Source organism: Polyodon spathula, chromosome 2, assembly GCF_017654505.1.
Source record: "Polyodon spathula isolate WHYD16114869_AA chromosome 2, ASM1765450v1, whole genome shotgun sequence".
Taxonomy (NCBI): Eukaryota; Metazoa; Chordata; class Actinopteri; order Acipenseriformes; family Polyodontidae; genus Polyodon; species Polyodon spathula.
The window spans coordinates 81,162,116-81,450,473 of record NC_054535.1 but is presented as its reverse complement, the minus strand read 5'-3'; the positions used below and the strand labels follow the sequence as shown (position 1 = coordinate 81,450,473).

Genomic DNA, 288,358 nt, shown 5'->3' with positions numbered 1-288,358 from the left:
ACCCCATTGAGATGTTGTGGCAGGACCAGAAAGGAGCAGTTTATTCACAAAAACCCACAAACGTCACTGAGTTGAAGCAGTTCTGCATGAAGGAGTGGCCAAAATTCCTCCACGTCGCTTTGAGAGACTGATCAATAACTACAGGAAGTGTTTGCTTGCAGATATTACTGGTAACCAGTTATTGAGTCTAAGGGTTCGATTACTTTTTCACAGGGGGGCATTGAGTGTTGCATAACTTTCTTTAATAAATAAATGAAATAAGTATATAAATTGTGTGTTATTTGTTCACTCAGGGTCCCTTTTATCTAATATTATATTTTGGTTGAAGATCTGATAACATTCAGTGTCAGAAATATGCAAAAATTCAGAAAATCAGACAAGGGGCAAATACTTTTTCACAGTACTGTACATGTCTCAATATCTACAAATAATACCTCAAACCTTTTACATAAGTCTTCGAAAGTATATGAACTACAAGAAGTCCAAAACAGAGCAATTTATTTTGGAGTGTCATCAGCCTTTGAGACAGCACATCTTAAAAACAGTCTGACTGTTTATTCAGTCAATGTTCTTTGATATTAAACCTCCTTCAAATGCGAAAGCAGAAGTTTAAATTTGGCAGAAGAACTTACATAGCTGGAAGAAATTAATCATAAGACGTGTGACAGTTAAAATCACTGTTTACCCTATTACTTTTAATAAGATTATCACAAACACAACATGTACTTTATAACTTACATATTTTTGCTTATTTTCACAAAAACATTTTGGACTGGTTTCACAAACCCTAATTAGCACTAATCTTGAACAACCTTACCCAATTCAGCCATAGATAGTTGAAGCTTACTGCTAATCAGGGTCTGTGAAACCAACTGTAAGTGTTTAAATGGGAAACTTTATAGAACCCTGATTAGTGGCCATTCCTATCTGTTGATATAAATCATCAGGATAAGAACTGCCTTACAGCTAATGCATGAAAGTTGACCTCAGGGTTTTATTGCAAGTCGAAACCAATAAACCATTCTTTATTGATTTCAATTACAGATTAATTGATCTTTTCACTATTTTGATTCTAACTGAAGTTTCGCTGTCATCTGCTATGTTGGAAGTTCCCTCTAATACAGCTTCTTAATTGGTGGGTGAAAGTTTTGTGGTTTCTATTTGAAGCTATGTGAAAGTAAATTAATAATACCATGATTTGAAAAAGAATGTGTAAAGTAAACACCAACAGTAGTTTATCAGATACATGACTGTGTCACTATGTGACCCTGGCCGACTGTGACAGACCAGGAGGCAAAATTAAGTTTTTAACTGTATTTTATTTATTTGTAACAAAACAAATAACACGTCTCACAACACTCCCCTCAAACAGTGCACCTTCCTCCCTTATAATGAACAAAAACACACCGTCACAAGCCCTCCCCTCCGTGTGGCACTCGGCCAATTGTGCGCCGCCCCCTGGGAACTCTCGTCCAGTGTCTGTGGTGGAATATCCTGAACTTGAACCGGCAACTTCTAGGCTATAGAACGCATCCTGCACTCCGCGCAGAGTGTCTTTACCAGATGCACCACTTGGGAGCCCTGACTAATGCTATATTTTGACCGAAACTGAAATTTAAATGTCCACATTTTTATGAAATCTATTGAGCTGCCATCTTTTGTGGAATGCAACAGATCTTTGAGGATTAATTAATACCTTGATAGAGAGTGCTTATCTGTAGTGTTGATCGGAGATCATGCTGCATGATAACATTTTCTTCACACTGACATTGGAAGCACCAAGGAGAAAAAGAAGACAATTAAAAATGATTATATCACATTTTTGCTATAATAATTGTGCATTTTTTTTTTTTTGAACACGCAGAACTAATATGATAATACATTTATTTTTTAGCATCTTCAAGAGTTCGACGTAGTTTACACAATTTAAGCAAGTCACAGCATACTCACTGCACTGTGCTTCACAAACCTGTCTTGCTCTGAAACTCAATCTCCATTCATCATTTGAAAATACTGTTTTCCAATTAAACAATGTCATGTCCCAATTAAACAACATAAATAACATTGGGAAAAATCTTCTCACAGAGTTGTATCCCATTTAAGCAGAAATACAGATTAGGCAGTGTCGACTATGTGTGTATGTATATATTCATAAACTGTACACTATGAGAAGTTGGCTCTTTTGAGCAAAAACATTTATTTATATGTAAGTTGCCCTTGAATTCAAGATGCAACCCCAAATTCAAAGACACCCCCAAAAAAGACCCTGAATGCAAGCCACATTTAACTCTTAATAAAACATAAAAAAAAACACAATAATTAACAATTAGATTACTTTTTTATTTCTAGGCTCCAGCATGGAACCCTGTATTACCATACATTAAAGCATCAGAGTAAGTCACCAACTATATTACAAATGAGAAAAGAAAATATGTACAGTGCAGTACTTACAGTATTGAGTGGCAGTCCTTGCAATTTATGGTAGCTGGACAAGGGTAAATTACCTTTAACTTTATTTGAGTCAGTTTTATTGTCCTTCTTTGTTTAATTTGTCCAACGTGTCTTTCTATCACATTCTCAATCAAACATAGCCTTTTGATTGCATCTACATCTTCCTTCTTTGTGAACAATTATTTGGAGACAGTACAGACCAAAAACATCACAGCAATAAAGAAATAGAACATAATATCAAGACAAAAACAAGAATATTACACCAAGATACAATAAACTATTGAAACTAAAATATCAAGGAAAGAATATTCCTTAATTAATTGAATGAAAGTTGACCTGGGGGAAATAATAGGCACTTGATCTTTCTCAAACAACTGTGCCACTTTATCAGGAGCAGTGTCCCATGCTGCCATTGTGTAAGCAGTGACTAAGTGTAGCCGAGCCATAGATCTTTCCAAAAGAATTATGTCATGTAAATAGATCAACCTGGCAGAAGAAAAGGAGATAGCAACTCCACCCAACCATGCAGGATAGTTTTCTTGGCTGCTGTCATCCCTGTCAGGAAAAGCCTCCTAGATTGTAATGGCAATGCTAACTGAGAATCATCAGCCAGAAAAAAGCAGCTCAGGAGTGAGGGGCACAACCACCCCCAATAGAGAGAGCATACTAGATACAGCAAACTGCCAAAAGGTAACAATTTTCGGGCACTCCCAGAACATAAGCAAGTATGTTCCCGACACTCCCAATGTATCATATATGGATAAAACAATCCCTACACTGGGAGGAGAGCTGTAAAATAGATTTACCAGTGGATGAGGTTGTAAAGGGGCACCCATGGGACCATACGCATGAAGGGATGAGAGTAGCCTAAGACACAAAAAGAGCGTATTGTTCTTGCAAATCCTGAAAAGAATGGAGGCTGGAATCATTAAAGATATCTTGAATTTGATCTTATTGTGCTTTCATAACTGCTCTTATCTGTATTATGATATTCTGTAATGTGATATTATATAATGTGATACTTTGTACTGTTTATGAGTGAAACCACATCTTCATAGCCCTGAGCTGGAAAGCCCAATAGCATATTAGAAATTCTGTAGGGTGAAAGCCCCAACACACTTAGAGCACTGCAAAGTGGCTAAACGATTTCTGGAGTTCTTACCATTCCAGATAAATTTCGAGCAGAGTGAATTAATCGTAGCAGTAAATTTGACAGAAGTGATAGAGGTAACATGGAGAATAAGAAAGTAATATGTGGCAGCACATTAATTATAATCACAGCTATTCTGCCATGAAGGGTAAGCTGAAGCGGAGACCACCTATTCAAATCTAACTATTTCAGACAACATACTATCAAAGTTTCCTTCCCTAATTGATGACAGTGTCTTGTAAAATTTTATGCCCAGATACGTAAAACTCTCTGTGCAAGTAAGGATAGGTGTCGAGGTTATAAGTAATGGATTTGTAGTAGGTAGATTTAAGGGCAGCAAAGTTGATTTAAACCAATTGATCTTGTAACCAGAAAAAGCCAAACCAAAAAAAAAATAATGCATTGCATTACAGAGGGAATTAGATATATCCGCAAGATATAACAATACATCACCCGCATACAGGGATATATGGTACAGTATTTAGTGCCCTGGATGTCAATAGAAGTAATCACCATGCTCTGCCTAACTGCTTGTGCTAGAGGCTCAATGCGATGGCAAAGAGGAGAGGACTGAGAGGATATGGCAAGGCAAGATGGCCTCTGAGCATTTGCTACTAAAACAAAACACTAGACAGCGAAGGTGCAAGTGATCAGGGCTTAAAAAGAGAATAGGTACTAATTGACAAGAAATTGGAATCCCCCTGCTGCAAGCCCCCTGAACTACACTGGCTAACATTTAAACCTTATGGGTAATATACATATTATGTCTGGTCAACCAATTGTATATCTATTGTATATATGTAACAAAATTGGTATATAATCATCTTTATCTGCCAAATGACACTTGTATACAAGATTCTTCTGAAAAATCTACGAAAATGTTATTGACATAATACAATATCAAACAGCACAGAGAAAATCAGAACAGATGATTAAATATGCTGAAAAAACTTAGAGCTGAAAATCATGTCATTGTGGAAGCCATTCAAATATTATTAATATACTTGTGATGAGTTTAAATTAGCAGCAAACTTCAAACTAAGTGCTCCAGATAGTATATAATTAACATTTAATGACTTACCATTAAGGGAAAAAAAAGCATATTTAACAAACAAGATAGCTATTAAATTACTCCACAACTTTATTAGAATTATTTAACAAGCGTTAAATGCATTTAAAATATCACAATGATAACTAAATAAATCAATTACACAGATAATGAAATCATTACTGTTCATTAAAAAAAAAAAAAAAAAGTAATTGATCACCTTTTGTGAAGAGCAAAATAAGATTTAAAACCATTTGGAAAACCTGTTTACAATACCAAAGTGAATGATGAGTTTCATTTTTACTGCAGAACTGTTAAGAACATTGTTTCAAATATGGTCATAACAATTGCATTCTGCAGTTATTTTTAACATTCGCCTGTTATATTATTAGCATTGCACCAAGAATAAAAGACTAATGTTGACAAAGTGAGATACACTTGTTTTGGTTTTACATGTTGGAAATGACCATCAAATAGCTTTTTAACATTTGGAAAGTAGTTTGTTATGGGTATTGCCTATAAAATAAACACTAAGGTTTACTGTAGAGTCTAAACCTGAAATATTTCAATAACATCTGACCGCTCTCTATAGTATGTTTAGTACCTTGTCAATACGCAGACACGCTGTAAAGGGATGTGAGCCCTGATGTAAAATATCACAAACTGGTTTTAAAAATGAGAACTTTTACCACAGTTATAACAGTACAGTTTTTGGCTGCCCTATGTGTTGCAAATGCTAGAGATACAACATAGAAACTTAATTTGGGCTCAGTTTAAAAAAGGGAAAATGTGTGAAAATGTATTTGTCACACAGTAATTGTCACTTAACCCCTCAACAGCCCTTACATGCCAGTCGCAATGCTAGTCATTGAAAATATTAATAAAACCACACGATCCAGTGTGATATTATGCAAACAGCACATAATCACAGTAAATGATACGCTACCAGTCTATTGTATGCTATATTAGGCTCACAAACAAATCTGTGCATTACAAACCAGGCTCAATAGCCTGTTGAGGATTTAACAAGCGTACTTTAAAAAATAAATAAATAAATTCAAGATGAGAGAACATTCTCAAGTAGATTTTCTCTGGAGAGGTCTGAATCCTCGTTCAATCTGGATAAATACATGTCTTTGTCACAGACTAGCAATAATGTACCCTGTGCTTTTCATCATGAGGCATTGGAATAAAGATGGGCATTTATACAGAATTCAGCAATAGGTGGGCTTTTCTTTTTAGCAAAGAACGGTCGTTTCTTTTTGACCTGGTGATTTCTATTTGACCCTTTTCACTCGTATACATTGTGTGGGAGGGTGGGGGGGGGGGGGGGGGAGTCAAAATCATAGAAGCCCTATGTAGTGAACGTTTTACAATGCATTCCAGTAGTCTGAGGCACTTTTGCATTTCACCATACCATGGAGAGCAATATCTTCTGCTTTTATGTGTTATTGTGCCTTAGAAAATAACAATGAATCCTGACTGGTTTATCACAGATTATTTGTGGAAACTTTCACATAATTATCTTGTTTTTGTTGCACATGAAACTCCTCCAAGACTCAGACTTGTTTATGACTCCCTGGACTTTGGGTTTGGTCTTAAAGGTGTCCAAGAAAAAAATATGTATTGCTGAAGCCATTCAAATATGTTTTTTGTTTGTCTGTTTTATTTTAGCTACACATCAAATGTTGTTAACTATGTCAGAGTGCTTGGTAGCCATGGAAAGGCAAAAACGTCTTTGTTAATGCTGCTGGTACAACTCTGTTTAAAAGTTTATGGAATCATTTTTGGAATGTTGAAACTTGCATTGTACATGTGTTCAGATAATCACACATTCCATCAATAATGGGTTGAACAGTAGAAATGTCCTTAGCACATGCAAACAAAAAATATTTAGCCAAATAATTTAAACAAATTTAAAGCCATAAACATCTGTAAAGTATCTACAATGCACAAGATTAAATAATATGTATTTGTAAAGGATGGTTATAGTTAAATATTTAAACTGCTACAACATACTTTAACGCTGAAATCTCACAAGAAGGCATACAGACTGCAGTGGCTAGTTGTATGGTTTATGAAACATATGTAAACTAATTGCCTTATGAATTATCCCTTTTTAAAATTACAAGCCATGTCAACTGTTTTATTCTAAGCATGTGAACATATGGCATAGTGCACTAGAATGGTAGTTTTTACAGAACCAAAAGGGACAGAAAATAGTATTACAAGGATACCAATGCAGGATGGTCCACTTTCTTTTAGGGTGAGGGAGCAATTCAGTCTACACATACTGTATATCCATTCCTTGGTGTCCCTTGTTAACAGGTGCAACATTCTGGGAAAACAAACTGTATATTAGTCCAGGAGAATGTTTAAGGAATTGTGGATGGGTTACCATAATTGGTACAGTGGCACAGCTTGGCCCACTGGTCATTTTAAGATATGAGACTGTAACAGGGACAAAGTACAGTCACTGGCTTCTCGGGCACATGTGTGAATCCACAGGGAAGAGCCAAATGCTCAACAAGAGACATGCTGCCAACTGTGTTTTGTTGACAAGAAATGGCAGCTGAGGATTGGGCAGCTGCGGAGGTGGGCGTGTCCTGGTGGAGCATCTCAGTATAAAAGGAAGCCTCTGATACACCCCAAGGACTGTCGGTCTGTGAGTACTGCAGCAAAAAAAAAATAAAAACAACCATTGTGATCACTGTGTGCAGAACTGGGGTCTGTGATACAGGGATCAGTTTAGGGGATTTTAAAGAGTATAACAAAGAATGTTTCAGCATAGGTTTCCTGCAGCATGATGCCACAATTTGGCAGCTTTTTTTTCTTAGCTGCTTTTGCCACAGTTTTGTATTTTTGTCTTATCCTTTATGTACACTTACTGTATGTGTATGTCATCCCATGCACTGTACCATTGTTGGCACAATTACAAGGTCTGCCCTGTCTATCCCCACCCTGGGTGATACCATAAAACAGGGATCTCCAACCCTGGTTCTGGAGAGCTACACGTTCTTCTGGTTTTCGTTTCAACTGAGCTCACTTACTTAATTAAACCAATTATGGGCATAATTAGTCAAGATTAACATGTGTTCCAGATCTTTAGCCATTGATGACATAAAGATACCTATAAAACCTACAGGGTTGGGGTTCCCCATTACCAGGGTTGGAGACCCCTGCTATAGATGGCACCCTGGGGGAAAATGTCTGGAATTACAATTATTGTTAAATAAATTCTAAGTGCCTGTGCAGAGTTACAAATTCACTTCCTGTGTCTCTCACGCATGGGATTTGTCCAGGATTCTGTTTGCGCTAAACTACTATGAGTGCTAAAAAAAAGTACTTATAAGGTTCTATATATTTCAACAACCAAAAAATGCTGATCGGATTTTAGTTTTAACATTTACCGAACATCCATCCAACAATGATCTTTGTTGAAAAGCAAGCTGTGGTGAACTATATGAGCTGAGTTATGTAGGCTCTTTGAAACAAAGCTGGTCTCGATCAAATTGAGAATTTTAGAGCCAACATTTCTGAATTATTTCCAGTCTCCGTAGCTGCCGTGATATAATCATTTTCAATTACATTTGTCAGTGTTAGTCTTACTCCCTGTTTCCCTTAAGAAACATAGAGCAATGAAGACAGTGGATTAATCTACCATATTATCTAATTCCCTCTGGATGCTCATTTGGTAGATTATCATTCCTGCAACTCTTTGCTCGCAGACAGTACTAAAAAGAGCAGTTATTGTAAATTTCCCATTTGCTTTATTCACAACGGTACCCTGACGTTACGAATTAATTATACAAATAGCTACTGTATTTCCGTTGGAACAAATAATAGTGTCTTAATGTTTAGCAACCCTGCTGTGTAATAACACGATTCACTGCCTCACAACTATTGCCTAAATGTAGTTCACAATGATGACCAAGTCATAAAATCAAACTTGTGTTAAAAGTAAATTTACCGGTATCAGACATGTTGAGATAATTCACTGTTAAAACTACACTGATTGCTTGCAAATGTTCAGGGGAGATTGAGCCAGACCAGATTTGTATTCACATGAATGGAAATGTGTCAGTGGTGTTTACACCCCTTTCTTTAAAATATGTTGTTCTCTTGCTTGTATGATGTCTGCAGTCGTTCTGAGTGGTTCAAGCCCAACATTACTTACTGTTCACAACTTAAATCATTAAATAAATAAATCATTTTTGTTACATTCATTTTGAAAATAAAAAAAAATCAATATGCAGTCCACATAGAAATTATAAAAAAAATCACTGCTTTGCTTTGTGGTTGCATTTGCAGTTAATGTAATTGGTTAATGTAAATATATATATATATATATTATATATATATTATAATATATATAATATATATAATATATATATATAAATGAACATTATGGTTATTAAAATGAACATATGGTTGCTTTTTGAATTTAAAGAATTTGATCAGCCTGATGGAAGGGGAAAAAATTGATATTTTTGAAATCTGCTAAATACATAAACATTACTGATGTTATCTGCATGGTATAACCTTTGCAAACACAAATTATATGTAGTTTATGATATTGCAAGTCATGTGCATGCAAGTAATAAAGACTTCCAATGCCAAGAGCCACTCGTGCATTAAATGGAACTGTAAGAGAAACCCAGCAACAGATTCAGTTATTTTTCACCTGACTGGGTTCTTCCACTTAGATCAATAGAAGCATCACCATCATGCCCAGACGACATGCACCTTTTTTAGATTTAAATGGCGTGCCCAAACAGAGGCTTCTTAAAACAACACCATCTGAAACTGCCACTTCACTTCTTGGCCCATATGTCACTGTCTACAGCAATAACCCGCTATACATTTTGCTATTTTCTTGTTAATTCTCTTGTACCTCAATGCTACCATAAATGCCTGAAGACATCATGAAGTCTGTTACATTTTAAAGATTGATGATGGGTTATGTGATCCTAGAATCACAGCGTGTTAAAGCATTGACATGAAGGAAAATAAAAATAAAGGAAAGGAACTCGTCCAGGGCTTTATAAAACCCCATTCTTACCGCTTACATGGAGCTGTATGTTTTTTGTTTTCTGTTTTTTACTTTCTCTTTGACTCAGGTGAAGCCCACTTATCTTCCCACAGCTCTATAGGTTTGATGGTACCATCCATTTCCGCTGTTACAGGAAATAGGAGGAGGATGTGCAAAAGATGGCCGTTGTTTCTTGTGAGTCCACATTCCGAGTCCATTCCATCAAATACAAGTTTGGTTCTCACCTTTTTGGCTTAAAACCGTCCTTTGATTATTAATAACTCCAAAATAAAAGGTAAAAAATATCATTTTTTTTATAGTAGATATATAGATAGCTAGATAGATATATATATAATATATATATTCTATATATAATATATATATATATATATAATATATATATATATATATATATACAGAGAAACAAACGGAAAAGGACTAGAGAACATTGTGTTATGCTATTTTCTAAGGTAATTGCTTTTCAAGGAAAGAAAAAAAAAATTACTTGCTGCTTGTATCCCTAACCCTAACCCTAACCCAAAAGTGAATAAACTCAAATAAACTAAACCAAGACATGATGTGATTTTTCTAAACACCTTGATGATTGTTTTTCACTTTACATTGCCTAAAAGCTACAAATATAACACTGTAATGCTTTGCTTGCAATGTTCATGTCAACTGTATGACCTGTAAAAACAACTCATTAAATATTTTTCATTCCTCATCACTGCTTGACATATGCACAGTACATTGAGATACAATTAGCATGAGTTAGTCAGCTAATGTTGATGCCTTTGTTGAATATCAATACATCATGCCTGTCTCCCATTGCTGTCACATCACTTCAGAAAAAAGTGACAACCAGTAATTAGCAACCTTTCTACAGTAGGTTGTTTCTTTAAAAAAAAAAAGTCTGGTGTAAGGACAGATGGACAATATTCACTTATGATGCTTCCTAGTATTTTGATACTAGGCTGTGTTTATTATTAGATTTTATTATTAGATTGGGGTACAGTATATTTTATTTATATATATATATATATATATATATATATATATATATATATATATATATATATATATATAAGAATTATATATAGTATATATATATACATATATATGAATATATATGACCTAATACTCAATACTGCAGTACTGTCTCTGACCCTACACTTTATGAAGTATAATTAATAAATTTGGCAACACTTTACATTGTGTCTCTAATTACTATGCATTTGCATAGTAGTTACTTATTAAATACATGTGTACTTACACAAAATGACAATGTTATTATACACAGTTACATTCTTCTTCTTCTTCTTCTTCTTCTTCTTCTTCTTCTTCTTCTTCTTCTTCTTCTTTTTCTTCATTTATTTAATTATTTATTTGGAAAGCACATTTATCCAAGGTGGCTTAATGTGTCTTTTTCTTTTTTGCACAATATAACCCTCAACCTGACCCTGACCCTTTTCTGATCCAATTGTGCACTTACACATGTAGTGTAAAAAGATTTACACATTAAGTACAATGTAACTATGCATACTAACATTAAACTATGTGTAAGTACACATGTATTTATTAAGTCACTACTATGTAAGCACACAGTAACTAGAGACACCGTGGAAAAGTGTTACCTTCATATTTAAGGGCTGTAGGATATGTCCTCTTTTTAAGTACTGAAGGAAATAATTTATTTTAACATGTTTTAAATGTAGCACCATTGGTCCATATATACGAAAAGTGTAACAACAAATGATATTTACCTTATTTTATTATTTTTTTGTAAGATAGATTTACTTATATGTTAACTTATATGTATACACAAATAGTACTCATCATGTATTTCCCCTAATTAAATACCAAACAGCATCATACATCTAAAAACATATATTCAAGCTTCGACTTCCTGCCAATAAAAGCAGGGGTTTATTGTATATTTTACTATTTTTATAGTTAGTCTTTTCTTCTTTTCCATTAGGTTTTATATAGATATAAATGTGATTCAGACAGTGCTTTAAAGCTGTTAACTCATCTTAAAAGACCCTCATTATTGTTATGATCTGCTGATTTGAAACACTTCTGAAATGATGAACATGACTGAAATGTTAAATTAGATAAAGTGAGCAATAAGTATCTTGTCTTGACAATTTCCCATTTATTACCATGAGACTGGCAGAAAATAATTATGTCATTAACATTTCAGAGCTCAATAATAAGGTTATTTAGTAGAAACGTAAGGTAGTTCATGATTAATATTTTGAAAGCTTTTTTTTCAATTTTTTTTATCTTGTGCTTAAAGGTTTGGTTAGTACAACTTAATAGTTTATTTGATAAAGTTTGACCAGGTGAGCCCTCTACACTTGTATTGCTCTTCTGGTGAGTGTGGAACAAAAGCTTACAGACTTATCCATAGGTTAACACTTAATAGACTAACAGCTGATTTCACAGTCGTTGATTAGCACTCATCTTAGACTGCATTTCTTAAAATATAGTCCAAGATTAGTGCTAATCACGGAAACCAGCTGTAAATGATCTAAAACTTATTATGCAGTGTAGGTCACTCGTTATTTTGCTGGCTGAATAAATCCTGAAATATTGAGGACAGTAAACGTGAATTAGTGAAACGTAAAATTAAGTATACTTTATGTACAATTTATACTCAACATCACCACAAATTCTTGCAACCGAATAAGATAATTATTTGAGATTTGTGAATTAACGAGTTAACTGGTTAATTTGAGAGTGGGGGGATTTGCAGTCTTGGACAGTGTAGCCTAGTCACTCTAGTGGGTGTGAACATAGATACACATTTTAAACATTTACAATTGTGTGTCAAAGTACTGCGACTACTGAAAGTGTAACAAAACCAAAGAGCAGAACAAAGAATAGCCCTCTATAAACTAACAGAACACATCTTTGACATGATCACTTTCATGATAAATACCATACATTAACCTTATTCCAGCTAGGTGGCATTTCATAAAACATTTTACAAAAATAATAAATTATATATTTAAATTCTGCCCCTGAAATGTTAGAAGTCAGCAAAATGTGCCTTTTAATTAAACGCATGTTGCATTGTGTGCCTTTAACTGAAGCTGAACCTGAATGAGGAGTGTTCTCTTTTGCACAGCTGATTACATTAACATTAATTTGTTTTCATCATATATTTTCTCTTAGACCTTTTGCATAACACAGTTTGGTAAACTAGAATATGTTCCATCTACAGTAGTTCAGACAGCAATTCATATATTTATTATCTTATTTTTTAGGAGAAATCAGATGCACTTTGTTCTGGTTTACTGAAATGTGGAACTAGCTGAACATCTAAAAGGTCTATAACTTCTCTGAAATGTATACATACTGAATAACGCAGTTTCAGCAATTGTTAACAGCTGTCTTTATTTGGTGATTTATGAGTTGTAAGTGTACCATAAAACACACCATGTAATATTAACAAACTCCAGTAGACACAATGAATATCACTGCTATACAGTACAGATAATATATAGTGCAGTAAGTGTGCAAAGGGATGGGGTTGTTGCAGATGGAAAAACTTTATTTATTCAGAATACCTGAAAAAGCTACAAAGTGGTATGTGATTTAGTATGTTAACGTGACATTATTCAGTCTGGTTTCATTCGACTTTATGAAGCAACTTTTCTTAATTCTATAAGGTAATGCAAAACTTTTTTCATAGATGTACATTAAATAACGATGAGAAAATAAAAAATAACTTGTTTAATTTCAATTTATAATGTATTTTAATTAAATTTTAAATAGCTCAATGTATCTTGTATGTGGGAAATAACCTGGTGCTTATCTTACATGTTCAAATACAGCATCTTATGCGTACCTGAACTGCAGGCTAGTCTTGCACTGTATATATAAGGCTCTGTTGTGTGACGAGACAGCTTGATAAACTTAGTGCTGCTCTGGACATTATAGCTTCCAATCAAGCAAAACATGTTTACCTTTTTTTTAATTATATAAAGCTCATACTTCATACCTCTGTTAAATAATTAATTCCAAACTGATTCATTTTATTATGACTCATACACGTGCATTCTGAAAAAAAGTGACATTGAAATAATAACTGCATTATATTTATAAAATAAAAACACCTGGTAATAAATGCCTTCTAGTAATTATGAAGTTTGAAATGTATTCATTTCTAACAAAAAATCATATAAATCATATTTTTCCGTATTATAACGATTCTGTTTCTATCTACTTCCCAATAATCTCATGCAGTGGGATGCTTATATATTTGAAATAATGAATGACTACTTTATTATTATTGAAAAGATCTCAGGAAACATATGCACAGTAAGAAGCATTCCACATTAAAGAGGAAATCTGTTTCTTTTGATTTGCAAACGCTCTCTGCCTTCTACTTTTCATGGATTTCCCAGCACAACCTAAACCGTGCTTTTGTTTGCTCGGTTCAAAATCACAACATTGGAGACATTGTGGCCATTTTCTTAGCATTGATCAAAATTGGGCTCATTACAGTTATCATTACACAGCATGGTATTCACATCAAACACTATTACTCAAAAGCAGTTCAAAGTTAAAAGCCCCTTTCAATGCAGTGCTATAAATCCATTGACTTTTCTGTGCATTTGATAATTATGGTAATAATAAAATGCCCTCATCACTGAATTAATGTTTTATGAATCAGCCACTGTGTATTATAATTAGATAAACAACTGTAAAAGGTTGTAAAATATCACACATGATTAATCATAAGTAATAATGGGGTTGGTGAATCTGGACATATTGGACACATCAGTGATGAGCAAGGACTCCAGTAGTACTAAAATGTAATTGGTGAGTTTTCCGTGTTGTATAACATTTCTAATGATATTATCATACTTTCATGCTGTTGCGTTGAACTTTGCATTTTCTTGTGCTAAGAAGTAGTACATTTTATTTTATTCATGACACTACAGCTTGTGCTTACTTCCTTTGATGGAAAGTAAATAATCAGATGTTAAGTCTTTTGTTTGCCAGAAGTATAGTGTTTGAGGAGAGTTTTTTGTCATGTGTTTGGGAGGCTATTGTCTATTGTGCCTGAGCTCCCTACATTAACTCCTGTCTTTGCTGCTGTCAACAATTTTAAAATAAATGTAAAGAAAATGTATATCCTAGGGTATGATCTCTTAGAGTTTTCAAGAAGAAAACGAACTTTCAGCCCTGAAGCTAGGTTTTGACATTTTGGTGGGCTTGGGCTGTCTTGAATCCCACTCCACGCTCAGGACTACATTGAAACAAGTCCTTTATTTCATTTATTTTTCCCATGTTTTCACTGTCAAGTTTAATTTGATTGGGTCAGCTGGAGTTGTCCAACAGTTTTCCCAGGACTCTATAGTTTTCAGTGTTAACACTCGTACCTGTTGTATTGGTCTAAAAGTAAACTTCTTACAAACCATTTATGTAAGGATGTTTAATTTAAATATTATTAAACATGGACTCTTTGACAACAAATTCCATAGCTGTCCTTCATTAAAAAAACAAATTAAACACATTGACGCTAATCCATTTTTTCAGTTTTAAACTGTAGTTTAATGTACATTTGATACAATGTTCAGTACTTGTCTTCCAGTTTGTGTAAAATGAAGATTCAGTTTGTACACCTCGCCTCATTTGTATCTGCACAAATGCATTTTAATTATTACAACTAAGAGCATGCTAATAAGGGATATGGTACAAAATGCAAACCTTTTAAACAAAGGACAATGTCAGGAGACACAAGGAAGACCAAGATGAAAAATAAGATGTGAAAACAAGATATAATGACTGACCCATAGTCGTTAATGAAAAGTAACACAAAATGAGTGGACTGTGGAAATGCTGAATTCACGTCTAAACTACCAACTATTTGCTCATGAACCAAATCATTTTTTTTTTTTATCACATTAAATGTCATACCCTGAATCAGTTCTGTCTTTATTAGTCCTAGAAAATATTCATTTTGGGGTATGGTTTGTTTATTAAAATTATTTGCATATATTTGAAAATCAGATGATTATTTAGGGATTCCACTGTATTTTCTGAACAAGCAGAAGGGGTGAAATGGCAACTGCCTTAGCATTACAAACAAGCAATTTTATCACAAAAGCCTCTAACTGAATTTAAGTTTAATATGCAGCACAGTGTATGCCCTCTATCCCCTGTCCTTTCCTACTCAGCTCATCCCACAATCTCACAGGCAGCCGTTGACAAATTATAATTTACTGGATTCACAACTGAACTAATTTGCACAGTGCCATACCTCCTTGTATTGCCCAGTTAAATTCACACCATTACTTGTCAAAATCATATCATTGTGCTGCTGATGGATTACAGCTATGGTCAAAAGTTTTGCATTACCCTATAGAATTAACTTGCTTGTTGAATGAACCTGCTGAATAATGTTACGTTAACATGTTGAATTACATACCGCTTTGTAGTTTTTCATAAACAACAAAAAACTGACAAAAATTGAAAAATGTGACATTTCAAAATCTAACAAGAAATATTATACTACTATGATAGCTTCTGGTTGACTTTTGTGATACCATTTTATAGTTTCTTTGATTACAAGATGTTCAAGTCTTAATTCTCTATGTTATTTTTTATATGTAATAAACTGTGACACTGTTACATTGGTCAGGCATTGATGTTTATTGAGATCACACAATAAACTGACAGCAGACAACAGCACATTTATGGCTGAAACATATTTATAAAAGAGTAATTATTTAGATGTCTGTGCAAAGTGTATATCACCTGTTATAATTTCACATTTCAAATTATGTCTGCGCAAGGTCCTTTGTTGGTAACATAATACATTCCTTAAATGTGAGTATCCTGTTTTATAAAAAAGTTTTTTTTTGCTTTTTTTTTGTAAAATATATAATATATATATATATATATATATATATAATATATATATATATAATATATATATATATATATAATATATATATCTTATACATACTATATATATAATTAATTACTTCATAAATTGAGTTATTTATAATTTAAAGACAGATTTCTGGATGTTGGGAATGTTTCATGTTGCAAATTTTAGATGTCATCTGTAAAAGCCCATTCAAGAAAATATGAATTATTTATAGGCTTATTGTTCCTTAAAAGTTCTAAATGTTGCTTTAGTTCCTGAAGTAAAAATGATAGAAGATAGAAGAATGATAGAAGCCATTCTATTCTGTTACATCCATCCATTTGACCATCTATATCAGCAGGATAGGTTTGGGCTTTTGTGTTGATCACTTGTGTGAATAAATAAGCCTGCAGGAGGGGTGTTGTTTCAAATTGCAAATCTGCTGCTTCTACACTAACTCCTAAACCATTCCAGTTTGCAGCTTTATATTTTCAGTGTTGTGTATTTCCTTCAGCAAAGGCTGAATTTAGGATAATAAAATAAAAATAGACAAAACTGTGTGGGAATAAACTAACCCATAAAAAAATAGCACCTCAAGAATCACCTCCTGCTCCATTAAGCGTGGCTCATCATAAGAGGGCAATATATCATGCAAACTTGCATTGTGTTGTAATCAATGGGCTTGCTCCTAACATTCCAATGTTCTACTCTGACCGGTGCGGAATTCAACCCTATAATTACTTTCTGCTTTCAAAAAGGGTGGTGCGCTGGGGATGCCTAATTAATGTCTATCATTATTAATCTCCTATTTAAACCTCAATCTCACGCTCCTTCGCTGTCTAGTGTTTTGCTTTTCAGCAAACGCTCAGACAGTCAAAAAGTGCTTAAACCTTTTCTCTTTACTAATGTCTAGTCTTCATCTTTTCGTTCTCTCCGATACAGATTATTTAGACCAAGTTTTCCTACGTGCTCTGAAGATTCTTCTTGTCCCTCAGATTTTTTCTTTCTTGCACTGCAGCAGCCAGTTAAACCTGCAATTATCTAATCTCCATCCGTGCCATTATTAGTCCTCCGCTTTGTCGCCGTTATAAAGATCGGCCCTCCGCCAAACTTTTAAAAGCTCTGTTCAACAAAGGCATTAACATTCCTGTTAGCAGCAATTGCATTGCTTTGTTCACAGAACCCGTCTATCCTCTTCAGCTGTAAGCAACTACAAGCAGACACCCCTCCCCCGTTCTACACAGCCAGATCTAAACGGAATCTTCCTTTGACGGATTTCCACTAGATCTTACTTTAAAGAGTAGTACATAAACATGATTCTGAAAGTTATTTTCATAAATGTATTTTCTCCTCTGTAGCAGGTCGGTGTTAAAGCAGAAGTAGTTTCCCTCCCCCCTGGTCATTTGATAAAAGAATCACAATCTTGTTACTCTCTCCTTGCAGATGCCATTTGCAGTCTCTGCTCCCTCCACGCTCGCCTCCACAGTAGATCTGTTAATTGCTTGCGCCTATTCCCCATGTGGGTTCCTGGTTTAGCAATGTACTGCTACTTACTTTCAGCAGTCGAGACAGAATCATAATGGGTAAGGACATTAATTTGGTTTCAATTCTCATTTCAACACGGGAACTCCAGCTTTGCTCATTCTAGTTTTGCGCTTTGTAACATATTACGTGAATCCTACTCACATAACATCACTTTCAAAACAAACCATTACAAAAAAATATATAATAATTGCTGATCGCATGAACTCCAATGACACTGTGCTGCAACCTTTCCACTGGTGCGTCACAGGCAATGGTTGCCACGGCAATGTCCTCATTTGGAGACTACTGGGAGTGCTAAGTTGCCGAGGTAAGCAGGCAGCTTCATGAGGCACTATGAGATCTGTGTCTCAGTACTGCAATCTTCTAGATTTCTGCCGCTGCGCTTTCAAGAGAGAGCAAGTCCAACTCGTCAAATTGGTGACATTTTAAATCAAACTGCAGGCGCGTCTCGTGGACCTATGTTAACTTATTTATATACATGCTTAACTGCCCTAAAATATGTAATCTATATATTTTAATAATAATAAATACAAATAAATGCTTAACTGTCCTGAAATATGTATTCGGTATATTTTAATAATGATAAATAAATAAACGCAAAATGTCTTCATAGATAGACAGAGCGCACTCGGTGAGGCCATGCCTCACTTGCCTGTACTGACAAACTGTCTATAATTTCTACAGCCCCTTCTTCTCTCTCTCTCTCTCTCTCTCTCTCTCTCTCTCTCTCTCTCTCTCTCTCTCTCTCTCTCTCTCTCCCTCTCTCTCCAGAAAATAAACAATTGGTTAAGATATCAACATTACACTCAAGTCACACAACATTAAGTTCCAGACCGTCGTCAAGAGCTGGATCAATATTTATTCTACATTGCAGAGCTCTCAGTTAGATACGGGAGTATGTTCTATGAGTACCATAAAGCATTCTCCACCACCAACTCAACAGCAGATAACAATTTGTCGATTGGTCTTCCACTGATTTAGACCTCTGCCGAAAGCAGTCTCATCTTCGACTCCATCTAAATCAACTTAACACTTAAAGACAAATATCATTTAAAACTCCGGGTGGAAGACAATCGTGCAATAACCTCCTGCAATCTCAAGGAGGCATTTTGTTCAGATTAAATTTGCTTATCTTTCAATAAGTTTCTTATCTGCACTTTTCAGCAGATCCTGCCCTCTACAGTTAAGTACTCCTCACTACAACAGATCTATGCTCTCTACTTCAGATCTGCTCACTACTGCAACATGTAGAAGTTCAAACTGCACAATTATATCCCGTTACTGGTTTGCATCCCATCTCACTACCCTTGTTTCCAGAACTGGCCTTCAACCCCAATTCTAAACCCCTCTTTCATTTAGAATCAGGGCAGCTACTTCTGCAGCTAAAGCCAACATCAATCTCCAAATAATCAAGAACATGGGGCACTGGACCTCCGCAGCAGTCAACTCATGCAGCTGTTCATCCCCTACCGACATAGCAGCATCCCATCAAAAAATAGCTTGCATGTCTGGAGTGGGGGCTTCCTGACTGCCAAAGTCACCGGAAGTTTTCCCCTATTAGGAAAGGAATATTTTCCTCTTCACTGAGCGGCAGGTAATCACATAACCATTCCACACTAACTCTATCCCAACCCCTCCTGTTTGTCTTGTACATCCCTTCCTTTCCCGTCTCCTTTCTAGCTGTTCCATTTTATGTTATGCACTGGCGCGACTCTATTGTTTGTCTCATGGTGAGGGTTTCTGCGGGGAACCAGGGGTCCATTCTTTGGGGGGGTAAGTGTGGATTCACTCCCCGGCCTCAGGTCAGCCACGCTACCTCGTCCTCGCACTAGGGGGGTTCTCACAGAGTGAGTCAGAGGGGACCCCCGGCCACACTATCCTTGCGCAGCTCATGCACCTGTTTTACCTCACCACGTGAGGCGCTGTTCTTCTTTTGCTCGGGACCTGGCCCGCTTTACACTCTTAGTGCCCAAGTCCCATACTAACCCATCTCTCGTTATCCCAGGTTCCCTGTGGGATGCCTTCCCGCTCCTGGCTTCAGAGGCTGTCCCTCACTTCATTCGAAGGCAGCACCAGGTCAGTCAGGGAACCCTTTACTATCTCTCCTTTCAGATCCTAATGCAACTGGACTATTCCTATCACCCCAAGAGCCACCTCTGCAGTGCAGAGCCCTTTTATGTTTTCAGCTCCTATATTTACATGTATCAAAATACTTTATTTACTGTGAAAAGACTTTATTTACTGCATTAGTATGGTAATAAGCATTATATTTACTGTACTAATATAAATGTATTTAGGCTACAGCAATTGCTATATGTAATAATACAATCATAAAACAGTATGTGAAATACATTCAATAATTAACTTAATTGATTCCAGAATTTACACTTCTCTTATTTAATTATGTATAAAATGTATTAAAAAAAAATGAGCAGTCATAACATCCGTTAATTGTGATCGCTAGATAGTAGATTCTTGCCAACTAACAGTTTTATTTATGAACAGAAACAAGCCTTTGGGTATTACACGCACCCTTGAACCTCCTGTGCCAGTTCCCACCTAATTCCTTGCTTATGCAACAGCTTCCTTTTCCTGTGACGTATACAAAGTATTGAAGCAAAAACAGCTTTCCTCACCGGAGTTAATTCTTCCTGTTGAAATAAGTAATTTATTTCTTTGAAGTTCTTATAAAAAGGGAACTTCAAAGCACTTTCTTTCTACCATGGTAGTCTCATTATTGCAGATTCTAGCATAAAAAATGGCTCTCAATGAGAAATGTGACATTCTGTATGTTCTGCAAGAAGTTTACGTATTGTAAGTTTTGTCTCATTCTAAATCAGTGGTGTCAAACGTATGGCGCGGGGCCAGGATCCGGACTCCGGAGAGATGTCATTCGATCCGCAGAATATTGTTTTTTTATTCACTAGAATACAGGATTGAAAAAAAGTTGTGCTGGGACAAACATAACAGAGCTAACGTTTTTTTTTGAAAGGCAAAAAAACACATGTCTGTGTCCGTCAGAAATTATTTTATCTGTGTGTGATTATATATACATAATGCAATATTATGATACAGGTCATACTTGCAAAACGTGTTTATTAATCAACGTTTTAATTTTCTTTCATAATGCAATCCTAGCAAACCTAAAAACAGTGAGTAAATACTATTTATATTGTACAATGCCGTCTTTTTAACGTGTTCTTACTTTATAAAAACACGTCTATGACTACTTTGTTTATTGCCAAGATATAACAAGGGCAGGGATTATTTAAAAAAATTTAAAAAAATAAAAAAAGTGTTTTTACTTGAAATACACACACGATTTAACTATGATGTGATAGGTGTTACAGAAACGTGGTTATCTGAGAGTGATGGGGACGAATATAATATTTGTGGGTATACACTGTATAGGAAAGACAGGCAGGACAGACGAGGAGGAGGGGTAGCGCTATACATAAGAAACAGTCTTGAAGCCCAGGTGTTAAACCTGGACAAAGAAAATAAAACCGAATCAATATGGGTCAGAATAACAGACAAAAATTCAAAAGGCATAATAATAGGAGCATGCTATAGACCGCCAGATTCAGACGGTGAGCACAATAATCTGTTATACAATGACATTAGAAATGTGTGTAGCAAAGGAGAAGCCATACTAATGGGGGATTTCAACTTCCCCCAAATAAAATGGGAAAACCCGGTGGGTAGCGCGAAGGATGAAATAGAAATGGTGGAAATGACAAATGACTGCTTCCTAACACAATTTGTGAAGGCACCCACTAGAGGGGAGGCATGCCTTGATTTAGTCTTTTCAAATAACGAAGATAGAATAACTAAAACAGAGGTCAGAGAACCACTGGCAAACTCAGACCACAACATGGTCTCATTTGAAGTGTTTTTTAAATCCTCAAAAGTAAAGACTAAAGCTAAGGTTTACAATTTTAGAAAAGCAAACTATGAAGGCATGAAACAGAGACTAACAGAAGTAGATTGGAGTAAAATAGAGAAAACACCCACAGAAGAAGGATGGTTGTTCTTCAAAAACGTAGTACTAGAGGCGCAAAACAATTATATCCCTAAAGTAGACAAATCTAAATGTAAAACTAAATTGCCAAAATGGTTTAATAGATCAATTAAAAAAAATATTCAGCGAAAAAAGGCACTTTACAGAGCATTAAAAAAGGACCAAAAAGAAAGTACACAGAAAGAGTACACAGAACTGCAAATGCAAGTCAAAAAGGAAGTTAGAAAGGCCAAGAGAGAAATAGAAATGAACATTGCTAAGGGAGCTAAAACCAATTCCAAAATGTTTTTCCAATATTACAACAGCAAGAGAACATTCAAAGAGGAGATTAAATGTTTAAGAGATACAAATGGCAAAATCGTAGAGGAAGAAAAAAAAAATAGCAAATATGTTAAATGATTACTTTTCACAAGTTTTTACAAAGGAAGATACTGACAACATGCCCCACATGTCATCCAGTTCCTATCCAGTTTTAAATAACTTTAGCATAACTGAGGCAGAAGTGTTAAAGGGACTAGGAGCTCTTAAAATAAACAAATCCCCTGGGCCGGATGAGATCCTCCCAGTAGTACTCAAAGAAATGAAAGAAGTAATTTACAAACCGCTAACCAAGATCATGCAGCAGTCTCTTGACACAGGGGTGGTACCGACAGACTGGAAAATTGCAAACGTAATACCGATCCACAAAAAGGGAAACAAAACTGAACCAGGTAACTACAGACCAGTAAGCCTGACTTCTATTATATGCAAACTTATGGAAACTATAATAAGATCCAAAATGGAAAATTACCTATATGGTAACAGGGTACTGGGAGACAGTCAACATGGTTTTAGGAAAGGGAGATCGTGCCTAACTAACTTGCTTGATTTTTTTGAGGATGCAACATCGATAATGGATAATTGCAAAGCATATGACATGGTTTATTTAGATTTCCAGAAAGCTTTTGACAAAGTCCCGCACAAAAGATTAATTCTCAAACTGAACGCAGTTGGGATTCAAGGAAACACATGTACATGGATTAGGGAGTGGTTAACATGTAGAAAACAGAAAGTACTGATTAGAGGAAAAACCTCAGAATGGAGTGTGGTAACCAGCGGTGTACCACAGGGATCAGTATTAGGTCCTCTGCTATTCCTAATCTACATTAATGATTTAGATTCTGGTATAGTAAGCAAACTTGTTAAATTTGCAGACGACACAAAAGTAGGAGGAGTGGCAAACACTGTTGCAGCAGCAAAGGTCATTCAAAATGATCTAGACAAGATTCAGAACTGGGCAGATACATGGCAAATGACATTTAATAGAGAAAAGTGTAAGGTACTGCACGCAGGAAATAAAAATGTACATTATAAATATCATATGGGAGATATTGAAATTGGAGAAGGAATCTATGAAAAAGACCTAGGAGTTTTTGTTGACTCAGAAATGTCTTCATCTAGACAATGTGGGGAAGCTATAAAAAAGGCTAACAAGATACTCGGATACATTGTGAAAAGTGTTGAATTTAAATCAAGGGAAGTAATGTTAAAACTGTACAATGCACTTGTAAGACCTCATCTTGAATATTGTGTGCAGTTCTGGTCACCTCGCTATAAAAAAGATATTGCTGCTCTAGAAAGAGTGCAAAGAAGAGCGACCAGAATTATTCCGGGCTTAAAAGGCATGTCATATGCAGACAGGCTAAAAGAATTGAATCTGTTCAGTCTTGAACAAAGAAGACTACGTGGCGACCTAATTCAAGCATTCAAAATTCTAAAAGGTATTGACAGTGTCGACGCAAGGGACTTTTTCAGCCTGAAAAAAGAAACAAGGACCAGGGGTCACAAATGGAGATTAGACAAAGGGGCATTCAGAACAGAAAATAGGAGACACTTTTTTACACAGAGAATTGTGAGGGTCTGGAATCAACTCCCCAGTAATGTTGTTGAAGCTGACACCCTGGGATCCTTCAAGAAGCTGCTTGATGAGATTTTGGGATCAATAAGCTACTAACAACCAAATGAGCAAGATGGGCCGAATGGCCTCCTCTCGTTTGTAAACTTTCTTATGTTCTTATGTTCTTATGTATTGCTTTCTTTGTTTTGTAGTTAATTCACGAGAGTAAAGTAAGGTCCTTCTTAATTCTGGAATATTTTTCAACTTTAATACAATGCTACATATAATGGCTTTGATTACAAACAAACAAATATCTAAACAAATATTTCCAAACAAATATCTAAATCTTGAACGAATATCCAAACATGAAAATTCACATTCGTCACAGCACAAAAAAAAAAAAAAATTGCAAAATATAAATAGATACTGATCAATTTTTTATTTAGCACTCAGCAAAAAGATAAAGGCAAAGAACATTAGTGACTGCTACTCCTGCTCCTGATACCTGGAACCCTTGCTTGAACCAGCTCATCAACATCTGGATTAAATAACTGGGCTCAGGATATCTTGAGTATCCAGTTAAGTTGAGAATATCATTTTGATTTGTTGATATTCATGACGGAGAAAGATGGCTGCTTCTCAAGACACTATTTCAGCAGCATTTCTTCAAAAACTCTCCACCAGAAAATGGTTTTGAAGCAACAGCTATTTTGTGAGCAAAAACACGTCTATGACTGCTTTGCCTTAACTTGCCTTAACAGCAGCATCACTTATGCTTCAATCATTAGTAAACATCAATTGCTGCTTTTTCAATGACTAATGGCTAATTCAAGTACAATTCAAGTAAGTTATCTTCAAGTACCGTTCCTGTATATATCATATTTCTTGCCATGGTTTGCTTCAGTGTCTTTTAATGTTGTATTATTACACAACAGACACATGTTGCTTACAAATAAAGCACATTGGCTTCCATTCATGTCCTGAAAGAAATACAAAATTCCCCATTTCTCTTGAAACACACAGCACTCTTGTTCCACCTTTCTCTTCACGGATAAAGACATGATGACACCTGTCACTACAGAACCTTGTTCTGGTATCAACAGTGTCGTCTACTCAAACCAGCTGACCCACTGCTGTCTCACCCATGTGGTCGGCGATTGACAGCAATCAAAGGAACATGACAATTTGTGTTGCTCATACAAAGGTGTTGGGTTCGTCTTTGTATTTACATAACTGTCACCGGCCCACGCCAAGCGCCAGGGTATTGGATCTGGCCCGCCAAACAAAAACGAAACGAGGTTGACACCCCTGTTCTAAATACTACTGTCTTTTTCCCATAGGACAGTGTGACAGGCTGGCACTGCGGTGACATTAGGACAGAAGCAGGAAAAAAAACACTGACACCAGTATTGCAGTGCAAAAGACGCGTGGTGCGTCATTTATTCAAACAAAAATAAATTAGAAAGTTTTACAAAAACACTGCTCCCAGAGCAAAATAAATAATTAAACAAAATAAATCACAAACACGAAAACACAGGTCAGGGTGGGCAGATTGCCTGAACTGTTCCTGTTTTTACTTTTGTTTCTCTTTCACTCTTCTCCTCATTCTCCACTAAATACTCCTTGCAATCCTTCTCTCTACTCTCTTGCTCGCAGCATTTATATCTTCAGCCGGGGGATTAACCAGCTACCAATTAGCTGGTTATCCCCCAGCTGCATTCTGCATGCGTTTTCGTTCACTGGCAGAGACGAGCTGCCAAACCTTGTCTCTGCCAGAACAGACACACCCACACATGCAGCCACACCGTCATTTTTGCCCTGCCCACTTTTCTATGTGCAGGGCTCCTGGCCCTGTTACAGGGAGATATATTTAATAGGATTTATCTCCCATTTTTTGTTCTGTTTTTTTCTTTTCTGGCACTTAATACCTCCTGTGTTAGGGTTAATCTAATGGTCCGCCAGACTAATGATACTGACATTTACCGCAGTAATTAACAGAGGGCCATTATATGTCTCGCTCTGTGGTTAGCAGTATGTTGTAGGCAAACACTGATTTTTCCACACTAAACCAAAGGTTGATTCAGAGCATTCTGATGTAGCTCCAAACACACTGACAGTAATAAAACAAGAGCATTAGTGACAGGGGTCATTAATAATCTCTTCCTTGTGCCGTGCCTTTTTTTTGACAAAATCCCAGCATGAAAACTTCTATCACTGGGATCTAACATCATCAAATTATTTGCAAGCTTGGTTGTCAATCCAGACAGCTTTGCAAACTCCAAAACATATCTAGTGAGCACTGCAAATGTCAAATTCATCATTAATTTTAGAAACCAAAAATCCTCTCATCAAATGTGTTGACAGCAAAAAGAGAGGCGGATTTTAAAGCTAGAAATACTTCATAGAAATTAGATCCAGTACTTTTAAAAAAGTGATGGAGACAAAATATAGACACAATAAGATAAAAGTCCAGACTTCAAATAGAGATCAAGAAATTGGTTTAGGGCTGCTGCTGATAAATCAAGCCAAAATAGATTAGAAGGCATTAGTATATTACAGCAGAACTTATAAGTGATTTATATTTTTCAAATACACCTTACAAATACTTAAACAATGGACATGGATCTTTTTTTAATAGTCAAGCCCCACGTGTCATATTTAAATAGGGATATGGTCGGGACTCAAAAATATTGACAAATTTTAACAGAATGCTGATGTGTGGATGGGCAAGATTACACAGGTTTCACTGTATGTCTTACAAAGACAATTGGTAAACAGTAAATAGCTGTGGAAAACACTGCAAAGACTTATTATGATTTTTTTGGATCTGTAGTAGGGGGACAATCTTTTGTTGTATGAAATGACTGATGACTCTGATTGGTAGCAGTTCAAGAAGTTTATTACAATGCTCACAGGGAAGAGAAGCAGTTACATGAACACACTGCAGCAATAACACAAACACACTCTCTCTTAGCTTTAAGAAGAGGTGACTCAGTATTTATAGATGTTTAGCATAGCAACATTGAGTAGATTAATACGTCAACAATATCATGGAACAGTCTCAAAGTCCTCTTTACAAGGAGTTTTTTTCTCTCAAAGCTCAGGAAAACAGTTTAACTCTCACACAAATACAGCAACCTTGAACCCATTTTTTCCCTAATCTTTTACAAGCGTAGCTGCATCAAAATCAAAACAAAGTCACTCTGCACTAGAACAATTTGAGCAATAGCATAACAGCAGCAAAAACAAAACAGTATATGAAAACTAAAGCAGGCTATGAAAGGCTAAAAAGTCATCTTGCACTAGACCATCCTTTCTTGGAAACATCACACGATCCTCCTTAACCCTACAAGTGCCAACCTGGGTATTGGCTGCCTCTTCAGATCTGCTCCCAGAAATTTTAAAACTCAGTTTTCCTTTGTATTAAATGATGATTCAGAAGTTGAAATAGTACACATATGCGTGTTTGTGGTTTTATTCTGATCACTTTTGAATACCAAATTGAACAGCGGAGTAAAACTTTAACTCTGCATATAATGTAACAGGCATAACAGGTTTCATTCAAAATATATTACATTTAATAGATTATGACAATTTAATATCCAACCTACAGTTATGGCCAAAAGTTTTGCATCACCTATAATTTTAAGATTGAGACTTCATGTAATCAAATAAACTACAAAATGTTATCACAAAAGTCTACTGAAAGCCATAATAGTAGTATAGTATTTCTTGCTAGGTTTTGTTAAGTATATGGAAAACTACAAAACGGTATTTAATTCAATATGCTAATATAACATTATTCATCAGGTTTCATTCAACTTTATGAAGCAAAATTAGTTAATTCTACAGGGTGATGCAAAACTTTATGGCACTGTAGGCTTTTATTAGGTGCTGCAAGAGTCATATTTTATAATATTAAGAACACATTTTTTATTCTTTATGAATTACTGCATCGATTGAGTAATATGTTTTTTGTATGTTTGTTTTATGTTATGTTATGCTATGCTACAGCATGCTTTTTCACGCAATGCATAAACCTAGCTCCTATTTAATCCATATTAAATTCATCTACATTAATAATACGCTCAGCACTAATTCTTATAAGCAATTCTGTTTTTGTTTATGCTAATGCTGCCCTTGTAAGTGAGTGTAAGTGCAGTAGGTTCCAACCAGTGCTCATGACGCTAACAGATTCTCAGTCGGAGGATGGGCAGGAAGCCAATACTTTTTGCTCTCATCTTAAGATATTAAACACTATACAGAAGAGCCAGACCTGTTAACATGGTCTGTTACCAACCTGGTATATATTCCTTTGTATGCATTACCTCATATATGCCACAGGGGTCAGTCTTGGTCTGACTCTTCTTGACCATGCTCTCCCCTGTTGGCCTGAAATCCTTGGAAATCCCAAGGCAAAAGCTTGGTGCTGCCCAATTTGGACACCAAAATCTGCGTGAGTAAATAATTGAAAAGTGCACAGGCCTTCGGTATTAGGTAACGTCTTACATCTTTCAGTATAAATATCCAACCCATGCCACTGGATTTCTGCACACACCAACAGCCAGTTAGCTTTCACTTTTATCAAACATCCTGCAAATTGACAGGTAACTTACACAAGTAAACTAAGAATACAAATACACTCCAATATTAATTTGGCAATAAAACTGCTTACATTAAAAAAAAAGGCTTTTGAAGTTTAATTATATATTGTCATTTGAAACAACAGCTCTTAATTGAACTTTGTCTACCTTTTTCCCGTACTGTCTCCAGGCAATTTACACCTCAATTGAGTCTGGTCACGTGCATTGTGGACTATGTAGTTTTTTAACACGCACTTGTATACCAGTGGTGTCATGCAAGTATGTAAATAAGAAAAAAGCTGGGTTGCTTAATAATGAACCAGAATGCTACCCAGTCAGCATGTGATTGCAACGTAATACAAAAATACATCAGGGATGATAATACAGACTTGGCTGTTACTTAATGTTAGTTTACAGATTTTTTAAATGTTCATTGCTAGTAAACTGAACAGAGGGGTTTACATGTTTAAAGATATGGTGGTGGAAAAACATGTCAGAAATCAAAATCAAGTTTATTGTCTCTTATAAAAGGAGCTGAGCTGGATTTCGAAGAAGGACTGAGAAAAGCGGAACAGAGTGAAGAGAGAAAGAGCTAAAGAGAGAACGAGCTGGAGAGAGAAAACGCTAAAGAGAAGAGAATGCCGACTTGTAGGAACGTGAGCTGTGACTGACAGCAGCTTTGTTAAAGCGATTATTAAGGCTAAAACAAATAAAGTTTATCCTTGAAACCTTGTCTTGTGTCCTTCTTGGCACCACTACACTATATTTTAACAGAAGTAATTTCTATTTAATCTATGGTTGTTCATTACTGCTAACATTTATGTCCAAAGTAAAGCAAAACATACCGTACTAAATTCAGCTTCTTTTTATATAATATTGCCATATAATCCAAACACAACATGCTTTGAAACAAAAGGGTTTTTTTTTTAAAATTATAACGCATACCATAAAAGGCATGCTGTGCTCTTGTCACTTTTTTAGTGTAAAAAAAAAAGATGGTGAAGCACCTCAACTCATTTTACATGGGGTGTATCCTATTGTTTATCTACCAAATTAGCACTAAAAGAAGCACGTTCTCACACACTTAGGTTTTAATGCAAACTGGCAACAGGAGACTTCAAACCGGGTTCTAATTTGATGCATAGATTCACCAATATGTATTTGAAGCTTAGGAAATTTAAGGACAGATAATCAATAATCGATGCATCAATTCATTGTTGTATCACTATTGGTTTTAGTTACAGTTTGCATTTTGCTTGACCCTTCGAAGTATCCACAGGTGGATGTGCATCCCTGCTTGAAAACGCCTGCTCTAGAAACTCTAAGGAAAAACTGTTGGAACTTCTACTGGCATCTCTGACACTGCATCTAGGCTACAGTGCAAAGCCATCCTGACTCTGCTGCCAGGGTATCAGCCCTGTCATCTGAAAACACAGTCCTCCCGGAGTTTGTTGTTGAAAAAATATACCGATTTATGGTCAAACAATCTTTCCTCAGTATCTTTTTTTTTTTTACATCAAATATTTTGCAGCATGCAAGGCATTAAGTGAAAAGCGGAATTACCAGTAATTCTGAAATTAATGGATCCTAAAGAGGAAAGCACCTTAAACAATTACAAGCACTTGCATTTTGAAAAAAAAAAAAAAAAAAACAAAAATATATATATATATATATATATATATATATATATATATATATATATAATATATATATATATATATATATTATATTAAAATTAAAATTAGTATCATGGTAGTATTATATATTAATATATTAATTTCAGTAGCATTTTAAAAATGTTTTTATGATTGAGAAAAATGACAAATATCACCATAATGATGCGATTTTTTTCATTAGAAACTCTTACACTGCATCACACTTTTTTTTTAAACACAAGAAACTGTTAGTACTGTGACAGCTGGAGGAATGATGTGTTCTTGTTGCTGAAATGGTTTTAGATGATGAAACTCAGCCTCTGTACACACAATCAGCATACAAATCATGTGGATCTGCTGTTCACAGTTATTTCCTAAGGTGTCTTTGTAGCCAAGAGAGATGTATTTTTCATCTCCCCAAATAGGGCCATGTGAAAGGTTATGAGGTGGCTTTTACTACCTTATTATCTTGTAAGAATAGTTATATGTGGAAGTATTTTTATATCCTGACATAAATTGTGGCTGGAGGCTCAAGGGTGCAAATAGTTTTGAAAATTGTTGCTAAACTGTTTTGAAAGTTTCAGCCCAGAGAGCCTACATGGTGTTAAATTATCAATTCTATATTTTTTTCATAAGGTTATATTTGTCATGCTACAATCCAGTGTGTGGATTAAGATGAACAACTGCAGGCCTGTTTTTTTCCTGTATCCTTGAATGCAAACTAGTAGATATCACAAACATACCCCCGAGCTCTGCTTATTTAAGATGAGAAGTTTATATAGAATACTACAATAATGTATTCAATTTTCCTCATCTCTCGAATTTGCTTCATGTAAAGTAAGAACCGAGTTTGTACCTAACTGTAAATGTACGAAGATCCTCGGTATTGAGCCCATTCTGAAAATATGACCATCAGAAAAAGAGGATTGGCAAGTCAAAGGTTTCCAGCTACATTTCACTCCATTTCACTTAGTTTGTGAGAAAAGAAGCATAAATGATTGATGGGTAAAAAGCATAATTTTACGTAGCTTTGCTGGGCATAAATGCATCTAAAAATAATCCTAGATGTACAGTTTTCCCCATAAGGCTGAATGATTATGACAACTGGAAAATAATATTCCAGATGGACATAAATTATGTATAGGATTCAGTTTTAATGAAAAACTAGTTTACGTTTAGTATGTCTTTGTTCTTGTGTTTTGAGCCTATTGAAATTCATGGGAAACCAAGGTGTACCTTGGGGGGGGGGGTGAGATATGCACTGTATATATTACAAGGCAAATATAATGTTACAAAGCAATCCCCAATTATATTCTATCCATGTACATGGAAGCTTAATGGATTAATTGTTGCAAAGTGTTTTTTCTAAATGGATTAATTGAAGCCTCTCACCCAGATATTTACTCATTTTGAAGCATATACTGTACAGTATAGAAGCCCTTTTTGTTGTTGTTGTTATTGTGGGTACGCTGCACTTCACTCAAACAATGACTGAAGATTAAAATATAGTATATGGAAATAAAATAAATAAACATATTTACAAATACTGAAATTATTATCTCAGCTAAATATGTTTGAATAAAATATGTTCCATACAAAGCCTAAAAACTGTAACTCGCTCGCAGTTACTCAGCAATGGAACATTTCTAAAACATATTACTCCTCTGAATTTGCAGCATCTAATGGAATAACCTCTCTAACCTGGCATCACATGGGACCGGAAAAATGTGCTGTATAAAAGAAGTAGTTTATAGAAGTAATTACTGTTAAATATACTACATTAAAAAAGGTATACATAACTATTTAAACACTTTACAAAACTATTACAGTAGGAGTACTTTCCAGTTATACCCTGCAATTCAATAATTGTATTAATTTTAATACAATCTACCCACAGGACATGTGTGTATATACGCAATATACTTGATTATAAAGTATAACAGAAAATTCATGTGACTTGATGTCAGACTGCAAAGTCAGATTTGCATTGGTTTTCATCAGACAAGACTTACAAATCATGTCTGATTCTAAAATAGACAGATATCTGGATTTTAAAGGGTATTACACCATTCATTTCAATAGGGATTTGGTCGGGACCACAAAATTATTCCAAAACAGAATTTCGGTATGTAGAGGGGCAGTCTACTGTCTCTTTAAATAATTAAAACGCAATACAAAGCACAAAAATCCATGTATTTTCGTAAAGCTTTTGTTCAGTTTACATTTGTATATTGTATATTTGTATATTTTTTTAATGTTACATAATGCTTGTTTCTACAACACTTGAGTGAATGTGTTTTTAAACCACATTAAAATGACACACCCCCTACAGTTAGATTTTTTGTTTTAATACCACGCAATTGAGTGGTATTGTGAATTTCTGTTTTAATAGCAACTTTAACCAGCCTTAGCTGAGGCAATGCACATAATTTAGATATAATTTAATCCTTTGTCACGAAATCAAAAAGACCTAAACTTCTGTAATATCTTGTCATGTCAATATAATATGTATGATATATTTAAAAAGTGCACAAAGTACTAAATAATAAAAGCTACATATATGACGAGTGAAAAACTCCTTTAATGTTACAAAACTAGAAAAAAAAAACTGAGAATACTCAAAAGCTCTCTTCCTTGTTTAATTAAATCTTTATAACTTCAATGACTGTTTTTCTCCTTCCATTGTTGCATTGTTAAAGCCAGACAACCTTACTTTTGCAGCCTTGTTGGCTTTGTCTGGAATCAGACTGCCATGGCCTTGCACGAAATGGATATTATGCATTGTCTGAAATTATAACAAATATAATACACACCCTATGGCTCTACTGAAAAATTCAGCTTGCATTCCTGTCTGACCTATCAAAGCAGTGAAAGACTTATCCCTACTTTGTTTTCTATGGCTCTTTCGTTTTCAGTTTTTCTGTTCCATTATTCTTTTATTTTTTTTTTGCCTTTTGAATGTTTTATAGTTGTTTAATGGTGATGATCATGATGATGTCTTTGTATTTAATATAACATGAATAAACTGACTTTTAATAGCACATTTGTAATATTGGGTCTTCAATCATATTCTGAAGATAATGCTTAGGGGAGAGTAACTCATAACGGTTGCCTATTATTTCATAATATCTCTGCAGGCTTGTTTTTCTATTCTCTTGGTTCTGAGTCTAAATTATTAAGTTCCTTTATGCTAACATTTTCCAACTAGGCAGTCTAAACATTTTTGTTTTATAAAGCACGCTAGAATGATTCATCCATACAACTATAATACACTCTATGGCAGAGTGTGACAAGGTAGCTGAGTGGATACAAGTGCAGAGGTGATGCATTGCAGGAATGAAACAGACAGAGACTAATTATAATCCGGTTTGGAAAGGTTTTGTTAATTGTATCCAAGTCTGGCGACCAAACAATAATCCCCTGGCAATCCACAACAATATGTACTGCACGGGGTAAATAATAATGTGATTGCAGTCCCAAATAACAAACAAATAATATCACAAACATGGACACCAGTCCTGTGTGCGTGCAGTAGTGCTCGTGGTGGGTGATACAAGTTTATTTCATGACAGTGTTGCAGCGCTGTTCTGGCTTTGTGCGGGCCCAAGGCGACAGCTCCGGAAATGAGTTAGCCATCTGGTAATTCACAAACAAGACAAATTACTAACAGACACAAAAACAAACAAAACACTCACGATCCTATTACATTCTCTGGGGTCTCACACTCCTTCTAGGTTCAATTGGAAAACCAAAGCGAAGGAACAGATTACGATTCACCATTCCCTTTTATGCTGTCATGCATGACCCCTTGGTAAACGAGCGCAACCGCCTCTGCAATCTACGGCTGCCACGTCATTTCCCTTCTAGGTCCAAACGTTCTTGCAACGGAGTCTCACCTTCTTCCAGAATAACAGACTTCCCAACCCTGGGAAAGAGCTGTCAGGCCAGCCGTCCAAAGAACTCTGTTCTCGCTGCTTAGCTCCTTCATGGGTTGGGAGGGAGATTTACAACCAAGATTCATTGTATTTCTGTCACACAGGGTGTGGAAGAGCACAGCTCTGCCCTTTAGAGATTGGCAGGGATGGGGTTAAATTCCCCTACCTGCCTGGGTTCATTGTGTTCAGGTGGCTGGGGTTGATTAGATGATTAGTTTAATTAACGATCAATCAGCGCCCAGCCACCTGACGTAAAAGGAGGCCTCTGCTTCTCATTTAGGGGAGGGAGTTGAGGAAGCAGGTTGGTGTTTTGTTGTTTGTGTTTTTGAAAGTGAAGGCAATGCCCAGCCTGGAAACCTTATTTTTTTTGTAAGTTTTGTTTTGTTTTCTTTCTATTTGTGTTTGAAGATTTTTTATTTTGCCCTTGTGCACTTTCATTTTTGTGTTTATTTATAATTAAATAGTTATTTTTTTGAACTTCAGACTGTCTCTGGGCCTCTATCCCCTCACCAGCCTGCCACATAGGGGCTCTCAAACTTTTGTTGCTGGGCCCCCCCTCCCCACCCCGCAGTGTGATATCATAAGAAATTACTGGACAGCAGTCGCCCCCAACCTTTGATGGCCCATGGGCAACAACACTGAACAAGTAACATCATACTTTACTCTGTATTCATGTCAAGCACAATATAGGCGACAGCATTGCTCTCCCTCAGCTTAAGAAACATTTATGTGGGGTTGGGTGCTGGTGGTGGATTTCATTGTCCCACCTAGTTGAATAATAGGGGTGAGTTGAAACCCCTAAAAAACAAAACAACCAGCCCCCCCCGCCCGCATAGCAATAAAATATAAAGTAAAATACATATATAAATAATATAAGAATGTAATGCTGACATTAAATGCTGGGTGAGATTGGATCTGATTTAAGAAGCCGACTGACTAGAGAAGTACAAGAAATAACAACACTGTCAATACATAATTAATGATTTAAAATTATCGTCAACTCTATTTTTCTTTTAATAAACCACAAATGTAATAATATTGTGAGCAAGAACAGAACAGACCCCAAATGCATTTCTATATATGTCATATCATATGCTACTTGATTTAAACTGATAATAATACAAAAAAAGATTTCATACATATATATTGTATACTTTGTAAAGTAATCACTTCCATTTATAATACTTCAGCACAGGGGAGGGTAGAAAAAACCTTCTTGGTTTCACAAAGCCGAATATCAGTTCTAGACTCCTAGGCCTAGATATTTGAAATGTTTGCGTTAAGCAAGCCTTAACACCGCGCACATCACTCCAGCATTCACTCACCCAATCACTGAAGTGAAATGCAGGCACTTTCCAAGGTACTACAACAATGGAAAATACCCAGCGATCATACAAGGTTCCTTCCACATCTATATAATGATTATATTCAAAATAACAATTGTGATAGCAGCATCACTAATTTTAATACATGTTTAAAAAATAAAAAGGGAAGCTGCAGTCATGATCATTCTTTCAGACTGAAAGAAAACTAATCAATTTCTCAAGCACGCTTTCTTGGTACTGGAAGAATAACTCCCAATATAGAAACAAGAGTACAGCATGGTATCATAGTACATACCGTCTGTGTGTAGCATAAACCGAGCCGGCAGACACTATACAACTACCTGTATAATGCAGGAAAGCTTTACTTTAATAGACACATACAGTAGTATATCAACCATAGAACGATCAATCAACAGTTTGCACATCCTTCCCTTGCATTCACATAGATTTCAATATCAAAGACACTGCTTACAATAATAAGCTAGGCTACTGATTACTGTATTGGTAAATTTTGTCGGCGTTTTGAATGTAAAGTTAATGTATGAAAGGTGCTCCTTATTCCACTGCCCATTCAGCCTGTTTTTATTTAAGTTGAATTAATTGCCCCCCAGGTGTGTCAAGCAAGTTTATATATATATATATATATATATATATATATATATATATATATATATATATATATACTTTTATTGTTGTTGTTGTTAATATATGTATCTATTTTCTTATAACAGACCCTTACCCAGGGCAAGTTACAGTTCTACGAAAAACACATTACAAAGATCAGATCAGTCCAGACACAGAGCAATAGCGGTTTGATAAGCGGGGTCACGACTAATACTGAGAAAGAAAGAAAAAAACAGGGTACCGTAACAAAAAACTCAAAAAGTCAAAGTCAAACAATATTAATTCATTAGAATAGGTAACATGTATTTGTATTTGTGTGATACCTGCCAAAATTATAGAGACAGAAATAGAGAAATCATAAACTCACTTCCCAGCAAACAGCACAGCATAGATACATCTGATTGTATTCCATAGAATTTGTGATGGCCCTTTAAATATTAAATTAGCTTATTAGCCATGCTAATGCCTGTGATAATGATAAACATTAGGTACAAATGTACGTATGTGCACAAATTTTATATGCTTAAGCACAAAATTATTTGAATTTCTCCGAAGGCCAAATTTGAATGAAAATGGCTAAGTTTTGCGATAAGCGTGACAGTTGAGCTAAGTGCCTTATCCTCAGCAACACTGGCAAAGGGCTGCAGTGCCCAAGGGCTCAATCTATAATATATCCCTGTAGTTGCATTCTCCAAAGACTAATTTTCCTTTTCATGGCACTCACCTGGTAATTCCACACTCAGGTATAGGACACAGCTGACTTTTAAAATTTTTTTTTTTTTAAATTATTGTTATTTATTTCTCATTGATATCAGAAGCATACTTTGACACCCACGATCTGCATTCCATGCTATTGACTATGCCATACAGGTGTGGTAGGAGCAGGGGGCATGGTGAGTGGGGGGCAGTTGGAAGGGGCTTTCAGCAGGAGTATGAGTAAGGGATACACATGTGCAGACTGCATCCACAGGCAGCGTTGTTGGTCGGTCCCATGCTGAGATTCTCATCTTCTGGGCTTCCGAATAGAGTAGTGTTTTCAGCATTGTGGGTTTGTTTTACAGTCCACACTTCTGTAAATATGTTTATGTATAGTGTAAGAAGCATGTGTCGGATCTACTCAGAACATCGGCTGACAGGCACGTTTCTTTAAAATAAAGAGTGGAGTTTGATGTTTCAGTGATATTTTGCGTGTTTCCTTCATGTTGACACTTATCCAGTTAACAAGTCACTACACTGTCCTGTGGTCCATTGTTTAATTTCTCCATTTAGTAGCTTATTTATATATTTGTGGGGGTGGGCAGGCAACTTTCGGGGTGCCAATGCTACCAATGTGTGTTGAGCTTTGATTCTGCATTCCATGTGCAGGGTACGTTTGAGTGTAGACTCATCTGAGGAATATTGGTATGTACTGTACACCTGTGATAGTTGCTTCGCGGGGTATTGTTAACAGTCCATTGTCGTGTGGTATTCCAATTCTGTGCATTCACATGAAGCTCTTGTGCATTTTTGCTATATTGGTAATGAATGCGCAGGTGGTTTTGCGAGGAATAAAACTAATTTGCGAATTGAGCAAAATACTGCTATTTTCCAACTTTGCGTAACTGTTTTGTGTCATGTTGGAAGATATCAATTATTGTGCAAAAACACAAATTTTTGCGAGGCACAAATTTTGTGAGGGGATTGCGCATCACTTCAAATATCTGGGCCCTAGTCCCTTTCCTAAATTAACACAAATGTCAAGACAGTGTTTTGAGTTACGGACTCGGCGGAGGGAGGGCACGAACCCGGGAACTCTCGCACTAAAGCATAGCGCTGATACTGCTGTACAAAAGAGCTGGCTCTTCTATACAGTGGTATGGCGCTATGCTTCAGTGCAGGAGGTCCCAGGTTGGCATCCCACCTCCGCCTGTGAGAAATCCGTGCTGTGGGAACTGCGATTGTTATATTGGTATCAGAAGTGGGATGCAGGTACCCAGGCACGCACTTCTCGGACTGTAGCCTGGTGAGCAAGTCCAGAGAGGACTTGAAGCTGGCAGGGGAGTGTGTGGCATGCACAGGTAATGCAACAGCAGGGCTCTTAGGTGACATCATCACACGTGGACATAAGCCTGATATAAGCTCCTTGCAGAGGATCCGGCTCTTTTGTAGAGCGGTATTGGCGCTATACTTTAGTGTGAGAGGTTCCAAGTTCTCCCTGTGTAATGCGCCTGCCTGTGGGAATTGAGGTTCTCTACAATATTAAGCAAAACAGCCACACTTTTACATGTTAGTTTGGAAAAACCACGTAAATAAATTATTGCATTTAATTTACCGAACCAAAAACAAGCATAATAGACTGCTATTGCCAAACTTTTACTACATTGTATTTGTAACTATATAGTCTGTGTCGGCTTAGTAAAAAAAAATAAAAAAAACCTATAGACCAAGATAGTTTTTCTATCTGTCATTATTATTTTTAAAGCTTTTTCTGCTGAAATATTATAAGGTATTTGTGGTTTAAACAAACATGGTAAGTTCCTGACAGAGTTTATAGTAAACAAATTACTTTTATAACAAATATGATTTTTATACAGACAGTTCACTTCCACTCACCTTCTCACCAAACACATTCTGTCCTGTGCCATTGTTATTGCTGGTGTTAGTGATGACGTATGTCTGTGATCGTTTGGTGATAGCTTGCCGTTAGGTCTCATTTGGTTGGCCTCTTTCTTCTGCCAATCTAGAATAACACTGCACATGGATTTTCTGTCTTTGCGGAGCATATGTTTAAGCCATTTTCCACTGTTGGAGCAGAGCCGCACTGCTGCATTTCATTGGCCAACTGATCTTACAAATTCTTCTAAGACGCTCAGACTGAAATGATTTCTGCTTTTTAGCTTTAGTAGCAGTGTTTTGTTTCCTTTTTTTCTTTAAACAACCAGAAGTGCTTAAGGGGTTTGTTTTTATGGGGGACTAGTGTAGCTGATTTGTATAGTTATATTGCTGATTCCTCTTCTTGAGGCTTAATTTACCTTTTGAAAGAGACCCAAGTTGCATTTAATATTCATAAATTTTCATATTTGTCCCACATTCATATATATATTTACAAACTTGGTTGAAATAATACAAAATAATTTAAAAAAGAAGAGCATGTGAAGTATTACTGAAAAATCCAAATGAAACTAGCTAGATGGATGTAATGTACAATGAAAACAGAAGATGCAAGTCTGCTACTCCTCGAGGCATTTAGTCTGACAGCAGATTGTTTCTCCCACTGGTGCTGTCAGGAAATAATAAGAAGGGTGGGTCTGGCTTAGCTGTATTAAAGTGCCAATCTGTGATACGCTGTGAAAAAAGAAAACTGCTGGAAGTAAGGTGCTGAAAATGGTGTCATCACATCTGCTCCACAGCAGGCGGGGCATGTTAATGTAATCTCGTTTAAAACAACATTGATTTAATTACAGTAAACATGTCACTGCTGAAACTGGATGGATACGATTATAAAAGAGTTATGTTCTGTTCAAAATGTGAACAACCGTCAGATGCTTGAAAAGGAAGCAAGTCAATCCTATCCTACCCTAACACACACATGCACGCACACACCCCAAAGGCAACTGAAAATGGTAAAACTATGTAATAAAAATGGTGACGTTATACTAGAGGGAGCACAGTCCCACTTGAACCTATGTAATCAGGAAAATGATACAGATTTTGACAGCAATTAATATGTTTCAACAGAGTGATTTACTCCCTCATCAACAAAATGTACTTCAACTATACATTCAAGTACTTTTTCTTCTCGCTGTTGTTAGGTTTCTTTACACAGCAATTTTGGTTTCAATAATTCACCCACTTAGCCTTAGGTAGTGAAAGATTGTGTAAACAGAGGGAAAAAATGCATACTGTATACTGTCCTCCAGTAAAAAGATTATGTACATAGAACATATTTTTCCAAAGCTTGGCCACCACAATTTACACAGGTACATTATAAATGTAACACAGTGGAATCTCATTAATTTTAATCACCCCCAGGGAGGAGGGTTGTTCTTATTGATCTAATTGAACTGATATTTTAACTCCCTTTTTCTGTATGGTGGTAGAGAGTTAGCTGGGTTTGCCAGTGTGAGAAGATGCAGAAGATATGCAGTACTTTAGAACATTCTATAGCACTAACCAAGCCTGAAGGACTTTTGTAGAAAACAAATATGCAAAGAGCTTACCCATATACCAGATAACTATATACATTCAATAAGTGTCTATGGCTTCAGCAGCTGATATAGAAACATAATGATAACACTAACTAGACTACCAAACGGATGACTGACAAAATGTAATAAAAATACGTCTGGTAATTTGCTGTTGAAATAGTGTCGGTAATATATACCGAGGTTGCTAATAAAGTATAAAATTTGTATAAAGAAAAGGTGAACGATCTGACGTCAAGGTTCCAATTAGAATATCTTAATATATATATATTATCTATAGATAATAATATATTATATATAATATAATATATAATTTATATGATATATTAATCATTATAACGTAATTTAAGTCGCATGCAGTTTTTTGTAATTCTTTTTTTATTATTATTTTGTTGTTGAGGTGTAATATTTCTAACAAACTCCTTTTAGGAGTATGGGCCCAATTTTGATAACAAGAGGCAAGCGCAAGGACAGCGCTCAAAGTCATTGCGGTAGCACTGCAGGGAGAGGTCTGTCCTAGCGCAAGCGTAAGCCAATACAATGGCCCTGAATATCAAAAGTGTCTTCCGACGGTTCGAAAGTCGCTGGCTCCATCTGTTTTAACCTGACTCTCATCCCGAACGCTGTTCTCATCAAAAAAATGAAACACTTTTCTATGTTTTCCTGATAGGTGGAGTTGGTACAGCTTACCTAATAACTATTCAATTTAAATGAGAAACCTATGTGTTAATGACGCAAGTGGCAGTTTTTACATCATTTCAGGATTTCAATGAATGGACAGGTGGGATTGAAAGGAGTAAGGCAGAGAAAAATAAAACAGACATGTGCTTCAGGAGATATGGAGAAAAATACATTTAATAGAACATAATAATACAGCAAGTACATCAGGATAAAGAGAAACAAAGTACAGTTAAATAGCTCATTTTAATGTAGCCTAATTTATTTTATATTTACTATATTAAATTATAGTGTACCCACTTTATGAGAAAATGAAAAAAAAAGATCCTTTTCATCCTCAAAAATTGCAGCAATCTCTAGCAGCACACTGGGCTCCATGACTGTAGTCATGAGAGTCACTGCACCTACATCAGACCCTTTTTTTATTTTAGACGGACCATGCTTGAAATAGGTTTCCATCTCTATTGGGACTCTTTGAAACAGGGAACCACTTCACATGGAAAATACTCAATCCGACAACATCAACCCTCTTGATTTTTGCACAGGAGGTATATTAATTAGGTACCCACTTCATTTGCATACTGTTGGAATTGTGGTTTTGCGCCTCTTCTCATGCTTCCTGGCCACTTTTTATTTTTGTTTGGAGCACGAAAAGTCGGAACTTTAAAACCCTGGCATAAAAGCCCTCCCGGATGGTCGGAAAAGCTTTGATTTTCAGGCCCAATATCTTTGCGCTATGCCAGTCACTGCCGAGTGGGAGGTGAAATCTGATGCCCAATCATGAGTCAGTAGTGTGTCCTCAGCTCACCGTGCACCAGCGACCCCTTTAGTCTGGTCGGGGGCCTGCGGGCTTGTCTGTGTGCTGCCTGGAGCTGCATTGTCCTCTGACGCTGTAGATCTGAGGTGGCTGCATGGTGAGTCTGCAGTGTGAGAAGAATGGTCGGGTGATGCATATGCTTCGGAGGACATCGCATGTTCATCTTCCCTCTCCCGAGTCAGCCCAGGGGTGGTAGCAGTGAGCCGAGCTTAAATAATAATTGGATATTCTAAATTGGGAGAAAATACTAAAAAAATAATTGTCGACTACAAAATTTTAAAAAAATATGAATAATTTATATGTATTCGGCATGTTTTTTTTATTGATTGTAAATCTATATGATTCATTATAAAACATTTTCAGAAGTGTCTATTTCATTTAATAAATGCATAGTAAAAGCATGTTCAATGGTATATCGCAAAACCACAAAAACAATGACAATTAACAATGAATAGAGCCCAATGTGCATGTTTTATTGATGCTGCAATTAAGCTATATAGTAAACAAAAAAACACACAGCCACAATGGTTGTTCTTTGTTTTGTTTGCTGTTTCATCTATATCCCATTCAACAGAGGGGGGGGGGGGGGGAGGGAACCATCTCTGTCACATCGACAGCCCTAGAAGAGAAGAACAAAGGGAGAATGAAGCGATAGGTCAATAGAACAATGACGCCAAGCCAGCACAGAGTTCTCCTGCCCAAAGTCCGTCAGTGCCGACAAGTACTACAAGGAGTTGGTGACAGCTACTCAATCTCTCAACAGTCGGGTTTCAATATGCTTCAGAGGGAGTTGAGGATGCATGTATGTGTATACGTATGTGTGTGTGTAATTTATTTTTCTTGTTTTGAAGACTACATTTCAGTTTAATTATAAAAAAAAAAAACATTTTAACTAACATCAAGTGTCTTTTTTAGTTGTCTTATGCAAGGAAATCATTTTGATAATACAGGGTACGTGTACTGTAGGGGTTGCCACTATTAGCGGCATTTCATTATATCAAGACCCTAAACTTCATTGTATTCAATAATATATACCTTATGAGCTATTAGAACATAAGAAAGTTTACAAACGAGAGGATGCCATTTGGCCCATCTTGCTCGTTTGGTTGTTAGTGGCTTATTGATCCCAGAATCTCATCAAGCAGCTTCTTGAAGGATCCCAGGGTGTCATCTTCAACAACATTACTGGGGAGTTGATTCCAGACCCTCACGATTCTCTGTGTAAAAAAGTGCCTCCTATTTTCTGTTCTGAATGCCCCTTTGTCTAATCTCCATTTGTGAACCCTGGACCTTGTTTCTTTTTTCAGGTCGGAAAAGTCCCTTGGTCAACATTGTCAATACCTTTTAGAATTTTGAATGCTTGAATTAGGTCGCTGAGTAGTCTTCTTTGTTCAAGACTAAATAGATTCAATTCTTTTAGCCTGTCTGCATATGACATGCCTTTTAAAACTGGAATAATTCTGGTCACTCTTCTTTGCACTCTTTCTAGAGCAGCAATATCCTTTTTGTAGCGAGGTGACCAGAACTGAACACAATATGCAAGATGAGGTCTTACTAATTCATTGTACAGTTTTATCATTACTTCCCTTGATTTAAATTCAACACTTTTCACAATGTATCCGAGCATCTTGTTAGCCTTTTTTATAGCTTCCCCACATTGTCTAGATGAAGACATTTCTAAATCAACAAAAGCTCCTAGGTCTTTTTCATAGATACCTTCTGCAATTTCAGTATCTCCCATATGATATTTATAATGCACATTTCTATTTCCTGTGTGCAGTACCTTACACTTTTCTCTATTAAATGTCATTTGCCATGTGTCTGCCCAGTTCTGAATCTTGTCTAGATCTTTTTGAATGACCTTTGCTGCTGCAACAGTGTTTGCCACTCCTCCTATTTTTGTGGTGTCAGCGAATTTAACAAATTTGCTTACTATACCAGAATCTAAATCATTAATGTAGATTAGGAATAGCAGAGGACCTAATACTGATCCCTGTGGTACCCCCTGGTTATCATACTCCATCTTGAGGTTTCATCTCTAATCAGTACTTTCTGTTTTCTACTTGCTAACCACTCCCTAATCCATGTACACGTGTCTCCTCGAATCCCTACTGCGTTCAGTTTGAGAATTAATCTTTTATGTGGGACTTTATCAAAAGCTTTCTGGAAATCTAAATAATCCATGTCATTTGCTTTGCAATTATACATTGTCGATGTTGCATCCTCAAAAAAATCAAGCAGGTTAGTTAGACACAATCTCCCTTTCCTAAAGCCATGTTGACTCTCTTCCAGGATCCTGTTACCATATAGGTCATTTTCCATTTTGGATCTTATTATAGTTTTCATAAGTTTGCATGTAAAAGAAGTCAGGCTTATTAGTCATTACCATTATTACCTGGTTCAGTTTTGTTTCCCTTTTGTGGATCGGTATTACGTTTGCAATTTTCCAGTCTGTCAGTACAACCCCTGTGTCAAGAGACTGTTGCACGATCTTGATTAGCGGTTTGTAAATTACTTCTTTCATTTCTTTGAGTACTATTGGGAGGATTTCATCCGGCCCAGGGGATTTGTGAATGGACGGTTTTAGAGTAAACTTAGGCATTTACAAAGATGGTCCTCTTTCCGCAAAAACTAATTGTTTTAAAATTAGAAAACTAAAATACTTAGATAGACTACAAAAAAATTAGTATACGTAATACAATGTTTATTTTACTACACAATTTAAATCAATACATATAAGAAAGGCGATCCCTGGTTTGTCTCTCAGTAGCAGCAACTGGAGCATCTCCCATTGTTCCCTAAAAGTCTCATGTTCTGTAAAAGCTTGTGTCCTCAAGAAGGTCAGTATGACATACATGCCATGAAAAATCTCTGACTTGAGGACTGTATTTTAGTGTATTACCTAACCAACCCAAACATCTGAAATGCATTGTTAACATTCCAAATGTGCACTCAATGAGAGATCAGTAGAGGTGATGACTCAATATACCTGTGTTCAGTAGGAGTACCTGAGCTACAAATGCTGTCTTAAGCCACAAATGCAAAGCTGCAGTAACTTATTGTACAACCAACTAGCTAATACCTGCAGTAGCACCTACAGTCTTCTCAAAGGAACAAGTGGCAAAAAAGTTAGTGCAGCCGTGACCTTTAATGCAATAGGCAATGCATTATATCTTCCTATATCTTTTTCCAGACCTGCCTGCAGGTATGAGCTATGGTTTGTTTGCTTACTCAGCGATGTCTGCATTCGCTGTCTGATAGGCATAAAAAAGTAACACAATCCAGAAAACTCTATTTGGGTATCTCCTTCTTCTCTCTCTCTTCGATGTAGGAATGCTGATGCATATTCCATTCTCTCTAAAAGCCAACAAACACGAAATTAATACATATTAACTTTATAAAATATAAATATGGATATGTATATATACTTAGGTTTTGTTTTTACGTTCCTCTTTTCTAGTTTCTCCATGCTTCACTAAATTGTGCTGTCTGAAGTTGTAATAATAGATTCAAAGGATGACTGCAGCCACCATCGTGGATTGCTACCTGGTTATGACAAAAGAAAATGGCTCCAGAACCTATTTACACAGAAACTAAAATCACAGAACTGCACATGTTGGCATACTTTATTGCAGGATGCTGGTAATAAAATACACTGGCATTCAGGGACTTCACTGACGGAAACAAATCCATATGTAAATGTAGAAGATTGTGTATGCTTGCCAGTGGCTGGAATCACACTTGCAGGGATGATCAAATATTAAAATGCAAGGCCATTGTAAGGTAATATAGAGGGAGCCAATTAAATGAACCTCAAAGAAAACATGCAAGGAATGGTTAAGTCAGCAAAGAAAAAGCTGAACCGAATGAAGTGAAATGAAGTATTAGTGATGCTTGGTAATTATGTGAACCCTTACACAGATGGTTATTAGAAAGTAACGTGCATAGTTGTTGTCAATATTGCTTGGCCTCTGCTGCTGATCCTGCTACAGTTCATGTTTCCTTCTAGTTGTGCATTTTTTATAAAGAACATATACGTGAGGAGCCAGGTATAGAACTTTAATAATGAAACTGTGTTTGCTGTGCTTGAAATTAAATGCATCTATTTCAGTTTTAAGTGATGCAGGTTTCATTCAGGGCTGTAGTGAACTGTAGAGCTATAACTGAGGGAAAAGCATGAGTCAAAGTGGTTGATAGTGTACAGGTGCAGGTATTGACATTGTCTTACCTTTTAGAATTTTGAATGCTTGAATCAGATTGCCACGTAGTCGTCTTTGTTCAAAACTGAATAGATTTAATTATTTAAGCTTGTCTGCATATGACATGCCTTTTAAACTAAGAATAATTCTGGCTGCTCTTCTTTGCATTCTTTCTAGAGCAGCAACATTATTTTTGCAGTGAGGTGACCAGAACTGAACACAATATTCTAGATGAGGTCTTACTAATGCATTGTAAAGTTTTAACATTACTACCCTTGATTTAAACTCAACACTTGTTAATAATTATTCTTCCTTTAGAAGACTAAGGTTAGTAAGCACTGAAACCCATTTTAAAACATGTATAATGATACATAAATGTCAACTACCAAGGAAAATTAGAAGCATAATAAAAAATAAAAAAAGCTTCAGTCAGTGCAAAATAATAACTTCAACAATTGGAGCCTGGCTGATAAAAAGTTTTATTTAGACGTGTCACCTACTCAAAAGCAGCATATAATTGGAATCTATAATAAATTCAACAAACAACAAAATGGCTGACAACATTACCTCCAGGTACAGCTCCTGTCTTTTGTTTCAAACTAACCAAACCAACCAATCTTTAAATACCAGTATCCATTTCAGCATTACACCTTGTTCAATTACCGGTGTATCAGCGGCCTACTAAGCAATTGTTAACACTTAGTTAAACACTGAAGAAATGTGTTCTCGATGACTAGTGTTGAAACAAAAGAATTGTAAATTGAAAAATCTTTAATGGCTTTAATCCAAGGGACAAGCTATATAATCCTCCTCGAAACAAATATTTACCTATTCACTATTTAGATTTCTGCTTCACCAAACCAAATTAAGTCAATAACCCCATGTGATGGTGTGTTTGTACAGAACTACATAAGGCATGCTTTGGGCAAAAAAATAAATAACGATGGCTTGCTGCCCACAACAAAGATGGGGTATTTGGCTTCAGAGTCATATTTGTTGAGGTCAGTTGGTTACATTGGTGGGGAATTTTCCTTTACCAAGCTTGTTAAGACCTGCCAATCAAAGCGTTCCATTTCTCAGTGGGTTGCATTTAAACAGGTAACCAGGTACTTGACATATATTTGTTTTGTTTGTTTGTGCAGGAGCTGGAATTAGCTCTGCCTGCCTATTAGTTTGAATAAAATGGGAATACCCCAAGTATATAGAACGGGATTCTGTTGGAGGTTCTTCAGCCTGACAACATGAAAATCAGATTCCAGTGTTTACTAGCACCATAGTTGAACCTGAATTTCTGACATACTTCACCTGTGCAGCAGGGGCCCTACAAAACATTAAACAAATAGTTCTAGTAACTATTACATAACACAATAAATGGACTACTGCTCGTGGATTTTTATAAATCTTCCAAATGCTTTCTGATTTTCTAATGTGTTCTCTATCCTATCATCTTTCATTATTATTGACATACATACATTTCAACTTGGTTTGATCTACACATAGTAAAAATTGATGGTTTTAGTTTGTTTTATAAACAAACCATGAAACAGTAACACAATTTATATGTTTTATTGAGCTTTTCATCTAGATTTGTTGGTTGAAAAGACTTGCACTTGTTATGTTGGTTCTTTCTTTAAGAATGACATACCTGGCGTAGGTTTAAAGCCTTTAATAACCGCAATGTTGTGGCTAACATGAGCTTCTGTGTAGCCATCTCCGGCTCACTTCAACAACAACACCAAACATGCACATTCTGCGTCATCTATGCTAAGCATTATGGGAACACATAACAACACACCTTCCTTCCTTTAAAAGAAAACACTTCTCTTTGTTTCTAAAGAAAACATGAACAAATCACATTTGTTTCTTTTTAAACTCAGAACGGAATTTTCCATTACCTATACCTAACTTACCATCCCATTTATTTATTTATTTATTTTTGCAACTTCACCCTTATCTCTTAAGAGGAATAACTTTTGCTTAGAACTTTATATATATTCATCAGACCTACACAGCTCTATGGAGATACAGTAGCTTGTATGTTTGTTTTTTTTGTTTTTTCAAATAAACAGTCCTTCAAGCCATACTGTATAAAACACAGTCCATTTGCTACTCAGCAACTTTCAATAAGTCTCTCTGGGGGTCTAATAGTCCTTTTTGGTCTACTGTACTGCTCAGCTTGTGTCCTAACTAAAGCTGCTGAACCAATATCAGTGCTGTTCAGGTGGTTTTGATCAGCCTGTTCACTGTTGGTGTGTTGTGACATTTCTGGAGCATGACTGTCTTGAGTGTCAATCACTTCGACTTTTGGTTGGAGTCTCAGGACTACGCGGTTCCTGCGCAGTGATGTTCCACTCTCAGTTTGGATCTCATAGGAACACGGTGCACCCTCTCTTTGCACACATCCTTGCTGCGTCCAGGTGCCTGTGATGTGGACTCTGAGACGAACTTGATCTCCAGGCTTCAGGAAGGGTAGGTGTTTTGCACTTTTATCGTGATGCTGTATTTGTTTCTCCTGTTTCTCTTTAGCATTCCTCACTTTGTGTGCTCCCTTTGGTATCAGCAGGTTCTAGTGCACAGGAATATTGGTACGTATGCGACGACCCATCAACATCTGGGCTGTAGTGGTGCACTCTGACAGATCATTAAACTCCTCTGGAAATCCTCGTTTCCATCATGTGCCTTTTTCATCAGACCTTTGACTACTTTGACCTAGCTCTCTGCTAGGCCACCGGACCTTGGGTAGTTAGGGCTTGAGGTGGTGTGTAGAAAACCCCCATCCATGGAAAAGGAAGCGAACTCACTACCCACGAACTGTGGTCATTTGTCAGACAACAGTTCACATGGGACCCCGTGTCTCGCGAAAACTGTTTTCAGGTACGTGATGACTGCTTTGCTTGTTGTAAATGGTAATGTAGCAACTTCAGGGTAGTTAGAATAGTAGTCTGTAGCCACAATGTGACTCTTCCCATTACAGTCAAAAAGGTCTACTCCAACTTTGTAGTAAGGTCTTTCAGTTGCTGGATGAGGTGTGAGGGGCTCAGCTTGCTGCTTGGGTCTGTATGTGAGACATATTTCACATGAAGCTGTAATCTGGCTGATATCCTGATTCATTCTTGGCCAATATCTGACTTCTCTTGTCCTCCGTTTGCATTTTCCTCACCCAGGTGTCCTTCATGGACCTTTTGTAGCATCTCTTTGCAGAGTGTTGATGGAATGACATATTTATTTCCTTTGAATACAATGTCATTCATGACAGTGAGTTCTGCTCTGCACGTCCAATAGTCCTCTATTCTCTGTGGACAATCATCTTTCTGTGCAGGCCATCCTTCCAGTATCATCTCTTTGAGCTCTTTCATAGTCTCGTCTTTTGATGTCTTTTGTCTGATCTGCTCACTTCTCTCAGCAGACACCGGCAATGATGTCACAATCATGTCTACATAGGCCTGTATTTCTGCACTTTTCTGTGTGTCTGCCCCTTCATTTTTGTCCACTGCTCGAGAAAGTGTGTCCGCGGCGAACATAAACTTTCCCAGAGTGTAGATGATTTGCACATCATACTTTTGCAGTCTGATGAGCATTTGTTGTATCATCATAGGACAGTCAGTCAGAGGCTTGGACATGATTGCCACCAGTGGTTTATGGTCAGTTTCCACTTCGAAGTCTTGTCCGTAGACATACTGGTGGAACCTTTCACACGCATATGTGCTGGCCAGTAGTTCTTTTTCTATTTGAGCATATCTGGTTTCCGCGCTCGTCAAAGCTCTGGACGCATGTGCGACAGGTTGCCAGGTTTGTTCATGCTGTTGCACTAGCACTGCTTCTAGGCCATATTATGAAGCGTTTGCAGATATCCTTGTGCTTTTCAACGGGTCGCAGAACTTTAGCACTGGCTCTTCTGTGATTGTCTTTTTCAGTGTTCGGAAGCATTTCTCCTGCTCGTGTGACCACATCCACTCATTTTTCTGCTCGAGAAGACGTCTGAGTGGCATTGACTGCGCTGACAGCTGCGATATGAACTTGGCAAGGTAAGTCACCATTCCTAGGAAGCGTCTGACATCATCTTTGTTCCTTGGACGTTCCATGTCCTCAATGGCTGTTGTCTTTCTTGGGTCTGGCTTAACTTTATCTTTGTTAAGTTTCAGATTTACCTTTTGTGTCAAGTCCAAAACATGTCTCACTCGTTGATCATGTTCTTCTCTTGTGGACCATTTAAAACATGACAAATAATATTGTGAAAGTGCAAATAAAAAATACATTCCCAGGGTTTTATTACAACTTGCAAACCTTCCTTTAGACAGTTGATTGTTATCCATGCAGACAGAAAAAAAAAAAAAAACATTCTGGAATGTTTGTGAATCAGACACTTTGACTTACAAAGGAGACTTCAAGATTTAATAATGTGGAACCATTTAAGTGGGTATTACTGCTGACAGTCATATCTGTTAATAGCAACATCTTAAATATAGCATGCTTCATCGTTTTCTTTCTGCAAAATGCCAGATCATGTAAAAAAAAAAAAAAAAAAAAAAACTACACAACCATGTTTAATTTGAAATTAGACCCTGAACCAGATCAAATCAAACAATTAAACAAGTGACTGTGAGATATGAAGAGGTTATGAATCCAATCACAGTTGGGTCAGTCTATAATATGAACATAATAATGCAAAACAGGGTTTGAATACTGAATTGTGCAGCAGCTTGTCTAAGATCCATCATGGTGTCAGTGGTTCTCAAAGTCATTACCAGGGATGTATTTAGTAAAGGTCAGATCCATTTACATTTATAAAACATTTTGCACAACTATGAGTTGGAAACCCGCAGCAATGTTGGAGGAGGAAACATTATCTGGTTACAGTATACATACTGTAAGGAAAATGTGAGGTTATAATCCCAGCAGATATCCCAGCAGATTATACCCATGACGTATAAATAAGGATTACAGTATGTTGTAAAATATATAGCGGTACATACAACACAGAATACAGCAAAGGTAAAGTAATGTACCCATGCTGTATTTTTATTTTACCTTCAATTGTTCTATACTTCGTACTGTAGATGCTGACAGCCAGGCACAAACTGTAGATATAGTCGACAAAGACCCAGATAGTTATTAAAAAAACTTAAATATAACAAATTAACTTATAGCTTGTTTTACATCAGCTATAGTCTAGTTTTCGACCTTCATAATGTGTGTCTGATCCAGTTCAGCCTCAACCACTTCCTGTATGAAATTTCAACATCAATTAAATATTTAAAAAAAAAAAAAATGCTGTAACCAAACAACACGCGGCCCTTGCTCATCAATATCAAAAAAAAAAAAAAAAAAAAAAATTAATAATGCGGTTGGTATACATGCATTTTTATCTGCTGAACTTTGTGATAAAATCAACAAAAAACAAACAAACTAAATATACACCTCATATGTCAGAATAAAAGGACACTCCAGGGCAGTATGCCTGTATAAATGATGGGTCAAATTATAATTGATAATGCAAATTTTAACGTGATTCCAAAGTTATTGGCGGAATCTAATAACTTCCCCACTGGAGAGGAGATTGTCTCTACTTGCGTTATACACCCTTGGGCAAGCAGTTTTAGTGCATAGTCCATCAATGAAACATCCCATGGTAAATAATGGTGATATGATACACAACGGTGTCAGATCTAATTTCTTCAGTTCTCTATAGCTGCATAATGAACAGTGTGCTTGGTGTTGCTATAGTGATTCAACCCAGGGAAGTGTATTTGTTTCTGGCTTTGTTATCTGGCAAGTTAGCAAACTGTTCTACTTTTCTCAATCACAATCTGACTACATTGAATAATGCAAAAAAAAAAACAAAAACAATGTCACAAAATGGCAGCTGATTCTGAATTTACTTTATTACATTTACTTACAGGAAATCTTTCAATTCAGAAATAATTAAAGTCAAATCAATTTACACTGAAAAAATTAACAATGCATCTTTATAAAACCATCATCTAAATAATGTAGAGCTTACATTGACTAATAACAGTTAATACTTTAATATAAACTTTACATTTTGACCTTGAGATCAAAAGTTAAGTGCCTTGTCTGTACATTTTAACAAGTTCCTATGACAAAAGCATGTGGACTCGAATACATTTGAATCACTCATCTGATAAGATCAGACCAAACAGGCAGTGGAATGGTACTGTAATTTATTACAGGTCAGAAGTACCGTTACCAGTGAGAAAGTAAATACATTGCGAAGATGAGATATCACATAAAAAAAAAAAAAGTATAGATACAGATTGAAGATACACCATTTCTGAACTACATGAAAGAAGAATTTAAGGTTTTTATGTGTTTAAAAAATGTGTTGTTTTAAGAACTGGCATAATTTAGATGTCTAGATACCTTTAACAGAGGTGGGCAAACATATTGTAAATAGCATATTACTGGGGAATAATGCAGTGGTTACCAGGCGTGTTTTTATCGAAAATGTTAAAACCTTCCAAATTGATTATATAATGCCTTGCTTCTCAGAACATATAGCAAAAATACAGTGCATCGAAAAACACTTTTTATAAAAATATAGGATATTATATCCATTGCAAACAGAGGCACTACGATAATCAAATTATTAAAGCCACAAAAAAAAGTAAGTACACATTTGCCCAGGAAACTGAAATCAAACAGGCACTCTAGAAACTATTACCAACTTACAAATATGTTTATTACAGCAGAACTCCACAAAGGCAAGGTGAAGTAAATGGTCTCAAAATCATTTTATATAATGATGAACATGAAAAGAAAAAAAGGAACAAATAGGAAGATCTAATTTCAAGTAAGAGTAATTACTAATAACTGGTAAATAAATCCAATAGGATACTTAAGACAAGAACAGACATGTTACTTAAGAAAAAATATTAGTTATGATCAATAGTTAATCGACCTTCCCAATGTAATTTAACATTCTAACGTGCAGTTTCGATCGTGACATATATATATATATATAATATTATAGATATATATAATAGATATATATATATATATTATATATATATATTAATAATTTCCCAAGACGCTGGCAAAGCTGCAAGAAGCATTAGCATCTGCTGTTGATGTGTTGCTGCTGAGTCCCCGGCATACCAAAGGGTTATTAAATATAATGAGCTATAACCATATTCAAGAAGGACAGAGAAAGTACTTAATATAATGGTGCTACCACTGATATAACATGTTTATGTGCTACTTCACAGAGAAGAGGAAAACATGCATACTGGGATGTTAATATACAATACAGTAGTGCATGTTCAGTGTATACAGAGGAAATCAAAGGCGATTATAATTTATGAGCGAGAATAACTTGCGTGTGGCAAAGCTGTGAGCTTCAGGGGCTGTTTTAGTTTTTCCAGCAGTGAAGTGGATGTATAAATGCACAATTCATTGAGATCCTACATGTCTCCATCAGAGTTTATACCACTTGCAGTTTGGCTTCAGATAAAGTTCTAGTCCTAGATATATCTTTTTTAGGTTGTTTGTTTGTGTTTATGAGGCACTATTTAATGGCAAATGTGTTTCAATACATATTAAATACACAGGATCAGTACACAGGAGTTTTGTAACCAAATATAAAGATCGATTTGTGTGTTTTGTTTTTGTTTTTTTTTACTTTAAGGACACATCATTTTATTATAATTTTCTGTCCAATTCCGACAACAGTTGGTATTTGGTTTGACATTCATGCCTTTTGGTACAGGCAATTTCCAGGCGACATGACCGTCCAATGACACTGTAGTGTACAGTAGGCTTATAATAATAAAATAAGAAAAGAAGTTCTCAAACTAAACTATTTAGTATAACAAAAGTCTAATTTATTATATTTTTACATTTAGCTTTCCAATAATTTTTTTAATGATTCTTGTTAGAATGATAGAACTGGATGATCTGTGCCATCTACACCTGCGCTTGTATTGCACACAATTTCACTTTTAATAATAGCAAAGCACAGTTTTCTGCCCAACCTTTACATTTACACAAATAGCACAGCTGTGACTCACTGTGATCACATCTAACGCACATTTAAAATTACTTCTCTTTTGGTTACTACTTTAGGGTACACTTACATAACCTAAAATAACATGCATATCTGACCTTTTTACATTTTAAATAAACAGAAATATACACAATAAAAAAATTAAAAAAACAACTATTGAACAGAAATGAGTTAAGCAAACCTGCTGAGTATGTTACGAACATGTAGGAGCTACTTTTACATAGTACCGAACATTTACAATACAGGACTGTGAATGACAGGAGCACAGCCTCTTTTGACTATCACTCTAAGTGGAGTACAAAAAACAAACAACGGATACAATCTTTTGAATTTTGCACAGCTTAATCTATTGGGCCTTGACAACTGAAAACTGCTTTTCCACAACATATTTTTATGTCTAAAGACAGTCTTGGCAACGCTTTTCAATTCCTTCTTTTTGTTGACCGTGTACACTGAGAAGGAAAAGTTCATCATATGAAGTATTCCCTTTGATTTTCACTCAGTGTATTCTGTGAGTTGAGTTCATTTTTTAAAGCAAGGCCTGAGTTGTCGTCATGCTGTTGTCCCTTTGCTTCCCTGTTCCGATAGGTTTCTTTTCGTTGACATAAAAACCGTGCCATTACTGCGACAACACAAAGGATGACAAATATGATGACGGCTATCACTCCTGTGGATTGAAATAAACAAAATTAATTCATTGAACTTTGCACTACCCAATAATACTGTACCGGTTTAAAATTAATGTTTTGCAAGCTAAACACACATTCTGCCTTTGACACTTACTCAAATTGTTTTTTTTTTTTTTTCAAATCAATTACTGCCTTTAAAGAGAAGTTGTTATCTGATAAGACTTAATTTGCTGTAAACTATTACACATCTCCCAGTAATTGTACCTTATTTTCAAATTAAGATCTTGACTTCAAATAGTTTACCAGCATATGTGCTATTTTAACTGTTCTGGTAAATTTCCATCATGATAATATTTAATGAAATGGAACTATACACTGCAATTGAGAAAAAAACACCCATCACTTGCTTGTCATTATGCCTGGCACATTCAATTACCAAGAGAATAAGAAACGCCTAATGAGTGTCAAGACACAGTTCAAGTGAATTTTATACTACTTTGTAATGGATTTGAAAATTGCAAAGTATTTAAATATAGCTGGTATTAAAATCCTTCTTAATCAGCAAATAGGTAAAACCACAAAAAAAAATAAAAAAAAATAATAATTTGTTTTTGGTGCCCTTGTCTCAGTATATCCAAATAACCCCATTTTGGTTTTATTTTATAAGTTCTGGTAGGCTCCTAATGTGCTACCATTGTTTAGATTATCTTTTATCTCTTTTTGAATGCAGGCAGGGAGATTAGACTGGTTTCCTTAGCTGCTGAATGCTCAGCATTGAGATTTCCATGAGGCAGCACTAAATTAATCAATGATCTCCAGAACACCTTTTCTGTCTCTTCGATTCAGTGCCCTTTTTGGCTGCCCATGGTGGTAAACACCCTGTTGGCAGTGTTATTATTATCTTATGTTATAACTTTTCAGTTTGTGAGTATAGTATTATAATCGACTGTTTGTTATTGTAAGTATATACAGTATGAGCTGCACCATTCAATAGTAGGCATGAGCTTTTAGGTCGTCGTAGGACTTAAATCAGTAGCATTTTCTTACTATAATGGAGTTTATATTGCTTTTTGTATTTTGTTCAAATATATTTTGGTGACAGCTAATGTCCCCTTTACCTCCAATAAGAGCAGAGTCGCTCCTGATTGCATTTACTATTGGCTCACCCTCATCTAATGGACCAGAATGATCTACAGCAGAAAAAAGAATAAGAGGACAGGCAGTTAAACAGGTCTGTATGCTTCTGTTAATTGTTGACTCATACAGAACAGAAAAAAAAGTAAAGTGGTTTTAAACAGATAAAAAAAACATGGACACAAAAAGGAAACTGAAAAACCTGTAACCTTGCGCATATTTTACCATAGGAATGAATACAACGGTTAAGGGCAGTAGCTACCCTTAGCCCTCAGATACATGCCCATTATAAACAAACTAGCAATATCATATTTTAAACACCTTCATTTCAACCCAGTCATATTTCTGTAATGTTAACCGTAGCTTAAAGGCCATTGCACACTGGATCCGATAACGCATCTGAATTTAACGTGTGTCTAAACAGAAAAAAAAAAAACGACCATGTGCATTCCCTATTGCACCTTGCATACTGAGGCCCAGATTTATAAATGGATTGTGCATGTTTTACGACCGGGTTCTGAATTCTTGGATGGGATTTATAAAACACACGCAATGACATAAACACACAATTAACATATGATTTGCAGGGGCAATGTCTCTGTGTGCTGTGTGTCTCTGTGTGCTTTAGCTCTTGATGCATATTTAATTCTGGGGTGTTTCTGAATGAAACTGATAAAATTGGGAGGGGATTTTGCAAATGAGGTTTATTAAATATTCTGTCTAATTTACTAAAGCCGCCGTTAATTGTGGGCCTTGTACGTGCTTGATTATTTTAAGAACTCTGAAAAGCAGTCGTTAATTTGCAGCAGTCAGACAGTAGGCTGTGTAAAAGGCAAGGTGATGTGGGAGACTTGACTGCAGCAAGAAGGAGACATTGTTTTCAAGGACAAAGAAACATTTAATAATAAGTTGAACTAATATGCCAAGCACAGTAATTGGATGGTGTGTCATAATGTATAAGCAACCTAGACTACAAACTCTGAAGTGGTACATTTGTTGATTAAGAAGCCACCACACATTCCATATTTTATTCCTTTGTCCTGGTGATGTATTTCGAGCTTGTAACACATCTTCTTGTACCAAAATCTCCACTTCCATACTGGTAAATTTCAGTTTTCGTTTCCGAGTATCCTCATCACCATGTAGCACGACCAGGCTAGTACCAGGCTGAGGTCTTTTCGTGTGCCATTCATTTTGTTTTGGAATGTGTAGCCTACACAAGCAGGGTTGACCCAAATCCACTATTTATTGTGAGAGGTGAGTAATTTTCCACCGCTTGAGGGGTTTTTAAATTGTTTGATTGCAGAATCGCCTGCTTCACCTAACTAGCCTTTTAAAACAGGTAGTTATTTTGATGCTGAGTGCAGCCGTACTGAAGACTTACATTATGTGGTTTTTTGCAGTCAGTTTTTCCCCTTTATAAATTTGGGCCTGAGTCCGTAATTGTCGTTATGCCTAACTTGCAAGACACATATCAGAGAAAGAAGTGTGAAAGGGCCAGAGTGGACAGAAAAGAGGGGCAGTACATGAAAGTGATGGAATTTCTGGCTTCATAGAAGGTCATTATGGCAAAGTATTTTCTCATTGCTAGCTTCCCAACGTTTAGATATATTTATTACAGGACCGAGTGTTTGAAAAATTAAACATTGGTCATATGGTTTCTTATGCTATGACAACTGTGTTATGTAATATCATGTGTTTTATGTATTTATTTATTTTTTATGTATTACGTAACAACATTATTGTAGATCTAGTAGAAATGTAACAATTAGCAAACGTTTTAACTTCCACCAGTGTCTGCTGATCATACTACAGTTTATACTACATTTACCATTGTGTGTCCAAAGTTATGCAATTAACAATAGAATTGTATTTTTTTTTAATTAAACTAAAACTATAGGTATATTTACTAGAAAGCCTCCACTGCACATCAGTGCTCTGAAGTACAATATTAACACATCTAGTTGATAAATAACAGATTTAGATTTAGATGATAAATGACAGAACGGACCCAGTGTGCAATGTGCTTAACTGTAAAAAACAATATTGGTTTACATGCACAGGTTCTTTATGTTTCAACTATACCCTAAGTTTCTGCCTATTCCTTTTGCTGTGTTTGTTTCCTGCATTAATGATGTAACAATGGCTCCTGTTAAGCTGCATTTCTTGTGTTGTCCATACATAATGCAATAAGAGCAACCACAATGTACTGTGTAAGGCATGTAAAGTAGAATGGATTTGTATGGAGTTATGGCCAGTTTTGCATCACCCTACAGAATTAACTAATTTTGATTCATAAAGTCAAATGAAACCTGTTGAATAATGTTACGTTAACATATTGAGTTACATATTGCTTTGTAGTTTTCCCATATACTGAATGAAAAATCTAAATTATGTACAAATAGTCTTTTTTTTTATTATTTAATAGTTTTATTATTATTATGTCTCAATTTTAGGTGATGCAAAACTTTTGACTATAGCTGTACACTAGTTTGATATAAGAAGAATACATATCCACAGAGGCTATAATAATAACTAACTGGTTTAACCTTTTATAACCCTACATTTACCCACATATTCTATTGATCTGCATAATCTAGGCCACTGCCATACAATTGAGAAAAGCATTCCTAAAACTCTTTAAAATGTTATGAATAGGGCCCAGAGATACAAAATTATTACTATATTATTATTTTTAACAATGGATTTTTTTTTATTTTTATTTTACCTACAATTATACTTTGACAAACAACAAAACAAATTACTGTACCATTTTTGCTATAAATTTTTTTCTACTGAACCTACTATCTATCCACCCCATGCTGTCCCCTGCCCTCTCTCTTACAAGTAATGACTTTTTAACCACTCCATGACATACCTGACAAGGAATGCGTTCTTTCAATTGAGGATGGATCAGCTTCTGAAGAAGCTCCACAATGAGACTCAAACAGCTGTCCTTTCACTGTGACTGGGGCTGAATCAGGGTAGAGCAATGCAGCTTTTAATGGAGCAATGTGGTTAAACTGCACAGAGGAGAGACAGCCACTGAATCCAAGGGAGTTAACCCTTGAAATATCTTGGTCCAGGTCACTGCTTTCTATATACAAAAAACAGAATTAGAACAGAATTAAAAATGTCTTGACAGCCCACACATGATGCAGCAGTTAATTAATATTTCTTATAACATGTTCTTTATAATTATGTATCTTTATACTGATTTTCAAGTGAGATGGGGACACTTTTTAGCATTGCACTTTGCAAAGAAGCCCATATGTGAAGTGTCACAGGTCGACAGAGTAATCACGGTGCCCAGTGCATACCAGGAGAACATTCCCACAACAGGGTGATGCCCAATCAAATTAGGTAGACAGATCCTAGTAAATTAAGGCCATAAATTCTCACGATAACGTTGCAAGTGGTTACCCATCTGCTCATGTTGGAGTGTGGAATCAAACAGTGAAGGTTGTTGTGTGACGTAGCGTCTTATTCCCAAAATGCAACAGAAATGTGTTCACACTGGGCCTATCAGGCAGCTTTTTAAATATGTGCTCAGTTCATGGGACAAGAGGGTCATTTCCCAACAAGTAATGGTTGATATTTCGAGATTGAAAGGGAGCTTATGTTGACACATCAAAAATGCCAGTGTAACTTCCATTGCCTATTTTGCCTCTAATCCCAAAATATTAAACACAAGAGAAATGTTAACTGCAAACCTGAAATGACAAAACTGAAGCTTTTGTCTTTTTCTTTATACACACTGTACATTTCTAGTGGTATGCAGAAATGTCATTGAACAGTATGACGAATTCACTAATAATGAAGCTAGTATTTGTTTGTCCCAGTTGCTGTAGTAACCAAATGCATGGCATTGAGTTGGACCATGTAAAGCTACTGTAGCGCTGCTTTTACTTGATAAAAGTATGAAATCAACAGGGGAGGTAAAGAGTATAGTAATGTAAAATAATGTAAGGAAATTTTTCACGGTAGGCAGTCAAATACACGATTTTCGTGAAATTTGTGATATCGTGAATTTTCAGGGGCATTTCTTATGGCGGACAGTGCAGACTTCTAACCTTCCTGAACAACCCAGGAACAGAGGGAGAGTACTGTGAAGAAGGGAGAGTATTTAGGGTCTGCATTACCCTTTCTGATCTCCCTGACGATGAAATTATAGCGCAATACCGGCTATTTCATTATAGTTTATGTTGGCTGTACAATAAACTTGGTTCATTATATCCTTTTCATTATGTATATTTCGTTTTATCCGTTGTACAGTAAAACATAATATAAAAGTCAAGACACAGTCAACACGGGTCATAGCCTCTCCAGTTGCCCTACCTAGTACTCAACTGAGGCAGCCCATTTGGAGGGGAGGCGCTATTTTTCAGATTGTTCTGTTAATCTGTGCTACCGGTAGCCCATTTTGAGGGACACCGGTGCAGCAGAATTTTTCGCATTTAAATGTACCAGTTTACGCCATGCCTCATTCAATTTAGGCCAGTTAATACATTTGGGATGTGCTGAAATTTGGGCCTACTTTACTCTCAGCCAATTTAGCGCTGCGTCAGTTGATCTTGATACATGTCCCCCAATAAATAATAATAATACATGGTTGTTGCTTCAGGCCAAACCCTCACAGAAGATAAACACACTGAAGGTACCTTTTCTTATCTCTCCTAAGTGCTGCATTATTCCGTCACAACAACTGAATTTTATACCATACAAGTAATATTACATAGTTTCCTTTGACTGCCCTTTGCAATGCCTACAGTTGCTATTTTCCCTTCCATACTTTGTATTTGTACATCAACCAGTGAAATTATTATAGTAAAGGCGGTATTTTTTTCAGTTATCTCAAATCACACAATTCCAAGGAAATGTACCCACTGCTGTGATGTGTAGTTCCCTGTGAAAATCCTCATTTCTGAAAGAATACTGTAAATATATTTTTAGTTTGCTTCTGGTAAATTATTAAACACATTGCATACAGTTGCAACATTTCTTTAAAATGTCTTCAATGAAAACCAGCTGCATCAAAATCGGAAATATTTCTGCAAAACAATTGCTCTATAAGAATGGGACATTTCATTTGGCTGGTGATATTATGTGTTGTTCCACGTCCAGTATTGTTGTGGATCATAAATGGAACGCTACATGCGGTTGCTATTTAGAAGACTTCTTGCATAGATTGAAAAAGAAAAAGCTGAACCCTGCTGCAGTTTCCTCAGCAGAAAAGCAAGTGACAGTGACATGTTTTTTGTTTGTTTTAAATGTTTTTGTGGTTTAATTTTATGTTACTGTATACTGTATAGCATTTCAGAACATTTATGTGGCTCAAGGAAAAATCACATCTTTTCATCGGCAAACAAACAAAAAAAGACCATGGAATGTGAAAGCCTGTTAAGAGTTCCCAATTCAGTAAACTGCTCCCACAGATATTTACAGGGACAGTATTGAAATAGTTTTTGCAATAATACAATTGTTTTAGTTAAATTGTCAAATACCAATGTGCTGGTTGTATATAATGCTTTCCGATTTGTTATTAATTCACTGTCTTTTCATGAACAAAACTTCACATTTTCTACAGTATTTCCTGTATAATCAATCCCATACATCTTTTCTGTGCTATTTCCACATTATCACAGACACATCTCCCTTGTTCTTTTATTCAATGGCAGTGTTTTAACAAGCATAAATCACTTTGCTACTATCTATAGTTACTTTAATGGTCCCTTTTAAACTGTATGAGTTCCAGCTACTCTGGAACCACACTCCAGTGGCTGGTGGCCCCACTCAGTCTTCCAAAGCTATGAAACTCACAAGGGAAATTATAAAGCTATTATTGGGATCAGCAGGTTCAACTCTTCTTACCATCTTTACTGCACTTGAGCTGTTATTTGTGCCCTAATCTCATGAAGATGTAACATTTTGTTTTGGAGTCATTCCCGATGCAATATCTTAATGTGTCCCTGGTGTACCTGTGAGGGTCTGTTTGATATGAGGAATATTAATTTATATATCCATTCACATTAATCTTCTATGTTTCTATATATAAGTATCAGGATTATTATTATTATTATTATTATTATTATTATTATTATTATTATTATTATTATTATTATTATTAATCAAATATTTAAACATTGTTCTGCAGCAGCCTAAAGTAATCACTGTCACAGGTCACATTGAAATTACAATTCCTATCAGGGAAAAAGGGGATTTTAATGTCAATGAACAACACACAATGTACCATGATAATAATAATAATAATAATAATAATAATAATAATAATAATAATAATAATAATAATAATAATAATAATAATATCAGACTGCTATCAGACAGTAGAAACCTACTGTGACATCAGTTTTTCAACAACATTAAGCAGATTATTTTATTTTATTTATTTTTCATGTTTGAATGCTGTTCTTGTTTGTTTAATAACGAGGACTGTTTATATTCTGTAACATGGTTAACAAATGACTCAGAAGTGTTAATAACAGAGTTAACAAATGATTCAGAAGTGTTAATAACAGAGTTAACAAAGGATTCGAAAGTATTAACAATAGAGTTAACAAATGATTCAGAAGTATTAATCTTTGCTACAGAAGCAGCATGATGTCAAATTAAAGTCAGTTTCTGTTAATTTTATTGTACCTAAAGGCTCTGCCTCCTATTACACACAGAAAAGGTGTGGTATGAAAAAGGCACTGCATAATGTATCTATACTTCAAATAAATGCTGAAAAGAGAACAGTGAATACAACAATAAGTATTTCAAAAATGCCATTAAGGCAGAGTCCAATTACCTTGATTCATGGTTCAGTGTTTTGTTTGCTGATAAGCAACCTTTATAATGAATAATAGACTGGGCTAAATTTACACTGCAGAAACTGTCACAGGCCCTTTCATTCTGGTGGAAGTATTCTGGCATTACATACATCAAAACGGTTTAATCTTATTTTGTTAAGTAGAGTCATAGAAGATTAATATTTACACGCTACCTTTTTTTTTTTTTTTTTAAACCACAAATATTTCTTTACAATGGCAGCCTCTCTCTTCAGACAGGAGACTGCCATGAACAAACATTTGATTCTGTTTTAAATACCTGCTACAGGCATGTGACAATTAACTTCAATGAAAAATAATTACACTTGTGGCAGTTTGAACACAACCTCTACCTATCTCTGCCAATCCCCAACACATTTCTCCAGGCCGAGAGCCGCTATGCCACAGTACATAAAAATACTACTGATATTTTCAAAGAGACTTAAGCATAGAGAGTTCTGTAACATACATTATTTGTACTTCTGTGTGAGAGGTTTCCATTCTTTTAATTTACTTTGCTACAGGCCTGAAAACTAAATATCTGGTATACAAGTAGTAAAACTGGACTAAACTTTAGAGTAAATTTAAATTCTCCATACAAATAAACCTCTCTCTTTAGAAAAGGCATATGGGGGAAATATTGTAAGTTGATGTAACATTCAGAAATAATTTGTATTATTGAAATTATTGCTCAAACATATAATAAACATTGCAATCATTTAAAAAACACAGTACCCAAGGGAGGCAGGGGAGTATTAAACAAATCCTAAGCAGAAATCACCATCTAAAGTAATGTGCTGAAAAAGGAAAGTACTGATGTTCACTTGAAGCTACACACAGGATTACTGCGGTATACTGTGCTGTGCCTTGAGGCACCACAGATCTGTTCCACCAAACCCACTCTACTTTTAGAGCAGATGTGTTTCTCACTGATGAAACATACAAGAGCAGTTGATTTCTAAGAACTATAACAACTGTAGATTTACTTACCAAAGATTTTTCCAAGGATGATAGATTTGATGGCATTAAACTCAAAATCAGATGATAGACTAAATTCTTCTCTGGGATGCTGGTCAATCTGAAAAAACAAAACAAAAAACAAACAAAAAAAAAAAACATACAGCGCCTATTAATTTAAAATAAACTTAACAGTGCATATTAATAACTTGATCGGTTGTTTGACAACTCTAGTATTCATATTATTTTGAATAAACACACTCATCATTCATTGTAGGGGTTTATCTCAATATCAAAGTATTACCAATAAGAAACAGTAAGCACACATTAACTAAATAAACCAAGTATTACCTGTACAGAAAGACTGTCTCCTTCCCTATCAATTTTAACTTCGTGAGGGTGTCCATTTGCCAGGTTTCGGAAATTTACCCTGAACATTTCTGGACTTTTGTTATTATGAAGCTTATACTTGATTTGTAAATGGCCTAAGAACAAAACAGAGCAGACATGTATTTGACAAGTAATACTGTAACACTATTTTAATGATGTGTAGTTCCTGTTCCTACCCCTCAGATACGTATATCATACATAGACATACATCAGGACACACTGTATAGTTTAAATATTGAGTATTTATTGAAATAATGAAACAGAGGACACCTGCACTTTTTATAAACAATACTTTTTGTCCTGCAATTCATATGAAGGCAACACAAAACACACAAACAAATGTATTGTGAGGTTACTCATCATCATAGTTGGTACATATTTGATGTTTTAACTACAAGCAACACATGAAATGGTCCATGCTCCACAGAGCATTTTTTTCTTTTTTTAAGTTTAAAGTTGAACGGATATTTATTTTCAAATTAATTACAAAATATGTGAAGCCCAGTTAAGATAATCTTGGTTAAGGGCAATTCTTGGTTACTACCAACTTTGGTTTCTGTGCCTGATAAAGCTCTGTTACATTGTAGTCACACAGTACCTTTCACTTTAAGTGATTATTAAACAGACACAATATATAGAAAAGAAGTGAACACTTTTATTTATTATTTTATTTTTTTAATATGGGACTGGGAATGGTTGTAATTAGGTAATGAGCAGTAACAGCATACGACTGAATAGTTTGATATGGGTTCTTAAATCAAATAATCTTGTTTATGAACTAGTCAGAGCATTACACACCAGTTCCTCCTATGTTATCAATGCAGTAAGTTCATTAATAAAAACACTGTGTTAATGAGCCATAACTTAAATTGTAAGGAATGATGTTCAATATTTTATTCCCCACACTTTCAAACAAGTTCAGCCAACCTATTTTATTCCCTAAGATGGTTTGGCACCCAAGGCTGATGTTTTAAGAAACCTCTAAAAAGAAGAAAATAATGTACTGTATATCAGACAATAACACTTTGTGTGCAAAAGGAATAGCTCATCACAGTATAACATTAAAAAACAAACAAACAAACAAACAAAAAAACGTTGCAAATCAGATGCTTCTCTTGAGCTTGATTGGACAAACATTTTGGAGAAAACAGAAACGTTTTTTCTTCTTGCAGTTCTGTATTCCCTGGTGGCAGAGCAACTTAACAAGTTATCATAATTACTGGTTCAAGAGTACACCTGCAAAAAGAAAGATGCTCCTGCAATCAATGTTTGTTAACTAAATCAGACTTCACCATCATAGTTTTATTGTTTCTTGTAAAAAGAATTGTTAATTTCATTGCCTGTCACATTTGAGTGAGCTTTTTTTTTTCTCTCAGAGTCAAATAAAAAAATGCTCCTGAATTAAATCCTGACAGCTGCCACAGAAAGTGCTGAGTCCTTTGATATGCCAGGAGAGATTTCACAATGGTGGTGTGCTTATCCCTAATTGGTAAGTCATGGGTACATGTACAGTGCAACTGTCAAGCAAGCTGGCCTTTATCTGCCACCATGTTCATACCTTCCGCAATTTTTTCCATTTACAGCCGTCAACCCTGCACATGGATTCTGCTAGATGTTTGAATATCCCTGGAGGTATCAGGCACCGTTCATATTTCAACGCCTCAGAGAGAGCTATGTTTTGTAGTAGATTAGGGTGCCAATACATGCTGAGATTGTGTAAGAAGTTATTCCTATGATGTGATGTTTACTGGCACAAAAGAAATGGTCTGCCCAATGAACAAATTCTACTTCATTTCAAACCCTTGAATGAGGTGATCTGGAAAAGCCATAAAAACCTGCCCATTTTAGACTGAAAGATGTGTGGTTTCTGATACTGCAGCATCTTGCTTTAGACACTTTTAGACTCCAGGTGACTACTGGTGATGAAGTATATCAATATGACATTTGGTAGAATACAAATGAATAATTCTCCATGCATAAGCTGGACAAGATGACATGTAGTCTGTAAATGCTTCCCTTTCGCTCTCCCTGCACCACACAAGCACGCACACATGCTGGTTTGGGATCATCAGGTATGGTATCTTTCTATTTTTCTACAAAAAATTAAATAAATTAACTCACCATTTTTATTCAGTGTAACTGCCAGATATTCCTTGTAATAGGAGCTTACATATAATAGTAAGCTTGGTGTCTGAGTTGTGCGGAAGCTAAAATAAATATTCTCACTTCTAAGAGTTACATCGGAGTAAATGGAAGATGACTGAGCACTTAAATTTTTATTAATCTCATAGGGCTCCTTAAATGTATACATCACAGATGTTCCACTCTTGAAGTATGCAGCGACCTCTGGAATAACAGAAACAAACACAGACAAGTTATTCTTGTCACCCTTTTTCTTTTCAATTATATAATACTACAAAAATATACAAAGTTACATGTGCAGATATAGTATATATATATATATATATATATATATATATATATATATATATATATATATATATATATATATATATTAAAGTGTCTTGTTACCTTTCTTGCAAAATGGCCCTGAGAAAGCTGAGTAGCTACAATCACATGAGAAGCCATTGTATTTTTCAATGCATTTTCCTTTGTTGTGACAAAGACTACCATAGCTGCTGCAATGTCCTGGACAACCAGCTTTCACACCAGGGGTAATCTTGGCTCTCTCTTCAAGGTCAAGTGTTACTCCATTTAACTGCAATGAACGGATACATCCAAGAAATCCTTTTTGCCTCGAAGCAGTGCCTCCTGCAAGGAAATTAAAATCATTACATGAGATGTCTTTTGAGTGCAGAGAATTACACTTCACTAAATACATTTGATTATATGGACTTTTGTTATGGACCTTCTCTGACAATGTAAGCCACACAAAGCCGCAGATGTTTATTTTTAGAGGATACAAAGTGACTACATCACAATTTGATTACTTTGCAAAAGTTACCTGTGTAGAACAATTATGCTTTTTGCTTATCAGAAATGATTACAGTCCTTTTTATCCACCAAGCCTTTTATGCTTAAACTTTGGTGATTGAAGATACAAGCTGACTTGCTGTAATGTTTTGATATAATAATAATAATAATCTTATAGCAACTTTCATAGTGGACCACCAACACAAAGTACTTTACAAAATATGAGACTTGGGTGTGTGAACTATGCATCAATTGCAAAGTCACTTACAACGTCTCTCCCAAAAGACAGAGCACAAGTGACTTGTTAGGGTCACACAATGAGTCACTGGCTGAGCTGGGATTTGAATTGAGGACCTCCTGGTTTCAAGCCTGTTTTTTTAACCACTGGTCCACACACCCTCCTAAATATGTATGTTATAATTTGCCCATTAAACGAGGTGAAACTCCGCTCAACAGATTAGTGTTTGTTACTTGTTTTTTTGGGACTTGTCCATTGATTTAATTAAGCTTTAATTAATTTTGTGACTATCCATTTAAATTATTGTTTAGTTTTACACTAAATAATGATACACTCAGAATGAGGTAACCAACAACCACTCCAAACATTGTATCTGAATCTTATTTCATGCAATATTCATCATATTTACCAACCTAAGTCATCTTTAAAATGTGTGCATTCAGGGAGGGGGGTTAATGGTTAAATAAATCTGAGTGATAAATGTGCTTTATTATCAATTGTCGTTGAATCTCTCAAGCCTGAAATGATTCCTAAATGAATTTCTACCTAATAACAGTATATCACAGTAAAAAATGGATTTAGTAAATCAAATGTCCCACTTCATGGGAAAGGTGTATTGTTTTTATTTATTTATGTGTTTATTTCTTAATATTAAATAACACATTTGTGCCACAGCTGAATAGAGGAATTGTTTTTTGAGCTAGCTCCATGATTCTCGCTGATTTCTAAGAATCAATGAAGTCACATAAACATGTGACTCATGGGAGGTACAGTTATTGGAAAAGAGTACCAAAGACCGCTGAGGAACCACATAAAACAGTGCGTCAGACCCTGATAACAGTTCAATCTGTGTAGAAAAAAAAACATCTAGCAATAGCACCTGAAAATATTTTTTAAATTGATTAATTTGAACTGGAGGCTCTCTAACTTTATTTAGATGAGGTTGTGTGTATAATTTCAAACATTGTGATCTACTGATTGCTAACCTGATTGTTATTAATATGTCTCTCTGTCTACTGTAGCATACAGCATGAATAGCTATTCAGTTAGGGAGCGTCTAATGTACTTTATTGGTGGAGGGCAGCCAAATTTCAAAGCAGTGGTTCAGAAACAATCACATCTTGCATAAGCTTGAAAGGGAAATGATTTCTTACCTATAAATAACTGGCTGTTGAGTTGTAGGTGAATGTGTCCATCAGCAGGAGCTTTCTGAATCCTTCTTGGAAGTTGATCCACTTGAAGTGAAGCTTCTTTTACATTCCGCTCAGCCTTCACATAATGCCACCGGTTGTCATTTAAACGTGTCGGTGTCTTCACAATTACATCAAAGGGACCATTTCCCACGTCATACGAAAGAGTTACTTCTGAAGGAGCTAACAGTCAAAATGATTACACAAATCAGCTAATGAATGTAATTTAGTGTTTATCTTCAAAATGTAAATCGCTACTGCAATTAACTATCCAGCTATACACAATCAATGATCTTTATTATTTTTTTTTCAGTTTACTAAACAAAATGCTTGTTGAATAAAACATCACACTGTGCAAATCAGAGGCTTTAAAAACTCACTATTAAGGACGTAAAACAAGCTCAATGATCTGCTTAAGGCTGTGCAGTTAGAATTATCAATACAACTGCCACTTTGACACAGCGAAGCCGGAAAAGTTAAAGCTAATTTCTTTATTGATATTCTGACTTCGGTCAGTTATGGCATGTGTTTTTGTCTGTATTTATTCCTACATTAAATATTGTATCTAAAATTAAAACGCTGATACAGGTTTGATAAAAGTGCTTGGAAATAAAGACTATAATGTCATACATTATAAATAAGGCTCTGTGAAAATAAGGTGTCACAGGTAAAGTATCGTATTTTGCGGAATTTGCACAGAACTATTTAATATATTATGTAATCAGATTATTATTATTATTTTAAACATCAAATACAGAGATAAATGCACTGACATCATAAAAACCAATGGCAAACTTATTCAAGCACTTCATAATAGCTTGTGAAACTATGTTGTAATTAACAGCCTGTAGGTAAAATGTACCTGCAAGGGCAGCTTTCAGTTCTAGTATGTGAGGTGCATGTTCACCATTTAGGTCTTGCAAAACAAATACAATGTGTAACCCACACTGATCTTGGGTGTCAGTTGACCACTGACCACTGACAAGCAACCAGACTGTTTTACCAATTTCATAATCTCCTGCTTGTGATATTCAGCAACTTTAGGTAAGTATTCACGTCTCAGCCGGGCTGATGAAGGCATCAATCCACCATTTGCTACACTCAGTCTGAAGAATTTATGTAACTTTTTGTTGTCCAATTTTTCAAGAGGGATATTTGTGCAAACAAACGCCTCTGTAAGGTTCAAATGTAATGTGTTTCGTGCTTCACAGTTTTCAGTTGACTTTTAGAAAATGGAAGTCACCGTTTTTTGTTTCTTTTCAAGTAAAACAGTCGCAGTACTCCTCTGCATTTCTGCCTTTCGCTTTTAGTGAATACTTGAATCTACATGCCTGTCAACAGCTGATTCTCGGTAGTGATCTACAGTAACGTTGCAGGACATACAGAAGAGCTTACCTCCATCGCTGTGTAAACTCCTGCTGGATGCTGCTTTACGTGATCTGCTGCAGACACATTTTTAGCTTTTTCAGATTTTTTTTTTGTTTACAGTGTGCTGTTTTTTAATTTCCTGCCTAGATTGTATATAGTGACATGACATAATCACTGCACAGCATTGTGTGCATGGCAAATAGTACACGCAGGCACACAGCAGAGCTGTACAGTTTCATTAATGTGATCTTTTTTTGTATGAAATACAAATAAATGAAATAATTTCTTAAGAATATTGTAAAAATCGCTGTATTGGGCTAAATTCACGATTTCCACGCAGCCTATGAAATCGCAATTTACATATGACCTTAATTATACAGGATATATTGGTTTATTTATTTAAATTCATTTTAAATATGTGCTAATTACCCTCTGCCTCCCAAATCACCACATTCCTGCAAGTCTCATTTATTGCTATGCTATTGATTCATCTGGTATGTAATTTTTTTACTGAACAGAACATGTTCTGAATCGTCAGCATAACCAACAAATGTCCTGTTAGAACTAATTACAAAGCAACTTCCTTTGAGAAGAGTCAGAGACAAAATGCAAATAATTAGAAGTCTATCCTTGTGTACATCCTTTCTCTCTAAAGGTGTGTTCATTATAAACTAAAATACAGAATATTAATTGTAACCATTTAGATCAAAAAACACATCAGCGGTTGCCTGTGTCATCTATGCACCTACATGTATACATAACTAACCTGTAAGTGCACCTCAAAGCCAATTAAAGTTGACAATAAAATTTGACTACAACTCGAGTTTCAAAAATTTTCGATTGGTAATCGAGTTCGTAGAATAGACCACTGCTCTATTTTCAGCAAATCAGTTAATTCCAGTAATTCATTTTTTCTATGTGCCTGTGCTTCTTCAGCCAATGATATTGCCTTCAGTTGCCTAGCTATTCTTTCTTTGGCGCAGCCTTGGGGTAATGGAATTCCATTGTGTCACTATCAAGCCTCTCCGGGGTTTAAAACTGCTGATCAGCATCATCTGCATCTGAGGTGAACTTGTTTTAGTTATAATGCAACTGTTATTAAAATACAAAAAGATGACAAATATAAGGAATTAGCAAATATTTATTTTTTACATTGATGTCTTTTCAAAATGATTCCAATTACTATAGCAGCGGCTGAAACATGTTTACTGCAAACTGGGGCCATCTTAAAATTGCTTGTGGCATATTAAGCAACAGCAAATGTGTTGTCAGTTTTGTGCTTGTGTATATCGACCGTCAGTAAATTCTGGATTCCCAATGACCATGCAGCAAAACTCCAGATTTATTTCCTGCAAAGGCTCTGTTCTTTTATTCAAAGTAACCTTACAGCACCATGGCTATCATGTTAGTGTGAGCATATTCTATATGTATTGGACTTCCCATCAAATATGTTGACAAAATGTTCTGTTCTTTCACCAGTTTAAACAAATGGAAAATAACTATATTTCTTTTTGTGCTCTGTATGTGTCTCCACCACTGCTGTTAAGTTCCCCAGTTACCACCCTGTGTAGTACATGGATCTCAATTTTTTTATTATTTCAAGATTTTGTTGTTTTTTTAACTGAGCCACTGCACCAAAAATGTTTTTTAACATGATCTATTTCTGTGTCACTCTTCACATGACACATGCAAAAATGTATACTGCTGCCTTGCTAAAAGGCACCTGTCTTACAACAATGGTAGCTAGTGGTAACTGTTTATTTGTTATTATAATGCACTACTCAACTACTGTAATCTATGCTAAGTTTTCTTTCTATTAAAAATACAGGAGACACTTAGACAGAACACACCTTTAGAATGGCATGCCTATTTTTACACAGATAGCAGTTCTTGAAAAAAGATTTAAGACCGATTACCAGACATTTCTGATTTTTAAGCTGCGGATTAAAAGCACACTTTCGTGCACGGGACTGTTGAAGTGGGGATTATTGTGGAGTGTTGTTTTTGTTTTGGTCTGCAAACCAGCCGTTTTCCCCCCGATACCATTGCTGGTAAAGGGGTGGTTCTTTTTGTTTATTTATTAAAAACATCGATATTTTTGGGAAACATAACTGTTTGGACATTGCTTTATTCACTACAGCACTCACACTTATCACAAGCACACTTTCTTTTTATTTTAGCCTAACGGTAACACAAAATAAACCATGATGCTGCATTTTACACATTATTGTGCAGTGTGAAAATATTAAAAGATTATTTTTAATTAAAACCAAATGATTTTAGCGCATTTTCTTTTTTTTTTACTATAGCCTACTTAGTACACAATTAACACAAAACAGAACATACACTTTATAGAAATAATACATTTTTTAAAACATATAAAATCTGACAGTTATTGCAAATTTTTTAAATTGCCTTTTTTTGTTGTTTTCCCTTTCATTTTTGACATCCAAATTTGTTTTTATGTGGCGGTTCGGCAGGTTTCATTTTTGATGGTTTAAAATCGTATAATTATAATGGGTGTTATGATAATAATAGACTTGATAATGAGGCTCGACTAAACGCTTGTCAAATGAAAGTCTCCATTCTTGGAAAGTAAATGGGCCAATTATAGAATGTCTTTAATGTATGTTGAGATCACCCAATAGCTTTCGGCTTTACGAAGACCTGGGGACTAAGGGAACAGGACGCAAGCAGGAAAAGAGAAAAGAAAAAAGGTGAAGCTCTGAAAAGTTTCACTGCACTGCACACATACAGGTTAGTTTAGTTTAGTGCAAAATAAGCATTTCCAGCCCGAAAGACTGTCTGAATGTGATAGCCGGCAGAGAAACAGTACATTTACTCATATTTGCAATTCTCTTTCCGTATGTGTGTGGGCCCCCCTCTGCTGTCAAAGCCCTAGGCGCCTGCACGGGTTGCCCGGGTGCTGACACTGGCCCTGCATGGTGGATACATTTTATGGAGCTATTGAGCTGCAATAACTGTCAACACCAGGCTAAAGAAGTTTGTGATGCTATTGAGAGCACTTTTCTTTCTAAAGGCCTCATCCTTCTTATAGGCAGAGTCATTTTCCAAACACGTTTTTTGTGTACATTACTGTTTTGTTTGGAGTACTCTGGGTATTGTATACACTAATCCGTTGCATGTCTGACTGTGGTGTGACCAGAGTATGGACAGATATGTAAAAAGTCAGATGAATGAATCCTGTTTTAAATACCATTAGACACATCTGTAACAATTACTATAGTCACACAAGTATTGTTTTGAGAGTCAGCTTTTATTAAAATCCCTTGTTTAGAAAGACACAGGGTATTAATGCTTGTGAAAGGGTAGCCATCGGCTGTGTGGATGTGTGCATTTGCTGCTGAGTGACACGCAGGAGATTGAGACAGAGTTTGAAATTGATACGCCCCGCAGGGGAACATGATTCATTTACATTATTTAGCAACACACTGAACAGCTCACATGACACTACCAGCAATGGCAGCTCTCAGAGCACACACAACACAGTGTACGAAAACATTAACTAGTCTTGTCTGTTCAATAACAAACTAACATTGCTGAAGAGGTTGATCATGGAGGATAAACAGTTAGGGCGGACATGAGACGGGTGGATACGTGATGGATTACTGTATTTAAAATGTACTTTTTGGTCATACATATTCAATGTTTTATGATTTGTAAAAGCAATAAGGAAACTTAAAGCAACAGTAATTATAAATATAATTTGAATGATCATGCTAAAAAAAAAATTCAAACTATTAATCATTTACTTACATTTGAGTTCAATCCTAATAAAATCTTTAATCCCAAGATTTTCCAGAAACACACCAGATGAAGCTGTGGTTTTGAATAAGAATGATATGTCTGCACTTAGTTCACCGTGGAATGTTGGGAAGTGAAGGTAGGAGTTTTCTGTATTGAAGTAGGCTGCATTCCAAAAGTTCTCTGTTTAGCACAACCAGAACAACAACACAAAAACGAATTAGTGGCCCTACTAACAAAACTTTAAAATTATATATTAAAAAAAAGTTTGCTCAACATTGCAGAACATTTGTATAAATATCAGACTTTAAATCAATAAAACAAAGCTATAATAACTACATTCTTTGTGAATAGTCACAGTGAATTCTTTCACAGAGCTCAGATTCTGAATTGCACTAAATCCTTTTGAGTCCCATCTACAATTAAGGATGGGTTTTTATTGATTTACCTAAAGTATACACTGTATATTACTACCTAGCTAATTAAGATGCACAGTCATATCAAAATGTATACAGAATTCCCATATATTCATGATGACCTGACAAAGTGGGACTCAGTCTCTTTTTTTAAAAACCCTTTAAATCTTAATATGAGCAGAAAATCCATTTAAAAAAAATAGAAATAAAAACAAAATATTTTAGATTTTTTTTTTTTTATTAACTATTAAACATGTCTGGTTATTTGTTAATGACATTGTGGTCTGTACAGTCAAGGTCCCAAGACCCGACCCGTAGAGAACAGGTTTCGGGTGCAAAATTGTCACGTAAATTCGGGTCGGGTTGTTGTTTACCCAGTAATACACAAACTGTTGTTTACTACTAAATAAGCTCTCTTTGGTACTGAAAATGATTGTTTATTATTCATGTTGCGTGGATTGGCTTCCCCAGTAGCACATGACATGGCTAGCAGAGCACAGCAGCAGTCACAGTATTGGATTTGTTTATGAAGGACGTGAAAGAAAAACAAATTCCATGAACAAAAACTCACACAAAAATGCAAGTCTGCGTTGTGGGAATCATTTGTTGTTATTGTGGACAAAGAAGGAAAACAACATTTGACATCTCAATTCCATTTGCTCTTGTGTTAAGTTTGTAATAAAATCACGTATTTACGAGATCATACTTCAGTTCATTTGATTTTCAGATAATGTATTTATCTTTGTATCTTTTACACAAACATATTATATATTTAACTTTACAGTCCTCTGCGTAGGTTCATGATGGAATAAACACTATCTAGCTCAGCAAAAAAAAAAAAAAAACCCAAACACTGCTTTAATACTGTATCTAGTCAGTGTGTATACTAAGCTGGGGAAAGGAAAAGCATGCCACTGTTTTTTCTGGCCAGTTTGGATCCGGGTCTAACAACAAGAATTTTACATCAGGTTGGGTCAGGTCGGGTAAATAACTGTCGGTTCGTGGTCGGGTTGGGTTGATTAATTTGGACCCCTGAAGACCTCTACAGTACAGTATATCAACACATTCAACTAAATAAAAATACAGAAAAAAAATAAAATCCTGCAATACACACTGCCACATCAGATTTACATAACAGTTTAACATGTGGCCACTTTTTTATTCAAGTGTGAAGTTCCTTAATTTTTGTACTTTCTTATTTCTGGGCATGGCTTGTGAAGATTATCGGCAGAATCCAGAAACCTTGCTCTGAGTGGTGAAGGACATTGTGCTACAAAACATGGTTTAACATTAAAGCATTTATCTTAAATATGTACAGATCTCAGCTATATGCAGCTTCACCTTGATATGAAAAATGGTCTATATCAGTTTTGCATACTTCTAGGTTGTCCCAAATGGATTTGCATAAGAATGTCACATTTTACCCTTGTGTGGCTAAAGCAGGTCCTTTGAGATTGTAGTACAAAGACGACTGTAGTAAAAAAAAATACCCAGCATGGGTTTCATATTGCATGGCTTACACAGAATACATCACAGTTTTTAACATTAACTCCATAAAGGCACTTACTGTCGTCATTGCACTGCAGAAGTCCAACTTTATAAGCAGCTTCTGAAATGGCTCTGTTTATGTCGCCAATTACAATTTTAGTAACAGGCAAATGTTCTTTGAAGGTCAGAAGACCTGAATCATTGGTCCTGAATAAAATTGAAAAAAAAAAAAAACAGTAAAAAATAAAGTATATGTATGAAGCACTTATCTTCACATAGAATTACCAAACATTCATGAAGATAAATAACAATTTTATATACTGCATATATTGTGCACATTGACCGTTTTAGTTTAAAGATGTGTAGTTCATGCATATGTGAATTATACAATACAGTACATGTTTAAACATAATTTTCAATGAACAGTGCAATATTACCATTCATTTCTGTCAGAATCACAATTACAGAAATGTTTTGTATCAATGCAATTTTCCTTCAGGCCACAAGCACATGTGTGCCTCCCAGGTACTGCACCTCCCCAGTATGTTTGCAATTCATTTGTTCTTCCAACCCACCAAGTGAATGGCGTTCCTTCTAAAAGATAAAGCAACAACAAAAAAAGAAAACATTGTATACTACAATTTAAAAATCATTTTGGGTATAGTTTTCATGACAATTTTAGGGTTCCAGTTATTAGTTTAATATTCCGGCTTTTGGTAAGGCAGTTACATTGTCTGGAAAAGTGATAGACTGCAACATGTTTTTTGTATACAGTACTTCACGCAAGATCACGTTTTGTCTGCGGTGTGTCAGAAAACGTTAACGAATTGTGTAACACTTTGCAACACAAACTGTAATCTTGCTGCTTTTCTGGATGGAGAATCCGCCCCTAACCAAAATGTCATCTGCAGGCACATAAACCCTCTGTGTGTTACTCTTTCTTGTCGCTCATTTTTGTTTCGGCTGTTCAGTCAACCACTGGGAGGCTGAAACAGGAGTTGACCGCTTAGAGCCTGGAGGAAGGGCTGCCCTCAGCCACAGATTTCCTGAGTGCTGAGTGGTTCGTATTTAGTTCTGCGGGGTGAGTGGTTGGGTTGGGGAGGCTGGGCTCTCTCCTCCAGCACAGTTATGCTCTGGGGGTTTGTCCGTGTCACAGCTGCTCATTTTCATTAAATTCTTCTTATTATTAATTGGTGGTTTGGTGGCCTCGTCTTTTTGGGGGGAGGTGGCCACAGCCATGTCTTATCTGCGGCACTGGAATGTAACTTCATGTTTTTCTAGCCGGACTCATGCAGGTAGCCATCGTGCACCCACGAGTGCCCTCCACAGTCATCGGGCCCTGTGTGCCCTCCACAGTCATCGGGCCCTGAGCGCCCTTCGCAGTCATCAGGCACTGAGCGCCCTTCACCATTCATAAATCACCTGCAATTGCAATCGCAATCATCATCACTCATTCATTCATAGCGGATTCTCTGTGCTGAATTGTAAACTTGGTTGCTTTTCTGGAAGGAGACTCTGCCCCTAACCAATACATCATCAGCAAGTGCATAAAAGCTCTGTGTGTTATTCTTTCTTGTCGCTCATTTTTGTTTTGGCCTCCATCCTCCCCAGCCACCACCTCGCAGCGTGCCTCGTCCTGGGGGGAGGTGGTCCATAGCCACTTCCTACCTGCGGCACTGGTGTGCATGTAACTGTTCATGTATTTCCAGCCGGCCTCGCGCAGGAAGCCGCTGGGCACCCACGGACGAGACCTCCGGCCAAATTTATCTTTCACTCAGGCCCTAAGTGCCCTCTACAGTCAGAAAAAGTATATGCACCAGAAAAAGTACCTGGTCACATTCAGTAATTGATTCTTGTTATGTAGATATTATGCTACAGCTTACCTGTCAGAAGCTGTCACTGAGATAATTTAAGTCAATGAACAAGGACGAATAAGGTAGGGGTGGTCACAAATATAACATGTATGATGTTCACAATGTTTTACAGTATGAAGATTCAAAACTTCACAGGTTGTCACACACATTAAATACTGTACATTAAACACATATTATATTGTATTTTAGTATAATGAGCACTTACTGTAAACTATACTCTATTAAAAAATTTACCTGGTATTGTAACCCCGTATCACCTGTAAGTCGCCTTGGATAAAGGTGTCTACCAAATAAATAATAATAATAATAATAATAATAATAATAATAATAATAATAATAATAATAATAATAATAATAATAATAAAAGTATTTACAGTATAATCGTAAATCTCGAAAAACTACTCACTTCTAAATCTTTTGTAGTCATTTTTGTATTACTTTAGTATAAATACATGTTAATTTGGATTCATGTTGTTTTTTTCTGACTTTATGTGAACAAAAAGACACACATTTGCCCGTTTTCCCATTGGAAATAGTGATATTTTGAAATATCACTGTCCTGGTCACAAAAGCAAAGTTTGTGGGGAATAATAGCCATTTTCTATACTTTTGAGGCATAAGCATAGGAAATAACACTTAACACCCAGGAACAAAAATTGTGTTACATATTGCAATCATTTTCTTTAATTTCTTAAATGTGCAAAAGATGTGTAAACACTGAACCTTAGTTTAAAACAAATTACTGGTCAGCATGATAAAGTTATTCTGATTTTATTTCCTGTAAGTTAGATCAACTTACTGTATACTCAAAATGAATCCTTTGATCAAACTGGTACGTGCAATTTGAGTGCTCATGAAGCCAGTATGAGTGTCTGAGATAAAGGCTGCCAGTAAAACTGGAAGAAGCACAAAAACATGATCAGTATTGCTGTTTATATTCACTTTGATTTCCCAAGCTTGCAGACAGACTACATGTGACCATGCTCCAACTTGAAAGACAGTACAAGTCAGAACTGGAAACAATGGAACTGACGACCAGAAAAGTCGAAGCCGTACCAAGGATTTATAGATCAACGGCTGGATTTTATTAGATAACAGAAAACAATGTTAATGCAATATCTCTCCTTGAGAGATGACCATAGATATCAAAGCCTAATGTTTTTTTAAAGTTCTCATGTATTCAACCTTCTACACCCTAGGCTAATCTCTGCCCTGCGACTTTCAGAGCATTCAATCATTTCTCTGGAGAGACTTAAGTGTTAGAGCATGACTATCCAGTAACTAGGACCCTGCAACTATCTAAGAAATTCAATGTCAAAATACTTTTCCAATTAGATGGAGGTACAGAAAATAGCACCAGCACCAGAGACAAGCAGCCAAAATAAAGCTTTATACCATCTAAAACACTGGGCCAGTTAAGATATTCACCTAGGAAATCAGACAAAAATGCCACCCACCATTTTCCAACATCAACTGTGTAAATGTTGCTCAGACTCGGCGAGTAATATTGACAGAGCCGTTTTTGTTAAAATACACATATTTTACTTTCCTCAGACACACAGGCACTCACTGGATCCCTGTCCAATACTGTTTTTAAAAAATTGAAAAAAAAAAAAAGTTATTTTATAGTTACATGGTGCAGGATTGAAATCCAGATAGATATATGTTTTAAGATCTAGAATAATCTTATCTTGTGTGGGTTCTTTTGAAAAGAAGGGTCGCTTAAAACTTAAAATGAAAGGGCAGAATAAACAGTGTGCAGACTCAAATTAACTTACTTTTCAATACCAAGCAAACAATACACAGTGAACTAGCTTATCAGACAGTAATCAATCAAAAGTCATTATACACAAATCAAAAGATTTTGTAAGAATACAGTTAAGTGTGATACTGACTAATTGCACTTTCTACACACAGCAATACTGTATTAAATTTACATTAACAAATGCCACATATAGTGATATATTTTATACAAATACTATTGTGCAGATAAGAAATTAAGGAAAATAAATCTCTATCATAATACCACTGCTTTAAAATGTGCATACAGTTATCCGGTATATATGAAAAGGGAGTCCATTTATATGTAAAAATGAGAAAAATAATTTGGTTTGCAGCTGTTTTTTCACACAGTAGTAAACATTTGGATTCAAAACAAAAGACCACCACTTCAATCTTCCTTAAATTCCTAACTCTGTTACAGATAAAAGAAGCTCAAATAAAGTACTGTTGCTAACCTTATCAAGCATGTGTCCCAATGGAAATTTTGACAGACATAGGATTTGTACATTTTGTGTTTACTGGAGTTTAATTGGAGTCAAACTGAAGAGAGCATTACAATGTTATTAGGTTATTTATCTGAATAAAAAGAGCAAGAACGTTTAACAAATTCTTGAAAGCCCAAGCATGATTCATATTTTAGAAGGGGAAAGCCGTGCGTGTAAATAGGGGGCAGGGCAAAGCCCTAATGATAAATGTGTTGTATTGTGTGTTACTGCTTGGCAGCGTGAATGGGCTTATTGTTACAACCAAACACAGATGCAGATGTCTATTTTGCGACTGCTGCCAAAATCCAGCTGGCTTAATTTACAGTAGCTATTGAGACAGTCCATAACGTAACAGCACTGCTGTACTACTGCATTAGTTTTAAAACTGAACATAACAGCCATGTTAACAATAACAACAACAGCGGAATATTACCAATATATGTCGCAAAGAATCCTGCAGCATGAAGCAAATTTAACATTAATAAATGTACTTAAACAGAGCTTATTATTATTATTAATATTATTATTAATGCATTTATTTTTTTCAATATTTCCAGTTGAAAAAAGTTACACAAATCTACAGATCTGAAGGGACTAAATGTATGTGTACTATATAGTATTCATGATTTCCATTACATGAGAGTAGATGTTGAACTTCATGCTGATTTGAACTCGGCTCTCGCCAAGATAAGCACCAACTAAGACGTAGCTTTGCAGTAAACTAATGTGATCCATTTGCATCTCCATCCACTTGCGTTGTTTTCCATCTGATGATGTAGGTATCCTTCTCTCTGGTGTTGATTGCTGAAGTGTAATGCTGGCTCCAGGGATCAGCTCATTTTGCCTCCCCAGCGCATCAGCAAACACAACGGCTGCGATGCGAGCTCTGGGGATCAACCCAGTGCGGTCTCCCCAGCTCATCAGCATGACTACCATCTGGATTGAGCTAAGTAGGGTACATCTCTGGGGTCTTCAAGTGGGCACCTTCCATCCTCAGTGTTTCATTGACTAGCCCACGACATCTCAAGAGGGCTCAACAGTGATTCTAACATCCCAGCATCATCCCCCTCCATCCCCCACTCAGCTCAGCCCAGCTTGTTTACCTATCAATCAGCATTGCTTTCTTTCTATTGTGCTTGAGATCCCCATCCAGAATATTTCCATCTCAACCACAGCCAGTTGCTGCTCCTTTCTGCTGTTTCAGATAAGTTCTTCACTGTGCGACACAATTCTTCGCCACTGAACCCAACGTCTCTGAGAAACCGAGTTGTAGTGTGTGCCACAAATCTTCAACAACCCACCTCCACTGGGTAAACCTGGACTCTCCATCCTCGCTGTTCCGCTTCAGCAGCTAGTTGAGCATACCGAAGTTTCTTCCTCTCATACGCCTCATTCACAGCATCTTCCCATGGCACTGTTAACTCTACCAGATGAACAAGGCGTGCTGATCCAGACCACAAGACAATGTCTGGTCGAAGGGTAGTGGTGGCAATCTCAGGTGGAAAAATAAGCTGTTGACCAACATCTGCCAGCATCTTCCAGTCTTTAGCAGCTTCCAGTTGTCCTGGGTGAGACTTGGTTTTCTTGGTGGTTGCTCTCCTGGATGGAGAAATATTGTCTTTTGTGTGTAATGTTTTGATGAGCTTCCCCTCCGCCTTGTACTGTGTTTTTTTATTTATTATTTACATTTGTTTATAGATGACGGCGAACCGTCGTGTGTTTTGTTTGTTTATTATTTATTGTATGACAGCATAGCTGTGCTTTAGTTTTGTTATTGTTTTGCAGCGTAGATGGGAAGCACCATCCACATTATAAAACCAGTGCAGAAGGTGGCCATCTCCCGAATTAATTAAGTGATTAATTTGTTGCTAATCAGGAGATGGTCACCTGCATAAATACCTGCAGCTCTCTGCAAATCTTTTATTTTCGCTCTGTGAGCAAGTGTTTATTTTTGTTTAAATGTTTTATTTATGTTTGTATTCTTTAAATAAAACAGCGCATGCGCCACTGCACTGTACCCGTCAAAGTTCAACTCCTTCTTCTGGTCTGACATCACCGGAAAGCCACTTCCTGCCACATGTGGTGTTCAGCCACATGTGGTGTTTAAGGTGGGATCACCAGCGCCTCCTGAACTCAGGCCATAAGAGGTACTGCAGAAGGGTACTGCAGTTTCATTTTGTTAATTGTTATAATTATTTTTTGGAGTGAGGAAACAGAAGGAAGGATGGGAGGAAAGAGGAGGAGCTGCAAAAAGCAGAAGCAGAAGCAACCGCAGCAGCAGAAGAGGTGGTGGACCTCTGGACTGGCAGCCGAGCAGGAAGAATGGAGGGCTGAAGGGGCCCCCATGTGCAGAGCCTGTGGTGAATTTGGACAAGTTCGGGAGGACTGCCCCTATGGCGACCCTCAATATGAGGAGGCCTGGAACCAGGGTCTGGTTGGGGATGCGGCAGAGGTTCTAGGCGAGAGACCAGACTCAGCCAATGCCCAAAAGAGGGAGGATCCCGAACAGCCATGGCCCAACCTGTCCCAGCGGAGAAGGAGTGTCTGCTGGTCCCACTACAGCCACTAGAGGAGAGCAGCTCAGAAGCCTTCCTCCACAACATAGGGGTGACACAGGAGTGCTACCTCTGTGGGGAGTGGGGGCATTTTCCACTCAACTGCCCCCTCCCACTAGAAGAATACCTGCTGGTTCTGCCACCTCCACCAAGCGGAGAGGAGCCCGAACGTCCTGTGCCTGAGTGGGAGGAGCCCGAGCGTCCTGTGCCTGAGTGAGAAGAGCCTGAACATCTTGTGCCTGAGTGGGAGGAGCCTGAGTGTCCTGCGCCTGAGTGGGAGGAGCCCGAGCGTCCTGTGCCTGAGTGGGAGGAGCCCGAACGTCCTGTGCCTGAGTGAGAGGAATCCAAACGTCCTGTGCCTGAGTGAGAGGAGCCCAAACGTCCTGTGCCTGAGTGGGAGGAGCCCGAGTGTCCTGAGCCTGAGTGGGAGGAGCCCGAGCATCCTGCGCCTGAGTGGGAGGAGCCAGAGCATCCTGAGCCTGAGTGGGAGGAGCCCGAGCGTCCTGTGCCTGAGTGGGAGGGGCCCGAACATCCTGCGCCTGAGTGGGAGGAGCCAGAGCATCCTGTGCCTGAGTGGGAGGAGCCTGAGCATCCTGCATCTGTGTGGGAGGAGCCCAAGCGTCCACAGCCCAAGAGGGGGGAGTTAGTGCGTCCAAAGTCCAAGAAGGGGGAGTCGGTGTGTCTGCAGCCCAAGAAGGGGGAGTTGGTGCATCTACATCCCAAGAAGGGGGAGCCGGTGCATTCACAGCCCAGGTACCCAAGAGCAGAGGGAGAATGCCTACTGGTTCCACCTCCACCTCAATGGGAGGACTGCTTGTCACGCCCACCTCCACCAGCAGAGGGAGAATACCTGCTGGTTCCACCTCCACCTCCACCTCCATGGGAGGACTGCTTGTCACTCCCACCTCCACCAGCAGAGGGAGAATACCTGCTGGTTCCGCCTCCACCACCGTGGGAGGACTGCTTGTCGCTCCCACCTCCACCTGCAGAGGGAGAATACCTGCTGGTTCCGCCTCCACCGGCATGGGAGGACTGCTTGTCACTTCCACCTCCACCAGCAGAGGGAGAATACCTGCTGGTGGCACCTCCACCACTGTGGAAGGACTACGCGCCGCTCCCACCTCCACCAATGGAGGGAGTATGCCTGCTGGTTTCCCCACCGCTCCTGGTGCCACCTTCGCCAGGAGCAGAGCAGCAGGAGCTGCTTCTGTCTCCAACCCCGCTAGAGGGAGAGAAGCAGGAGCTGCTTCTTCCTTCAGCATAGGAGGGACCAGGGCAGGATGCTGCCAGACCTCAGCAGCCCCTGCATAGTTTTGCTGAGGGGATCATGGCGGAAAAACACCCAGCCTCCTCACGCCGTCACCTCCCGAGGGACCGCTGCTGCCCTGCCTCGCACCGCCCAAGGATGCCTGCCTTGCCCTGCCCAAGGATGCTACGTCCGCATCGCCCAAGGATGCTACGGCCGCATAGCCTGGGGCTGCCTGTCACTTCGCATTGCCTGGGGCTGCTTCTCTCTCTCCTTTATCCCCTAAGGTCACCGAGATTCCCACTTCGTCTGGGGTTGCCGAGGGTCCCGCTTCACCTGGGGTTGCCTGTCTCTCCTCTGCTTCACTTGGGGCTGCTGCCGGCTCTGCTTTGCCTGGGGCCACTGCCTGGCTTGCACCGCCTGGAGCCGGTACTAGTCCTGCAGGACCGCAGGAAGCACCAGGGCCGGTGCCTCAGAAAAGGGGGCGGCCGACTACAAAGAAGGGGGGGAGGTCAGGAGACTAGCTCCCCCAACCACACTTTCGCAGCAGGATGTACAGTGGCTGGAGCCCCACAACGGGGAGCTACCGGCCATGAAGAAGTTCCAGTTCCCCCTACTACAGTTCAGCTGGAGCCCAGGGAGCTACTAGCTAGGAAGACATGGGGGGAGGAGGACCTCCCACCATGGCCACCCCCATGGATTACTCCAGACCCCTCTTCCGGGACATTGAGACTGAGAGGGGTGGTGGCCATTGGGGCCCACAAGGGGGGTGGGGGGTTATGTAACAGGGCGAGCAGCCCTGTACAGTGTTTATTTTAGAATGGGGCTTCTCCTCCGCCTCTGTAGTGTTTTGTGTTTATTTATTATTTACTTTTGTTTACAGATGACAGCGAACCGCCATGTGTTTTGTTTGTTTATTATTTAAATGTATGACAGCGTAGCTGTGCTTTAGTTGTTATTGTTTTGCAGCATGGATGGGAAGCCCCATCTACATTATAAAACCTGTGCAGTAGGTCACCTGCATAAATACCTGCAGCTCTCTGCACTCCGGGAGGAGAGCGAGAGAGCAAGAGAGCGAGCGAGGAGAAAATACATTTAAAACTATCTAGGATCAGTGAAGGCGATTGCCCAGCCTGACCTGGATTGTATTTGTTATTATTGTGTTCATGATTTATTTTTGTTTAAATCTTTTATTTTTGCTCTGTGAGCAACTGCTTATTTTTGTTTAAATATTTTATTTATTTTTGTATTCTTTAAATAAAACGGTGCCTGCGCCACTGCACTGTACCCGTCTGTGTTCAACTCCTTCTTCTGGTCTGATGTCAACTCAAAGCCATTTCCTGCCACAGGCCTTTACACACCTGATCCTCTCCTCCTGCTTTTGCACCTCATTGAGTACCAGCTTCCTCTGTTGAGCCGGGGTTGCCTTGTGCCATGTAGGAGGAGCTGAACTGAGACCAAAACCTCCTTTTCCATGCTGAACTTGCCGGATAATATCTCTGATTCGAAGGGCAGCCTTAGCATCTTCCACTGCTTTCTTTGCCGTCCATTTTCTTCCAGTTTTCAACACAGGTGCTGCCTCCCTTACACATCTGTCGCGTGAATTTACTAATGGCATTTCCAGTCAGACTTTGGTACACTTAAACTCCTCGTTAAGAGCAGAGATTGGTAGCTACAGTATTAATTTACCATAAAGTCCCACTGCTGAGGCAACATGGAACTCCTAACCATTTCCTGACGTATGAACTGATTAAAACTTCCAGCTTCCCAATTGTTGTCAATGAAACCTCGTACAGTCAGTGGACACAGCAGTCTTGGCCACAGAAGAGTTTGCTTGTTGTCTAACTTCTCCCACATGAACTGTGTCCTTTAGATCCCCGTCATACCATCTCCCTAGACTTTTCACTGGCTTCTCGGACACTGTTGGTATTGCCTCAACATTGATGTAGAAACTTTTATCTACTACTTTACCTTTAATTATAGAGATGCTCCTTGATTTAGTGGGCTTGAATTGCATTCGTGCCCATTCAATGTTATTGGTTAATTTGCCCAATAACTGATTAGTGCAGGCTACTGTTGTAGTCATTGTTGTCATGTCATCCACGTATGCTCAAATTGGTGGTAGTCGCATTCCAGAAGCCAAGCGCTCTCCTCCCACTACCCATTTTGATTGCCTAATAATTACTTCCATTGCCATGGTAAAAGCCAGTGGAGAAATGGTACAAATCTGTATCATGCACTTTAAACATTAATATATGTTTTTATTTTTTTTATCATTACCCAAAAAAGACCCGGTATTTTTCACGATGGGCACATGGTTCCAAATTTTCTACCCATGCTGATCTCTATATGTAGATTTATACGCACAAAGTAGTGTGCAAAGTTATTTGAACCCCCCCAAAACAGGCAAATTAGAGATTGACTAATTTAATTGATGACTTTAGTGGGCCATGCCAGCAATTACTTTAAACTAGTAAGATAAAATAAACACAAAGCCACAAATGATGAACTATATGTGACTTTGTAGAAGTTGTTTAAGATGCCTAATTAAAGCACAAAGTGGTCTAACATTTTTCACATTTTCACATTGTTTCAATATCACTGATTACTGACTGAAAATCAACACATGCACATCTGAATATCCATTCCACATAAACGTCTAACATCTAAGGGCTGCTTTTGGGTTAAACTTGGACTCCAGCTACACATTTCTAGGGGAAAATAAGCTGGAAGTTTACAGTAATTATTTTTTGAGGGTATTGTTCATCAATCATATATGCAAAGACATAATTTGCTGTATACAATCTACTACAATCTATGGAAGCTTTGCATTGGGAAGTTTGAGAAACTTCTCACAGAAGACCTTCCAGAATAGCTGAAAGCCAACACTTCACTTAAGTTTTGAAAAATAAAAGCAGCTAAACTGATACACCTTTCGACAAGAAGTCTTTTCCATATCTTCAATAAAGACATGAAGACACTGAAAAATATTTCTAACAGTCGAAACACTGGTCATTAAATGTATTACGTTAAGTGTTTATCAATACAATGCTATTGAGTGTTTAACAAGATAATCAATTTAGATGTACTGGTGATTGCAAAAAAAAGAAAGAAACTTTAGAAATCTCATGTTTCTTTTGCTTTTTATTTTCTAACTTATTTTCCAATGTTTGGATCAGAACGATGTTACTGAGATTTTAATAATATACCCAATGGGTCAAAATGAAAAAATGATCAAACCTTATCTAACGTTCTTCATGGGTAAAACTTGGACTATCGGACTTCTTGTCTGGGTAATTAAGTTCCCATCTAGTAGCCTTGCATTAAATGAATTACATAAAGAAGAAACATACATTCCTTCTTTTCAAGAGAACTTAAGTAAAGATGGCATTCTCACCAGGAGCTTTTTAAACTTGTACAGCGCTGTGCCAAGACAAACTGTGGGCAAGGCATCTACAGCATTAATTTGCTCTTTATTGGCTCCCTTGTGTTTAGTGACAATCTAATCTGATCCATTAATATTGGAATAGCAGGGTGAAACTTCTACGTAATTGGATCTGGTGGCTATTTGTCACTGAAATGAGGTGTGGATTTGTGAACTCTACAGCACAATATCAGAGAAACAGCAATGCATGTGATCCTGTGATGAATTTCCCAGAAAACAAATAATGGAATTGCTGCATCTGGGGCATTTTGGGGAGTTTGGAGCTAAGTAGAAGCTGTAGATTGAATGGTAGAAGGTTACAGCAGGACCAAAATTAATTTATTGTAAATGTTTGTAGTAACTGTGAATCCTCCATACAGCGGAATGTACTCTGTACAGACAGATCAATTGATGTTACTTAATTAGTTGACTTTTTGAGGGAAATGAGAGCAATAACTCCATGTTGTGTCCATTAAGCACATCCACCCGACAAACTATAATGACACCAAAACATTGCGCCAGTCATGTTGTTTTTTTTTTTTGTCAGGAATCTCAAATCACATTGGGATGATGTTCTTGAATTAATTGTATTAAAAAGTTACAAAGGAAGTGAGTGAGGAAGTGGATAAACTGAAACAACTTAATCATTTCTTGGAAGAAGAAAACAAAAAATACAAAGAGCTGAATTTCTCACTACAGAAATGCCTTATATCAAAACTAAAATGTATGTTGTCATTCACTTGTAATATAGAAAAAGGGCCCTTTTTTTAAAACATGTTGGTTTGTGTTAAACTGATGGTTGTCATCATAGTTTTTTTATTATTGTATGAAAAGTGAAATGTGGGGAATTTATTTATTTATGTTTGATCTTTTTTTTTTATGTAGGTGTTTCAAGAATTACGGACATCAATAAACAATGAAAAAACCCAAGGTGCAACTAACACACATTAATCCCTTTGTCAATACACCCAAAAGAAACATTTAAACAAATAACCCATACAGTTCTACTCATGTAAAAAGTATATTTGTAGTGCTCCAAATGTGAAATCAAAATGTTGTCAGTTATCACTATCATCATATTTATGACATTTCTATTTTGTTAGTAATATGTTTTACATGTTGTTTATGTGACGTGTGTTGCTTTGTGATCAACTGATTCTTCTTATTGTTTATTCATAGTATTTTTTTTAATTCTATACCTATTCTATAAATATGTAGTTGTTCTTAAGGAAAGTTCTTCTTGTTTTAATGTAGAATTCACAATATTTAAATACTGATGCTATACATTATTACATATAGGAAAGCTTGCTAGTCTTGTTCCCCATATTTTTTATACCACTTTAAAAGTATTTTAGGAACATAGCATATTATTCAGAATATTACTACAGTTGATAATTTTAATGCCCCAGAACTTTCAAAAAAAATTTAAGTATACAAGCAATAAAGCCCTCCACATCAGAAATTACCCTGTATTAGGAAGCTTTAAAAGTGTCAGAGCTTTGCCTCTGGTATCATTGCAAACCAAACTCTATAATCCATGGTAATTAACTTTGTGACGTGCAAATGAGTTCATGTAGAACAAATAACAGATACTGAATGATAAAGAACAGACATCACATTATATAAACTAGTCTGGAGGAATAATAATCATATAGTGTTGAATGGGAATTTGTCTCAAGTTATATAATAGCCTGCTAATATTATCACATCCTGTATCGTGGACATTAAACCCTCTTTAATATATCACCCCCATGCCAGGACAATCTTTTTTTTTTCAGATTAAGTATGTTTTGGGGATGTTGCTAATAATTCTTAAGGAAATAAACAGTGATTTTTCAGATATAAGACACTGTATACAATTGTCCAAATTTACAAAGGAAGAATTTACATCAGAACCCTATTTTCAGAATGGAGAAGGAGCTGGAAGATATTGCTCAGACCAGCTTAGAGCTGGGAGATGCTGGTCAACTAGCAGGAGCTGGTAAGATGGTCACACCAGCTAGCAACTGTGAGACACTGGTCAGATCAGCTAGGAGCTGGGAGATGTTGGTCAGACCAGCTAGGAGCTGGGAGATGTTGATCAGACCAGCTAGGAGCTGGGATATGCTGGCCAAACTAGCAGGAGCTGGTAAACTGGTCAAACCAGCTTAAGTTGTTCCAAAACACAACATTAGTTGGTGAACATCTAGACCAGCTTGAGCTGGTCAGTGCTGGAATTTCCAACAGGAAGTAGGAGCAGTGCACACAAAAGCAAGGCAGTTTTAACAGAGACAACATGTGAGAAGTGCTTCGTTAAAAAGTGCAGAGCAGTTAGAAGCAGTAAGGAGAAATTAAACTTTTAATTGCTTTAATCAGAAAATACATTAATTGGGAAATTACTGCAGCTTAAATTCTAACAACTGCGTGTCTTTTTTTGATAACAAGCAGACGATTCAAATTTGGGGCCATTCTGAGACAAGGGGCGGGGCGGAGCTAACAGCATGAACCAACACACACAAAAGCAAGGCAGTTTTAACAGAGACAGCGTGGGAGCGACATTGTGTGAGAAATGCTTCGTTGAAAAGTGCAGAGCAATTAGAAGCAGTTTGAAAGCAGGATGACAGCTGCAGAAACTAAACTTAAACTTACAAATAAATAAATAAATAAAAGAAATTAACAATAATGTCCTTCAAGCCAGTAGACTGTGACACCTGCATGATGTGGGAAATCCGAGAAAACCCAGCAGAGCTAAACCAAGTGTGTGTAAAGTGCCGCACGATCCAGGACTTGCTTAAACTAGTGAGTATGCTAGTAATGGAGCTGCAGGAAATGAGACAGTAACAGGATCTTGAGGAGCTGGCACACCCACTATTAATAGAAGCCTGCACCCGTAACAGATTGACAGCCACCAGAGAGATAGGAGAGGGTCAAAACAGCTGATTCAGGTAGGCAGAGACAGGGAAAAAGAGATACTTAGTCAAACACAACCAATGAAAATATCAAACAAATTTTAGCCACTTCAAAATCAACATCAAGAGAATGAAAGGAACAACATCCAGGACCCTATAAATTAGTGTTCTGCAGTATATCGATACCTACGGTATATCATGACACCAAAATCCTACGATACCTAATATCGGTATAAAATAAAAATATTGAAATGTCACGTTTATCGATACTGTGCTTTTTTTTTTGAGCTTTTAAAACAAAACCCTAATTGTGTGCTCTAAAAACAATATGAACTAAGCTGACTCATTTCTGCTCAGCGGAGGTTACTGCAGCAGTCATGGCGAATGCTGGAGAGAAGCTTGATGTGGAACTATTCTGGATTTCAGCCAGATGACAATAGCAATCTGGTTGAAGGAGCACAGTCAAAATATCAAACATGTTTTAAAGAAGTGAGAAACAAATGGAAGAAATGCCACCAATTTATTGAAATATCTTTCAGATCGCCACCCCAATCTCTTTGCCGAAGTTTACTTTGACTGTAGTTTCTTCTGTTCTTTTAATTTAAGTGAATTCCAATGCATATTACTTACATAAAAAGTCACAGCAAAGACAACACATGAAACAGGAATGCGCTACAAGCTAATCAAAATGGAGTTCATTGATGCTTGTTTACTTCATCTTTACAGTGCATTTGCTAGAAAGTGCAAAAATAAAATCTGACGACATGTGTAATTAAAACTCTAACACATGTCAAATATTAGCAATGTTTTTATATTCTTTGGATTTTGTGTTAATCCATATTTTATGTGCATGTAATGTGACAGCTGTGAAAACCTTGTGTGTTGAATTGCGTGCATTAGTGGTGGAAAGACTGTGAATACAGACTTCACTGCCAGCATATCAGTTTCCCTAAAAAGATCAATGTGATGCCTCACCTGCAGAGGTTCCGAGTCACACAACAAAAGTCTGCCAATGCAGACAGCATGAAATCAATAAAAAGTACTTGCAGTCTATTATAGTAAGTTCAGTGGTAGTCTTGTCTAATTTAATTTCTTTGCAAGATCTTTAACAATCAAATGAGCATAATGGGCCGAATGGCCTCCTCTCGCTAGTAGCATTGTTTTGATGTAGACATTTGGCTTGAAACAGAATTATGTTCTAATAGCACTTAAGAGGAAGGCATCTACATTAGTGGCCCATTTGTTTTGCTTTGGAAATGTAGCATTTAAATATAATGCTTAACGTTTAATTTTTCACTATTGAACAGTATAGATTCATGGAGGAGTTATGTTGTAGTGACTTTTTAAGAACATAAGAAATGTTACAAACATGAGAAGGTCCATTTGGCCTATCTTGCTCATTTGGTTGTTTAGCAAGAATCTCATCAAGCCATTTTTTGAATTAATCGTGTAAATCAGCTTCCACAACAGTGCTTCATTTTCTCATTCCTAGCTCGCATTTTTTAGGCACTTCTAAGCTACCCCTGTATGTAAAACATCTGGCCTAGTTATAAAAAGTCTGCTTGATGGAAAGTATTTCTGTGTTATTTTGTTATCTATTGTCATATCGATACTCCCTAAATGAGATATTGCAGAACAGTTCTATAAACAGTGATGGCCAGACAGCAAAAAGAAGGGAGGTCTTGACTGTTGGGGACTCCATATTGAGAAACACAGCAAGTTCAGTTTGCAGTCTGGACCCCCTTACTACAAAAACACGAAGAGGAGACAACTCGGTAGTAGTTGTCCACATTGGTACAAACAACATTAGAAGAGATCCCTGGAAAAAAAATTCAGAGCTCTAGAAAAGAAATTAAAAGACAAGACCAAAACTGGGAAACTGCCGGCACCTTGCAAAGGACCACACGGACAGCTGGAAATAAATCATCTAAATGCATGGCTGAAATCGTGGTGCACACAGGGAGGCTTCACCTTCCTTGAACACTGGACCACTTTCTACAACAAGGACTATCTATATAGGCAGGATGGACTGCACTTAAATAAAAAGGGAACCAATCTACTTGGAGAAGCCATATTAATGGGGGATTTCAACTTCCTCCATATAAAATGGGAAAACCCGGTAGGGAGCACGACAGATTAAATTGAAATGGTGAAAGTGACAAATGACTGCCTCCTAACGCACTTTGTCAAGGCACCAACTAGAGGGGAGGCATGCCTTGATCCTTAATCCTTAATTTAATCTTTTCAAATAACAAAGACAGAACAACTAAAACATAGGTCAGAGAACCATTGGCAAACTTTAAAAAAGTGCTTTTTTAAAACCCCAAAAGTAATGACTAAAGCTAAGGTTTACAATTTTAGAAAGGCAAAATATGAATGTATGAAACAGAGACTAACAAAAGTAGATTGGAGTAAAATACAGAAAACATCCACAGAAAAAGGATGGCTGTTTTTTTAATGTATTACTAGAGCTGCAAAACAATTACATCCCAAAAGTAGACAAATCGAAATTTAAAACAAAATGGCCACAATGGTTTAATAGATAAATTAAAACAAATATTCAGTGAAAAAAGACACTTTACAGAACATTTAAAAGGAACCAAGAACAAAGTAGACAGAAAGAGTACTTGGACCTGCAAAAACAAGTAAAGTAGAAAGTTAGAAAGGCCAAGAGATAGAAATGAGCATTACCAAAGGGGCTAAAACCAATTCCAAAATATTTTTCCAATATTATAACAGCAAGAGAACATTCAAAGAGGAAGATATAAGTCTAAGAGACACAAATGGCAAAATCATAGACGAAGAGAAAAAAATAGCAAATATATTAAATGATTACTTTTCACCAGTTTTTACAAAGGAGGATACAGACAACATGCCCCACATGTTGATCTGTTCCTATCCAGTTTTAAATAACTTTAGCATAGCATAGGGAGAAGTATTAAAGGGACTAGGAGCTCTTAAAATAAACAAATCCCCTGGGCCGGATGAGATCCTCCCAGTAGTACTCAAAGAAATGAAAGAAGTTATTTACAAACCGCTAACCAAGATCATGCAACAGTCTCTTGACACAGGGGTTGTACTAATAGACTGGAGAATTGCAAATGTAATACCGATCCACAAAAAGGGAGACAAAACCGAACCAGGTAACTACAGTCCAATGAGCCTGACTTCTATTATATGTAAACTTATGGAAACTATATTACGATCCAAAATGGAAAATTACCTATATAGTAACAGGATCCTGGGAGACAGTCAACATGGTTTTAGGAAAGGGAGATTTTGTCTAACTAACCTGCTTGATTTTTTTTGAGGATGCAACATCAACAATAGATAATTGCAAAGCATTTGACATGGTTTATTTAGATTTCCAGAAAGCTTTTGACAAAGTCACACATAAAAGATTAATTCTCAAACTGAATGCAGTATGGATTCGAGGAAATGAATGCACATGGATTAGTGAGTGGTTAACATGTAGAAAACAGAAAGTACTAATTAAAAGGAGAATGGAGTGTGGTAACCAGATTATGGTGTACCACAAGGATTATTAGTCCTCTGCTAATCTAAATTAATGACTTAGATTCTTGTATAGGAATTTGCAGACGACACAAAAATAGGAGGTGACAAACACCATTGCAGCAGCAAAGGTAAATCAAAATTATCTAGACAGCATTCAGAACTGGGCAGACACATTGCAAATGACATTTAATAGAGAAAAGTGTAAAGTACTGTATACAAGCAATAAAAACGTGCATTATATCATATGGGAAACATTAAAATTGAAGAACTATTTAAGAAGACCTAGGAGTTTATGTTGACTCAGAAATGTCTTTATCTAGACAATGTGGGAAAGCTGTAAAGAAAAGACCAACGAGATGCTCGGATATATAGTGAAAAGTGTTGAATTTAAATCAAGGGAAGTAAAGTTAAAGCTTTATAATGCATTAATATGACCTCATCTAGAATATTGTGTTCAGTTCTGGTCACCTTGCTACAAAAAGGATATTGCTGCTCTAAAAGAGTGCAAAGTAGGGCGACCAGAATTATTCTGGTTTTAAAAAGGCATGTCATATGCAGACATGCTAAAATAATTGAATCTATTCAGTCTTGAACAAAGAACACTACAAGGCGATCTGATTTAAGCATTCTAAATTCTAAAAGGTATTTACAATGTCGACCCAGGAGACTTTTTTGACATGAAAAAATAAACAAGGACCAGGGGTCACAAATGGAGACTAAATAAAGCGGCATTCAGAACAGAAAATAGTAGGCACTTTCTTACACAGAGAATTGTGAGAGTCTGGAACCAACTCCCCAATAATGTTGTTGAAGCTGACACCCTAAGATTATTCAAGAAGCTGCTTGATGACATTCTGGGATCAATAAGCTACTAACAACTAAACAAGCAAGACAGGTCGAATGGCCTCCCCTCGTTTGTAAACTTTCTTATGTTCTTATATTCATGACAAACTTTCATTTGTAGCTGTTTTCACAGTGTTTTGTATTTGTGGTTTTTTGTACCACTGTTTATATTCACCAGTGATCTGGTAGTGTCATCGCTGGTGTCACCTGCTTTTTCTTTTTTTTTGTGTGTGCTGCCTGAAATAACTTGTGTAGCTGTGTGGCAATTCAAAGAAAGCTGCCTCTGTCTGTCCTGTTCATCTACAACCTGCACAAACAGAACTTACATTCATAGAAAGATAGAAAGGCGCAACTGGTGTAAAATCTTAGTAAAACCGGTCTTATACTGATTTGTCAAGCAATATTCCTTTTAAACAAAAAACAACTTACCAGGTGTGTTTAAAAGACGTGACTTTTTACAGTGGTAGGCTAGCTCCTGTTCGCAGTACTCTGCTTGGTTAATCATAGCCTGGAGTTGTTCCATGTTGGCTGTGTAGTTAAAATAAACTGCGTGCTGACTGAGCCCACTGGAGCCTCTCACTTTAGTCAGTTGTGTGTTATTATGTTGTAGCACAGTCCATGTTTTATCTTAAGAAGAAACAAAATAATGCAAGATGTTAGTTTTCCAAATGAGGTAATATGGTAGAATTAAAAACAAACAAACATATGCAATTATTTTTTCTTTTTAAAAATGTGGAATTGGCAATTATTTTATCCCCGATTTTCTCCCAATTTCTAATGCCCAATTATTCAACCCAGCTCACCGCTGCAAACCTGCACTTACTCGGGAGAGACGGGGATGAGCACTCATGTCCTCTGGAATGTGTGCCGTCAGCCGTCCACTTTTTTTCGTACTGCAAGCCTGCCGTGAAGCCACTACGCAGTTCTGAATTGCACACAGGCAGGCCTGCAGGCGCCTGGCCAGCAACAGGTCGTTACAAGTCAGTGGCAGACCTATTCCTGATTCAATGTGAATTATACAATTGTATCTGCAGTAAGAAGCATTTAGCAGCACAAAAACAGTGCAGCTTACCTGTCATGTTGCAGTACACTAGCAGTGGTCTCTGTAGTCCACTTCCATCTAAATCAATGTGGTAAAAGCCTGATGCGTTTCCTTTGTGCTTGTATGCCTCACATGATTGTTCATAAATTGCTTTAAAAAGACAACAAGAACAGTACTTCAGGGTTCATATTGCAATCATATACAACACACAAGAGTTTATGACAGTAAGTTAAACAGTAAAACTTTGGCTCTATAATAAAAGGCTTTCTGCTTCAAAACTGACAAAATCTACACCATCCCTTTTGATCGTTCAGAGCCAATACTTTTGAACTTGTGGAACCAACCCCCTTTTATGTTTCCATAGTAACGCACACCAGCCAGTCAAGTCAGGGTAGAACAGCGGAAATAATAATTCCAAATTTATTCTGCTCTGTCTGCATTTCAGAAGAGATGGCTTCTCCAATTGTAATGAAATTTAAAAAAAAATAGTAGGTTGACAACAAGGAACCAAGGGAATGTTGAGGTGTCTGTGAAGCTCTACGGCTCAGACAGTCATTCAAAATAATGGGATAGCTTTTAAAATGTCTCCGTGCTGCCAAAGAGCTACAGGCCATTGTTAAGGTTATATTTTTTTTGGTTATCAGTCACCATGTAATATGTAGTTCCCTGTGAAAATTCCCATTTCTGAAAGAGTGTAAATATACATATTTGTATCACTCAAAAATAAATACAGCAAACGTTTGCCTTATTGACACACTACCTGTTACATGGCTCTTAGGAACCTGGCCTCTGGTTCAGTTTGCTTCTGGTAAATGACTGAACACACTGCATACAGCTGCACAATTTCTTTAAAATGTGTTCAACTAGAAAGACACCAGTTGCATCAAGGATCGGAAACACTGCTAAAGATCGCTCTGTCTAGTACAAGACGTCTGCTACAGTCATACTTTAATTTATTCAAAAGGTAGACATAAAAAAAAAAACCCTGAAGATGTAAAATTTAACATTTACTGTTTTTCAGGTAAGCATTTAAATATTTAGGAACATTTGTTGTTTGTTTTTGCAGTTGGAGATAGTACAGTAGCTAGGTTGTGTTTTTTTGGAAGGGGGGGCGGGGGGAGCTGAGACTCGAGCACGTCTGAGGCAACAGCTTAGACGCAATTAAAAATAATAAAGTAAATTTGAATTTCAAGCAAAGTGTTCTGAAGTAAAATCTGCTGTAAATTGTATCATTTTTTTTTTTAGGAATCAGATTTTGTGTTGCTTACAAAAGCAAATATGACAGTGAAAATATATATATATATATATATATATATATATATATATATATATATATATATATATATATATATAATATGCAATATAATGGTCTATTATAAATGTGATATATTCTATGATTAATAGATATTCCCTGGAATGTGATTTCTATCTCTGGTATTTGATTAATATAGTTCTATTTCCTGGCATTTTATGCACAGAAAAGAGTTCCCTGGAATTGTATGCAGTTAGTTCTCTGCCGCATTGATTATATATAGTTCCCCTCCACAATTTTAAAGTTAAAAAAACAAAACAAAACAAAAAAACATAAAAACAATGCAATGTAAAAGCAATGTGTGTGCAAAATATATATGCCCCCTCATAATGTCCCCATTTGAAAATGCTGGCCACCATAAAAGTTTACTTGGCCACCAGGTTTTGAAAGCTAGTGGACACATGGCCACCAGCATTCATAGTGATTTGTTCCACCCTGGTACCCCAAAAATATATCTAACATTGAAATAACTGTATACTTTACCTTGTTTTCTGTGAAACACATTGCAATGCATTTATCACTATTGATCCTTGTACCATCATACACATTATACAAATGAATGTTACCTACTAATTACAGTGACCTATGCATTTTGGGCAAAGGACACCAGCTGTACACATAAGTACTGTACATCATTCACAGATATACCACAGCTGTACCTCGGTGTGTAATACACGTACTTGCTACAAAAGAAACAGCATGATTCAACTGACCTGGGAAACCAAAGGCTTATTATTATTATTTATTAGTCATGTAGCAGACACTTTTATCCAGAGACTTACAGAGACTAGGGGGTGAACTATACACCACAACTGCAACTGCAGAGTCACTTACAATAGGACCTCGGTTTTACGTCTCATCCAAAGTACAGTATTAATAGAAAAGCAGAGACATTAAAATGGTTCTTACCTCAAGTGCTGTTGGTGAGATATTACATAAACTGTTCTCTAAATTTAATTTTAGACCAGAGTCTAGCAAATGTAAAAGCATTGAATTATAAATGTTCATCAGTAAACTGCTGGTGGATCTGTCTGTTAGAACAACAGGGTAGTTACAAATCCAAGTCTGCTAGATGGCAGCTGTTTTGGGCCTGAGCATAGTGCCTAATATCATATTTCTATATAAACTCTTGGCTTTTCTCAAAACATTTTTCATTGCATGTTTGTTATGCAGGACTGCAAAAACCATTCAAAATGCACAGAAAATGCATACAAAACACTGAATCTTAATAACTAGATATGTTTTGAAGTGCTTACACTGCAGAATGATTCTCCTCTGCTATCTGAGAAGTCTCTCAGGACACTCAAAATGACTGTATCGTTTCAACTAAAATTAGTGTTTTTCTTCTTTTTTTAATGTATAAGATATTTCGACTTGGGTGGCATACAGACTGCAAATCAGCATTTCACACTACCTATAATAAGCCAATCAAACCCTATTTGTATTAGAAATTAAAATACAATACAAATGAACAAAGTAAACATCTATTCATACATTTTACACTTGCCTATATTTAAAACAAAACAAAATAAAAAAAAAACTAATAGGGCTCTAGTTAAATAAAAAATGACTACACATCTGCTCCTTTCCATGATTTCTTGCTCGGTTGGTAGTTTAAAATGTGTGACATTTCAGTAGGGCATGAATAAATGAAGTATGTTAATAAAGGAAATCCATGGCTATGTGCTGCCGGTGTAATTGCACAGGGGCCTAGGCATGGTTTGGAAAAAAAAAAGTTTTTTATAAATTTACACATTTATACTTGTGTAAAATGTTCAGATATGTTTTATGTAAATCGTTTTTTTTTTTTTTTTTTTTTTTTTTTTCCAGGGATTTCTTTTTTGATAAACTGTATGAAATTAATGTTTTCAATTACTTTCCGAAATGCTTGAGTGTTTTTTTTTTTTTTTTCTGTCAAAGTATGTATAGTAGTAACTCAACAGTACTTGCACACGTAAGTTGTACCTTCTTTCCTTTGCTGTCTTCCACAACTAAATCCTTATGGTCATGAGCACATTCTTCTGGGGTTTTTGTGTGTAGGCATTTTTGTACATTTCACCACAATTCTGTTTTAAATCCTCTGTATCTTAACTGTAACATAGCTTTAAATCCTGCTAACAAGCCTCCATCCTGATTGTGATCTTGTTTTAAATCTCGCAAGCGGAGTCCCAAATAGAAATGTAGGAATGTGCTGTCACTCAGTAGTTGAGGTGGGTTTAAAGTATTCAGAATGAATCAATGATAGATACTAGAAGTTAATGACAGAAGTCAGGAAGGAAGGGACATTGCGCAGCAGCACTAGGAAATTTATTTGTTATTATTTTGGTAGTAGATTTTATTTTGTAAAAGAAAAAGGGTAAAGTCAACGTGAATTGCCACAGTTTTATCTGTGTTTTCTGGTGTTTATTGACTATCCACCAATTTCATTTTTTTCGTATTGGGGGTGTTTTATTGGGTTTTAAAACCAAAAATCAGAAGCCTTAATTCTAATGTATTCCTGGAAGCACTGCTATAATAATTATAAGCTCCATAAGTCATTTTTTGGGAGGAATAACCTTTATGAGGTGTCACTGGGCAGCAGCAGCAGCGCTCTCTCCTGTCTAAGGCAGGTTTTATTTCCATTGTGCTGTTGTTCAATTACACCAGATTTCGCCAAAATTGGAATTAGTGCAAAACACCAATATACAGGTATTTGCCTTGTTTCCGTACCTCTGTTGTCTTCATATTCTACAGATTTGTGTAACACACTTTCCTTGTAACATATACAAATAATGATAAAGATTATGTTGTTTTTTTTGTTTTTTTTTACAAAATTGTTTTAATACATTTTAAAACTGGTACACAAGATATTATTTTTTTAAGTCCAACTTTCCTGTATTCACAGAAAAATCCAAATTAATGAAAGAAAGTGTTTTGTTCATATACATTTGTGTAGGGACAAAAAAATACAACATCATTAATGAACATCATTATAAACTACCGACATTCATGTGTAAAGTAAGAACATAAATCACATAATGTAGTGGCAATCACATAACATACTTCACATAACCTATACATATACATTACCTTAAATATCCGCCATTTCAATGTGGCAGCATTCAGTTGGCAGAATTTTTTGGTATATTTTGCCTGCGCAAAATCCTTGTCAGACTAGTGAATAGTTCATGAATGTACGGCAGATCATTATCTGTGTTTAGCATGTTGCTTTGCATATGTAAACATCACTCATTAAATGTAAATGAGGTGGCGGTGCTATTCCATCCACTAAATCCTTGTTTTCTACGTGGCGATGGGAATAGCACAGGACAGGGATAGAACTGCACATGATAATCATGTTTTGCGTACGGTAAACACTTTGTAAATTAGGCACTAAATATCAGACGGGGAGCTCAACAGCCGTGACAATAACACTCAATTCAATAAATTAAAAGTATCAAATCATTTACTATATTACTATTGGTGATAAAAGTCAATTTAATACATTAAAAAAAAATAAAATAAATTGACATTTATTAACAATGACAGTAACAGTAAATTCAATAAAAATTGTAAAATTAAATCATTAGCATTTATTCATGTTGTCAGTGACGACAACAAACTATTCAATAAATTGTGAACAAAAAAAACTGTGTAGAAACCGTTGCGTCAGCCTCTCATTAGTGTTCATTCGCAGTACGTGCAAAAATATATTCCTATATTATTATGTGAGTTCCTACATAATACTGCACTCCTGCCTGCCTGCATGCTGCTTAATATGAAGAAACCAATTTGGGAACCTCTGCTGTATAAGGCTTCTGTAAATCAAGTGCTTGGCAGCTGTTCAGTTGATTGCAGGCCACATATAAGGTTTCATTGGAGAGATGCTCCGGGCTGCATTAAAGAGGTTGTCAGGCCTTGCTTTTGGCACCCTTGTTTTAGATGTACACAGTGCATCAAAAAGCTCTGCACTCTCTTTAAAAAATAACTTTTTAAAATCAACCTTTAATGACCTTGACAGGAATTATAGTGAACATTTTTGATAAATACTACTGAACAGACATTTGATATCCCAGGCAAAATGTTTATAGACCTGCTATTTGTTTTTTTGTTTCCATACAATTAACTGTAACAGTGAAGCCATTATTTTTAAGATGATCTTTTCAGTAGGATTTTTCCAAAATGTATTATTATTATAATTAATGTCATATTAAATTGTGAACCAACAATGAGAGCTGCATTGGCCTATGCACTTCCACAGGGTTGGGGAGAAATGCGGGCTAGTTTGCCTCATCGTGCTTCAGCAACTACTGCTGGTGAGGCACCCAACAAGGCAAAGCTTCAATATATGAGGTTGTTTTTGATCTCCATGTGAAAAAGACATGATATTAGAAATAGAGGTAGACCATTGATCTTCTTTCCCCCTAATCAGTCAGTGAGTTACTGCACTTGAATTAGACATTTCAAATAGGATAGAAGACACACATGAAATTGACAAATAATTATTTGAATTAAATAAAAAAATAAAAATAAGAACAATGTGGAAGAAATGAAACTGCCAAAAAGAATGTCTACATGCTAATCAACCAGACTTAAGGATGATTACAGATGTAGGCAAAATATTCAGGCTTGGGTTTTTTTTTTTTTGATGTTTTGGAAGACTTTCAAGTTTTTCAGACTATTAAATTAAATTAAACTAATTTAGTCCAAATCAACTGGAGCTGCTGGACATGATTAATAGCAAAGCCCCTACAATGTGACCTTGTATAGCCCCCACCAGCCCCCCCCCGCCCAGTTTCAAATATTTGGAAATAATCAATACTTACAGCTATGGCATGTGGCTCCAGTGTAACCAGTATTTGTACAGTTACAAAAGAATGTATTCCAGGACTGAGAACATTTGCCACCATGTTCACAATAGTTTGGAGAGCATCTGAAAAGATCCAGAGTGTTTTTAAAGTCAATACAGATAACATTACGGAATTTTCACTTTTAAAAATAATGTATGACCTGAAAAATAACATTCAATCTCGTACACAATCTCTCATACAGGACAGATAAGTACAGTTCCATTACACATACATATTTATACAATATACATATTTATACAATATACATATTTCTATATATATATATATATATATATATATATATATATATATATATATATATATATATATATATATATATATACACACACACACACACACACACACACACACACACACACACACACACACAGGTAGTGGACAACTAAAATGGAAACACCTGGGTAAATAAGGGAAATCAAGTATATTGGAAGCAACGGCTTCCACACAGGGTGGCTCATGCTTTAATTAAGCAAATAACATCCCACCATGCTTAGAGTCATGTATAAAAATGCTGGACAGGCCTGGTTGCCTATAATTATGGCTAGCATGTCTGCAAGAGGAGACCTCAGTCACTTTGAAAGAGGGGTGATTGTTGGGGCGTGTTTGGCAGAAGCTTCAGTGACCAAGACAGCTCAATTTGCTGATGTTTCACGGCAATGGTGTCTAAGGTAATGTCGACATTGAAAAGAGGGAAAGACATCATCAGCAAAGGGCAACAGTGGGCGGAAATGCATACTCCTGGATCGTGATATCCGTTCATTAATTCGAAGTGAAAGGCAAAACAGGCGAGCAACTGCAGATCAATTGACTGCAAATTTCAACCTGGGGCGCGAGGCCTTGGAGCAGTGGAGAAATGTGATATGGTCAGATGAATCATCCTTCACCATGTTCTCGACTAATGGACGAGTGCACATGTGGCGCCAACCTAAAGAACTCTTTAAACAGCCCTGAGTGCTTGGTTCCAACAGTGAAGGGTTCTGGTGGTTCCGTAATGTTGTGGGGCACATTTTCCTGGCATGGTTTGGGTGCACTCGTTCCCTTAGAAGGCAAGGTCAATGCTAATCACTACTTAATGGTACTGAGTGATCATCTTCACCCCATGTTGCATCATTTCTTTACTGTTGGGGTGTGTGTGTGTGTGTGTGTGTGTCTTCCAGGATGATAATGCCCCCATCCACAGAGCATGTATGGTCGCTCAGTGGTTTGATGAGCATGACACTGACGTTATCCATATGTCATGGCCTTCTCAGTTACCAGATCTGAACCCAATTGAGCATTTATGGTATATTCTGTAATTACGCCTAAGACAGCGTTTTCCACCTCCATCAACCAGGCGTGAGTTGATTGACTTTCTTGTGGAAGAATGGTGCCGCATCTCTCCTGCAGAATTCCAGAGACTGGTAGACTCTATGCCACGGCGCATACAGCTCGTACTGGCTGCACGTGATGGCCCAACGCCCCATTAAGTGGCTTTAAGTTGGTGTTTCCATTTTTTGTCCACTACCTGTGTGTGTGTGTATATATATATATATATATATATATATATATATATATATATATATATATATATATATATATATATATATACATACCTGTAGAAAACTAGTCAATGTGATACATGCTGTTTCCCCAATTCCTCATGTTCCTGGTTTATAATGTAACCAACACAAATAGAAGTTGTACATATCCACAGTCCAAAATATGCATATCTTCTGTACTTTTTTTCAACAAATGATCAATTTTAGCAAAGCAGTCACATACTTGAGAAAAATAATTGTGTGAGGTCTGTTGATAGGTCTTTGCTGGCACCACTGTAAATTCCAGCATCATCTGCATATAGATGAATTTTAACATTTCTACAAATGGCATTTATGGAAATTGTAATAAAAAAGGGCCTATTGATCCTTGTGAGATTCTACTGTAGATGCACAACTGCAAACATTCACTGGATGATTTAGACACAACATTGTTTTTCGCCCAATTTATTAAATCACCCCCAACCAGCTTTTAAAATAATAAGCAATGATCAGAACTAAATTGAAAACGTTGTTAAGGTAAATGAAGGTCAATACAGATCGACCCTAACTTCTAAGCAACTAATTATGTCATTGGTAATCAAGAGATGTACGTTTAAAACAAATAATATATAATATGTGTGATTGATCAACATATCTTTCCATTCTAGAGTGAATTGATCTAAGTTGTACGTCACATGATCATATACTGCAGTTAATCACCATTTACTGTAAACAGAAATAGAAATGTGGCTGTAGAATGCGACAAATTCATTATGTACAGAAGGTGATATGCTATTTTCATAAAAAATGTACTTAATTTTTTTCCCCCAGCTTACCGGTACTTGCCCACAGATCTGATTATGATAGCCAGTGTTTAATAGAACTTGTCCAAGTTACCATAGCCAGTGTGGGGCATTCAAAACACAAAGTCAACAGTTTTGTATTTATAATCTCCACTAAATTCAACCCATAAATCACTTTTCATACCAGCGACCACTGAACAAATTGTGCATAACTAATATGACCACAGATAGGAAAGTCAAACAAACTAACACTGTACTGAGCTGCTTTGAGAAAATAAACTGAAACGTATTTACATCAGACAGGACATTTCCTGGTGGCCTGACACAGTAACCAGGTCTCTGTTAAAAAAAATAAATAAATTGTTATCCACCAAGACATAATTTATGAACACAGCCTTCCTGGGTAAGAACCAGTCTGTGTTGAACAGTGCTTAGGCTGGATGATGAGTAAGATGCCATAAGGTGAGTTAGATATTCACCGGGTGCTTATCAAAACTAGGATGCCTATGGGTCAAACAGTACTGATATATACAGTATTTCATTCACATAAGAAATCGCACAGCCATAGGCACTGTGAGACATGCCCTCCTTCAAATCCCAAGCTTATTACACTTGGATATTGCAATAACATGTAGTAAAAAGAGAATAACAAATCAAGGGTGAAGCAAAAAAATGCAACACACAGCATGAGAAAACAAAACCCTGTTATCAGTCAAGGCAACACTCTGGAGCCAAAAAAGTGGTAGCAGTACCAATGCCGGGTCTCCCACTGAACCTGTTAATCATAAACAGTGCTAATAGCAGAAGCCCAATCAAGGTGATGGAACAAAAGGTGGAGCCCTTGCTGTGCTGCAGTGCCAGAAAAGGCACTCACAGCAGACAATAAAACAACAGCTAGAAGTCTGTAGTGCTCCACAGGTGAGGTGACACAGGCATAAATAATAAAGATGACACAGGCCTGCACCGGTGCACCCATCACATCTTCTTGTCGGGAGATAGTGCTAACAACATGACCTCAATCAAGAAGACATGCTGGGAGACAGACCCCTAACCAGGTTGAAGTTAGTGACAAAAAGAAAGTCACAGCTGGCCTTGAAACAGCAGCTAGAAACTCACAGTAGCAGGCACTCCAAGAGGACAATATTAGCTACAGGCAAACAGTTTGAGTCTGAGAAAGCAAAGATGCACAGCAGTAGGTACTAATGGGAGGTGATGTTTAGGTCAAAATAATAAATAATAATTAACAGTAAAACTATGATGAAGAAAAGGGGAGGTAAGAAAGAAATATTGAACATTTTAACTACGCATTTAAAAAATAGTCAGTGCTTTCACAAAGAACAATGAAGCCGATCATGGTTTTGGTTCTTGGTCAATAGTACTGGCACTTTGAGAAAGATGAATACAGATGCTTTTTTGACCTACTTGCGATTCACAGATTTACTTCAAATGTAATAGGAAGCAAGTACCTAACTTTAATTCTACAGAATTTAATCGGAAATCAGAACATCGATTCTACTCCTATTGTGAGAACATCGAAAACGGACAAGTGGCTTGTGCGACCTTGACCTGGAGGTTAAAAGTCAAAGGTTTCCTACAATCATGCATATGTCCTAGTCTACTTGTGTGACAATGACTTCCATGACCTATTTAGTTTGTGTGAAAGACAGGCAGATGGACAGACAGATGGATGGAAAGTATCAATTTAGTATACTGCATCCTGCTTTGCGGGCTTCACATATATTTCTTTACTCTGTAGCTATTGTGGACAATTTAATATTGTGAACATGCTCTAAATTCCGTTGATATTTGCTTGCTGTGTATTTCATTATATATTTGTTTAATGCCCATTTTTTTTCTTTTTCATTACCATACAGTTATACATGTAACCATATTTGTCATTAATATATTAACAATGACAAATAATTAACAGTAAAAACAAAATCAGTATGCAAAAACATAAGATAATGGGCAAACCATGATGTTGATTCAACTAGTGCAACCATTGCAGTGACACTATCTTAGACTACTGTCAGCACTCAGATATCTGTTACCCAGATATACGTCAGTCGCCTTTTACCGCCCTTGTGTTAAGAATAAAATCAATCCCCATTATATAAATACGTAACAAATTAATGCACTTATCCATCACACACGATTTCCAACTCTCATTATTTTTTTGATATAAAGCCCAATCGACTTCGTCATCCATCACAGCCCGCACTTTTAAAAAAATGTTTTACTTTATTTTATCGCTTGTCAAATCGGTCTGTCTTGATTGTGCAGTTACACGGCGCTTCCTCCAATTTCACATAACAAAAATGCAGCAAAAACAAAGCGAACGAGACATGCTACGTGATGTAGAAAAGTTAATCAGTTTTAGATACTGTGATGCATTTTTAAAAAAAATCTGTGATCTTTATTTGCTTTTGCACATTTTAATTTGCAAGTGAACTGTGACATTAGGGCCTTATCAAGCACTATATTCTGGAATTTTGAAGACTGACTTGGATTCTGTTTTAATTCTTGAAACTGGGTTGTTGTTTTTATAATCTTATGCTTAATTGCATTGCCTTTTACATTTTATGCAGTTCTGTGCATGGGTAACATTTTTATTTCATTTTGCTGTTGGGTTGTTAATGGAAAATCTTACATACTGCTAAATACATACCAGATTTAAAAGTATTGTAGCATGGAGTTAAAGAATTTGACAGACAACAGCTGCAGTTCAAAGCAGCAGGAAACCGCTGTATTTTTTTTTTTTTGCTTTTAGTGAACAATGGCTCTCATTCCTCTTCTCTCACTTGCACATTTAACTTCTTCTACAATGACTCTCATTCCTCTCCTCTCACTTGCACAATTAACCTCTTCTCTCAACTCTCTCTCAAATCACCTGCTGCCAGGTCCAAGGTTGCCAGATCTCTGTGAGAAAAAAAGGACTTGAAAAACTGGACTTGAAAAAGAAGCCCAAAAGAAGCCCAACCACCACTGTGCGTCATTTCCGGTCACATGACGTCATAAATCACCTAGCAACCATTCTTTACAGAGACGGCAGCCATGTCGGTGGGCTCATGTGTGAATTTTACCAATACACATCATTGAACAATGTTGGAAACGGCAGCATTTTCTCACTATTTTAGAAAATTAGATCTAAGAAAAGATATAGTGAAAAGATACATATAATTGGTAATAAAGATCCGTGTGCTATTTCTGAGCAAAGATGGAGCCAGTACGTGCAATTATTGCCAAGTGTTTGTTTTCCGGATATAACAAATTATGTGATTAGTACACCTAGCCCATACACCCTCGAAGATTTGAGATGCTACAAAGGACTGGAATTATGTAACCAGTTTATCTGTGGATAGGTTAGAGAGGTGAAGACGTGCATCATAAATGACCTTTGTGTCATTAAAACTTTTACCAATGTTTTTTTTAATTTTTATTATTATCTTATTTGTGATACCATTTTACATTTACACAAAAATTAAGAAGACCCAAACACTATAATAAAACAAATAGCAAGTTTACAAATGTTTCTTTTCCCTTTGGCTAAGACATGAAACAAATTTTTATTTTTATACATATATATATATATATATATATATATATACACACACACACACACACACACACACACACACACACACACACACACACACATACACAAACACACACACACACATTGAGTGTACAGAACATTAGGAACACCTGCTCTTTCCATGAAATAGACTGACGAGGTGAATCCAGGTGAAAGCTATGATCCCTTATTGATGTAACCTGTTAAATCCACTTCAATCAGTGTAGATGAAGGGGAGGCAGGTTAAAGAAGGATTTTGAAGCCTTGACACAACAGAGACATGGATTGTGTATGTGTGCCATTCAGAAGGTAAATGGACACGACAAAAGATTTAAGTGCCTTTGAACAGGGTATGGTGGTAATTGTATAACCCTCAGCAACCTATAAAATGAAACATTTTCTCGTCCATGCCTACTGCAAGAGCCAATGCCTACACAAGTGTTCACCATTTTTTCATAAAAGCAAACTAAACTATTTTTAAGGTCTGAAACCGCTTTAACTGAACCAGAGATACGGCTTGCCTGCCCACCAGCTCGAGACACGTGATAAGGATCACGTGACTTAAAACATCACTCGAAAACTCTCTATAACACATTATTCAACTTGTCTATGGCTTTACAAAACACACTGGGATCAGTGTGGCATGCAGGATGCGCCCTATAGTCTGGAGGTCTCAGGTTCCACTCCAGCCTATGTCACAGCCGACCGTGAAAATTTAAAAAATGTAAAAGAAAATAAATAAATTGCTAGGCAATATGTGACAACTTTCATAAAAATATTGGTATGCTGAAAGTAAAATAGTATAGCAGTAATAGTAAAACTGTAATAGTTTGACCCGGGCATACTTGCAGTGTACTACTTTTTTAATAAGGGAGATAAATGAGAAAAATAAAAGAAAAAGGTGCAGCACATTTAAATTATAGGCTACATTCTAGTCTATGTAGAAAATGTAAAATTGCTTAATATTGCGTATCAACGACACAAGGCAATGATGCAATGTACACAGTGCAATTGTCAATTAGTCCACCTGAACAGGATCATCTCACAGGATCAACTTACGCTGCAATCAGGATCTTGTTTAGTCCGATTTAGTGGATGATCCACCCGTGGTGATTATCGTCTGGTACGATGCAATCGGGATTAACAAGTGTACTAACTTTAGTGGAAGCAAGTCAACTAAACCTGCTAATCCACTAGTTAGACGCATCAAGTGGACTAAATTTGGTACGCTGCAATCGACCCCCTATGTCTTACAGAGAAAACGAAAACATAGTAGATAATGTGTTTTGCTTTTGTATACAAGAATGATATTTAATTCAACAGACTTTTTCAGTGTTAACCATTTTCAACATAAGCGACCAAGCATGAAAATAGTGAAAAGCAGCAATTGTAAGCAACTCCATGGAAACAGAAGCCCAATACAGTGGTTTTAAAGCAGAATTGGTAACCCTGGTCAGGTCCTGCTACTCTCCTTCAGACTGTCATCTCCCCACACATCCCCAAGTCTCTCCCCCATCCTCACTCATTGGTCCAACACTCCCTATCCCTGACTGGTCATGTCAAACCTGCTCCCACCCCCCCTCAGTGACACACTCACACACATGCAGTCTCAGCTCTCAGTGACACAAGCACCAATACACACAGAGAACACTAACAGATCTGAACAAGAATAACACAGTTTACAAACACACATTATTTACAGAGTACTCCCATCCCCTTCATGTCCATAATCAGGTCGATTCCCACATTGTCTTGCAAATCAGCTGCACCCCGCTACAGTATGTACTGTATTACAGTCCACATGTCATCTCTTTTGGCAAGTGACATTTTCAGAAATCGTTCTGAATTAAAATACTTCTTCTGTTGAAAATATATTACTGTATCAACAAAACCAATAAAGTACATTTAAATTGAAGCCTACTTATTTTAAAACACAGTCCTTTCAGATGTGTATTTTTTATATTGTATCTTTTTTGTGTTCCCTGAAAAATGGACAAGGGTTGGAACGAGCCTTAATGAAATAATCAGATCTGTGTCACACTCGTTTAACCGTCACTGAAGTCAACATTTTATAGGGTCGGATATGTGAGTGCTGACTGTATTAAGGCTTACCAAGTTGTAACACTAATTGACTTGATCCAAAATCCATGTCATGCTGTCTTAAAAGAAAATAAAACACAGTCATACCTGTCTGTAATACCACACAAGTCTATGTGCAAGTCACTGAAATTCCCTGTGATTCTTTGTTGCACCTGGATGAGATTCACATCCTGCTTGTCTATAGATATAAGTCTCATGCATCCTTGAAAAACATTGAAGGGATTATTGCATCCTTGATTACTGATGATTTCAGGACAACCTGTAATAAAACAACAAAGAGAATGTGAATGAACTGTGGTGCCTACAAAAGCTTTTGGAGTGGTAACACTCGGGGTAGCTGTGGCAATGGCTGCACTGACCTGGGAGCAGAGCAGGTGAGTGAATAGTCAAGAGAAGATCACAAGTTTAATCTTATTACTTAAGCCTAAGCTGCACTACAGTGTCCCAATAATTTGCACTTCACTGAATATAACATGTGGGAAATAATGTGAATACAACAGTTGACATTTTTGGTTTACTAGCATGCATTTTATTATGGACAGACTTTTGTTTTAAAACAGCGTATCTGACCAGCGTAGCTTGACCTTTTCATTTTTTTTTTTTTTTTTTTTACATGTATACACTGTATGAACTTTTAAGTTATGAAAACATTTGTTGTTACATGTACTAGTATTAAAAACCTCTTAGCTTACAAGCCATTATTTAACAATTAGGTATTGCTCATATTCTGTAAAGGAATAATGCTTACCACCAAAATAATATTGTCCTCCAGAAAAAATATAAAATGGCGAGCTGGCATGAGCTGCTGCAGAGGCATCATTGTCCAAAGTTACGCTGAAACGATTCCTTCTAGCACTAAGTTCAATAGAATGCCACTGTCCATCATTCAGCGTGGTTCCTGTAAGCACAAATATTTTAAGTACTGTAGAAGTAACGACATAAACCACAGCAAAGGTATTACACCAGGAAAATGAGATAAAAAAAATATTGTATACAACACTTGTCTGAGTACACAATACTGTCTTGGGATGCTTATGCATGGTTCCAACTACCTTGTAATCCTAAAACACAGCAATGCTCTTCATAATTCAATTTTAGCTTGCAGAAACATGTTTGCTTCCCTGTTTTTGTACATATTTATTGCCTGTTATATTTGTTATTAGAGAAAAGACCCCACTGGTTTTGTGGGTTTTTCAATAGCGAGCTTCATGAAACTAATCACCATCAGTGACAGTTCTTGGTCTGTATTCTTCTTGCATTTTCTTTATTTGTTATTGAAGTTAAATGCATTTGCATACTACTGTATATTCTTTTTTTGGAGTAAAACAAATCTGCTGTTACACTGTATGTGCAACAGCTCTTATAATAGTAAATGATGTTGAATATTATGGCATAAAGTTTCTTGGGATAAATCCACACATATAATAACAGTGCTTTATATGCAGAGTCACTTACAAAGTGACCTTGATTTAACATCTCATCCGCAGGATGGAGCACAAAGAGGTTAAGTGACTTGCTCAGGGTCACACAGTGAGTCAGAGGTGCGATTTGAACTGGTGACCTTCTGGTTACAAGCCCCAAAGACCATACTGCCAACTATATAATCAACAATGTGATGTGCACATGTGGACTTCAGCAGCACCCCTATGGGGTTTTTATTACACCATTGTGTTCCCCACAAATTGTTCTGTGCACCAAACAGCATATAAACCAAGCTACTTTATGCCCACCATACGTAACTGCAACTAACCTTTAGAATGCATTTTAATTATGGTGTGCTATCCACATACTGAAACAGCTTTTCAAAAGCATCAAATGGGATAGCAAAAAATTGCCATGTAAATAACTGATGGCATTTGGCATTTTTATGCAGCATTATCATTAGGTATTGTTATTCAGTATTTATTTAAAAGCCGCAATAAGGATACTGGTGTCATCATTTATTGTTTCTTTATTAATTTCTGAAAAGTTGCATTTGCCCTTGCTTCAGAACTTGGCTTTGATGTAAGTTTTTATAAAAATGAATTATAACAAGATCATTTTCAAAATTAGTTACACATGTATCTGGTGCCAGTAATCTGGCAGTTACTAATGGAACTTGTTCTCACAGCATCCAAGATGCAGTGATGGAAACCAGGGCTTAGTCTTTTGGTCTCAGTGGGTATTTTTACTGTATATCACTGATATCTATAAATAGAAAAGGGCATAATGCCTTTACAGGACAAATCCACACTCTTCATCTTACTACGTCCACAACAGGACGTCCACAACGTAAGCATTTTCTTTTTACTCAAGAGTTAAAATAACTCTTCATTCAGGTTTTATTTGTTTCTTTTGTGATCAGTAACATTCAATAGTATGCCTATTATGAATTGTAAGTGCACATTATTGAGTCAATATAGCAAACATTTTTGCTATCCATATCACAATAAGACAATGTACTATTTACAGTAACAACATTTTCCCTTCGTAGTAAAGTTTGATAAATGATAATTAACACTGTGCTCAATGGTTCTATTTGGTTTTTGTAATTGCCACTGGAAAATGAAAACAGTGTGGTGTTTATCATCACTGCCGTTTCAAACAAACAACAACAACAAAAACATTACTGAAGGGCATTTTAATTTCCCACCTAATTATGCTATTAAATATTTTTCTTGTTATATTTTTCCTATTAACTGCAGGACTTTGACAAAAATAAAAGTACTGAAATATATAAAATGATCCACATAATTCACAGCCCTTAAGGAATGTACTTCAAAACATAATCCCATTAGCAAACCTGAACAACAGACCAATACTATTAGTTTATATCCATAAATCCCATAAAAATATTGTATTACAAATGTCTTGAAATAATGAAATGCATCTTATTATTTTTTTATACCAAAAATGTAGGCAAATAAGAAGTACTGATATTTGCTTTATTGTACATACATTGGTCAACTTGCAAACAAGGCCCACAAGTTCTGTTTAATGCAATGTTACAAAGGGAATAAATGTAGAAGTGTGTTGGTGGTTTTCACACTCTTGGTTCTAAACTTCAGCTTCAGCTCAACTACAGCTTAATTCAGTTATTTGATCAATACACAACTATTAGGACTGTAGTCAACTATAGCCCCTTTCACACTGGCACACCTACCCGGGTCATGGCTACCCAGGTCACAATCCTGTGTAGTGTGAAACCAAGTACCTGGGTTGGACCAGGTTAACCCGGGTCCCAGCGACCCACCTCAGGATCACGCTCTGACCCAGGTTGAGCAACACAAAATGCTTGAGGGCAGTTTGTCACCCCACACAATAACAAACAGCCACACCTGCGTGAAAGTTTCACTTCTGCAAGGAACATTTCTATTTATTCTATTTATCCAAATTTGTGTTGCTTGAGACACACCATGCCAGATTACGGCAGGGATGAAGAAAAATTTGCTCTATGCGTCAGTAACAAGCTGCTTCCAGGGCACTGATACGCACATTGTGTACTTGCATCTGTCACCCAGGTCAACCCTGTTTTATCAAAAGCAGCGGGAAATCGATTACCTGACCCGCATGACACCTGGTAGATCATGCCATTGTGAAAGGGGCTTATGATTTACCCAAGTATTCTTACAACATAGTTAAATGTACTACTCTGTATTTCAATGCATTGATTAACAAAACAATTCTTTAAATATACATTTAACCATTGCATTGCATTGTAATCTGTACTGATTCACTGACCACACACAACAGTTCAATTTTTGATTAATGTACCTGTAGTAACATCGACAAGGTTCCTTCCAGATTTGGAAATTGACAGTTTTACTTTTCCATCAATGAGGTAAAGCCACAAGACTCCGGAACCCTGATACAATTCGCTGGTTAGCAACAAACCAGCTGTGTTCCACGTACGGAACTGGAACTTGACAGATATGCTGTCTTTCTGCAGGGATCCAGGCAAAAGTAAGTAACTCGTAGGGCTCACAAAGGTGACTGGAACATTCGATGGCTCTGAGCAGGAAAAGGTCACATTACCCTAAAAGTACACAAATAATAAATACAATTAAAAACAAAACAAAAGCTGTGTGCAAAAAAAAAAAAAAACACATATATAATGTTTTAAAAACATCTTCTCATTGTTTTTCACTTTCACTCAGGTGAAGCCAGTTTTTTTCTGTCACAAAACAATGCACTACCTGTAACAGAACTCCAACTAAGCCTTTCACTTGAATTCTATTCTGTCCATAGGGAACTACAGTATGTGGGATCAAAAGGGGTCGTTTTACTGTACCTCTATGTAGAAAAGTGAATGGAAAGTGTTTTAGTGTTATAAAGGAATAAGTGAATTTAAACTGAAGTCTGGAAAAAATATATAACCAGCAACACAATAAGGGAACTGTGGAAGATGTATGCTACTGAAAGGTACAATTATATTTTTACTTTCTTGGTTACAAAGACTTTTAGGTTGGTTGTTCTATGAAAATGCTTTGCATGCAAATATTGGAGAATGCAAAGTCATTTTTAAAACACTTTTTCAAGAATTTATTTTCCAAGGTGAGTATATATAGTTTATGTTTCAGAATTTAGTAAAAAAAAAAAAAAAAAAAAATGGCTACTGGAATTGTAAGAATTTAATAAAGTTTTCCTTTTTACCGGGTTGTTACCAACTGAAATATAGGTACAGTATTTCGAACTATTGATGTTTCAACTTATATACACTGGTAATATTAATTATATTGGTGATAATGTATGGTTAGTAAATGTTAAATTCCAAACAGTGAATTCATACAACAGTGAATTCATTAAAATTGACTTATACAACCAAATAATAATTTGAGATAATCTGAAAGTCTAATTATCTGCATTAAGTGGTTGCATATAGTTAGAACAAGAAGAATACTGTTTAGTTCTTCAATGTAAGCTGATATGTGATATCACTCATGTATTTGTTTTTCTCTATTATGTGGGGTTATAAGTTATCTGATATCTAGTTGTCAATGCAGAAGGTGACAAAACACACTAAATGCCATGCATTTGTTAGGCTTGAAATATATCTTCATGACATCAGTAATATGATAAATTATTTATGTGTCAGGCAGTTTTATGATCCAGTTTTATGATAAACCATCTGCACTTGTAAAACGACATTTCAACAGCATCAACCAGTCCAGACTAACGGCTACATCGCTCTATTAAGACTGGGCATTAGATGTCAACACTCAGTGTCCACCACCTGTTTACAAATGCAGTAACAGGCACATTATGTTCAATTTTAATGACTCTGTTCTCTAGGCAGGAACATTCTAATCTTCCTGTAAATTAACATAATTCTTATTTAGGTTTTGGATCCCAAACATCTGTATTTCCATTCGCACGTCCAATGAAGTTACCCAACCACACACAAAAAACACATGCGAGTAACCCGAACTTCTTTCTTACTAGTTTTAGTATTGTAATTGCCATTCTTTTCCTATCAGCAAAAATACAACAATAATGATGGGGGGTTTGTATTTGTACACCTACTATATTTTTTATGTATCTGTGTAAATCATCTCAATTAAAACCCTTACCACAATACGAATCTCAGGTTTTTGTCTTTTAGCCAGATCAATAATGTTTGCTCCATTGAAGAATACATTTTCCAGGCACCCTTGGAAGCTCTTCTTCAAAGAGGTCCCTGGTTTCCCTGGAACTGGGATACCTCCAAAGCTGAGCTTGTGAAATAAAAACAATCAACATATCAATTCACTGTCTAGAAAAAATACAGCCATGATAGTAACAATATGTTAACAATTATGGTACAGTATATGGGTTTAGTATGCATAATGAATAATTCAAACCAAAACAATTTAGAATTAATGTCTCCTGCCTAAAAAAATGTTTTTTACATGTACCCTTTATTTCAACGTGACTGTTTCCAAACTAAAAAGGTACTTATTACAGTATGTGAGATACTTGAGTACTGTTAGATTTATAATAAAAACATGGTATTATTATTCTTATTATTCTTATCATTATTATTATTATTATTATTATTATTATTATTATTATTATTATTATTATTGAAAAATATAATATTGTATCTGCAAAAAACAGGGGGGTTGGGGAGTTTTGATGTTTGAAAACATTGTGAAATGTATGCTAAAAGTAACACACCTCATAGTCAATATTCAGGGGGTCAAATTGTCCTTTAATTTGGAACTGTTGTGTGTTTTTATCCACAGTGAAATTGATGTGCTTGTTAACTCGTTCAATAAGTACACTGTGCCAATGCTGATCATCAAGAAGGCTGCCCAGAGTCACCAAGGCATGATTGTCAGAAGAAAGTCCCTTAGCGCTGTCTGCAGAAAAATAGTATTAAACACCTTTAGGGCATTCCTTTTCAGTACAGATTGTGTTCATTATATATTTGGTTAAAACATGATTAATTTAAAATATTGCTAAATACTGCTAAATAAATACACAATAATAAATAATATAGTCAAGTTTTTAAAGTCAGGTTATTGGAATTAGAATTATTGAACAGAGTGGGAACAATGGTCGTACATATAATGAAGATTAGACTTTTCAAAACACTTCCAAGTGTTCGAATACACTTCCTTACAGTATATGTTCCTATCCAGAGCAACACATGCAAAAAATTATTTTAATATTGGTGATGGGTATTATAACTATTTTATAACATTATGGTGTATGATTTGACAGTACAGTGATGCTTCCTGGAGGATGAATGTACTGTCTGGTACCATGGTAAAAAGACTCTTTTAGAACAGCCATGGCACGTTTTAGCATGTATGCATCCCATCCCATGCAAGGCAAAGTTCAACACAAAATCCACTGTGGAATAACAGCTGCTCTACTTGAAGCCTTACTGTCTGAGATGATCTGAGTACAGTTATACCTTAGTGTTGCTGAACTGATATTAACCACATATACAATTATGTATCAAATTCAGTGTATATTAGTGATAACTTTCTACCTGACATTAATATCTTAATCATAGTAAAATAGTAGTAGTAGTAATAATAATAATAATAATAATAATAATAATAATAATAATAATAATAATAATATTAATACAGACATACATACATACCTAAATTCATGTGTAGAAAGAGTGTTCCTTTGTGCAACTCCAATGTAATGCAGTCCCCATGCTGTCCTTCACCATGTAAAATAACCCCTGTATTCTGCATAGTCTTGAACTTCATTGAAATTGCATCTCTGGTTGTTTCCATTGACTTTTGACTGAACCTGTAGAATAATGAGCTGCTGCCATCGAAACCTGCTACATCAGACTCTGCAAGCAACATTTTATAAGATAACTGAAACAAGCATGACAACATTTCCAGTATCTTTATCATACGTGACCTAATTAACAAATACATATTTTATAAAATGAGATATTTAATCATTAAACAATATTAATATAAAAATATTAAACATTCTGTAGCACACATGTATTTGTACGTAAGCGTAGCATTTAACACAATGAAAACATTGCTTGCTGACTGCTTTACAAAATAGGCTAGGAAAGATATCATACATAGTAACAAATTAATACATGACTGTACTAGGATATTTTTAACTACTTTCACCAGAAGAGGCTAAGGTAAAGACTATCAAACTGGTAAAAAAAAAGAATGCATGTATACAGTTTACTTCATACTTTGCTTAACTTTGTAACATTTATTAAGTCTGCATAAAAATTACCAGAACATTCCTCATTTTAATGAATTTCCTAAATGAGTTATTAAATATTGTATACTGTAAGTCTGAGGACAAACTCTGCGCCATATTTAAGGGTTTTAGAAAGTAAAATGCCTGTGTGTGAGTTATATCAATACTCACCGCACCTAAACAGACTCTGACTCTCAGTGTCTGTTGACATGACAATGTGAACACACATGTTCAGCATTGTATAATCCTGTAATATGTATATACAGAATTTATCCTCAAACTTAGTGCTGTGGCAGGATAATCAGGAAAATGAAAATCTGCAGCATAGATCAAATTGACTTCTGAGAAAGTTATTATGCTAATGAGAGTTATGAAATGTTTTTTTTTTTTTTCAGCTATTACCCCTTGAAGATAAATACAAACCTTTTAAGCCCATTATCATAGCCCTGAAGACCTCTAATACCCTACCGTATCATCATAATACATTTCATGCAAATAGTAAGCACTTCATTATTACTTACTGTATAAGCATCCATAAATCTCCACTCTCATGCCTATCCTTCCATTTGCATTCCAGTCAAGTGGAACAAATCGCAGAAACCTTGCTATAACATGCTGCTGCAGTTTATATTGCACAACGCTGTCTGCATTTGTATTTCCTGAAAAGGCCTAGGAAAAATACAAACATTGAGAAAAGTTATCCTCATGCCACATTTTACTTTTTTTTAAAGAATTTTATTGTTGAAGCTCTATTCTGATTTTCTTTATAGACTATTCAGAAAAGGTTATTTCTCTAGTAGTCTGCAAAAAGTAAAGGATCCGAAAGCTGATGTTTTTTTTACTCAGTCTACATTTGTTTTTAATAAAACTGTGTACATTTGTATCTAGTTTATTAACTGCAGTATGACATTAGAATAAGAAAGACTGGAACAAAGACAAATGAATAATTAAAATCACAACAATACATTCAGACAAGCTGACAGTTTCTGAGCTGAAATGCACAAGTTTGTATTCATTATACATTTTTATTTGAAGAACAGTTATTAATTAAGTAATACGATGTGTAAATTGATAATAAAAAATAAAACATAAATTTAATGATGATTCTGTAACATTTGCCTCTGGCTCAGTCACTGTCTGCTTAATAGCTGAACTAAGCTCTGAAGAGCTGCTACATAATAAAACGGGACTTTAATTAAACATGTTTTTTTTTTTTTTCAAATAAATAATTCACGTTACAAATGATCAACATATATTCATACAGTTTTACAAAATATAAGGACCATTTTCACCCTCAGGCTCCAAGGCCTAATATTACTATCAACAATTCATCACTAGAACTATAAGAAATCCAACAATACTGAACTTTTATTTTATAACTGTAGCTTCTACAACCGAGATCCCACACATTGGCCTCTTAGTAATTATTTATGCATACAGTTTCACTTCCATTTCTGGTCTAGAAATACTGAATGTCTTCGAAAATGTAATTTGTTTGGGAAACACTCTTCATTTGGGAATACATTATTTCTTGTTACAACTGTAGGGCTGTGAATAAAGTGGCATCACGGTGGTTTTTCTGAGACTTTTATTAGTATTCTGTCAATTTGCTGCAACATACCTTATGTTGTGGTTGGTACTTATGTTGGCTAATAGTAAATTCTGTAGTTCTGTAATTTAACATTGCCACTTTGGCCTATTTTGTTAAGTTTACTTCAACACTTCACACATACCATTCTGATCCATTCAAACAGACCTTGCCTGTTTTGCCTACCTAACCTGCAGGAGCGCTGGAGCCAATGCGACTCTCCCTGCTCACCACGCAGATATGCTTTTACCAGATGAGCCACTTGGGGGTTGTAATATAAATTATTAGCTGCCTTTGGTTTTTGAATAGCTTTCTTTGATACTCTTCATAAGGAGCTGATGCATTTCTATGTGACAAAGCATTGCCTTCTGTTCCTTCTTCATGTTTTTCTAATGAAGTAATCTGTTTCTGTCACATTTGGCTTACACATTCATGCTTGCTTGCCCCAAGAGCTTAGAAACCTTATTAAAAATAGGATAATTTATTGGATCCACAGTGTCAAACTGTACACACATAAGACTCGTACCCACATAAAGCACTGACTGAACAAGTCTTGCTATTGTTCACATTAGTAGTGAAGAAGGGTTTGAATACAAACAATAAAGAATTTTAGTTATTCATAATTTGTTTTAAATGTATAATTTTAATTGAGTAAGTAGCCCTGTAAGCAGAATACTATTGTTTTTTTTTTTTTTTTTTTTTTTTAAACAATTTGTTGATGCTTGGCCATCATTCTGTGTGGTATGTTGCAACTATTCAAATACAGTGTTTTTAAATAAGTTAGCTTTCAATTGTTCTCTTTAATTCGTATTCATAACCCTGGCAATGCCCAGTGTACACCCCAGAGCGCAAGGTGCCGTTTTGTTCAGTAGTTATTTCCCTTATTTCCCTATATATATTGTAGTAAAGCAGGGCTCGCAACAGCAGTCTTATATACCAGTTGGTATAGGAATAATGGAAACACACGCTGATGTCTCAGTTCAAACAGGGCAAGGCCTGGTTCTTTATTCTCACCCTGTTTCCAGGTAGAGGGATCGTCAGTCTAAAGCAAAGTATGGGTTTTCATATAACAACAGGTTACAGCCGGCAGGGTAGTCCAAAAGTTCCAAGTCCAACACAGGCGATCAAGATTTCACAGTACAATAACTCTCCTTATCTCCACACAAAAATACAGCAAAAACCTTCTCCTTCAAACACATACCACCCTTTTGTGGCTAATCCTGCTCTACTTATACAGGCAGTTAGAGTTTAATTGCTCCATTAACAGATAATCACCACCCATTCACACCTTTCCAAGGTAGATTTTCCTGTCGACCATTTTATGAATTGATTGGCCACTTTGTGTAATCATCAACCATATTGTATGAGGGCACATTCCCAACAAAATGTCTGCCCTCACATATCTCCCGTTGATTACGTTACCTCTGTTGTTATCACACATCCTCCCCCTCAGCTTCGATCCCCTAGGTCGAGCAACTGCTGCAAAAAATGCATGTACCCTGGACAACCTATCCGCATTTCCCATATTTTTCCCGCACCTATGTTTAAGGTCAAAACTAAAGGGCATGGTCACTAATGAGTGTAAAATGGCGGCCTAGAAAATAATATTGCAAAGCTTCCAGGGCCCATTTTACTGCCAGACACTCTTCTACCATGGCGTAGTTAACCCCCATGGGTTCTAATTTCTGACTTAAAAACAGTATTGGATGCTTGGTTCCTTCTATCTCTTGAGATAGTACTGCTCCTAGTCCTACTTCCAATGCGTCAGTCTGCACTATGAACTATTTTCCAAAATCAGGGACTATCAGAACCTGGTTACTACACAGGACTTCCTGGAGTGTCTGGAAGGTCTGAGTCGCTGTCTCATCCCAGTGGACCATATTCCTGCCTCAGGCTTTGGTCATGTCAGTTAATGGGGTGGCTATTGTGGCGTAATTACAAATGAACCTTCTATAATACCTGGTGAGTCCCAGGAAAGCCCTCACCTGTTTTTTATTAACTGGACGGGGCCAGTCTCTTATGGCCTCCACCTTGGAAACCTGAGGTTTTACTACCCCCTGCCCTACTACATAACCTAGATATTTAGACTCTTCGAGACCCAAGCTACATTTGGTGGGGTTAGCCTTTAACCCTGCCTTTCTGACGGCATCCAATACGGTCTGTACTCAGGGTAAGTGTGATTCCCAGTTCGGGCTATGGATGACTATGTCATCCAGGTATGCGGCGGCATATTTGTGATGAGGCCTTAAAATCTGATCCATTAACCTCCATGCGCCATGTAACCCAAAGGGCATGACTATGTATTGAAACAAGCCTTCAGGTGTGGCAAAGGCTGTCTTTTCTCTGGCTCTTTTGGTCAACGGAATTTTCCAGTAACCTTTGGCTAGATATAGGGTGCTTATGTACCTAGCTTTCCCGATTCTCTCTAATAGTTCATCTACCCTAGGCATAGGGTATGCATCAAATTTAGACACCTCATTTACCCTCCTGAAATCATTACAGAATCTCCAACACCTGTCGGGCTTGGAGACCATCACTATGTGGCTGGACCACTCACTGTTAGATTCCTCAATCACCCCAGCTGTTAGCATTTCCTCTACCTCCTTCCGGATCGCAGCTCTGTGAGCTTCCAGAACTCAGTATAGTCTCATGTTCACTTTTATTCCGGATGGCGACAGTGTCATGGACCACGACCTGGGTTCTACCCGGAATCCTTGAGAAGACATCCTTATTCTTTCTATCAAGGCCCTGACCTCCCTTTATAGTTCAAGAGAAAGGGTTGTTGAAATTTTAACCTTAGGTGGCTCCAGGGTGGGGTAGGATAGGTGCTTCCCTATCCTGCCATGCCTTTAACAGATTGACATGGTAAATATGCTCAGGGGGTCATCAGCCTGGCTGTCGCACCTTGTAATTCACCTCACCAACCTTTTCTATATCCTTGTATGGGCCTTTTCAGGTGGCCAGAAATTTACATTCTACTGTGAGAACTAATACCAACACCCTGTCACCCAGTTGAAACACCTGTTGAGTAGCCTGTCGATTGTAAGTGAACCTTTGTTGCTCTTGTGCCTGTCTTAAGTATTCTCTTACAATTGGGGTTACGGTGGCTATTCTATCCTACACGGCCGTGACGTGTTCAATTACACTATGGAAAGGGGTGGTTTCATGCTCCCATGTTTCACTAGCTATGTCCAATATTCCCTGGGGGTGCCTACCATAGATTAATTCAAACAGAGAGAACCCTAATGAGGTTTGTGGAACTTCCCTAATGGCGAACATCAGGTATGGGAGCAGAAAGTCCCAATTCTTAACATCTTTATCAATCACTTTAAGAAACATTGATTTTAAGGTTTGATTGAACCTCTAGACTAACTCGTCCGTCTGGGGTGACAGACGGAGGTCCTCAACTGCTAAATATTTGCCAGTCTACAGAGGTCCGGCATCACTCAGGACATGAAGGGGGTTCTGTGGCAGAGCAAAGCTCTGCCCTTTAAATTGGCAGGGATGGGGTTAACTTCCCCTACCTGCCTGGGTTTATTATGTTCAGGTGGCTGGGGTTGATTAGTTGATTAGGTTGATTAACGATCAATCAGCGCCCAGCCACCTGATATAAAAGGAGGCCTCTGCTTCTCATTTGGGGAGAGGGAGCTGAGGAAGCAGGTTGGTGTTTGTTTTGTGGTTTTGAATTTTCTAAATCCAGTGAAGGCATTGCCCAGCCTGGAAACTTTATTTTTGTGAGTTTTGTTTTTGCTTTATTTGTGTTTGAGTATCTGTTATTTTGCCCTTGTGCACTTTATTTTTGTTTATTTATAATAAAATAGTTATTTTTTTGAACTGCAGTCTGTCTCTGGGCCTCTATCCACTCGCCAGCCTGCCACAGGTTCCCTGGTCATTCAACATTTCTTTAGGAAACCCAACTCTGGTGAACATGAGCATCAGCTCCTTAGCCATTCCTTTTGAGGCCATGGTGTGAAGGGGAATTGCTTCTGGATACCTGGTGGCATAATCTAACACTACCAGGATGCATTGGTGCCCCCTGGCGGATCTAGGGAGAGGTCCCACTATATCCATTGCAATGCGATCAAATGGGGTATCGATAATGGCTAGGGAAACTAGGGGACTCCTGAAGGTGGGTTTTGGGCCAGCTAACTGACACTCTGGACAGCCACCACAATATTTGTTCATGTCTTCTTATACCCCAGGCCAATAAAACCATCTCAACACCCTATCCCTGGTCTTATCGATTCCTAAGTGTCTCCCTAAAATATGCCTGTGAGCCAGGTTCAATACTGTTCTCCGAAATGGCAAGGGAACCAATAGTTGTTCTATCACCTCCAGGCCTACCTTGGCCACTTGATATACCAGTTCTCCCTTAACCATAAAATATGGCTAACTGTTTGGCATTTCTTCATTATTTATGGAGGAACCATTTACCACTTTTATACCTTCTCTAGCATGCTGTGGGGTAGGATCCTGCGCTTGCGCATCCCCAAACCTAGCTGGATACTCTTCTGGTTTGGGTGAGATTATATCATCTCCTTCGAGGTCGGTTATCCCCTCAGGTTCCCCTTCCCTGCTGGTATTAGGCTCAACTCCCTCCTTCCCCAAAACCACAGTCTCCTCAACCTCACTATTTACATTTTCCCCAAGGAGTACCTTTACTTGGGTCTCCATGGGACCCCCCCCCCCCATTTGGTTTCCCAGATGGGCACGAGGTTGCTTCCTGCTCTACAACTTGATGGTGCGGGGCCAACTTATTTCCTAACTTTTCAAAGTTCAGAAAATACCGTGCCAGTATTACATCATACGGCAGCTGGGGAACTACCCTGACCTCATACTCCAGGGTGCCTGTCTCAGTTTGCATGGTCACAACAGCCATAGGGTATGGGCGGGAGTCGCCATGTATGCATGTGATACTGATATCATGGTATCAATCCAATTTGTGGGTGGGCACTAACTTGGCCGCGACCAGGGTTATCATGCTTCCTGAATCGAGCAGTGCAGCTACCTCTTTCCCATCCACAATTACCATACACATATGCTTACTCCTAGGGAGTTCATCTATCAACATTGCAGTAACCACAGGACATGAACAAAATACATCATAAGTTTCTGGCCTTTTACACATATTACATTGGATGGGCTCGTCCTTCAGGGGCCAGTAAGCTGAAATGTGACCTCATTTGTTACAGTGATAACAAATTATTGTACGGGGGCCTGTCTCTTTAGAGTACAGTCCCTTGTCAGCTCTCATTGATACATGTGGACCCCAGTCACATTCTTTTTTTCCAGCCCCCACTGCTCAGTTTCCCCACTTAGAGGTTGGTTGTTCTTACCGGGTCCGTTGATTCGCCTCGGTCGGGTGTACAGTTGATCTGGTTGTAAGGTCTCTCCTGCTCCAGCTGTGTAGTACAGTTCCAGCACATCTGCTGTCAGTACCTCATTCTGCCCAACCCAGCGCCGAACCTCCTTGGGTAGACCCCATTGGTAGTGATCCAATACAATAAGCTCCACAACCTGAGCCGAGGTACAGGCTTCAGGTTGGAGCCATTTCTTGGCCAAGTGGATTAGATCGAACATCTGGGTTTGAGGTGGTTGTCCTGGGGTATATCTCCACTGGTGGAAACGATGTGCTCTCACGGTAGGGGTTACTCCCAGTTGGGCCAGGATCTCCGCCTTCAGCTTTTTGTAATCCTGGGCTTCGTCCAGCTCCAGGTAGTGGTAAGCCTTCTGGGTGTCCCTGGCGAGGTATGGGGTGATCAGACTGGCCCACTCCTCCCTCGGCCATTTCTTACGCTCTGCGGTCCTCTCGAAGGTCATTAGGAAGGCCTCCACATCATTCTGGGGTGTCATCTTTTGTAAAAAATGATTGACCCGTCGAGCCGCATTGGAGCTTAGTGGTGCATTTCATATCCAAGCCCCTATTTCCCGGAGACTCTCTCGCAGTTCGTGCAGTTGCTTGGTTGGTCTCATGCTGTAGTTCAAGAGCCTCCTGGTGCATTCGCATCGCATCCTGTTGAGATGATAGATGCATCCTGTTCGTTTCCTGCTGAGCTCTTACTGTCTGTAACAGTGCTTGTATTACTGCATCCATGATCTCGTTTGTGTGCGTTGTCCGATTTACACTGCCTGCATTCTTCACCACATGTAGCAAAGCAGGGCTCGCAACAGCAGTCTTATATAGCAGTTGGTATGGGAATAATGGAAACACACGCTGATGTCTCAGTTCAAACAGGGCAAGGCCTGGTTCTTTATTCTCTCCCTGTTTCCAGGTAGAGGGATCGTCAGTTTAAAGCAAAGTTCGGTACACAATACAGGTTTTTTTATAACAACAGGTTCTTACAGCCGGCAGGGTAGTCCAAACGTTCCAAGTCCAACACAGGTGATCAAGATTTCACAGCACAATAACTCTCCTTGTCTCCACACACAAATACAGCAAAAGCCTTCTCCTTCAAACACATACCACCCCTTTGTGGCTAATCCTGCTCTATTTATACAGGCGGTTAGAGTTTAAATGCCCCATTAACAGATAATCACCACCCATTCACACCTTTTCCAAGACACCTGTCTCTGGGCAGATTTCCCTGTTGACCATTTTGTGAACTGGTTGACCATTTTAAGTAATCGTCGGCCATATTTTATGAGGGTACAATCCCAACAAAATGTCTGCACTCACATATCTCCCGTTGATTACGTTACCTCTCTCTCTCTCTCTCTCTCTCTCTCTCTCTCTCTCTCTCTCTCTCTCTATATATATATATATATATATATATATATATATATAGCAATACTAACTATTGATACCTGGAAAGATACCGGTGACCAGAACAACAGAGATCTGGTGCATCTGTGTTTTATGTCTAGACGTTTTATGACAATCCACTGTTAGTTTATGTAACTATGGACAATTTACATGCACAGGTCGGGTTAGTGATTGCTGTATGTACTGTATCAATGTACAATACATCATCAATGTGCAGCAATAAGAGCATCAATATTTGGCACACACTATAGTAAGCAGGACAAATGATTTCTGCTGGTTCCTTGAAATGCGTAGTTGACTGTAGTTTGACTTGAGTAAGCATACAAAGTCAAATAGAACTAAGGCTCTTCACCTGTCTCCCTTGCTATTTTAAACACTCAATCCTCTTACAGAATCATATTTACACATATTACACATTTAAACATATTTACTGGATCTCAATACTAAATGTAGGAGTAAAAAGGTCAGTAACCATTAACTTATTCAAATAAATTGATGTCAGTGAAAAGCAAAGTTACCACAGTGGTGCTGGGCTTGGTTGCCAGCAACCAGGTAAAACTTAGAATATAATGTAATGCTTCACATAACTCTATTCAATTGCTCTGAACGTGCTGTAGGGTGCACAGGAACTGCTTCTGTGCACTGTGCTCTATAATCCAGTATATAGTATATATATATATATATATATATATATATATATATATATATATATATATATATATATATATATAAAAGCCTCCACTAGGGTTTTCTATTATTATAACAACCTTGACTTGCATAAAGAAGAAAAAACATTGAGTGAAATAGCTCACACCACTTGATTTTCAAGGCGTGATATCCAAAGCATATTCAACAAGTACAGAGAAACATCATCTGTAATTGACAAACCCGGGACTGGAAGACCCAAAAAGCTGTCTAACAAGGATGACCAATACTTGAAGATAATATCCTTAAGAAATAGAAAGAAGACAAGCGTTGAATTGACAACAGAGCTGGCAGAAGGCACAGGTGTCATTGTCCATCCATCAACAGTTCTGAGCACTGTTAACTATTGTTCTATAGTCACATTTCTGTGTTCCTGTGCACATGTTAGCCTTGTTAGCCTTAGCCTTCTGTCAGTTTATGTAAGGAGTCTAAGATTACCACATAGAATCAACGTCAGCCTCAATTTCACAGAAATGCAAGTTTGAACTTATTTTAAGCACACAAGAAAGTCACAACACATTTGGTAGGCCTATGTTGATCAGCTATATTCATTTTACTTCTATTATTTTGGTGGACTGTGTGTATGTCTTGGGGGTGCACTTATTAACCCCCACTAGGCACACACGCATACTGAATGTATTTAGCATTACCAATAGGTTCTGTTTCAACAAGCCCCTGCCTTTTTAAACCAGCATTTCTACATCGTGCAGTGGCAAATCATTTCCACCTGTTGCACTAAGTGTGTGGGTTGCTGTGCCTAGTACTGATCCTGAAACCAACCTTCAGAAACGCTGCCACTGTCTCTCATCTCCCACATGACTCAAGTCTGAAATCTGATAATTCTCCAGGAACCCAGGCAGGCTGACCAAACGAAGCAGGGCTGACTCTACCTCCCAGCCACTCTATACTGCCTTAAAAACAGATTATTCCTGGCATGTTTTACCCAAAAATGCAAACACTTCTCGCTAGGCAATTAAATCAGTTCAGCCCTACATAAATATTCATATAACTAAAAGAATACAGTCCCTCGGTCAAACATGCTAACCTGGACCAAAGGAAAAAAAGGAATGGCCCGGTTGCTACTGTGAGACTTAATAAGATCCGTACAGCACAGTTGTTGATAGACATCAGAAAAAGAAAATGCAGAGCTCCAGGAATACAACTGTATATTTCACAGCAACAATTTCCTCTTCAGGGATTTTCATCAATTCAGATACATCAGTAACTTTAAGCAGAGCAACCCCACGAAGAGTGTTATGCATGGTCAGGGTAAAGGGTGTTTACGCAGCTATAATACTTTTGGAATGCAGCTAAACTTCTACTTCCAAAGGTACTTCCAGTGGTTCTCAGAGAGACACTCCACAAGCTTTTCCCTTCATGCCGTCTTGGTTAACTATGGATCAGTGGCAGAGAAAAATAGCCCATTCTAGCTTTTCAGTTCTATAAAAAGGTAGCCAGAGACATCAGTGAACTTCATATAAAATGTCCTCTGATCCAAAGGTTATGGTGAAGACAGCAAATAAAAACACTCTCCCTCTTTCAATTGCATTACATTGCACGCATCAGATCTAGTTTCACGGTGGTTGGAATCTCTCAGTAGGTCTGGGTGGGATATAAACTAAAAATGATTACAATAATCCATTGTGTATCCACCCGTCACATATCTGCCCTAATCATTTATCTGCCATGATCAAGCTCTTCAGCACCGTTAGTTTATTGTTGAACAGAGAAGATTAGTTCAGAGGTTGTAGATGCCACTAAAGTTTTCATACACTGTGATGTATGTGCTCTGTGTGCTTCCATTGCTGGTAGTGTCACGTGAGCTGTTCAGTGTGTTGATATGTAAATAAATCCTGTTTGCCTGCGGGGCATATCAACTTCAACCTCCATCTTAATCTCCTGCCTATCACTCAGCAGTGAATTCACACACCCACACGGCAGACGGCTACCCTGTATCTTTCTAAACATGGGGATTTAGGGGAGCTCCCTCATAGAAGCTGAATCTCAACACAATAATTGTGAGAATATCGTAATTGTGACAGCTGTGTATAATGTAAAAAAACAGGCTTCACTTAACCAACTTTTTACATGTCCGCCCTTACCCTAGTCCCACCACAGTCCGGTACGTGACTACTGTACTAGCTTCTGTGAGCTTAGCATAATGTATATCTGTTTATTCTTTCTTAATTTATTAATGTGCCTCTGCACCAGAAAAGGGAATATGTCACTTCCTTAGCAACAGTCTTAATATCCATGAACTTGGTTCTACACAAACCAACACCATAGCGTCGCCAGCTCGTTATTATTCTGGCATAACTCAGGACCAGCACTACTATAAGCATAACGAAATGTAAAGGCATGTATCACAACACGTTTTAATCACCTACATAATAAAGGTAAACCAAAAACGTTACGATAGGATAGACAAGAAAATAATTTATAAGAAAATGTAAATAGGTAAACGGTCTTTAAAACTCACCATTCTGAGCTACAAGATGCTAAATGTGGTACCAGTATTTATTTATTGGAATAAATTTCAGAATAAATGCCCCCCCCCCCCATTTTCTATTTTTAAAATCACCATTATAAAACAAGTTTATTTGACAAATACGTCAGTTTATAATGTGTTTAAATATTTATGTATAAAGAATATAAAGAAAATCTTGTTATTATTTTTATTGACCTTATTTTTTTAATTAACATTGCATACAAACCTACATGGCTCTTGCTAAATTCTAAATTATTTTGGATCTTTAGGGAAACAATATAGATGGAAATGTGAGTTTATATCTTTCTGAATATGCTTCAAGCCATCAAGTCATTGCATCCGCATTTGTGTTACAATTATTTTCAATCCAAGCTTTTTTACAGTACCAATGAAAAATGCCACACATTAACTTAATTAAAAGTTATCTAGGATACTATAGAGATAGTAAATGATTTTGTAAGGGTTAATGTGGCTGCTAAAATAATCATACAGTAGTTCTTATTGTTCACAGCGACAATGCTAAAATTCCACAAATGTGTGCACTTACTGATCAAGTTTTAATTTGACCAGAAAAAAAAGATCACAATTTAATCGTCCTTATTATAAGCACATAGCTTTACTGAGGAGTTAAAAAGTAAATTCCAGCCCTGACTAAAAAAAATGACCACGCATAAAATAAACTCATTATCACTGGCTGGTACTGAAAATGCGTGGATTGATATAATCGTAGAGGCAGGAAATATAGCCTTGCAGTTAACACGTGTTAACAAGTTCCTTTCCGTTTTAAGTAGTGTCTTGTTCCCTTCAAACATGTTAAAGGAGACATTCTGAAATAACAATAAATTAATCAAAACTATGAAACATGAGCAAATATACCATTCCACCTTTTAACACCCAAAAAGAAAAAAATATGACTCCCTGCCCCAGGCACTAAAATGCCTAGTTACGACTCTGTTGTTTAAATTGATAAGACTAATTAAACCATTTAAATATAGGCTATTTTAACAATATATTAAATCATTAAAATACATTCACGTTTTAGCATTGTTCTTTCTTTTTTTACTCACTGTGTCAGGCTCTATTAATTGGCATTGTTGAGGTGATTTAACCTTGTGGATTTGGATGCTTCTTGCTGCTTTGCCTAGTGTCTGGGCTAAATCCTGCCAGAACTGGATTCATATTGAATATACGAAAATGCATGCCGCATTCAGGAATAAGAATGCATGTCTGTGTTAATCACTTTATCATTTTTTATTTTTTTTTACTTTATTTTATTTTCACTGCAGGTGCCATAAACTAAAAGCTGGTGTTCACGTTATTTTGACAAAAGGTATTTACAGTGTATCACGTTGCATGAAGTAGCTGAAAACTGGGACTTTTTAAAGACTTTGAGCAAAATGTCAGGACACCGGGGCCTTTGATGAAAAACCAGGACTGTCCTGGCTAAACCGGGAAATATTAATGCTCATCCTATTAATGGAGTACTCTATGGCTTGTTTCTGATGCTGAAATGCAATAATATAAGGTAAGTTTAAAAAGACCTGAGGCAAAGCTTTGCTGGAGCCCCTTTTAATGCAACAACCCTTCCATATTTCTGTATCAGATTTCCTTTCAGCTTCCCTCAGGCTTGTAGAATATAATCACATGCAGTTTCCACAAACTTTCTCCCAGATGCACTTGGAGGTTCTCTGGCAACCTAAGAAATGATGGAGTCAAATGTACCTGTTGAAATTATGTTGCAAGGCAGCAAGAAAGTATGTTTTATTTTTTGTGAAGTACACTGCTAATTGTAAATCAACTTGCCCCAACACAGCATAGTCAAGGGCCTGCCTCTGCTTGCGACATTAATTTATAATTGCTAAATTATGCAATATAGTATTCAGTGTGAAGGCTTAACGAACATAACTCAAATGTAAGTACAGGCATCAGATACAAATTCACATATAAACTATATGTGTTTAAATGCAAGCCTAAAAAAGTGACGCCATTACCAAGTACTTTGTATTGTGTTTAAGTATTTCTAATGCAAAGAGAACGATATTAATAGTTAAATCAAAGAACATCAGAAAGCTAAACTGTCAAAACAAACACAACATATTCATGGATGGTAATGAAGTGTGTACTGCAGTTTTGTACCAACTTCCTGTAGGCCAAGCAATGAAATGTCAGTTACTTTTGTTAAACTGGACCTATGAATCTAATGGTTGAGCAGCATACTATATGTCCATCAGGAACAGTTTTTTGGCAGGAGATTGATTTAACATTTTAATGCAACACAAACAAGATACTAAGGGCCTCATTCACTAAGCAGTGGTAATGTGTTTTGCTTGCAGTAATTTACTGCATGCTTTGCATGTAAACCATGTTCACTTAAGGGCACTAACTTTACTAGGTGCCTCAGCGTGTGTTAAAAGTACCACTTATTGAAACCAGAAGATGCTTACAGAACCATCATAAGAGCTGCACAGGAGAGCGAGAAGAAGAGTCCGGGAGAGAGTATTTCAGACCAGGCATATCTTACTAGGGCTGTGTGAGGAGGAGGTAATAATAACTAGATACAGATTGAGAGGAAAATTCACAATATCACAAATTTCACAGAAATCATGTATTTGATTGCCTACCATGAAGAATATGCATTTTGTTTTCCTCACAGTATTTTACATTATTCTTCACATCCCCTGTTCATGTCATACTTTTATCAAGTAGAAGCAGCGCTACAGTAGCTGTACACAGCCTGATGTCAATGCCGTGCATTTGGTTACTACAGCAATGACATACAAGCTTCACGATTGGTGAATTCCTCATGCTGTACAATGACGTAACATGCGAGTCAGAGGCAGAACATTTTAAATGGTTGTTAAGATATTGTTGCTATATTAGTTTGCAGTGTATGATTAACACTAAAAATGCAGACAGCTGACAAATAATTAAAAAAGCTAAACTAATTTCAACAGAAGATCATGTTCAGAGCTACAGAAAGGAGATGTTGCATTCAGATGGTGGGATTTTGTTTTGCTCAACTTGTAATCTTGAACATACTGCTTATTTAGTAGATACACTGCATCTTGACCCTGTTACCCACACAGTAGGTTAAGGCTGTCATTAAGACCTTTGTGAAGAATAACATTGATTTCAACTGTGTGCCTACCCTTGTAATAGACCAGGAATGGTCAAACTTCCTGATCCTACGAGCAGCATACAAAATTGTTCATATGGCTGAAAGCCACAAGACACATACCTGCTTGCAAGTAAGACATTTAAAATACTAGCATTGCTTTAAACATTATTGCATAAACCATGCTGGAGTCTTGAAGGAGCTGCTGGAGACTCCTGTGCTTTCTTAGGATGCTGTGGCAAATATAGTCTCAACATAAGATGTGATTTCCTTATCTTTCATTTAGTTTTATTTAGGAAAAAAAAAAAAAAACAGCAATTCATTTTATTTAGGATGGACTTGCATTTTTAATAATGTATTTTAACATGTATTCGTGATTTCATTCTTTCTTTTCATTTAGAAATTAAAAAAAAAAAAGTAAAAAAAAAAAATACTTCCCTGAATATAAGTGTGACTAAGGTCATCTCAAAAGCCTTTCGTTTAATTTTGGGACAGCCACTTATTCTGGATATTTTTACATCTCTCGAGGTGTCCAGATAGAACTGCGTTGACTGTATTTCTGTTTATTCTGTATGTATTATGTACTATAAATAAAATATATTCATTTATTATAAAGCAAAATACAACTGCCCTGCTTCCACCAAAAACACCACATAAAAAAATATACATTTTTGCAAGGATTTTTTTTGACAAGCTCTTCCCATGAAGATCTGAATGCTCGTTTTTCATGATTGCTCTGTATTGTTGAGAGCTTTGTGGATGACACATCCACTGTATTTTGAAAGGTATTACAGTACTTGCTCATGACGAGACACAAGATAAGTAAATAAAATATGAATTTTAGAGCTTCATTACAAAAAAGTAAAAAATAAAAAATACTTCCTTGAATATAAGTGTAACTAATGTCATCTTAAATGTCTCTCATTTAGTTTTTGGACAGCCACTTATTCAGGACATTTTTACATGTCTCGAGTTGTCCGGATACAGCAGTGCTGACTGTATTTCTGTTTATTCTGTATTGTAGCGAACTAGGATAACACAGGCAGGCGCATCACACAGGCAATCCACACACAGGCGGAGGGCAGGCGTGAACTGAGTACCCCTCGCACTCCAGCATAGTGCCAATACCGCTTTACAAAAGAGCCGGCTGCTTTGCAAGGAGCGTATATCGGACACAATCAGCACAAGACTCGTACATCCTCAGACAGTCCGGGACATATGAAGATTACAAGGCCTGTGTATATGGAGCGGCTTAGCTTTTTGGTAAGTAATGCATAATTGTTTTATAGGGTGCTGACAGGAAGCATGGACAATTTGCTGTCATTGTTAATGCTTGTCATAGGTGATGCTGGTTATGGGATAGGATAGCACACATGGCTACACACTATGCTATTGAGTGTACATTTGGAGTGTTCAAAAAGTCGTTTAGATAGATCTAGTGTTTAGATAGATCTGGTGGTGCGCTACAGTATAGCCCTGGGAAAGTGCACATATTCATTGTTGAATCCTGCATTCTGCATAACATCTGTCAACAATACATTATCAAGAGCACTTACCCCCACCCTCAAAGCTATAAGTCTTTCCTGTCATGTCATACGAAATCTCGTTTAGGTTACTATATTTATATAATCACCATGTACGTGTGATATTTAAGTAGGCTATGCTTAAAATAGCTTTAAAATATACAAAATAAACTGTAAAGGTCCAATAAATGAATGCACAGAGTGAGAATTGACGTGCAGTCATAAATACAAGCAATCAAACGGCATCTAATGTTAAAAAAGTGACGTTCAAACAAACTGACTGATCGAGTGCTTTGCTGACTTTTGATTAATATTACAAAATAAATCAGAGGGAGATCAAGTTGAACAAACAAATATTTATTTGATTTGCAGAGAGAGTGCTTCCCGCAAGGACCTCATTTCCTTGCTCAACCAATCTGAAGCATCAACCTCCAAGTCTCTGGTCTCATCTCCATTCTGCGAAGCCTCCACTGTTCAAGCCGCCCAGTCCGGGTCCGATTCCCCCGGCATCAGCCTTAAGTCCCCCATGCATGCCAGCTCCATCTATAACATGGACATCCTTCAAGCCCTGCAAAAAATGCAAGCTTCAATCTCCGGGCTGGAGACTTGACTCTCCCACCTTGAACGCCATCCTGTACCTCTCAGTCCCTCTGTATCGGTTTTCCTCACCACTCCATCTCTGCTTCCAGCTGAAGCTCCCCGTTCAAGCCAACTCAACTCAGCTCCGACTCCCACAACCCAGCTTCCCTGCTGCCTAGACCAGCCTTGGTATCCAGCAAATTCTGTACTCAAATCCAAGAAGGTAGGGACATAAATCTAGTCCTTTTGCTTATCTGTTCCCTCGAGGTACATGACATCAGAATTTTAGACTGCAGGGAAGTATCCATCATTTTGAAATCCAAAGACCCTCGGTTGTTCAAAAAACTTAATTTGTCAGAGTTTGTTACTGCATTCAGTCTGTACAGAGACATTCTCTGTGACACATTTCCCACACGCCTTCAGGAGCTGGATGTCTATCTTAGTCTCGTAACTGACTTGTCCATGATATACGGAGGTTCAGCTTTTTATGACTACCACAAATTTTTTTCAGCTAAGGCTGCAGCAATTCTGGAGCAATTTAATATAAGGGTTAACTGGGGCATCTTAGATAATGAGCTGTTTTGTTGCCACTTCTCCGGCCTGAAGGTTTTCACTTGTACGGTTTGCAGCTCCAATTTTCACAGAACTAACCTCTGCCCCCTTTCAGCCCAGTCTGCTTTAAACCAGCAAATGAAATTCCACGTCTCGTAGTTCCAAGTGGCAGTTCTTTCAAACCTCAGTTTTCAGTTAATTTACCTCGCCAGTCCCGGGGTCCATATAATACTTCCCTGCTCATTCACCCAGCCCAATCTAATGACAAATGAGGGAGACAGGTTGCTTTTTCTGGTGGGAGACAAATATGCAATAACTTTAATGAGAACATCTGTGGATATTCCCTGTGTACTTTCCTTCACACCTGTAGCTTCTGTGGCGATATCCACAGCAAAAGCGACTGTCCCAGACACGCCCGAACTGCGTCTGCGCAGACATGACTAAGCCTTCCGTCCACCCCCATTAATACAGTAGCGATGGCGGTGGCTCTCGCAGATCACCGTGATAGTTTTTGTTAGTTATATTATTTCAGGTCTGAATGATGGGTTCCCCACTGGTATTTTAACTCCTACCACTGTTTCCCACGTTTGCAGTAATCTAAGATCTGCTCTAAACAATCCCGATTCTGTTGAGATTTTGCTCAAGAAAGAAATTTCCACCCCATTCAGGTTCTGTTTCCAGCATTAACGACCTAATTCCCCCTGATCGGTTTTCTCTATACTATGCCAGAATCGATGATGCTATCTATTTTATCAAAACAGCAGGTCAAGGGGCCTGGCTCTCCAAGGCTGATATCACAGGTGCATTCAAAGTCATATCCATCCATCCTTCCCAATGGCATCTATTTGGAGTTCAATGGAAACAACAATTTTATTTCTCAGTTCGCCTCACTTTCGGTTGCAGGAGCAGTCCTCACATCTTCAATTCACTATCTGAAACACTGTGTTGGAGTCTACTTAATCATTTCAAATTGCCATTTGTGCCCCATCTATTAGATGACTTTCTATTAGTGGACTTTAAGGATCAGCCCCCTGCTCGTTCTGTTAGTTTTTTAAGAACCACATTTTCCGAACTCAGGATTTCTCGAGATTGACTCCAAGGAAATGGAGGCACATATCCCCCAAGACAAATTACGTCGTATTTCAGACGTTTTAAAATCCTTTCAGGACAGAAAATACTGTACTAAATGCAAACTCCTCTCTCTACTGGGTCTTAATAATCTTAATTTTGTTCATCCCACAAGGACATTCATTTGTTTCTTTTCTGTTAAAACTAGCATCTTCCGTAGTCAAACTGCAACAACACGTCAACATCAATGAGGGGTGTCGGGCAGACATCAAACTATGGTCCCTCCTCCTCTCTGGAATGGCATTTCCCTATTTTACAATGACTTGCCTATTTCTGCAGACTCTCTTGGTCTCTATACCGATGCTGCCCCCCTCGTGGGGCTTCGTGGTATTGCAGGTTCCAAGTTGTTCTACAGGAACTGGCCCCACAAATTCTCATCCCTACCTTCCACAGAGCAATCTTCAGCATTGTTTGAGTTGTATCCTATTATTGTTGCAGCCATAATCTGGGAGCATAAATGGTCAAAAAAGGTCATAACATAATTGTGACAACCTCTCCACAGTAGCTATCATTAAAAAAAACAGATCATCCTGAAACTTATGAGAAAACTCACCTGGGTTTCAGTGCTGGGGAACTTTAGAATCCCGGCAAAACATGTCCCCGGTTCAAAAAAATATAATCGCTGACTCACTCTTTCATTTCAATTTCCAGAAATTCCATGCTCTTGTTTTTAGGATACCGCCTACCTCATCCATGTCCAGAGTTCAAGGCCCTCATACTGTACTAAATGAAGCATCTCCCAACATCCAGATAACTGAATCTGCAGTCAATCTCATGAATCAATCAGTTTCACAAAACACCAGAGCTGCTTATAACACAGAGTGGTAGTCTTACATTAAATATTGCTCCATGTCACATTCATGCCTCACTTCCGAATCTTCCATTTATTCATCACTTATTGTTTTTTAAATCGCATTCTCTCTCTTTCCACCATACGCCAATACTTGTCAGGACTACAGTTTCACTCTCGCTTGCTCAGAATCATTATCCCTCCCCGATCTCATCTTCCTCAGATACAAATGCTGCTCCGTGGGATTCAACAAACTGCTGATCACTAAGGAAGCCCTGGAATCCATAATCCAAATTCTATGCTCATGCTGTTTTTCTCTTTACAAAGATGCCCTCCTGAAGCAATGTTCGCTTTGGCCTTCTGTGGATTCCTACGATGTGGCGAGATCACGTGCCGGAGCCAGTCATTCAACCCATCCTCAGACCTCTGCATAGGGGATCTCCATCACCAATCCCAGGTCACGTACTCTATACTTTTAAAACATTCAAAATCAGACCGAGAAAAGAAAGGTGCGGATGTTTATTTATCCAAAACATATTGTATTATTTGTCCTGTTTCTGCCCTTTTGAGCTATCTGTCACTGCATCCGACGGCCAGCAACCAGGATCCAGTTTCTCACCCCAGCAGGGATAGTCGTGTCCAGGAACTGGTTCTGCGACCACCTTCGTTGGTGTCTCCTTCGCGCTGGGCTTCCTCCTGACAACTACTCCGGACATTCGTTCAGGATCGGCGCCACAACTTCTGCTGCTTCCAGGAACATCGCTCCTCACCTAATCAAGGCTATGGGGAGATGGTTCACATGAAATCTACATTCGGAAGAGTTTCTCAGACTTATTATCGGCACAAAAAATGTTATGTGGCTAACTGGATTATTGGAATCATTATTTTAGAACGCGGAGGAAGGGTAACCCTCTGCTATGGATTCCCTAAGGTTTCCCAACATTTCTGGTGAGTTTTCTGAGTGGTTTAGATCTGCAGGGTGGGGGTGGCTTAGGTCGCCTCGTTCTTTTGGGGGGAAGGTATTGGGCAGTGTTTAGCTCCTTAAACCAGGCAGGATCAAAAGTAATAATCATACTCTATTTCTAATTTGTCATTCTATCCTGCATTTGTCAGTCTGGGCTATTGATCGGTTGTATAATTAATTTTATACATTATCAATGGACATGACCCAGGGTCCGCAAACACGGGTGACGGATAACTATTCAAACAATTGGCGACGGCCTTTTTCATTTTGGGAGAAGGTGGTTCCAAGTGCCACTTGTCCTGCCCACTGGCCGAGCCATTCTTAACCCTTCATGTCGGCATATCTGTTTGCCAATTGTTCATGTGCCATCAGACATATCTTTCACAACCAATAAACTGTTATTTTTACTACTAAGTGGATGTCTTCTTTCTGAATGTTTTTTTTCAGCCTACATGTTCACTGTATATTTCGTCACTTGATGACCTTTGACACTGCACACTTGCACATGTGTATTTTGATCACTTCAAATTTATAACTTTTTTTATTTCTAAATGAGAAGGCAATGCGATCACATTACAAATACATGTTAAATTATATTGTTTAAAATGCAAGTCAACTGTTTTTTTTTTTATCCTAAACAAAATGAATCGCTGTTTTTTTTTTTGCTAAATGAAACAAAATGAAAAATAAGGAAATCACATCTTATATTGGGTATTTATTTGCCACAGCATCCTGAGAAACCACAGGAGATTCCAGCTCCTTCAAGAGTCCATCATGGTTTACCAAGTCACAGCATAATCAGGTACTCATTGCACTGTGTTATACAAACCCGTCTTGCTCTGAAGTAGCGATCTCCATTCATCATTTAAGAACATAAGAACATAAGAAAGTTTACAAACGAGAGGAAGCCATTTGGCCCATCTTGCTCGTTTGGTTGTTAGTAGCTTATTGATCCCAGAATCTCATCAAGCAGCTTCTTGAAGGATCCCAGGGTGTCAGCTTCAACAACATTACTGGTGAGTTGATTCCAGACCCTCACAATTCTCTGTGTAAAAAAGTGCCTCCTATTTTCTGTTCTGAAGCCCCTTTGTCTAATCTCCATTTGTGACCCCTGGTCCTTGTTTCTTTTGTCAGGTCAAAAAAGTCCCTTGGGTCGACACTGTCAATACCTTTTAGAATTTTGAATGCTTGAATTAGGTCGCCGCGTAGTCTTCTTTGTTCAAGACTGAACAGATTCAATTCTTTTAGCCTGTCTGCATATGACATGCCTTTTAAGCCCGGAATAATTCTGGTCGCTCTTCTTTGCACTCTTTCTAGAGCAGCAATATCTTTTTTATAGCAAGGTGACCAGAACTGAACACAATATTCAAGATGAGGTCTTACTAGTGCATTGTACAGTTTTAACATTACTTCCCTTGATTTAAATTCAACACTTTTCACAATGTATCCGAGCATCTTGTTAGCCTTTTTTATAGCTTCCCCACATTGTCTAGATGAAGACATTTCTGAGTCAACAAAAACTCCTAGGTCTTTTTCATAGATTCCTTCTCCAATTTCAGTATCTCCCATATGTTATTTGTAATGTACATTTTTATTTCCTGCATGCAGTACCTTACACTCTTCTCTATTAAATGTCATTTGCCATGTGTCTGCCCAGTTCTGAATCTTGTCTAGATCATTTTGAATGACCTTTGCTGCTACAACAGGGTTTGCCACTCCTCCTATTTTTGTGTCGTCTGCAAATTTAACAAGTTTGCTTACTATACCAGAATCTAAATCATTAATGTAGATTAGGAATAGCAGAGGACCTAATACTGATCCCTGTGGTACACCACTGGTTACCACACTCCATTCTGAGGTTTTTCTTCTAATCAGTACTTTCTGTTTTCTACATGTTAACCACTCCCTAATCCATGTACATGCGTTTCCTTGAATCCCAACTGCGTTCAGTTTGAGAATTAATCTTTTGTGAGGGACTTTGTCAAAAGCTTTCTGGAAATCTAAATAAGCCATGTCATATGCTTTGCAATTATCCATTATCGATGTTGCATCCTCAAAAAAATCAAGCAAGTTAGTTAGACACGATCTCCCTTTCCTAAAACCATGTTGACTGTCTCCCAGGACCCTGTTACCATATAGGTAATTTTCCATTTTGGATCTTATTATAGTTACCATAAGTTTGCATATAATAGAAGTCAGGCTTACTGGTCTGTAGTTACCTGGTTCAGTTTTGTTTCCCTTTTTGTGGATCGGTATTACATTTGCAATTTTCCAGTCTGTCGGTATCACCCCTGTGTCAAGAGACTGCTGCATGATCTTGGTTAGCGGTTTTTAAATAACTTCTTTCATTTGAAATACTGTATCCCAATTAATGTATTTTGCTGCCATGAAGAAATAACTACTGCAGAGTAAGTGCAAGATTTCATTTTAATGTTGGAGAGAATGAAAAAAAAAATGTTTAAAACAATGCTGGTATTTAAAATATATTACTCGCAAACAGGTATGTGTCTCGCGGTTCTTGGCCATATGAACATTTTAGTATGCTGCTCGTAGGATCAGGAAGTTTGGCCACCTCTGACCTAGTGGATTATATTATATGTGGCTCTATGACGGGGTACACTGCGCCCCTATGTGTGTGTGTGGGCGCGCGCGTGTGTGTGTTCGTGCGCGTGTGTGTGTGCGTGTATCTCGGGAATATTCATGGCCGTCAGCTAACGAGCTAATGAATTGGCTGTCGGCCACGCTGATAATCAAACCTATGCATATGTGGCCAGCTCCAGATTAAGGGACTACTTTGTTGATTTTAAGATGGTCACATATTTAAAGGGGACATCAGCCGCTCGAATGAGGAAGGAGAGGATTTCGAGAGCTATACAAGGAGACTGATGAAAACAATTGCTATCTACCTGCCTATATACCTACCTACTTACCTACTTGCTTACCTGCCTACTCACCTCCCTTCTCATCTTCCTGAAGGTTCCGTGCATTTCGTTTGTTTGTGTTTTGTTCAGTTAGGTTTTGTGTTGTGCTGTTTTGTTAGATTACTGAAAAGCGTTGATTATTTAATACAAATCCTGAGCGTAGTCGCGTCTCAGTCACCCGCAGTGCTCGTGTTGATGCTTTCATTTCCTGGTCTGATGTCATTCTACAAGTCAACCTGCCACAGGCTCCCACACTGAATTCCTGTTACAGCCAGCCAAAGTTTATACTTTTCACTTTATTAAAATGGTCCAGTAAGCTAGGCAACAACTATTCAAACATTTTGTATTTCTTACTTGTGGTTTGCAGCATTGTTATTTATTGTTTGCAAATACTGTTACTTCCCAATCAATGCAAAATAACCCTAACAACCAACCAACATCATCTCTCTTTTCTTTCAAGCTCTCATTGCTTCTTTTACCTAAAACACAGCATCTGTCAATGCTACAGTAACAAACCTTTAAGCGAGACCCAAAAACGCTCCAAAATTAAAATGGATAGTGATAATAGAAGAGTGCTGACAGTCCTTGAAATTTTTGTTAGGAGAAATTACTGTCAAACATTGATACCCTTTGACAATTTCATTAACATGAAAGCACACAGGTATGATGACTTATAATGATTTTAACTAAATGGAAGAACTAAATGGAAGAATGCACCCTAACCTCAACAGTTTAAATATTTAGTGAAATAAGACCTCAAACAATAGCTCCTCACAAAGAAAGCTGTAGTCAAAGGAATATTCCAAAAACAATTCTATGATATAGCAACTTCCATGCTTGCCTTGGTACTATGATGTTGATCTCTTAGGTATATACTGAGCAGTGTTGAGTGGGGCACTGCCATTATGGATCTGCCAGTTCATGCCCAGTCTCCACCCTTTTGCGTGCCAAATACTACAGTGCAAGGCTTTTTTTTTGGCTATTTGGGATAGGTTTAGTTAAACAAGCAAATACCTTTGTCATGCCCCCAAAAAGCTGATAAATGAGAAATACGATTTATCCAGTAGCTAATGGTGACAAAAAATAAATTAATGAATTAAGATAGTTATATTTTTGTTAAAATAAAACCAGTTTAATTGCATTATAGATCATTAGGTTAACGGTTAATTAACTTAAGAAAAAAGAATATATATGTCTGGATATATATATATATATATATTATATATATATATATATATATATATATATATATCTCCTAATGCTACTTTTTTTTTTTTTTTTTAAGGAAGTTTGATGTTAACCACAGGAAATCCACCCATACATCTGTCTTTCTGCTGTATGAATCTGTGAACGTGAATGTGCTGAAATGTAATGCATGTATGCTGGCATTCAAGAGATAAAGCTGTTTCCTTACCCAAATGCTTTCTTCTTGGCGGTATTGCTTCCAGTTCCTCCCGGTGTCACTAAACATTAGGAGATAACTTGTGACCCAGTCTGAACTCCCATATCTCCCTTGAGTGGCAACACCAGTTATCTCAGTTCTCGCTCCAAGATCAATTTCTAGCCATTGATATTTGTTAGAATCCAATGGGGACCAACCTCCTGCTCCTTTAAAAACAGAACAATAATATGACAAAAAGGTAAGTCAGAGTATACAGCCTATCTTCAATTTCATGAACAACGGGACTCATTGATTAAATGGAGCACCTAAAAAGACATTTTCATTCACTCCAAAAAGAGAGCTGGGTACATTGCAGAGTATTCTTATTATATATGACTTCAGTCTCTGCGTTTATATGTCTTGTATAAATAAATAAAAAAGTTAAATTTAACAAACAAATCAGAGAATCATTATAAATAACAGTCCAGGTAAAGCTCTGCTATGTCTGCTGCTGTCAGAAGATCAAATTCTAATCAGGATCATTTCCCAATACACTGAAATAAAACAGACTTTGCCAAAATGATGGTGATCTTGGCTATTAACTTGTTGTAATAATACTTGAATGCTATACAGTACTTGACTATGAGTTGCTGAACATTTGAAATGTGCAGAATTTAAGTGCAAATATATTAGAAAATGGAATACAGCCAATCCATTAATGGTTAGTTATGAACCCCAGAATACTGTCTTTGAAATTATGTACAATCAATCAGCTGAAATGACTAGAATACGCATTGCAGATTATTTTGTAGAAATATGTACATTTTATGTATAATTTTACTGGAGAAAAAAGAGTGATTGACACTCACATTTTTATTTAAATCTAGAGATCCACTTATCCAAGCGAGAGGAAACATATTGCTTTAATGCCATATTTTAAACACAATTTATTATGTTAGAAGACAATGGGCGAGACATTTCAAGGACAGCGATCCAAGAGGAAAACCAGTTTCATTATTAAAGAGAAAGTTACATTAATAGTTTTTATGTGCACGGTCCCATTTTTATGATGTTTGCAATCATTTTGAGTGCTTCGTCCTACAAGGAGGTTTGCGTTGAGGTGTTTTGGCTAAAGTTCAGAAACAGCCCTTCACTTCTGTTTGCCTAACAAATACATAAGTAACACAGGCTAGATAAGCCCATGTGTCTATTATGTTTAATAACTACACAGACACGTTCAATCAATCAATCAATCTTATTTTACTGTATATAGCGTCTTTCATACTAGACCACCATCACAAAGCGCTTTATCGTTGGCTAATCTAACATTTTTTATTCGTCAGCTCCAAATGAATGGCTACATTTGAAAAACATTATTTTACACAGAACGAGTGTTCCACGTAACTTTGTGGATTTTAGGAATCTCTTTTGTCTAATTACCTTAACCAACAGATACTTAAGATATCTGCCATTTTGGGACCAATCATTCCATCATGCACTGCAAATTAGATATGTCAGCCCTGTATCAAATACAAGTGGACCGCATGTTGGTAATAGACTCCAATCAAAGCTACAATTAAAATGTGTTACCTTTTCAATTTACACATACTTCTCAAAACAAACTGCATATTGTTCCAGTTCTTTAAGGTATAATGTTACAGATGGTTCAATTATTTGTTTTCATGTGTCTAGTTTCACCAAGACTTTTTTTTTTTTTTTTTTTTTATACGGTGCGAAAATTGTTGAATTCTTAAATAAAATAAAAACCTGAAAAGGTGACTCAGAATGTAGCTCAGCTGTAACAGTAGATAATAACAACAAGTTCCACATATATTCTAATTGGCATACTGCAGTAGTATATGGAGCAAATACTTTCACCTTTGCCAATTCATTTGAATAAGAGGAACAAAGGCTGAGTGGAAGAACAGAATACTGTGCCACCTCAATATCCAGAGTATCACCAGAGTCATTTTAATATAATAGCTGGTAACGTCTCACGTGGAATGGGTTCAGACATTTCTCAGACAATCCTTGGAGATGCCCATTATATACCATATCACTAAAATACCTGAATTTACTTTTGTTATTTCATTTCAAAGGTCTTATTCAGAGTGTTATTCTTCTCTCCTTGGCTGTATTTAAGATGAGGGTCAAGGGATTTTTCTGTCCCAAGCACAAAGACATGGATAACATTTAATTGACAGGGCCGCTGCACTTGTATCACAACAAATATGGTAAAAATTATGCACAGCTATGGCCAAAATATGTGCATTACCCTATAGAATGAACTCATTTTGCTTCATAAAGTCAAATAAAACCTGCTGAATGATGTTATTTTAACATACTGAATTACATAACGCTTTGTAGTTCTCTTTCAATTCGAAAATAGCCATCAACTAATGGGTAGCGTCGTCAGGCTTAATATAAAAGCTGCCTTTAGGCCTCCGTAGCTCTGATGTCAGCTCCCTGCCCCTCGGGTGCTCAATGACTATGCACAGCGTAGGAAGCTCAGCCTCTTTTGCTTTCAGCTTCTGATCGGGATTGAGCGTAAATTATTTGTTGTTCTTACAACGCTCTTATTTAATAAAATTCAGTGTTTGTACCCTCCGTTGCCTTAATTGTGCATGGGAAGCTGGTGGCTGCCCCTTCCCCGGGTTTATCTCACCTAAAAAACTCTAGTTACGTTCACTGAGTGCGGACCGCATTTCACCAGGCTCGGTTGATTTTTGCATGCGCCTTTATCTCTCATATTCAATGTGCCGGCTGGCACTGCCCCTTAAGCACTCGGCTGAGTCGCTTATTCGAGCGTTCTCGCTCTATCAGCTTGCTGACTCTTCGAGTCTGTCTCGCTTGTTATTACTGAGCGCTTCATTGTTATTACCTGTATTGTTTTATTACTTGTACTAACATTTTTGTTTTCTTTCTTTCAGAGAGAAACACGAGGTATGTGTGTGTTGGCCCTGGTTTTCTCATTATTCCTCAAGTGTGTCTCACCACATGATGAGAGGCTTAACTTCAGGCGATCATACCTCTTGCTAGAAGTACCGCATACACACACTGAATTTGTCATTGGAAAGCCCCGAGTCTGTACTTTTAAAGAAGCCAGGTAGATGTCTCAATAATATGCGCATAATTACTGGGCTGAGTGTAAAGAGTTAAATAAATATTTGCATGAGTACAATATAACGGGTCATTTTTGTAAAACTATATTATCTGGCTGAAGAGTCAGGAACGTAACCCCAATTTATAACATTGTTCCTATGGGAAAATGTGCTTCGACTTACAACGCAACTTTCAGGAACCAATTGTGTCGTAAGTGTGAGGACTGCCTGTACTACTATTATGGCTTCTGATAGACTTTTGCAATATAATTTTATATACCACAAATCTTCAAAATTGTGTATAAGTGTATTGGATTGATCTTAGGTACAACGTAAGTGAAGGTACTGTACCTGTATTAACATCCATCCATTCATTATCTGTAACCAGTTAATCCTATAGAGGGTCGTGATGAGCCAGAGCCTAACCCCGCAGACATAGGGGTGCAAGGCAGGACTACACCCTTACACATATATATATATATATCCATGTGTGTGTGTGGAAAATAGCAAAACAGAAAAAAAGGGAAAATGCAGTCTTTATACTCACTCATCCTGACTTTGGCACTTCAAACATTGTATTTTTAGTGGTTTGTAAGCACTACAGAAAAACACAAAAAGACACTTATGCTCATTATCCACCCCTCTTCTACACACACCTTGAAAAATTACTGAAATCCGAGACGCCATTATTATAACTTAGTTTTTTACTCCCATTCTGCTGAAAGAGCGTCCTATACTCGCAGAAAAAAAAAAAAAAAAATGAATTCAGTGCTGTTTCAACTCCGCCTCCTGGTGGTTCTTTTCAATGGCAATTTGCAACACATCAAAATAAATATTTACTTTTGCATGTTTCAATTAAATCAGTTTACTCAGCTTAACTTAGTGTGCAGTTCAAAGTTATAAATGAGACTACTTTTGAGTTCCCTTTATTGGCGTAAGGATATTTAATTAAAAAAATAAAATAAAAATTGCCCTAAAAATGACTTGCTGTTTTTTTTTTTAATCCATTGTTTCACCAAGTGATCAATTTTAAGACCTAATTATTTACGTTATTTTCCACAAAAAAAAAAATGCGGCAAGTAATATACAGTTCATATGGACCTAACAAAGTACGGTGTGTGTTCCGGATACAAGTATACAGACTGTCATATACAGTTGCATATGTCTGAAGAGTACGGTGGTTACGTATATGACTCTATATACGTATATATATATATAATATATATATATATATATATATATATATATATATATATATATATATATATATATATATACGTGTGTTCCAACCAATCATGGTACACATTTATATCAACGGCCTTGACTTGTGTTGTGCTCTTGCCATGCCACTGAATGAAAAAAAAAAAAATTGCAGAATCGCTTTTCCCTCAACTTTCTCAAGAAAAGCTTAATCAAATTACAGTTCAATAAAACACAACAACTAGATATTTTGGGTTTTGTGGAAAATGATAGCACCCTTGGGTTGATTCAGTGTCCTCCAGCCTTTGGGGAATAAACACATATTATGAATCCTCAACTCCAGTCCATATTTGTACGCTTGTTGGTCTTGTGTTAAACTTTACTTCTCAATGGCTCTCCCTATGTAAAAATGTTGTTTTTCAAGACATTGAATATCCGCTACTTGTGGAACTTGCCAATACTTTATGTAGTGTTCCTTCTCTTCCAGTTGCTTTATATAGTATTAGTGATTTCAACATTTTTGTTATTTTTTTATTTTGTGTGTGTGTTTAAATAAACATACAGGCCTGCCCTGTTTTTAAAATTAAAAAAAAATAATAATAATAATAATAATTCTTGGAGTGTTGTTCTTTTACACAAAATGACAAGTGAAGACAGTCCTGCATGTAGCAAGCTAATTCTGATTTGTCATAAACATGTTAGCAGGATTCTATCTGCATAAGACTAACCAACCAAAAGTGTCATCTATGTATGTTTAATTAACATGTCTCCACCCCTTGGTATGGTTGAGACAATAATACCAAAGAATACTGCAGATTTTGAACAAAAAAATTACAAACATACACTGGTCTTTGTTCGTTTAGATTCAACATGTCTGCTGATGGTTAATGTCTTCGAATGGAACTGGACACTTCTCTTTTGTTTTTTTCCAATCATGTCAGTACATCAAAGAGGACTGTTCAGACAAACACATCTGTATACTGGCTTACAAAGGTTTCAGAATGTGCTTGGGCCACACACGTGGCTGAAGAATTAAAGACAACCACACCTTATCTCGTTAGTGATTGAAGAATCATTGTGGAGAAGGACCACATGAAACCTAATTACATTAAATATAATTATACAAAACCTAATTAGTTAGACCCTTGATAAGTAACTTTAGGTTATTACCATAACCCTGGTTCCCTGAAAAGAGAATGTAGAGCCTCTCTGACCGTCAATCTCTGAGCAAATATACAAAGGCCCTGCTGTGAGGGGGGAAGTCCCTCCCACCTAACTCCTTTTGAAGAGGGATTTCCTCACAGTAGCACATCGCCATTTTTTTTTCGAAAACAGAGCTCAGCTGGGGACACGACCTCAAAGGGTAATGGTTGTCATTCTCTTTTCAGGGAACCAGGGTTATGGTAATAACCTAACGTTCCCTTTCAATTTGAATGACAACAATTACCGAATGGGAAAGCTTTACCAAAGCTGTTGTGGCTCCAGATTACCGACAGTACAGCCTAAGGGCATGACCCCTGCAAAACTCTAGAGCCCAGAGAGGGTCTCGTTCGGTTTGTCACATCAAGGCAATAAAAACACACAAATGTCTGACTACCTGTCCATGTAGCAGCAGAAGGGGAGGGTGACCCGGTTGTGTGGGAGAGTTCCCTGGTCACTGTAGCAGGGGGAGTCCTGGAAGACCTCTGTTGAGGCTTTGGACCACTGATATCATTCTCCCATGGCTTGAGGAGAGAGAATCTGCTGGGGACAGGGCTGCTCACCGTCACTTTGTTCTCCTCGAGAACTTCCGACATGGAGAGCAGTCCAGCTCACCTGCCAGTGCCTTGGCCGCGTGTTCTGGCCCTAGGCACATGGCGCAGGATCTATCTTCGTCCTGCCTGGGCAGCTTAGCTGAGCACCGGTCACACTGGTGAAATGGTGGAAGCCAGCTGAAGACCCAGTTGACTGCACTGACATCTTTGCAGTTGTTGTTTATTTTTGTTGTTTTTTTTTTAAAACTGCTGTGCTCAATGAGCAGCCTGCAGACGTGTTTTTAAAACAATTCACCGATGCCGAATCAGTTGGTGCCGGGATCGCCGTCGAGGCGAGCGCTGTCGGTGCCAAGGTCGGAGTCGAGATGAGCGCGGTCGGTGCCAAGTCGATCGGCACCGAGGCCGATGCCGACATGTAGCGCGGTCGGTGCCAGGCTGTAGATGGCCTCAAAGCTATTCCCCATTGGCAATCGGTACCGGGAACGGCGTTAAAAAGAGCGCAGTCGGTGCCAGGACATCGATGCCGAAGCCAGGCTGTAGACAGACTTGAAGAGGTTCACTGGTGCTGAATCAATCAGTGCCGGAAACAGTCGGTGCCGAGTGGATGTGTTCTAAGGTCGGTGCTGATGGTAGGCACAATCGGGGCCGAGCTGTAGTCAGCACTGAAGATGTTTACAATGGTGCTGAGTCAATCGGGACCGGGTAGGCGCTGTTTCTTCAACCTCGCGATCGGCGGGAAAAACCGTGTCGATGCAGGGGTATGCAGCCGATTCAATCGCTATGGTCGCCGAGGGCAAGCGCAGCCGTGCTAGGAAAGCCCGAGGATTGAAGGAGGCGCTAGGCTCGAGCTGTTTTTTTTTTCGTTGGTCGTTGTGACCGCTTAAATCAGTGTAGAGGATGACTCCGAGAGCCCGCGGGCTCTCCTTACAGCACCACAACAGCTCTCACACGGTGTATCAACTACACAAAGCCTTGTGTAGTGAGAAAGTAATGGCCGCTCACTAATCCCTGAAGAGGGGTCGAAAACCAGCTCTAGCCAGAAAATTGACGTGGGAATTATAACGAGAGCCAATAACCGTGGATTTATATTTTAATTTATTTGGAAACCAAATAAATCAGCCAAATTCGGAACGTAAACGCAGAAGCAATCTACGACCTGTCTCAGAGAGATGAAAGAGAAAATGGCGATGTGACTGTGAGGAAGTCCCTCCTCAACAGCAGGTGGGCAGGACCTCCCCCTGCACAGCAGGGTCCTGATAGGGCAGCCATTGATGGTCAGAGAGGCTCTTCCCATTCGGTAATTGTTGTCATTCGAATTGAAAGGGAACTGAAAGTTAGATTACCTCATGTATTCACAAGAAGAGCTTTTAAGTAAACTTGCTATTTGTAGGCAAGTATATGTAGATAAATTAGATTCAAGTTTTGATACTGTTGATTATCTTTACACATACTACACATTTAGGATTTATTTCTGACTGAGATTTTTGTTCTTTTATATTTCTGTAAATAATATAATGTCCTTACTTATTACGTAATAAAGTAGTTTGTTAGATTATTCGTTACATATTACTCATATTATTTCTTTATCTTGTCTTGTCCTGTGAAACAGCTGTTGTGACTAATGTACTATTTAACTGAATGTCTGGTAATTAATTGTATTAAATGTGTCAAACAGGTTTTTCAAACAACTCTTAATTCACTGGATATAGCAAATTGCAATCATTAGGAAAAGCCATGGTGTTGCAAGTCCACAGTGTGTATATATTCAACAAGAAATGTATGTTGGTATAAGCTACACTACGAAGGATAGAATTGTTTTTTTCTGTCTTTATCAATTTTTTAAAGGCAATTGGTGTCGTTTTACTTTTTACAATGTATAGCAAATAAATTCTTTAAATTGGTAGAAATTCTAGCAGCTCACCTCACATTAAAGTAGGGAACTAACATTGGTACTGTTTCGTTTTTTTTGTTTGTTTTCTTTTGCATCGGTGCTGTATCCATTTTGAACAACAGATCATGTTATCCTCATTATTTAAATGCCCTACTGAAAATGATACTTTCCACCTTTAAAACACTTTGCAGTGAGATTGTGCATGAATTCCTGTGGAGAACAGATGCACGTCTAATGGACTGGTGATTTTCTCATCAATAATTCACTGGTTTCAGTCCTACAGATAATGATAATTTTAAGGCAAAGCATGTCCTTTTCGTGACATAAATGTCCAGCAGAACATTATATTTCCAATACAATTTCAAAGCAACCTACTGCATTTTATTTTTAATGATTTGTACATTTCTAGTCATCTAATTAATCATTTACATTAAATATGCATGCAGCTTTGCTGCTAATGTTCAAAGTCTTATCAACCGGTTATCTTATTTTTGTGCTGTGGTCTCATGCAAGGTAAACTATCAACTGAACAATGGAACAAGGGTTAACTTTTAATTTAATAAAAAATATGGGTGTCATTTATTGTGAGCACTTTGGTTGACAGAACCAGTCAGATGGTCCTGTTACCCGCCCAAAAAGTTCTCAAGAAGACATTCTTATACCATCACAATTTAGTTCTGAAGAACTTTTTAAGTAAAAAAAAAACAAGAAAAGAATGCAATATTCTGATCTTGAGCAGAGAAATAAGGGTCCGAGTATCAAATGCATACATACATAGGACTCTAAATTGGCAACAAAAGGGGCAAGGCCAAAATGGCCTTCAGTTCAATAAATTTGGAGAGAGTGCCAAGGTCATTAAGCAAGCAGGTCCGTAGCCAGTCATGAAAAATCACTGAGGCACTTGCTTTTTCAGTAAAAAAGTAGTCAGCAAAAAACATATTTAACCCTATTAGGTTTCAGGTCTATCTGACTCGACTCTAGTTTCCAATTAGCTTAAATGCTATTTTTCATTTCATTTTCTGTATAATATTTTTTCCTAAGTTGGGGTCATGAACTTATACAGAGAAAACAGAACCTTGGAGATGTTTATTTTTTTAGAACAGGTCATGTATACAAATAAGATATTTTGGGTCATTATGACCCGTGGCATTTATCTATGTAGATTTGTGTGCAGTGTGCAAACTTCTTCAATTTGTTATTATATTATTATTATATCTGCATTATTATCTCTGGAAATAGCTGCACCTGTCAGGAGATGTTTATAAACAAAAAAACAACATATATCTACAAGGCAGAGCCTAATTTTCACTGTCAGTACTGCAACAGCATCTCACTGGTAAAGACACTACAAAATGAGGAGCTCCCAGGTTGGCAGTTTTATCACAGCTCCTGGACTAAAACAGCATAAAAAAGAGTAAAACCTTTGCAAATAAAAACAGTTAATCAGTTAAAGGCTGGTTAAATTAGTTTGAAATTGCATTTGGTCAATATTACCCAAAACATAACAGATGTACCTAAATTCTGAACAGAATAGGAGGGTTAAAGTCAGGTATACTCGTCAAAAAAATAAAACCCGAAAAACAGAAACTATTTACTGATATTGAATTGAAATACAAACACCAAACACATCAATCAAAGCAACTGTCTATATACGTGGTGGTAGGGGGTAAAAGTAGGGGGGGCGTAGATAATTAAGTGTTTGTGCTGTGTCCTACACACAGTTACTCTTTTGTTTACACTTTTTATTTTGGCCCTCGTTGTTAAGATCCAAAGCGATCGATCTCCACCTCGAATTTCAATTCTGCAGTCTTGGGTTTTACTGTAACTATCCCCGTGGCCAAAGAGATTTTAAAGAAAATAAATCCATGAAATTCAGTGATTGAGTTGATTCGCCCCTAGCCTTGCATAATGCAATTCGGTCATGTGATCCTGTTTAGCCAATCACAGTGTTTAATTTATCCAAGCTATTTTATAATTGTACTTATTTGCATATATAATAAATTGTTTCACGCTGATACTTGCACTGAATCCTGCTTCTCACTACGTTACAAATAGTGTGACACTTAACAGAAGTACTACCACTGAAGAAAAATTCACAACTTTTCAGTTTTTTGCTATACATGAAAAATTCAGCAAGAGAGGCTAAATGTGTTTTTTTCTGTGATCAGGAGGGAGTATTTAATAACATATGTTCTCCTCAGTTTAACATAAACTAAACTTAGAAATCTCATTCACACATGTAACACACAAAATGCTGAGCAGCTGTGTTACATTTAAGGATGAATTTAAAAACAAAAAAAGAATGTCTTTATCAAGTGATTGACAAATAATGATAATAAACACTGCAATACAATGTAGAATAGTAGTTCCTACCATTTTAGTTTTGTGGTAAATTATTATTTTTAAACCTGAAAGAAAACCACTTCTAAGTGCTGACCTGAAAAAAGTGATCAAGTTTGTGCAAGGCTTTCTACATTTTTTCTTACAAGTCTTTTCTGAGACAGCATTATTAGAAATTCATGTGCTTGAAAAGGTAGTGCTAGTTTCTGCTTGTTTGTTGTTGTTTTTTCCCTGTGAATGCGACTAAACTATGCAAATCATATAGCCCTGTGTGACATATAGTGAAGGAATTCAAACTGTAAATCTCCCTCCTGAACAGAAAGGGTGCTATGTAAGGTTGCTGACATGCTTTCTCCTAGATGGACAGGCTCGACGGTTGGTGGAAACCGGAAGGTGACCATATTAGTGGGAGCGTGTAGCTGCACGTAAACAGAAGAACTCCATTGCAATCAATTACGGGGCAGAGAGCGACTGAGGAAACCATGGTGATGGGTTGATTGCAGGAATGAGTTTTATGGTACAAAGGAGAAACAGCTACACTGACACGGCCCCTTACGCTGAAATGTGATTTCACAGCCTGAGCGTGTGTTTTGTTGTTCTGATTTTACTTGTCTATTGCAGAGGAGGAGTAAGGAGATTGGGCACTGCAGCTACTGAGCCAGCACTTTCCCCAAATCACTACCCCAATGCACAGCAACATTAAGAATGATGGTAGAATGTGTCCAAAATACTGGACTGAAAATATGAATTAAGCTTCTGAAATGGTTAGTGATACATTAGAAGTAGTTGCAGTTGAGTACCTGCAGAGGTATTACAACAGCATATAAGTTCACCTCATAGTGATACTTAATAAATGTTAGTTTTCATTACAAGTAACACATAAAATTATCCTTTGATCATGTGCAATTGGCCAATTTCTGTTTCTGAATCTCTAATTCCTGCTGCTTGGGCCGCAGCGCTATCCTGTTACATATGAACCTTATTTTTTTTTTTTTGTCATACGCTGTCCCGTCGTTGTTAAGATCCAAAGCGATCGATCTCCACCTCGAATTTCAATTCTGCAGTCTTGGGTTTTACTGTAACTATCCCTGTGGCCAAAAAGATTTTAAAGAAAATAAATCCATGAAATTCAGTGATTGAGTTGATTTGCCCCTAGCCTTGCATAAGGCAATTCGGTCATGTGATCTTGTTTAGCCAATCACAGTGTTTAATTTATCCAAGCTATTTTATAATTGTACTTATTTGCATATATAATAAATTGTTTCACGCTGATACTTGCAGTGTCGACCCAAGTGACTTTTTTGACCTGAAAAAAGAAACATGGACCAGGGGTCACAAATGGAGATTAGATAAAGGGGCATTCAGAACAGAAAATAGGAGGTACTTTTTTTTTTTTTACACAGAGAATTGTGGGAGTTTGGAACCAACCACAAGATTCTGACTGAAAATCATGGCTTTAATAAAAAATAAAGAAAGAAAACTGTAGTAATATTTGATAATTTAACACATTATATTTATGTTCAAGTGCCAAATTGACAAAAGTGGGAAAAACAGAATTGGTCATTTTTGAAGAACGGAATTTGCTATTTCCCCCAATGAAAAATCAGTAGGCCGAGAGAAGGATTTGCAACACTGGACATTTGAACAGCAGGCTGCAATGCACCGTGCTTGGATTTATTCAGGTGTACTAAGGTACTACACTAGAAATAGTGAACTTACCATCCCGTCTGTTAAGCTTAGCAAAGCCAGGACTGTGACTATCAGACAGCTGTGATGAACTATTGAATGATGTCTGGGGCAATGTAGATACCAGTGGATCGTCACAATTACCTGTCAAGGGAAAAATATGGAAATTAGATTAATAAGATACTGATTTGTATTGCTTTACAAAAAATAATAAAATAAATAATACAAATATTTTGAATCATGGGTATGAAGTTGTATATTCCAATAAAAAGTTACTTTTAAATGAGCAAAAATAACAATGTTTTATCAATTTATAATATGCAGTGTTCAGAATATTGCGGTATACTTTTAAATCACACTTCGATAAACTCCTTGCTAGAAGATTACACGGCTCTTTCAATATCTCTAACCTATTTATTTTCTTTATTAATCCTTGACGGGATGCTCTTATCCATTTTTGTTTGCAAACCCCTCAACTGAAAATGACTGTTTTTTTTTTTTTTTTTTTTCCATCTTAAACATTACAAAGTTCCTGAAACTGAACAGCCACAACAAAATCAAATTACAAACAAACCAGGATGTGGGTCAACAAGTTGTGATACGGGTTGAGAGAGACAAAATGCACGACGGCCGTTCGTAAACCGACGCAGTAATAAACAGCCACGTGTGCGGGAAGGGTTCACTTCTGCAAGAAACATGTCTGTTTATTCTGTTTAGCCACATTTTTGTTGATTGAGACACACCATGAGCCAGACTGTAGCAGAGATAAAGAAACATTTGCTCTGATCAACATTTGGGCCGACGGTTCAATCCAGAGAAGCTAGGATGGAAGCGTCTGTAACAAGCTGCTTCTGGGGCACTGATACATGCATTGTGTACTTGCATCTGTCACCCAGGTCAGCCCTGTTTTATGAAAAGCAGTGTGAAATCTGTTGTATTTCATAATTAAAGTTGTTGAGCCATTAGAAATTTCCAACTTTGAGATATCACCATAAATTACTTAATACAGTTGTATTTCTTTTAGATGTAATACTACTACTGCTACTACTGCTAATAATAATAATAATAATAATAATAATAATAATAATAATAATAATAATAATAATAATACTCAATGGTAAAAGCATTTTCACTGGTTTGTAAGTGTTTTTGATCTACTGTACAATGAAATCAGTGGTGGGTGTGTATGAAAACTACCAGCACAGATACTCGAGAAAATCTGCCAACCGAGCATTTGGAAGGTACATCTATATAATAAATACAATACTCAGTGTGTAATACTCAGTGTGTTCAGGCCTTTTGTTAAGTTTATTCAACCTACAGTGTTGGAATTAGAAAAAAAAGTGCATTTTTTCTGCATTTATTTGCTTCACAGCCATATTGTTGGTGATCATTAAAGCAGATAAGAATAATTATTGTTTCTATTGTAAGACCAAGTTTTTTTACATTTGTTCAAAGTAACATTAGAGTTAAAATGTAAGGTTAATGTCTTAAAATATGTACAGTATTTATTGAAAGTACTCATGACTTAAAGGTAATGTTGCATTTTACTCACATAGGGCCTCATTTACTAAGGGGCACCCATTACTTAGTGACTAATTTACGATTGCAAATAGACTAATGAGATGAGCTGTATTCACATGTTAGTGTGCACCTTAAAGCAATCACTGATCAGTGCTGATGGAAACCAGGCACTGATAGGTGCACTATTGCTTTTTCTGGGATGAAAAATATTTGGCATCATGGAGTCATTACTCTGATACAGAGGTTGAATGTTTAGGCTCAAAGAGCTGCAGAAAATGAAAACAGGCCTTGGAGGAGAAGAAGCCAGCACATTTTCAGCCCTGTCAAACTCTTCTAGACCTCACTGAGGACGGAGGTGGTGGGAAGGTATCGATTGAGCACTGCGATTATATTGACTTTGTATGCTACAAGCTGATCTCAACTGCCAGGAGTAATGCTGTGTCTGGTCTAGCGAAGCTGTTGTGTTCATAACATTATTTAGCCTCTGGTTTTTCAATCTACTGTGGGTGCAGTTGCTGGGCTTTCCCAACCCAAGATCACTGCGAATTATATTACATTTCCCCCACACAGGATTGGTTTACAGGACTTGAAAGTGGGCTTCTACCAGGTGGCTGGGTTTCCCAATGTGATGGGTGCTATTGATTGTACTCACATAGCACTGTCACCTCCAAGTAAGGGGAGCATATTTTCCAGAATAGGAAGCTTTTGCATTCCCTGAATGAACAGACGGTGCGTGACTCTCAAATGACAATCCTGAACGTGGTTGCTGGCTATCCTGGTACTGCCCACAATACCGACACAGTGGTCTGTTGAATGATTTTGAGACTGGAAAATATGGGGAAGGGTGGCTGTTGGGTAAAGTTTTACATTCCAGGTGTTAATGCTGATAACTAACTCTGCAACAATCTTGTTTATTTGTTTATTAGGTGGTACCAGTTATGGGCTAAGGCCATGGCTTTAACCACTGTGACTGATCCTAGCAGTCCTGCAAAGTTTCAATGTAATGCAGCACGCATGTGTCTACACGCTCGATCACTGAGCGGACATTTGGGCTATTAAAAAGTAAATTCAGACATCTAGACAAATCAGAAGGAATGCTACCGATTAGTCCCACAAAATGTTGTCAGATCATTGTTGCATTTTGCAAAACAACCTTCCCCCTGATTCACCTATGGAGCCTGCTCTTCTGGGTGATAATACAGGACAGGTATAAGTATAATAAAAAGAATACAACATTATGCCATTGCACAACATATACTTTTTTTGTATATGCATTAAAGGAGAAAGGAAAAAAGTTTTTTTTTTTTTTTTTTCAAATACATAGTGGAGCATCTGGTAATTACTTATTTCACCTGGACTTTCTCCCAGGAGCATCTTCGTGTGATTGATTGGACATCCCTTCTCTCTGTCTTCGCAAAGTAATTCTGCATGTGCGCGGAGGACGGACATTTGGAGTTGAATTGAGGGTGCAACTGTGGTTGTCATTGAAGTATCATCCTCTTTAGTGGATGATGTGTTGCTGCTGTTTCTGATCGTAGTATTTATCATCTCCAACCCTCCAGTAAGTAAGGTATATTTAGCGCCTGTATGCTATGGCATGTCAATTTCCCAGTTAGCACACGCACAGATTAGTGCCTTTTCTGTTAAATCAGGCGGTAAATTTAGATTTAGCGTGCATGTTAGGCTCACTAGTTAACACGCAGACTAAATCTAAATTTAGCAGCAATTAGTAAATGATGCCCATGGTGTCCAAACTGACGACCCAAAATCTTATCAAGATCAGGTCAACCCCATTGGCTTAGGGTTAAAATTGACATTTTTAGAAACCGGAAATCTTTTCTTGTTCAGCTTGGGGTTGTCCTATGAATGACCCCAACGGGATGCAGACAATTAACTTTCCAAAGCTAATCTGAAGAAGCTGATCCATCAATAGAAGATCTGACCATCCCTTCATGTCAAAGTGATGTGTCAACCTAGGCTACTTTGGAAATAAAACAAACAAACAAAAAAAAAATATATATAGCTTTTTCTGAGTGCATATTTAGGCATAAACATCGATCTACATATGGGTACTCCCACTTTATCAGGCGAAACAGTTCATTTTCATACAGAGTAAACCTGGCCCAGACCTCCATTAACCTTCCTGTTAATGCCAACTGTGTTACCTGGGGTTTGATATACATGTAGGATATGAAGTCCGATCAGAAATCAGTGGATTTACTTCAGTGCACAAGGAAGTAACAGGAAGTGTGAGCCCTTATAGTTTATAATTAGACAGAGACGTGTAACTTAATACATTTCTCACTTTGGAAGTTGATGCAGGGTTTATATCTCCAGAAATTACACATTACATTTGCCAGGGTAAATTATGTTAATACAGTCAACACAGATTTATCGGGATGCCTCGGGATAAGTAAAAATATCCCAAATAAGCGGCTGTCCCAACGAAATGAGAGGCAGTTGAGATGATCATAGACACACTTTTTTTGTTTCTAAATTAAAAGAAAAATAATAAAATCACATCACACTATGATTAAATGTTAAATATATAAAACAAAATGTGAGTCATTCAAGTCAGGGTAATCACGTACTCACTGCACTGTGCCACACAAAACTGTCTTGCTCTGAAAAGCATCTCCGTTCATCATTTGAAAATACTGTATCCCAATTACACAAAGGGGTGTCCCAATTAAACGACATAAACAGCGTTGGGCAGAACCGTCTCCCAGAGCTGTATCCCATTTAAGCAGACATCCCGATTATCAATATCCGATTAGGCAGCGCCGACTGTATTAGAAATTTTAAGGACTCACAAAGCTACTGGATGTGACAATGGCTATTTATAAAGAGAGAGTATATCTAGTAATTGTCCTAGTACCAGCTGCTTTATAAATAAACAGTTCTGAAACAAAATCACTGACCTTGATTTTCAGGGAGTGACAAAATCTCTTGAGAGATGGTAGCCTTAAATTAGTCTATTTTCAGCCTCCCTCTCCCCTTCCCTCCACCCAAAAGCAGCGACATCATAAAGCAGACACTTCAACCAACAGTGCTGAGAAATGACAAGTTTATTGTGCTTTTATAAATTGCACACTTTTATGTCATAAGGCTTAAGGCTACATGCAAAGTAAATAAAGGCAATTCATTTTATGGTTCAGTTTAATGCATCAAATCTTTAGATTGCCATCAATAGTCAAGAAATGAATGTTGTTTAATTTTTCTTGCTAAAGGCTCTGCTGAACTACAATCTGTGTACCAAAGGGCTCTCCTCCCCTATTCTTGGTCAGGGTACAGAGAAGGTGTTTTTTCTAAACCATTCTATAACTACTGGTTAGCTACTATACAGTATACGATACAATGCCATTTAACTTTTTTCAGACAGGGTTATAGCTTTCTGATTTTTTTGGTATTTAGGATGTTTTATTAAGACCAGTTAGATGAGATAGGATTAGGAAATAGAAAAGAAGGCAGCATGCAGCAGTTCAGTTATTAATGTTAATTATTATACACACCACTGCTAGCTATGGTACTTATGAGTGTAAGGCAACAAAGCTTGATGTGTCTGGTCACAGAATACGTTCACATGAAACTTTTTTAGTAGCCTAAATAGCACACTTCCATATAATTATATGTCTAGATACACCTAGACAGCACGGTCACATTTCAACTGTAAATCGTCCAGTTTATCCTGTGCCAGAGGCAGCAGCAGTATAGTAATGTCTTTAAAGCTACTGTCCTACAAAGCTTCAAGCAGATTAAGATTACACTTGAAACCGTTAGCAGTAGGTATTGGAAATGCTGCACCTCCAATTTAATAAACAACATATCATTTTTGATCTCCCTGGCCGCTCCAGACCTATTTACCTTTGATCTCAACTTCCTGCCCCTGTTGGGTCCCGATATGAGAACTTACTTCAATTACAAATGCCTGTGTATTTATTCTGTTCATCTTTCCATTTCTTTTTGGGAATAAATACACCGTAACCTGAATAGATATAACAAAGACTGCTTGTCAGAACCTGTGACACAGTCGTGCCTGCCCCCGAGGGCATATGTAGACTGTACACACAGATCTCATTATCATTTTTCCTTTCATCCAACCTGAGACGAGAGAGATTACAAACAGATAAGTATCAAGTGACTTATATCTGCTTGTTCACTTGTGCAATTACACGATTTATGCAATATATTGTTACGTGCTTATAGTATTTGCTCGTTAGTCCCTCAGCGGCCTTGTGCCCCATACAAAGCCGCCAGCTCCGGAATCGAATAATCTTAAATCAGCTACTTGTGTTCTCTCTCAGGTTGCTATCTTCATTTGAAGTTTAAAAATACAATTGCTTTTTTTTGTTACAAAAATTATACTAAATTAACGGTAACTGTGTTTTGTGAGAATTTGTTTCTCTGTGTGTATTTTTCTGTTTTTTTCACAGAAATACAAACGCAGCTGCTGGGCAATCAGCAGTCCTGCGTTGGACCGAGACACTCGCTTCGAGCTAAGCTACTTGCAGCCTTCCCCACAGTGTCTCATTGCCACAAAGGAGATTAAAAATGTTTACAATGCAATAGCTGTTGCAGTCATTCAGGCCGACTGGTTCACCACTGTGTTTCAATATCCCCACAAAAACCAGCACATTTAAGTACCTGTGGTTCATTTTTCAAGGAACAGTGTACAAGTTCACCATCTTGCCATTTGGCCTCTCTCTAGCTGGCCATGCCCCTGGGTGTATTTTGGGTTATTTTGCATAGTGTGGGTTATGTAGTATGGGTGATTTAAAAGATTTGTTGGTATGTGGGCACGGGGAATTACTTCATGTGCAGACTGCTTAAAAGAGTCACAGTTCTCGTACTCTGGGTTGGTGTGTTCGAGGTGGAATGAAAGAGAAAGTGATCTAGAAATGTACATTTAAAATAACAACTGCTACACATGCTGGCTAATCTACTTGTGTTTTATTTGTTTGTTGTTTGTTTTGACACTCGTGCCATTTTGTTTTGTGTTCAGTGTTTGGTTTTTGTTTGGTTTAAATCTTTTATTTGTTTAATAAAATGTGCGCACCAGTGCATTCAAACACACTACTGTGAATCTGTATTTTCTGGTCTGATGTCACACTTTAAGCCTGCCGTGCTTTCGAATTACAGTTTGTCGTTTGTTTGGTGATGTATCCCCGCTGGTCGTATTGATGTTTTATTTATTTTATTTCATTTATATAGCACCTCACGTCATAGACCCTAAGGTGCTTTACAGAAAACATAATACACACAGCACAATAAAACATTAAAACAGCATAACAAAAAGATTATAATAAAAAGACTACTTTAAATCAAAGTAAATACATTTCCAATCATGTATATTAAAAAAAAAAAAACAGTAATAATAAAAAGACTATAATAAAAAGGCCTGTGTATATAAATAAGTCTTCAATCTTGACTTAAAGCAGCAAGACTCCCAGCTTCTCTGACAAAAAAAGGCAGAGCATTCCATGATGTAGGAGCCTTATAAGAAAAGGCCCTTCCTCCAATACTATTAGTATTTAGCCTTGGAATAAGCAAGAGCCCTGCATCCTGAGATTTAAGATTCCGTTTAGGAATGTATGGGATCAACAAGTCTTGTAAATAAGTGGGTGCTAATCCATTAAGGACTCTATAAGTTAAAAATAAAAGTAAAAGCCAGTGTAAGGAGGCCAAGACAGGAGCAACATGTTCACCTTTTCTGGTTTTAGTTAGAATTCTTGCAGCAGCATTATGAAGAAGCTACAAGCGAGACACCAAATACTTTGGAATCCCAGAAAAAAGTGCATCACAATAGTCGATTCTCGATTAAACAAAGGCATGCATTAGCCTCTCAGCATCAGATAAAGAAATAATAGATCTAAGTTTAGCTACATTTCTCAGATGATGAAAAGATGCTTTAGTAATTTTCCTAATATGGGACTCACATGATAGAAAAGGATAAAAAATGCCCCCCAAATTTCTTGCTTCAAGTTTTTGTTCCGAGGAAAGACTGCCAAGATCTATTTTATATAAATCAACATTTTTTAATTGGAGCTGTGAACCCACAAGCATGACCTCCATTTTATCAGAATTCGACATCAGAGAATTCTGTGACATCCAACACTTCATGTCCGCAAAGCAAGCAGCTAATAGTGCCCCAGTAGAGGGGTTGTCTGGACTGAAAGACAAGTACAGCTGAGTGTCATCTGCATAACAATGGAAATTCACTCCATGCCTGCAGATAAAATAGAACCCTGAGGAACACCACAGACAGCCTCTGACAAGTCAGACTTCATCTCCCCAACAGAAACGTACTGAAACCTATCGGAAAGATAAGATCTAAACCAAGAATGGACACCGCCTGCCAAACCCACTAAACTCCCAAGCCCATTTAATAGAATGGAATGGTCCACGTTGTCAAAGGCAGCGCTAAGATCAAGAAGAATTAAAATTGAAGGAAAGCCAGAATCGGAGCTTATCAAAAGATCATTTACTACCCTAACAAGAGCCGTCTCAGTGCTGTGTGCAGATCAAAATCCAGACGGAAATTTCTCAAATAAAGCATTGCAAGCAAAAACATTTAGTAATTGATTGGCAACAACTTTCTCCAAGACCTTGGCTAAAAATTGAAGATCGGAAATTGGCCTATAGTTGTTAACACCAGAACCGACAAGATTTGAAACTACATACAACCGCCGCACCCAGCTTCGATATGAAAATGAAAAACAATCAGATACAACTTAAAAATTTTATTTATGAACATCATGCATAACATTTTCAGAGCATAAACACTGTATTTACATTGAAAATTAAACTTTTTTCTTATTTTTTGTAGAAAGCTGTATGCACACATTCAATTATAAAACATAAATAACTAGTTATATAAATAGCTTAAAACAAAAATATAGCATAACTTATGCAACGTGAAAGCGCTTTGAGTGAAACAGAGTTCAAAGGCTCTGACTGTCTGTTCAGAGTTCTATTACAGCTTTCTAAGTACAATCTACACATAAAACATGCTTTTCAACTGTACCAGTGCATTTGCCACAGACTGCCTTTTCACAACGGGCGCAGACATCAAAAGTTATCTTTTTTATTGCATTTAGCAACCTGGAATGGTCTTTTATTCCATGTGCCAGTGGGCGCAGCGCTGGCTGAAGGTTGAGGGGCATCTGTCAGGCGGCTTTCGCATCTCTTATCAAAATGTTTCTGCCGTAGCTCCAGGGCTAGCTGCAAAATTAAGTCCCCCCAAGTGATTGTGTTGCCGGTGCACTCCTTGTACAAAACCAAAGCGTTGATGGCTGCCAGGTCCAAAACATTATAAAAAACTGTGAGTACCACCTTGGACAGAATACAGGCGTGCCATTTTATCCAGTATATCCACACCGTACTTTGTTGCATTGTAAAATGCAACAGTCACTGGCTTTCATTTAGCATCAGCCCCAATGGGCACTGATTTGTGCAGAGAGCTTAGAATAAGCACTATATATATATATATATATATATATATATATATATATATATATATATATATATATATATATATATATATATATACACACACACTTTTTTTTTTTTTTTTTTTTTTACACCTGTACACACTCAGGGTGGCACAGTCGTTCTGCCTGAGGAGTGTAGGTGGAGTGCAGGGGGGCTTGCACAGCTTGAGCTGTTGGTGGTAACTATTCAGACAGGCAGACGAGAAAAAAGTAGCATAGCTATATCACATTGTACTGTGATTCAATGTGTGTATTTTCTGACAACTGCTAATACATAAATAATAATAATAATAATAATAATAATAATAATAAATAATAATAATAATAATAATAAATGATGTGTAGAATGACTTTCATTAGTGTTTCAGCACTCTACAGGTGTATACAATACATTCTTTCACAATGACTTTGATTTTATTACAAAGCCCAGACTAAATTGTCAGCTATATTGTATTGATTTCAATATGCCGCATAAACTGTGGGTCTGGTGGTTGAAGAAGCAAGTGCTTATAACTTAGTCATTTTTATGATTCTGCAGCTGAAATACCATATGGGTATTTAATTACAATATTTAGCAACACTTTAGAACGGACATGCATGAGACATTCACATACACGGAGATATTTAAATTTGAATTGCAAAAGCCATTCAAAAAGCAGCTATGGCAGTGCTAGTGTTAATAACTTTAGGAACCAAATAACTTTTTGAAAACAGGAGTTTAACCACTGCAGAGGGAACCAGATGAAAGTGATTAATTTATAAATTGTTAAAATGCTTATATTTGCACACTAAATACATATTTTACTAGCGTAGTAGAAACAGGACCAAGGGCACAAGTGGTTGGTGTCATATACCTAACTAAAGCTTTCACCTCTTGCAAAGTGCCCGATGAGAAAACCTCCATTATAACTTTATCAGGTCTAGTTAATTAAAAGTAGGAGGAAAGGTCCATAACAGAAGGAGTCTGTAAGATCTAACCTCTAATGTCAAGAATTTTATTTTGAAAGAATTTTAAAAACTCAATGCAACTAAAAATTGAACCAATATTACAGGTAGAAGTAATAGAAGGTGGATTTACTATAGATGCAAAAATAAATCTAGGATTATTTTTATGTTTTTCAATCAGGTTAGAATAGTATAAAGATCTAGCCTGGGACAAAAACTTCTTATATTTAACTTGGTGGCTTTTCCTCGCAAGATAATGAACATGCAGTTTGGAATTCTTCCATCTGCATTCCAATTTACAACCATCACATTTCAGTTTCGAGTAAAATCATTAAACCATGGAGTGCTTCTTTTGGAAAACACTGGAGCTATAGTATCAAAAATGTTGGTCATGGAGGTGTTATAGGTGTCAACTAACTGATTTAATGATACAGTCTGAGCAACTGGCAATAAATTAAAAAGCCTCACAAAACTCTATAGCTGTTAATGAGTTAACTACCAGAGTTAACTACCTGGCTCCTTACAATTAAGGGTAGTTTAACACTTTGTGGTCTTATGTCCGACCAAGTACGACATTACAATTTTCCCTTTCTGGTCATCAAAAAGACATCAAGCACAGGTCTCTAGTTGTTTTTTCTCCGGAAAAAGCCGAGAAAACCTTTCAATGGCCAAGTGACGTGAGACCGATAGGAAACGAGAGAAGTCGAAAAAGAAAAAAGAAAAAGAAAAAAAGGGGGCGGATCTGGGGCCCTGCACCACAGACCTAACACGGACATAAAAAAACTAGATAGCTGCTTCCGCATCCAGCGCTCAGAGAATATCACAGACATTTGCAGAGCTTTTTGAGATGTTATAGTAATAAAATAATGACTTGGATAGCATCATTGAGGACTTTGGTGATAAAACAAGTGATCAGGAGAGGATTTATCAGTATGCACTTCTATGAAGAGGTATGTGATAAATACAGTGAAAAAGGGGTGGGGCTTGGCTGGAGATGCAGTACTGGGTGCCCTGTTGATATGCAGTGCCTTTTACATCTGTTTTACTGTGAAAAAAAAAAAAAAAACTTTTAAACAGCGTGTGTAAAATAAACAGCGAGTGTGAAAATAAATTGGACCTGACATGCCTGATAGGCGCTGAATTAATGGATCGCTAAGGGTTTTTCTGAAAATGTATTGCAAGATGATCAGAAATAGAAAGGTCATAAGTTACTATATTTTGAACAGCCACACCACGAGAAATTACTAGATCTAAATTATGCCCATGATTATGAGTAGGAACTCTAACATGCTGTACATAATTTAGAGAATGTTGTCCTTACCCTCACATTATGGATTTGATTCTCTAATCATAGACCACTTCCAAGATTCGGCAGGAAAACTTTCTGACAGGAATCATCTAAGACCATCTTACAAACATTGTAATATTTCATTTTTCAGTAATACTTCATCCCAGTCACTTTGTCGCCAAACATTCCTGATTCCAGTAAACTTCATGCTCAAAATCCACAAAGGTAGGAATGTAAATTTAGTCATACTGTTACTTCGCCTCAAAATGCATGACATAAACTTCAGGACTGCATTACTTTGCTTGTAAAAAAGCAACTTTTCCAGAATTGTTCCAGCCAGTTCTCAGACACAGCCCCGGAACGCATAACCAATGTGGTGTCAGGTACACATCTTGCCATGGGGCGTAGCCGAATGCGAGAGCAATCACGGACAACAGGATAACAGAAAAAAGAAAATGCATTGTTTCACCACTGTTATAGTAACACAGGATTACAACTTAACATATATACTTCACAAGTTAGCCTTCCAACTGTACTCCACTTGTACTCCAATGTCTCGCTATTTTAGTACATTATATCAGCTCAGTCTGTATCAAACTTAACACACCAGTCTCCATCACCTTTCATCCTTCGCCCTGATAATAAGAGGGAGTGAAATCACCAACGAAACCAGATTCTTAATGCATCATCAGACCCCTGCCTTAAAGTTCAATCTCAGGGTCATGTATTTCGTACATTTAAAACATACAATTAAAATGTAAAATATTATACTAATTGTATTTGCCCTTTTCTGCTCCTTCTAGATACCTATTGAGGTCCTGCTGCAGTTCAAGGGCTGTTTTATCTTTCTTAAACAAAGTAAATCTGAGAAGGAGTAACTCTCGCACTAATTCTATTTTATGCCCACACATCCATGCTGAGATGTCTGACCCTGATCCAAGCCTCCAGACCTGCTGTTTCTAACGATGCAGAACCTGCAGTCTCCAGATCCTAGTTTTCTGCAAGATCCAAAAAGATGGCCTTTCTTCCTCAAACTATTCATGCTATTCTTTCAGGATTGGAGCTGTAACCACAGCTGCTCATTGAAACATTCCTGCGCATGTCATCAAAAAGCTTGCTCGATGGTCTTCAGATGCTCATGAGATTTACCTTAGGAGCAATATTCAAGACATTGTCCAACAACAAATGGAATGTGCATCCTAATTAAGGACTTTAATCCAGGATCCAACCATATCCTTTAAACAAATTAAACAAAAAATGCATTTTGCTATAAGATACCACCTATGGATAATTATTTTATGTTCGTCTTTTATTTATTTATTTTATTTTTAGGAGGTGAGGCAGCCGAAGGTCTAGGACCTCTGGATATTTTATCCTTTTCATTTTTTTTCCTCCATTTATCTTCAGTCACTAAATTTTGATATCACATTATGTGATTTTTTTTTTCTCTCAGTTTATCTTCGGTCACTAAATTTAGATATCACATTGTAGAAGTGTATGGGTATTCACTGACACGGGAGACAGAAGGTTGCAATTGAAACACCTCTCTGGTGCTCATTTTATTTTATTATTTTATTTTGTATTACCCACCAGATGGCGCTGGTTCTGCTATCCCCAATACCAACAATGGTATAGCGGTTGCACTTGTGTTACACCAAACATGCAGGTGCTCAGAAATAATAATGAAAACAAACGGCAAAAGAAAAAGGGAAAATAAAAAATAATAATAAAACTACAAAGGTGCTGCTTATGCAGCGTCCCCCACTGCTGCTAAGCCAGACAGCTCAGGTCTCCAACCTACGCTCTGATAGTCCCTCAATATTTCTCTCAGCCACTGTTCTCCCAGCTAGTTCTCACATCCCGTGCTTGTCCCGTTCTCTCACTCCAGTTGCTGACATTCTTGCCTCGGTTTTATTTACACTGGCTTACGAACCCAGCATCACTGGGTTTCCCCTGTTGTGGCCACCCAAATGAATAATAGAACGTACTTCTTAAAGGTCGAGCGACCGTCCCCAAGGTACGCCTCTCAACCATTCAGAGAGAGGGAAGGACAGCACACTCTCACCCAACCTCTCTGTGTCACTGCCATGATTGACAGACGGGTCTTATGAGGCTCTCCACCTCCTCCTGCAGGATGGTGCCAGATAGCCAGCACAGATCTCCTGTTACACACATGTTGTGATTTTTTTTGGAGAGTTCTATATTTGTATTGGAGGTGGTATAGATGGCCATAATTATATATGTATTTACATGTATGTATATTTTTTGTATTTTTGTTTTTCTCAACTTGGGTTTTTGTTCACCATGATCAACACAGCACACCGACTTTAAGCAACTAGAATCTCATGGGCTCTTCTTTGGGGGAGGGGGGTTATACTATGCTCCTCTGCCTAATATCTTTGTTCACCGGGATGAACATGTTTCATAGATTTATTATTGTATTGCTTGTTTTTTAGCAGGTGGCACCAGGATGTTCCGAAGGATAAGGCTGTGCTCCAACTATTTCTACTCTTATTTTTCTTCAACCATTGTTTGGATTCAGTGTTTTTGGAAATCTTTACAATTTTGTATTATTATAAAGGTGGTTATCAACGCAAGATTGACCTTACTGAAATTATGTCGCGAACAAAAGTATTGGCACCCTACACTGAATATAATTCAGGAACATTACCCACTAATTAATACCACAAAGAAACAAATAGACATTTTCTGGTATTTTAACAAACAATTGTTATAAAAAAAAAAAAAAAAAAAAACACTTAAGCAATTAAAAATATTTGTTCATGACAAAAAGTATTGGCAACTTTAAATTAAAAGTCTGTTAAAATGTAATCGAACTAATAAAAAAAATATATATATATATATATAAAAATATATATATATATATTGATTGATTGAAAAACATTACACAGTAATTATGTTGCATCATAAAGTCAGATAAAGGAGTTGGATTCAGTTGTGAGAAAAACACCCATAGCAAACTACAACAAAGGAAATGGTTACCGAACACTATCAAAAAATATGGAATATCAAAATCCACAATCAGAGCAATAATCAAGAAGTACATGCTAATAGTGCACATAAAACAATACAAAGGCATCTGAACACAAACAATGTATATGCACGTAGACTTCACTGCAAACCACTGTTAAAGAAAATTCATAAAACAAACCATCTAAAAGGTGCCAATAAATATGAACAGGAATCAGAAGCATATTTCAACACGACTCTCTGGAAATCTTGAAGAAAATGAAGATACCAGCTCTGGAAGGGTCTTTGCAATCACCAGATCTCAATCCAGTAGCAATGCTTTGAACTGATCTGAAAAAAAGCTCTAGACAAGCATTGTGTATCCAATGTGTTTGAACTGTCAGAAATATGAACGACAGAATCGGCCCAGATTTCACCAACAAGATCTAACATAATGCTTAAGAATTATCACCTGAAACACCTGAAAGCCATAATAAAAGCAAAAGGAGGACACACAAAATACTAAAGCAGGGGGGCCAATACTTTTATCATGTACAACAAATACTTTAAATAAAATAAGTTTGTTTTTTGATAAAGATTATTAGTTAAGTTACTAGAAATTGTGAATTTTGCTTTATTAAAATGTGGTTAAAGTTTAGTAAATGCTTGTCCATAATTTGTTACCTATGGTATAATAAGCATAGGGTGCCAATACTTTTGTTTGCAACTACACTGAACAATAGCCAGGCATCATTCTAGATGAACTAACCTGCAGTATTATTATATTCTTGAGATGTTTGTTTAACATAACTCTAAGGAACATTTTTTATTGTAAAACTGAGGACATTCTGCTATGGCATATTATTTTGATACCCAAAACAGAGTTTAATTAAAAATTATCAATATTACACAGAACTCTTGAGCAAATTCTAAAGAATATTTTGAGTGCAGACATATTTTAAATCATGTTTGAATCAAGTCTCTGTGCTACCTCTGCATCCGTCAAATACAAATCTAAAGGAATTCTCATTTCCTTCTGGCTTCAAACCCTTAAGGTCTTCTTTTAATTAACTGCCTACTGTGCTGATAGGATTTCAAAAATGATGAAACATTAACCAATTTAAAGCTACTTTGGAATATCAAAAGCTTCAACATTTAAATATATACCACCCACCCGATACATCGAGAGACCCATAGAAAAACAAACAGGCTAATAACAAATACTGTACAATCACTCCCTCATTTTATCGGGGGCATCAGGGTCCAATATAAATCCTCCACGCAACCTGTTTTTTTTTCTTCTCATTTTTCATATAAAAAGCAGCACACCATTTTAATTTGTACTGCAGAGGGTAATTGCTTCTCATCAACTTAAGTCTCCAATTTCACCAGTCTTCCTCTCCTTTCTCAAATGCACAAACCTGCTGCATTGAAAGAATCCATTCCCAACATAGGAGGCTTGTTGCTAGGGAGCTGACGTCACTGCCCTGTGACTTTTGCTAGTGCATTGCTGCCCTAAGTGAACACCTTGTTTGCTAAAATAAAAACCGCTTCAGCAGGTAGATATTCAATTTGCTTTGTGTTATTATGCAATGCATGTGTATATGATAACAAAATTAATACCAAAACTCCAAAAATGATGATGAAAACTGAATTAATTACTATACAGTCAAACGTTTAACAACAGCTTGTGTGCTCAATAAAATGTGATTGTGAAATATCTTTTAACACTTTGGAAAGCATGCAAAAGACAAGTGTTTTGGAGCAACACATTTATTTGAAATGTTTGTTTCTGGTTGACGTTGCTGTTCTTTTTTTGAGCAGCACCTGTGACTTGCTTTTTACTCACTATAATCTACAATATAAAGAGTTGTGCTTGAAAATATAATTAACTTGTGGAATTAATCTATAAAGGTGTTTTAATTTGCTTCCTGGACTTGTTCTGTGAACATCTACACTGATGAATAATTGGTATTTTAAAAACTGTAAGGAACCAGCAACAATATGCTACCCAAGCAAGCATTTTAACAGCAACTGTATACAAAACAGCATGGATTAGCAGTTAGAAAGTCACTTTTATTGCATCACCTCATCTTTGCTGTCAAGCTCATTAACATACTGACGATCGAGGAATGCATACACCTCCAGAAACATGCCATGCTACAATATGAATAAGGCAGCAGGAGGCGTTGGTCTTTGATATAACTGGCAGATTCCACAGACAACACACATCCCTGGGATAGTCACTTCTTCTTAGACTTTTCATTTCAAATAACTTTTTCCATCGTCCTCAGTCTTCCAAAGCTTAAGTGACCCATTTCTTTACTTTGTTTTGAGACATATAAACCTGTCTTAATCATTCCATTGCCTCCAAAAAGTGTCCATTCCTGTTTTCTTCCTGCTCACTTCAATATAACTAACACCATTCATGGAAAGACTAGTCTCCTTGGAATTTGGCCACATAACATAGCCTTTAGAGCTGCTTGTTCAACCGACCAGAGAGAAACATTCAGTCATTTCTACTTGCAAGATACTAGATTTCACTTGATTGATCAGGACTAGGCATTAACCAGCAGAGCAAATGTCAATAAGGTTTATGTTAAAATGGACACACAACTAACATTTTCCAGAAAAACAAAATACTAATAATAACTTGCTCTCAATGGTGTACTTTTTTTTAAACACCATACAGTTTAAACCTTTCTACATTCCTCTGTGACCTGATTTTTTTTTTTTCAGTTACTGAAAATACATAATTTATGGAAATATACAAACATCTGCACACTACCTGTTTGCCTTCTTCCACAAAGCATTGTTTTTAATTAGTATTTTGCATTAATGGGAAAATAACACTTAGAGAATACTTTACCACATCCATATCAATATCGATCATAGTTACCAAGATATGTACATCACGGGCAAAGGAGAAATAAGCCTCAATCAGTATTGTTTAGTGCTGACTATGTTCAATAGGCATAGCAAGGATTCCCATTAAACCAAGTTGATGAGACCTCTTGTGTAACTGCTTCTAGCATCTCCTCCCTGTGTGCATTGCCTCTCAGTCACCCCCTCTGCTACCTCTGGCAAAGTGCTTGCCTATGGGAGCAGGCTGCTCCGGGCCTCACGTCCTCAAGGAGAAGGGGGTCTCTGGGTTCAAATACAAAAATTAGACCCCAACAGTCATTGCCCCAGCCAAGTGAACATGAAATTGGCTGAGACCAACCAGGGACTAAAAACCATGTGTCAACCAAAGAACAAAATACATACATAAGTGAAGTGGCAGGTGTGTTTCACTCATTGCGTAGAGAATACAGCAGTTTCCATGGTTTTTAATCTTTTAAGGAAAGACTGTCAACTGTACTTAATCTTATTGTTTCTTTCACGTGTGCATAAAAATCCACGAGGAAGTGACTTGAGACCACATAACATATTTATCTCTTTAATGAAACAGGATTGAACCTCCTTTCTCCTTAAAAAAAAAGAAAAAAAAAACAAGATGGCAGCACCACCCAAAGGGTGAAGTCACAGAATTGTTTTTAATTGAATTAAATTGGACCTTTGGCAAAACTATATTATTAAATGACACTGCATGTTGTTTATTTTTTCCCCTTCTTTTTTATGTTGCAAAATTCTTCCTATAGGGAGGACCACTTATTTTTTACTGTCTTATTGGTTCTAATTTGAGCTGATATAACTTTTAAAGGACATGGACCAGTGCAAAGTTAAGTGCAAAGTTACCTGGATTTCTTAAGCAGGTACATTATTCTTTGTTACTTCAGTGTTTAAATGCTGTGAGACAGTGATATAAATCATAATGCATGATTACCAGACAGAAGTACCAGAAATATATTATAAGTTTATCATATGCAGTGTTGTATAACCTTGACTTCTTTGATAGAGGCTGTTTCCCATTCTTGACTGGCATTTATTGTTATTAATGGTATTAAGTGGTGGTGGGCAACAATATTAAAATTGTATATTAATATCGTGCACATATTTCGATAGCGATAATATCTTCCTGTGGCAGAACACAGCTCTGCCCTTTAGAAATTGTCAGGGATGGGGTTAAATTCCCCTACCTGCCTGGGTTTATTATGTTCAGGTGGCTGGGGTTGATTAGTTGATTAGCTTAATTAATGATCAATCAGCGCCCAGCCACCTGACATAAAAGGAGGCCTCTGCTTCCCATTAGGAGGAGGGAGTTGAGGAAGGAGGGTTGGGGTTGGGGTTGGGGTAGGGGTTTGAAACCTTTATTTTGTAAGTTTTGCTTTTTGTCTTTCTTTTTGTGTTTCAATCCCTTTGTTTTGGCCCTTGTGCCCTTTTATTTTTGTGTTTATTTATAATAAAAGTATATTTTTTTGAACTGCAGTCTGTCTCTGGGCTTCTATCCACTCGACAGCCTGCTACACTTCCAAAACACAGAAATATAATAACGCAAATGCAATATCAAACATGACGTTAACTGTTATTTACATATGAAAAGCAATAAACTTACTATAACTTAGTGGTCCTTTGCTTCACAATAGCCATGGAGAAAAACAAGGTCTTGCTATATTGTTTTGCTATTCCATTATCAACCACCTCAAAACTGAAATATTTCTATACTTCACACTGCACAGACGTTAGCCAATCCGAGAGTAATTGAATCGTCAGCTGCTGCACATCATGCTGATTTATAAAACCTCTAAGACTATTAAGTACGGTGTCATGCCAAAGCTTCGCCGCGCACTGTCGCACTGGTGGAAACCAGCGGATGACCCTGTGGAGCGCAGTGACATGGCGCGGGGCGTCGGTGCAGAGCAACATGTCAGTGTTGAGCTTGCCAAAAATAGCGCGGGCGGAGCTGGACCCCACGGGTGCCGAGTCAATCGGTGCCGGGGTTGGCGTCGAAGTGTGTTTCAAGCCAGTGCTGAGTAGTCGGCATTGGGATTGGGGCCGAGGACAAGCGCAGTCGATGCCAGGCTGGTGTAGCCGAGTCAATCAGTGTCAACGTCGAGGGAAAGCACGGCCATGCTAGGAGAGCCAGAGGCTTGAGAGGCGTACGTAGGCCCGAGCTGGAGGGTCAATGAGGCCAAGTAAATCAGTGTAGAGGACAGCGCTGCGAGCCCGCGGGGTCAACCTGCAGCACCACAATAGCTCAAACAATGGTAATTAAACTACACTAGGTAGTCGAAAAGAGAATAACGGCTCCTTGCCAATCTCAAAGAGGGGACAAAACTAGCTCTATCAGTAAAACTGATGCGAGACTAAGACAAGAGCAATCTCAAACAAACACTCAAAGGTGTATCTTACTGTGTATTTTTAAATTTGTAGGCTCAAGAACCAACAAATCAGCCAATTTCCAGAACAAAGACGCACGAGACAATCTGTGATCTGACTCAGTGGAGTGAGAGAGAAAATGCCGATATGCTACTGTGAGGACGACCCTCTTCAACAGGAGGTGGGAGGGACTTCCTCCTCATAGTAGGGCCCTGATAGGGCAGGTTTTTTATATATGCTCACTCTTCCTGTTCGATTACGGTTGTCATTCTACTTGAAAGGGAACCTAGTGTTAGAATATTATGTGATCAAGGGTTTTGTAGGCTCAGTAATTCAAGTTTAAAGTTGCTGAATGTACCGGCGTGTTCGTACTCGCTGGGGACATTCATACTACAAAGGATTAGCAATAAAAGTATGATGTGGAAATTATTATCAGTATCAAAATCACATCAAAATATTAATATTGGTGCACATTCCTAGTATTAAGAATAAACATAAAGATGATTTATACACAATTTTTTAATCTTTCATTAAAAGAACACCAGGGTAATAACATTTGATAAATCAGTTTTTGACTACTATCCAAGTTTTACTCTTGGCTCCATGTGCAGTGTAGAATTAATTTTAAGATTTTGCTGTTAACTTACAAGACCCTGAATGGATTAGCACCTAGTTATTTGCAGGAGTTATTGACCCTGTATCTTCCAAACCACACTCTATGATCACAGGATGCGCGGTTGCTGGTTATTCCTAAGGTCAACAAGAGCAGCACGGGAGGTAGGGCTTTTTCTTGTAGAGCTCCTAAATTATGGAATGCTCTGCCTGTGTCTGTCAGGGAAGCTGGGACCATTACTGTTTTCAAGTTAAGACTAAAAATGCACTTTTATAAAATGGCTTTCTTACCTTTGTGGGTTTTAATGTAACTTTAAAATTGCTGCTTTTGTATTGTGTATACTGTTATTTAAATATGTTATTTAAATGGTCTGATTATGGCAGTTATATGTGTGACATGCTGTACAGCTGTGTTGTGGTTTGTTCTTTTTTTCTGCTATGTACTGTACAGTGCTTTGCGATACTTTTGTATAAAAAGGGCTTTATAAATGCAATAAATAAATAAATAAACTACAATTCAACATCAATTCATAGTTCTACTTTTTTTTTGTAAAAATAATATTAAATCCATTTTCACTGCTGTACTTCCAAATGCCATGAACATTTCATTTGTAATACATTTTCTTTCCTTTGAAAAGCTGGAAAGTACAACATAGCAGTATTCTAGATAGAGAATCACTTTCAATTAAGAACTCTATATAATACATACTACTTTACTGAAACTGTGTGGCTTGTGAATGACACTGTTACTTATTCATTCTGAAAGGCTCACTTTAATACCTGTGGAACATGAAAGAATGTAGAGAAGGAGAAACATAGTAAAACATATCCATGCATAGTTATCTATACCAGACAAGCAGTTATCAAGCATTCAACAGCTCAGCGGTCAGTGCTATAAAATGCATGTTATCACAATGACATGCAATTTAAAATATATATTTACAGCAAAGTCCTTGAGATATAAATACTGTATAAGCAAGATTGTTAATCTTACTCAAAGGAAAGGAAAGGATAACAATGTAAAAGGTAGTAATAATGGTATTAATGAAGCACAAACGGCCTAGCTCTCTAAAGGCCTTTACATACCAGACATGATGCAGTAAGCAAATGTGCCATATGACACACATCACCATGACAAAAAAAACAAACATATGTTTTTGATAGGAGCCATTCACATTGCCTGCAATGCCCTGTGACACACTGAAGCGATGCAAAAAAATAGGATTGCTGTTTTGCTATTTTTGCGATTTTATCACACGGCACATAGAGAACTGACCAATGAGGAACAGCTTCCCTTGCGCGCCTTCACGAAAGAAAAGATCATTCTTACAGTATCAAAATACCCAGAGCTGTACAATAAAGGAAACAAAAATGAAAAAGACATGGCAATGAGGGAGAACATCTGGCAGGAATGTTTTTCCAGCTGATGATACAATCAGAGGAGAGTTGTAGAGCGATGAAGAGAAGCAGTCTGCCGATCATGCCTATATGGAGCGCGCTCTGTGCTGATCGTGATCTTTAATGTTTTCAACTTGTTGCATCATTGAAGCACAGTGTTTAGAAGTATATTGATCACAATACTCATATTTTGACCGCGGCTGCATTTTAGTAACAGCAATAGCACTGGCTGAATATGTTTTGGTGTTTGAAATTAATACATTTCTTACTTGCAAAAGAAAAATGAAGGAAGAAAATACAAGAGTCAAGTGCAAAGAAAGTGCAAGTGCAAAGCAACAGAAAGTTATACAAAGTCCCTTTAGATAATTTTTATGCTGGCTTTAATAAAAGTTATTATAGTTTTATCCTAAGGTTAATGTTTATGATATTATAAACATTTTAAATGGCACACAATTATGCCAAGGTGGGAAGTGAATAGTAACAGTGCAGACTATTTAGTATTATTTATAATGTCTTTACTGAATAGAAAGCGAATAAGAGTGCTTCCAAAGAGAGTCCTAAACACTCTCTTAATTCTGTGCATCCAAAGACATGTAATTATGTTTTAAGAATGAAGCCTATTGTTTGTTACTCTGTCTTAAACCATCAGTTTGTCAGCCCCAGACTGTTGTGAAAAAATTATATATTAAATAAACAGGGGAAAAAATGCGTTAATCAGATTATTTTGCCCTTTAATGTGGTACTATTCAGTGAGAGAAAATTGTAAAAGGTACATTAGCTGAAACAGTCTGACAGAAGGGGTACAGTTTCAAAACTTGCTCTAAGTCAAGGCCAATGACAAGAACTTATACAAACAGAGTCAAAAGCTGCCATCTAGTTTTTGGTACTTGGAGTAGGGCAGCAGGAGAGAGCCCTGAACACTATAAAAGGGGGCGGGGCAAAGCCCTGCTTTAAAAATGTATTGTTTATTTTAGAACAGGGTAGTCCCTGCCCCTGTGCATATTATGATTTGTATTTGTTTATTCTTCTTATTATAATGTATTGTTTTATATTTTGTATTTGTTAATTATATTATGATTTATTGTAACTATGATGGCCAAAAGCTGTATGTTTATTAGTGTTTGTTTTGTTTTAAAATCCCTCCTGAGGAGGCGTGGCTGATCAGCTACTAAGTTTTTAACTAGCTAACAGTCACACATCCTTATTAAACCTGTGCAGACTAGTAACGGAATAATTAATAATTAGTTAACCCCTCGGCCAGGATATAAAAAGCCTACAGTTTCCCTGTCTCAGTGTGGGGGTTTTGAGTGGGATGTTTTCAAGCGAAAGAGACAGAGAGTGAGGAGAATTAAACCGAAAGTAAAACAAAAAAACTGCCCAGCCTTACCTAAGTATTTGCTTAGTTCTGTGTTTGTGACTTTGTTTTGTTTAAAACTTTTATTTTGTGCTCTGTTAGCAGAGTTTTTTTTTTATTTATTAATTCATTTTTTTTGTGTTAAATAAATATAGTGCCACAGTACGCATTGCACCCAAGTACTTGTGTGTTTGCAGTTCCTGCTTCTGGCCTGGCCACTCAGCCATCCCTGTCAGACATGGTGTCCAGGGTGGGATTTAGCGCCTCCTGGACCCAGGCTAGAGGAGTCATTACAGGTGCCTTATTTTTTTTTGAGAAATACAAAGCCTGCACCACCTAGTTATGCCAGTTCACCATCGCCTGGGGATGCCAGTTCACCATCGCCTGGGGATGCCAGTTCGCCATCGCCTGGGAATGCCAGTTCGCCAATGACTGGGAATGTCAGTTCGCCAACGACTGGGGATGCCAGTTCGCCAACAACTGGGGATGCCAGTTCACAATTACCTAGGGATGCCAGTTCGCCATTGCCTGGGAATGCCAGTTCACCATCACCTGGGGATGCCAGTTTGCCATTGCCTGGGGATGCCAGTTCACCATCGCCTGGGAATGCCAGTTCGCCAACGACTGGGGATGCCACGCCCACTCCACGTAGAGATGCCACGCCCTCTCCATTCAGGGATGCCACGCCTGTTCCGCTCAGGGGCATCTGCTCTGCATTGCCTGGGGTTGTGGCCTACTATGTATCCTGGGTTTGCCGTCTGCTCTGTATCGCCTGGGGAGGCTAGTCTGCCACCACAAGGAGAGCCGCCAGCCACAGAGCATGAGGGAAAAGTGGAGCGACCGCTGCCGCCTTTTTGGCCAGAAGCTCCCCTTCTGACTTCACCTCCAGAGGGTCCAGAGCTGTCGTTGTCGGAGGATTTGGAGTTATTGCTGGTTAGGGTGACCTGCTCGCTGTCACCAGCAAGACACTGCCTGGGGATTTGTTGCCATCAGCAACATTTTCAATGTGAAATTAAATGTGAAATGTTGTTGAGGAAACAAGAATACAAACAAATGTTATTCTGTGAAAAATTACAAGTGACTAGTTTAAAACACCCATTCCTTGAAGTCCTTGTACTAAGGTCATTTGAGGCAGAGACTCCTATATACAAATAGTTCCTACATACCGTGGCTCATACGTCAAAAAAACTTTACATTTCAATTGTATAATACTGATGAGCCTCCCATAAGCTCCTTTTATTCCCATAATGCTACATGCTCATCTGAAAATTACAGATAACTTGGTGCCGTCCATGATGTTGCTGAAGTACTCGAAGCAGATGAGCTGTTCCAGGATGACAATGCACCCAGACACCTTGCAAACCATGTGTCAGAGTGATATACAGAACATAATTTGATGTTTAACTATCTAAATCCTCCAGCACAGTCACCAGATCTATATACCTTTGAGGGTTTATGGAACATCTTAAACAGATTATTGGCCTGTGACAGGGAGAGCCCTGTCACTGGTTCCTGCGCAAATGTGTGCAGCTGTGACTCGGGACATAAACAAAGGAGAGGGCTGATTCTGCATCCAGCGCTCAAAGAATATCACAGACATTTGCAGAGCTTTTTGAGATTTTATACTAATACAATTGAGGGGTTTGGTGATAAAACGAGGGATCAGGAGAGGATTTACCAGTATGCACGTCTATAAAGAGGTATGTGAAAAATACTGGGAACAAGGGGTGGGGCTTGGCTGGAGATGCAGTACTAAGTGTCTTTTTGCGATTCAGTGCCTGTTAAACCTGTTTTACACTGAAAACAAATTAAACAGCGCATGTAAAATAAACAGTGCATGTAAATTAAACAGCGTGTGTGAAATAAATTGGATCTGAAGCGCCTGACAAGAGCTAAATAAATGGACCGCTAAGGGTTAACTACTACGGAACCTTTCAACTGCAAGACGGTGCTTGTGAAGGCATTGCCACGCCGTCTCCGTTTGAAGAGGTAAAATTCACCTTGAAGATGACGGGACCCTGGGAGCCCAGAAGTAGGTTAGGTTTGGGGAGACGGATTCCAAACTAGGTACAGTGGTACTGTAAATGCAAGTGGATACAATACTAGTTATAAAACAGGGAGCACAGATCACTTGTAAGGGGAGAAACTGCTAGTTAGGACCATGCACTCAATGGATTGCTAGAGGGATACGTGCTTGGACTAGGGATGAAACGATTTTTCAAAAATCTATTTTTCGATCGATTCCATTCATCCGTATATACATGGATAATCGATTCAATGATTACATTACATTGTAACATAGTTAATAGAATTATTTAAGTTTATCAACGAAACTGCGCCGAACGCCCTGCCTTGCTATTTACAATATTTCTACCAGATCAGCTGGGAGTGCTATTGCTCCCATCCTACCAGCGAATCAGTTTTGACAATTCTCTGTACGTACGCCCCTCTGTGTATTCACTGTGCAAAAAAAAAAAAAAAAAAAAAAACGCAACACCTTGTATCCACAGCAGGAAGACAGGCTTGTATTCTTGGCAAACAGCCTATAAATAAATTGTGCACATTGAAAAAAACTTACTGTATATAGCTTGATTTGAAAATGAACGTTATATAATGAATGTTTAACAATGTTCAATAACATTAAAAATAAATAACTGAATGATCAGTGATGTTAAACGCAATTTTGAAGTAAGGATCAGCTATTACCAGTCAGCAGTCGCTGAATTAAAAAAAAAAAACGTTTTTTGTAAACTTGTGTCTAGTTTACATAGCCTACATTCCAAAGTACTGTAATCTGTTTGATATACATATTTTAGTAACACTCCTGTAGTATGTTAAACTTGCTAGGCTTGTTGCGAATGTTGTGTTTTCTTTTTCTTTTTCTCTTGACGCTACCCAGGCGTAATTACCCCATGCATTCAGTTGCTGTGCACAACCTTTTACTGAACTGCAGTGATATTAAAATAATAACAACACCTGGATAGGAATGCACTGAAAATGTATGGTACAATCACCGATATTTACTAGAACGATTATATTTTGTGTGCCGAATTAATCGATTACTATTTTGAGGCTTAACTAACAGCCAGTCCTAGAGTGTACTTTCACTACAATAAAATATATAACGGGGAAATGCAGCACCATAGGATGTGCATCCAATCCGCAGAAAGTGGCAAAAGCACAAGAACGAAATCAGGAACAACTGCAAACATGCCCTTCCGTACTCGGCACATCAGTCAACAAGCAAGGTCACTTTAACAACTTTTTTTTTTTTTTTTCAGTGCGGCGCCCTCCCTATACTGTCCTCTGTTCCTCCCTCAATTATCAGTATATAATTTCAATATGTTCATTAAAATGTTCACGTTATAGCCTATTATGCCACCAGAAAAACAGGCTACCTCGAGCAAAGTTGAAATAACGACAAAAAAGGAATATGAATAAAGAACATCATGCCCATATTCCATACTTACAGGTTGTGTAGTACAAAATAATTGATTTATTCTGCAGACTATTTGAAAAATAATTGTTAGCAGTATGTGTGTAAAGCAAGTACTTTAAATGTATTGAAAGAAATACAGATGCTTCATATTTTGTAATTACTGTATGTACTGTTTCTAAGTACATTTTAAAATGTGTAAATAAAGCAGGAGGAAAAAAGCTTGCAGTCCCATTCTGACAGACTTAAATAAAGGTATCATGTTTTGCAACTATTAGATGGTAATATAAGGACCATTTCATTAAGATTATTTTTCTTCCATCTGGGTGCTAGTAATTTTTTTCATCCTTGCTAGAATCTTGCTATTTTTTAAAGTCTGTAGCTTCCTTGTGTTGCAGACCATATTCCACAGTGAAAGAAATACATAACTTGTTATTTTTTTCTTTTTATTCAGTTAAAAAAGTAATTGAAAAATAACAGCTACTATTGTGATAATCGGTGTATCATGAAAGAATTTGCAACCATTCATATCGTGGAAATTTACTATCGTTTCATCCCTAGTTTGCACGCAAGCTTGTATTTTAAGACATTCAGCAACTCCAAAAGGATTTAGACCACACTGGGCTGAAATGTGAAAAATGAAATGTTACTTAATGTAAATAATTACACACTGATCAAAAGTTTGGGGGATTCAAATACCAAAAGGGGGTTCCACCATGAGAATGACCTTGGCGTTGTAATAGACTCATCGCTATCAGCAACCAAACACAATGCTTGGTTAATAAAGTCAAAGGTGTATGCGGAGGCTGTATAATGCAATGATGAAACCGTACTTAGAATACTGTTTTAGGAGCAGGAACACAGGCATGGGCGGTAGATTGGGGGTGAAACATGCACAGGGGTCATCGACTGGTCCATTGAGGGTATAGAGTTTTATGAATATGCATGACAAGCCTCATTCTTTAAGGTAACCCTCAAAGCAAACCTTGTCATTTACATTTTTGTGTGAGATGTTAGCTTGCTTACACATCATAGGTCCAAAATAATACCTTGTCTGAGACAGGTAAAAATAAATACAATTTCTGATTTAGTTGGATGATGCAAATCATATTAAAAGTGACTTTGCAGCAGTTGTTGATGCATAGTTTGGTTAAAAGCATCTGTTAAATGACTAATTAATAAACTACACAGCAGGGCTTAGCTGGTCCGACGATTTCCAGCATTTATACTGTGAGTATTCAATATTATATCATATGACCATATTGATAACATGTTTCTTATGAATATTATATGGCGGTGAGACCCATGTACATCTTGCATATCGATCGATTGCTAACCCTAAATGGCAAAATAATGAAGAATTGAATATAAATCATTTTAGGTAAAATATACTTGGGGAATGGATACATTCTGTAAAAAACTTAAAAATATTCCACAAATTGACACTTATATACAGATAACTACCTACAGTAGACAGAAAACAAAGTATTGCCTGTTTAATATTTCCATCATACTGTGTACAATTAGTTTACGTTGACACAATAACCTTAAAATAAACAACTTAAAGAGCACCACAACAGTTATTACAGTTGCACAATAAATGAACTCCAATATCATTTTTTTACCATTAATGTAGCAAAAATCTTCATTATAAAGTTACTATTATAAAGTATTCCCCACTACTTAAAAACAGTTCACCAAAGTCTTCAACATGGTCCAGCTATGTTGGACTGGATTCAGAACTCCCCCCAACCCACACTACACACACCAGATTTGGCAACAGAGAAACTGGGTTTGCAATTGATATGGAAAATGGTGCTCGGGGTGGTGGAGATAAATTGCCGCCTTCACCATTTAGTAAGGTACCTCAAAGCATGTCCAGAAAATATATTTGCTGTACCACACTGTGGTCTAAACATAGTATGTGAATGCCCCATTTAAGGTGGATGAAATATGAATAGAACAATGACGTGTTTTAAGAGAAATTTGCAACAATGCATAGCACAAAAGAAGCAGCAAGAGCAAATCATGAGAAAGTTTATGTTCTCTTACAGTTTAACTACTGAACTACAATAGTGGCATTGTCAATATAGTTTGGTCATTTAAAACCTTCCTAAAAATGTCTGCATGTGCTGTAGACTATTCAAATACATTTTAACTGTCTGGAAACTGAATCAGGCCCTATATAATAATAATAATAATAATAATAATAATAATAATAATAATAATAATAATAATAATAATAATAATAATACATAAATAAATAAACAACAACGAAATGTGGAGGAAACGTGTACAGCTACACAAAGCACTACACAATCGTACCTACAGTTAGTATTAAAGTGTCTTGTGATCTGCTGCTGTTTAAATAATACAGCTATTCAACACTGCATGTTTAATTCAATGACTAAATCATATTTCTAAAGAAAAAAGAGTAACACCATAGATAATATCCTAAAACAGTCTGTCTGAGCACTAGTAAAATAAAAAATAAATATGCAACAAAAACCTTTAGCATTCAGGACCGGCTTATAATTTAAACAGATCCAGGCATTCACTTTTTTTAGGACTATAGTAAACAGAAAATGTTTTATCAACCATTGCTGTTGACTCAATGAGTTTACTTTTGTTTCGTTTGTCAACCCTTTTCTTAAAAAAAAATTTTAATAATAAAAAAAGTTTCAAATTAGCGCTCAATTTCCGTAAAGGCATTGCGATATTATATATATATATATATATATATATATATATATATATATATATATATATATATATATATATATATATATACACACACACACACACACACACACACACACACACACACAATATATATATATATATGATATATATATATATAGATATATATATATACTATATATATATATATATATATATCTATATATATTATATATATATCCTAAATGATATGTGTTATAGGCATATTATATATTATAAATATCCTATATTTAAATTCGCATTTTACACAATGGTGTTGGTTATACATTTACCAGAAAACAATAGCCGGTCAAAGTTGTCAAAGCACACTTGTTTCATTTCACTTAAAGTATTTAAGTGGTTTTAATTATATTTCATTTATAAAACTACATCATTAGTTAACGATAACGACGTTTTAAATAGATTTACTTACGATTATTTTCTGCCAGAATCAGGCAAATACTTAGTGAGACGAAGAGGAATGTAAGCATTCCGAACACTGGTTTGAGAACAAAATCCATGTTCACTTGTGTCGGCGCTGAAGGAACTGACAGTCTCTTCTTATCCCTGCCTGAGTGTGTGTTCTCTCAACTGACTTTCCCTTCGTGCAGCTCTTTCACGACATCCTGGTGCCAAATGCATTTTACTACACTGTCTGCATACCCTCCTCAGACACACCTACAGTCCTGCCTCCTCTGAAACAAATGCAGCCACTGTAACGCGTTCATTCGAGAAAGCCTCTGGACCTCCATACAGTCGCACAGTCCAGCAAACAGAAATATGAATAGACGTGCTAGTGGGGTGGGATGAAGTACCAGTGTGGAAGGTAAGAGACGGTGTTTTATCCCAGTCATTTAAAAACAGAGACATGCCTCAAATAATACCCCATGTTATGAGTCGAAAGAACACATTTAACTACATTTTTGAAGATTAAATATTTAATGGTAAACAATGCAGTTTGATCAAAACACCACCAATGTGTTAAGATTACATCAACAGCATCATCCAATTAGTCAAATCAAATTTCCAGTTCAGGAATAATTTAAGCAGTCATAAAACTAATTATATATAAGATGTTCACATATTATAGGGGCGGTTCCCTTAGCCTCTTGCAAAAAAGGTATTTATTGTGGGTGTGTTTTTTTTTTTTTTTTTTGGTTTGCTTGTTTATATACACACACACACACACACACACACACACACACACACACACACACACACACACACACTACAATGTATAAACATTTGATTTAAGTGGACCATGTTCCTTTAAAATCTAAATTTCCTAAAGATGATTTAGTTAAATTAAAATGAACATAAAAGCAAACATGGTTAAAACTTAACGACAAGCATCAGACAGATGCACAGATAGATTAATTGGTGTCTACTCATAGCTGGACTCTACACATTATTGATTAAGCTTCTGTTTAGGTTCGCTGCACTACTACCGTTTCATGGCTGGGTGGCACAGGCACCTCTGCAGAAAAACACCACACATCGTGTCACTCTTGAGTCTCTGCTTGAGAGAGGCCAGGGACTGATTTATGTGTTATATGACATACTGAAGTAATCTGGCAGACCTTTGTATGGAAGCCTTCGATGAATCTTCTAGTACTGTGCCACAGTTCCATGAGCTCTCACTTTCTGTGAGCACTGCATTTTGAAGCGCCAACAATGTTGTTAAAATGTAACTGGCCGCACTATTTCTCCCCTTTGAGAGGACAGTGCTCCACAATGCCACACACACTAGGTGATCTGAAATAAATAACATTTTAAATCAATATACTGTACTTGAGCATTAATGTCCAAAACAGTGGTCATTACCTGCTAGATAACCGATAATTCCAGCAAACTAGTATTAGCCAAAAGTTAATTTGCCTGATATGTTGAAATCAGAAGTTGTCATTTTTATATTTTTCTTCAGTGTTTTTGTTTTATGTTTGTTTGTATGTTTGTTTTAATTTGAAAAGGACGGTTAAAAAATTACATGGGATAGTGACCACTCTACTCAGAACTTGATTGACTGAGACGATCTGTGAGGATTATAATTATGACTCTTTTACTAGCCTCTAGAACTGCCTACACAAGCATTCCCGGCTCCTGTGTGCCGTGGTTAGAGTGCTGGGTTGGGAAGTGCAGTGTCCTAGGCTCAAGCTTTGAATCACCTTCGCCTCCCCATCACCCCAAGTAGTTTGCTTATTTGATTACAACTCATATAGTAATGCTATCCCTATTATAAAGTTTCATTGGTATAGTTAAATTATATTTGCAGGCATACAAGAATCAAAAGCTTGCTTGATGAGTTTCATTACTTCAAAACTTGTGGAATGCCAGATATTGAATCAATGTTTTGGAAAAATGTCAAGCGATAATGATATATAGTGTAGTAGGGATCAAAAGCAATTGCAAGAAGCAGTCCTCACAGATGTCATGCAAATAAAAAAGCACTATCAAAAATGTATTATCCAGGAACCATATAATTTAACACCGAATCTGTTTCTTCAAATGATATTCTAAATTGGGATCAGAAAAAGTAACGTAAGAAAGAATCATCATTGTCGTAAATAATTGTGTTTATAGGAAACTGAACGTTGTACCACATGCAAATCTGCCATCTTCATTGAACAATTTACAATCTACCGTTTGTACTGAAAAAAAAACTTCACTTACCTAAGATGTTTTGAAAACTGTAAATAACTTGTTGAAACCAAATCATTATATAACAAAGCTATCCACTGTAGTCGCTTGTCTCTGCTAATAATCTGAGACAATGAAACCTGTGTTTGTGTTGCTAACACTTTACTCCAAAACCATAAACAAAATACACTAATCAATTCACACTAAATTAAAATAAACATTTTGTTAGAGCTTTCAATTAGATGATAATATTGAATTACTATAGCTTGTATTAAGCAGAATTATAATACAATCATTATAAAGTTAAATATCATAAAAAGTATGCTTCAGTGAGAGTCAAGATAATGTAGTCTTCATATAAATGATTCTGCTAAGCCTGTGTATCTTAACTTTGCAGTGCTTTTATTATTTTTTCTTGATTTAACAGTAAGTGCACCAGGCCACAATGAAGACATTGATAGGACCTGAAAGTTGCAGATCCAGTGGGATTTGTGAAGATGCAGTCAGTGGTCACAGAAATGCCAGTTTCATCAACATCAAACATTATTTTATTCATAAGCACAATCTGTGAAATATTTTGCCATCACTCTAATGCAAAATACATAACAATTACACTGTGGAAATCACACCACATGTATGTTTAAACAGTATCTCCTTGCATCTAAAAGTTCAGGGCCAAGGTAGCAACTGATTGGTGAGATACTGCATTCCAAAATGTTTGCATTTTGTTGAATTATACATATTTTATGCTTGCATTTAATATTGTCTAAAACCACTAGCATGATAGCACCACCTAGGCTGCTCTGATTGGACATTACTTTTATACACTGAATCACTACATCCATTCAGTCTGAGTATGATGTGATAGGGTTAAAGGTCATTTACATACAATAAGTCTGCTCTAAATTCATTATACTTTGTTTAATTCTTCAGATAAAAAAAAGAAAGAAAATAAATACTTGGCTTTATTTGAGTTTACCAGGAATTTTCTTAATGTTTTCAGTTTCCAACTGTATATTGTCCCAAATTCTCACTGCCCTCTCCTTACTATAAAGTTGGTCCCATTCATTGCTTACAGTCAATTTCTACTTTAACCATTCATGCCATCAAGCCCTTGAGAAATAACAGGTACTTGTGTATCTCTAATAACACTGTGTAACAAATTATTATTATTTTTTTTTTTTTGTTCCTGGGTAGTAAGTGTTATTTCCTAATTGCTTATGCCTCAAAAGTATAGAAAATGGCTATTATTCCCCACAAACTTTGCTTTTGTGACCAGGACAGTGATATTTCAAAATATCACTATTTCCAATGGGAAAATGGGCAGTTTTTCGAGATTTACGATTATACTGTATTTACAGTATAATTGTAAATCTCGAAAAACTACTCACTTCTAAATCTTTTGTAGTCATCTTTGTATTACTTTAGTATAAATACATGTTAATTTGGATTCATATGTTGCTTTTTTCTGACTTTATGTGAACGAAAAGACACACATTTGCCCATTTTCCCATTGGAAATAGTGGTATTTTGAAATATCATTGTCCTGGTCACAAAAGCAAAGTTTGTGGGGAATAATAGCCATTTTCTATACTTTTGAGGCATAAGCAATTAGGAAATAACACTTACTACCCAGGAACAAACATTGTGTTACATAGTGTAATGTAATGCTAACAAGAAGTTAGAAATTAGCAAGAAAATGTGCAAGAACACAGAGACCAAAACAAAAAATAGCCACAGTCTATTGTTGCCAAGTGCATCCATGATTCGTGAATGTTGCACGACACATGAAATGACAATACAGTGATAAAAAATGATGGAAACGCTTTATCTTTGGAACTAGCATGCCTTGGTTGTTAGTCGTTATGATCTTAAAAAATGCAGAACTTAAGCCTGTGAATAATAGATGACTGAGTCCTATATTATGCATTAACAATACACAAAAGCTAGACAGATTTGTGGATATTTGAGTAGTTGATGCATTTTACATTCTACACAAAACCATTACACATCACAGCACATCTGACAGACAGTGCGTAGAAGAACCGCTTGACTATGTAATATGAGTATCACATGTCCATCCAGGTCATTGTTGTGAAACAGTAACAGAGTTAAACTGAACAGGACAAAAGGCAGCTGGTTAGTATATTGTAAGAGTTCAAGGAAAGCCTTGTAAAAGGAGCCATGTGATCTGACTATTCTTTTGATGCAGCTACTGTTGCACCCTTAAAAGAAACACCCACAAGTCTGTTTTCTTCTCTTTGTTGCAACTTTATTTTGCCTCAGATTGAGTTAACTTTTTAATAAAGCAAGACGTATCATTTCTTTATGTCCAAACGTCACACCTTTTCCTACTCTCCTGGAGCAGTGTCCCTTTCAGTGATGGTAAAGATTTTACATCTTAACTATTTTCTATTTTTTTTCTTTCACTTGCAGTCTCTGTTAATGCTCTTGTACACTCTATTTCACTCCACTTCTCCTCTCTAACCTTTCACCTCATATCCAAATTATGCATTTATCAAAAGCACAGTGCTCCATGACAATGCATCTTTAAATGTCTAACTCAAGACTTATAATACTATAGAATGCATGGAATATTTAGCAATTTTGCCTATTTAAAGGATATTATTTTTTTGTTTTTAACATTACACATTTTAATACCTAGTATTTTCTAGAGCTCAACACTATCTTCTACCATTGTGGTTATTTAAAGAGGAAGATACAGGCTTTGTGGGGTTACCTCTGCTATGAAGAAATGCATTCTGATGAAAGCCAAACACATCTTGCAATGATAATCTCTCATTATTCAAACATTTATATAAAAAAAAAGATCCAGTTGCAGCTATGATCAGAGAACACAGGAGGAATGGTCATATATCCATGATGACACTACAGCCTATTGAATTTTAATGCCATGTTTCTAAAAAGAAATTCCAGCCCCATCTATATTTCCTTCAGCAACAAAACTGTTTCCATACACTCCAAAAACTGTGAAAAGTGAGGTAAGATGGAGGAAGCCATTGTCATCCACATTACTTCTGCTCCTGTCAATCAACAGTTTGAAGGTGGAAAGCTGGCAGTGAAGCTCATGGTGAAGAAAAGAAAGAAAGAAAAGAAACCTTGAGGAACATAATTAATTGAAAATAACTGCAGCAAATTCCTCTGAACGATACTAGAAAAGAAAAATAACTCTTTGTTTAATAACTAAAAAAACAAACATCTTTACAGAACAGAACCTATGTGTATGTATTTGTGTTTTATTGTTTATTATTTTAAAGAGGAAGATTGTTCTTTAAGATAACATGGTGTAAATATATGAATTCAATTTTTTTCTAAACAGACAATATTAATGATCAGCAACAATCATTTCATTTTCTAACAACGCTGTTTGATTATAATAGTTATTTCAATATTATCCAAACAGCAAGTTCATTTTAATTTGTAGTATTTGAGCGCTTTGTAAATAGCTATTTGTTAAGTTCAATGATCCTATTATTGTCTGTAATGCTTTAGTATATTTAGTATATTTTAAGGTATCTATATTTAATATATTTTTAGGTATCTAGACAATGCTGTGCGTTGTGATAAAGCTGGACATTGTTCTTGAAAAGCCACCATACAATTTTACATCTGTCATAGAGAGAAGGTTGGTTTAATTCACCCCTCCCCCCTCGAAAATGACCAGCTTTCAAGATAAAAAGGTGAGATTACTTCTTACCATCTTTTTAAATTGTCAATTGCATACTTGTGACCACACATTAAAAATGAATAACCCTATTCCATAGATGCCAGCGTTCCATGAGATTTGATTTGATAAAAACAAATACATCTGTTCAAATTTGGAAGAGAAAAAAAAAAAAAAACTTCATGTCTGATGTACTTGAAAAAGCTTTAAAGCTGATCTTGAATATTTTATTTTGTTGGATCTCATTTTGGAATTCATCTTGCATTTTTTCACAAATGCCACTATTCTATGCAGCATTCCTAAGCAGATGTGGAGCTTAATCTAAGAAAAGTGATTCAGATGTATAATTTTGACATAAAAAATACTTCAAGTTAATTGTACCAATCTTTTAAACAGAATATTGAGTGATTTATTTATTTCACTCAAGAGGACGGATGAAGACAACCCACTTTCACCCTTTAGGGGCTTGTCGGTCAGATCCTCATTTGTACAATAACTACAGTTAAACTGGCATTCAGCATCCTAGAACACTGAATATGTTCTCATGACATACCTTCTCAGAGAGGTTTATATAAAGTTCTATCACATACACTGGCATTTGCTAAAGATTAAAAAATTGCATGACCAAAAAGGTAAGATCTTAGGAATAGCTCATGCATGTCCTTGTAAAGTTTCCTGAACCTTATTTCCCACAGTAAATCCAGTGGAAGAGCACTGTGAAATACACAACATATTAGGCATGGAAAACAAATACCCCCACTCCCTGTTAAAATAGTTAATACTCCCCGTATTGCCAGATTGTAATATTTAAAAGAAAGCACACCCAGCCATACAATCAGGTATATATATATTATTATTGTTATGTTGTAGAACTTCCTAAATAATAAAATAATGGGGAATGGATTTGTGTTTTCTTTTGTTAAATCCACCTTTAAGAAACACATGTGCAAACACACTGAAATGTACAGACAGCACTAGAAGATCACAGTTTTACCTTGAGACAAAGTAGGTTTTGTTTTTTTTAAGGCTTGTGCTTAACAAATATTTGAATCATACAGCATTTTACATCTACAGAATTATATATATATATATATATATATATATATATATATATATATATATATATATATATATGTATATATATATATATAATTTAAACAATAATCTCACGCTCTATACACAACTACATGTTGTGCCTACAGCTGTAGCCAAAAGTTTTTCATCATCCTATAGAATTAACTCATTTTGCTTCATTTTGCAAATGAAACCTGCTAAATAATGTTACGTTAACATAATGAATTACATACCGTTTTGTAGTTTTTCATGTACGTAATGAAAAACTGACAAAAATTGAAAAAATGTGACATTTTGAAATCAAACATGAAATACTGTACCACTACTGTTATGGCTTCCAGTAGTCTAAATAAGGGTGGTTCAAATCAGGCTACCCAGTCACCAAACGTGACCTTCGATTTTAATATAGCCAGTAGATCTTACCGTAAAGTTGCCAGGTTGGCGACTAAGCGTTTACGTAAGCAATAAGGCACGACAGGGTGTGCGATATACTCTAATATCACCACTGCTCGGGTACGTTGTAACTATTTTAAGTGTGACCCAAATGTTTTGCAAAGAGCTGAAAGTATTAAGATATTTTTTTTTAACTATTGAATTTTCAAAATGGGATATGAAAATGCTATAGTTCACGGAGGAGCAGAGCGATCAGAATAGCGAGTTTTGAATTGATTTGAATAATGACTTTGCTTTTTTTCACTACGTTAATTAATCATTGGTGTCCCATTCAGACTCATTCAATAGCTCATGTACACTGCGGTTTTCCAAAAGGCCAACATTTACATAAATCTTGTCCGTCGTGTTTATTGCGATAAATTCCAACATGACTGTGTTTTTTTTTTTTTTTTTTTTTTTCTTTTTCAAAATTTGATCACCACATAATTGATATCCAGTCAGCTAATTGGGTAAAAAACTTTAGAAGTGCCGACCGATGATGATATGCTGTACTATCAACAGCCCCAAGTGACCTGTTTTGACCAATCAGTATAGAGTATTTAACATACCTATATTATAAATACATACAACAGTTCTATAATAAAGGCTTTCTGCTTAGTGTCAGAATCTTCATTACCCTGTTGATCTCGCAAAATCAATCCTTTCGTGAAACCAGACCCCTTTTTTTGTTTGCATAGTAATGTGAACCAACCAGTCCAGTTAGGGTAGAACCATGGGAATTATCATTCTGAATTAATTTTGCCTTGTCTGCATTTCAGAAGAGACGACTATGACAACTTAAAGAAATGTAAGAAACTAAAAAACTTTAAAAGCAAGTAGATTTCCTACACCCCAACAACAATAAGTTATGAAGGGAGTGTTGAGGTGTCTGTGCTACCTTACAGTACAGACGCAGGGTTAAAATAACTGCAGTTTAAAAAATAAAAAATAAATCTCTGTGTTGCAGAATATCTCTTTCTTACCCTAAATAAAATGTCAAAGAAACTGAAGCAACAGTCAAATCTATTTGCATTTGGATTTGGAAAATCCACATCTGGCCAACTCCATGAAAATGAGACTAGAACTGAACAAGAGGAGGAGGAGCTAACACAGGGTTAGTAATTTAGCCAGCTTGTCTATGACAGTAACTGAAGAAATGTGTTCACTGCCCTGGAATTTTTATATAGTTTATCTTCCCTTGAATTTGTATGTATATACTTAACTTACTGGCATTTTATGCACAGAATACAGTTCCCTGGAATTGTATGCAATTAGTTCTCTGGCATATTGATTGTATATAGTTCCCCTCCGACAATTAAAGATAATAAAAAAAAACACCCATTACATGAAAACAAAGCATTTAAATGCAGTGTGTGAGCCAAATATACACGTCTCCTCATATTGTCCCCATTTGAAAATGTTGGCCACCATAAATGTTCACTTGGCCACCAGGTTTTGAAAACTAGTGGACACATGGACACCAGTATACATAGTGATTTGTCCCACCCTGATCTAAATATATACTATGTATGGGTGTGCACACACTCAGATTTTCCAAGTAATTTTTTATATATTTGGTACAACTGAGTACCAATCAATGACAATCAATGTTCTGGTCTGTTCGGTCTCATGAAATGATGTCTTTAGAGCTAATAATTTACTGAATTATCTAATACTGCTGTATACAGGGAGAAGTATTTGTTTGTTGAGTTTAATCTTAGGTTAACTCTTGTCTACAATTCATTTTTTGTGTTTCTCATTTTGTTTCTATGTAATGAAAGAAAATTATTTTATACTTGAATCCAAATCTGTCACATCAAACTGAGCTGCAAATAAATACTCTTTCCTGACTGCCTTCCAGCTGTGCACTGCAGGCAACACCTTCTCACCTGTAGCTAACAGAGCGTGTTTTTATTACTAAAGTACTGGTTCATGATTATGCAGTATCTCTAAAGAATGAAGGACTTAGTCTAAGTTATGCTTTTGAGAGAGATTCTAAAAAGATGAATGGGTTTGTGAGTTGTTCTCTCGCAAGTGCTGTTCCCTCAAATTTGGGATAGGTGTCATGAATAGTCTCACAAGTTCACCACCACGAGCTAAATTCAAAAGTTCATTTGATCGCAAAAAGCTACGTTGCATGGAAATCTCTTTAGACTGGTTGCACTCCTCTAAATTATTTTACAGGAAGTAGTCCAGAACAATCTCTGTTTCTAGTTAAAAAGTGAATATGGCTTTCAGACAGTTATATTTGCAAATGCTAGCAGAGCAAAAGAAAAAGAGAAAATATCATGCCGGCAGAATTTACAAACAAGGTATAACATTCCTTGACTTGTCTACTGAAGAAGTCCTTATACTTTGATTAAACATTTTGGTTTATTTCCAACTCAAATATTTAATTTATTTCTGGTTTATTTTAAACAATACTAATTACCAGTGCTTAATTTGTAAAGAAAGAGGTGCCAGGGTACAAGCAATGACAATAATACCATGCTTATGAAGCGCACATTCAAAATCATAACACAAGTTTGAGTATTGTACGAATTGTATATATATATCATATATATATAGTGGCTATATAATATATATTCGATAATATAGAGTATATAATATTATTATATATATATATAATATATATGCCATTATTTATAATAAATAAATAAATATATTTCTAAATAGGCTAAACTATTTAGGCTAGATAGTTGTTAGCCTGGTTTGTTTTTATTCCCTACTAATTAAATTCTATTAATTGAAAAAAGGAAGCAGTGGTATTTAAAAATAACGGCAGCCAGTTTTCAGTTTAGTGATGTAGGCTACAATATCTGTTTTCATTAAAAACGTGTACTACTCATTCAATCAAACCAAGTAGCGTATGAATTTGCTTGTATCGTTCAAGACATTTTTCATATCAAGTAAGCTTATTTCATTTGTGTATAAAACACTAATTTCATTTGCATATAGAACACGATTCGCAGTCCTTCTTTCGCAGCCAGCATCATCTTTATGACACTGAGATGGTAAAGTAATTAAATGGTAGTGGACTGTCTCTGTTTAGAGCATGCAAGAACTTGCAGAATGGATAAAACCGTGTTGAGAATTGTAAGAAAACGCATTTGAGAGAAAACATTTAATGACATTTTTTAACTTTTTTTTAACTGAAGAGGTGCTGGGACTATAATGCATTTCAATATATCTTAAATTGAATTGCCATTGTCTCAAACTAACTTGATTTCAAGATATCTCAAACTCATTTTGAGATATCTCAAATTCAATTTGAGATATCTTGAAATCAGGATTGAATTGAAATTGAATTTGCGATATCTCAAAATGAGTTTGAGATATCTTGAAAGTGAATTAGTGTGAGATATCTGCAATTCAATTTAAGATATTTTGAAATCCATTTCGAGATATCCCTAAATGATAATTTGACTTGCCATAGGGGCTGTGCCTCGTCAAGTCCAATTCTCTAATACTCTGAAGTGTTAATTCAGAGTACTTATTTGCTTTGCATACTATTCTGAAGATGGATTTTGACTGCATATCATCTGTGAATGAGTTTGGGATTGTCTAGTTCCCAATTCGACCAGTATTATTATCTGTTCAATGAGGCAATCAAATTATTCAGACTGGAGACATTTCTTTTGTTGTAAGGGTTTGTTGAATGTTAAGGGCTTATTTATTGGGGTGTTGTGTTTAGAATGTTAAGGGCTTATTTATTGGGGTGTTGTGTTTAGGTATGTATTGTTTGATTGAATCCACACCTTAAAAGAGCAAGTAGCTTCAAATAGTTTTTTAAACATATTTCCCTTAATATGTTATTATGTTTCAGGGTCATTTTTCTCTACATCTCCCATAATGTTCAGGTGGCTACAAACATGGTTGATTGTGATAAAAAAAAGTGCAACTTTTGATTTTAGTTTCATATTTATAAAGCCGTTGTTTTTTTGCAATTACTGCCAATGGGGAGCCGAGCATTGTGACATGCTCTCACTGAAGGAAGTACAAATGATAAATTGCTGTCTAAATGCAGATATGCCAAAAAAAGGAAAGATACAGTAGGAATTACCATATTAGCAACAGCAAAGACATTTTATTCATCCGGTTTAATTGTTGCACAGTCCCATAGCCCCCGACAGTAATGCTTTTCTGCATAATTGCCTCTTAAAGCCTTTAGCAACAGCTCTCATTTAGTTTAATTATAAGGCTTGACAAAAAAATATTTTTCAAGATTTGGACATCTGGAGTTCTATTTAGATGAACCCAAAAATTGCTCTGCTTGACAGCTGTTGAACGGTTATCTTGTAAGTCTATGACAGGTTCTTTGTGGTTTACATTACATTTAGAAATGCATTACACATACTGGGATATACTTTTTCATGTGTTGAGCGAGGAGATAAAAAAAAAAAAAAAAGATTATGTCAGTACAGTTAACAACTTGCCCTTTTGATCCCATTCTTCCATCGTGTAGTGTTCTGCTTTTACCATGTTCTGACAATTCGCAAGATTTATTAGCATGTTTTTGCTGCTTGATTATATTGAAGAAACATTTCTTGGAGGACTCTGATGCTAGAACTGAGATGAAACTATAATAAACTAAAGTAGACACATGTTTTACTATAATCATTTCAACAGATTTGAAGTGTTTTTTTTTTTTTTTTTTTTTGCTTGTTTATTTTTTTAAAAAACACTGCCCTTACACAGTTTAAAGTATGTATGTGTCCTGGTTTTACTCTCCAGAACAGTTTGAAGACCTATCATGGAGGCCTACCCCTTACTATCAGTGTTATGGTAGATGGTAATGTTAATGGCTTAAATATTTTTAAAGAAATATCTGCAAATATGTTTTATCCAATCTAAATTCCATTTATTTTTTCATTCAAAACCAACACTGCTGCCCTCCTGCACTTTTGTCAAGGACTGTATGGTGCATGGCCCCACAAAGGGAGCTGATAGAATCTCATGGATTTCATTATCATCTTTACACTTAGGAGACCCAGATGTACTGAGCCTTTCCAGTTTTTAATGACTCAATCCATCTGAGACACTCAGTGCTTGGGTAATATCTGCAACTTTTTAATCATCAAATTATTAAAACATAACTCTGGTAAGACGTATTGCAGTATATTGTTTCTCAGACTAAGGAAAATTGCAAGGTATTTAAACAACATGCTTTTAAAAAATGTTGGTGTCGTATTAATTCTAGTCTTCTAGTTACTAGACACGCAGGTTGTGGCTTATTTATGTATTTAATTAAATATTTTAATGTATTCAAGGCCCTCCACTTAATATTGCTATCCCTCTTCATATCATCATTGAGCTTTCTTATTGGGATTGGCTGAATCCTTCTTACTCAAACATCATTTTGATTTCGGTGGACAGTGATCAGTAAGACTAGGGCGAAGTAGCAGGGTCACCACTCCAAAAAGTGACCAACTGGTTCCACTTAGACTGATGCCCAACTAACCCAGACTGGGTTTTTGCCTTCCGTCTTCCACATCTTCTTGCATGGTTAGTTGAGGAGTTTACCAAGTCAAGAATGAACCCTTTCCTGGCTAAACACCACACATACTCCTTCATACATTCAGTGACAAGTCAACAAAGTAATGTATACTATTGACTTTATTTACAGGACATGGGACACCTCCCATGTAGTGTTGAGCATTGAAAAAAATAATCCCCAGTGATGTGATTCTTAAATTGTAAGATAGCTTCAGAGCTCTCTTTCAATTCAATTCTGTTATTATTGTTTAACCAGGATGGCAAACCATTGTGATGATTTGCATCTCATTTTGAAAGGTTGTTCCATAACCCTGTAAACAGTGTCACAGAGGTTACCATAGAAACAGAGAACTATTGTAGATATCTTGGTTCAAGAGAAGATATTTATCTTAAACCTCTAGTAACAATTGAGTCCAGCATTAAGCTTAAGTGTATTCGGGTTGATCCTTTATACCTGCCACACAGTGTGTCAGAAATTACGTTTAAGAGTCATCTGTTGGGCGCTTGCTGAAAACAAACAGATTTAAGCTAGGTCTAAGCAAAAATCATGTATGGAAAATGAAAATATCTGCCGTTAACAATGAAGGTTTTTAGAGACTGTTGCTACACCAGTGAGTTGTAAGAACATTTAAAATAATGAACCAAATGACACTCGTGAGGTTAAATGCTTTTTCTTTGGTGTCAGTTCCTATTAGAGCTAGCATCCAAATACATTCTTTCTTTTTTTTACAGAAACTGGCTAAAACAGGGAGTGATGAGTTCTTGGCTGCACTTTTCTTTGCACTTTGTGTAATATTGGACAGCATATGTCCTTGTTTAGTACTGGTACACAAAAACAATCGACACTTCAATAAAGCTCACAAAAACACCAAACTGAAAAGTAGATACTAATCTCCCCTAAAATGCAGACTTCATTAATAATGCAAGTCTCTAAAGCAGATTATCCAAATACACAAAACAATCTATATTGTGCTTACATATCAGCACACACATTAATGCGCTACACTGCCTCTAAATATTATGATCTATGACAGAAAATCAATAAACTCACTGAGAAGATTTATTCTCTACAGCATATGTGTATACTATGCAGTTTTTTAACTCTTACTTTAACACACTTCCCACTGCAACCATTCATTCGCAGATGGGAATTAAATAATATTTTTCAAGTAAAGATGTAATTGCTCAGTACAGTAGTCCCTTGTAAACTGTATAAATCATGAATGTGTTGTCTGTACACATTGCATTATGTAAAAATATAAATCAGCACAGTTGACCGATGCAGTATTACTTTAGCCTATAGGCTACTGGTAACACAAAATAAGTCATGGTGCTGCATTATTTGCAAACATCACTGTACAGTGTGCAAAATAGTACACAATTAACACAAAACAGATCATGGTGCCAGTGTCACGTCAATACTGGTCGTCCGTCTTCCCCCCCCTCCCTGGAAAATGTTCATAGGATAGACCGGGGGACCTTATTTCATGGGCTGATATATGAAAAATAGTCAGTGGGGACCATATTTCATGGGGGACCAAATTTCATGTGACACCGCTTAAACATGTTTTGATACTGTAGCCATGTCAAGAAGGACACAAAACAGAGTTGCTTTAAGTAAACACTTGGTTTATTCTCACACAGATAAATCAAACACAATAACCAGTTTAAACAATCCAGATTCTTGTAACAGTTCCTTCTTCTCCAGACTAACCACACGGTCCTGCTCACAGCCCCTTTTATAGGGGAGCTGAAGGGAAGCAGTGCCCGTCCCAGCCAATCCGCACATGGCTGGAAATACCCTTCCAGACAGTTGGTGAGGGAAAGTACAGGCAGATGGCGATGGGAAACCTGACAGCTGTGGGAAAACTTCCCAGCCCAGGGATCCTGGAAAGTCCCTGTAGGAGAAGTGGGTGGCACCTGCCGTTACAATACTATACAATACATATACTGGACATGCTTTACAGAAATAAATCATTTTAAAATGTACATTTACATAAATGTACATTAAATGTACACGTACCTTTTTTTTTTTTTTTTTTAAGCTTGTCTCTTTAGATCATGTAATGCACAGTGGCGTCACATTTATTTGGTTATTACTGGAGGACATACATTGCGTCTGGCATATCCTGTCTGTTAGCGAGAGACTATATCTCTTTTCTATATCCCTGTCTACCTTTCTAAAGTCTTGTCATGTTGAAATGTAATGACAAGCAGTCATAATATATATTTGTTATAACTGTCTCACATTATAATAAGTTATGGGAAGAATAAACAAATTCAGATTGCATTTATAACTATAAAAAAATACTGTCACTATATTTGGGAGATATGAATGTGCAAGTATGTTTAGTACTGGTGTCAATTTATGCTACCTGTCAAACGTTCCTACTTTGCTTACTGCGCATGGCCAGACTATATTACCCTTGCAATGCGCAAGCCCAGACATTTTTCCCTTGCAGACCAAGGACACTCATCAAAAACCAATACCCAAGTCTTTGGATATGAAAATCTGTCTTTTGTAAACAAGCATTTTACTTTACATGTAGCTAATTAGTTTTATACTGAATACAGACAGCTGCTGTTAACAAATGGTAAACTGTACTACAGAGGGAGTTACGTATATTAATATAAAAAAGAAAGAGAAAAAAATGCAGCTATATGCTGACTGCTCATTTTTTTACAGTGAAGCATAGCACCTTTGTAAACATATTATTATTATTATTATTATTATTATTATTATATTATTATTATTATTATTATTATTATTGTTATTATTATTTGTTATTATTATTGTTATTATTATTAGGAAAGCTGGTATATACTGTTGCTACTACTTGAACATTTGACAATTGATCAGCAGCCATCACATTTTGTTACTTTCAATAAGAGAGTTGCCAGGGTATGAAATTTTGACAGTCCACGCACACATCAAATTTGGGAACCTTCAAAAATAGAACTGCCAATCAGAAAATCTGACAAATGATTAGCACCCTTCCGATTTTGCTACCTTCAACAGAGAATTGCCAAGGTATGAAATTTGACAGTCCACACGCACACATCAAATTGTGGAACCTTCATACGTAGAACTGCCAAGGTATAAATATTTGACAGTTGATCTGCACCCATCATATTTTTATACCTTCAATAAAGAACATTATCAAAGTATGATATATTTTAGGCATCTATCAATTGGTAGACCTATAACTGTATTACATTTTCACAACACACAGGATTTGGTTCCTATGTGAACTAGTTCCATGTATATGTATGTGTTAATAATAATAATAATAATAATAATAATAATAATAATAATAATAATAATAATAATAATAATTATTATTATTATTATTATTATTATTATTACAGGTATTGGATTTTGACCAAGTAGATTTTGATAAGCAAAATTTTACGTTACACCGGTAATCATGGATTTGCATTTTAATCCTCTAATGGACATTTCTGCAAACACTATTTTTAAAGCACTTTAAGTCCATTAAATATTGTAATCTATGGCAGGAATCCATCTATAAACTCACCTCTCCTATTACATCATGCAGACTGAGGCACTGGTGTCTAGTTTCAAGTGGACTAATTCCGATCTTAAAAAACAGCATCAAATCTTTGACAAGTGAGTTGAACTTGATTGGGATTGTATAATTCTGTGCTGATTTTAACAAAAAAAGAATGTTAACAGTGAGTTGAACTTGATTGGGATTGTGTAATTCTGTGCTGATTTTAACAAAAAAAAATGTTAACAGTGAGTTGAACTTGATTGGGATTGTGTAATTCTGTGCTGATTTTAACAAAAAAAAAAATGTTAACAGTTTTCCTAAATGTTCTCAATGTACTTACTATACATGCTGCAATTACATTTTTTAAAGGTTTGCCCTTTATTAAACCAAATGACATCTATTGAAAATATACTTTCTGTCTTTCTAACATACTCTTTTGCAGTTGGGAACCATTCAAACTCTGCATTTAGTTACCAGCATGTTTTTTGGGTTTTGTTCCCTCCCCCCTCAACCCCCCCACTCCTCCCGCCACACACACACACACAAAAGCTAAGAGCTCTCAGTAGATTCTGGACGTGGGGATTCACTGATTTCTGCTATTACAAATTGAACTTCAGGTGTCAGTGAAATTAAGATTCACATCACTAGAACACTAAGGGAACACAATATAAAATGAATCAACATTCAGAACATGGTACTTACAAGGATAAGAAAAAAATATTTCCAATAGGCACCAAGTCATTGTTTTTGTAAAACATCTGCATATTGAAGGTTGCAGAAATGATTGTTTTTTTTTTTTTTAAGGCATTAAAGTCCACTCTATTGCAAGCCTAAAAAGTATACTGTACTGCACAACATTGGTTTAATAGCATATTTTAACAGTATGGGAAGGGCTGCCCAAAGTTATTATAAATCAGATGAGTTTATTCTTAATTTTAATTTCTTAATATTATTACCTTACCTTATGCTGCCAACAAGATAGCAATGTGTTACTGAACAGATTGCAGTGTTTACAACAAAACACATTGCTTAATATTGATGCTTGCTGTGCTGTCCCTTATGAAAGTTTATCATAGTAAAAGCATAGCAAAGTGTGGTAAATCATTGGTAAAGAATAGCATGCAGAAAAACTGTGGTGAACTTTAATAAGCGGTACTATTATCTTTTTCAATGTAATTGCGATTATTTTGATATTTGTATTCACATGTACTTGTTCATAAATTAGTTTATGAACAGTTTATGAATGCTATCACAAACCCTGCCTGGACAGGGAATGCTATGTAAGCATCAAGCATACCTCTGATATGATAATTAATTAGAATGCATATTTAAAGTATGCATTTGTGATGACAGCTGGTGAAGACACTGAAGGAGATATAAACAAAATCATTTCAGAGCATATAAAAACGACATTGGATTACTAAAGACAGTAAGCCAAATTTCATTAGCTCCTCTTTAGGATAATGCTGACTGTTTCAAGGATCTTCACACAGGTCTTGCATATTATATCCAGAAGCCAGAAAAAGAAGCTGATTTGCACAAAGTACTAACATGAACAGATTTGCTTCCTTATTGTTTTAATTAAGGAAACAGCACAGTTCCCTTCATATAACCAGAAGACTAAGAGGATACCACATTCACAGATTCGATTAATGAAGGTGATTACCTTGTGACCAAAGATATGAAGAGAATATGCTGCCAGGTTAATCGCTAGCATGTTTATTTCTCCTCACACGTGTGTCATACAGTGAAGAGAAAGATAAAAATAAAGCCTGAGTATAGTTGGTATGTATGAGTACACCCAAAGTGTTCCATAGAAAATGACAATAGCAGGGTTTAATAGCTGTAGAGATGCCAAGACTGGATGATCGATAGTACTAAAACAAAAACATAGTCCACTGTCTACTGAGGGACTTGCAATGCTACCCTTCGTTCTTTTACTTTAATCATTGTAATTGCATGTTGGGCTTGTTTGAAAATAAGAACACAATAAGTTAATATGCAACAGGATATTAATACTTAACAACAACAATAATAATACTGCTATCATATTCAATATACTGCTGCTGTAGTTTTAAAACATATCTCTCTGCAAGTCTGGGAGTTGCTATGGAAAGTCAAACTAATTCAGCTTGTGCATAGAGACAAGGGAGCACATATGAAATGAATGTGGATCACAATATGAACTGTATTATTGCAGTTGCAATCAATTCGCATGTGTTTGAAGACGTACCCGTTCATAACCTCTCTATATTAAAAATAACCTTGAATGCTTTAGAGCAATGGAAATGTTGGGGATTGGTCGATATTATTCTGGAGATAGATTGGATGTGTATTGCTAATAAAACATGCATCAATAAGGATTATAATCGAAAGTAGGACAAAAATCTTAATCAGCTACTGTGAGATATTTATGAATCATTTTACTTGTAACTTCTACAAATATATTATGCAATTTGTTTTTTGAGCAATTTTTTTCATGTCTGGATTTGGCAACTGGGTCAGTCCATTATCAAGGGATGAATGACTCATTAAAACCTATCACATGTACTGTATTTGAAGAGAATATGGAGGTTTAAGAGATAGGGGGCCTACCCAGATATTAAAACAGCAAGGAGTCTAATTGGGGTAAATTTGATTCAACCCAGTCTACCCACTGATTTAATTTAATTCTATAATCTATAATTAATGCTATATTTCAACTTGTTAAAATATGATCTATCTATCTAGATATCTATCTTGCAAGGAGAGTATATTGGGCTTGTGTCTTTGTATGTGATTATGTCACCTACCAGCCCTGCTGCTGGCTTCTCCCGTGCACGCTACACTCTCATCTGCCAGCCTCAAGTCAGCTCCGGACTTGCTCACCAGGCTACAGTCCGAAAAGTGTGTGCCGGGGTACCTGCATCCACTTCTGACACCAATGTAGAGATCCCGTTTCCCGCAGGCAGGCTCATCTCACAGGGCGAGGCAATCCACACACAAGTGGAGGACAGGTGTGAACCCGGGACCTCTCGCACTAAAGCATAATGCCGATACCGCTGTACAAAAGAGCCAGCTCCCTTGCAAGGATTGGGTTTATGTCTTTGTACGTGATTACGTCATATACCAGCCCTGCTGCTGCCTTCCCCCGTGCACGCTAAATATATATATATATATATATATATATATATATATATATATATATATATATATATATATATATATAGTGGATAAATGAGGTGGATAAATGAGGTGTGTGACTAGAATGCATAAAAAAATTAGTAACGTAAACCAAATGAGCATTTACTGGAGATGTATGCAATACAATATATTACAAAGACAAAAGAATGTTTTTAGTGAGTTTACTTTGACAGTGTTGCTCCTAACAAAATCAAAATGTGATAACCTCCAACCCTTTTTCCCTAGCCTTTTCTGTTACCAAACAAAAAAAAAAATAATAATAATAAAAATACTATAAAGCTACAAGACCATAAGACATTTTGAGACATTTTCCTATAAACTAAGTTGTGTATCTAGCACCTAGAAATATCACAAGGTACTTGCTCATTTATTGCACGCATTAATATTTAATAATGGCAGCTAAGTGATGCTAGTTTTCTGGGATTGTGCACCGTGGGTGCTAAGTCTACATTGGCAATAATGTACTGCATTCCAGAGATAAAACTCATCATGGAGCAGCAGATAATTGAAGTCTCGGATGAATCGGGTACAGATAAATGATGTTCTACTGTATGTACGGTAAATATGGACTGGACAGGAGAATGGACTGGAGATGTATAGTGGGAAACTATGGTTTGGGTGAAGAACTATAATTACCAACAGAGATTTACTACAATTAACCTGGAGGTAACTATCGTTCTTCCTGAGGGCCTTTAGTTTTCCAATATGAGCCGAGGTCTACAGTCCATATTTGTTTTATGAATCAGTCAAAATAATGTTTTTGAAGTCCATAATATATTATTATTATTATTATTATTATTATTATTATTATTATTATTATTATTATTATTATTATTATTTTTTTTTTTTTTGTATAGAACTGTCCCTCTGACTTTCTCACTGCAACACTGCGAAAACTATGGCCCGGGGGATACTTGGCAATTGCTGGAAATCCAAAATAGCTATGGGCTCTATTTAATAAAGGAGACACATGTGTCAGTTTTACAGTGGATAATTAAAAGGAAACAAATCATCATATCTTTACATGTTTCAAATCTGTTAAGATTGTTTTTTCTACAAAAGTGGTATCCTATATTTTCCTCACTGACAGGCACAGTATCAAAAGCAGATGGGCACGTAACAGGAGCAGCAGTTCAAAGCCTTTGAGCACAAGGCTACAATTATTTAGGATATGTTCTTGACCTTAAAACTACACAATGTGCCTACTCTTTTGAATCTTTTATTGTTACAGTACCCAGAGGGAAAATACAGTCATTTGGTTCCACTATATGTACATTCACTGTAAACCGCACTGTAACAGTCTGATAACTTTTTAAGGATAACATTTAAAGCTGTTTGACAAAAAATGTGGTTGGTATAGTTATGTGTGATTTTTAATGCCATCTATACTAGTACCAAATCATTACAAGTAAAAAACAGAATCAAATCCCATGTACGACATAGTTAAGAATAAATAAAGAAATTAAGGCCACACAAACTAGAAAACAAATGAATTATGTCAGTAAGCTGTTCAGAATAGGTTCACTAGTGTGCTATAATTTAATGATAGTGATTACCCTTTCTCATTTTGAAAGATCCAACCAATAAGCTTAATTACAATAATGAGCACAAATTGACCACAATAAAATTTTAATCTTTTAAAGCATTCTCATTATTTGACATCAATTTCTGCACATTATCAAGATGACTGTATATGAGTAACAAAAAGCAAAACACCTTTAGCGCTGTGGAAAGATCTTTCTTTTTGCGTATGTACTTGTAAAGTATATACAGTAATCCGTCGCATATCCAACTGCGGTGGGACCAGAGTAAGGGCAGAAATGTAAAAAAATTGGGTGAATGAATCCTGTTTTAAATACCATTCTACACAGCTGTAACAATTACTATAGTCACACAAGTATTGTTTTGAGTAGGTGCAATTGGCAACCTAATGTCTTGTTCGATTATCATATAGGCATTTATCAATGATAATCGATGCATTGACATTTTATTTTTCAAAATAAAGAAAACACATTATTATTTTTTAACAGAAGATCTAATAACTAAAAACACTGTTGTGCATAATAGTACAACTTACATTCAGGTTAGAACACTTCTGATCTGTGACCTTCCTTCCCCTTTGAAATGATATTGACATCCATCAATGACGAGGTAGGCTACATTTGGTTCTCCTACAGTGCACAACTCACCAATATGTTCCCACTGATTGTATTCAAGATATTGCAATAATTCTGTTTTATCTCTCTGCCCTGCCAGCCAGTGAGATTATCTGTACTGTACATTTTTATATTCTTTTGTTTTGCATTCAACTCTCTGACTGGCGATTAGATGTGAAAATGATTGGAAAATGATGTAGAGGGAAAGATAACAAGGAACTCCATTTATCAGACAACTGATGCAGAGATTTTGTGACAGAACAGATTTAGAGTAAAGCAGAGCATAGCAGACTGTTTCACTAGCTTTCATAAAGTTTACATTTTAGACAGTGAATACATTGCTGTTATGGCAAAGTATCATTTTCATTTTCTTTTATCTAATATTATGATCATGCTTTCCAAATATACCACAGCTTTGGGAGAGAATCATAAGAATTAAATTTAACTTAAAAAGTGGTGTTTCCCAAACATTTATCGTATGTGTATGCAAACTTCAATTTCTACTTCTGTTTGAGAATGGTCTAGTGCAGTGTTGTAATCAAATCACAAATATTAGGACTTGATTCAAGACAAGTCTTTGAAAAGCTCGAGTCGAGTCGAGTCAGAGTTTGGTCGAGTTGAGTCACCTATCTGGCTCGAGTAAATTCGAGTCATTAGTTCTGACAGTTTGAAACAGTTTGGTTTAATCAGATAAGCAATCTACAAGTTAAAAGAAAATAACATTTCAATGAAAAATACAAAATTGAGATACTTGCCCCATTGGTGTTCACCATTAAAGGTCCACGGTTTCAGCCTTGTGTTTTGTCTCTCCATTTCAGTGAGGCCCTTTTACCTTTGTTCAATTGAGTTAGTAATGGATACCACAAAACAAAAGAATGTAACCATTTATTTTCAATTTTACTGAAAACGTGAGAAACACTTTACTGAAGTGTTTCTCACTTTTTCTCAAAAGTGAAACTTTCTGATAGTTTTTTGCGGCATTTAATTTGATATTCTATACAGAGATATTGCTTATATGCCTTAAAACATAGCAGTTACAAAGGAAAACAATAAGTAATGCAACACATATAAGCTCCAGTTCAAAATCAATAAATAACCTAATTTGCTTAATATTACAGAAAGAAATATATCTTGAAAGAGGTATCATAATAATGTGTTTTTTTTTGTTATTTTCAGTTAAAAAAAAATGGGTTGTTCACTAACAAATCGTGCCATAAACCATTTAACCACCTATACTTAGCACAATACAACCCCAGTAGTTTGTCTAAATAAAATCATGAATGTAGTTAAAATGTGTAAATGTACAGTAATTCTAAGAGGTCAGTTGTATTTTGAATAACCCTACTAATGTAAAAGACTGGTATTGTAGCTCCTTTTTCATAAACTGATTCTTTCAATGCAGTGGTTTTGTGCATTTGAGAAAGGAGAGAAACACTCATGAAATTAATTGGAGACTGAAGTTGATGAGAAGCAATTACCCTCTGCTGTACGAATTAAAATGGTGTGGTGCTTTTTATACGAAAATGAGAAAAAGCAGATTGCACAGAGGAATTATATCTTGTACAGTGCATTATTACATTCAATTTTGTGTGCAAAACATTTTTTTAAGTTTCTAAACATGAGTTTAGATTTGCAAGTGGTAGTTTGGATTTTAAAAACAACTAATAATTTTAGCAAAATATGGCTTCTTTGACAGTTCTTTTTTGTTTTCTAAAACTTTTTTTTTTTAAACATAGTATAACTTTAGATCAATACAGATTAACCCAGACAACAAACATTAAACCCCTATTATTCTACCAGATTTAAGTTTTAAACTTACTTAAATAAAAATCTATTGATTGACCCACCAATTAAGTAATTTATTATTGATACTTGGTAAGAAATTATTTTTAAAAAAAAATGACCAAAAATGATTTCATTTATTTTAGACAGCTTATTTGGTGCTGACAGGATGCAGACTGCTTATTTTTCTCCCTGTCCACTCCATAGTTCTTGCAAACTTGATGACCGCAGCTACCCTTCCATGCTACTGGCGTTCTTCTCACCGTCTCTATGTTGTTCCTCTCACTCATAAAGAGGCAGAGCTTGTACACTTCAGAAGGGCTGCTATTATTGAAAATGAAACTGATCGTATAATTTATGTTATCATAAAGATTATGACTTGAGTCGAGTGAAGACTTTTGAGCAGGGACTCGAATCGATTCATTTGATGACGATGACTCGAGTCAAGTCACTGAAAATTATGACTCCAGTCTGACTCAAGTCGAGTCACTTACTCAAGTCATTACAGCTCTGGTCTAGTGTAGTCAGACACAGCTGCACCTTACTTAAGAATAATTACATGTAATACTGTTATCAAGGTTATGGTAAAATGTAAAAATAAAAAACCTGTACAACAGAAACCTTACACTTGTAATTTACAGTAAATATAACACATTTACTACAGCAGCCTTATCAGGACACCTGCCATGGGGTAATTTCCCAAATGCCACCTGAACATAAACAACACAGTGAGATCATTGTAAGAACAACTCTAACAAGTGTGGTGTCTTTGTGTATCTATTCTAGACGTAATTGAAATTCTATTTTCTGTTTGAGAATAGTCTAGTGTAGTTGTGAGATGTTTGTGGAGGTTTAGAATGCACAGCAGCATACACACATTTGTGCATATGTGCAATGGTGAAAGTGGCCCCCTGTGAAGTATTTTTTATACAATTTAATTGCTTACTTTAATTTTTTTCATTAAAAATATGTAGTGATCGCACTTGAAAAAGGACCTGACTTGGTAATCCATTCAAACAGATCTCCTTGTTTAAAACAGGTCAGTCTAGACATTAGTACAAATCTCAAATAGGAGGCAATGTGATCCAAGTAAGAATTTAGAACGGTCTACTCTGGCTCAGTAAGAGTATGGGTATACAATACTGTTTTCCAGAGACTGCTTGAAAAATACAATTCTACCAGCAATTAGCACGGAATCTCACACACAAACCTTCACAACTATAATGTATCAGGTTTGAGGGTGAGGACTGGAGACAGCACTGGGTTGTAATAACACTATAGGCAGTCAGAGAAAAGGTACTTTAGTGTGCAAGGTATATTTGTATTTGGACTAGTTTAAACTGTAAATAATAAAATACCTTATTTGAATTCAAGTCATGTAGAACCCACCTTGATCAAAATAATCAGACTAGACAGTGTTTCTAGTGAATACAACGGAACAGTTTTATTAGAAATAAAACGAAATAAAGGAAAAATTAAAGGTGCAACAACTTCAGATGGGAATAACTAACTAAACTAAACAGTACAGAAAAGAAAGTTTACACAACAACACCCACTCCCGCTGGCTGATCAGCAATCCAAAGCAATCTCTGGGAGATTCCCTTAAAGGTTACAACTTCATTCCTGACAGCTATTTAAGACGAAGGTTAATCTTAACAGGGGTATCGTTAGTAACACAAATATTTATCTGATAATCAAAGCATTGTTAAATCAGTCTCATTCATACATATATATATATATAGTTTTGGTTCAGAAGGCAATTCTCACTCTTGCGAGATAAAGTTGCTCTTTGCGTCCAGACAACCTATCGAGAATTATCTGTTATCAAGACAGCTAAATTTGTATTCTAGCCTTAAACACAGAATGATAATTGCCTTGTAAAATCCACATCAATTTGTGTAAATCACACACAAACAGTTAATATAGTGTTCATTAACTTCAAAGCATAAATTGAAAGCAGTAATACTTTTCTTATAGTCTACCTAAAACAAAACATTAATTTTACTTTAAGGTCTACTTATTCTCGAGTTCATAAGAGGATTATAACACTACTCACTGAGTACTTAACAGGTGTTCGCTGCCTCCTCCAGCTGATCTGTGTCTTCAACAATACAGGTGCTCAAAGGTTATCCTGCTGGCAATGACAGGTCCAGGTTCCGGGGTCTGCCTTCCTCGTTTTTCATCTCCACTTCAGGGTACAAAAGACATGTCCTTGTAAAGAACAAGAGTCATTAATTATTGAGGTATTCCACTGAAATAACAATTCCTCCACCAATATGTGCACTCTTTGTCCGGTCATGTCTAGGATATTTCACGACAAAACTCCAGCACTGCTAGCTCAATAAATTGATATATTTCAGTTTACAATGACTATAGGAAGTATTCACCCCCACCTTTGGACGTTTTCAGTTTGTTGTGTTTCAACCTGAAATTCTGATGCGTTTAAATGGGATTTTTTTTTCCCTTTGATTTATACAACCTACTCAACACTTTGAAGAGGCAAGAGGTTTTTTTATTTTGAAACAACAGTTAATGAAAAATAAAAAAAAAGTGAAATGTCTTGGTTAAATAAGTATTCACCCCCCTGAGTCAATACTTGGTAGAACCACTTTTGGCAGCAATTACAGCTGTGAGTCTTTTGGGTAAGTCTCTACCAGGTTTGCACATCTGGATTGTGCAATATTCGTCTATTCTTCTTGGCAAAATTGTTCATGCTCTGTCAAGTTGGGGATCGTTGGTGGACAGCAATCTTCAAGTTTTGCCACAGATTCTCAATCGGATTCAAATTTGGGCTTTGACTGTACCACTCTAGGACATTCACTTTCTTGTTTTTAAGCCACTCCAGTGTCTCTTTGACTGTGTGCTTGGGGTCATTGTCCTTCTAAAAGGTGAATCTCGGTCCCAGTCTTAGGTCTTTTGCAGACTGAAGCAGGTTTTCCTGAAGGATTTGCCTGTATTTAGCTCCATCTATTTTGCCCTCTACCCTGACAAGCTTCCCAGTCCCTGCGGATGAAAAGCATCCCCATAGCATGATCCTGCCACCACCATGCTTCACAGTAGGGATGGTGTTACCTGGATGATGTGCTGTGTTGGATTTGCGCCAGACATAACGCTTTGCATTTAGGCCAAATAGTTCAATTTTTGTTTCATCTTTTCAGAGTCTCCCACATGCCTTTTTGCAAATTCCAAGCGAGATTTTACATGGGCCTTTTTCAGAAATGGCTTCCTTCTTGCCACTCTTCCATACAGGCCAGATTTGTGGAGTACCTCAGCTATTGTTGACACATGGACAGTTTTTCCCATCTCAGCCATGGAACGCTGTAGGTCTTTCAAAGTTGTCATTGGCCTCTTGTTGGCTTCTCTGACCAATGTCCTTCTTACCCGGCTGCTCAGTTTGGGAGGATAGCCTGCTCTAAGCAGATTCTGGGTGGTACCGTATACCTTCCACTTCTTAATGATCGACTTGACTGTGCTCAAAGGGATATTCAGTGCCTTTGAAATCTTTTTATACCCCTCCCCTGATCTGTGCCTTTCCACAACTTTATCCCAGAGTTGTTTTGAAAGTTCCTTGGTCTTCATGGTAGTATATTTGCTTTGAATGCACTACCCAACTGTGGGACCTTACAGAGTCAGGTGTATTTAACCTGAAATCATGATAACCACTTTTATTGCACACAGATGGACTCCATTTAACTTATTGTGTGAATTCTGAAGGCAATTGATTGCACCTGTGCTTATTTAGGAGTGTTATCTAATGAAGACTTTTCAAGTTTTTATTTGCAACATTTTTTCACACATTGAAAGTGTTGAGTAGGTTGTATAAATCAGAGGGAAAAAAAATCCCATTTAAATGCATCAAAATTTCAGGTTGTAACACAACAAACTGAAAATGTCCAAGGGGGGTGAATACTTCCTATAAGCACTGTATGTTGACTTCAAATGTTCATCCAACTCTTTCTCTGGTGATGAATCATGGCTAAGTTAGATATTTGATTACAAGTACATTAGGATTCCCACACCAAGGTAAACACCAGAATAGATATCTCGTATTAGAGTGTCTGAAAACGGTATCTCTGTTCCAGCTGGTCGCAGGCTGGCTCTCCAGATTATCACAGTTCAAAGACTGGTTTGTGTATCAGAACCTTAAATTTTGTCACGTTCATGCTTTAGTAATCTTCTCTTTACCCCTGTGATTGGATAGTTTGTCTATTTTGGATGGTGCCTGAGTCCACGTGGAGGGCTTCCCATTGGTTGTTATCTTTCTGATGCTGCCCCTTGTTCTCAATTGGTCTGCTATTCCGCCCCCTGTCGGCTGGATTTATGAGATGGACTGTTTTATGTCCTAGGTCCTTTTAAACGCATTCTTTGTCAGTGGGGGTGTTTGTGACCAGAACCCAAGTAGACACAGAGCATGGCTTTGGATCCCCCCTTTGTATATTTCAATTCTGTTAATTTCATACACAGAATGATAGTATGACCCACTCTGATGCTATAATACTTTTACTAACCCATGTAATCTGTACTACAGTGAATATTGAGCTCTTTAAATAATATTTGGTTACACCAATTTATATTCTACAGACATTAGTCATAATACCAATATTGAGTCTGGATGTCATACTAGAATGCAAAAAATGGGCCAAGACATTTTTTTCCACAGGAAAATACATTTAGAAAACTGCAAGGTATAATACATCTGGATGCAATTCTTATTTAATCTGGAAAGCGATATACTAATATTTCACATACCTGCAGGTTGAGTGATTTTATTGTCTAAAGAAATTGCCTCCCATTTTTTGTATAACATAAATTCTGTTTTGCACATTTATATATGATATATATATATTATATATATATATATATATATATATATATGATATTATCTATGATATATATATATATATCTATAATAAAGTCTTTTCCATCAGAATAAATATCAATAAAAAGACTGCATTTCAAACCAGAATTTTGCAATATTAAATCTGTTGTACAAAGTTAGAAGACAAATGGTTCCCATATGCTTTTATGACAGATGTTTTTTCATTTTGTTCCAATCAAAATTTAGTAATGTTTCCGAATAGATTACCTTTTGACACAAGCCGCAGGAAAAAAAAAATAAAAAAAAGATGCCAGTAACGGAATGACAACTGTAAGTCAAGTTGGCTCATTTATTTATTTATTTTATTTTGTAGTTGCTGTTTTAAAGTTTGTATATTTTAAAATAAATGCAAGGATGGAGCCAGCTATGAGGCATGGGCCTTGGTTAAAATCATACTAATAATCTTTTATTTAGGCCCTTTTACACATTGCTTTGCTGCAAAAATCACCCCTTGCTGTGTGCGTACATTAATTCCCAAGTCCCGTTGTTAAATCTTGTCAAGAGATTTAAGATTTATTAACTAGATTTAAAAATTATATCTGAATGTACACATTTAAAAAAAATTATTATTTATTTTCACATTATTTATAAATCTGTGGAAAAAATACAAGATTTAGGTTAAATCTGGAAAAAAAAAGAACCCCATGAATTAGAGCAGCTGTGTTTCTCAAAGTTCAGTAAGGGAAATGACTGTGGTCATCCTGTCGTATTTATAGGCCAAGGAAATTGCTGTCAGTGAAATACGACAGGTAATACTACCAAGTAGGTGAGCACCGCTATATAGAAACGCTACCTCTATCGTATATTGTGCTACCGACATCGAACTAGCCTGATACCACATCGTACTGGTATAGAGAAACGAGCCCCAGATCTCAAACTCCACTGCTCCAGAGCGGCCATTTTGAAAAGACACAACTGTAAAAAGTTGTCAGGATGGTAACAATGAAAATAAATATTGGGATGCGTAACGCAGTATTTTTCAGAAACCCCACTACTTACTCTTTAACTTGGGGTGATTTAAACAGTTAATTGCAGTTATGAAGATTAATATATGTTGCATAATAAACACTATTTGACATAATCAAACAGTAGTTATTTGATGTGTTAAATATGTATTGAGTATCTATGAGCGTTCATTGGTGATTAATAGAATTTAAATTACCCAGAATAAATTATCGTTACCATAGTATAATTAAATGCTTATTTGGCTGGGTAATTTGAAGTGTTAGCACTGCTAATTAATACTAAAATGTGGGCTTTATTAATTACTGACAATTCCATAATTATGAAAAAGGTTCAACAATCTTTGGAACAAAATTAGAAAACTCTTGCCAGCCACCACTCTGGAATAGAAAATATTTAAACAATCTAAGATTAAATCTTCAATGATTTAGAAAATCTCTTATTGCACCCCTCGTAGGAAAGTGGGTGTTATTAAACTAAATAATAACGTTTGTAACAATTTTACTGTTCGGACTAAAATGCAAAATCTGATATTCTTTTTAAAATGTTAACTTTGGGTTAGTCTTCAGTAGCCATCCCAATCCCTCTCATCCAACCTCAAATGAAGGAAAACAACATTATTTATTCATGTATTTGTTGACTTGTCTGCATCCATTCACTTGACGATGTTACACTGACAAAAGAGTTATTGCTTTAGAAAATTATGTATGCGATTTGTTTGTTTATTTTATCAGCAATACTAATTGCGCAAGTCAGTGGCACAACTTGTTCAAACTGATTTCATTACATTAATATTACATCTTAATATACAATACAGTATGCTAGCATAGGCTTACCTAGCCTTTAACCTGCAACCATGAGGTCCTTACAGTTTGTTTCACTCACACTGTCACTTACATAATGAGAAATGGATACCTATCAGTACAGCTTGGTGAGCACTTGAGCAGTGCCTGATCATCTGATAAGCTCTACTGATTATTCACCATACAGCAAAGATAATTAGTGTTATAAATGATACAACACATTACATATACTAGAATTAATAAAACATAGTTTTATTTAGAGAAAATTAATTTAACATTAACTGTTGAGGCAGCAGCATTATTTAATAATTAATGATAGATAGTTCATTACTTGCTGCAGTAGATGATTGACTGCAGTGAGAGTTAAGGGTCCCAAGCCGAGGCGAGGGCAGTTAACAAAATACAAGGTCAATTACTGTACCTACCAGGCTATGACTACAGCATAAGGTAGAAAAGCTACAGTGTCACCGATATTCCTTTTGTGCAAAGGCCTTTGTATAATATGTTTTTAAGTGTTTTGAACTGGCTGATTTATGTTTCTGTTTGACAAAGGCCATGTTGCAAGCTTTATAATATGCATTTTGTTATTCTATAACATATAATTTATAGAATAGGTGTGTCCCAAAACCTGAACTTTTCCGTATGAAAGGAGCTACCCTCAGTTAAGGTTAAGTCTTCTGACAGCTGTCAGCGGTCAACCAAGGCACGGTGATGGATCAAATCAACATCAAAAAGGAGAGATACTGTACGGATGTAAGTGTGGTAGAAAAGGAGGCCCGATAATTAATGGGGAAACAGTGACATCGTCTCACTTTTAGAAAGGTAAGCATTTAATTATTTTTGAAACCTTGTTCTAAATAATCATCTAAGTATTTATTTTTAGTGTCAGTAGACATGTTCCAAGTTCCTGAAAAAAACTAAAAACTGTCAGAATAGCTGATGGATTTATGGATATATTTCCCATGTGTTTTCCTCCATTTTGAAATATCGACCCTAATGTGCTTCCGTAAGTATTTTTTATTTTGAGATTGGCTTGTGTGGAAAGAACTAAAACAGGGTTGGCAATTTGACTGGCTGGTTTTGAGGCAGGGTGTTGTTTGGATCCAGCTGATGACAGAATTGTGGATCATGTCTTTCCAGTTGAGTAGCTACGAATTGAGCCTGCATTACGATGTTCTGTCACAGACATGATTTCCCTTGTCTCTAGTCAAGAATCAGAAAGTATGTTGAAGTAGCATTTATATGTTATCAGATTAGTTGTAGATTAGCATGTTAAGGCAAAAAGCCAGTATTTATGGGCGGATTGATTTAAAATTTAATTCACAGTTAAGCACTTCAACGTTCCAGCGGGCATCTATGCAAAATAGAAGCCCGCTAGATCTGGAAGCTGATTGGATGTTCACACTCAGTCTATTTGTAATTTACAGCAGGGTCCACAATTAAAAGTTAAATTTATCTCTTCTCCCGGGCAAAGGTTCAAATTCAATCGTCTTAGAATTTTGAAACATTTAATTTATGTATTTATTTATTTATTGTCAAATTGCAAATGTACGATCAGTTTACAGTTCCAAACAATTACATTGAATAAACCTGCAGGTATGCTTTTGTTTTTGTAGGTAGGTTCAATTTCTAGTGACACCAGAAGAACATGAGATGTGTGTGTTGCCCAAGCAGTAATATAATTACAGTTGATTTTGTCTTCGATTTGTAAATGTTAGAATATCTACATTATTTCTTTATTGACATTGAAGTGGATTAAGTTTTCTTGATTATTTGTTGTATAAGTTGTTCAGAACAGTCGTAAACTACAACTTAACAGCAACTGTGATCAGCGGTATTTCGTCTTTGGGAAAGGGATACATCACCCAGTTTGAAGGCAAAAGAGACAGCTTGCGTGCAGAGCCTTTACTTTTGCTGTGAGATAAGATTTTATTCAGCGTGAGAAATAGCTTATTGTTAAATCGGGAAATATGCAGAGGACTTGGATAATTGAACAAGGCGCTTTAAAAGGCTAGAATATTGTGGATGGCAGTGAAAATCTTAATTTCACCACCACCAAAAAATTAAATAAAACATATAAGCAACATATAAAATGATTTATGTAGAAGCCACTCTCCACAGCAAAGCAAAAACAACTTTAAATGCAGTATCTGATAAACATAGACAAGACAGAACTAACACTGTGAATGCTGGAAAAAATATGGACACCTTTATAGCGAAGATTAAGCACTGAGGATCCAAACTTTATACTGATAGCGAATATTTCTACATTCATCATCTTGGAACACTATCGAAGACTTGAAACATTTGTTACCATTTCATGTAATTTGTGTCTGAAATAGTAAATAACTGCAGAACTTAAAAAATAACTTTTGGTCAGCTATGAAGCTAAACAAATACTTTTCAGATAGCATAATATTCTTTATCAATAGATTCTTTACCAATATAAATACTGTACATGGTCATTTTCTTTTTTGTTTGTTTTATAAAACAAACATTTAGTTAGGTTTGAAGTAAATTAAAAAGTTTGTGGAATACCACTCACTACCCAACATTCAGCTATCAAGCTCATTGTTAGTAGCTGTAGTATTGTTGTTTTTTATTGCAAACTTTAAATAACCAGTAGGCTATAAATATATAACCTACTTTAATATTTGATGTAGTTGTTAATTGCGTTCATTTATCTGTATAACACTATAGTCAAATTACTTTTTTTTTTTTTAAACTAAATTGGTAGTTTTTACATGATAGTAATTTTATCTATTGTATAGGAAAAAAGGGTTGACAATGAGACAAACTTATGGCTATTTTTTTTTTTTCTGTTGTAAAAGCAGCCATTAACTGACCTTTATGCAAGAACTTGGGACCTTGCAGCCTATTATTAAGTCTGATGTCGATATATCAACACCTGCTAAACCATCTTTCTGTTCCACGCCTTTTTTACATTTTAAACTCAATATTTTGTACATTATGGAAAATATTGGTCGTTGCTAGCGACTTTTGTAATTGCACAGTATTTACACATTTGGATGTGCATTTAAAATGTAATTACTACATAACTACAATTACAATTAGAGTGTAATTACAGACACTTAATGTAAATTGTTACCAAACTAGTAGAATATTTTGTTAGTGAATACAGGGGCATGTAAATTATATTCAGAATATAACAAATTAATTCTGCCCCAAATTCTGAAGATACTTTTTTTAAAATGTATTATTCTGCCTATCCACACCAATTGGGAATAAATCCATTTTGCACTGAATGTTCAGTATCTCAATGTCTATCTTCTTACCACTAATCCTCTAGAGCAGTTGTCCAAAGACATGTGCAGGACACAATTCATCACTACAAAACAATGGAGGCCATACGGCAATAATATAATCACCTCTATCCTCCATACTTTTGAAATGACAGTCTTTCAAACATTGCTCTTGACATATACTGTAGGTCATAAATGCTTCAGATTTGTATGCTACTTAAAGAGCCTACTGATGCCCAGACAAGGTGGTGTGTGTGTGTGTGTGTGTGTATATGTGTGCACAAACTAGATGTCCCAAAGTAATATACTATTATAAAGAGTAACACAAACCACAACTTTTTATACAGTGCTGTGAAAAAGTATTTGCCCCCTGTCTGATTTTCTCCATTTTTGCATACTTTTGACATTGAATGTTAGCAGATCTTCAACCAAAATCTAATATTAGATAAAAGCGACCCTGAGAGAACAAATAACACAAAGTTTTCATACTTATTTAATTTATTTATTAGAAAGTTATGCAACACCCAAGGCCCCTGTGTAAAAAAGTAATTGCCCCCTTAGACTCAATAACTGGTTACTCCACCTTTAGCAGCAATAACTGCAACCAAATGCTTCCAGTAGTTATTGATCAGTATCTAAAAGACTCACTGTGGAGGAATTTTGGCCCACTCCTTCATGCTGAACTGCTTCAACTCAGTGACATTTGTGGGTTTTCGAGCATAAACTGCTTGTTTCAGGTCCTGCCACAGCATCTCAATGGGGTTTAGGTCTGGACTTGGACTAGGCCATTCCAAAACTTCACATTTCTTGTTCTTCAACCATTCTGATGTTGACTTGCTTGTGTGTTTTGGATCATTGCCTTGCTGCATGACCCAGCTGAGCTTCAGCTTCAGCTCACGGACAGATGGCCTGACATTCCCCTGTAGAATTCTCTGATACAGAGCAGAATTCATGGTTCCTTCAATGATGGCAAGTCGTCCAGGTCCTGATGAAGCACAGCAAAGCATCCCCAAATCATGACACTACCACTACCATGAATGACCGCTGGTATGAGGTTCATACCGTGGAATGCAGTGTTTGGTTTTCGCCAGACATAACAGGGCCCATGTTGGCCAAAAAAGTTCCTCTTGAGGATCATCCAGGTGCTTTTTGCCAAACTTGAGATGAGCATTCATGTTTTTCTTAGTGAGCAATGGTTTCCGCCTTGCTACTCTGCCATGAATCCCATTTTTGCCCCGTGTCTTTCTGATGGTGGAGTCATAAACACTGACCATAGCTGAGGTGAGAGAGGCCTGCAGATCCCTGGATGTTGTTCTAGGTTTCTTTTTGACTTCCTGGACGATTTTATGCCTTGCTCTTGGAGAGATTTTGGCAGGACGGTCACTCCTGGGAAGATTCACTACTGTGTAAAAATTTCTCCATTTGGACAGTATGGCTATGACTGTGGTTTGGTGGAGCCCCAGAGCCTTAGAAATGGCTTTGTATAGCCTTTACAGACTGATAGGCATCAACAACTTTTTTTTGGAGGTCTTCAGGAATTTTTTAAAATTGTGACATGATGTGCCTCTAGAACCTGTGAACTGACAACTTCACTCTGATGGTAAGGGCCAAAATTAGTCAGATTTATATCAGGCAGGGCTGGGCCAAATCAGGCCTGATTGTTAACCAAAGTATTCAAACAGCTAACTCTAATTTTCCCTTTAATTGGGTTGAGTTAACTAGGGGGGTGTGACAAAGTGCCCGCCCCTGTGTATATTATCTGTTATGTTGCGTGTGGTTTGTTAAATGTTGATGTATAGTCATTGGTACACGGGATATAAACGGGTCGGTAACACAAGTGTTTAAAATGTATATTTGTATTTAGGCACAGGATTGTACATCACTTTCCCCCTGATGGAGGTTGAGGCAGAGGCAGCTCCAGCTCCTCTCCTCGTGATGGAGGGGGAAGTGATACCAGCAGGCATTCACCCTCTTCTGGTGGATGGGGACCCAGCAGGCATTCACCCTCTGCTGGTGGACAGGGACCTAGCAGGCATTCACCCTCTGCTGATGGACAGGGACCCAACAGGCACTCACCCTCTGCTGGTGGACAGGGACCCAGCAGGCATTCACCCTCTGCTGGTGGACAGGGACCCAGCAGGCATTCACCCCCTGCATTGTAGTGTATTGGGTGTTCGGTGAGTGGAGAACGGGATAGGAGATGGAGGTAAAAGTAATCATAAGAATAATAATAGTAGTTAAAGTATCTGCTCACCGTGTTTGTCTGTCTAGTCCGTTTTGTTTGTCTTTTTGTTTTGGAGACGTGTGCCATGTCCTGTGTTTGTGTTTGTTTGTACAACCTTTTTATTTTGCAATAAACCGGCGCAAGCAAGTGCCATCATCACTTCACATCATCTGTCTTTGTGTATTTCACTCCTTCCTGGTTCTGACGCCGCCCACTTCGGCCGTCTCTGTGACAGGGGGGCAATAACTTTTTCACACCTGAAGATTGCATGTATGATTACCTTGCACACCAAACAAATAAAAGAAGCACCAAACTTTGGTGTCATTTTTATTTTCAGATTCCCTCTACACAACCCACAAAAAGATCTGATGAAATTCAATATGAAAAATGTGCAAAAATGCAGAAAATCAGACAGAGGGCAAATACTTTTTCACAGCACTGTAGTTGCCGCAACTTTTGATGGACAGGGAGTGATGGGAGGCTTATGAGAGGGAACACACCTCAAACACCCTGGATGAAGGTGTGGAGTTGGTCCTCTGCTACCTGGAGGCAGCTATAAACAGAACAGCAGCCCAGGTAGCAGAGTCTCCAGTGCAAGTGCGAGAAGCCCCCGCGGTCTCCAGTGCCCAGACGGGGGGACCGTGAGAGTCCAGCGCCCAGACGGGGGAGCTGCGGGAATCCAAAGCCCGAGAGGGAGCTGTTCCCATCTCCACCAGCAGAGGAAAAATGCCTGCTGTCCCCATCTTCACCAGCAGAGGAAGAATGCCTGCTTTCCCCTTGTCCACCAGCAGAGGAAGAATGCCTGCAGTCCCCATCTCCACCAGCAGAGGAAGAATGCCTGCTGGTTTCACCTCCAGAGCCAGAGGGAGAGGAGCCATCACTGCTGTCTCTAGCGCCAGAGGGAGAGGTTCCACCACTGTCTTCAGAGCGAGAGGGAGAGTCGCACCAGTCTCCTGCAAGTGAGGGAGAGCCGCACAAGTCTCCTGCAAGTGAGGGAGAGCCGCACCAGTCCCCTGCAATAGAAGGAGAGCCGCACCAGTCCCCTGAAACAGGGGGAGACTACACGCTTCTCCCGCCTTCGTTACCAGGAGACTACACGCTGCTCTCACCTCCGATGCGAGGAGACCACACTCTGCTCCTACCTTCGTCACCAGGAGACCACATGCTGCCCCCACCTCCTCCGCTTCCACCACCAGGAAGAGAGCAGCAGGAGCCAATGAGCCACAGCTTCTCAGTTTTCACCTGCCAGTACTGTCTGTGTGTGTGTACTCCTTTCTGGCCTGACATCACCCTACAGCCAGCCTGTTCACAGTGAGCTCTTTATCTGTGCTTTTCAATGACTTTATCCCTGGCTTGCTTTGAGAGCTCCTTGGTCTTCATGGTTGAGTCTTTGCTTGAAATTCACTACCTGATCAAGGAACCTCACAGAGACAGGTGCTTTGTTCTGAAATCATGAGATCTTCACTAATATTGCACACAGACAGAGGCCATTCAACTAATTGTGTAGCTCGTTAATGTCATTTTGTGCACCTGAATTAATTTAGATTTGCCACAGCAAAGGGTTTGAATACTTATACAATCATGACTTTTCCATTTTTATTTCATATTAATTATCTATTTACTTCTTTCTTGCTTTGAATATGTGGAGTAGGTTGTGTATATAACTTCAAAGTGTCATGACTGCAAGCTTTAAAGCAACTATATATATCTGTGGAAGACACAGTTCTGCTCAGATATCCTACCACATTAAAGAGCTCTTTGAATTGGAACACTCTAAGCATCAGACATGAACAGAACTTGAATAGAAAAGTTGGTCAGCTTGCATTTTCATCAGAAACAAAGAAATGCTTCAACAGGAAAAAGAAAAACACATTATATTGTAGTCGATAAAGAGATGCTGGTTTATTGAAATCACTTATTTAGCAATTGTGACAGGCTGGCGAGTGGATAGAGGCCCAGAGACAGACTGCAGTTCAAAAAAATATACTTTTATTAGAAATTAACACAAAATAAAAGTGCACAAGGGCAAAATAAAGATATTTAAACACAAATAACAAAACTCAAAACAAAACTTACAAAAATAAAAGTTTCCAGGCTGGACATTGCCTTCACTGGATTTAGATAATTCAAAAATCACCAACAAACACCAACCTGCTTCCTTAGCTCCCTCCTCCCAATGGGAAGCAGAGGCCTCCTTTTATATCAGGTGGCTGGGCACTGATTGATCGTTAATTATGCTAATCAACTAATCAACCCCAGCCACCTGAACATAATAAACCCAGGCAGGTAGGGGATTTTACCCCATCCCTGCCAATTTCTAAAGGGCAGAGTTGTGCTCTGCCACACACCTCCCCCCATGTACAACGTACACCGGCCGCAATCTGCCAACTCCCCCCTCCCCCCAAGAGTCCAATTATGTCCCTTGGGTGGGCTGTTTCGGTGGGTGGGGTTGATGTCGAAGCCCCCAAGCCTTCTTTGGTTGAGGGGGCCCCGGATCTCCAAGGTAATACGGCGATGCTGTCATGGGATCTGGACTCTCCAGCTGATGCAGTGCTGGCGGGCAGGCAGCACCCCCAGACAGTGTGGGTGCGGCCTCCTCGGACAGCATGGATCCCCGTAGCAGCGCTAGACCCTCCCGTGGCGTTGGACCATTTAGTGGCACTGAACCCCCCGAGGACGGCAGTACGGCTCCCTCTGGTGACGGAAGCGGGGACGGCAGCCCTGCTCCCTCTGGTGAAGGAAGCGGGGACGGCAGCCCGCCTCCCTCTAGTGGCGGAGGCGGCGACGGCGGCCCGGGTGGCGCAGGCGGCGACGGCGGCCCGGCTCCCTCTAGTGGCGGAGGCGGCGACGGCGGCCTGGCTCCCTCTAGTGGCGGAGGCGGCGACGGCGGCCCGGCTCCCTCTAGTGGCGGAGGCGGCGACGGCGGCCCGGCTCCCTCTGGTGGCGGAGGCGGCGACGGCGGCCCGGCTCCCTCTAGTGGCGGAGGCGGCGACGGCGGCCCGGCTCCCTCTAGTGGCGGAGGCGGCGACGGCGGCCCGGCTCCCTCTAGTGGCGGAGGCGGCGACGGCGGCCCGGCTCCCTCTAGTGGCGGAGGCAGAGACGGCGGCCCTGCTCCCTCTAGTGGCGGAGGCGATGGCGGCAGCGGACCCTCGAGAGGCGACGGTGGCAGCGGAGGGCCATGAGGAACAACACCACCCAGCATCCTTCCCAGAGGGCAACCTCTGGGAAGGACGTCAGGTGGTGTTGTTCCTTCCACTTTTCCCACCTCTCCCCAAAGTTATCCACAAGATGATGGGGGATGGGGAGAGGTCATGGATGAGCTCTGCCTCAGGGTGCATCAACCAGTCCCAGATTTCCTGGGATGGTGGTGAAGGTGGTGGTGCTGGAGGTAGTGGGGTGGCCCCTGATGCCCGGGGTGAAAACTGCACCTCTTCCTGGGCCTGATTGTAGAGGCATCCTGCCCAGTTGTGGCCGTCCTCCTCACAACGGCCACACCAGTTTGCCGGTGGCACGTCTGGGCAGGACCACCAACGGTGGTCCTCCTTCCTGCACCAGGAACACCAGGGGAAGAGGCTGGCCGGGTCCTCCAGCGGTGGCTGCAGCAGCTTACATTTCTTCGGCTGCTGCATCTCCTTTTGTCTTTGTAGCTGTCTGCTCTTCTTTCCCGTGTTTTTTTTTTTTTTTTTTTTTTAATTTAAATAAAAAAAAAAAAATTGTTCCAAAAAAAAAAAAAAACGCTGCAGTACTGCTCCGAGCCCCTTGGAGGCGCTTTATCCCATCACTGCCACCAAATGTGACAGGCTGGCGGTTGGATAGAGGCCCAGAGACAGACTGCAGTTCAAAAAAATATACTTTTATTATAAATTAACACAAAATAAAAGTGCACGAAGGCAAAATAAAGATATTTAAACACAAATAACAAAACTTACAAAAATAAAGGTTTCCAGGCCGGGCGATGCCTTCACTGGATTTAGAAAATTCAAAACACAAACACAAACACAAACACAAACACAAACACAAACACAAACACAAACCTGCTTCCTCAGCTCCCCCCTCCCAATGGGAAGCACAGACCTCCTTTATGTCAGGTGGCTGGGCGCTGATTGATCGTTATTTATGCTAATCAACTAATCAACTCCAGCCACCTGAACATAATAAACCCAGGCAGGTAGGGGAATTTAACTGCATTCCTGCCAATTTCTGCCACACCAATAAAACCATAATTAGATCAATTAGAGAATATTTCTACCATTAAATAAATAACAGGTTGCTTTTGCTTAACTCAGGTAACATTTGTGACATTAAAAGATACTGTAGTTGTTTCTCCTCTTCTGACTAGTTTTCAAATACCATTTGCAAGATTTACATTTTAGAGGGATTTCTGGGGGCGCTGGACACGAGTGAGAGGTTAGGCAGAGTGTAGGCATTCTGATTTAAAAAATGATTGTATTTTTATATAGCTTATATGCAAATGGATTCCTGAAAAAAGAATTGTCAGTACTTTCAACTGCATATGATGAAAAACAATAAAGATATGAATGATTAATAGTTCTGTCTGACTGCTTTCATTTTTTTTGTTTTGTTTTTTTGTAAATGTATTTTTTATGAAATGCTTTCCTCCACAATATGTTCATACTGTTGGTTTTTACTGTACCTGCCCTGAAATACTGCAGTATGGATGAAGTAGAATTTTGTATTGTGATCTGTTCATAGCTTTTTTTTTTTATTTACTAATATGTTGTGCTCCTCGTGTGCAGGTGTATTGCCATGTATAGATTTCATTTGCATACGCTTTGAAAGCCAAACAAGATGACACTTCCATGTTATGCCCTTATCATCAAATTCCAGCTGTCTAATACAACAGAAACTGATGCTGAATGATGACTTGAGATGATATATATCTGTATCACCAGTGGTCCATCAGTGTCGTAGATAATTGACTCAAGGTCTAGATGGTATTAAAGTAGTTTGATTTGTCATACATTTACAGAAACACAGACAACATTTCTGGAATATCACACTAACTAAATTTACATGGTGTCATTACTTTTTGGCTTCCACCATAATGTCAGGTGTACCTGCTAGTAAAAACAGTGACACTATTGACAGCAGTTTGTGGAGGGCGTTGTGTGACCTTATTAAATTGTCAAGCATGAAGAGTAGTTTGACCTTTTTGAAATTCTAAAGAATAATGAGGCTTTTCAAACCAACCTCAAGAATATTTGTGAATACAGCCATGGCCAAATGTTTAGCATCACAGTATAGAATTAATTAATTTTGCTTCATAAAGTCAGATGAAACGTGCTGAATTTTTCTGGTTAACATACTGAATTACATACTGCTTTGTAGTTTTCCATATACTTAACAATAAACTGACAAAAACTGAAAAATGTGACATTTCGAAATCTAACATGAAATACTGTATTATTGTTATGTCTTCCGGTATAATTTAGCAATATCACTTTGTAGTTTCTTTAATTATATGATGTTAAATAAAAGGTCTAAATTATGTTCATATTGTTTAGTTTTTTGTTTTGTTTTGTTTTTTTTAATTACGTCTAAATCCTAAAATTCTAGGTGATGCTACACTTTTCACCATAGCTGTATATGTCATTGATATAAAACATGCAACATTTAATAAGAAGCTGAAATCATTTAATTAAATCAGTCATCCTCAATTGGTAATGAATAATGTTTTGGGATACCACTGCACTTGTAGGGTGGAAAACGAATGAATTTATTTCTAGATGAGGAGTTATCTCCACCCCTCACCCCTGGTTGGTATGAATTCTAATAATTTGCCTTTAATGGTGAGATGGATTGTTTATTAAAATGTTTGAGGAGGACATTTTATTTATTTCATTTTTTATTTAACCTTTATTTAACCTGAAAAGTCCCACTGAATTGAAATCTATTTTTTCAAGGGAGACCTAGTCAGGAAGGTGGCATATCATTAAAAAAATGCAAATGAGCACAACCAATACAAACCAGTTAATCAAATTACAAGAAACAAATTAGGAGTGTCATGGTACGAGGGTACTCAGTTTGAGTACCCTCACTGAAGTTATAATCAATTTGATTTTATTTGTAGCCAACTACAGCACTTGGTGGAGGTTGGGCACCAGGACCCAGATTCTAACAGGATTACACAGGTTCGCTAAGTGTGACCAGTTTGGAACCGTGACAGGCACTAACCATACCAAGCAAGGCAAACACAAAAGGGCACATTTTAAGCAGCAATTTATTAAATATATACAGGCCATACAAATAGGCAAAATATGCACTAAATGAACAACAAAATAACACCCACTAAAGCAGCTAGGGTGCAATAACTAGGATGCAAGGTTGCAAGATGTCTGTCCCTCCACTCTCCACTTGTCCGGTCCCCTCCTAAAGGAAAAAATAGAACAACAGAAGCACTAAATAGTTCACTGTAAACCCTTAGTCAAATATCCACCCCAATTAAACTAAACTGTGGTGGATAAAGGTTTAAAAACAGAGATAAAAAATACCACGACTTAAATAGCGTGCTAAAAATGTCATTAAAATCCAAAAAGAGTAAACCAGCCCACAGATAGTCAGTAAAAATGACAGTGGTAGAGAAGGTCCACTACACCATGGCTTAGAACAGTTGCTTTACCCTGCTGGTCTTGTGCTCCACTGCTGTAGCATCCTGGTATCAGCCACAGCTCCACGCTGTGTTCTCCGCTTGCCCAAGCCCCTTTGTTCCAGGTTTGAGTCCCCAGGCTTGGCTCGTCACTTCCTCAGTCACTCGGTGCACAGCAGTTCTTTATTTCCCAGTTCTAACACTCTTCTCTGTGCTCCTCTCCAGCACCTTATATACCTTGGTGCCACCCCCACATCCCTGCTCAAGGCCAATCAAACAAACAGCACGCAATGCCTAACAGACTACAAGCACTGGCTTGAAACCCACATCTCCCAAAATCCACTGGGAAAAGTATATGTCAAGCGCACGGGTGATGATGTTACTCGTATGCCCGCCTCTCCACAGTCACAAATACTTTGTGCACGCAAAACAAACAAAGGTAAGAACTTAATATATTTATGAAAACAAACATGCTTCACAAAATGTGTGCTCTTTCAAATAAAACAAAAGTGAGAGCTTTCCAATTTATATGTGCTTTCACTATACAAAAATAAATTACGGACAGAATGAGCTTGCTAATTAAATACTGTATTCCTTTGAATTGAAGACACAGTTTTTGAACTATTTTTTGCTTCCCAAAAATGTGTCTTAAATTAGAGTATAGTATAGTGATGTGTGTATTAAAATCAGCAACAAAAGACTTGACTACCCAAGCACACAAACAGCAGCGTGACTGACTGCCAAGAAACAACAACAAAGACGTCTTCCTGAATACACAAGCAGTAACATGACTTGCTGTTGAGAAAAGACGAACCAAAATGTTACTGCCCAATCTCGAATCATCCATGACGTACAGGCAGCCATTTTCAAAAAACCTTCATTAGCTTCCTGAGGAATTCCAAGAGAAGTTTTTACAATTTCAGTGTTTCTAACAAACAGTACCAGTTTTGACAGACCAGACCCCTGTATTTTTTAACATGCTAAGCAATACCACAGTTCACAAATTGGGAGGTGTGAGTAACCTCCATATGCGTATGTTATGTTGTGTTAGCTGGTATTGTGCATACTGTTCTGACTGTTGTGTTTGCAATGTGGTCAGTGCTTTTGTGGTTGCTGGGTTACATGTTGCCTGATGTTGTTGAGTGTTGTGTCATGCTTGCTGTTGCCGGGATGCATGATGCTGTAAGTAAGTGGTATTTGTACAACAGAGACACCATCTTAAGTATTATACAGTACGCAACACAATAAACAAGCTCTGTGGTTAATCTACATCAATACTGTTTCATGTCAGTTTTGTACAATACAACAGTGTAGTATGAGGTTGTATCTTTGTAAATGTATATTTACTTGATGTTTTATTTTTTCCTCAAATTGACGGTAAATTTGGGCTGCGTCTTAAATTCGAGGGACTACGGTAGTCACCCGGTGACAGGAGCACCAGCCAAAACAAAAACATATCTCAATTACATACACTAGATTTTTTGTTTGAATTCCTTTAAAGGTATCAAGACAGTAAGTTTATGCCAAGATGCTAGAAAACTGAATGCCTTTTTTTCCAAATTCAGTATGAAACCTAGGAATTTAAAAACTCATAATAGTCTGAGATGTAAGATTAGAAATACTATTAGAGATAATTAGAAGTGTATTAAGATAATGTGGGGGCTTAGCCTTATAAACAATTAAGAACCAGTATTTCAATCTTATATGAACCAATGTGCCAATCTATATTAATCACAATGATGAACAGAATAACCCAGGTTCATTATAAATCTAAATGCAGAATGGTACAAAGGATCCAGCTTTCTTAAGATCGTGGCAGAAGATACTCTATAAATATGTCACCATGGTCAATTAGAGACAACAATTTACTCAGATAGTTATTAATTCAGGGATACTAAATTATTAAGTAAGCAAGGGAGTAAAACAGGACACAAATGCCTCACGTCAGTCCTTCACCATGTATTAATCTGTCCAAATACCTGATAGCTAGTATGCACTGGCCCCAAACATTAATTAGATTAATAGAACAATCATTAAACTCTCATACTGGTGACATTAATAACCAGGGTATGGTCTTGTTGGCAGGTACCATACAGTATGCTACATATAGGATCATGTTCATCTTATAGATAGAACTTGCTAAATATATATTTTTTAAAGATATTGATTGTTAAAAAAAGTATTCATGCTGTAACTGGCGATATTCATTAATGTTTTCTAGTTAATAATATGCACAGTACTATCTGTAAACATTTGTAATATAACACTTGCCTATTAGAATTATGTATTCTTATTTCTGAAGATACAGTTCATCAGAAAATGTGTGTGGCTGTAGTCCTTGAGCTAGTAGAGACTGCTCAGCAATGCAAGTCATTGGATAAGAATGCTTAGTGCTTAGTTGCTGATTAGCCAGTTTGCATCTGACAGTGACTGATGAATTCATGGAATTCCATATACTATTCTGTATATACTATTTAGTGCTCTGCTGAGTCTGAGATGAGTGGTGCTTAATATGTTTTAATGCCAATCCATTAAACACTGATCTAAAAAATATTTTTTAACATTAATAAATCATGCGTGTAATATGTGTAAAAACAGAGGAGTGACATGATTCAAAGTCAAGCAAGCCATGCCTCAGAGCATTGGTTTTCCACCAGTATTACAGTATTACAGTATTAACACCAAATAATATAATTTAAGGGGGTTGATTTAATTGATATAAACAGTGGCAGATATAAATACAGAAATGCACTAAAGAGACACACAAGCATTATAAGATATTTCATTTCCAGAACCTGGCTATACACAGGGCTGTTTGTTTAGATTAATTAAATTGACCATAAAATCAAAGGCAACTGTTTGTTTCTCAGTTTGTACATCTTAACATGGATTTGTTCAGCATAAAATAGGAGTAAATTAGACACTGAAGGAATTGCTTTAAAAATATGGCCCATATGCTGCGACAATCAAGGTTGAGTGTTAAGAAAGGGCATGGCATGCTTAAATGGTCTGTGTGCTATTTCATTTTCTTACAGGTTGTGTACTTCCTTTGGTTATATAAGCTTAAAATATCCAGTTGTGTATTTTTATTTTAAAGCATGATATCGGATACTACACTTGGTTTAAAACATCTCTGTTTGCAAGCCATCTATTCACTAAGTGTTGCACTTGCTTGCTAATTTCACCAAGCAGGTGCAGCTGCTTCCCCTAGTGACGGACAAGCTTTCAGCCAGTAACACGCTTTGACCCAGAAGACTGGGGTGAAATGACCCAGGAAGCCCAAACAGAAAACTCGAGAATAAGGCATAGAAACTTTGTAATAGTGCTTTATTAGAACTAGATTCTTTTAAAAATGTTATTTTCTGCAACAGATACACTGATGAGCTAGGTGGAGTACTTGAGCTCAGGAAAAAAGGGCAGGATTTTCAAAAGTTCATAAATGATAACTCCAGTGTTAATCAAGAAATCGGTATGTAGCATTGATTTTGGCATTTTCAAGCGGTCGTTGGGCCTATTTCATTATTAAATAATCACCCTAATGTGATTTCTGAAATTGTTAATTTATGAAATACACTGCAACAATTTCAAAGATTTTACTGAGTTACAGTTCATGTAAGGAAATCAGTCAATTGAAATAAATTCATTAGGCCCTAATCTATGGATTTCATATGACTGGGAATACAGATATGCATCTATTTAAGATACCTTAAAAAAAAAAAAATAGTAGGGGCGTGGATCAGAAAAGCAGTCAGTATCTGGTGTGACCACCATTTGCCTCATGCAGCGCGACACATCTCCTTCGCGTAGAGTTGATCAGGCTGTTGATTGTGGCCTGTGGAATGTTGTCCCACTCCTCTTCAATGGCTGTGCGAAGTTGCTGGATATTGGCAGGAACTGGAACACGATGTCATACACGTTGATCCAGAGCATCCTAAACATGCTCAATGGGTGACATGTCTGGTGAGTATGCAGGCCATGGAAGAACTGGGACATTTTCAGCTTCCAGGAATTGTGTACAGATCCTTGCGACATGGGGCCGTGCATTATCATGCTGAAACACGAGGTGATGGCGGCGGATGAATGGCACGACAATGGGCCTCAGGATCTCGTCACGGTATCTCTGTGCATTCAAATTGCCATCGATAAAATGCAATTGTGTTCGTTGTCCGTAGCTTATGCTTGCCCATACCATAACCCCATCACCACCACGGGGCACTCTGTTCACAACGTTGACATCAACAAACTGCTCGCCCACACGACGTCATACATGCTGTCTGCCATCTGTCCAGTACAGTCCCATGACGAGCACACTTCTCCAGCGTGCCAATGGCCATCGAAGGTGAGCATTTGCCCACTGAAGTCGGTTACGACATCGAACTGCAGTCAGGTCAAGACCCTGGTGAGGACGACAAGCATGCAGATAAGCTTCCCTGATATGGTTTCTGATGGTTGTGCAAACCCACAGTTTCATCAGCTGTCCGAGTGGCTGGTCTCAGACGATCCCGCAGGTGAAAAAGTCGGGTGTGGAGGTCCTGGGCTGGCATGGTTACACATGGTCTGCGGTTGGATGGCCGGTTGGACATACTGCTAAATTCTTCAAAACGACTTTGGATGCGGCTTATGGTGGAGAAATGAACATTCAATTCCCTGACAACAGCTCTGGTGGACATTCCTGCAGTCAGCATGCCAATTGCATGCTCCCTCAAAACTTGAGACATCTGTGGCATTGTGTTGTGTGACAAAACTGCACATTTTAGAATGGCCTTTTATTGTGTCCTGATAAGGTGCACCTGTGTAATGATCATGCTGTTTGATTAGCTTCTTGATATGCCACACCTGTCAGGTGGATGGATTACCTTGGCAAAGGAGAAATGCACACTATCAGGGATGTAAACAAATTTGTGCCCACAATTTGAGAGAAATAAGCTTTTTGTGCTTATGGAAAATTTCTGGGATCTTTTATTTCACCTCATGAAACATGGGACCAACACTTTACATGTTGCACTTATATTTTTGTTCAGTGTAATTCTTATGATTTATCAGAAGTAAATTTGCACTTGGAAAAAGAGGGGTTTAATTAACGAGAGTATAGCTCACCTTGAAACAGACATTTAACAGACAGCATCTGTGACAGGACCAGGGTTAATTTCTTACAACTACTGATATTTCAATATCTCTAGTTATGAAAATATTTTAGCTTTTTCTATACTTGTGTTTATGAATGAGATTTAGTCACTTATTTTAACAATTTGCAACCTTATGGAACATTTGTTGTATTGCATAAATAATTTTTGCACCCAGTGTAATGTTAGAAATGATCAATGCAACTGTAGCCTACTTGAATTCATACGTACATTATATGACAGCTAACATCTGCTGTAGATTTTATTTGAATTATACAACTGAAATCTTGGTATAGAAAACAACGTATTAGATATTACAATAAAGTTTCCTTAGGTGATTGCAGATTTGCAGTGTGTTCTTGGCTTTTAACACCTGTGTCTTATCCACACAAGAACAAAGAACTTGCGTCAAGGACACACAGCGATGCACTAGGAATGTGATCGAGATCACTGACATGGATTTTGTCTAAACATATTTCGTAATGTTGTCAGACTCTCCCCACAATATGTCCACTTTCATTTTCACAAGTTTGTATGCATATAAAATGTTCTTATAATACCGTAAGCGTTCAGTGGCTACTTCTAATCACGTTGAGTTTATTTATCATAGAGGCGAGCAAACAGTAACAGAGAGAATGCATGATTAGAGGAATTCACCAAACAATTAATTATACACGAATTGTGTATTGGGTTCGGGAGTTCTATCGTAATTTGAAAAGCTTAATAAATATATAATGAAGTGTTACAGACCTGCGATAATTAAGTTTTTTTAACAAGAAATGTATTCATTAACAACCTCATTGACTCAATTTCAAAGCATTAATGTATTGATTTAATTAACACATTTCGTTTCAAACTCACTTGCTACTAAAGCTCTCGTTACTATGCCACGAGTTCGATACAATAACACTGTTTTTGAAAATCCTGCCCGGAATGTCTTTGTGGAAGTTTGACTGTTACCAGGCAGAATATCTTGTGCCACATCTGCATGAACATAGAGGAAGGAGGGGTCATAAATGATGTCACTACAAGGGTGTGTGTTGAAAGTTATAAAACAGCATTGTATGTAATAGAATGTATTACTCTGAGCGCAGTTGATCTTGCTGTAACCCAGAGGCTATAACGCCATCCATTTAAAATGATTATTTCTAAGCTATAGAAATAAACATATATTTCACTTGAATTATATTATTTATCAATTTTATTTTTCCTGCAGTACTCATGTTTTAACATGAAAATATAACATGTGTTTCTTTCAAAACTGTACATTTCTGCCCTTTTAGCTAATGGAAGTGTAAAACAGATAGAATTTCTGAAATAATGGTGTTAATAATTATGTTACTTTAAATGTATAACTAAGCAGTCTTTAATTTTCTCTTTAGTAGTTGTTAACTTGCAAAAAGTGTTGAAATGCCAGTTGGATTTTTGATTGTTTTGTTTTTAAATATACCAGCAGAAAGCGGTCTTCTATTCACCTGAGAACCTATCAATCTTCTCAAATGCATTTATTAAATAGTTTGTTTAAGACAGCAATATGATTTCTAGCACAGATGGAAGGGTGTGTACTCATGACTGCACTAGATTTAGAAAAGTAGTGCCTAGCTGCAGCCTATGCCATGCAAATAAGGTAGGAAGGTTATGTTTTTTAAAATGTCCAAATATGTTTTGTCACCACTTCCCAAAACAGCTCTGGAGAACTGCAGGCTAGTGCGCTTCCTCCAATCTCACAATCAAACCACTTGCTTCTTCACACCCATGTTTTTTATTTTTATTGTCTGTATATTCACTGCAAAAGAAGATAAATTACATGTTTTGTGACGCTTAACTCATATTGGAAAACGATTCTGTACCATCAGCTAATCAACTTCCAGTTCTAGCGAGCTGTAATTAAGCGATAGAGTCTGTCGATGCGGGCTCTACCGTGTGGTAGATGACCGCGACTAGAGTTATGCGTCCTGAGACGAAGGCGAGGGCGCTAACGAAAGTCAAACGTCATAAGAACATAAGAACATAAGAAAGTTTACAAACGAGAGGAGGCCATTCAGCCCATCTTGCTCGTTGGGTTGTTAGTAGCTTATTGATCCCAGAATCTCATCAAGCAGCTTCTTGAAGGATCCCAGGGTGTCAGCTTCAACAACATTACTGGGGAGTTGATTCCAGACCCTCACAATTCTCTGTGTAAAAAAGTGCCTCCTATTTTCTGTTCTGAATGCCCCTTTGTCTAATCTCCATTTGTGACCCCTGGCCCTTGTTTCTTTTTTCAGGCTGAAAAAGTCCCTTGGGTCGACACTGTCAATACCTTTTAGAATTTTGAATGCTTGAATTAGGTTGCCACATAGTCTTCTTTGTTCAAGACTGAATAGATTCAATTCTTTTAGCCTGTCTGCATATGACATGCCTTTTAAGACCCGGAGTAATTCTGGTCGCTCTTCCTTGCACTCTTTCTAGAGCAGCACCATCTTTTTTATAGCGAGGTGACCAGAACTGCACACAATATTCAAGATGAGGTCTTACTAGTGCATTGTACAGTTTTAACATTACTTCCCTTGATTTAAATTCAACACTTTTCATAATATATCCGAACATCTTGTTAGCCTTTTTTATAACTTCCCCACATTGTCTAGATGAAGACATTTCTGAGTCAACAAAAACTCCTAGGTCTTTTTCATAGATTCCTTCTCCAATTTCAGTATCTCCCATATGATATTTATAATGTACATTTTTATTTCCTGCGTGCAGTACCTTACACTTTCTGGAAATCTAAATAAGCCATGTCTCGGTCAAGCACATCACTGAGAACGTGGACAGGCTCCTAGAACGAATAGGAGATGACCCGGTAGTAGTCGTCCACATCGGTACAAACAACATTGGAAGAGACAGACCAAAATCCCTGGCATGCCTAACAAACTTAAATTCAAAATACACACTCCATTTACATCTGTAGGGCTTCCGATATAGAACAGTGATGGACAAAACTGGTATCAAATTGAATGTCAACAGCTACAGTCCCTGCTACCACAAACATTATAACAAAGCTATTTTATTTTAAATGCTATTAAATATATTGTTTTCAAATTGAAAGCAGAATATACTATAGAATTTAGTTCATTAGTTCATGAGAATATCTTTAATTAAAATAAAACGGGGGGGGTGGGGGGGGTTTACATGAAAATGCTGTTGGTACCAGACCATTCATTACTCTCTGGTAAGATAGACATATTAAGGGATCTTTGCTGTCATGATGTGATATAAATGTGGCACCACAAGATATGAAAGTGAAGAGAGGACATAATTAATTAAAACATTGATTCTTTTTACTTTTAAGATTCAAAAGACAGACTGTCTGCGATAAGCAAGTGATTACCCTGACATAATTAAAAATAAGCCCCAGCCGAGAATTCTTAAAATTGGAGTATATTTTCACAAATATTGCCAGTGACAATGAGTTCCTTCTGTATCTAAAAAGATAACCTGTAATCATACAACTACTAAACACAGGAACTGAGGCTAATCAAAAGGCCAAAAGATGATGACCAGAGAAATATGTTTAAGGAAATATGGAGCTCAATGTATACCCAAAGTAGTAATTTATGGTAGAGCCCTGCTGTCCATCTATGTAAAAAAGCTACGGTATTAAAACTAAAAGCAGTTATGAGTTGACCCTTGGACATTTAACAAAAAGGAATAAACATACGTTTAGTGCAGTCAATGCAGAAAACACAACAACAAATAATTCATCAATATAATGCATCTTGATGCCTGAAATTCTTCACAATGTTTCTAAAGTGTACAAGATGTATGTGGCATTGTCCTAAGTTAGAGAAGGTTCTGTATTAAGTACTATTTAAATCCTAATATAATTCATCAGCAATCACAGATTTAACTGGTGATCACTGGGCTTTTTGATACATCTACTTAGCATTTTAATAGCTGCTTAGGACTCTCATCATAAAGAATACATTTAATTATATCAAGTCTCATAACCTTCTGGAACATAAGGACACCAATAAACCTGGAGTTAATTTTTTAAAAAAAGTCAAAGAAACCTTGGGCTGCCCGTTTATTGACATTTTATCAAAGCCCTTACTAAATCCTTGTAGACATACTATTCATTATATAGCTAACCCCGCATTACAAAGAAAACAATTTCCATAACAACCAGAAAATTACCTGTTGTAGTTGCTTCGTGCAAAGTCTTTAGTGAAACCAAGCAGCTCTTTCTCTGAGGGGCGTTGACTCAAGACAGGGGCGAAATAACAAGCAATATTACTGTAATATTTTTAGCATGAGCTAGATAGATTACATTTAGAATTAGGCATGTTTAAAATTCAAAAGGTAAAGCACAGCACACAGTTACGCTAAAGAATCAAGAAGTGCAGTTACAGAGCTTCGGCGGAAACATTTCGATCAGAAAACTGCAAAGCAGAAGCCAGGCTTCAGCAGCTCAACCTGGATTCTGTGCTGCACCGAGTGACACACGCAAGAGAAAACATGTTACTTCTGTTTTAAATTAAAAACGACTTTTGTTTTTTTACAGTTTTGTATGTGCATACGCCTGTTTACACCTGTTTATACATTAGTTTATTTTGTATTTATTTTATAAAAGTTTATTTTATAGTATAAAATATTTATTTTATTATATTCTTTCATTTTTTAAGTAGTGCTTTATATGCAGTAGGCCTAAGTTAGAAAATAAACCATTTTATGTTTAATTGTTCATTTAAATACAGCATTTCGGCTGTGCAGATGTTTGATATGATGCGCTTGAATAAAACTTTTCAGTTGTATCTGATAGTTTGTGTTTCATTTTAAAATTGATGGTGTTTTAAAACATAACCCTCATAATGACTGCCGGTGGTGTTTTTAGGTATGAACATAACCGCGGCGCGTCTAGTGTTAAATGGTGAAATACAAAGTAAAGGGTTTGCCTGAAAAAAGGGTGCTGTGTAAGTCCACTGTAATACCATTTTAAATGTTCATAAAACACACATTAACCTATAACGCTGAAGTCTATTGTAAAAAAAAAAAAAAAAGGATTGTAGCTTAATAGGAAAGTGTAATCATTCTGACTCAGAGTCTGTATTGTCGGATAGAAAAACGAAAAGTGCTTACAATGTATTCAATCAATGCACAGAGCAAGTACTGTACTGCACAGATTGATGAATGAGAAATCCCATCAAATCCCATCAAATCCCAAGGAAAAACCACAGTTAACACAACAATGGCTTATGCACTTTGACCTGTAGGTCTTCCCATTGTGCTCAGAGGAAAACCTACGGGTCGAAACACGTAAGCCATTGTTGTGTTAACTGTGGTTTTTAATATGTTCAAATAAAAAACTATTGCTGTTATTGAGAATTCCACTGGGCTTTGGACTTAATTGAAACGGGAGTTGGTGTCTCTATTTCTCCTTCAGTGGGATTTCTCACTGGAGGAGACTTCTAATTATCTGTATCCCAGGACGAGGAACCCCAGATTTTATAAACTGCTCCTGAACACTTTTGTAGTGCTGACATCTGCATTTTCTACAGTAATATATATATATATATATATATATATATATATATATATATATATATATATATATATAATTTTAGAAAGTAAGTTTACCACATCAATGATATGGTGCGTTTCTAATCACCCTGTATAGTATTTTACTGATGACAGTGTGTACTGTGCAGCAGCACAGAAAATTATTTACATGTGTATATAATTGGGAAGAACATTCTAGGAATATTAAATACATTTGTAAAGAGGCTTCTCAATGGAAGGTGCTCATAGTCATATTTAGATAGATTTACTTGATGTAACAAGACAAGTATGTGTTTGTCAGAAAGATGTTGGTTTTATCCACAGTACCAAAACCTCTCTTGGTGGGATGCATTCAGTAAGCAGGAAGTTATTCAGCAACGTCTATGCTTCTATGCTTCAAATGGCCATGCTTGGGACTTGTTGGTTACATAGCAGTTCTGTGTCTCGACTAGCTTGAAGATTACTCAATGACCTGAGACTGGAAAAAACAGGTGTGTCTTTACTTTTTGAGGAATGAAACCTTGAGCGGATTATTTAATTTTCCAGAAAGGATACTATTGCCTCAGGGCAGACACACAGTAATATGACTTTGATGGCTGACACAAAGCATTTCTGTGTCATGTAGGTAACAGGTACATTTCAATAACAATGATGAGAATTCAATTTTTACATTAACTACTTTTTTATTGCGCAACAAACAATCAAACAAACTTATTAAAACTATTTTTTTTAAAAACAAGTATAGGTCATTTCCACAACTGAAAATAATTTCTAAAGAATCACATGATTCCACTGTCTGATTTCTGTTGACTTTAGTAGGTCTTTTATTCTGGTTTGCACTCTATTGAGTTATGCACTATAGCTCCCGATGCTGTTCCCCTATAAATTGGTGTGAATTCAGAGAGTTAACTATGTTTTTTGTTTGTTTGTTTTGTTTTTACCTTGCTTTACCATACATCTCTATGCTACACCATGCTTGTAACACTAACTATAGTGTAATTACACTGTAATAGCATAGTAACTACACACCTGGTTGAGTAGTTACAATGCCAGAGGATGTTTGATTGCAAATGAAAAATATTTTGTAATATTTTGTGCAGAATATGTGGTTTCAGTACACATGCCCATTATCAATCACCAAGCTGCTGTCTTTGTTGACATAACAGATGAAATGTAATAACTCTTTAGACATTTAAAACATTCCATTTGGCAGGCTAATACCACATTGTACTGATGATTGTCTGTAAATTATTCCATTGCAGCCTTCAGAAAGAGTGGCTTGCAAAAACCTGATAAGCAATTTTATGTAGAGGTTTGATCTTTACTAACTATTGTAACATGTTTGTTCTCTGCATTTGATAGCCTCAGGACTGTTCTCTAAATATAAATCGTTTGATTACAGACAAAATATTCTCTTTCATTGTATCTCAATGACAACAGTAAGAGCCATCAGTATTGTTGCTTTTCTTTACAAGAATATTTCATTGAACATCTGAAACATTATCGATTTTCTTTTTCCAACTCATACCTTGCAGTAAGAAGCTACCTTAGAATTATTTAGATAGGGTTTAGGGTAAACAGATCTGAAGAACATAGTCCTACATTTCTCAAAGTCAATCCGTGATGTAATTAATATATGCATTGTATACCCTTTAAATAAATAACGGCATTCACATTTAAGAGAGAAATATAGATTGCAGTTGTATGTTATAGAGATATTAAAAAGAAAAAGGAAAGAGTTAGTAGCAAACAAAATAATTCTACACATCTTATCTTCAGTTTTGCTGTACAGTTTTCAAAGAAAGACATTGGCATAGCAAACATGCAGTTCCATGTTCAAACCTTTTATCTGGTATTAGTTTAAATAAAGTGTTGTCTGTTTGCATTGCTTTCAGGAAGTCTGTTACTATATACATTATATGTCATTTCACCTTAGCAGTGTTTTTAGAGTCAAGGCATGCTCATCATGAAAATGAAGATTTTGCAAATCTGCTGATCTTCTGTTTTAGGGGAATGGTCCATAATTACAGGAACTAATTGGTCCTATTTTTAAGACAATTCAAAAAGTGTCTATTTTCATCGAGGCATGTTTATTGACTTGTTACATCAGAAATAACAACCTGTTTTTTTCAGTATAATAGCAGTAAGATGTATTTTTTTTAATAACTTGAAACCTAGACATTCTTTACATGATCAAAATCAAGTTAATAGGGAACTAAGAGATGATAAAACCTTTTTATTTAGTGTTTATGACATATTTCATGTATGTGGTTAAACTGAAAGTGTCCCCTGGTGTTCTTTTTTTGTATTAATATATCATGCATAGATAAATACAGTAATATAACTGTATACAGAGTATGGTGGATACCTATTAATTGGATTATTATGTGTAATCATTAAATGCAAATAATATTTATTAATTATGGCACGTTTGTATATTACTTAATAAGCAAGCTCACTAAAAAAAAATGCAACAAAAAAAATAGAAAAACTACAAGTATGAAATTCAAAGCAAAAGCATGGCAGTTGCCGTTGGCATTCACAAAATGAATTACATAAGTGGTAGGAAGGCTGAAATCCTGGAGCGCAATACATGTCTTCTTTTTTTTAACATAAACTTCCCTGGAAGAAGAAATAAAAACTCATAGAAAGAATAGTTTGAATTCTTCTAGTGGAGTGGAAATTAGAATTAAAAGTTGTTAAAGTTATTAATTTAAAATATCTTTTAAAGAGGCACTGGGGACATCTTCTAAAGCAGGGGTGCAGATCTGGTGCTAGATTCTAGCGCCAGGGTACCTGGAATAGCGGCAGTAACATTAAATCCTGGCACCAGTAGACATGTTTCATAATTGTTTTTCATAGCAACCATAGATAGTGAGTGATAGTTTCTCATTTGGTCTGGACTACTCACATGGCCACCAAAATTTTGGCTTCATAAACGTGGACTCGTGTGATTGGTCGAATTGAAACAGACATTTTAAGCTTATAGAATTGTACTGTTGATTTAGCAGTAGTAATGAGGAAACGGAAGCAGATATGTTTCGTTGAAGCTTCAAAAAAAGCAAAAAACTCTCTTTTGATGGTCCAGAATGTCAGAGGGAAAAACTCAGTAAAGGACCCAACTGTATGTTTCCGGCACTAACATTGCATGTTAGTACTGCATTATCTGATTTCTGCTGCTCTTTCAGGATTTAGCACAGTAAGTGCACATTTATACAAGTTTCATTTTTATTTTAGTGTAATATTAAAATGAATAATACATTTCCTAATCATTAATATATAATTACCAAGTTGTATTATTATTATTATTATTATTATTAGAAATAATCATAATATTATAATAATATAATAATAATTATGTTTTATTTAAATTAACGGACGATTGCAGTGTTCACAACGTAATATATATATATATATATATATATATATATATATATATATATATATATATATATATAGTTTTGTTATACACCATGCTTAGAGGGTGAGTAATGATTACATTAATTGTTGTAATTGTGAAAGTAATGCAGCATAACAGATTTGTGAGCCAATTTTTCCCCTGGTTTAAGTCTGTATTTAAAATAGGTTTATTTGTACATTTTATTGTTGTTGTGGGCTATTTGGCTGTCACTGTAGCTGCTGTTTTGTCTCAATGGCAGTGCTCTGTGTTTATTCGTTTTTAGAAAGGGAAACGGTGATGCAAAACTATTTGCACCCCTGTAATTTCTACATACAAATTACAGAACTGAAATTGAGCTTGTTTTGTTTTTTTTTTTTTTTTTTTTTTTTTTTACAAATGTTTGGGCAGGAAGTCTATATTGGCTATATATATATATTATCTATATATAGACTGATGGCCAAGGCAGGCAGTGGCAGAGAAAGTGGACACTCAGGCATTGCAGTTATATATTAGAACTTATATATTTGTCTCATGTGACTCTGTCACAATCAATGACTTTATATATCTTAAGATAGTGTTTAAAGTTGTGGATGTCCAGATTCCCAAAGCTTGCCATGTGGAACAAATACAAGTTTTATTGGCAGAACTGACATACACTTAATAAAGACAAAAACGGTGCAGGTGAAGAAGTTCAGTATATGTCCAAGTTAATCAACAGAACATTTTCAAGCAGTGAATGAGTGTAACCTTCTGACCAAATAACATATCAAACAAACCCTTTGAACACACATGGGGACATATACAAGTTGAGGGATTGGACTGGAGACTAGAAGCATCATAATCATTCCATCAGTTCATGTAGTCATCTGACTGTGGCCTGTGCTGTCCTAGTGCTAAGATCTTGACTGATGTGCTTGTGTCTAGAATCAATTTCTGTAACTATTCTAGGATATGGAATTATCTGTTCACGTTGGATTTAGGATGCCCATTTGTCAGTTTGAAGCAAGGCCAAAGGCTTATTTATGTGATACAGCTTTTGATTTGTTGTGATTTGCAGTTTTACTACTTTTTTCCAGTAATGTTTTGGGATGACTGCACTTAAAAAGGGAGGACATTTGCTCAGTTTGTATTGCGTTCTTGTATTTGGTATGTCTTTTGCACAAAAATAAGAGGAAGCATTAGAGACTAAATTATTACTACATGGTTCCTATGAGGCTTAGCTAAAGCAATGATTAATTGGGCAAGAAGAAGGCCGTTTATAATGAGAGGGGGCAAGTTTTAAATGCAGTCAGATAATTAGCCTTTTATTTGAGATGCTTGCTATCATGCTATGGTTAGTGGAGAAAGTAAATTAATAACTGTTACTTTATTAATATTTTATGTTAACCTCAGTTGAACTGTGATCTGCATATTCTACAGTGAGATATGTATTTACGTTATAAAAAATAAAAAATAAAAAATATGCATACATATATATGCATATTTTATATATATATATATATATATATATATATATATATATATATATATATATATATATACACATATTACACACACATTTTTATTTTAATCCGTGAGATAAGTACTATTCATTCCGTACTCTATGAGAGAGAGAGAGAGAGAGAGAGAGAGAGAGAGAGAGAGAGAGAGAGAGAGAGAGAGAGAGAGAGAGAGAGAGAGTATGTCCACCAGTATTTGCCTAGTTATTAGTGTTTCACAGTACTTATCAGGATTTGACAAGCTGAATATTGTCAACATCAAAATACTGTTCAAGTTAACAAATTAGTTATTATTACTTATTTCTTAGCAGATGCCCTTATCCAGGTCGACTTACAATTGTTGCAAAACATCACAGTACAAAGGATCACAGTTCAGAACATCACATTAGAGTATCATATTACAGATCAGAGCAGTTATAAAGTACAGTAAAATCAGTAGCAAATAAGATCAAATTCAGATAAGAGTAAAATAAAGAATACAGTAAATAATTACATGGAAGAGTACAACTTAGAGAAGTTAGTAAAAATATTTTTTATATGAGCAGTCCTGATATTCGTGGGTAGGTCATTCTATCACTGAGGGGCAAGGGTGGAGAAGGAGTGGGCTCTGGAAGCAGGGGAGCAGGGGGGTACAGCTAATCTGCCGGTGGTGGAGGAACAGAGGGAGCGAGAGGGGGTGTAGGGAGAAATTATAGTCTGGAGATACATAGGATCAGAAAGGTCAAGACAGCGATAGGTGAGTACAAGAATTTTTAATTGCATGCGTGTAGCGAAAGGGAGTCAATTCAGAGAGCAGAGCGGTGGTGTAGCGTGGGGGAAATGAGGAAGGGAAAAGACAAGGCAAGCAGGAGAGTTTTGTATGAGCTGGAGCGGTCGGATAGCAGAGGCAGGGAGGCCGGCCAGGAGAGATTTGCATTAGTCAAGGAGGGACAGTACCAGGACCTGAACTAGGAGCTGTGTTGAGTAGTCGGTGAGGAAGGTGCAAATTCTGCATATGTTTCTGAGGAAGAAGCAACAGGAGTGTGCCAGACTAGGTTGGTCACTGATTTGTGCAGAGAGCTTAGGTGGCACAGTCGTTCTGCCTGAGAAATGTAGTGTAAGTAATAATAATAATAATAATAATAATAATAATAATAATAATAATAATAATAATAAATTAAGTGTAGAATGACTTTCATCAGTGTTTCAAGCACTCAACAAGATTATGATACATTCTTTCACATTGACTTTAATTTTATTACAAAGCCCAGCCTAAATTGTTGGCTATATTGTATTGATTTCAATATATTGCATAAACTGTGGGTCTGGTGGTTGAAGAAGCAAGTGCTTCTAACTTGTTAATTTTTATGATTCTGCAGCTGAAAAACCTTATGGGTATTTAATTCAAATATTTAGTAACACATAGGAACAGACACTGTTTGCAAGCAGGGAAAATGGATGAAATGGGAGAGTGTGAAACAATGCAAGATTGGCTGACAAGACCTCTGGACAATGGAACAGAGCAGGATCCGTTTCCTCATCAGGTCAACATATGATGTTCTCCCATCACCATAGAACCTAAACCTCTGGGTAGGAGAGGATCCCTCATGTCCTTTGTGTTCATTACCTGCAACATTAAGGCACATTTTTACAGGATGTAAGATGGGTCTTAGCCAAGGACGGTTTACTTGGCACCATGACCAAGTGTTGCAATGTTTGGCCTTAGCATTGGAAGACAAGCGCAGCATGACCAACAAGTTGCTACACCAATGCCAGCAATATATGACACACGAAGAACATTCCTCCTTCCAGGGGAGCAACCACCAAGAAAAGTTATTAAAACCACAACTCATCTAGGACAACTCGAAGCTGTTAGACAGGAAAATGCGACAGATGTTGGACAACAACTTATTTCCTCACCTGAGATTGCCACCGCTAACCTTCAACCTGATATTGCCTTGTGGTCTGGATCAACATGCCTTGTTCACCTGGTAGAATTAACAGTGCCATGGGAGGATGCTGTAGATGAGGCGTATGAGAGGAAGAAATTGCGTTATGCTCAACTAACCGCTGAAGCGGAACAGCGAGGATGGAGAGTCTGGGTTTACCAAGTGGAGGTGGGTTGTCATGGATTTGTGGCACCCTCTACAACTCAGTTTTTCAGAGACGTTGGATTCAGTGGCAAGAGTTGCGTCACACAGTGAAGAACTTATCTGAAGCAGCAGAGAGGAGCAGCAACTGGCTGTGGTTGAGATGGAAAGATTCTGATTGGGGATCTTAAACACAATAGAAAAAGAAAGAAATGCTGATGTACGGATAAGTAAGTTTTAACATCTTCTCTCATGTAATGGAAATTGTGCTTCTCAAAATGCATAACAAAATCATACAGTCCAGATCACCATTCAACATTACAAACAACATTACCTATTATCATACCTGTTACTGCTGCTCAGACAGCTCCTGTGATAACACCTACTGGAGTGTTGCATGTTTAGCAATATGAAAGGGCTGGAAAGCACCTGCTCCAGTCTGGGTTGAATTTGCATCTACAGTGTTTGCGCTTTGAGTTTCCACCATGACTAATGTATATCTTTTAAAAAGTGAAAAATCACGAGATCCAACGGGAGATCGTAAGCAGGTCTTAACTCATTTTGGTCCTATGTCGGACCGGGTCCGACATTACAATTTTTCCTTTCCGGTCTGATGTCGGACCCTGACCGACATCATCAAAAGGCATCAAGTACAGGTCTCTAGTGATTTTTTCTCCGGAAAAAGCAGAGAAAACCTTTCAATGGCCGAGTGAGATTGATAGGAGTCGAGAGAAGCCAAAAAAAAAAGGGGGCGGATCTGAGCACTATACATAGTCCCTTCACCACAAAGATAACACGGACACAAACAAAGAAGATATCCGCTTCCGCATCCAGCGCTCAAAGAATATCACAGACATTTGCCAAGCTTTTTGAGATGTTATAGTAATAAAATAATGACTTTGATCGCATTATTGAGGAGTTTGGTGATAAAACGAGTGATCAGGAGATCATTTATCAGTATGCACGACTATGAAGAGGTATGTGATAAATACAGCAAACAAGGGGTGGGGCGGGGCTGGAGATGCAGTACTAAGTGTCCTGCTGATATGCAGGGCCTTTTAAACCTGTTTTACTATGAATAAAATTTATTTTAAACAGTGCTTGTAAAATAAACAGTGCGTGTGAAAATAAATTGGACCTGACACGTCTGACAAGTGCTGAATAAATGGACCGCAAAAGGGTTATACCATAAAACTCTTGTTTTCTAATACGTAAAGCCCTGATGACTCATTGTTACACTCAAATGGGTTGCCTGGCAACAAGATTCAAAGTAAGCATTTTTTTTTGTAAATGTCATTTTGCACATTTGACTTTTTACTAAAAGCTTGTGATGTTTAACTGCTGTTAAAAACTTTTATATGATGAGATAACATGAAGTGAAGTTTTAAGTGTAATGCTTCAAATGTGGGCAGAGAAATATGTTGAAAGAAAATCAAGCAATTCCATGCCTATTTATCAAATTAGCTTCAACAGAAGTGTTTTTGGCAGAACTATCAGGGAACAGGAGGAACCAGTTCCTTTATTAGTATGCATTACTAGCTTACTAACAATAGTAAAAACAAGGTAAAGAATATGAAATAAGCCAACAGAGGGAATCAGGTTAGAATTACTCATTGGCCAAGAGAACCTTAGGCTTCATACATGCAACACAGATTTCTCAAGTTGGTTATGACCTAATGAGGACTCAGATGTGTACATTTCAAAGGCAGGCTAGCAACCTACCAAGCTATGAGTTGGAATTGTCTAACATACAGTATAATATGTATTCCTATGCTGTTATTTTCCCATGTTTGAAAATATCATACTCTACATTTTGTTAGACTTTTGTAAAAACAAACTGTATGCTCCCTCCTCCATTAATGAATATAGTTATTTCATTAGATATATTGGCCTATGAGTCTGTAATATTATTCTTTAGAATGCAGTGCACCTATGACATTCTCGTACTGCTTTATTTTGAGTGTTATAAATAAATAATGTTTGCTGAAGTTTAGTTACATATTAATACAAATTCAATAGATATGCCATGTGTATGTGTATCTATCATTAGACTGCCATTTGAGCTCATATTTCATATATATTTTGAGTATGTTTTTTGAACTTGGGCGTCTTCTATAAGCTATTGTGGCAAAGTGCCCCGTCCCTGTGTGTATTTTGTGTTGTGTGTTGTGTATTAATGTTGGTGTATAGTCATTGGTACACGGGATATAAACGGGTCTGTGTAGTACGAGTGTTTAAAATGTATATTTGTATTTAGGCACGAGGATTGCACAGCACTTCACGTGCAAGTAAAATGTAATAATATGTGAGCACGAGGAATTGCACTTTATTAATTCACGTGCAGTTGTACCGCGACTCCAATTGAATGGTTGATTAGCAATCGAGTCTCGGTACAGCTGCATAAAAGCAGCATGTTTTCACTCACTCGCGGTTGTGTGTTCGGTGAGTGGAGAACGGGATTGGAGACGGAGGTAATCGTAATAATAATAATAATAATAATAATAATAATAATAATAATAATAATAGTTAAAATAGAAGCTCACCGTGTTTTGTCTGTATAGTCCGTTTTGTTTGCCTTTTTGTTTTGGCTACAAGTGCCGTGTCCTGTGTCTTGTTTGTCTTACAACCTTTTATTTTCTGTCTGTCTGTGCACTATTAAATGCTGAGCGAGACCATTCGCTCAGCTTCACCAAACTCCATCTCTGTTGTTTATTTCCTGGTTTCTGGTCTGACGTTACCCACTACAGCCGTCTTTGTGACAGCTATCCACACTACCTAAATATTGCATATTTACACACATCCATGGCATATTTATTAACTGTTTATCAGCATGTAACTAAACTAACAGCAAATGGTTAATTGCGTAGTAATTAAAAATGTACTTATGACACTCAAAATAAAGTGCTATCTAAAATAATTTAACTAATCACTTTTCAATGCTTCGTCTTCTCATTCCAATACAGTATTAAAAATCTGGTGTCTGTAATGAATCCCATATTCTTTATTATTAGAATTTGCTTCCCTGGATTCACAGTAGTCAGGGGTTGATTTGAATGAAAGGACTTCATTTTAATCTACAGATCAGATTGGACAGCCAAAGTTAAGTACGTGCTTTAGTGAGAGTGCACTTGAATATGTATGAGTGCGAGTACCTCATCTAATGTAAGGAGGGAGGGAGGTGTTACTACATTGCAAACAACAAGCAGTGCCGCATACATCAACCCTAATGACAGTCACCTTGTTTTCTAGAAATTGTAAACAATCCTGTATTTAATGGTACGTCTGCTTTTATCTACATGGTCCCATTAATCATACCCAATGGAGTTGAATACCTAGTGGCCCTTCATAATGATATGTCTCCCATTTGAAAGAAGAAATTTTCAGAAGAATTTTAAATTTCAGGGTGACAACTGCTTTTCATTTTGTCTTAATGACATTTTTTTACAGCAAAATTACAATATGATATTCAGCACTGAAACAAGTTGTGGTGATTGTTTTTGTGTTTGCGTAGATGGGTTTGTAAAAAATTAATTTAAGAAGGTGTGTTATGAAAAACATACCATTAACTATATTCTCAGTGTTCTTGTATTTTTGGACAAAGAAAACACCATCTTCTGTATAAATAAATAATAATAGCAGTTTTGGAAGGCGATATGCAATTCAAGAATGCTTGTGTTGCATTGTTCCATATCTCCCATGTTGTGATTCTGAACAGAGCAAGCGCTGGGTGCTGGCACAATTTGGTTAGCACTGGACAATTGATGGAAAGTGGGAGACTGAAATGGTTAGCAAATCAAGAGAAACTGAAATCCCCTTTAATGTGGCATACTACTTACTGCATATGCATTTTCTATGGTATTTCAATAATAATAAAATCTGTATTCATTATTTATATTATAATAAACATCCCACCGCAAAAGCTTATATCGGAATATACAGAAACTATCTGTATGTTATGGAATATAATTTGATATATTGTATAGCTGTGAAAAATACAGATTTGTATGAAACAAAATATTTCTGTTAACCCTTTGCACTTGAGGTGCGTCAGGTCCAGTTTATTTTCACACACACACACTTTATTTTACATGTGCTGTTTAAAATATGTTTTTTTCAGAGTAAAACAGGTTTAAAAGGCCCTGCATACTGTATCTCCAGCCAAGCCCCACCCCTTGTTCGCTGTATTTTTCACATAACTCTTTATAGACGTGCATACTGATAAATCCTCTCCTGATCATTCGTTTTATCACCAAACTCTTCAATAAAGCAATCCCAGTCATTATTATATTACTATAACATCACAAAAAGCTCTGCAAATGTCCATGATATTTATTGAGCGCTGGATGTGGAAGCAGCTATCTTCTTTGTTTATGTCCATGTTATCTCTGTGGTGCATGGAGCTATCAGATCAGCCCTTTTTTTCGGCTTTATTCGGCTCTTGTCAGTCTCACTCAGCCATTGAAAGGTTTTCTCTGCTTTTTCCGGAGAAAAAAAACACAAGTGACCTGTGCTTTACGTCTTTTTTGATGATTATGTTGATGACATCGGCCTGGAAAGGGAAAATTGTAATGTCAGACCTGGTCCGACATAGGACCGGGAAGGGTAAATGCAATCATTATTTTAATGTCTGATCCTCCAGAGTGTCTGCACATACGATATTAAACCACACACAAACTTGATATGTGGAATGTTTAATAAAAAGTGTATCATTTTGGAATTAATTATCTCATATGGATATGAAGTATGTTTTATATCAATTAAAAAATTTGAGTATAAAACATACGCTGTACTGTAAATCTATGAAAAGCATGCATTGGAAATATTGCGGTGCAATGTTACAGCATATTGTTTTTGTTACATGTACATGCTAAACTAACTAACATCATACAATTCACATGCAAAGATAAATAATAAATAGTTTGAATTTAGTTATGTAGTTTTCACTACATGGTCTCTTTAGTTGTGTTATCCCTCACAAGTCCTATTTTATTATGTCCAGTAGCTACCCTGTGATACTGCTTGTTCTTTAAGAAGACCTGCTTGGAGAAGGTTAGTTTAGAACCTGTGCCCCTTCTTCAAAATTTCTCATGTGAACATGATAATGAGGCCACTCCCTATATATCTGGCTGACAGAAGACCGACAACTTTGTACAGCCAGGAAGCAAACATGTGGTCCCCTAAATGCATGACTAAGGCTTTTACCAGGTAAGCCATTTTGGGACCCGCTACTCTTTCTTAGTCATCCATTGAAACTGCAGTTTTATAGCTTATCAACTGTAATACTGTAATGCCGCCAAAGAAAAATGCTAAATTCCTCTGCATGGTGATTTAGCTAACTTTAATATGCTTATTGCCAGGGCACTCAGAGAAACAATTAAGCAATAAGCCACAGCAGGGCGTGCACTTCCACAGTTGTCTAATAATCGCACACGCAGAATGAAGCAAACAAGTATAGCAAACTCACTTTTCTTGTTTCAGCAAACAAACAAAAAAAAGCACTTTCTATTTAATTTGCACAGTTCTCTACTCTGATGGAATGAATTGTTTACATATATAGATTTTTTTTCAGATCATTTTCCAGTAGACATCTTACAGTTGCATAAGATGAAAGCTTACTCAAACTTGCCCTGATTAACAGAACTTCTTGCTTGACGTTAACTGCTTGTTTAGACGTTCTTGCCATTGACTTTGGCTTAGGATCCTGACCTTGACACTAACTTTGACCTAAGAGTCCCCCAGCCTCTGCCTCAGCTTGGGCTTGAGGATTTCATGGATTTCAGCTATGACTTTCCAGATCCTGTTCTTGATTCCAACACTATTAGACATTCTGTGACATACTGGGAAAGTCCATGCATGGATGGATATCATTTGAATGATAAATATCCTGGCACAGCTTATCAATATAAATTATAGAGAAACTGAGTTATGCACACAAGGTATAATGCAATACAAAACTGTTACACACAATACTAATTAAAGGAACCCTTTTAAAGAAAATGCAAGAATGACTGATGGAGAGCTAACCATATGAAAAGCAGTACATACATTGTAATTTCCTTCTTTTCTAGTCCTATACTGGCAACAACAATCACAATAAAATGTTTTCCCCATGTGATTATACTAAAACAAGGTGGGATTTCTTCTATTTTAAGATTAAAATATTGAGAAAGACTGAAACTTTTGGCTTTTAATTTATTACGTTTATTTTAGTATTTCTAAATAGGAAAAGAGACACTATTGTTCTGAAACGGTCTAATGTAGCAACTTATAAATGCATATGCACATCTTATTCTGAATCTCAGTGATAAGTAGATCATTTTCATCGGCCATGGCAGTGCTTGCAAACCATAACATAAGACAAATTGAAAGGTCTTTACAATGCCAAATGTTTACTATGCTGAAACAGGACAAGGTTGCTCATTATGTCTTTTTTTAAAGTAAGCACAACAGTTAATCACATTCTAGATGAAGAAAAACACTGTCAATCTTATTAAAAGAAAAACATTTTGTTGCAATATTTGGAGAAAATGGTTTTCTGTAATACACATTTTTATATATCCGACTACGCTTGTAGAAGACAAAAATAACAAAACAAGCAAGAATATGTTTTACTTTGTCCGTGCAAAAATGGAATGAAAACGCCCCAATGTAGAGGAAACCTCTGGGAGTCAAAGGCCTTACAAGTAGAGTAAGATAAACAAAAATCTAATGAAGTAAACTAGAGTAGATTATAAGAACATCATAAAACTCATATTGTGACAGTAAACAACGACCACCAGAAATCAGCACTAGAACCTGACTGCTGAACCCATAATACTCAGCTAATGATCACTAAGGACACAATTTTGGCACATTGATTTTTAGTACATTTCACAGATGAGTTGCGGAAAAAAAAAAAAAGCATTCACAGAAAAGTCGTGGAAAGGCCATCAAATAATGTAGGTTTAGTTACATCAACATACAATAGCGCTTTTAAATAGTACACCAAAACTAATAACGTAAAGACTATTGCTTATGACTGCTGGCAAGTTTAAATGTTACTATAGAGTGCAAAAAACTTAGGTCCTTCACACCAACATAACAATATTATTATTATTATTATTATTATTATTATTATTATTATTATTGCAAAAAAAAAAAAAAAAAAATTAATGCATTTTAATTCCAAACTTTAACCTCTTACGCCCCCCTGTTCCACGGGCGGAACATGGTACTGCAATTACACATTATATTTCAAAAATCATCTGTAATATTATTACAAAAGCAAAACAGCAAAAAAAAAAAAAAAACTGACTCAATATCAGTCAATATTGTTTTCTTAACATCAAACAACAAAGGAATTTTTCAAATTCGCCGTTTCACCGCTGAGATATTCCCTTCAGATGTGTCTAGTACCTCACGGTTCAAAAACAACTCTGATCGACTAGCTGTGTGTTTCGCTGCTCTGGCCTTACATGTACCTGTTGATGATGAAATCTCAGTGATCATGTTGTAGGGGAGGTCACAAGTTGTCCAGTCATACCTTGGCTTTGTTTGTAGCCTAATCCATTGAAGAGTAACCGATGTGCATATGTAAACAAGACACATATTTGCAAGCGAGAGCGCAGTATTACGCACTTAGGATCAAGGTTTCTTACCGTTTTTTGATCATTTTTCAATTTGTAAAAATTATAAAATTGAACGAAATGGCGAGCAGTGTTCCAAAGCATCCCAAAATAAGTCAATTCAGTCTTTTTGAAGTTTTGGAGGAGATGGATAATAATGAAAGTGACGGTGAAAATGATCAACTTTCTGGGTTGGAGAGCGCTGATTCAGTGTCTGTGAAGCAGCATTTGAAGATGGATTGGAGCCTCTTCAGGATTTTTAAGTATAATGGATCCACACTACATTTATTATTATTATTATTATTAGGCGTAATTTTCAATATGCATTTCTAGTGTAAATGTTATTAGAAAATGCAACCATTTGACTCTCAAGGGGCACACAGAAATAACATTTTTTTAAATAATTTTTATTGCATAGTAAAGAGCACCACCATGTCTCATCTGTGCTGTGCTGCTGTATACGGTCCCTGATCTTTACGATGCAATACAAGTTGCAAGAAGTAATTGTTGCTTCCCGGCCGTCTTTATTATTTTCTCATTGATGTTCATTGATTTAGATTATTGCACGGGAGTGTTTATATTTCCATGATTACAAGGAGTGATGTTAATCACCTAGAGACAGTGTAGGCTGTCTGCCTGCTCCAACAATCACTCACTAAGTTCCTTTGTTTGCCACATGTCAATCAAAGTAAAGATGAAAGGAACTGAGGTGTTTTCAGTCTGGCAGCCTGATTTAGAGCAGCAAAGGTGTCTGCAATTCTCATTATTATTATTATTATTATTATTATTATTATTATTAGTAGACATTTAGCAGACTCCTTTATCCAATAATCAACATATGTTCACCTGTCAGCAGTGCTTGAATGAGTGTAACCACTTTATTGTGAAAAAAAAATCTCTTTCATTTGCTTCTTGACATTTACATACTTTCAAGCAAGTGAGTAACAAAAATACAGTCAGGTACTGAAAATTCAGAGCTACAAAAAAATCTCAGTAGCAACATTCTCCTGCACAAACATACAGTTATGTGAGAGCAATGTGCTTGACAGTTGTGGCATATGAACTGAGAGTATTTGTCATGCATACTCATCATGGATACATTTTGGGCACCCAAAAGCTCTCCAAAAAGGCCAAGTTTTGAATGAAATGTTGAACTGTCACAAAGACAGCCGGAGTGGGGGACGTCAGACAAGAAACAGGAACCAGGAAATAAACAACAGAGAGATGGAGCTGGGTGGAGCTGAGCGCTTCCTGGCGCTCAGCATTTAATGAATTAACAGAACAGTAAATAAAAAGGTTGTAACAAACAAAAATACAGGACACGGCACATTTGCCAAAACAAACAGACAAACAAAACAGACTACATAGACAAACACAGTGAGCTTCTATTTTACTTTACTTTATTATTTTATTATTATCTTTGTCTCCAATCCCGTTCTCCACTCACCACTCACTCCACTCACAACCCTGAGTGAGTGAAAACATGCTGCTTTTTTGCAGCTGTACCGAGACTGGATTGCTAATCAATCATTCAATTGGAGTCGCGGTACAACTGCATGTGAATGAATAAAGTGCAATTCCCCGTGCTCACATATTATTACATTTTACTTGCATGTGAAGTGCTGTGCAATCCTCATGCCTAAATACAAATATACATTTTAAACCCTTGTGTTACACAGACCCGTTGATATCCCGTGTACCAATGACTATACACCAACATTAACACACAACATATAACACAAAGTACACACAGGGGCGGGCACTTTGCCACATAGACAAATAAGTAAAAAAGAGGATTACAAAATCTAATTCATGTGGCAATGTATAGCATGTGAGATGCCAGAAGGTAACTTCCCTTTTAGATCTTGCTCAAGAAACTAGTGTATGACTGGCCATAAAGATTTACACAATATTAATTTTTGGAGAGGTTTGGGGACTCTTGGGCCTAGCTTTGTAAAAACTCATGTAGAATTTGATCCCTTTATTCAATCAATTTTTTATCCAGTGTAGGAGAAATGTTGGAGAAGCACTGGAAAAAATCTGGCTCTTTTCATGTGCTGCAAGGTGAAAAAATGACAATAGAATATAAACAAATGAAAAGCGTTTCTTGTTTTTTCTGGGTTTTTTTCTGGATTTTTTCTGGTTTTTTTTTTCCTTCCAATGTGGTTCTGAGTAAGACTTATATCAAATCTGAGGATTTATTCCTAATGGCCAGGGGGTTACCTTTAATTCAAGCCCTGAACCATGCCTGTGCTGTCTATACTTTGGAAGATAATGTGATTTATTTAAGGCCATAGCCCTCCAGGCAGAAATTTCCTGTGGGAGGCTGGGGGTTTAACAGGATAAGGCAACAAAAGGTAAAAATTTTGAAAGGGGGTGTAGACTTTCTATAGGCACTGTATATATACTGTATATAGTTTTTTTTTCATTTATCTACACATCCTACTCCACAACTTCCAAGTGAAAAAAATATTGTAGAAATGTGTAGGAAATTAATTAGAAATAAAAACTGAAAGAGCTTGGTTGGATAAGTGTCCACCCCCTTGTAAGTTAAGTGGCCTCCACCTGTGTTAAATTGTAGTGATTCATATGATTTAAGGATAAATTCAACAGGTCCTGTAGACTCCCTCTCCTGGGTAGTGCATTTCAAAGCAAAGACTCAACCATGCGCACCAAGGAGCTTTTGTTGAAAGGCACAGATCAGAGGATGGGTATAAAAAAATTTCAAAGGTCTTGAATATCGCTTGGAGCACGGTCAAGACAATTATTAAAAAGTGGAAGGTGTATGGCACCACCAAGACCCTATCTAGATCAGGCCATCCCTCCAAACTGGATGACCGAGCAAGAAGGAGACTGATCAGAAAGGCTACCAAGAGGCCAATGGCAACTTTGCGAGAGCTACAGGCTTTTATGGCCAAGACTGGTCAAAGTGTGTATGTGACAACAATATCCCAAGCACTCCACAAATCTGGCTTGTATGGTAGGGTGGCAAGAAGGAAGCCATTACTCAAGAAAGCCCACCTTGAGTACTGTTTAGAGTATGCAAAAAAACACTCAGGAGATTCTGTAGCCATGTGGCAAAAAGTTTTGTAGTCTGATGAAACTAAAATGGAACTTTTTGGACTAAAAGCGTTATGTTTGGCCCAAACCCAACACAACACATCACCCAAAGAACACCATTCCTACTGTGAAGCATGGTGGTGGCAGCATCATGTTATGGGGATGTTTCTCATCGGCAGCGACTGGGGTACTTGTCAGGATAGAAGGGAAAATTAATGGAGCAAAATACAGAGAAGTCTTTGTGAAAAACCTGCTGCCCTCTGCAAGAAAGCTGAAACTGGGACGTAAGTTTACCTTTCAACATGACAACAACCCAAAGCACACAGCCAAAGCTAACTGGAGTGGCTAAGGAACAAAAAGGTAAATGTCCTTGAGTGGCCCAGTCAGTGCCCCGACCTAAATCCAATCGAAAATTTGTGGCATGACTTGAAGATTGCTGTCCATCAACGCTCCCAAAGGAACTTGACAGTGCTTGAACATTTTTGTAAAGAAGAATGATCAAATATTGCCAAATCTAGGTGTGCAAAGTTGGTAGAGACCTATCCCAACAGACTCACAGCTGTAGTTGCTGCGAAAGGTGCTTCCACCAAGTATTAACTCAGGGCGGTGGAGACTTAACCAATTATGATCTTTCAGTTTTGTATTTAATAAATAATTTTGTTTCTCAATAAAAACTTTTTTCCCTTTAACAGTGTGGAGTATGGTGTGTAAATAAGTGGAAAAAAATCCTAATTTAAATGCATGAAACTCTGAGGCACTGACACAACAAAATGTGAAAGAAGTTCAAGGGGGTGTAGACTTTCTATAGAGAATCTTATAGTATATATATATATATATAGATATATATATATATATAATATATATATATATATATATATATATTCTTATAATATGTGTTATATATATATACATATATATATATATATATATATATATATATATATATATATATATATATTATACATATATAATGTATGTGTATGTGTATATATAAGTGTGTGTGTGTGTGTATATATATATATATATATATATATATATATATATATATATATATATATATAGTGGTAGGATTGCCCTTCTGGTCACAGGTTTCCTTTCTTCAAACAAACGCTTAACACATTGGATGCCAGAAAACACTGTAGCATGTGTATATTATTTACAATAAAAAGAAAAATAAACAAAACAAAACCTAACCTGATCTTGGGCCCTAGATAAACAAATGATGTTCCTAACTAATAGCCAGGCATTCTAAGCCTGTCGTCTCATCACCAAAACCAAATTTCAATCCAAATTGTACTCCAAATACCTTTTCCAATAGTTCAATGTCCAGTTTCACTGTAATAATAATCCGCTCTCTTGCACTCCAACTCTCCAACCAAACTCCTACTATCACCCACCATCATCCATTATCAACCCACCTTTTATACATCATTAATCTGCTAAGTAGTCCATTAAATAAACCTGGAGTTGGTCCTGACTTCAGTAACCTCTACAGGGTCCTAATTCCCCCATGTATGTTCTCTGCCAAACAAGAAGTATTTATTTTAGTGCAGACTTAATTATTTGTAGTGTCCCTTATTTAACACACAGTTATCATTTACCAGTTTATTAATTAACCCATCTTTAGTTTTAATCCCAAGCACATTATATTATTTAATTATTTTGTTTACCATCCAGTTGATTTACATTCTCCTTTGTGGTACTTGGCTGCAAGGCCAAGTACCACCTCATGATTCTGGCGTTGTTATCCATCATCTGGTGAAGCCATGCTAAGGGGGTATGATCTGTAACCAAGGTGAAGTGCTGCCTCAGGAGGTAATACCGGAGTGATTCAACTGCCCATTTTACTGCGAGACACTCCTTCTCGGTGGTACTATAATTTTTTTCTCATGGGGAGCTTCCTGCTGATATACAGGACTGGGTGCTCACTTCCCTGGACCTCCTGAGATAACGCTACCCTGAGACCTGTCTCCGATGCATGCGTCTGCAGGATAAACCACCTACTGAAATCAGGACTGCACAGCACTGGCTTGCTGCACAACCTTCACTTCAGAGCGAGAAAGGCCCTCTGACATGATTACATCCATGGAATCGTATTTGGGGCAGCCTTCTGGGTGAGGTCTGTCAAAGGAGTAGCGAGCATGGCCAAGCTCAGGGTAAACTATCTGCTCGCTAGTCCCAAGAAAGAGTGCACATGAGTTTTGGTCGTACGGACTGGCCAGTCAGCCAAGGTTTTCACCTTAGCAATCAATGGTCTGATCTGGCCATTCCCTACTCAATACTCCAAATACTCCTACTCACTCAATTCCAATGGCACATTTCTTTGGGTTAGCAGTGAGCCCAGTTCCCCGGGAGGATTGCAGTATTGCCGCTACCTTACACAGATGACTCGGCCAATCCTCACTGTGGATAACCACGTCATCTACGTAAGCAGCTGCATACTGCTGATGGGGTTGCAAGATGCGATCCATCATCCAATGGAAAGTGGCCGGTGCCCCATGCAACCCAAAGGGCATGGTCCTAAATGGGTACAACCTGAAGGGAGTCAAAAACGATGTCCTCTTTCTGGATTCCTGGGTCAGGGGTATCTGCCAGTACCCCTTCATTAAATCCAGTGTAATCATAAAATGAGCCGTGCCTAGATGCTCCAGCAACTTGTCTACCTGGGGCTTCGATTTTTCATTAACTCGCCTGAAATCAATGCAAAATTGACTTGATCCATCCGGCTTATCCACTAAAACAATGGGACTGTTCCAGTCACTTTGGGACTCTTCTATGACACCCAGCTTGAGCATCACGTCAATCTCTGCCTGTATTACCTGCCTTTTGTGCTCAGGTATGCGGTACGGCCTCTGGTAAACTGGAGCCCCTGGATCAATTTCAGTGTGATGGTGAGCTACTCGAGTCTGCCCCGGGATGGGAGAAAACACATCAGGAAAATTCGACACCAGCGCCCGAGCCTGACATTTCTGTGTCGGTGTCAGATTACCTGCAGTCTGTATCGACGCCTTTTTCGCTAACACAGAAAGATCAGGTCCCATGTCTGTGACGTCATCTGCTTGTGCCCCTAACAAAGCCTCCTGTTGCAACCAAGAGGTTTACATGATAAATGTGCTTTTCTCTCTGTCGCTCTGCCTGGATCTCATAATCCACCATCCCAATCCGGCGTGTGACCTCATAAGGTCCTTGCCACTTCACCAGAAGTTTGGACTCAGTGCTGGGTAACAATAGAAGCACTTTATCCCCCAGCTGAAATGCAAGTAACCTGGCCTCCCTGTTATATTGGGTCTCCTGTCTGCATTGGGCCTGCTGCAATTATCATGTGCCCACTTTCCCACAGACTCAAGATGTTAGCGCAGGTCTAACACATACCGGACAGTATTTATTTTTTATATTTTTTCGGTCTTGGTGCAGAGCTTCCGCCAGCTCGTAGGTTTGTCTTTCAGGGGCAGACCTGAGGGAACCGCAGAGCGGTATTTTACAGGTGCTGCAATCCCCCAAAGCCCACCCTTCAGCCACTCAGAGAGAGGGAAAGCCTAAAACACCCTCTTTCCCACCTCTCCGTGTCAATGCCGTGACTGACCGGCGGACTTACAAGGCTACTGCCCCCTATCGCAGGACCATGCATATGCCAGATAGTCAGCACAGACATCCCCTGTTACAAAGAGCAATTACAAATAATGTGAGTACGGATAGCTATCAGAGTAAAGTCAAATACAAGATACAGGATGTAGTTATAATTAAGAGCAGTGGTTCAATAGGGCAAGGTATGGAGCAGTTCAGTGCAAGTACAAGCACGACAGCAATTTGTTCAGGGACACCTATTGGTTTATTAAATCTTTCATTGAATTGTTTTGTATTCTGATTTCCACGATTGCACCTCATCGCTACTAAATGACATATAAACAAACAGCAAAATGCGCTGCTGTTTCTCTTGCTATACAAAGTTGGAAATTGTTTGAGGTCTTAAAAAAAACCTGAATCAGACAGAAGTCACCAAAGAATTTGGTGTTTCCTGTTCTGATGAGTTGCATCACCATTCTGTTAAATAATGTGCATGTCTTATATATTGCTGCTGCATTTTGTAAAGTGTGTAGATGTGCTGTGTTAATTTAGTTTATCATTGAGTTTATTAATGTTAAGTTAACCCTAAGTAATGGCCATTATATTTTTCCTCTGCCATTGTGAGAGCTCGAAACACACCCCGCAGCTAATTTCATAATACATAGCGATTTAAGGATTTGCTTTAGTTTTATTAATGTTAGTTTGTCTGTTACTTTATTATTATAGTTTATTAACATACACTTGCCTATTCTTTTGCTTTTGCTTATTCAGTTCACTTCATATGTTGATGCATGTGCATCACGACAAGTAATACATATCTATTTATTTATTAATTGACTCATATTGTGTCTGGTGACTCTATTTTAGAGAACACTTTGGCTATTAGAACACTTCACTTGCTTCCCAAGGCGTGTTCTCTAAGCCGGAGATTCATGTTATCTGTATTCATGTTATGAATGCCAGAGATTTAAGGCAAAAAGTCTATAGTATAGCAACCAGTCAAAAGTATAATACTGCAAATTAACATCTGGTGGCCAGTTTAAAAAAATAAAATCCTTGCTGTGATAAAGATCCCACAGAACAATAGGACTAATGATAATGTCAAAGAATGTGTTTTGGCCAACCTGCTCAGTGCATCTACATAATTTAATGCGGCAGGCATTCAGGAAACTTTTATATATATATATATATATATATATATATATATATATATATATATATATATAGATAGATAGATAGATAGATAGATAGATAGATATATATATAGATAGATATAGATATATATAGATAGATAGATAGATAGATAGATAGATAGATAGATAGATAGATAGATAGATAGATAGAAGGAGCTTCAATTGCAGTATACATCATTATCAGTATTAACATACACCCTCCAAGGCATGTTTAACTTGAATTACCTTTGTAGTGTCGATTATAAACCTGTTACTTTAAAGCATTGATAACGAAGACCTGTAATGACAATTGATTGAGAATTAAAACTGTCGTACTACAATAATTTAAAACAAAGCCCTTAAATAAAGAACTCTGAAACAATCATGACCAAAGGGTGACAGCACGCAGTGTCACTTGCATATTTGGATAACACTCCCTTAATCCAATCATTAGTTACAGTGGCTTGCGAAAGTATTCACCCCCCTTGGCATTTTTCCTATTTGGTTGCCTTACAACCTGGAATTAAAATGGATTTTTATTTGGATTTCTTTTAATGGACATACACAAAATAGTCCAAATTGGTGAAGTGAAATGAAAAAAATAACTTGTTCCAAAAAATTCAAAAAAATAAATAATGGAAAAGTGGTGCGTGCATATGTATTCACCCCCTTTGCTATTAAGCCTCTAAATAAGATCTGGTGCAACCAGTTACCTTCAGAAGTCACATAATTAGTTAAATAAAGTCCACCTGTGTGCAATCTAAGTGTCATATGATCTGTTACATGATCTCAGTATCTATACACCTGTTCTGAAAGGCCCCAGAGTCTGCAACACCACTAAGCAAGGGGCACCACCAAGCAAGCGGCACCATGAAGACCAAGGAGCTCTCCAAACAGGTCAGGGACAAAGTTGTGGAGAAGTACAGATCAGGGTTGGGTTATAAAAAAATATCTGAAAACTTTGAACATCCCATGGAGCACCATTAAAGCCATTATTAAAAAACAGAAAGAATATGGCACCACAACAAACCTGACAAGATAGTGCCGCCCACCAAAACTCACGGACCAGGCAAGGAGGGCATTAATCAGAGAGGCAACAAAGAGACCAAAGATAACCCTGAAGGAGCTGCAAAGCTCCACAGCAGAGATTGGAGTATCTGTCCATAGGACCACTTTAAACCGTACACTCCACAGAGCTGGGCTTTACGGAAGAGTGGCCAGAAAAAAGCCATTGCTTAAAGAAAAAAATAAGCAAACACGTTTGGTGTTCACCATGTGGGAGACTCCCCAAACATATGGAAGAAGGTATTCTGGTCAGATGAGACTAAAATTGAGCTTTTTGGCCATCAAGGAAAACGCTATGTCTGGCGCAAACCCAACACTTCTCATCACCCAGAGAACACCATCCCCACAGTGAAGCATGGTGGTGGCAGCATCATGCTGTGGGGATGTTTTTCTTCGGCAGGGACTGGGAAACTGGTCAGAATTGAAGGAATGAGGGATGGCGCTAAATACAGGGAAATTCTTGAGGGAAACCTGTTTCAGTCTTCCAGAGATTTGAGACTGGGATGGAGGTTCACCTTCCAGCAGGACAATGACCCTAAGCATACTGCTAAAGCAACATTCGAGTGGTTTAAGGAGAAACATTTAAATGTCATGGAATGGCCTAGTCAAAGCCCAGACCTCAATCCAATTGAGAATCTGTGGTATGACTTAAAGATTGCTGTACACCAGCGGAACCCATCCAACTTGAAGGAGCTGGAGCAGTTTTGCCTTGAAGAATGGGCAAAAATCCCAGTGGCTAGATGTGTCAAGCTTATAGATACATACCCCAAGAGACTTGCAGCTGTAATTGCTGCAAAAGTTGGCTCTACAAAGTATTGACTTTTGGAGGGGGGGTGAATACTTATGCACGCTCAAGTTTTCTGTTTTTTTGTCTTATTTCTTGTTTGTTTCACAATAAAAAATATTTTGCATCTTCAAAGTGGTAGGCACGTTGTGTAAATCAAATGATACAAACCCCCAAAAATTCCATTTTAATTCCAGGTTGTAAGGCAAAAAAATAGGAAAAATGCCAAGGGGGGGTCAATACTTTCGCAAGCCACTGTATATAACTGTTTCTATTAAGAGTGAATTGCTTTAACAGAGCAGGATTTCATTTCAAGCATGATAATATTTTGCATACTAGATTAACTTTGTATGAAGCCCTAAAACTCAAATTTGTAGTCAAGTTGCTCCATCTTCAATTTTATGTAGTATTGAAACCTTCTTACAGAACTTTTATACCTCCCTGAAAGATTTATTCAGTTTTTCTACAGTGGTGCATAATAATGAGTCGTGACTCTCAATTGTAATTTTTATATCCCAGAATGTGCATGTTCAATCATTTACATCATTTTATTTTCTCAGGATGGTAACAGCTCCTTAAAAGAAAAAAGTCATACATATTTTGTCCTTCATTTCACTCAGGTATGTTTAATAGTTTATTTCTACTTGTTATGAATTCCTTAGATTAGATGTTCAGATATTGAGATTAACCTGTACCTATAGCATATTCTACTTGTATCCTGTATTTTATATCCTGATTACTTCACTATTGTTTAAGTGATAGTGACTGTCGATAAAGGTTCTACATTGTGGTAGTCAAGGTCCACTACCACACGCTACAGACTTCATCAAGAGGGTATTATCGCTATTAAAACAAAACAAAAATCTCATTATTTTCTTTAAAATAATATTTTTTAAACCTAGTTTTACCTGGTAATAGTAAAGATTTATCAGGTACCCTTCCACAGAGAAATGCTTGAGGAGAATAGTCCTGGAAGTGTTCATATAAAAACCAGGATCACATAAATAATAAGATTTATTTTTATTAAACAATGTTTTTTTTTTTTTTTTTTTTCTTTATTAAACTAATAATTTGCTTATAGTTTATCTGGAAATTGACAGATAACTGAATTAAGCAATATTACTCAACTGTCAGAGTCTTGGTTGGTTGTTGCTGAAAGATGCTGAGCTCCAGTGAAGCTGCCAGGCTGTGGATTGACTGATGCGTCAGTGGCAGGTACAGGACTGGTTGCTTTCGAAGTTGCACAGTATCGATTGGCTGATTTTGAGGCACAGCACTGACTGAATGATTCGGTGAAAAATAAAATAAATATGGGACAATTGTGTCCTTGTTTAGTATTTGCAGTCCAATAGAACTGAGTGAACTGAGCTTTCATTACGGCATGTCAAAATGAAAAAGCTGGCACTTGCGTGGATTGATTTTAAATTAGCTTATGCTGTGACATAGCAGCAGGCATTCGCCATCTGATAAAAGCCTGCTAAAGCCGTAAGCTGATTGGCTGATGGTATTGAATAGTTTTCTAATTTTAAATGTTTTGTAAAGTTACAGTGCATGACAACTCATTTTTCTAGTCAAATTATTGTCAAATTGACAGGGATGTCAACTCACTCCCTATAAGTAACTACACTGGCAAACCAGAAGCAGTTACTTTTATACACATTTATAACATTTGAATGTCAGCTGTGGAATTCCATTGCTGGAAATCTAAAATGTAGTTTTTTTTTTTTATTTGTGTGCACACAGATAGAACAGAGTGTGGTGGAAAGATTTAAAAAACAAAATGTAGCACTGTGGCAGAGATCAAATGACTCTTGGTGTTAGATCTCCATCCTGACCTGCATAAAGAGAACACAATACCCTGGACTAAATGGCATGACAGATATTCTCAGGGTTAGGTGGAAGTCGGTCATCTAGAAAGGGGGCAAAGCTACGGTATATGAACTCAATGACCCTGACGGGAAACGGCGTGGCATCCGCGGATTGGAGGAGCAGATGCGTTCTTTGACAAGAGGTCATGAGTGACATTATAAAAAGGGGGTGTAGTGATGTGATCTGTTCCTTTGTGAATGGTTATGTCAAATGACCAGAAAGAGAACCTTTGCTGTGAAATGTGAGTGTTTTATTTGTTTTTGTTTGTCGTTAATAATACTGTTTGTAATTATTTGGACGCCTAACACGATCCGGAGCTATCGCCAAAGGCCGGCACTAAACCCGGATCAACAAACTGCACTTTGTTTTCACTAAAGAACTATTTTCACCACGAGCACTAGAGCACGCACTGTGGACTGGTGTTTCTGTTTTTGTATGTGTTACGTGTGGGTGAACTGAAACGGGGTTGTTATTATTTTGGGGCAAACCCACAGATTATAAATAAGCAATACAGGCTGCTGTATTGCTTCATTAACATTGTTATTGTTTACTGATGTTAGCCATCAGGCATTGGATTATACAGTTAAACCTTCATTGCATCTGGATTATCGTTGTTTGTCTGATTATTGATCACCTGCACCGACACACTGTTAACCACTTTGCCACAAGCACAAATGTACATTTTGTTGTTCTCTCTGGAGACCGATAGATGAAAAGCAAATATAATCACAGCATAATTCAATACCAGAACTATTTAAAATACTAAACAGCAAGATGTTCCCACTAGAAAGAAGGTAGAATTCAAATTATGCAGAATATAGTGACTGAGTATTGTTCTGAGATATTCATTAACATAATTATGTGGTAACTATGGTACCTGAAATGGTATAATTGCAATGAATAAAGTCTATATCAGAGATGTATCTTTGATGAATCCAAAAGTACTGTTGTTTTAGCTTTTAAGGGTTAAATGAATCAGACTGCGTGGGGCGTACATTGTTTGTAATAAATAAATAAAGCAAAGCTTCACATCTAAAAAATTAGAATGAATAATTACACTTGTTTTAGAGCTTTTCTTCTAACCAAAACTCTCCCGTTCCCCCTACACCTCAGATCAGTGATAAGGTACAGCCATATTATAACTCTCCCGTTCCCCATGCCCCTCAGGTCACTGATAAGGTAGAGCCACATTAGATCCTTACATTTAGTGGATCCACCTGCTCCAAAAACAGTTACCATGGTCCCTAAACTTCACAGAAACACCACACTTGATCTCAAATAGCATATGCGGTTTTCTCAAGAGGAGTATGAGTAATAACCTCTTGTATCCATTTACTTACTGTGTGTGAATCTTCCTGCTTCCATCTCATCACTATGCAGTGTTTAGCTGTTATTAGGGCCATGTGAAGAAAGTGGTAACGACTATTAGGCATAACCCCAAACTCAGTGTAGTCCCCCAGCAAGCATATTACTGGGTCTGATCTCATAGTGATCCAAAGAACCTCCAGCAACAGCCTAGAAATATTCTCCCAGCACTGATGTATCGTAACAGAAGACCACACCATACATGACCAGTAAGTATAAAGAGTTCCACCTCTGTCTTAAACTGTGAACTTAGCGCTAAGAAGCATGACTTGAATTTCTTGATTACTGTTGGTACCACTACAAAACAGTTTTCTTTTGAGTTTCTGTGTAAAACATTAATTTATTGATTATCCAATCAGCTATTCTGTTGATCTCCTGGTGCTGTGTGTGAAGAAATGTAGATCTACGATTTACTAACGAACGGGGGGAAAAAACACATACTGGAAATGTGTTATATATTTATCTAAACTAAGTAATTGTCTGCTAGCTGTATATATTTCCCATATTTGTTATTGACAACTACAACAAACATGGACTGACAGACGCAGTGCTGCTGCAAAGCTTCTCCTGTGTCGTATTTATTTGTTTATTTGTTTATTAATTTATTTATTTTTATGGTAGCTACATTTCAGCAATGGTAAATTAAAACAAAATTAAATAATATTTTGAGAATGTACTTTTAATTCAACCAAACATCTCAAAATAAAACTGTAAAATAATTTTCAGATTACCAAAAGGAAGACAAGCATAATTTTAGACCCACAGAGGCAGAAGTGAAAATCAACCACAAACCTGTCATTTGTGTTTTAACCAGTTTGTGAAAAAAGAGAAAAGCACACAGCGCTACATAAAGGCCATTAAAAAAAAAAAAACTACTATAGGTAGTTTTATTTTGGCAGCTTTATTTTAACAGAATAAAAACCCTTCCTCCCCAGTATATTCACTAAATGTTCTGCCTGGTTTTCTTATTTCTACTGTTGTCTTTATATGAATTTAATGAACGGGATACCAGTGCACTTCTTGTATTAATCTCTCACTTTCCATGTTTATGGTGTATTTGTGTTATGACCTGTGTCATGTTTACTGACATTACTGATATTACTGACATTGCCTCTGATTGGTCTATCTCACTTTAGTTACCTGTGATGCTCAGGAAAAATGGAACACAGTTTTAACCCTGTGGAGTCGCTCACTTCACCCAGACTGACAGCTTGCGTCACTCACTGGTGGTGTAGACGCACCTGTACATTCCAGTCACTTCTAAATTATTTGCTCGCATCGCTCGCTTCCAGTGTAGATCCACCTTAAATAAGAACTCCAGAGGGTTCTAGGGCTGCTGGATCAACTACTTCAAACTTACAGGTTACCATAGAGACACAGGCAGGAGTACTGACAGTTTACTGTAGTGTGAAAAAGATTGTATTATGAGGGATCTAGTATTCTATATTATCTCTACTATAATGCTCAAGGCCATTTCAGCCACTCAGAGCACAGATAGCCATTTCATTGATTTAACAGCAACAGCACAAAACCAGCCCAACCAGAGTAGTTATAGCCAGGTATAACTGCCTATAGCTCTGGTTGATGAGACACATTTGAATTAGATATTCAACGATTCAGGACAAACAAAGCATTGCTGGAGTTTCTAACTGAAAAAACGGTCGTAGTGATGGTCTGCAGTAAATAGCTTTAAGAATTGAGAACTTTGCCTTTTGGGTTAAGAATATCAATTATATCCTATTGCTGATGATGCTCATTTCAAAAATCTTTTTAAAGTTCATACTATGAAACAGGCATATTATATTGCACTCACAGTAAAAAAAAAAAAAAAAATCTTGTCATACAAGGAATGGATGGGGAGAGGTGGTGTTTTTTTATTGATGGTGCTTAATGAAGTGCAAAACCATTATGCTCAGTACATTATTATGAAATGGAGATTTTAATTACACACAAAACATATGCTAAATCACATTGTAGGTCTATATAAATTCACTGGTTATAATGGTTTATCATACTACTTATTTACAGTATAAATAACATATAAAAATACACGTTGTGTCTGTATTTTTTATTTTCTGTTTCTCTAAGGCAGAAACATATTATTTATATAATTCAGGGAGCATTCATAGCAACCAGTGCAGGCACAAACAGTGGGCCCTCATAACCCTGTAATAAGAACAAGGTGATAGTGAAATCCATTCTCACCAAACATGCAGAAATGTACATCTGTGTCTAATGATATTGGGGGATTAAATACTGTCATTTTTCCTGTTCTATAGAACTAGCATTGAGATACCGCACCCCCAACCACATCAACATGAAATATTTTGTATGGAAAGCCTAAAAACTGTAAAATATATTACCAACAGCCACTCAAAAATTGAACATTTGTTCATTTGTTTCACAGATTTCACAATTTACACGAAATGTACCCATTGTCATGTAATATGTAGTTCCCTGTGGAAATCCTTGTTTCTGGAAGAACAGTGTAAATATACATTGATGTGAACAAGACATGTTGCATTAGACATGTTGCATTTTTCTTCTCTGATGCATTATGAGCATCAACAATTTTTTCAAAGCCACCACTAGTGTTTTGAATTGACAGCAGTGTTGAATTGACAAAAGAACTGGCAGAAGGCACAGGTGTCGTTGTCCATCCATCAACAGACCAAAGCACCTTTGACAATTGTTCCATAGTCCAATTTCTATGTTTTTGTGCATATTTTATTAGCCTTGTTCCCCTTTCTTAACAGAGATATTCTTACTGTAACACATCTGTGCCTTCTGCCAGTCTATGCCAGTCAACATCAGCCTCAAATTCACAGAAATGCACGTTGGAATTTGGGAAACTTATTTTAAATGGCCTAACAGAACACATAAGAAAGCCACAACACATTTGGTAGGCCTGTATTGATCAGCTATATTCATTTTGCTTCTATTATTTTGGCTGTGTGTATGTCTTGATGGTGCACTTCCTAACATCTGTGTGGAACCCCCACCAAACACACACTCATACTGAATGCATTTAGTAATTTCCTGCTAGTTTTCCTTCAACTTCCCATCTCAACAAGCCCCTGCCTTTTTAAACCAGCATTTCTACATCAGTGGTGAATCATGTCTACCTGTTGCACTTTAAGGAGCGTGTGGGTCGCTGTCCCTGGTGCTGATCCTGAAACCAACCTTCAGAAATGCTGCCCCAGTTATCCAAATCTTTTGGTCTGCATGGTCTGTATGTCTGCCAAATCTACTTCAAAATGACTCATATTCAATATGATTTCTTTTAAAGTTTGCCATATGTTAGTTTGCTGTAGAGGAGAAATGTATTTCCATCAGAAAAGTGGACTGTCCCTGTAACTTTCATGCACATGGATTAGTTTTCTATCTTGATAGGGTTACCCCTGTTTATCCAATATTTTATAGCTATGGTGATAAAGCACCACATTTTACCATAATAATGAACAACTTTGAAAATGTACGCAGTCTTAGTGGTCAATAGGGTGCATTTACTAGATTCTGTCTTATTACCCTCATATACCAAAATCACATGGTGAGGTGAACCTCGGACAAGACATGTGCCTACAGATATAACAAAGACCCTTCATCTCACATAGAAGTTGTTGTGAAAGGACGGGAGTGCTTATCCTAAATGAAACAAAAAATTTGTTGAATTGAAGGCTAAGTTATAATTTGGAGAGTTCTGTTCAAAAAAGATGATATGGTTCATTAGAAAGGAAGCTACACACGCTGCTGCATCACAGAGGAAGTGAGAGAGACTGGTGTTTGTTAGAGTGATTGTGTTAATGTTAATTTTGACTGCCACAATGCTTTCACTACTATTCATCTTTAGCCCATCTGTACAGAAGCAATACTGCTTTCAGAGAGAGAAAGTACACATTACACTAACTCTAGAGTATAATTATACATAAATGTTAATCTGTGAAAAACAATTTAAGGAAAACTTAAATGTGTCATTGAAGTGTACTGGTAATTATGTAGTGATTATAAGTGAAGCCAGACGTGGTTATATTTTATATTTTGTTGCATAATTACAAATTGGTAATACTTACTGGAACAGTGATGAAAGCAAGGACTTTTATATTGCAAATGTGGTTATTTTCATGGTTAAATTCTGCTATCGTTAAAGTACATTTGAAATAAAAACTTATATTTGTCTCTGTTCCATGCTTGGAACTCTGGCTGCGGGAGAATTGAGAGAGATTAAGAAAGGTTGAGTTTGCAAGAGAGAGGAGAGGAATGAGAACCATTGTTCAGTAAGAGCTAAAAAAATTATAAATACAGCAGGCATCCACTGCTATGAAACGGAACTATTGTCTGTCTCATTATATCCTGGAAACCCTGCAGCTCAGTGCTACAATATGTAAATAAATCCTGTTCGCCTGTGGGGCATATCAACTTCAACCTCCGTCTCGATCTCCTGCCTGTCAGTCAGCAGTGAATGCACGCATCCACTCGGCTACTCTGTCACAAGCATTAATGCCCTGTATCTTTCTAAACACAGAATTTAAAAGCTGAATCTCAAAACAATAATAATATAGAACAGTAATTGTTATAGCAGTGTATAATGATATTTAAAACAGGATTCAGGTAAAGTATTAATATCTAAAACACTGGGAACATTTAAAAAATGACTAGATTCTGTGCTTTTAAATTTGTTCCCGCAGTAGGGGAGGATGGTAGGATGAGCCTTAATGGGCCAAATGGCCTTTTCTGTTTCACAAACATTTCTTGTGAGCTTATGTTCTTATATATGGTTCATGAGTACTTCAAATGAGTGCTTGAATTCAAAGCATTTGCTGTACTAAAGCTCAGTTTATTTCATTAATTGAACTGAAATACATTTTGTTCTGTGAGATTCATAGAAATATCTAGGGGAAATTACATAAAAATTAAGTTGAGGGTATGATACAATATGAAGGATCACACACTACAGGAAACTATATTGTATGCCACAGTAGCTCACTCAATCTCTGTGAACTATTTGACACAGACATTGAAGCAATCAGTAGGAGTTCTGGGCTGCTGTGCTTCAGTTAATAGCACCGAACTGTGACTGCTGATGTCAAGACAATGCACGGTTACTGCAAGTTGAAACGCAATGCAGGGGTTGTCTAGGTTGCAAGCTGACTCACAAGGCTTAGCAGGAGATAAAAAATGATGTGTCTAACCCAAGTGACCAGAACATAGGAGAACCCATGTCTGTTGAATTGTTCCAAAATACTGACATTATTGACGAATTGCTGCTTTTGTGTACAGCAAAATAGATATCATGTGTATATATATATATATGTGTGTGTGTGTGTGTGTGTGTGTGTGTGTGTGTGTGTGTGTGTGTGTGTGTGTGTGTATATATATATATATATATACTGCACTTACTGGAATGGGTGAGAACAGGTATTGAACGGAATGAGGATGGGTTTTCAGAGCCAGCAATTAGGAGCTCTATTTAAAGATCAAAGTTCAAAGCCAAATAAAAGCAGATTTAGAGAAAAATTATAATAACTGTAGCAGGACAAGCAGAGGGGTTTCCCCCTCCACTGGTGTTATTTTGTGTTTGTTTATTTATTATTTATATATATATGAAGGAATGGCGAAAGCCGTGTAGTTTGTTTATTATGATTTATTTATTGTATGTTTATTTATATGTGACGGCGACGCCTTGTGTTTCTTATTGTTTTGGAAATGTGCGTCTTTTTAAATGAAGGCATAGCCGTGTTAGTTTTGTTATTGTTTTGTATTTGTTTAGATGTGTTCCAGCAGAGACGAGGAAGTAACACGTTCAGAACGCCAGGAATTATTAGATACCTCGTGCAGAAGGTGGACATCTCCCAAATTAATTAAGTGATTAATTTGTTGCTAAATCGGGAGATGGTTACCTGTATAAAAGCCTGCAGCTCTCTTCCCTCTGGGTGGGTGTTCAGAAGTGGAGAACAGGAAAACGTGAGGAGAGGGAGAAATAAATTAAGAACTTAATCAATCTGTGAAGGCTACTGCCCAGCCGGACCTTTAGGTCTATTTTTGTTCGTGATTTATTTTTGTTTAAATATTTAGTTTCACTCTGAGCAGTGTTTTTTGTTCAACCTTTTATTTTATTTTTGTATAAAAATAAATGGCGCGCTATGTCTTTTTAAACTGCAGTTACCTGGGTGTGTGTGCTTCCTTAGTCTGGCCTGACGTCACTGCAGCACCATTTCCTGCCACAAACTCAATATTGAATACAGAAACCCAGAAACACTGAATGAAACAAAGGCAAACATCATAAAATAATAAGTTGAGAAAGGAGACGACCACCAATGTAATGACATGAATGATTTATTGAATTGACATATAAATATGTGCGTAAATGATTACCTTATTTGATTTTGGCCAATGACCTTACCCGTTGGAGCATGTTAGCCATCCCTACACCAACAAAACTATAAGAAATTAAATATATGAATTAGATTAAGTTAGCCAGTGCCATCTGGGTAGAAGTGGAAGATTTAAAAACCTGGCTGAAATAGTGAGAAGGAGAGAGGAGAGTAGAAGGAAGGAGTAAGAGAGGAACAGAGAAAGCAGAGTGAGAAAGCAGAGTGGAATGTTGTACACCGCATAAAGTGAACAAGCACCAAGTTCAACTTTAACCTTTGTTGGACCAGGTCCGACATTATAATTTTTCCTTTCCAGTCGAATGTTTAACCCCGTCCGACATCATCAAAAAGACATCAAGCACAGGTCTCTAGTCATTTTTCCTTTCTCCTCTCGCTCTCCCGTACTGTCCTCTGTACTGCCATCCCGAACTGAGAGTGCTGCAGGTTTATATACTGTGGTCGAGAGGTTTAACTAGCTTGTAATTATTCTATTACCCCTCGGCCACAATCTTCATGAGTTTATTAATTACCTGTGACTGCCGGCTAGTTTAACATCGCACTAGCCGAGAGTCACACGTTACCACAAGGTTTTACATACACTGGCAGAGAACGAGCTGCATAGTCTCGCCTCTGCCAGAAACAAAACAGTAATAACAAAACACATGGCTTTTGCTGTTACTATATACAAATAAATAAATCATTATACAAACACAGATATAAATCATAATACAAAATAATAGAAATAATTCATTAATCAAGCTGGTAAAATATTTAACAAAAGCACCAAGCTTATGAAATAGTCTATTTCATTAAACGTTGATTATACCAGTAATTACTGGCACCCTCTGTTTTAATTAATTGTTATAAATTAGTGTTTTAAATTAGTGTCTTCTGTTGGTTGATGTTTCTAGAGTTCCACAAGTTTTTTATGTTTTTGTCCACTTCAGCAGAATCTGTGAGCCTCCCACAAAAATGCCAATTGTCCCTATATTACCTGCATTGTCTTTCCCAGTGCATGGAAACAGAATCCTTATTTTTTCCCTGGGAGTTCAACACACAGGCCTCACAAATATCAATCAGATCCATGTTGTACTTCTGCCGACCTAGCATGAGGTGTAGGATGTCAATGAACAAGAGAGAGCCACTAAGAATTGAAGGCTTGCAGCAGAGTCTGTGTCCACCATTTTGGAGAAGAAATTGAGAAAATTGAAGAAAAAGTCAGAATCGTGAGAGAATGTATAATATACCACATTTGCTTAACTATTAAAACATGTTTTTAACAAAAGTGGTATTCTTACACCCACTAAGAACAGTTTAATTGTTACACTGTACTTTAGAGTTCAGATTTAATTCTGAGGGCTCAGTTGAAACTAGTACCTAGGCTTTCATGACTGAAACAGAAAGAGATACAATGTAAACATGAAGACATTATTAGTCAAGATAATTGATATTTCATACCCATACCAGGTGAAGTTGGAAGGAGTTTTGCTTTGTATGTAAAATCACATCTGCTATGGAGTGGCTTATATTCTTGTGTGGAATATTTTCTAATTTGTCAACAGCATCTTTCGTTCCATTAATATTGAAAAGGTGCAGAAATGTTGTTGGTGAACCTATTATTGTGAGGTAGAAGAAATGCATTCGACTGTTAAGCTCAATATAGCTTATCTGAAGCTGATTTAAAAAAAAAAAAAAAAAGCTATTAAATTCACATTAAATGCAAAACCCTTCTTGCATTGAAATATTGCAGTGTCTACTAGAAATGTATGGGTTACTAGATGTATGTGTTACCGCAGTAATAATGCTAGGAGAAAAGACATCAATATTGTTTACCCTGAAGAAAAACAAATCACAGCTCCATTGTCACTGAAAAAAAGAAAAAACAATACCCTATAAAAAAATGTTGCTTTTGTTATGTAAAATCAAAATGTACCATGCAAAATAAAAAGAAAAAAAAATTGTATGGCCTACAACTGTGTTGAATGGACTGCTAGAATATTCTATATATTTAGGGATCTTTGTTTTATGTATTTATTTATTTATTTTTTCTGATTTCCAGTTAAATTCTCGCCTTTTATTTTTTTCCCCCCGATTTTGACGGATTTTCTCCCGAGTTCTTGCTTAATCTTGGTCCTGCAGACGCAGAACCACAGAAAACCACCGGTAGTGCAATTCATTTTTGATGCGTGTATTGTAAACAAGTGGGAGCTCATCTCAATGTGCTTAAGACTTGTCAGGTTTGCAGGTTGAAGTTTACTGTTTGTATTACCAGCTTCCACAATTTAGAGCCAACGGGTAGTTTAAAAAATAAATAAATAAATAAAATATAAAACGCCATTGCAGACATAAAGTCTGTATATTGATATAAATAGTGGCAGATCTAAATATTGCTGTATTTGTATGGCATTGTATGTGTTAAAGACAGAAATACACCAAATAGAATCTTGTGTACTATTAAATGTTTTATTTTCATAAAACTGATGCACAAAGGGTCTCATGTACTAAACAGTGGTAAATTACTTGAAATACTGCGTGGTAAGAGAAACCCATACTGTGCACAAAAAGGAAGGTGTGAGCTCTGTTCACTAAAATAATAATATGCACGAATAAGGCAAGCTAAATGATTAATTTGTCAGTCATCATAGCACGCAAAATGCTGCACGTGTTAAACACCCTTTATTTTAGTATATGGGTACTCCAAAGGACAGGTAGTCTGGCTCTCACTTTGTCAGAATGACAGCGACTAAGGAGGCAGCAGCCAGCACCAGCTACATCTTCAGTGGGTCTCCATAGGATGAGGGGAGGCGGCCCGGTGTTACGCGGATTTCTGTATCTCCATAGAATTCTGTATCCCCTTAGATTTGACGCCTGCGTAGATCAAGATCTCTATACATGAACGCTTGATGTTTCTGAACAGTATTTACATGTAATACCAATTTAAAATGTGTTTTAAAAGAAAAATACAGTTTTATAAGGTTACTTTTAATTAAGGGTTTGATGTATTTAGCAATGCAGGAGGCTGAGTGTACTGCAGAAAATCAGTGGTGTTAAATGTGCTGTTTTATTTTGCTACAGAATTAGCTTGGTCTTGTTTTCAATATTTGTTGCAAACTGCAGCAGAACTCGATGGCACAGGAGTATCACGCATTTGCATCCACATCCACATCCAGCTTTGAAAAACTGCATCTGCACAGGCATGGAATCATGCAGGGATACAGAATTCTGCATTACACCGGGAATGTCTTGCTTTGAGAAGGTAAAAACAGAGAAACAGAAAATAATTAACTGAAAACAAATATTTGTTTATTCACCTTTATCCCTCTCTGGCTTATTTGAAGGTACTCTGGTAGCGAAACGTTGACTAAATGTAAATGTGTTTCTTTTAAAGGGATTGCAAGTTTGTGGTTTATTTCTTTTTTGCTTTTAAGAAACTTTAACCTTCCAGCTGTTTATTCAACGATTTCGACGTGCTGCACAGGCAGGTCACAATTTGTGCAGTACTGACTGTTATCTTTTCCATGACAAAAATGCTAATGTTTTCAGGGTCAAAATAATTCAGTGTAATTCATATGTTAAAAGAGCACAACTGTCTCTTGGCCGTTTCTGCAGTACAATGTCATAATGGAAAAAATACAGTACATCATAGGATCGTATACAGCACTGTCTTTTCCTACAATGCATCTTGCATTGAGAAAGCAACACATTTGGAATCAGAATAAATGAAATGATTATGTAATACAGTTCATGTGCAGTCAGTTGTCTTTTCAGAATTATGTCATTATGTACAGTATTATAACACCTTATGTTAAAATATTACCCTTAATCCACAAAAACATCAAAATACATCCTATGTAGCTATATTTGAGATTTTATTTGTAGTGTTCTGTGGAACGCAGGCAATCATTTATCCTGGAAAAAATGTAATACAGTACCTGTTACAATACATGTTTATCATGTTTCACACACAGCACTACTTGTGGTCTGCTCTATTTATATTGTGATTTAGACAGACACCACGTGGTTTCAATAAGCGGTAAACTTAACACACACTGAGACACTTAGGAAAGTTAGCACCTTTAAATAAATACGTTTTTTTATATCAAATCATCTGCAAAAACTGACACTGGTTTAGTTTCATCAATATTTGAATATCTATTACAATAGAAATAATTTATGTGATAGTGACGATAGAAAATGTGGTACTGAAAGCTGCATTTTGTTTCCTGCATATCAGAAGTAATTTTCAGAATGATTTTGAATGCTGGAAGAAAAATAGGCCACCGCATGGCTCCATTATAAACAAGTATAATAAGCTGATAAGTTTGCCAACAATTTGAGATGGCTCTTTAATAGTGCTTAAATAGAGCTTTTGCGTTTAAATTTTAAGGTAAATGGTAGCACTATACAATGCCAAGTAACCGGAGGGTGGGGGGTAGGGGATGTAAGTATTCTGGTTAACAGATTTTTTGAGCAGTTCACCCACATCTTGAAAGTAACAAGAAGATTGAAAACAGCCTAAAAAACCCAGCTTTAAAAGCAGAATACTTACAGTTATGTACAGTAGTCTTCAAAAACTTATGTTTTTGATGATGTTGGACAATGTTCGACATTGGACTGGAAAGGGAAAATTGTAAGGTCGGACCTGGTCCGACACTAGAGCGCAAAGTGTTAAGTCATATATTTAGAAAAAGTCAAAAACGAACATACACATACGATTTACAATGGAAGAGTAATTAACATTTTAACCCTTTGAGTAGTACGAACATACCGGTACGTCCCCAGAGAGTATGAACATACCGATACGTTTTGCAACTTTAAACTTGAGTGTTTTTTATGTAACACTAAGTGACAGCAAAGAGGTGGCGTCAAGCTCTGTACATTGCTCCATGCTTCAAGGAGAATCATACGCTGAAGGCTTAGTCTTTTACTCCCTCCTCCCCCACAACTGGTTTACCCATATATGATTTATTCATCTCTCTCTCTCTCTCTCTCTCTCTCTCTCTCTCTCTCTCTCTCTCTCTCTCTCTCTCTCTCTCTCTGTAGTTCAGCTTTTTTTTTTTGTTAGGATGTGTTGTTGTGGTTGTTCCACCCCACTGTTTATTTTTTAGTCATGTTATTTGTTTAGCCAAAACCTTTCCTTATGACTAGATAAAAAAAATGTATTTATTGGTTTTATTTATTCACGTTAAAAATTATTTGTCTGTATTTTGTCAGTATTCATTACAAACATACAAACACATTGCTTTCAGTTGGTTGGTATGCTGTACTCGTAATAATCACGCGAATGCAGTAAACAAAAAAAAAATCTCACTGTCATAGGACCGGTAGTGCATTTTAGAACTCACTACTAAAAGGTTTAAAAGCAAAATGAGTCACACTGACCCTCATGGCGGTTCTAGTCTTAAAGTCCATATTAAACATTATATATATATATATATATATATATATATATATATATATATATATATATATATATAGTGATAGAGAGAGAAAGGATCGATGCTGTAAATCCCCCTCCCGATTAGAAAGGGCGCTGTGTAAGGGGAAAGGTAAGCTGCCTCCTAGAGCTGCCACCTCGGTGGTAAGTGGAAACCAGAAGATGACCATATTAGGAGGGGCGCGTAGCTGCAAGTACTCAGAACGATTCCATTGCAGTCAGCTGCGGGGCAGCCCTCTATTAGGGAAACCATGGCAACGCGGTGACTGCAGGGAGGAGTTTGCTGGGTACAAAGGGGAGCAGCTACGTCAAAACCTCGGCTTGCGCTGAGAATGAAAACAGACGGCCGGAGCCTGTATTGATTTGTTTGTTTGGGGATTATGTCTGTTTTGTGTTGCAGAGAAGGAGTGAGCCTCGGACAGGCAAAATACAAAGCACATCCCTGCACATCACAGCACAGTTCATGGCACCACGCTTCTCAGGGCCGAGAGCACTGAGTGCACGGAGAACGTGGGGACGGACAAAGTCACGTTTTGTTTAATTTTTATTTCAATTAAGAGAGCTGCCATGTATCCCCCAATATCATCGCTGGTAAAGGGGTGGACTTATTTGTGTTGTTATTATTTTTGTTATTATTAAAAACACGCAGACTGTTTTGGGGATAAAGATTGTGTGGACCTGATTCATTCACTGCACCTGACCACAATATATATATATATATATATATATATATATATATATATATATATATATATATATATATATATATGTATGTGTATGTGTGTGTGTGTGTGTTATGTGTTAATCAGAGTGCAAACACACTTTACAGTACTGTATGCATTGTATACCACATTCTGAGGAAACTACTGTACATCATAGTGTTCTTCAATCAGCGTTTTACAAAAGGGCAATTTTAAAATAATATAAATTCACACCCACATTACATTTTACTGAGGCCAATGTACAACTCTATCAATGAAATTAACTGTCAGTCACAGCTTGATTTCTGCTTGTCTGGAATAAATTGAGACTCCTAATAATAAAGTATATTAACAGTTTTTTCTCCACACTAATTAAAATACAAACATCATATACATTGTAATCAAGGCAGAAACATGCTGTACTTTATTATTTTGCCCAAGAAGAAGTGTATTTAACCCTTTGCAGTCCTATGTCAGACCAAGTCCAACATTACGATTTTCCATTTTCAGCCCAATGTCGACATAATCAAAAAGACGTAAAGCACAGCCAATTTTTTCTACGGAAAAGCTGAGAAAACCTTTCAATGGGTAAGTGAGACCGATAAGAGCTCAATGAAACCAAAAAAAAAGTGCTTATCTGATAGCCCCATGCACCACAGAGATAACACAGACACAATAAAAGAGATAGATGCGTCCACATCCAGCGCTCAAAGAATATCACGGACATTTGCAGAGCTTTTTGAGATGTTATAGTAAAAAAATAATAATTTGGATCGCATTATTGAGGAGTTTGGTAATAAAACAAGTGATTAGGAGAGGAATTATCTGTATGCACGTCTATAAAGAGGTATGTAAAAAATACAGTGAACAAGGGGTGGGGCTTAGCTGGAGATGCAGTACTGAGTGTCCTTTTGCGATTTTGTCTTTTAAACCTGTTTTACTCTGAAAAAAAAAATTTAAACAAAGTGTATAAAATAAACAGTGTGTGTGAAAATAAATTTGGCCTGATGCACCTCACAAATGCTGAGTAAATGGACAGCAAAGGGTTAAACATTTACAGTATGCTATATTTCTTGACACCCATACAACTGTTGGATCAATAGAGCCTATACCAAATTGTCCATCTGTCATATGGCAAGCTGCTTATCTCAGTTGTCTGACAGCTTGCATAATGTTGTTTCAAATTAGCATTTGTGGTCTTATTTGCTTTGATATTATTTATTTACATGCTTATTTATAAACCTAGAACATGTTTACAGCAGCAGTGTTGCTGTGAAAAGGTGCCAATATACATTTGATTTCAGTGCAAGCTGTGTCCCATTAGATCCAAGTTGAGGCTACAGACCTTGATTCACTTTGTTTCCCAGTAGGCCAGTGTTGTATGGAAGGACGTTTCCTGTGTCCTCAGGTTCTTTTACAATACAAAGTAACAGCAGTGACCCTAGCCCAGCTAGAATTCAAAATAAATGTGGATACAATATGGGTTACTGTGGAAACAGCACTCTTATATTTCAAAAAAAGCTTACATGGACATTGGGACTGAACCTTATTCCAGATGCTCCCTGAAACCATAGCAATCATAAACTAGGTGCTTTTCGTGTCATTCTGCTGACAAATGTAAAACTAAATATTTCCTATCAGCATGGAGCCTGGAAGTCAGAGGTGTCAATTGAAATGTGTTGGTTTATGGCTGTCAGCAGCAGTGGCGTGCCATGACAAAATGGACTGGGGTAGTAAAGTCAACCTCCCCACCCCCCCCCCCCACCCCCCACACACACACACACACACACACACACACACACACACACACACACACACACACACACACACACACACACACACACACCTTGTCCTGTCTACAAAGCATCAAATACCAAAAGGGCTTTTAATGTAGTATATTTCCTATATTTCCTATATCGGAATGTTAACTGATCTTGAATATTGTCCATGATTTCAAAGTACACCCACTTGTAACAAGATTTTACATATTCACCACCATCTAGCCGCTGTCTTTTAGAGGGGGGCCCAACAGTAACAGTTTCCTGATATACTCAATCAAAATTCTGCTAATCTGTTCAGACAGAAAATTACATCGAAGCATTTTTTTTTTTTTCCAGTACTTGGAAAAGCACATCAGAGAATGTAAAAACTGCATAAATGCCTCCAGCAGAAAACAGAACTCAAAATGGTTCAGGTGTGACATAAATCCACTGGCAGAATGTACAGCATCACTGTCAAACTGTTCTAGATTCTCCAAAATGTGCTAAAAAAGCTTGTTCGAATCCTACTTTTTTATACACTGTACAGACCAGCCGAGAAGAGAAATTCCAGCGTGTGGGTGCCATCCGTGGCAGTGTCTTTGGCAGATTTCATCAAGTAATTGTGTGCGCTTTGGGGATCTTGAAAAAAATTTTGCCAATCCTCCAAGATTGCTAAAAAATATCTTGCACTCGCTGGTTTTTGAAGCGCTTTGGGACAACACTAAACTCAGTACATGAGCATAGCAATGAACAAAAAAGTGCTTATGGTATAGATCGTTTCATACAAGCTTGCACACCATTAAGCTCAGATATCATAACTGAATCCCCATCGCAGCACTGTGCAACTAACTTGTTTGTACAGTTAAATTCCTCCAGTAAACAAAGCACTAAATCTGAGATGTCAGAGGCACGGTTATTTTCAATCACATTCACAAAATTCAGAAAACTTTCTTTTGGGCCACTGTCAGTCACATATCTGAAAACACAAGAAGCTGAGCTGTGTTTCCAATGTCAGTTGTTTCATCAACAGTTACAGCTAAGTATTTGGCTTCCTGTACTTCTGCTTTTATTTCATCTTGCACAACCTGAGACACCGCAGAGATCAAGTTGTTTTGTATCTTGTTAGAAGTAACCGTAAATACAGTGGCTGTTAACAAGTGATTACTTAACACGCTGTCATAGTCGGAAATCAGAGAAAGTAATTCCACAAAATTAACTCTATTGGAGGAATGTGAGCCTTCACCATGCCCTCTGAATGACAATTCTTGCTTAGCCAAAGTAGACAACAGAATCGATCAAGTGTTTAAGAACCTCATGATTTTTCCTCACATGCTCGTTCTAATGTATTGTGTCCCTACGTATCTATTCATCCAGCTGAACATTAATCCGTTTTGTCCAAAGGTCCTGAGTGTCACTTTGGCTCGTATGTGACTAGGAACGTTTATGTTTTTGAGGTGACTTCGTTAGACATTCCAGATTGCTGTAGCCAGTACTGTTCCAAAACGCCTTTTCCGTGTTGAACAAAAGACAATTCCAGCAGTGCATTTTTTTTAAGTGGCAGCTACCTGTAAGCCACAGATACCTTTCATTATTTTAATTCTGAAAGTGCTGAGTATATTCTTTCCCTTCCTGTGTCAGCTCAGGAATCTGTGATGTATATTTCCCTTTTTTTTAACAATCTCCCATTTTTCAGAGAAAGTTCTCCTTGAAAAAGGATTCGTAACCAGATGCCATTTTTGTTTTATTTTATTGTAAAATAAAATTCAAAATAATTAGATGCTTCAAAATGTATTTGTATTTATCAATGTATATTTATAAGCAATATAGCGTGAAGTCCAGCTATCCTCCTAACAGATAACCAAGGAATATTCATGTTTTGGGGTTGCTCACTAATGATTGGACAGCTGTCAGAGCTTTCACTTTCCCATTGGTTGTTAATGCAGAACCTTCAAGTGAGGCAGAGAATATCCTGGGAGATTTATTGTCTGCCTCTGCTCATTCCTGATTGGTCGCCTGCCTAAAAAAAGGACATTCTTCGATTCGCCTATTGGTTAAACTCACTCAAAACCTAGAAACGGAGAATACCCTCAACTGTTTTTTTCTTGCGTCTGGTCATTGTTTTAGACATATGCGGGGAGGTATTGGGGTATGGTGGGGGGAAATGCAGATCTCTTATTGGTTGATCACATCCCTTCAGGAAAACCTTAGACTCTTAAAAAAACATCTCATCTAGTATAAGTCGTCTTGGATAAAGGCGTCAGACAAATGAACAAATAATAACTAGAGGAGTATGTTTCATATTTTAAGTAAGCACACTGTGCGCAAGTGAGTGAGGCAACGTAATGTCATTTGACTGCGGGTTTACTTGGCACTGTCTGGTCAGAGGAGAATACCTCGATGGTCCTGACGGCATGCCACTGGGCAGCCACTAAGGGGAAAACAGGAAAAAAAGAAATATCTATGGGTGGGCCAAACCTTTCAGGTTTTAATCGACTTTGCTTTGATTTAAACAATTTGTGGCAGAGTGCTTAGGGTGACTTGATTGTAGCCTTGCTCCAAAATATCTCTGCCAATGCAGTCAGTAAGAACAAACACAGTTCTGTGATTGGTTCTATTCTACAAGGTGACCACATGTGGCCACAGAGGGATAGTATTCCCATGCTCCTGTAATGCACTTTCTTTTCCTATTAGCTGTTACAAGTTTGTTTTTTACCATCACTGCAGCTGTCACTCCTGACAGTAGAGAGCATGCACAACTGCTTATGTACAGTATACTGTGCATATACAGTAGGGTAGTTATTGCAATTACAGAAGTTTTTTTTTTTTTTTTTTTTTTTAAGATATATATATATATATATATATATATATATATATATATATATATATATATATATATATATATATATATATAAAACTTCTTTATATATAAGGCAGGAATGCTTGCTTGCTTCTTTTTCATACAAAGGTTTTCTTTTTTGCATTACAGTGGTAGTCATTTAGTTTACTATAATATGTCATGTAACTAGTTTTTTTTTGGTTTTTAATGTGGCAGAACCACGCATATATGAAACGCTAGAGGATGAAGTAAAACCAACATTACAAGAGTAGTGCTGTAAATGTAATAAAAGATCATTGTGTAGGCTATCGATCTCCTCACCGCTATTGCTGTTACCAATAATAGTGTAACATTGATTTCTCATTGTATTCTGTCCCCACTGGTACCAAGTTAAAGGGCACTAATGTATTCAGCTTCAACAACATAAAAACATAATTGTCAATATTCTATGTTAAAAGAGCTGTGACTGGCTAATTTAAAAGGGCCTGTTATGTTAGGTTGTTAATGGTGAATTTTTTTGTATTCTTTTTTGGAAATTGCCTAAATGGCAATAGTGGGTGTGAGCCAGATGATAAGTTCCTTCCCATCCACAGCATCCTCCCATGGCACTGTTAACCAGATGAACAAGGCATGCTGATCCAGACTACAAGACAATATCAGGTGGGAAAATAAGCTGTTGTCCAACATCTGTCAGCATTTTCCAGGCTCTAGCAGCTTCCAGCTGTCCTAGATGAGTTTTGGTTTTAATACCATTTCTTGGAGGCTGCTCCCCTGGACAGAGGAATGTTGCTGTTCGTGAATCATATATTGCTGGCATTGGTGGCAACCTGTTGGTCATGCTGCGCTTGTCTTCCAATGCTAAGGCCATCACAGGACCTAGTCATAACAGCAAGTAAACCATTCTTGGCTAAGACTCACCTTACATCCTGTCACAATGTGTCTTAATTTAGCTGGCGATGAACACAAAGGGCACCATGGATCCTCTCCTACCCATAGCTTAAGGTTCTGTGGTGATGGGAGAACATCATATGTTGACCTGATGAGGAAACTGATCCTGCTCTGTTTTATTGTCCATAGATCTTGCCAGCCAATCTTGCATTGTTCCACACTCTCCCATCTCGCCATTCTCCCTGCTTGGCCTGGGAAACTGCCTTTATGCACCTCACCCTCTCCTGCTTTTGAACCTCATTGACTACCAGCTTCCTCAGTTGAGCTGGGGCTGCTTATTGCAATAGGAGGAGCTGAACTGAGACCAAAGCCTCCTCTTCCATGCTGTACTTGCCCCATGATATCACTGATAAAAAGGGCAGCCTTTGCATCTTCCACAGCTTCCTTTGCCATCCATTTTGTTCCAGTTTTCAACACAGGTGCTGCCTCCCTCACACATGTAATTTCCAACTGAACCTTGGTGCACTCCTCGGTTACAGCTGAGACTGGCAGCTGTAGTTACCTTTACCATACAGTCCCACTCCTCTGAGGTAGTGTGGAACTCCTAACCATTACCCTGACGTATGAACTGATTAATGCTTCCAGCTTCTCTACTATTGTCAAGGAAACCTCATACACAATAAGTGGCCACAGAAGTCTTGGCAGTAGACCAAACTGAAAGCAACAGAGATTAAGTTAGCCCAGTAAAGCACTGCTGTCTATGCTCTTCAACCCTTGCCCTGCTTGTTGTCTCACTTCTCCCACACAAATTGTGTCCTTTAGGTCCCCATCATATCGTCTCCCAAGACTTTTCACATGCTTCTCTGACACTGTTGGTATTGCCTCACCATTAATCTAGAACCTCTTATCCACTACTTTACCTTTAATCATAGAGATGTTCCTTGACTTAGTGGACTTGAATAGAATTTGTGCCCTTTCAGTGTTATTGATTAGTTTGCTCAATAGCTGATAGGTGCAAGCTACTATTGTAGTCATGATTGTCATGTCAAGTCATACTGTAATTGGTGGCAGTCACATTCCAGAAGCCAAGTGTTTTCCTCCCACTACCCATTTTGACACCCTAACAATATGAGACAGATGAAGTAAAAATAATTAGCTAAAGATAACAATTGCTAGACGTGCTGGCTTTGCACCAGCTCAATACTACTTCTGAATATTTATTTGTTGTTTGTTTGGCCATAGTGTTTTTTGTTTTGTGTAATTTTGTTTTCTTGAAATCTTTTATTTGTTTGTTTAATAAAAGCACTGAGCACCGTAGCGTCCTCCCTGCACACACACATGCAACATATGTGTACATATAATATATACACATAATAATACAAAAGCAGACATTTTAAAGTTAAAAATGCACTTAGATAAGAAAGCAATTTTATAAATGTGCGTTTTTAGTCTTGACTTGAAAACTGGTCCCAGCTTCCCTGACAAAGGAAGGCAGAGCATTTCATAATTTAGGAGCTCTGCAAGAAAAAGCCCTACCTTCCATGTTGCTTTTCGTTAACCCTAGGAATAACCAGCAGCCGGACCTCCTGTGATCTCAGAGTGCTATTTGGAAGATACTGGATCAGTAACTCTTACAAATAACTAGATGCAAATCCATTCAGGGCCTTGTAAGTTAACAGCAAAATCTTAAAATCAATTTTAAACTGCTAGTTGGTCCTGTGATCCCACTAGCATAACCTATCTGAACATTAGAAAAATCTGTGACATCCAATGCTTGATGTCTGTAAGGCAAGTAGCTAATAACACCTAGACTGAAGAAATTCCTGGCTATAAGGACTAATATAGGTGGGTATCATTAGCATAGGAATGGAATTAATTACATTAATGGCAGATAATGTCACCTAACAACAGCATACGTAATGAAAACAACAAGGGACCTAGAATGGATTCAGTAGAATGGAATGGTCTACAGCAGTGCTTCCCTGTCCTGGTCCTGGAGGACCACCTACCCTGCTGATTTTTGTTCCAATGAGCTCTCAATTACTTAATTGTTTAAATTGAACAGTCTCCTGAAAGGACCCAGAGGCAAGATAATGCAGGGTGATTAATTTGGTCTTCATTTAAATCAAAGAGGGTGACACGGGTATGAAATACCCTTTCTCTTCTCATCCTACAATGCCTCCTTCTTGCTGCAATCATAGCGGCCATAGTTAGGGGATAGTGTTTTTCATACTGCCTTTTAAAGGTTTGCTAATTGTGACGGTTTAAAACATGCTTTCAAAAGTTCTTTAAAAATTGCTGCATCCTGGCAGCTCATCTCATTGTAATATTTGAGAACCCCTCATTTGCGCTACAGTGGCTTGCGAAAGTATTGACCCCCCTTGGCATTTTTCCTATTTTGTTGCCTTACAACCTGGAATTAAAATGGATTTTTATTTGGATTTCATGTAATGGACATACACAAAATAGTCCAAATTGGTGAAGTGAAATGAAAAAAACAACTTGTTTAAAAACATTCTAAAAAATAAATAACGGAAAAGTGGTGCGTGCATGTGTATTCACCCCCTTTGCTATTAAGCCTCTAAATAAGATCTGGTGCAACCAATTACCTTCAGAAGTCACATAATTAGTTAAATAAAGTCCACCTGTGTGCAATCTAAGTGTCACACGATCTGTCACATGATCTCAGTATATATACACCTGTTCTGAAAAGCCCCAGAGTCTGCAACACCACTAAGCAAGGGGCACCACCAAGCAAGCGGCACCATGAAGACCAAGGAGCTCTCCAAACAGGTCAGGGACAAAGTTGTGGAGAAGTACAGATCAGGGTTGGGTTATAAAAAAATATCCGAAAGTTTGAACATCCCACGGAGCTCCATTAAAGCCATTATTAAAAAATGGAACGAATATGCACCACAACAAACTTGGCAAGAGAGGGCCGCCCACCAAAACTCACGGACCAGGCAAGGAGGGCATTAATCAGAGAGGCAACAAAGAGATCAAAGATAACCCTGAAGAAGCTGCAAAGCTCCACAGCGGAGATTGGAGTATCTGTCCATAGGACCACTTTAAGCCGTACACTCCACAGAGCTGGGCTTTACGGAAGAGTGGCCAGAAAAAAAGCCATTGCTTAAAGAAAAAAATAAGCAAACACGTTTGGTGTTCACCAAAAGGCATGTGGGAGACTCCCCAAACATATGGAAGAAGGTACTCTGGTCAGATGAGACTAAAATTGAGCTTTTTGGCCATCAAGGAAAACGTTATGTCTGGCGCAAACCCAACACCTCTCATCACCCCGAGAACACCATCCCCATAGTGAAGCACGGTGGCGGCAGCATCATGCTGTGGGGATGTTTTTCATCGGCAGGGACTGGGAAACTGATCAGAATTGAAGGAATGATGGACGGCGCTTAATACAGGGAAATTCTTGAGGGAAACCTGTTTCAGTCTTCCAGAGATTTGAGACTGGGACGGAGGTTCACCTTCCAGCAGGACAATGACAACACATACTGCTAAAGCAACACTCGAGTGGTTTAAGGGGAAACATTTAAATGTCTTGGAATGGCCTAGTCAAAGCCCAGACCTCAATCCAATTGAGAATCTGTGGTATGACTTAAAGATTGCTGTACACCAGCGGAACCCATCCAACTTGAAGGAGCTGGAGCAGTTTTGCCTTGAAGAATGGACAAAAATCCCAGTGGCTAGATGTGTCAAGCTTATAGATACATACCCCAAGAGACTTGCAGCTGTAATTGCTGCAAAAGGTGGCTCTACAAAGTATTGACTTTGGGGGGGTGAATACTTATGCACGCTCAAGTTTTCTGTTTTTTTTTGTCTTATTTCTTGTTTGTTTCACAATAAAAAATATTTTGCATCTTCAAAGTGGTAGGCACGTTGTGTAAATCAAATGATACAAACCCCCAAAAAATCAATTTTAATCCCAGGTTGTAAGGCAACAAAATAGGAAAAATGCCAAGGGGGGTCAATACTTTCGCAAGCACTGTATATCCACCACATGTTCACAAATTTATGCAGGAACGCCCATAATTACATATTAAGGCTGAACTGCATAGAAAAACTGTTGCCGCAAAGCATTCTCTAAAAAGTCGCTAACAGCATTACGCTTGTTTAGTACATTTCACCCTAGACTTCTGACTAATTTGCAACTGACAGCCACAACACTTTAGTACATCTAGTCTTGAATTCATGCTGAAATGGACAATAATAGATTTTAAAGTCTCAGAAAGTATTTGCATTAGATAAGGCTAGCTGGCCTCTTGCTGCTCTAAGCAACTCCGGGTTCTTTTTTAAGATCTCATGAAAGTCTGTACAGGACATATTGAAGTTCAATTGCACCTGCAGCTCTGCTTTCATGACGTTATCACTCAGTCTGTTTCTGTCCTTCCTCCACAGTCGTGCCATTAAAATGAAAACTCTCACAGTAGACATTGGATACAGGAATGGAAAGGGTAAAAGAGACCAATTTCAAGATTTGGCTGTCACCACTCTAGCATTTATCTGAAAACCTCCACCCTGCTCCTTTGAGACAATCTCTTCCCTTGATTGCTGTAAAAAGAAAGTAGTCATCATACAGCTTGTCAATGTCAATCCTGATGCAGAGTGCTGTAACAAGAGTCTCAAAATTGGACCATTTCACACAATTATTGAGTGAGAGCACTGCCATTTGTTTGAAAACTGATGTTTTGAAATCATACTATTTATCCAGGTATTCAGTGAACCGGGTCAATGTCTTATCTGTTTCTTCTCTGAAATTTCTGTCGTCAAATGGAGAGACATTGCCCAAAATGACTTGGGCTGATCTTCCATAGAATCTTTCCTCTCTTTATCTCTTTAGTTTTGAATGGTGGCCTTCCATGACACCGTGCAGCTGACAGTTGTACATCCCAGTTTTTTCACAGCATCGTGAAACATTCCCATCAGGTTGTGCAGAAAGTAAACATAAAGAGGGATAGACTCATGTTCTTCCTCACAGAATGCTTCCCACATAATCTTGATACATTCTTCTTCCCCCCTCTGACATGAAGTGTGCCCTGCTGGCCAGCTTTGTAGTACTGGGAAGAAGAGGCAGCCACCTTTGTATTCCATTTCAACAAACTCGATTTGTGGCATTCTTTTCTGTTTCTCTGATTCCTTGTGTTTTGTGCTCTTTGCATGGCTGGTCAGCGCTCCTCTTCCCTTTTATTTCACCAAAAACCCTTGGCGACATAGAGTGCATTGTGCTTTAACCGTGTCAATTTTGCGAAGCCAATTTTTTAATGCATTTTCTTTGCACCATTTGTTGTTAAAACAGCAAAAATACTTTTTCTTTTTCACTGTGCTACTGTTAGAATGCCCCTCATCACCATTCATGATTTTTAACTGTTAACTAAATAGCTATTGTAATATTTCTAGCACTCATCAACGTTCATGAGTGTATGTACGCGTAATGGTAGTACATTACATATTATCTAATTATGCTGCCAAGGGAAAGAAAATGCAATCAGGTGACACCGTTATGTTTTAACAATGAATGAACTTCTGTATGAATTATGTGCATTCATCATTTTAATTTATTTTCTTAAAATATCCTATTAAAATATCCCGGATTGCTTTCAATAGTCACAGGGAGATTGATGCCGATTTCGCTAGACTCCCGTCCAATCCTGGAGGGTTGGCAACACTAGCTATACGTGTATTATATATTATTATATATATATATATATATATATATATATATATATATATATATATATATATATATATATATATATATATATATATCAGTGCCTTACAGTGCCTATAGTAAGTATTCATCCCCCCTCCTTCCCCTTGGACATTTTCACAGTTTGTTATGTTACAAAAGTATTCAGACCCCTGATCAATTTTCTCATATTACCGAATTACAAATGGTACATTGAAATTTCGTTCTGTTTGATATTATATTTTTAAACACTGAAACTCAGAATCAATTATTGTAAGGTGACATTGGTTTTATGTTGGGAAATATTTTTAAGAAAAATAAAAAACTGAAATATCTTGCTTGCATAAGTATTCAACCCCTGTGCTGTGGAAGCTCCCAGTTTGTACCAATGAAAGAAATTGTCCTAACGAGGACACAATTACCTTACCATTGGCCTCTACCTGTGAACCATTAAAGTTGCTGTCACATTTTCTGGATAAAAACCCCACTGTTGAAGGATCATTGGTAAGGCTGTGAATCTGAAGGAAAATGAAGACCAAAGAGCATTCTACAGAAGTTAGAGATAAAGTAATACAAATACATAGATTAGGGAAAGAGTACAAAATAATATCCAAGTGTTTGGATATCCCAGTGAGCACAGTTGGATCAATAATCAGGAAGTGGAAGCTGCATCACACCACCCAGGCACTGCCAAGAAAAGGCCATTCCTCAAAACTCAGTGCTCAAACAAGAAGGAGACTTGTGAGAGATGCCACAGAAAGGCCAACAATCACTTTGAAGGAGCTACAGAGTTCATTGGCTGGGAGTGGAGTAATGGTGCATCAGTCAACCATATCAAGAGCTCTGCATAACACTGGCCTGTATGGGAGGGTGGCAAGAAAGAAGCCGTTTCTCAAAAGTACCATCTGAAAGCACGTCTGGAGATTACCAGAAAGCATGAGAGTGACCCAGCTGAGATGTGGGAAAAGGTTTTGTGGTCAGATGAGACCAAGATAGAGCTTTTTGGCCAAAACTCAAAGGCTATGTGTGGCACAAACCTAACATTGCCCATGCCTCAAGACACACCATCCCTACAGTAAAGTATGGTGGTGGCAGCATCATGCTGTGGGAATGCTTCTCATCAGCAGGGACTGGGCATCTTGTTACAATTAAAGGAAGAATGGATGGTTCAAAATGCAGGAAAATACTGCAAGAGAATCTGCTTCAGAGGAAATCTGCTTCAAGCTTGGGAGGAAATTTACCTTTCAGCAGGACAATGATCCCAAGCATAAGGCCAAAGCAACATTGGAGTGGCTCAAGAACAAAAAGGTGAATGTCCTACAGTGGCCAAGTCAAAGTCCTGACCTCAATCCCATTGAGAATCTGTGGCACTATTTGAAAATTGTGATCCACAAGCGTCATCCAACCAACCTGAACAACCTGGAGCAAATCTGCCAAGAAGAATGGGCCAAAATCACTCCAACACTGTGTGCAAAGCTGGTACATACTTACCCCAAAAGACTTAAAGCTGTTATTGCAGCGAAAGGTGGCTCTACCAAATATTAATGTGTGGGGG

At 37.1% G+C, this 288,358-nt stretch overlaps 1 protein-coding gene across 1 annotated transcript; it reads right to left on the bottom strand.

The window, feature by feature from the left end:
• Positions 1 to 53,022: 53,022 nt before the first annotated feature.
• LOC121301989 (contactin-associated protein-like 5) lies at positions 53,023 to 183,037 on the bottom strand. Its single transcript, XM_041231754.1, has 24 exons — positions 182,738 to 183,037; positions 153,344 to 153,454; positions 141,372 to 141,565; positions 117,363 to 117,510; positions 116,258 to 116,461; positions 115,318 to 115,502; positions 114,732 to 114,875; positions 112,936 to 113,197; positions 109,931 to 110,080; positions 109,270 to 109,441; positions 101,144 to 101,250; positions 95,057 to 95,176; positions 94,414 to 94,611; positions 75,809 to 75,965; positions 75,451 to 75,578; positions 73,480 to 73,650; positions 68,299 to 68,517; positions 66,505 to 66,744; positions 66,094 to 66,318; positions 63,934 to 64,067; positions 63,616 to 63,703; positions 58,677 to 58,895; positions 55,783 to 55,854; positions 53,023 to 54,702 (listed from the first exon to the last, which is right to left on the bottom strand). The coding sequence occupies exons 1-24, from the start codon at positions 182,823 to 182,825 to the stop codon at positions 54,506 to 54,508; spliced, it is 3,933 nt and encodes a 1,310-aa protein (XP_041087688.1). The 5' UTR covers positions 182,826 to 183,037; the 3' UTR covers positions 53,023 to 54,505.
• Positions 183,038 to 288,358: the final 105,321 nt, after the last annotated feature.

Coding starts and splice junctions, on each gene's coding strand:
- LOC121301989 (XM_041231754.1), bottom strand. CDS start 182,825: ATGGATTTTGTTCTCAAACCAGTGTTCGGAATGCTTACATTCCTCTTC. Junction 95,177..101,143: donor TGGAGCCACATGCCATAGCT/GTAAGTATTGAT, acceptor GTCTTTTTAAAG/CAATTTATGAACAATCATGT. Junction 63,704..63,933: donor GAGACAGTCTTTCTGTACAG/GTAATACTTGGT, acceptor TTGTTTTTTCAG/ATTGACCAGCATCCCAGAGA.